Source organism: Canis lupus, chromosome 17 (assembly GCF_003254725.2).
Source record: "Canis lupus dingo isolate Sandy chromosome 17, ASM325472v2, whole genome shotgun sequence".
In the NCBI taxonomy this organism is placed as follows: Eukaryota; Metazoa; Chordata; class Mammalia; order Carnivora; family Canidae; genus Canis; species Canis lupus.
The window spans coordinates 48,116,521-48,379,928 of NC_064259.1; the positions used below are offsets into that span (position 1 = coordinate 48,116,521).

The window sequence follows — 263,408 nt, forward strand, 5'->3', positions numbered from 1 at the left end:
TTCTGTGACTAATGGAGTTTGGGCTCCTGCGGGAAACACTGAAAAGAAGAGGCTTAGTAATATAGGTTATATATTATTTGGCTGCATTTGGCAAGAAATTACAAGAGGAGGTGAACTCAGGAAGGAATTAAACAGAAATGAAAGGGAATAGATAGCTCAAAAATTCATGGCCTGGAAGAACTGGAAAAACCAATTTATTTTACAACCCAAACAGGAATAGATGATGTTAAGAAAGTCTTTGAGTAACAAAGAAAGGCCCATTACAATTCAGTCTTGTCAGAGATCAGATTAACTGTGAAGCCTTTCCACAGAAGTTCAAAAGAGTCTCTGTGAAGAGACTTTGGAAATGATAAAGCAAAGAAAAAAAGAAGATATGTCTTGTAAAGAACTGTGAGTACAGGTACACATATAAGGAACTGATTAGAATCAAATAGGTATGTTTTTGAAAGAGCTGAACTGTCCAAGAAATCAACAATCAAGGCAAAAAAAAAAAAAAAAAAGAAAGAAAGAAAGAGAGAGAAAGAGGAAGGAAGGAAGGAATTGTGATTGTTCAAGACTTAAAAGGATACTTGAGTGCCCATGCTACAGAAGTGACAACTGTGCAGTACTTGGAGAGGTTATACTCCTCAATGCACAATTCAGATGTAGCCACAAAGGAAAATGGAAAAAGGTGGAAGCTCCAAGAAGTCAGGGACTAGGAGCCACAGGGCACAAGAAACCTGGGAGTAGGATCAGGGTCTCACCAAGGAATCCTCCTTACCCCAGGTCAGGGTTTCTCAGTGTTGGCACTGTTGACCTTTGGGCCAGGTGGATTTTTGTTGTGGGTGGCTGTCCTATGTTTAGAATGTTAACAGCATCCCTGACTTCTACCAACTAAATGCCAGTAGTGTCTCTTTCCCAGTTGTGACAACCAAAAATGTCTCCAAACATTGCCAGATGTCCTCTGTTGCAAAATTACTCCCAGTTGGAACCACTGCCCTAGTTGAGAAACTCCATAAGGTCTGCCAAGCAGGATTTCGGAGTTGCCATGGACTAGTGATGGCTGTATGTTTCTTGTTCTACTCCTTTCCAAATGAGAATGTTGTGACTGTGGTTTCTTCTCTTCTTTTATGATTGCATATTGTAAGCACAGATGTTTATTTTTAGTTCATATGTCTCTAGACCAATGGAATCCACATTCATACTTGTTTATCCAGAGATCCAGGACTCCTGAGTTTGATGCTCTAACAGGGTGGCATACTGAATTAACTCCCTTGGGGAGTGTATTCTGTGTGTGGGAGGAAGAATGAAATGAATATATGGTGACCAGGAGGATCAATTGTGGCAGAGACAATTTTATGCGTTCAAAAATTCTGTTTTACATTTCTCCTTTCTGGGCACACAGTAACTACCTTTCCCAACCTCCCTGCAGCTCAGTGCAGCCATGTGACTAGTTTTGACCTAAGAAATGTTTCTTGCAAAAGCAAGAAATAAAATTTTATTGGGTTAAGCCACTGGGATATGGGAGCTCTTTGTTACTGTAGCATGGCCTAGCTAGCTTAGATGTCACTCCCCTTATGATGCCTGCTCTGACTTCCCAGCTCTGGGCCAGGTACCCTTTTTATATTCTCTATGCTTCCTCTAATTTGGCATTTAACATACTTTATTGTCTTTGCCTATTTATTTGTCCCCTTTACTGAGGACAGGAATCATACTTATCTTATTTACCATATGCATCATAGAGTCTGATACTCACATATTTATTGAGTGAATCAAGGATGATTACTAATCTTAGGTGAGGTTGAAATTCACTGAGCAGTTTATAGAGCCAGCTGTTATATATGTTCATATTCAATGGAAATAGTAGGAAGAGAAAAAGCCTTGATGAGAGCAAACACTAACACCTTTAATGATTGTGGCAGATGAGGTATTTCATTATGTTCTCTATTAATCACAGTAGTCTTCATACCAGATCATGGAGACAAGGAGGAAATAGAATAGCTCCCAAATCACTTTCATCCCAAGCATTGTTATAGAAAATTCTTAGTTCAGACAGATTTAACTTTGATGACCTTTTTTCACTTTCTGAGATGTGAAGGAGAAACGAAAACAAAGTGCTTGGGGCAGTAGCAAGACAATTTTCTCCACAAGAATGTGATATGGGTGTGTTCAAGTCAACCTGCACACCATAAAACTAAATGACTTGAGCATTCAAGGGAAGATCTATTGACAATTAATGATCTGAGGAATCATATTAAAGAACTGATATTTAACAGGATCATTACCAAAACCCACAGACCATGTGCTTTCCTAATTGTGATTGTGAGAAAGAAGCAACAGTCTGATGTGTGTGGAATACCATATTCTGAATTATGTGATTAATATTGATGATTACACAGCACCCTGTGGTACAAGATGTACCGGATTATTTGGTAAGAAGTGAGCAGTTCATGTGTTACTATTTCAGAGTAGATATATCAGATGCATATGGGTCTTGAAGATAAGGAAAAAATAGCCTTCATTTTCCTGAAAAGCTTTTATCCATTTAGGAAGACATCTGAAGAATTCCAGAGCCCCCTTAATTTTAACGCTTAATAAAGAAGGTGGTAGATGAAGAAAACTACTTTAAGACATACAGAAGGATATTAGACAGGCAAAGGTCCCAAATAACTGGTTAAAACCTCTTTGAAATTATCCTTGACCAATGTCAGTTTTATCTAGACTTTATGAAATATATTAGGTATATAGTAGTAGTCCAGGCGAGAGTGGGAACTGGTCCAGAAAAGATCTTACCTTCTTTCCATGTCACATCTACTATTGATAATTAAAGGTCTCTGTAAAGTTCTATGGGAGAATTAAAGGACTTTGCAGAATTTTAACCTTAAAAAATTTGTGAGGTACTATTTCAGTATTACAAAATACTTTTTGTTTTTAATTTTAACTTAATTTTATTTTTAATTTAAATTTTATTTAGTTAACATACAGTGTAACATTGGTTTCTGGAGTAGAATTCAGTAATTCATCACTTAAACCCAGTGCTCATCACAAAAAGTGCCTTCCTTAATACCCATCACCCATCTATCCCATCCCCCTGCTCTCCTCCATCAACCTTCAGTTTGTTCTCTATTGTTAAGTCTTGTATGGTTTATTTCCCTCCCTCTCTTCCTCCTTTTCCCATATGTTTATCTGTTATGTTTATTAAATTCCACATGTGAGTGAAATCATGTGGTATTTGGCTTTCTCTGACTGACTGATTTCACCAACTGTAATACACTGTAGCTCCACTCATGTTATTGCAAATGTAAGATTTTGTTCTTTTTGGTGGCTGAGTAATATTCCACTACAAATATATTACCATCTCTTCTTTATCCATTCATCAGTCAATGGACATCTGGGCTCTTTCCAAAATTGGCTATTGTTGATAATGCTGCTATAAACATCCGAGTGTATGTGCCCCTTCAAATCAGTATTTTTGTATCCTTTGGATAAATACCTAGTTATGCAATTGCTGGATTGTAGGGCAGTTCTATTTTTAACTTTCTGAGGAACCTCCATACTGATTTCCAAAGTGGCTGCACCAGTTTGCATTCCCACCAACAGTGCAAGGGGGTTCCCCTCTCCCCGCATCCTCACTGACATCTGTTGTTGCTTGTGTTAGTTTTAGCCATTCTGACAGGTGTGAAGGGGTAGCTCATCATGACTTTCATTTGTATTTCCCTGATGATGAGTGATGCTGAGCATCTTCTCATGTGTCCAGGCGAGACACATGTGAAGATGCTTCTCATGTGTCTGTTAGCCATCCGGATGTCTTCTTTGGAAAAATGTCTATTCATATTTTCTGCCCATTTCTTAACTGAATTATTTGTTTTTTGGGTGTTGAGTTTGAAAACTTCTTTATAGATCTTGGGTACTAATCCACAAAGTTATTTTTAAACCTGACACAGACATCAGGTCCAAGCAGGATAGTTATGAAATGAGGTAAAAAAAAAAATGTTTTCCTTTTTGGAGGCTGGTAGGGAAAGGAAATAAGGGCTTTTTATGCTTTGCTGTCCTGCTTAGTTTAGGCTCCAGTGGCAGCATTAGCTCACTCTCCCAAGCCTCTTCTTTTTATTTTTTTTAAACTATTGTCAGTAACACTATATAAGGAAGATGAAAAGAGTAAAATGTCAAGGTTTTACAGGCAGGCATCTGTCAACATGATTTGACACCTCGTCTATAGGATAAAATTTTGGCTCTAAAGTGGGGGATCAATTCTATTCATAGATATTCACTGACAAAATACCCCTTACTTATGTGCTTACTACTGCCAGCTTGTCACCTTAGGCAGGTAGAAACCAAAAGTCATCAGAGTGGGAGCAAATCAGACTCTAAAACTTTAAGCTTCTCTGGGTTCCTCTGCTATATGAATGTCATTACACTTTACAGAGCGGCTGAGTTCTCCAAGTCTATGTTCGTGATCCAATATTTCACTTTTCAGCTTCATTATTTTCCTTTGGAATTTCAGGTAGAGGGGCTGACAGTAAATTGGTAATCAAAAAATCTCTCAAAAAGCAAAAGTCCAGGGCCAGATGGTTTCCCAAAGGAATTCTACCAGACGTTTAAAGAATAGTTAATACCTATTCTTCTCAAGCTGTTTCAAAAAATAGAAATGGAATAAAAACTTTCCAACTCATCCTACAAGGCCAGGGTTACCCTGATTCTAAAACCAGACAAGGACTCCATGAGAAAGGAGAATTACAGGCCATTATCCCTGATGAACGTGGATGCAAAACTTCTCAACAAGATAGTAGCAAATTGAATCCAACAGTACATTAAAATAATTATTCACCATGATCAAGTAGGATTTATTCCTGGGCTTCAGAGGTGGTTCAATATTCACATATCAATCAACGTGATGCACCACATTAATAAAAGAAAGGATAAGAACCAAATGATCCTGTCAATAGATACAGAAAAAGCATTTGATAAAAGACAGCGTCCATTCTTGATATGGACGCTGTATTTTGTCAAATGCTTTCTCTGCATCTAATGAGAGGATCATATGGTTCTTGGTTTTTCTCTTGCTGATATGATGAATCACATTGATTGTTTTACGAATGTTGAACCAGGCTTGTGTCCCGGGAATAAATCCTACTTGGTCATGGTGAATAATTTTCTTAATGTACTGTTGGATCCTATTGGATTGTATCTTGTTGAGAATTTTTGCATCCATGTTCATCAGGGATATTGGTCTATAATTCTCCTTTTTGGTGGGGTCTTTGTCTGGTTTTGGAATTAAGGTGATGCTGGCCTCATAGAACGACAAATGAAAGTCATGATGAGCTACCCCTTCACACCTGTCAGAATGGCTAAAACTAACACAAGCAACAACAGATGTCAGTGAGGATGCGGGGAGAGGGGAACCCCCTTGCACTGTTGGTGGGAATGCAAACTGGTGCAGCCACTTTGGAAATCAGTATGGAGGTTCCTCAGAAAGTTAAAAATAGAACTGCCCTACAATCCAGCAATTGCATAACTAGGTATTTATCCAAAGGATACAAAAATACTGATTTGAAGGGGCACATACACTCGGATGTTTATAGCAGCATTATCAACAATAGCCAATTTTGGAAAGAGCCCAGATGTCCATTGACTGATGAATGGATAAAGAAGAGATGGTAATATATTTGTAGTGGAATAATATTACTCAGCCACCAAAAAGAACAAAATCTTACATTTGCAATAACATGAGTGGAGCTACAGTGTATTACAGTTGGTGAAATCAGTCAGTCAGAGAAAGCCAAATACCACATGATTTCACTCACATGTGGAATTTAAGAAACATAACAGATGAACATAGGGGATGGGGAAAAAAAGGGAGGGAAGCAAACCATACAAGACTCTTAACTATAAAGAACAAATTGAGGGGTATTGGAGAGGAGGTAGGTGGGACATGGGCTAAATGAGTAATGGGTATTAAGAAGGGCACTTGTTGAGTTGAGCACTGGGTGTTATATATAAGTGACGAATCACTGAATTCTACTCCTGAAACCAATATTACACTATGTGTTAACTGACTAGAATTTCACTAAAAACTTAAAAAATAAAGGCAATGGGTAAAATTAAAAAGAAAGAAATTGCAGAGGAATCTAAAATTAAACCATGAGCATTATTGAGTGAATTTACCACAGCTATGTTACAAAATCAAAATACAAAGGTCAATTGTGTGTCTATATACAACATCTAAATCCTTTCCAAATAATTCTAGAGACTCAAAACAATCCCAATTTAAATTGCAGAAGAATTGGAGGGGTTTTTTGGTAAAAATTGATAAACTCTAAAATTTGTATGGAAATGCAAAGGGCTAAGAATAGCCAAGGCTATCTGAAGAAAAAAATTGAGAACTTATACTGGTAGATTACAAGACAGTTTATCACAGAGCTATAGTGGTACTGGGGCAAGGATATACAAAAGGCCAATGGAACAAAATAGAGAATCCAAAAATAGACGTTCACATAAAAAATTACTTGATTTATGGCAGAGGTGGCATTGAAAACAGTAGAGAAAGAACATTCTTTTAAATAAACTGTCCTAGGACGATTGTATATCAATAAAGATGAAAATGAGGGATCCCTGGGTGGCGCAGCGGTTTGGCGCCTGCCTTTGGCCCAGGGCGCGATCCTGGAGACCCGGGATCGAATCCCACGTCGGGCTCCCGGTGCATGGAGCCTGCTTCTCCCTCTGCCTGTGTCTCTGCCTCTCTCTCTCTCTGTGACTATCATAAATAAATAAAAATTTAAAAAAAAAAAAAAAAAGAAAATGAACCTTAATTCTCTAGTTCATACCATACATATTAATCAATTCCAAGTAGATTATTTAGATTACATATATACATACATGTAAAAGTTAAAGCAATCAAGTAATGGAAGATAATATAAGAATATCTTCACGATCTTGGGGTAAGCAAAGATTTCTTTTTTTTATTTTTATTTTTTATTTTATTTTTATTTTTTTAAGCAAAGATTTCTTAAAGCATAAAAAGCTTTGACTGAAAAGAGGGAAGTAAGGTGATAAATTGGGATGTATTAAAATTAGGAGTTTCTGGCCACAAAAGACAAAAGCAAACTACAGAATACAAAAAGATTTGCAATATGTATAACTGACAAAGGAGCTATTTCATATAAGGAGCTCTTACAAATCAATGAGGGACAAGCAATTTAAAAAAGAAAAATTGGGCAAACCACCAAAACAGACACTTTCCAAAAATTATATGAAAAAGTGCTCCACCACATTCTTTCATTCATCAGTAAAACACAAACTAAAACCACAGTGGAATACCTAACATGCATATGCCACCTGTCAGAATGGCAGAGGTTAAGAAAACCAATAATACCATTTACTTGCAAGGATGTGGAGCAGCTGGAAAACATGTGTGTTACTGTGGGAGTGTAATTGTCACAAGCAACTATGTGTTTGTAAATATCTACCAAAGCTGAGCATATTCAAACCCGTGACCCAGTAATTGCATTCCTAGGCATATTTCCAACAAAATTGCATAAACATGTGCTTAAGAAATAGTGACATTGTTCTTACTTCCAAAAACAAAAACTAATCAAGTGTTCATCAACAGTAAATGAATAAACTAGTATTTTCAAACAATGGAATGTTATATGGCAATGAAAATGAACATAAATGAATCTTACAATTGTAATGTGAGGTAAAAGGAGTTAGACAGACATAATTCCATTAATTTAAAATTCGAAATCATGCAAATTGAATCTACAGTTTCAGAAGCTAAGGCAGTGGTTACCTTTGGAAATGACTGAGAGAGAGTCTAGGGGGATCTCTGTCATTCTGGTAATAGTCTATTTTCTCCCTAGGTTGTGTTTACACAGATATGTTTACTTTCTGTGATTTATTGAGTTCTACACTTATGATATGTGTCCTTTTTTCTATAGACACATACTTCAGTGAAATTTTATTTAAAATATATACACATTTTCATTTCAAATACTAAATGGTCTTTAACTTTTCTTCTAAAATATTCTCAGGACTGGAACAGAAATATTTAAATAGAACAATTTAACAGGTCTGAAAATACTCTCCAGTAATAGAAAATAGTGATTTTCTTTAAGAAATGAGAGGTATGCAAAGCCCCATGAAAATTTTCTGTCTGTAAAATCATAGTCTGTAGTAGATGCCAAGTAGTATATGTAGTTTTTAGCATGTTAAAGTAAAAGAATATATGTATACACTAAAGTTAAACTTCTGGAGTGAAGGCTACAGGAAACTCTTAAAAATGCAAAACTCTACTCATGAGGTTTTTCTGAAGAACTCACAAAATGAGCTTCTTTCAACCTACAGATTGATGTAGAAATTTCAGCAAAAGGACTGATGGTGATCATTGAATGTATTTCATTATAGATCTAAGACCAAAACAAAAGTGAAGATACATGTGAAATAATAATAAGTAAATGTTAAATATTTTGTCGAAGTAGAAATAATACAACTTTAAAGATGGGAGAAGGTAAGAAATAAAAAGGGAAAAGTATTACTAGATTAAGCATATGACATTGCTGCTAATCAGCCATTTTAACCTGCAAAGACAACAGGTTAGTATGGCTCAATTGAATAGGAAAGGTTCATAGATCACTACCTGGGCAATAGGTGGAAGACTTACAATATCATTTAAAATTGATAAACCAAATAATAGAAGTCTTTATGACAAAAAGAGACTAAAAGCATTATTAAAGATACTAGTATAAAGGTAGCTACTAGGAAAAAAATACACAAGTCTTTCTAAATAACATAATCATTTTTAAAGCAAACATCATGAATATAACTCATACACATTTACCCATGAATGTAAAAAACAATACACTCAGGAAAATAACATAAAATAATATAGCAGACTTAAGATCAAATGTATCAGTCATATCATTAAATACAAATAGGTTTAACTCACTTAAAAGAAAATGATTTTTACCCTGGCTTATAAAAAGAAACTCAAAATCTATACTATATGCTATAGTATATGTAGAGGCACACATAAAGCAAAGTGATACAGAAGGCTAAAGCTAAAGGCACAAATAGAGTGATTCTTTTTTTTTTTTTTTTTTTTTAATTTATGATAGTCACAGAGAGAGAGAGAGAGGCAGAGACACAGGCAGAGGGAGAAGCAGGCTCCATGCACCGAGAGCCCGATGTGGGATTCGATCCCAGGATCACGCCCTGGGCCAAAGGCAGGCGCTAACCCGCTGCGCCACCCAGGGATCCCAAATAGAGTGAAACACATAGGACGGTTGTTCCTGGCACACAGTAAACATTGTTTAAGAGACATTTTTTCTCTTTCTCCCTTTGCTTCCTGTTATTTTTATTAATGTTAATTATTGTTTTGTGTTGGAAAGATTTACAGTTTGATGAATCCTGATCTGTTGCAGTCTCCCTGCTTCATACCACCTTTCTTAACCAGAGTCAAGCAATTCAATCAAACCCAATATATATGTATTAATCATGCACTGTATGGAAGGGACTGCTAGCAAATGAATAGTTGAAAAACATGGTTCATGCCAGCAGAGAACTAACAATCTAATTTCCAAGAGTTATAATGTACAGCAGTTTGTGTTATGAAAGGATAGCTGAGGAAGGAGGCCAGTGACTAATAGTAGTAACTCATCCAAACTGGAGGGAGAAGGGGATGCCTCCACACCAGTGGCTTCAGGAGACCAGAGTTTATGGGGACCACCGGAACACAGCTGTCCTCCCTTTCCTGATGTTCTTTCCCATCAGCCACGTGGCATCAGGCCTTAGGGGCAGCTGGACAGAAGTGAGCCTTGGGGCTCTGTCAGGGGGTTGAGCTAAGAGAACAGTGGAACTGGGCAGGCTGGGCTTTGCTGGGAGATTAGCATGGGAACCTGGAGAAAGGACCAAAACAGAAGAGCATGGATACTCAGATCTGAGAATGGGGCAGAACTGGCTTTCTAAAACATTCAGAGGATGGATCTAGGGAACCTGGCATGACAACAATGAGACCCTCAAAATGAGAAAAAAGGAAAAAAATGAGAGTCTCAAAAGGAGTCTCCAATGGAGAAGAGGTAATAATTTCAAAAAATACTAGCTGAAAATTTCCTTGAGATGAAGGAAGAATTCATCTAGTTTCGCGCTGTTTAAAGTAAAAAGTCTACGTAAAAAGTCCATATATTTCCAAAACTTGCTTGAAGAGAATACTGGCCCATGGTACTTGATAAAAACACAGACTGCTGAGCCCTAATCCAGATCTACCAATTCAGGATTTTCAGGGGAACAGGATAATGTCTATAAAAAAGCAACTCAAGATACTTTTTTTTTTTAAATTAAAGATCTTATTTATTTGAGAGAGAGAGAGAGAGAGCCACACAGAGGGAGCTAAGAGCTAAGAGCCACACAGAGCTAAGCAGGGAGCCCAATGCAAGGCTTGATCACTGGACCCTGAGCCAGAGCTGAAGGCAGATACTTAATCAGCTGAGCCACTCAGGTGCCCCAAGAGATTCTTATCATTAAGAAATTTGGGAAACAATGGACCTATTTTAAGCTCCTCAAACTTTAATGTGCATACAAATAAAGGTCTTACTAAAATGCAGATTCTCATTTAGTAGTTCAGTGCCTGCCCAGGGGCTTATATTTCCGACTATTTCCTTGGTAGTTCAGGGACCAAGAGTACTATTTCTTGCCATAGTTAAAGATAAGATGCTTCCCAATTCATTTTTTGGTGCATAACACTAACATCTGAAAAAGAAAAGGAAAAAATCTCTACATCAATCTCACTTAGAAAAATAGATGTAAAAATGTTAAATAAATCATTAGCAAGTTGAATCCAGCAATATATCAAAGAAACAACTTAGCCTCTGACCAAGCAGAAATTGTGCCAGGAATGCTAGGTTGGGCCAGTGTTGGGAAATCTATTCATTTAATCCATTATATCAACACATTGGTGAAAAAAATTAAACAGTGGTATCAACAGATCCTGAAAAAGGCATTTCAAAATAAATTACAAGACATTCCTAATAAAACTTCTAGGTAAAATAAAGTAGAAGGAAACTCTTTAAACATAAAAGACTGTTTAGCAAATATAACAACAAATATTATCCTAAATGGTAAAAATTCAGTCATCTTAATTTAAATTCAGAAACTATACAGAAATATCTGCTATCACCAATTTTAATTTAATATTGTCCTGGAAGGTAAAGGAAATTCAGTGAGACAAGAATATGCTAATGATGTGATTGAAAACTTAAAGAAATGCAAATAAAAAGAACAAGAATAAATAGGAAATTTAGTGAAATTACCAGCATACATACACATACTCTCTCTCTCTCTCTCTCTCTCTCTCACACACACACACACACACAGAGGCAAATACATATACACAGAAGACAGTGGGTTTTCCTTGATCTAGGATAAAGGAAGAAAAAGTGTTTCATTTAAAATAGAAATAAAGCCTACAAAATATATGGAAATAAATGTAACCAAAAGACTGGATCTATTTTAACTAAAATCATAAAATCTTTTTGAAAGGCATAAATAAGACCTGAATAAATGGAAAGGCATACCATGTTCTTGGATTAAAAAACTTAATATCAAAAATGTCAATTTTGCCAAAATTCAATAAATTCCACACAGTTTCAATTAGAATACTAATGCAGTTTGTGTGGTTTAATTTTTAAATTGAATTTAAAATATTAAAATTTAAATATGATTTCCCAAAGTGGATTTTTAAAAGCATGAAATGAGCATTCAGATGAACTGGCCTTACCAGGTATCAGAATATTTTATTCCTGATATAAGCTATATCATGGTGAGTAACAAATTAATTCCAAACCCTAGTGCCTTAATAAAACAAAAATTTATTTCCTACTCATACAACATGTACAAAATGATTGGGCAGTGGTCTGGGTTATATAGTCACTTGGGAATTCAAGGTAATTAAGACCTATCTTCTTATAGCTGTACCATTCAGGACTTGGCAGGAGAGAATACCTGGAGAAGTTTCCCCCCACCCGACACACACACACACACACACACACACACACACACACACGCTCTTCTATGCTTTGGTCTAGAAGTGACACACATCATTTTCACTCACAACCTATTGGCTAAATTAGTCACAAGGCTCTGCCTAATTGCAAGGAAGCTAGGCAAAGTAGATGATCATATGAATCAAATATGTATATATGCATATATACACGGTATTGCTATAGGAATAGACAAATGGGTTAGTAGGAAGGACGAGAATGTAACTATTAAATCACATTTGTAAATTTAATCTAGGACAAGGATAATGGTTTAATTCACTAGGAAAATGGATGAAGCTATCAAAACTGATTATATAAAAAAGTAAATACATAATGTAAAATAACAAACTGCAGGTGAATTAAAGATCTCACTGGAAAGAAAGAACGAACTGCCAAGAAAACCCAAGATATTTATACCAAAAAAAAAAAAAAAAGGCCAGGATTTTTGTAAGACTTTTTTAAACCAACACTTGAAAACCCACATGGTATTAAAGCAAATCAGACTACATAAAAATTGTTTAAGGTTTTATGACAAATTCAAGAAATAAATAATATAGCATTAGAAAAATACTTGAAATATTCATGACAGGGAAAGTGTTTATACCTATAATATACAAAGAGCTCTGAGAAAAAAAGTAACTGGAAAGCAATCCAACAGAAGAAAGTACAAGGCACGTGAAAAGACAGTTTATAGAAGGGGAAATCCACATAGCCAAAAAAAAAAAAAAAAATCTTAGAAACTCAGATTTTCTAGTAGTCCGGAAAATAAACACTACGTATTAGCAATGTTATAATATTTTACATATTTTAGAATGACAAAGCTAAATAGACCTCTAATACCCATTACTGGAAGCATCAATGCGAGATCCAGGGTGGAAGAGTAGTTCCCTTCCACAAGAAGGTTCCTCCTTTGCTACCCCTCAAAATAGGGCGTGCTGTGCTCTCCCAGGCATCACTGGAGTTTTCTCTTGGAGTTTAGGGGTGCCTGGTACTCCAGACAGGGCGAGGTGAGATTCACATAGATGCTGAAACTGCAGGTTTCAACAAAACCAAAGTGAACTAGCAAATTCCTCCACCTCGACCCCCAAACCTCGCCCCACGAGAGGACCCGATTTTAGCAGGGCATAAATCGGTACAATAAATTTCTAAGCCTGAAAGCGCTTCCTGCCAGAGACTAGGCTCGCTCCCCCCAGAGGCGCGCGAGCGGGCAGGACTCGTGCGCAAACGTCGCTCCCGGGAGGGTGCGGGCTTGCGCCACCCCGAGCCTCTGAGCTGAGCCACGCGACCCATCCCGACTCGCGCAGTTCTGAGTCCCCGCAGTGGAAAGAGGGAGGGCGCGAGGAGGGACAGGGGAATAGATGGTCCCCAGAAAGACTCGGAGGGTTCAGTTCTCCCGCAGAACAGTGTCTGTCTGTCTCCGGGCGCGCGGGCTGCAGGGCGTTCTACCCCCAGCCCTTCTGGGCTTCTCCAAAACGCTTCGCACCCACTGGCGAGCCTTTCCCACCGCCGCCCAGGGCCTGACAGCAGCTCGGCGGGGGGGGATGGCAGGGACTGGTGAGGGCTTGAAGCCCGCTGGGGAGCAGGGTGGGAGTGGGGCGAGAAGGGGGACACACCTGTCCTCCAGTCCCCCTGCAAACCTGGGAGGGGGAAGGGGAGGAGACCCGGTCGCCCCCGGCCCGGCTCTGGCGGGCAGGCCCGGGAGGCGCGGACCCCGAAGCTGCTGGGTCCCCGGGCGGTGGACGGCGGCCGCAGTGGGTGCTGGCAGAGAGCCCCAGAGGCGCGTCGGGGCGTCACACCGCTTATAGGTGGTTCGTGCGCGCACCGAGCTTTGCAGGCAGCCCTGAGCGGTCCCGGCTGCCTGCGCCGCGGGCTCAGCTACAGAGCTCCGGCGGCGCTTTGCGGGGACGGAGGGGCTCAGCCACCAGGGAGCCTGGGGAAGGTATCCCCAAAGCTTAGAGCGGATCATCGCTTCCCCAGGGGAATGGGTCCACCCAGAGAAAGGAACTAGGGATTTGGGGGGATGTTTCCTAAACACGATCTCAGGAAAGTTGTTTCCTGGACACCTGGAACTGGGCATCGCCATCTCTTCCTTCTTGGTAGCAACCAGAGCGAGCCCGTGGTACACTCGGGCTGGAGAGAGGCCCGTAGCGCAGCGCTGGCACGTCGCCCCCACACTTGCCCGACTCCCACAGCCACAGGCAGGCGCCTCTGCAGAGCTGTCGCAGCGCTCCGGGCTGCGCTCCCTTGAAGCCGCGTGTCCATCGCGGCAGGGCAGCTCGTCGGCGAATCGGTTCTGTGGTTCCAGGCCGACTCCGTCGGGCGCAATTACTCCGAGGCCCCCTAGCGCCCCCTCGCGGAGCGTGGCGCGCGTGGGGCGCCCGGCTTGAAGACTCCCACAGCAGGTAGCCGCGAAAGGCGGGGGGTGGCCGCGTGGGCGGGTGAGACGGTTGCCAGCCGCCCTGCGCGCGGGGACTGGCGAGTACGCAGCCCAGGTACTGCCCCTTCCCGGTGACGTCTCTGCGGAGGGTTATAAAAGCCTCGCGCGCAGCCTGCTGAGGTTCTGCTAACTCCCGAGCCCAGCACGACCCGAGCCAAAGAGGCGCCTGCGAAGCTGCAGGCGACGCCAGCGGCGGCAGCGCAGCGAAAGCAAAGGAAAAATCTCCAGCCGGACGCCCCAGAATCCCCGCCATGGAGCCAGAACTTTTACAGGTCGAGCTGTGACGAGCACCCTCCAGGTCGTCCCCAAGTCCTCCTGCAGAACAGGCTTTGCATTGCCCGCTGCAAGCAGGAGGACAGGAGTTGCAAGCAGCAGCAGCAGCAGCAGCAGCAGGTGCAGAAAGGCAGGGGTCTCCTGCTTCCTGGAACTGTGACCCGTGGAATTTCTTTCCTTTTTCCAGCCCCACGCAGTCGAGACGCTGTCTCCGGATTTCAGAACTCAAATGCTTCCTGATGCTTGGAAGTGGAGGAATTCAGAGCCATAAGAAGCAGACCGCGCATCTAGGAGCCTTTATCTTCTGAGCGCCAACTCTCCTGCTTGCAAGGAAAGGAGTTCTGCCCAGAGAGAGCCCGCAGACTTCCCGTGTTTAAGCAGGACTCTGACCCCAGCCTTCAGCTTCAGGGCCTGCTGCGAAGACGAAGTGTGTGCAGAGAGGAGGGCTCGACCATTTAGCAGAGCAATGGATAACGTCCTCCAGGTAGACTCAGACCTCTTCCCAAATATCTCCACCAACACCTCGGAGCCCAATCAGTTCGTGCAGCCAGCCTGGCAAATTGTCCTTTGGGCAGCTGCCTATACGGTCATCGTGGTGACCTCTGTCGTGGGCAACGTGGTGGTGATGTGGATCATCCTGGCCCACAAGAGAATGAGGACAGTGACTAACTACTTCCTGGTGAACCTGGCTTTCGCAGAGGCATCCATGGCTGCCTTCAACACAGTGGTGAACTTCACCTACGCTGTCCACAATGAGTGGTACTACGGCCTCTTCTACTGCAAGTTCCACAACTTCTTCCCCATCGCCGCTGTCTTCGCCAGCATCTACTCCATGACGGCTGTGGCCTTTGATAGGTGAGCTTGCCCTTTGTGCAAAAGGGAGAACATGTCCCTAGAGGGCCATGGCATGGCTGTGAGCTTCTGGGTTGCCCTGCACCTGGCTCCAGGTGGAGATTAGGCACCTGTACCCTGGGGTTTTTCCTGACAGCCACTGAATCAGTTGTTGATGGGGGGCTTTATCTTACCTCACCGTTTTCTTTCCTATTTCCTCTTTCCTTTGCTCCTTCTTTTCACTCGTTGCCAGTCTCCCTTTCTTCACACACCTCCTTTTTCCTTCACTTAATCCTATTTTCTTCACCCCTCCTGCAGTCATCTCCTTGACACTTTCCTTTCCACTCCTTTGCTTCTTTCCATATATCCTTCCTCTCCTTTACCCTGAAAGCCTGAAGGGGATACCCTGTCCCAGCTAAGGGGCTGGCCCCCTTGGTTGGGGCTTTGTGAATCCCTGCAAGCCTATTTTGCTAGGAGGCCTGTTGGTGCCTTCCAGTTTTAAGTATGCCTAAGCAAAATTTCTCATTTTTTCACTTTTTCCTGGAAATTCAGGGGCTTTCTGCTCCCACCTCAACTCTCCAATATTATTTGTATGTGAAGAGCATTTCATTCGAATCATAACCTACTCAGGGTTCTAATTTGTCTCTATCTTTGCTGCTGGGAGCTCTCATTCAGGAATGAAAGGCAGTTAGGCTGTTCTTCAGGAACTCTACAGATAGGGACCCAGGGAGCTTACCCAAGAGCTTTTCCAAATTTCTCTTGTCATGTAAGGTCAATGTTTTTCACCTGTCTGTATCCACAGAGAAACGTGCTTGGCAAAGGCGATTGAAATCTCTTTCCTTCCTGCAACCAACTAGGGTTTCAGAAGCCAATTGAAAATGAAAATATTGGCATTTTCAAACACTGGGGCTAGCATTCTGGAATGAATGGCTCCTCAGGTGGCAGGATGGAAAATTGATTATCGGAGCACAGCTTTATCTGTATTGACATTTTTGTGGGTGTTACAGATCTCTAATGTGTATATCTCTGTGTGCACAAGTATTAAGTGCTCACCTGGGATGTGGAAGTATGTTGAAAACACCTGCCACTGTGATTTTAAAATGGGTTCTTTCAATGGCTTTGCCAAGATCAGTGAATTATGAGAAACCCAAAAAAAGACCTAGGAGAAAAATCTCCTAAATAAATAAATAAATAAATAAATAAATAAATAAATTCCAACTACTAAACTCCTTTGGCATAAAGATTGTTTAGCATTTGCAATTGATTTGAGGTCTTTTTCAGCTTCTGTAGTCAATGAACACTTTTAAAATCTGAGACACGTTTCCAGCTTTGGGGGTGGTGTCAAAATGCTGATTTCTAAGTTCTATGTACATCTCCCTTTATGTAACTCTATGTGCTTGCTACATCGTGTGTAAAACAAGTTGTGGTGAATCAATTTATGCTTTAAATGTAGAAGGCAAACCAATTACTCAAAGTGGTAGGGAAATGAATTTTTTTGTAAATGTATTTCTTATGATACTTTAGTTTTAGATAACTGTTTGTTGAAAGTGAAGTATGCCTATAAATCTTTCTGCACGGACCTGCTCCTTTAACTGCACAGCAGACCCCTTAACTTTATAAAACCCAGAGCGTGATACATGACTGAATACATGTGCAGTGAAACCTGGTGTAACTTCAGCCTTGATGAACTATAAATTAGAAGGGAAGTTGGCATTTTCATTGCACTTGGGCGTTGTGTGAGCTCAAGGGAGACCTGTCAGTCAGTGTGTGCCTGAGCATTTAGTAGCTGATGGGGCTCCAGCTCTCTTGCTTTGGCTTACACAGAATTGTCACATTCCACAGCCATGCTCTGTCCCTTTGAACTTAGAAGGGTAGGGACAGGAGTCAGCGACAAAGTCTTTACTTCGGATTGGGTGGGGAGCCAGATTTCGGCAGCCTTGACCCTGGCATCTCAGGCTCCATTGTTCTTAATCTAGGCAAACCAGAGACAGGACCCTGACGCTGCACAACACCTGCTCAGTGAGGTCAGAGGAGTTCTGGTGCCAGACTGAGGGAATGACAGCAGCAAGAAATGTCCATAGGTCCCTAACGTACAGATACAGCCCAGGGAGATTACCAACGACATGCTTAAGGTTAGAATTCAGGATAGAGTTTGGGATTAGGCTCCAGGGCTTTGTCTCCAAATCCTTCCAGCGTTCCTTATATTTTTTTTCCTTGCCCAGCCTGGTGAGCACAGTGACTTGATCCCCCAGGCCCTCTGTAAGGTAGTTCCACTGCATTTGTGGTCATCCGTTCTCTCCCTAGAATGTTTTAGAAAGGAAAGGGGCTGTAAGCTCTCTCCATATGAATTATCTCTTTTCAGTGTAGATTTTAAGGAAATGGTAAATTACCTTTATGTATGTTCCTTGAATTTTTAACATCTAATCTCTGAGTCAAGTCTTAAAAAACAAAAGCAATATGGTTTTCCTGATCACAAAATTAAACCTGTTCATTGCAAAAACTTGGGAAATATGCAGAACATGGACACAAAGTACAATCAGCCATTACTTCACCATGCAAAAATAACACCTGTTAACATTTGAATTTCTCATTTATGACTACTATGCTACGTAATTGAGGTCAGAGTCTATATAATTTCACAGCTTACTTTTTTCCATTAATAGTAATGGAAAACATTAATAACATTTTCCCATATATTAAAAAGTCTTCAGTAACATAATCTTAATGGCTTCCTATTATTCCGTTACATGAATATGCTATTTTTACTTTAACCATCCCCCTACTGCTGGGCATTTAGGTGATTTCTAAATTTTTTTCACCTTATGGTTAATGCACCACTAAACATTTCTATATGATAATTTTGTTTTGCTTTCTTGATTATTTCCTTAGGATAGATTCCCAAAAGTGGAATTACTAGGTCAAATGAAATGAATTAAGAAGAAAAAGTCTTTTTCTCCCAATTTTAAGGGATTATAAACTCTGAGCAAAGCAAGGAATGTGTCTGTTCTGTCTTGTTTATCTCCTCAGCACAAGGCAGAGTGCCTGTCACCTAATGGTCACTACACATTTCTTAAATAAGTGAATGAATGATTAAAATAATACATCTTCCCAGAAGAACATTTGGAAAATACCTAAGATTGTAAAGAGAATCTGAAAAGTATCTACAGTCCCACTACTGACAGATAACCAGTTAAAATTCTGGAATGCCAGCTTATACTGGCTTTTTTCTATCTGTGTTATTTATGCCACAGATAGTTACACCTTTAAGGACAAATTTTGGATCAAAATAAAGCAGTTTCAATGATTGATTTTTGTTTCTTGTTTTATTCCTTAACATCATACCATGGGCGTTTTCCATGTCATGAAATATTTTGCAAAATAAGGTTTTTAATGGGTGCATTATATTGCATGGCTGCTCATTTATTTTTGCCATTCTTCTATTTTTAGATGTAAATTGTTTCCATTTTTAATAACTACAAGTATCCTAGACATAAATCTTTAAGAGTATTCCTTTTTCTCTCCTTAAAATAAACTCCTTGATGTGGAATTGCTAGGTCAAACTGTCTTGGTAAACTTTGCCAAATTTCCTTCCAGAACTGAGATATATACAGAAATGAAACCTTCAGCTACAGATTGTAGTACTAGTTTAATTATTTTCTGTTATCTTTCCATAGAGTGGGGAATGAGAAGAAGGAGGGGTTCTTCTTCTGAAGAAGGAATACTTATTTATTGAAGGCAATGGTTACCTAGAATAAAAAGGCTGCAGAAACAGGGGCATCTAGGTGGCTCAGCCAGAGCATCTGACTCTTGGTTTTGGCTCAGGCCCTGATCTTAGGGTCATGAGATCAAGCCTCATGTCTACTCCTGTGCTCAGTATGGAGTCTGCTTGAGCTTCTCTCCTTCTTGCTCTGCCCCTCCTTACCCCTAATTTCTCTCAAATAAATAAATAAATCTTTAGAAAAGAAAGAAAGGTTGCAGAGACAAATATACCTAAACAAACAAGTTCAAGCCTAACTCTAATTAAATTCCAAAAATTTCACTATTTGAAACTCTGTAATTTCTCCCACTTAAAATAAAATTTTTTTAAAAAATTTCCCTATTAGAAAAATTAAAAGGTGTGTGTGATGTTTCATAAAATTGGAAGTTGGAAGACATTGAAGTGACACATCCATTTTGCAGGGACCCATGATGGTTGCCAGTTCTATCAGAACAGCATCTAGGAAGGGAGGAAGGAGGACAATTCTGAAGCTCCACTAGAGGGATTGTAGAGGCAAAAGGCAGTCTGACATGGAAACAAACACACAGCTACAGGAGGCTCAAAGAAGCACTGGGCTGGTGACACTGCTTCTCTACCTGGAGGGGGCAGGTATAATTTCAGCTATTTGAAAGAAGATTGCTCACTCCTCATACTGGTTCTGGATCTTGTGTTTGAGTGAAAGGAAACATTTAAATTATTATGGTCTCTGAACAATATGAAATATCGTCAGGACCAAAAATACAGTTGCCCAGATATGTAACGGTTGAAGGCAAAAGAAATGGTTGAGAGCTCTCTGAGAGAGTAAAAGAGGAACCAAGAGCAAAGACATGCATAAATAATCAAAAACTTCCCACGGTTCTATGATGTCTGTCCCACTCTCCCAGTCACACTCCAAATTCAAATAGCCTGCTTCCCAGGTCTCCACTATACCTGCAGTCTGTCCCTGTACCCCATCTTGTTGGCTGGACATGGATTCCATTGTATATCTCAGGTCAGTTCTTCACAACCCAGAGGTCAGACATAGATTTTAGAATCCTTTGCACTAATTTATTTTTAAAAAAATTTTAAAGACTTATTTAGTTTTTTCATGAGAGACACACAGAGAGAGGCAGAGACATAGATAGAGGGAGAAGTAGGCTCCCCAGAGGGCACTTAATGGGGACTCGATCCCAGGATCCCGAGATCATGCCCTAAGACAGACACTCAACCACTGAGTCACCTAGGCATCCCCTTTGCACTAATTTAGATGAAACTTACAATCCATGACCAGACATCTCTATGGTACTGAGAATGGTCATTCACTAGAAGTTCATCTACCACAACTGACCCTGTCTTTTCAAATTTAGAACCTCAAGTGTCTAAGTTGACATGGATCAAAATTGAGCCTGTTACATCTTAGATGGGTCATTTAGGCTAGAGGACCTTTTCTGGAGAGGTTCAATGCCCATTTACTCTCTGGAGCTATCCCACTGCACTTGTCACATCCTGTCCCTTCTCCTGGGAACTTCCAGTGTCGTGATTGGTCAAGGACCTTGGTTTTAAAAAAAGAAAACAAACTGACAGAAGTATAGGTTCAACTGAAGGAAAGTGAATAGTAATTCTCAATGTAAATACATGTAGTAGGACCACAAGACTTCGTTACTACTACTGATGTTAAATTAGCAAATGGTGAATAAAGATCATGAGGGAGAAACACTCAGTTAAACTTGGACAAAGATCTTCAGTCCATCAAGGGATAATGCCACCTGGTATGGTGATGTTTCTTAATTCAAGGCCTCATGTCTTCCTTCAAAGGCCTTGTGCTATATTTTGAGGCAAATAAAACTGACTTAGAGATATCTACAATATAAGATGTTATGAGATGTTATTTTATATGGGTTGTACAGACAAATCCAATATGAGAGGGGAGGAGGAGGAACATTATGTCCCGCAGTGATTATCAAGGAAGACTCCAAAAGGCGGCATTTGACTTTGGCCTTGAAGATTAGATCGAATTTTTTAGAGAGGATGATAAAGGTAATATTCCAGGTAAAGGAAACTTTTTGGCAAAAGTGTGTAGGTAAAAAATTGCAAAGTGTTTGGGGAGAATGACTGGCTGACTCAATCGAAGTGAGTTCACGGGTAAATCAGGAAATGAATGGAGAGGTTGGTAGGAAGAAGATGGATACAGTTTTTGTTGGAGTTGATGTGAAAATATAATAATTAGTTGGAAATGCACAACAAACAACTTGAGATATGGGGCTAGAGACTCAGAAGCCAGGGATCAAAATGTAGATTTAGTAGCTTTCCAAACAGATGTCTTATTGGAGTTTGAAAGTAGAGAACATCTTTTTTACCTATACATGTTTCTAGAGAAGAGGCAAAGGCCAAATATTCATGAGAATGTCCTATCAATAAATAGGAGAAGAAAAAAAGAAGCAGAGAGTTACTGGAGAAATCAGGATATGTGGAGTGACAAAGGTTAAAAGAAGTAACTTGTGATTGGTTCTATTCATCAGTGTCATTAGAATCCAAAATATACCAGGGATTTCATGTTTTTAAACTCATCAGAAGACACTGGATATGGTAATTAGAAGACATTGGTCAGCTATGAAAGGTAGTACCAACAGAGTATGCTAAAGAGGGATAAAGTTAGATGGCAATGAGGGGAATGGCCTCTTCCTCACACATCCATCCATCCATTCCATCCATCCATCCACCCATCCATCCAACCATTACTGAGCACCTACCATATGCCAAATCCTGAGGCAGTAAAACATTGCTTTTGCCCTGTGCTCTCATCTTTGGGGATTGATAAACTCATAAATACTATTATAACCCAATATAATTAATACCATGCTGAGAGAGCTTGGAGGTAGAGGGAAGAACTACACAGATTGAGAAAGATTAATTGGTAAAAAGAAGAAAAGAAAGAGAAGAAGGGAGAGGTGGAGGAGAAAAGAAATAGCAAAGTACAGAGAAAACAATGTGGAGTTTGTATTTTTTTAATTAACTTCTAGAACACTGGACTGGAAATTATAAATGACTTATTAGTGTTTGTCACTTGGAAACTAGAAAAGAGATATCATTTAATAAAACTGATAGTTACCTTGTATTTGCATGCTCTCTGATCCATTGTCTCATCTAATCCTAAATACCAATGGGGATTCTGTTCCTGTCTTGGAAAGACTATTAGAAACAATTTATTTTAGCATCCTCCCACTCTGTACTCCCTCATAGCTTGGAGACCCATGCAATTTGCTTTCCTGTGCCTTAGATGTCTGCCTATGTACTCCCACTCAAGGTGGCTCTTGGATGCTATATCATCTAAGGCTGTCACTGAAGGCAGAAAAGTGATATAAGTCTTACTGTGCCAAAGAGGATATTAGAGACGCTTTAAATAATTTTCCACCCAAACAAAAACTCAACCCCACAACTTTCTAGATGGAGCCATTGTAAGAATATCAAATTCTGCTTAAATATTTTACTAATCTGTCTCACTTGTTAAACTCATTCCATTTGAATCATTATAAAATTATTCCTTTTGTTGAACTGAAATCTGCCTCTGATTATGGGCTACTCCTATGAACATAATTCCTCTTCTGTGTGGCAGTCTTTTAGATATGTCCCTCCAGAAGCTTCTCCATCCCTGGTTGACTGTTCATGGTTCCTTCATTTTTCCATCCTCCTTAGCCTCTACAGGCTATTCCTATTGTTAATAGTCCTCTAAACTGAGAGGCTAACTAATACCTGGAAGTGAACACTACCCTATTAGCATTCCTCAATCCAGCTTCACCTGCTGTAGGACTGGCATCCCACCTGGTGATTTTGTTCTCTTAGACTTAGCACAAGTACCATCTCCACTAAGCCTTCATGTCTCGATGAAGTATCCTTCTTACCTATTCCCATATTATTTATACAATTGTCTGTAACATCTTGGTCTCTCCCACACCTCCCTGCCCATTAGATTACATTACAAGCACCGTGAAAACAGGATGCTTTATCCCTGTTCCCAGCAGCTATCCAGTTGTCTGACCCAGAGTAGGTATTCATTACAATGTGTAAATAGTGGTTGACTTGACTGTACCTCTATTCTACATAAACCAAAATCTGAAAACCAACCCAGTACATCAGACAGACATGAAAGCACATCTACAATGCTATGCCTTGAAGCAAAAGAAAAATTGGGTCAAATACATGCCCACCATGGAGTTTTGCTACACTATAGAACACTTGGTTCAGAACCCTCCTTCTAGAATAACTATGTGTTTTAATTCACACTTGCCTTGTCCATGCTTCACTTAACTGGGTCGGATTCCTGACCCACACTGAGTCCCCAACAGATGTTGCACCCGAGGAGAACACTTCTAATCAAGGGAGGTGTTTATCATTTCTCCCTTACCCCCAATCTTTCTAGGAATACTGGAAACTCAGATATTTCATGATCCTCCTATGGACCAACTGTTGTCAACTCTCTAGCTTTTTCTCCAATACCTCTACTGGCAACAGGAAGTGCACCCTCTGTTGTACTTATCCTCCCTGGGTCAGGACAAGCAGAAGCCTACCCTCCATCAAGCACTCCAAGTCCTGTAACCACAGTAATTGTCTGAATATATAGTCCATACTATATTCAAATACCACAGACACAAAAAAATTCCAGCAGAGCATCCAAGAAAGTTACTGACCTGGAGAACAGACTGAAGAATTGGTTTCCATTACCCAAACCTCCTCTCTTGCCACCTTGAGAAGCTATGATTCCAATTCCTGGAAGGGGAGATATGAGATTCTATAGATAATGAATCCCCAGGGATGAAAAGATGTCCTTAAGACATAAATCTCAGCTTGAGTATTAATGCAACACAGGAAGCTCTAGGAAATTTGTCTAAGCAACCCTGGGCCTGATGCCGTGCTCCTGTCTTTTATAATTCTTTACTTGATCTACTTCCTAATTCAGCTTTATCACTGTATTTAATATTTAGGACTCTCTGTGGAGTGCCTTGCATATCTTTTGTATAAGAATGTCTTTTAATAACCTTACAGCTAACCTTTGATAATGGAGTTTACCATAGAAGAGACCACAGGCAGCGGTCCCAGCAGTGTTTCTACCATTAGCTATGCAAATGTAGGTAAGACACTTAACCTCTCTGGACCTCAGTTTCCTCAACTGATAAAAAGATATAATAAAAGTTACCTCATAGAGTATTGTTGCAAGGAGAGAGAGTAAGGGAAAAGTATGGAAATGTATGGGAAATTGCTGATTCATTGCCTGAGATCCAGTAAGAACTCAGCTAATGGTTATGTTATGATCTATAATAAACCTTGACACACCATTATACCCATTCTGCACACCCATTCCTGTTTCAGCTACTCTTGAATTCCTTCTACATCAAGTACAACAGGATGGAGATGCCTGTGTAGCTCAGTGGTCTGCCTTTGGCTCAGGCCGTGATCGCGGGGTCCTGGGATCCCGTCCTGCATTGGGCTCCCTGCGAGGACCCTGCTTCTCCCTCTGTGTCTCTGCCTCTCACAGTATGTCTCTCATGAATAAATAAATAAATCTTAAAATATATATATAACAGGATGAAACATTTATATCCCTGCCACTCCTCTAAATTATAGTTTAAAATCCTCCTAATTGCGACAGCAAACCTCTTGTCAGGTGCTTTCCAGCATCCTTCCAATCTATGGAGATACACACTCTACCAAAAGTCTGGCATTTGGATATTGTATATCACAGTCCAGGAAAACTAAATCATTTTCATTTATACCATCTCCAGAACCATACATTCATTCACTTCCCATATCCTGTATGTTGTAAAGTCACCACCCTCGGAGCATTATTTGAGTGTTTAATGTCTGAGGGTCATAGCAAAAATGTGTAAGGGAGAAATGCCCGAGGATATTAGCAAAACACTCTTAACAGCTGCATGGGTTTTACTTGATATTCAGTTTGTTAAAGTTGTTTCTTTTGCCTTTGAACACATCTTATAAATCTTTTAATTTTTGTTGTAAGTCTAGTTAAAGTGTCAAACATTCATTTTCTCTTGTCCTTTGACTAATATTCAGTTAGCTCTTAAACATGAGATGGAGTTCTACCTCCTAAATTTTTTAACATTTTCAAACTCAGTGAGAGGATCTCATCATGTATTTCCAATTAGTCAGAAATTTTTCTGACTTAAAAAGCTTAAAAATCAAATAATCTTAAAAATGTAAACAGCACATAAAGTTAATAATTAAATCCCCTTAAATATTTCAAATTTAATATATCTGGTTTTCTTAAAACTTCAAATCCCCTAAAATGACTTAAAATAGGAGAAACAAAATCTTTCTCAGGACCCATAGTTCTGGTAAACCTAGTAAATCAAACCTTCTAAATTTAGCATATTAAATTCTCTTAAAGCATTCCAACCTCCTAAGAATTAAATTTACAACTTAAGTAAATGAGGTTCTTATGAGCTTCTGAATATTGACTATGAAATTAATTTGTTAAATCTTCCTAAGCATTTCAATTAAAATTACAAATCTGGTAAGTCAAATTCTCTAACATATCAGATTCTCATTTCCAATATATTATAAACAAATCACACACAAATCACATATACCAATCATAAAACTCACTGCTACTTTTTACCTAGAAGCACCATTTCTTCATTGTCAATTGAATTTTACAAAATGCCTTTCCAGGGTTACAAAGTGACACAAGCAGATGGCATAATCATCTTGCCCATGGGGCCCTTGAGGTTCTGGAATCAGAGTCAAGTTGAAATTTGGAACCAGGGTGTGTCCTTCAGGACCCCAAAGCCCTGAGCCCTTCTCATGGTGGAGCTCTGCCTTTTCCATGTCCACGGGACCCACCTACACCTTGCCACTGGAATCAAACAGTCCCAATGTGCCCCACATCTCCCTGGCTTTCTTCAAGTGTTACCCTTCTCCAATTTTCATCTTAAATTTTATCTTCTGAATTACATCGATAGAATCACGCAGAGCCCCATCCTTCCCCAAATTGTATCCAACCACTTTGCTACTTGAGTAGAATTAGCTGCATTCCATACCCTCTTATGTTTTTACCTTCTTATAGACCTTCATCCCAGACTAGCTCGTTCCCACGGATAAAGTGACCAAAAAATCACCATCTGTCCTAGGTCTTTCAATTTTTTTTGAGACTTTGAGGTCATGAAAAATATGTGCCAGGATTTTTCTGGTTTTATCCTGTTTCTTCATTGAATCATCAAAAATGGAAGAGTAGTACTTCTTGGTTTTGACCAACTCAGGGTCTCAGCATGTTTCAGATCAATGTCCAGAGACATGTGTGCATCCTTTGTAGAAGGTCTACAGAGCAGCTTCTATGCCTCTTGGCGCAAAGTCTTCAGTGCCAGGGCCTTTCTTCTTGGATCCTGGAAGATATCTGACACCGTTGAGTCCTCCAACTGCATCACGAGATGTTCTTTCTTCAGATCTTCTGGGTTTTCCCCATGAGGACAGACTCTCATGACTTTTTTATAGCACCAGAAGTGCTGAGTTCCTTTCCCTTCCCTTCCTTCTCAGCATCCTAGATTTCAGATCATGAAAAGTAAGTGATGTTCTGTTCTTATAGCTTAATTTAGTGCCCTAAACCATATATGGACTGACAAGCAACCATCTTCACAAATCACACTGCCCGAGCTCCTACAGGAAGGGTGAACAGTCATGCTAGCTATCCCTCTGCTCTGTCAAAGAGTATAACTGAGACACCAATTTTGAAAAGTCTCAGGTGCACATTTAGTGGTATTTGGGAAGATGAGAAGCATAAGCTTAAATTCTCATCTTGTATGATTTATCAATTAATTTTATTCTGGAGAAATGTCCTTTTGGATCATTAATATGCTCTTATAAGAGGATTTCCTGATTCTGAAAATGTTTAAACAAAAGAAAACTCCACAAACAGCTGAAATACCTCCCAAATAGTCCCAGAGTGTCAGAGGGGACTTTAGAATGCTTGAATTCATGATGGGAACTCAAAAGGAAGCAGTCCTGGGGGTGACATGCAACTAGTTAGCTCAACAACTTAAGTGGGCTCTCCAAAGAGACACTTAGACAATAATCTAGAAACCCTCTGACCAAATCCTTACTGGGGCATCACTTAAATTTGTTTCCAAAGATCAGTTCCTTTCTCTTTCCAGCTGGCATGATGAAGGGCTTAGAAGTTAATATGTTAAAGACTCAGCTAGACTATGAGCCAGATCACAGCCATCATGGATTTCAATGGTCCAATGAAGACACTGCCAGCCTAAAACTAAGCAAAATGAAAAGAAGGTATCCTCTTCCCTTTCTGGCCATTTCCCTCATTAATGCTCTAACCAGCCCAAGTCTGCATTAAGGCACTCCCCGGTTCTGCCTCACAAGTGCATGGTCCCAAATTACTGCTCTGTTTTCTTCACAGCCCAATCTAATTTAGTAAATTGAGTTGAATCAAGAGAAGAGTAGCCAATTAAAATCACACCAAGGTGAGAATGATCTAGGCTTCTACCTTCCAAGTCCCATTTGTATTTTAAAATAGGAATGTGTCCATTCTGATTACCTATTTCTTTCAGTTACTGCCTCATAAGCAGGAAATAGTGTAGAAAGCCAAGACAAGTAGTCTTGGGGACTGAGTCAATATGAGATGCAAAGCATGTTGGGATTTAGGTACTTCATGGTGCCCAGAGTTTGGCTTTCACAACATGGCCCCATGTGCCTACCAAGGAGACTTCTGGGAAACATAAGGGCCTGTTATCATGAGCCCAGATTGCTGCTGACAGACCTTCTCCTGCCATTATCGGACTGTCTCAGTCCCGAGGTGCCTGTGAACTCTGCATTTGTGTTTAGGTTGTGAAACGAGGGTGAATTTCCTTCTGTTCTTCATGCTTCTTCATAAGTCACTAATTCTCTTTGACAAATATGTAGTGTTTTTTTATAGCTTGGATATTGTCATCAGAAGGGACTTTGAGTCACAGTCCCCGCCAGTCCTAAGAGTCTGGTAGGTTGGGGTTAAGGGCAGCAGTGCAATGAAGTCCTGTTTAGGTGGCCAGGGCTGATCCTTTACCTCTCCAGCATCTTCAACAATGGATCCGGGCTGTTTACAAATCCTGGGGTGAGGACAGTTTCCAAGAGCTGAGCTTTCTGCTAATGTCTGTCTGGACCCACACTTCATCTAGAAGCCCACATCCTTTTTTCTTTGTCTGTCTTTCCTTTCTCCTTTTCTGTCTACACTTGGGTCAAAAATTTATTACTCCATTTCCTCCTGAGTCCCCCCCAGCATTTTGAAAATAGCATGGCTTCTCTAAATATTATTGCCTGGAAATTATTGCCTGATTCTTATCCAATTCTTAGGAATTATTTCAGTACAGGAATTTTTGCCAATTTATAGGATATTTTACATAATTATATTCCTATGGCACATACAATTTATTTCTTTTTTAAAGATTTTATTTATTTGAGAGAGAGGGAGCGAAAGAGAGCATAAGTGGAGGCAGGGGCAAAAGGAGAGGGAGAAGTAAAGAAGCAGCCTCCCCCTGAGCAGGGATTCTGGGAGGGACTCTGGGATAATGACCAGAGCCAAAAGCAGACACTTAACTACTTAACTACACTTTAACTACTGAACCACCCAGGCCACCCAGCCACCATATACAATTTTAAAAATTTAACATAATAAAGAAACATTTCATGTAATTAAGTGTTCTTCGAAAAGATCATGCTTCGTGGTTACAAAGTATCATAATTTAAATAACATCTCATCCTGAGACCTTTCAATTGTTTCTAGATTTTTTTTTTAAGATTTTATTTATTTATTCATGAGAAACACAGAAAGAGAGACAGAGACAGAGACACAGGCAGAGGGAGAAGCAGGCTCCATGCAGGGAGCCCGACATGGGACTCGATCCCAGGTCTCCAGGATCACACCCTGGGTGGAAGGCAGCGCTAAACTGCAGAGCCACCTGGGCTGCCTTGTTTCTAGCTTTTGCTATAATATATCATTCGTGTGATCAATACGCTCTGGCTACTCTGGCACGTGTGTACGTGACTATGAGGATAAATTCTCGGAGGAAAAGTCTGTTCAGAGTGTTGGACATTTAAAGGCTTTGGCTTCATTCTGCTTACTTGGTCTTCAGAAAGCTTTAGCAATTTAGCAACATGATCAGAATATGTACATTCATTGTAGGAAAGTGTTCCTTCATATTCCTAACAATTTCAGAAACATCTTTTCCAATTTAAAAGATTTAAAATGTTATTTATGTTTGCATTTCTTACTAATGAGATTGAATATTTGTGTATATGTATTATTCCTTTATTTTTTTTTAATTTTTATTTATTTATGATAGTCACACAGAGAGAGAGGGAGAGGCAGAGACACAGGCAGAGGGAGAAGCAGGCTCCATGCACTGGGAGCCCGACATGGGATTCGATCCCAGGTCTCCAGGATCGCGCCCTGGGCCAAAGGCAGGCGCCAAACCACTGCGCCACCCAGGGATCCCCTGTATTATTCCTTTATATCTTGCTTTTTCGTGAAAGCATTTTTTTCTATTCATGACCCTAGGACATTTTAAAATTTAAATCCTTATTTTTAAGTTACCTATTGCATTGCAGGAACTGTGTTAAGGATACAACCTTTTTTGATTGTCAAATGCTGCAAATAGTTTTTTGCACTCCTGGTTACAATTTTAATTTCCTTTTCAGTGACTATCTTAGTTAATTTTTTTTTTTTTTTTTTGTAGTTACATCCATCCACCTTTTCCTTTATGGCTTCTCACTTTGGTGTTATGCTTAGAGAAGACTTTTCTCTGTTCAAAAGTAAATAAATATGCATAAACAATTTCATTTGCTTTTATAGTTAGGAGATTTTTCCTTAAGTCTTTAATTCATAAGTAATTTATTTTAGATTATATCTAATTTTTGTAAATGCCATATATGTTTATACTGCTGTCTATATACCATTATCCATCCTGATAAATTCTGGATTCATTATTTAAAATCCTCCTATTGAAAAGTCCTAATGGAATTTTTATTGGAGATGTGGTAAATGTGTTAAATTTAGAAATAAACTTTATTTATTTATTTTTTTTTTTAGAAATAAACTTTAGAAAGAATTGTTAGCATATCAAGATGTTTTGTCAATATATAAACATGAGGCGTACTCTATGTATTCATGGCTATATGTTTTCATCTATAATTTTTTATATTATTCATATAATCATTCACATTCTTTAAGCATTTAAAAAATTAATGTTTTTGCTTGCTAATGGAAATGCAATCATTTCCCTATATTTTTTTCTAATGGGTTATTGTCAGTATATTCAAAAGCTTTTGATATTTTTTTGTAAACACTTTGAACCAGATATCTTAAATGAACCCTGTATAGAAGTTCTAATGTTTTTCTTGTCACTTTTCTCAGATTTCCCCAATAATCATATAAACCTATAAATCTTTATGTTTAATTTTATATCCAGTATCTATATCTGTCTTTTTTATTATATCTTTCAGAACAATTTTAATTGAAACTGGTAACAGGAAGCATCTTTTCTTACCCTTGACTTTCAAGGAATGTTTCTCTTAATATTACTGTTAAGTATGTTGGCTATTGGTTTAAGTCAGAAGTTTAAAAATTATATCATTCAGTTCTTAGTTTATGAAAAGAGTTAATCAGATGATCTAGATATTAATTATCCAGTTGTCCTTTCGGCATCCATCAATACTTTCTTTTCTGTTGCCTAATTTCTTAGTTTCTAACATTTGTAGAACTCCTAGAATAAAGAGTACTTGGTCTTAGACTTTGTTCTATTAGCACACTGCTAGATTTGCTTGCTAATAATTTATTTACATTTTTCCATCTTTGCTATAATGTACAACTATCATTCCATTTTTTGGTACTGCCTTTTCAAGTTTGGGCTTCAGGGATATAGGAAATAAGCATTTTCTGAAATTTATTATGCTTTCTGAAATAAATGAACTTTGGTGAGAAGCTTTTTTTCCAGTCAATTTCCTGGAAGATGTTACTTCCCTCTCTTTTCTCTGTTTAGCCATTGCACAGTAGTACAGGTCATTTCACAGGCCCCCCAGGTGAAGCAAAAGAAAAAAGAAATAACCCAATAGGTTATTGATTCAGAAAACGAGTGGGAGTGAGGTCTACACAGTAGTTTGCAGGTTTTACCCTCCCAGTTTAGGAGTCTTGCCAGCCAATGACTTAATCACAGGGAAAGAACCCCAGCCACACACTTCTTGTGAGGATGATCAATGCAAAAGCCAGCCCTAAGGAACAGGGAAGAGCCTGGCAGTGGTTCTCTTCTGTGCACTGAAGCTCCTTAGCCAGAAGAAGAGGCTGAGCCTCAATGCTCATCTTTTTTCAGGCACCATACACAGTATCCCAGGAGAGATACATCCTTGTGGGTAGACACAGATTTTACAAAATCCAAGAAAATATACAGATAAGCAAAATTTAGTAGCACGAATTTTTTCAGCATTTTATAAAACTTTTAAGAAGACGGTGATTAACAAAACTGCTTATTTAAAGACCTCGATAATTCGCATCTTAGAAGGAAAAATAAAAATTTCAATTTAAAAAATTTAAACTTTATTTTTAAAATATCAAATTTTATTTTTTCCAGATTCTCCCTTCCCATAAACAATATGAATAAGACAAGCAAGGAGATACCATTAAAGAAGAATAAATAAACCTTATTTTGTGGCTTAAAAAAATCATTTTTATATACAGTTTATTGACTTCTAACAAGTTATTATTAATATAAATTTATTTTGGCACATTTTATTTTCATCATCACTTTGCTTTCAAAACAATCATTGTTTTGTTCCATTAACATGAACTCTCTCATGCTGTGTGGGTGTAGATCTAAATATTTATAAAGACTATACATACTTTTTTAAAGTTCTTATTTACATTCCAGTTAGTTGATGTACAGTATAATATTAGTTTCAGGTGTCCAATATAGTGATTCAATACTTCCATACCACAGCCAGTGCTCATCACAGGTGCCCTCCTTAATCCCCATCACCTATTTAACCCAGACCCCCAACCACGTCCCCTCTGATAAGTTTGTTCTCCATAGTTAAGAGTCTGTTTCTTGGTTTCCCTCCCCCTCTCTCCTTTTTCCCTTTGCTTGTTTGTTTTGTTTCTTAAATTCTACATATGAGTGAAATCATGTAGTATTTATCTTTCTCTGGCTGACTTATTTCACTTAGCATAATGCTCTCAAAATAAAAAGCTTCTGCACAATGAGGGAAACAATCAACAAAACTTAGAGGCAGCCTATGGGATGAGAGAAAATATTTACAAATGACATATCTGATAAAGGGTTAGGATCCAAAATATATAAAGAACTTACAAAACAACACCCCAGAACCAAATAATCCTATTTTAAAATGGGCAGAAGACACAAATAGACATTTTTCTGAAGAAGACACACAAATGGCCAACAGACTTATGAAAAGATGCTCAATATCACCGATCATAAGGGAAATGCAAATCAAAACTACAATGAGAGATCACCTCACACCTGTCAGAATGACTAAAATCAATAGCACAAGAAACAACAGGTATTGGTGAGGATGTAGAGAAAAGGAAACCCTTGTGCACTGTTGGTGGGAATACAAACTGGCGCAGCCACTCTAGAAAATAGTGTGGAGGTTCCTCAAAAAGTTAAAAATAAAACTACCTTATGATCCAGCAACTGCACTACTAGGTATTTACCCAAAGAATACAAAAATACTAATTCAAAGGAATACATATACCCTAGTATTTATAGCAGCATTATTACAATAGCCAAATTATGGAAACACTGCAAGTGTCCATGCACTGATGAATAGATAAAGAGATGTGGCTATAAATATAAACATACACACTGGACTATTATTCAAAAAATAAAAAGGAATGAAATCTTGACATTTGTAACAACACAAGTGGAACTAAAGAGTATTACACTAAGTGAAATACCTTACAGACTTTAGTTCCAGGGATATGTTAGTCATCAAGAATCAAGCCTGATTCTGCCCTCAATAGATATTAATAATATCTTTGAATCCAAAGATTATTCAAATCAGTGTATATTTACAAACTGTCTTAAGAGCTATTATTAATGTTGTGAGAGTACATAAAAATTCACTTAGTCTGAATGGTCTTGGGCTGAGACCTAAAGGATGAGTAGGAATTAGGAAGAGCAGAGTGATAGACACTAGACTGGTTACACAAAAGCCATTTACAATCCTCTTTTCTCCTTTCCCATCCTCTGCTAGAGATGTTATTGATGTCCTAGTCTCCCTTACAGGGATCATTGGCCATATGACAGGGTTTTGGCCAGTGGGGTGCAGGAAAAAGTCTCTAGATTGAGCTTCTCTTATTCTTGAATAAAAAGACAATGTCTACAAGAAAAATACTTTTTTTATTTTTGCTTTCCCCTCGCCTTCCTCTCTAGAACAAGGGCACCTGAATGGTAGCAGCACATTTTACCTATGAGAACAACCTCTACCCACTAAGGATTGGGGATCAAAAAGGTAGAAAGAGCCTGAAGCCCTGAGCATTCACTGATCCACATACCAGCCCTAAACTACCCTACCCTGGTGTTGGCCTTCTTGTTATAATAAAAACAATGAAACCTCTATTTCTTTAAGCTTATGATAAACAGATTTTCTGTTATTTGCAAACAAATGTACACCTAACTAAGAGAGAGGTTGGGTAGAGGGGAAAGAGTTGAGAAAAAATGAGTTTATGAAAACCCTGGGCAAGAGGAAATATGATGCACTGGAAAAGCCAATGCTTTCTATTTACACTCGCCATTTTTCACATTAAAAATTTATCCTTGAATAAAATTAAAAGAAAATGGGAGAAAATCCATAAAATCGCAATTCATTAGCATTATGGCAATTTATTACCACTCCCACTATTAATGGAGTCTCATTAATAAAAGAAGCTTACTGCAGGCTGTGAGGCAGACAAGATCAGCAGAGAGTTGTCGGAAATAATCACGGTGAGTCCACCCTTTATTTCTTACTCAGTAGGGCAAGTGAGTGAGTGATATGACCATAGGCATAATGTTGCATCCACTCCCATTTATTTTCCATAATGTTAACATTTGATATTACATGAGGAATAATAAATTAATTATTCAGACAGTTAAGAAACAATGAATGGAGTATGTTTGTCCTTATTGCTTTTACATTCTTTCCCTTATTGAACTTACTTGGGTTATATTTACTTTTTTATTTTAAAAAATGATTTCTAGGTGTTTTTCTAAGGAATTTGGGAAAGTGTTTCAAAGTGACTGGTCAATCTTTTATAATAGCTATAAATCCATATTTGTTTTTGAGGTTGATAAAATTAATGGCAGTGTGGAGGATGTTCTAGAGTGGGGAGAAAACTATTGGTGGGGAGAGGCAAAATATTATTGGAACTATGGGACAGGAGAAACCAGATTCTGGAAATTTTAGGGTGGAATTGTAAAACGTAGCAGGCTATTCAATGTTTGGAAGGAAGTAGAAGTTGGAAATGAAGGAGAAGGGGTTGAAGCTTCTCTCAGTTTAATAACTTGAGAGAACAGATAGATAGATAGTCAAATCAGGAACACAGGAGGCAGAGCACAGTAGGAAAGAGCATCTACATACCCATTGTAGAACATATACATATCCACTGGAGGTATACAATAGCTATTTATTGAGCCCCTGTTGTATCAGTTATCCATTGCCATAGAAACACTGTATAATAAACAACCATAAGATCTCAGGGGGATAAAACAAAAAACAATTGCTTAGTTCATTAGTCTGCAATGTTCAGCTGATTTGGCCCAAGCTTGTCTGAATTTTGGATGGGCTTATTCACATTTCTGGAGCTGGCGAGCTGCCAACTGATCAAGCTGGCCTCAGCAGAGTTGATGGGCAGCTCAGCTCTGCTCCATGTATCTTTAATCTTCCTGCAGGCTAGCCAAGCTATGTCTTCATAGCAATAGCAAAGGTGTAAAAGGCAAACAGACTTATGCAAACACTTTTTCAAGTCTACATTTGTGTCACATCTACTAATGCTCCATGGACCAAAACAAGCCCTCAGAATGGACCAGATTCATGCTTAGGGAACTGGATTCCATCTCTTTAGGGCAAGGATGCAGAGAAGGATAAATAATTGATACCATTAATGCAGTTAATCTGCATGTAAACTACATGCAAAAACACTGTTCTAGACCCCTGGGGATACAACTGAAAGCAACAACAGAGAAGTCCTTATTCTCTATTTAGAGATATATATAATAAGCAAACTAAGAAATAAATAATTCTGAATCCAATTAAGTGCTGCAATGAAAAAGGCAAAAGGATAGAGAGTGGTGAAAGTAGTGTGCTATGATGATCTTGGAAGTGGGCTTTCTAGGTATACGTACAGCTAGAATAAAAAGCCCTGAGTCAAGAATGGGTTTGGCAATAAAACCAGGATGTGACTGGATGGCAATGAGTTACGGGGAGAAAGGCCAGTGACATTACAAAAGAAGGCCATACAGATCACAAGTATTAGTCAGGGTAGGCTATGATATGCTGCAGTAATAAGTAAAGCCCCAAATCACAATGACTTAATATGTAGAAGTTTACTCATCACTCATTCTAACTGTATTATAGATTCAGTTTCTTTCCTGGGCAGCTCCCTGAAGATATTACTTGATCACAGGCTGTTTCCATCTTATGGCTTAGCCATCATAACCTGGGTAGCTTAGTTGCTACATTAAAGGAAGAAAGAGCTGAGAGCTGCATGGGAACTTTAACCTGCCCCAGTCCAGAGGTGATATGTATCACTTTTCCTCAAAATCCATTAGCAATAATCATATGGTCTGGTCCAACTGCATGGACTCTGGAAAATGTGGGAGAGCAAATGAATATTCAGTAAACATCAAAAGTCAAGATAAGTTTGGTTTTCATTCTATGTGTGATGATAAACTATTAGAAGATAATAAGCAGGGAAGGAGCATGATCTTATCTTTTCTTTTAAAAGATTTTCTGGCAGTTGTATGGAGAATAGAGAGTACGGAAGCAAAACTGGAAGCAGGGTGACCAGTTAGGAGCTCTCCTATGGTGATCCCAGGAGAGAGGTGATAGTGACTTAACCCAGGGTATAATGGTAGGGGTGCTAAGTGGTTAGATTTGGGGTATGTTTTGAAAGTAAAGCAAATGATTTTCTATTGCAGTAGATGTGGGATAAAAGAGAAAAAGAGCAATCAAGAATCACTCTTGGGCTTGAGACTAAGCAACTGGAAGAATGGTCATTCCATTTACTAAGATGGAGAAGAATGGAGAAGAACATGGGGGTGAATATATCTTTTCAAATTAGTGTATTAATTTTCTTTGTATAAATACCCAGAAGAAGTTGGATCATATACACTTCTATTTTTAATTTTTTGAGGAATCTTTGTACTATTTTCCATAATGATAGCATCAATTTACATTTCCACCAACAGTGAATGAGGGTTCCCTTTTCTCCACATCTTCACCAATATTAGTTATGTATTGTCTCTTTGAAAATAGCCATTATAACAGGTGCAAGGTGATATCTCATGGTGGTTTTGATTTGCATTTTCCTGATGATTAATAATATTGAGCATCTTTTCATGTACCTGTTGGCCACTTGTATGTCTTTGGACTGACGGTTGATTTTTAAATCTGGAGTTCAAGAAGAGAGGTAAGGGCTGGGATACAAACGTGAGAGTCATTAGCATATACTTCGGGGCTATATACAATCACCTACTAGAAAGAGTGACAGTGAAGATTGCCACTGATTGGGCCTAAGGGAACTCCAAATTTACGGAAGCAAGAAAGAGGAGTAAGAAGTAGTAAATATGACCAAGAAGGAATAGTCTGAGTTAAGGGAACTAGTAGGTGAGGTATTTTGGAAGCTAAATAAGAAAACTTTCCAGGGAGGAAGAAGTACCTCTTGTATCATAAATTGCTGAAAGTTTAAGCAAGATGAGAGTTAAAGATTTTACGAGATGAGACCATCATGGACCTTGACAAAAGCAGCTTTAGTAAAGTGGTGGAGATTGATTGGGATAGGCTGATAGAAGATTGTGAGGGGAAAGTAGCATTATAACTGGGAGAAGAGGAAAAGTATCATAGGCAGAAAGGACATAAGTTTAAAGAAGGATTTTTATAAGGAGGAAGAAATTACATCATGTTTGTGTTGTGATAAGAATGGGGCAATTGAAAGAGAAATTTATGATGCTGATGAGTGGAGAACATAGGAGCAAAGTTTTTGAGTATGGAAATGGGGATGAGTCCAGGTTTGCCTTCAAAGGGTTGGGAGACCATAGATGGTGACCAGAAGAACAATGAACATATAGGTAAAGGAAAAGATGGGATGGTAGATCTGAAGATAAAATTACAAAGTTCACTTTTATTGCTTCTGTGTTCCCTGGGAAATAAAAATCAAGGTCATAAGTTGAAAGTAGAAGGAGATGTTAGAAGTGGAGAAGAGGGAAGAAGTTGTGAAAAAGGTTGCTTGGAAGTTGGAGAGTGAAGTGACTAGAAATACTTTATGACTATTGAACAATACAGAAGAGCCACCTGGGATTTGTGAACCGACAGAAAGTTTAGAGATCAGGCAATAATAGTATGTGTTTTTCAATAACATAGGCTTAGAGATTATTAGCATTGCATTTTGTCAGATGAGTGAAATAGAGAGGGAGGAAAGTCGAGTCAAAAGTATATGCAAGGATGGACCATAGGGATGGACCATGGCGTCCTACCTGGAGGAATAGAGAAGCAAGGACATGAGGGGTGATAGATAATAAAAAGTGCTAAGATCAAGGAACTGGAGATCCTGATGAGTACTAAGAATTGTTGGATGTGGAGTACCAGAGGGCATGAACTGAAAAGGTTGGAGGTGATGAAGAGTAAGAGGCTTGAAGGAGAAATTCTGAAAATTATGTAGTTACTGGTAATGACAAAGTCCAGGTAATGATTTGGCATGAGAGTGGAAGTTTGAGGCAAGTGGAGGAAAGCATAACAGGAAGTGAGGAAGTCAAGGAAGTGAGTCAGGGGGTTGGATTGATCATATATGTGTATATTATAGTCACCAAATTGAAGCCAGAGACAGTGATTGGGAACACAATGAGCTAAAATATCCAAAGGATGAACAGGAATAAGAAAGTAGATGAGTCAGGGAGTGGGGCTGCAACAAGTGTAGCAGGTGGTATAGTCTGTTATCATGTGTGTCAAAGATGCTGGGTTTTTTTTTTAAGATTTTATTTATTTATTCATGAGAGACACACACAGAGAGAGGCAGAGACAGGCAGAGGGAAAAGCAGGCTCCCTATAGGGAGCCTGGTGCGGGACTCATTCCCAGGACCCTGGGATCATGACCTGAGCCCAAGGCATATGCTCAACCACTGAGTTACCCAGGTGCCCTGGATGCTGGGGTTTAAAAGATAAAGAAGGAATAATGGGCTGGAAGTGGAGTAAGGATAGTGAGTACATCTGTGGTGCATGGACTATGGAGGAAGCTCAACCCACCTGAGGCTACTGCAGTGGTGGGAGTATTATCCTGAAACATCCAAGTTGCAAAGGTGAAGAAAGCCTTCAAAGAATACATAAGGATTTTGTTGATGACAGACTATGTATTCCATGGGGAGAACAGGGTGAGAGGGTGTATCAGACTAGGGAAATGCTTTAAGCCATATTGGAGATAAAAGCCAGGGTAATATTTCTTGACTAGGGAAGCTCAGACCTCTGGTAGTGATCAGACACACAAAAGTAGGGAGTGATGAGATTGGTCATGGCGGTCATTAGGAGGAAGACCCATAATGTTCCTAAATAGAACTTCCCACTTGGTACTGGACACTGAGACATCTTGTAGTGGGCTCTTGAAGGTCTAGAGGCCTCCTTCAGAGACTATTCCTAGAAATTTCATGATTTAGGGATAGAGTGTTTACCAGAACTCTAGAATAAGTCTTGGAGGACTTGCTTGATGTCCTTAGCAAAAATAGGTCCAGCAGGGTTTTGAAGGAGATTGAAGGGAGTGAAATCCAATGCAACATGATAGCATTGGCCTGGAGAAAAGAGACATCTTCAGTTGAGAGGGGCAGTAGAATCTGAGATGCACACATCAGACTTAATGCCCTATATTTTTACAACAAATATCTTGTAATGTCTCTTTTATCATATAGGAATAAAATTCATAGATATTATAATCTACCTATATATACATTTCAGGAAGAAAATCAATATGATGTCCTAAGTGTATTATGAAATAGAAATAAGAAAACAAGCAGTTTATAATAAATTAATATGTATTTCAATATGGAAATGCTCAGGCATACAACATGAGGATAAAAGATGAGTGTGTTAGGCTTACACTTTTATTGCAAATGAAGAGAATGTGATAGTAACAGATGCAGGCAGACACAGGAGTTGGGTGTCATTTGTTTGTTTGTTTGTTTGTTTGTTTGTTTTGGCAATTCAAATACTGTGAACCATACTTCTGTCAGTGACATGAGACTCTGAAATGGGAAATGGGGATTAGTTCTTGGTAATAAGCAAACGACAATCTTCCCTTATTTATTATGAGAGTTAGTTTCCTAGAAATTTCAAGATATGTTTTTTTAATTTCTAAAATAACTTTTTTATGTTGTAGACAGAATAAAAGTCCCCTAAAAAAAAAGTCCCCTAAAAATGTCCACATCCTAATCCCTGGAACCTATGAATATGTTACCTTACATGGCACAGGGGACTTTGCAGGTGTGATTAAGTTAAGGATCTTGAGATGGGGAGTTTGTCCTGGGCTATGTGGTTGGGCCCAGTGTAATCAGAAGGGTCTTAAAAAGAAAGTGAGAGGCAGGAGGGTCAAAGTTGGAGAAAGAGCTGAGGGTGCTATGCTATTGGTTTTGAAATGGGAGAAAGGGGCCTGAGGCAAGGAATGTAGGCAGCCTCTAGAAGCTGGACAAGATGAGGGAACGGATCCTGTCCAAGAGTCCCTGGGAGGAGCACAGCTCTCCTGACACCTTGATTTTAGCACAGCAAAACCCACTTCAGATTTCTCGTCTCTAGAAATATAAAATAATAAATTTGTGTTGCTTTAAGTAATAGGAAATTGATTCATTTTATTTCTATAAAAATCAAAGCTAAGTTCTAGATTGGGTAATTATAAGCAGATTTTTCACCTGCATGACTATCTGGAAGGGCATTCAAAAACCATTTGGAGTGTGGGACAGTATTTATTTGTGCAGGGTCATACCATGCAGTGCCCAACAGCCAGCATTCCTGGCCCCATGTCTAATTGCCAGTAGCATCCCTCAGTCATCACGACAACCAAAAGGCACCTCTACAAACCCTCAGTTTGCTAAAGAAAGTACCCATCATCTAGAAGCAAGAAGAGTGGGGGCATTTGTATCTAGGGATTTCTTTGAACTAGAAACTCAGTTTCAAAGATTCTTTCATGGACCTTTAGTTACTTGGCTGAGTGCCTCAAAGCCTCAAAGCTGACACTGTTTCAGATTAGAGGTCAATAAACTATCAGAATTCTGATGGATCAGTAGACTCCTTATTGATTCCTTAGAAGCCTGTGTTGAGCCGCTCCTCATCCTTTGCCCCTGAAACTGAGTCTGAGAACAGAACTTCCACTGGAGAAGCCATCCCAATCCAGAACCTTCTAGTTTTCCAGGGAAGCACCTTTAATGAAATCCCCAACTATTTATAAAAATTCATAAATGAGGAGAATTCAGTTAAAATGAAAAATGAATCATTCTCCTTTCAGTATCTATTGCTATAGATTACGGAGGAGAAAAAAGGAATCTTCTTTTACATCATGCCTCTTCCTCCCTCAGCAGCCATTTGTTATTATCTGCAAAGTGGTGCATACTTCGCAACTGTTTTCAGAAGAGGAGTGTTAGAAGATAATGCGCAGTACATCTCTGTGTTACATGGATGCAGTAACGTCAGTGCCATTTGAGGGTCCATTGGGGATTTTCAGCATCACGTAGAAAGAAGGATTACAGAATTCAGAGAGGGTAATGTACACATTGGGAGCCAAGACACAGAAGTCTTTGCATTGGTAGTATAACATGAGAGTGTGTGAGGAGTCAAGAGAGTGATTGTTTCATTCCTGAGTTCCTGAGCCACTGTGCTGTAATTAGTCCTCACTAGAGAGACTAGGCACCAACATATTGTTTAACACATCAGGAGTCTGTCCTCCCAGAAGGCCGTGTGGCTCCAAAGAATGGAGCAGGTTGAGACAGCTCATTATAGAACTGTTTTTGCATAAGAACAGGAAGGTTTAATTTCTGCCTTTCTCTCTATTTAAGAATATAGTTTGATCATTACCAAGTCAGAGGGATGTTCCTTTTGATGAGGGAGAAGTATGATGAATAGTCTTTCAAATTAAAAGAGTAGATAATTATTGTATAATTAGACAAGACTTCACCTTATGATTTGCTCCATGCTCATCCCTATGTGAAGGTTAGAAAAAGAATTGTTTTCCTTGGGTTTTGCCTGGCTTATTACAGAGGAGTCAGCTGCTAAATACCTCCAACTCATCCCCATCCCTCCTTCATTCTTCATACTCCTTCTTTAGTTCAACCAGATCAGAAGCCAACTTCCTAAGTGGAAAGTAAGTAACCTTTACTTATTATTCATGAATCAGTAAGTAACCCAAAGAGAGCACTAAAACAATTCAGAATAATTAAGTGTAGTAGGTAGAAGCAAAAGCAAAAATAAACAAGTGAGACTACATCATCCTAAAACGCTTTTCACCAAAAGGAAACCATCAACAAAATGAAAAGGCAATCTACTGGATGAGAGAAAATAGTTGCAAACCATATAATATGAGCAAATATCCAAAATATATTTTAAAAACTCATGCAACTCAGTAGCAAAAACAAAAACGATCTGATATAAAAATGGACAGGAAACCTGACTAGACATTACTCCAAAGAAGGCATACAGTTTGCGAACAGGCACATGAAAAGATGCTCAACATCACTAATCATCAGGGAAATGCAAATCAAAACGAACATGAGATACCACCTCACACCTAGTCAGAATGGCTAGTATCAAAAAGACAAGAATTAACAAGTATTGGTGAGGATGTGGAAAAAAGAGAATTTCATGCACTATTGGTGGGCATGTAAATAGGTGCCACTGCTTTGCAAAACAGTATGGAGGTTCCTCAAAAAATTTTAAATGGAACTGCATATGATCCAGCAATTCCACTCCTGGGTATTTATCTGAAGGAAATAAAAACACGAATTTGAAGAGATATATGCACCCCAATGTTCACTGTAGCATTATTATAATAGCCAAGATATGGAAACAACCTGTGTCTATTAATCAATGAAAGGATAAAGAAAACATGGTGTGTGTGTGTATATATATGTATATATATATGTGTGTGTATACACATCTATATCTATATCTATCTATATATATACATATATATATACAATGGAATATTACTTAGTCATAAAAAATGAAATCTTGCCATTTGCAACAACATGGATGGACCCTGAAGGCATTAGGCTGAGTGAAATAAGTCAGACAGAGAAAGACGAAATACCCTATGATCTTGTTTATATGTGGAACCTAAAAAACAAAACCGAAAAACCCAAACTCACAGGTACAGAGAACAGATTGTTGGTTGTCAGACGCTGAGGGTAGGGAGTGGGAGATATGGATGAACAGTTTGTTTTGTTTTGTTTTAGTTTAAATAAATTATTTAGATTTTTTAGAAGGTGCTGATTGAGTAGACATTTCATTTGCCAGATTTCTTCTTATCACAAAATTTCAAGAAAGCAAAAATGGAAGAGGGGCATTATTTTAAATGGGTTGTACATCAAAACTGAAGGTTTCCACCCAAGCAAAGCTGTTACCTTTTAGTTGTGACTGGTTTATTGATTGCTGTGCCTTAAAAATAAGATTAAATCAGACCCACAGGTTATATTACAAGGAAGATCCATGCCCTTTGTGAAGTCCAGTGGTTTGGCAACCTTAAAAAAAATTTTTTTAAAAATTTTTATATTTAACAAATAATAAAATTTTAAAAAATAAGGGTCAGTGGGACAGACTCCAGAATCACACATTATTAACATTATCAACAAAGATGTAGTGATTGTCACTTCACAGTTAATCTAGCAGTCAGTTAATAACCCCTGATAAAGCCTCTTTAGACCATGCTGGCAATACAATATTCAGCAAAGTAGACAAAATTATGGAAATCTGCAATAGCATTGGATACTGAGGTTAACGAGATACTAAGAAGACAAGTTCAGCACAGTGTTATTTTGCGGAAGAGAGGTGAATCCCATTCCTTTATGCATTTACTGACGTAAGTTTAAGGTTTAGGATTTAGGTACGGTTGGGAGGGTACATTGAAGTACAGCCATCATAAATTAGATTATTGTTACTGATTAAAAGGAGTAGTATAAATTAAAGTGTATTTTACTTAACTCTTACATGTATTTTTTTTCTGATTACGAAGGAGAGCTATTTTAGAAAAATCTGGAAAATACATAATCAATAAAAAAAATCTCATAATTACAGCACCCAGAAATAATCATGCTACTGTATTTACATTTCATCATTGGAATTTAGCTATGGTACTTACAGTTTTGTAAGTCAGCTTTTTATTTTATTTTTTCTAAAGATTTTATTTATTTATTCATGAGAATACACAGAGAGAAGAGAAAGAGAGAGGCAGAGACACAGGCAGAGGGAGAAGCTCCATGCAGGGAGCCCGACATGGGACTCGATCCTGAGTCTCCAGGATCATGCCCTGGGCCGAAGGCAGTGCTAAACCACTGAGCCATCTGGGCTGCCCAGCTTTTTACTTTATTTATTTTTTCCAGCTTTTTACTTTAAATAAATTCTTAACCAATATGATTTTTAACTACTGATCACAAAGTATCCCGTTTGTATTAGTTTTCTATTGCTGCAGTAACAAATTACCCCAAACTTAATGGCTTGAAACAATACAAAGGCATTCTTTTAGGGCAGCCCTGATGGCTCAGTGGTTTAGTGCCTGCCTTCAGCCCAGGGTGTGATCCTGGAGACCTGGGATCGAGTCCCACGTCAGGCTTCCTACATGGAGCCTGCTTCTCCCTCTGCCTGTGTCTCTGCCTCTCTCTCTCTCTTTATCTCTCTGTCTCTCATGAATAAATAAATAAAATCTTTAAAAAAAAAACACAAAGGCAATCTTTTATAGTTTTGTGGGTTAGAAATCTGATATATGCTAAAATCAAGGTGTTGGCAGGGCTCAGTTCTTTTCTAGCACTCTAGGGAAGAATCTGTTTCCTTGCCTTTTCCAGCTTCTGCAGGTCAACTGCATTCTCTGGTCATTGCCCTTCTTCCAACTTCAAAGCCAGTTATCATTGAGTCTCTCTGACAATACTGTCAACAATACTGTTGTCATGCCTTCCCTGGGACCACAGCTGAGAAACATTCTTTGCTTTTAAGAACCCATGTGATTAAGTTGGGTCCATCTGATAATTGAGGATAATCTTCCCTATTCTAAGGTCCTTACTTTAATTACATCTGCAAAGTCCCTTTACCATGTAAGATAATGTATTCATTCACAGGTTCCTGGGATTATGACTTGGACATCTTAATAGTAGAGTGTTTTACCACCTGCCACACTATTTGTGGTAATAATTCATTAAACCAATTCTCTTTTGTTGCAGTTTCAAGGTTTTAAAAAATAATAAATAACAAGTATTCTTCCACCTAAATCTGGGCCAACTGAGTATTTCCATAGGACAAATTTCTAAAATTGTGATTTTAAGTCAAAGGCTACTTTTCCAAATGCCAAAGTTCTTGACATGTTGTTGAATTTACTTCTTGAAAGATCTAAACTCATCTCACTCCAGTGGTCTATGAAAATGCCTGATTTTGTGCTTGCTTCTGCAGCACACATACTAAAATTGGAAAATGCCTGATTTTGCACCTTGGCATCTGGGGACTGTGTAACTAGTCTTTAATATTTGACAAATTGATGAGTGAAAAATTATATAACATTTTGTACCAAATGCATTTCTTTACTTACTAATAAGCTTAACACTTTTCCCCCATATTTCTGTTGGCCATTTGTATTTCTTACATTTTGAAAGTGGTTTATTTAACTCTTTTGCACATCTTTATATTAGGGTTTATTTGCTTATTTCCTAAATTGGTGTCTAAGGGTTATCTCTAAGTTAATGATATTAACCCTTTTTTTTTTTTAAAGATTCTATTTATTTATTCATGAGAGACACAGAGACATAGGCAGAGACACAGACAGAGGGAGAAGCAGGCTCCATGCAGGAAGCCCGATGCAGGACTCGATCCCGAGACTCCAGGATCATGCCCTGGGCTGAACGCAGGCGCTAAACCGCTGAGTCACCCAGGGATCCCCAATATTAACCCTTTTTAATATAAGATGCAAATGTATTTCAACTTTGTTTTTCACTTCTTAAGTTTTTAAAGATATTTTTTGGCATTCAGAAGTCTTACATAGTTAATCTATTGAGCATTTTTTGTTACTAGTTTTAAGGTTAGAAAGTCCTCTATCATGCCAAGATTAGGTATGGTCCTAGTCATGGTCCAAGGAAAATCTCCCTGTAATTTTTATTGGAATTGTATTAAAATATAAAATGATTGACAGTTAATTCGTGCCCTCAACATTAGAAGCCTTCCATTTTTAAGTTTTCCACTTTACTCATCATACAATTTCCTGCACATTTTCATTAGATTATTCCTATAGTTTATCTTTTGTTGCTATTGGGAAAAATATTTTTATCATGTATAGTCATTTGTTATCTATGTGAATATATGAAAAAATCTCTTCTTTTATATCTATTTTGTAACTAGCTATCTCCCTGCATTGGTTCAATTCAAACTACCATAAGCGAAAAGCATATTTTATTATAGGAACACTGAGGCATCTCACATAACCCACAGGGAGGGCTGCAGCTGCATCCCAGAATGAACTAAAACTGGGCTTTCCTGTCTCTTGGCTCTGGATCTCTCTGAATGCTTGTTCCATCCTTCATTCTGTCTCCCAGCAAAAAGCATACCTCAGATAGCTTGAACCAAATTTACATTTTGCAACTGCAGCCACCCATAATCTCTAGCTCACTGCCTTGCTGTGCTCTCGTTCCCTCACTCTTGCTCTGTCTCTTGCAAAAATGCCTTGGGAAGAGAGCATTGGTCAGATCAATTGCAGTTTCTACTTCTGGAAGAGTCAGTGATGGCCCAGAGGCCATGGCCAATAACAGCATATGTTGGAGCAAGAGAGAGGTGGGGAAGGAGAAAGGATGCTGATTACTTGGCCAATAGTCAAGTACATGTTCATTACAACCCTTTTGAATTTTCAAGTTAAATAATCATGTTATTGTATTGAATTGCTTAAAGCACCTATAATATTAAACCATAGTAGTAATAGTGGACATCCAAACCAAAATAAAAATACTTTTATAACTTCACCATTCTATATTTTGTTTGTTGATTTGTGATGCTTTATATCATGCAGAGGAAGGATCTGCTCCAGTTTCTAAGATTGCATCAAAAATGGATGTTGAGGGGCTCGGTCTGGCTCAGTCAGTAGAGCACACTTAATCTTGGAGCTGTGAGTGTGAGCCCCACATTGGGTACAGAAATTACTTTTTTAAAAAATGGATGTTGAATTTTACTGAATCTGTTTCTGGTCTTTATCCTGATGGCCACATACTTTTCTCCCATAACTGAATGATGTGACATTTTCTTCTTAATGAAGGTCCTAATATTAAGTCATTCTTATTTTAATAGAGCAGTGTGCTTATGATTACATGGTTTAGATTGGCCAAAAGTTTCTACTCACAGTGTTGGGAAAAGTATACCTTTAGGGAATGCTCATTTATATGGTTCTTTAATTAAGGGATAAAGATAAAAGGGATATATGTGTGCCTCATAATAGATATTAACTGAATTGGCTCATTAAAGTACAGAGTTTTTTTTCTTGTTATTCTTAAAGGTGTGTGCTTGATGAGAGAGTTCACAATATACCAGAGGGACAGGAATGAGCTGGGGAGGAGACCCTGACAGAATGTGGGCCATCTTCCTGACTCCCTGGTGGTCACTTGTGATAACAGGAATAGAGGTCTGGGGCACATGGGTGGCTCAGTGGTTGAGCATCTGCCTTTGGCTCAGGGTGTGATCCCAGGGTTCTGGGATTGAGTCCTGCATTAGGCTCCCTGTGGGGAGCCGGCTTCTCCCTCTGCCTGTGTCTTTGCCTCTCTCTGTGTGTCTCTCATGAATAAATAAATAAAATCCTAAAAAAAAAAAAAAGTAATAGAGGACTAAAGGACAGAGACCTGGAGCTAAAGGAATGTCAAAACCTGATATTCTAAACCAGAGAATGGAAGGTAGGACACCAGCCTCAAGTGAGCATCATCCTTTGATTCTCTATCCATAAATAGTTTGTAGTGAACAGTTAGACACTTGTATCCCTTACTCCTTTATATCTTTTGCTTGAAAAGGGCCAGAAATGGGGGTTGTGGCCAATTTATGCTGAGGCATTTTCTTAGTGGTTTTCTTTATGGGAATCCAGAGCATCTGATCCAATGTTCCTCCTAGTGCTAAGTGCAGTGCATTCACCCCTCCAATTCAACACAAACACCATGACAGAAGGAGCCATGAAATCCCTGAGAAGGATTGGCACTAGTTCAATATCAGGTTGTCATAGACCCAACCTCATGCCTTGGCTTTATTCTACCCAATAATTAGTTTTGTAGTTTTTTTTTTATTTATTTTTATTTTTTTTTTAAGTTTTGTAGTATTGATGGAGCTTGGGACTAAGCATTGTCAAAAGCCTCTGCAGAGGTCACATCCAGGATTGAGCTGGACCAAGAAGGGGAGTGGGTTTGGTGGACCATAAGTCCAACAGGCAAGACCTTCTTGCAACTCTAGAAGCCACATTAACTACAGTCATAGATAATTCTACTTAGACCATGATGTGTTATCTGCCACTGTTATTGTGAATTGGTATTGCAGATATTTTATTTAGCTTTTTTGAGTTGAGGGAAAATCTATGAGGGCAGACTGATGATTCATTAATATTGTACCTCAAGAAATGAATCTGGAGGTTTTACATCTTTTTTTCTTGGGTTTATATATCATAGGAATCATATAATCTCTTTTTAAAAAAAAGTTTACCTATTAAACTACCCAGGCCTTCCACAAATAATTTCCAAGATTATTGCCCTTTTTAGATCACCAGTTTATACTTGATCTGTCTTTACATGTGCATTTGTTTATTTTTTAAGGGTATGTATTTTATTGAAAGATTACAATGACAGTGTTTACACCACTTCATGAAGCACTCCAAAGAAATAGAAGAACAATCATTTTGTACAAAATATAAACTGATTAACGTATATGGAGAAACTTAAATGATTCATCTTAAATTTCACTGAATAGAATAAATAAGGTCATGAATAATAGTGCAATACTGGGATAAGAATCAATCTCTCTCTCTCTGTCTCCCCTCCCTTGCTATTAAGACATCTACATTTTTTTATTGAATAGACAGCCTTCTTCAAAATAAATCAAAGAATTCTTTCAGTGGTGAATGTTTTTAACATACCTGTACACTAACTTTCTGAGAATAAATCATTAGGCAGTTCAGAGTTCAGCATTCCTATCTCAACTTTTTTTCCCCTACTTATCTGATAAAAGTTTCAGCAAAAATAATAATAAACCTAGCAATATTTACCCTATCAAACAATCAATGTAAAATTTCATTTAATAGAATACATGCAAATGAGACATTAACTTGATTATTAGGATTATACGACTGCTTTTATTTTAGAGTTTGTATGTTTTACCTTCTATAAGTTGATTCACATTTTCATTCAGATAAAATATTTATAGATCCTAAGGAACTTGAGCCCAAAGGAAACACAAAAATTCTTATGTTAGGACAAGGAATCAATAGCAACTGCAATAGACAAACCCTGGATTCTCAGTAGTTTAACACAACAGTTTATTGTTCGCTCTCCCAAAGTCTGATGGTGAGTCAGTAAAGGCTATCCTCCACCTGGTGACTCGAGAATCAAATCTTTCTCCATCTTGTGACCCTGTCATTTTAGCACATGACTTCCATGGTTGCCATGACAAGATAAGAGGGAAAGTGGAAGTGGTTTATCAGCAATCAACCATCTTAGCTTGGGAATAACACACATGGCCTCCACTTACATTTTGTTGGCTAGATTTAGTCACATCACCTTGCCTAGCTGCAATGGGGCTGAGAATTGTAATCTCTAACAGGACTAGGACAGAAAAAATAACTGGATATAGGAGAGCACCAGCTGTGTCTCCCTCAAGTGAAAAATACATAGTATTTCATATTCAGTGCAGCTGATTGTATATGGAATCCTAGCATGATATTTTAACAACCTTGAAATATCAACAAAATTTCTCTGAGTCATCCATCTTTAAAGGAAATGGCAACATAAAATTAAGGCACAAAAAGATGTTCAGTAAGAAAAGTCAATACCCTGAGTGTCACCCAGACATAAACAGTGCACACTCAAAAATATGCTAAAAATATAAGCATATTGACCTTCAATTACAGGAAACTGTCTCCTCAACCAAGAAAGTCATGAAACATAATTAAATATGTCTGAGATAAAACAGAGCTCTAACAAATCTAGTCCCTTTGATATATCTTTCACTTCTAGCTGAAGTTCTCCTTTCCACTGGTATATTTTATTGTTTTAGTCCCATGTCTTCCCTAAAATAAGATAACTAATTGTAAAGTATTGCAAACTTTCATATGAATTGCAAATGGAAAGTATTGCAAACTTTCATATGAAGGCACTGGTTTTCTGCTGGTATTATTTAGAAATCTAGGACCATTGGCCATTGGCTTGAATTAGCTAAGGTATGCTATGCTGTATGCCCCTACCACATTAAAAAAAATTCTGACATATTTATGTAGGGTCATGAAAATATGCTTTTTCATGTATATTTTTCAAAATATACAAAGATCATGTCTTTGACCATAAATCTCATTATTTTTATTGCATGGCTGTCTTCTGAATCTGCAAGTGTCACAAAGGAATAATAGTTTATTCTAAAAAGCACTTTCAGAACATTCTTTGGCTCATGTTCTGCAAATAGATTTCCAATATGCTCCTGAGTGATGTTAATGGGAAGATTTCCAACATTTCCCTTTTTTTGTTTAAGGATAGTCTATACTTTAATGAGAGTCTTGGTTGAGCTTCTCTGCTTCAGTTTTGATAAATCCATCAAATATTCACTCTGGATCAGTGATTACCTAATTCATTCACTTGTTCTTGACCCAACACTACCCATGTTTTTCCCAACAGCTGATGAGGAGCAATGACTCAAGTCCATAAGCTAAATTTATACACAGAATGTCTATCTTTTTATTTGAAATTTTTCCTAGGTAATAGCTTTTTAGGAAGTCTATATAGTTGTTTATATGCTGCTGATCTTTTAGGTTTGTTTCCTTTTAGTAAAACTGTTTTATCCATTAACACTGCTTGTCCTAATGAATACGCCTGATTTGCCTCTGCTTCTGTTTTACTTGTTTTTTGTTTGTTTGTTTGTTTTTTGTTTTTTGTTATTGTCACTTTACTGTTTTACTGGGGTTTTTTAAATCTCTATTTACTATCTGGACTGTTTCCTTTAACTTTGTTTCCTCTAGTGATTTGAAAGCTTTGTGTTCTGATGTTATTTTTCTAGTGGTTAATTTTACATTTTTTAAATGTAAATTTACATTTACAAATTTTACATTTAAGAAATGCTTGAAACTGTTTTTGTCATTGCCATTGCCAGAACTAAAACTGTATTTATTGCTTAAGTCCATGAGAGATTTTAGCATGCATTTTTAATTCCTTTTTGTCTTTCCCCACTCTCTCAGTTTTTGTTATTATTATTTTATATGGAATTTTTTTCTGGGTTCAAAGCATGTTATTGAGGGGCTCCATGTCAGGGGCATGGGTGGGGATCAAAGGGCTGGGAGGACACTGAGATCCAATGTCCTCAGCCTGGTTGGAATCTCTCCACCTCCATCATAGTAGCCAAAAGCCATATTTGGAATTTTGATTTATACTTTTATGTTGTACTTTATGCTGTATATATCGTCCTTCAAGAGCTATTTTTAACATTTGTGTTGTCTTATAATAATATTACAACTATTATTAAGCCTTAATTTTCTATTTAAATTGTTGCAGTGGTAGCCATAATCCTTTTAATGAACACCTTCTCTCTTACTATTCTGAGCTGTTTCTCTCCAACTGAATGCCTTTGAGTAGTGTTTGGGGATTTGTTACTGTTATTATTTGGGGGATGGTAAGGCTGGTAGACTTTCTGAGCTTTTACATTCCTGGGTTTTTTTCTGTTGGCTTAACTATTTATTGTAATAAATAACAACTTAGGTAGACAATTCTCAGACAATAAAATCTCTCCTCCCATAATTTTATAAATTTGGCTCTTTTATTTCTGGCATTATATTAGGAGGGAATTATGAGGCCAGCATGATTTATTCCCCTACAGGCAAAATATTTATCTTCTTGATTGACTGGTAGAATTCTTTCTTACTCTTAAAATAAAAAAATATATCAGAATATCTCTAGGTGTGTGTCTCTTTCCCACATACATTGACTTTGCTTAGTATAAGCAGCCTCAAATCTTAACTCAATTCAGAAATATTTTTCTTCTATTACATCTTAACTTTATTTCTGTTCAAAGTATTTAATTCTCTTGTTCAAATTCCAATTTCTTCATTCTTTTAATCTCCTTTTGTTTTTCACTCTGGAACAACTTTTAAAGCTGGTTTATTTATTGCTAATTCTCTTTTCTCCAATTTATTTATTCCAATGATGAACTTAATTCTGTAAATGCCTTTTTAACTCCTACAAAATTGTTTATGTCAATCAATGCTTTTTTTCATTCCGACCTTTCAACACCCCCAGCTTGATCTTTTCTTATTTCAGCTTTAATTTCTTTGATCTCATCCTATATCTGCTTCATAGAGTTCGGGTTATCTTGAAAATCGTTTTTAAAGCCCAAAGCAATTGTACTGTAAGATTTATTTCTGGAACCTGTAGCAAAGTGTTTTTTTTTTCAAAACTCTTCTTCCCCTGCCTTTTGAGTGCTTTGTTCTCCCCCTTTTATAAATCACACTCATAATTCATTGGTTCTAATGATTTTTTTTTTCCTATTTATTCATCCTTTAATGTAGAGAAGTTCTCTCAGACTAGGCTCTTCTGTAAACTCCATATGTATGTGTGTTGTTGTTTAGCTTGGTTCCCCTCACTGTTCACATAGTTGATAGAATTCTCATTTCAGATCATAAGATCAAGTTTCATTTGATATTTCTATTTTCTAGAAAATTTTTTGCTGTTTTGAAATCTTCCATTTATTGCAAATATATTGCCAGGAGGAGACATCTAGTCCCACTGCCTGTTTATTTCATGAGCAGTAATGATTCCTGCATAGTCAGACATGCTTTTTAGTTTTTTACTTATCTAACCAAGTGAATGCTATATTTGCTTGGCATATGGTAAATGGCTCAGTAAATAGTTCATCTAGTATTCAGTAGAACTCCCAGAAAGCACTACGACTCTGTCAGGCTTAGCTCCTTCCAGTTGCCAACCTGACCGTCTTAGATAGAAGCACTCCCAGTCACATAGCTTTGTGAGTAATTATAATCCCAGAATTGATGCAAGAAAACAGTAATTAATGCCAAGGAAAATGTACCAGAAATGGCTCCAACTGTTCTAGAAGTCATATCTAGGTTAGCTTCACTTTCTCTAGTGGGAAGACTCCCATGCTTTAAAGGAAAATATCTGTGGTAGACATAGCTTTAGAGAAGGCCCTACCACCCTTTTCCTTTCTCCTGCCTATAAGCTTCCTCAAGAACTTTGACTAATTCCTATTATTCTTTCTGTTTCCTAGCATTGAGGAATTCTCAGAGTTCCCAGTTTTATAAAAAAGAGTTTCTTTTTTTCTGAATTATTTCTCAGTAAGTTGTAGGAGAGAAAACAATCACAAAGTATTACATTTTTTGAATACAAAGATACTACAACAATTAAAAATTATTTAAATTTAACTGGGCTCAGTACCTACCCATTGACCTTTTATAACATGCCTTCCCCATTTGAATTCTCTTGACTTCGCTCTGTGTCTCAGTGGGCCTGAGTACTTAATACTTTAAATAATGCGAATGGGTAAGGCATGTTGTTCGGGATCTCCTTTCTGAAACCTTACAGATCTAGGATTAGTTCATCACCAAGCTGGACTAGAAGTCAGGTCTCCTATTCCTTGGCCTTTCAACCGAATTAGCTACTTTACTTATCTCCCCCACCCTCCGCAAAATAAAAGTACCAATAAAAAGTTATTTTATCAGCTGGTAGTTGTTAGAATTAAATAAGATAATACATCTAAAGCACTTAGTACACCACCCTTAGGAATTGGTGGAATGACTATCTCAATTCTACAAATGAGGAAGTAGATGCTTAGAGATTGAGTTAAGTTGTTGGAAGCCTCACAGCTGATTCAAGGCAGAGCCAGGGCTGGGACATGGGACCATCTGAGTTCAAAGCAGTGCCTTGGCTTTCACTAATAGCCACATAGCCAGCAGCTCACTGACCAGTTTCCTGTCTTCAGTTCTGCTTCCTCTGCTATCCTGGGCATGTTAATTTGAGTAATACTCAGCTTTCAGGGCCCAGCTGCCAAATTAGATTATGGTGCAAACAGTCAGCTGACTCCCTGTGCTACACCACATACTCAGCAGGCATTTCAACAAAAATTAATTGATGAAAATATATGGCAATTGCCCAAAGCTGACAAAAACAACTTCTAACCCCGCTGTTAAAAACTAACAGATTCTAAGGTTTGAATTTTGCTTGAGGCCTGGGATAGAGCCCCCTGTTAGGGCCATTTCCATTTTTGCTATTTATCTAAGTATGTATCTTATCTTGGAAAATAACTGTCTTGTTGCTGCCTCTCATAGCAATCCCTTTTATTAAATCAGACCCTGGCAATACACAATATGCATGTTCCTGCCTAGGAAGAAGGCGGAAAGCAAAAGAGAGTTAGTAAATCTTGGAAATTGCTTTGTGCCCACTTTGCTTAATAGAAACTATACTGATCAGGTAGTTACCTGGAATAATGCTTTTAGAGTAGATGCCCAGGCCTTTGTGCATCTGAATCTATCAGAGACATTAACCTGAAATGAATTAGATCCCAAAGTGTTGAGGAGTGTTGGAAAACCAACTGGGGTCCTAGTTAGAGCCTCATACTTTCTCGATCCTCAACTCTATGATCTTAGATAACTTCTCACCATAGTTAGACTCCATTTTCCAGACATCAAATAAGGTTTAGTGCTTACCTATGAGATTATAATGAAAATTACACAAATCCATGTGTCTATATGCAAGTTCTTTGAAAAACGAGCTCTGAACTAAAGATTATTTCCATGGGGACTTGGACTCAGAATATTCTTACCTCCCTGTCTCTAGGTAGAAAGGCTGTGTAAATTGCTTCATTGCTGTGAATTTTTTCTCAAAAATGAGAAGATTTTCATTCAGGCTTCTTCCCACATCTTCCTAATAAAGGCCGGTCGCCAGAACTGAAAGAACAGAATGAAATATTTAAATTGCTTAAAACCTACCTCTTCCCAAGGAAAATAAATAGATTTAGAATTTTTTCTTATTATTTTATTATTCATTTATTTTTTCACACCAAGGTGTGAGGACAGTGCATCCCTGTGTCTAACACCGGTCCTGGGCTATGTGGGGGCTGTCTGGGCTGCTTTACCTGCCCTTCTTTGGCACATTGTACATAAACGGTGGGGAACCAGGTAGATGATGCAATCTCCCTTTTTCAGTTCTTTGCAGTGCATTCTCTGAACCCATTCAGTCAAATCCTTGTCTTTTAGGTCCTTACCTTGCCTGTGAGAGGTGTATCTGTAGAACCTGAACCCTTTTGGAAGTGGAGGACAAGCAGGCTCTCACATTTTCTTTTTCATCTTAAGTTGATAGAAACATAATGTATCCTCTACCTCCTTTAGGAATATACTAAACTTGAATGAGTATAACAAAATACTCCATAGAAATACAAGGAGCAGAGTTTGGCAAACTTTCTGGAAAAGGTCAGTGTGATCGTTTCCTAGGGCTTTTTAAGCAAGTTACCATAAACTGGGTGGCTTAAAACAGAACATTATTTTTTCACAAGCTTAGAGGTTAGAAGCATAAAATCAAAGTGCATTTCCTGCAAAGGCTCAAGGAGAAAATCCTTATTTGTCCCTTCCAGTTTCTGGTGATTTCAGGTGTTCCTTGGCTTGCAGCCGCATAATGTCAATCCTTGAGATGTGGCTTTCCTCTCTGTGTCTATGTCTTCTCCCCTTCTATCTCTTACGGGAATACTCGAAATTGGATTTGGTGCCCACCCCAGTAATTAAGGATGAGCTTATCTTTAATATTGTTAATTTCATCTGCAAAGACTCTTTTTTCCAAATAAAGTAACATGCACAGGATCTGGATATCAGGGCATGGACACGTTTTTTTTTTTTTTGGTGGGGGGGTCACAATTCAATCTATTGCAGTCAGATAGTAAATATTTTAGGATTTATGGGCTGTAAATGTGACCACTTTATGTCCCAATGTTATCAGACCAAAATGGGTATGTTTCTTGGTGAGTTATAGGCAGAGACCACACAGGTGGAGTTGAAAACACAAAGTTATTTTTGTACAAATAAGGAGGTCATGGGACTAATGTCCAAAGTCATGACTCCAGAAAGGGGCAAGCAGGCTCCTTTTATTAGGACTTGGAATGAATATTCAGAGGGGGATTTTAACATTATAATGAAGCTACAAGTTAAGGTGACTGTCAGGCACTTTCTGATTCATCAGCACAGGCGGCTTCCTCAAATGTTTCTTCTCCTGTTCCAGCAATTTGTTAGTTCCTAAAAGATGAAATTGGCAGTTGGGCAGGAGCCTCTCGAAGTTTCATGAGTTCAAAGGGTCAATCCTGAGTTTAGGGGGTCAAGGAGTCTTGCCAGTTACACTAATTACTCGGCTCTGCCATTGTAGCTAGCATGAAAGGAGCCGTACATAGATCACACATTAATAAATGAGTGTGGCTGTGTTACAGGATAATTTTAGTTTATGGCCACTGAAATTTGAATTTGATAGAATTTTCACACATTATGAAATGTTCCCCTTTTTTATTTTTTATCAGCCATTTAAAAATGTAAAGACTGTTTTTCACCCATAGGCCATACAGAAAACAGGCCAGATTTGGCCTACGGACTAGAATTTGCCCATCTTGGGTTTGAGTAATAGAATATATTTTTAAATCATCTTGCTTTCTTTTCAGAGTTCTCTGATAACCTTCTCCTAAAGGCAACTATCTTTTCCATCTTCATTATTCTAAAGGTTTCTGTGTGTTTTGACACATGATGCGACCCCTCTCTTTTCCAAAACTCTCCCTCCAGCTGTGTGGCTATGATACAATGTAAATATGGTTTCACAAGGAATATGATGAGGGAGAGTAATATGGTGACTTTCTCTAGCAGGAAGGTGATGGTCTTGACCTTGTCTATGCATGTGTGAGCTCCGTGACCTTTCAGAACAGGATATAGTAACCTCTGTGGAAGGACTAGAAACTTCCACGGATGAGCAGTGCCAGATAAGCGAGAGATGGGGTGAGGTGAATGGGGTGGTTAAGAGGAGCTAATGACATGAATGAGGGAGATGGAGACAGAGATAGGAGAGAAGTGGGTGGCAGTGTAAACAAAGAGTAAGGGACATGGGAGAAGAAAGGAAGAGAAGAGAGAGACAAAAGGATGGCATGAGGTTGCTTATGGCAAAAGAGGAAATTAAATCCAGAAGATGCTAAGTGAGCTTGAAGCTTATTAGGCTGTACCAGGAAAGAGGGCGATTAGAGCTGAGGAGAATTCAAATATGTTAGGGGCTGAAATCTCAAGAATGGAAAGAGCATCCCTGAGGGATGAGGGTGAGACATGAAGGATACTGGGACTTAGGGGAAATTCCTAAGTGTTTTGGGTTTTAGTTTTTAAATATTAGTCAAGGTGTAACATCCTTCTAAAATAAATGAAGTTGTATTTACCCTGTGTGTTCCTTTGGTATAGAGAAGTGGGGTCAGAGATGACCATGCTCTGTGTGAATCTGGGTGAACCAAGGAGTGGGGAGAGCCCAGAGTGCTGAGGAGAAGGAGGCTTCCTCAGGCCAGCCACCATGACTGCGGAGGGAAGTAGGCAGGATGCAGCCTCTGAAGGCAGCAGCACACAGTGAGCGAGCCAGAAGGAATGATGCAGACAGAATAGGAGCTGAGCAGTGCTTTGGAAAGTGCTTTAGGGGACTCCTCTGACAGCAGTGGGAATGCAGGGCTGGTGGACAGGGAGAGTCTAGGGGAAGAAGACCAGAGAACACAGGACAATTAGGAGGCTCTGGTCATAGTCAGGCGGGATGTGGGAGTGCCTGCCCTGCAGTGGTGATGAAAGGGAAGGGACAGATGGGGAACACTTGTCAGAGAGAGGCACCATAGCTGAGTGGCTGACAGGGTGGCATTTCTCACTCAGCTGTGCTGGGTTTGGTCCTGAATCCCCAGTGTTTTTTGCTTGGCTGATTATCTCCCTGAGGCTAAACTTCCAATTAGAAATCTCCTAGAGCAAACGGCTTCAGTAATGCAGCCTTCCCTTGTGACATGCTCAGTCTGAAAGGTCTAACTACTCCCTTGTGGTCCCCTCAGGGATGTTGTTACTGGGAGATTTTCAGGAACAAGATGTTAACACCTCAGCAGCGATAGTGTGACCCTGATCATTGGAATCTGAGGGGAAGCCAGAAGCCTGGGAGAAAGCCAGCATTGGGCTCAGCCTTCCCATGGGGCCAGGCCCTGCTTTGGGCACTAGCAGGGGGCTTGTGTTCTGCACAGCAAGGCCCCCACCCCTGCCCTTCAATTCATCCATTAGCCGGGGGGCTCAGCCTTTCTTGAAATCTTAGAAGGAGGCCAGCCCCTTACCAAGGCTGATGATGTCCTTATACAGCAGGGACACCCCTGTGGTTTTCTTTGTATGACAACCCGAATGAAGCTGAATAGTGCTGTCCACAGCCAGCAACTCCAATAAAAAGTTAAATGAGTCTGGATCAGACTATAATTCTGATGACCCAGAATTAGCGTGTGAGGAGGGAGAGAGGATGTGTGAGAAGTCAAACTCTTGCATGGAGGAGTTAAAATTGTCTCCTTCATTTTGCTTCCTGGGTTGTCCTAACTAGATCTTCCACCCTGACAAGTTAAAAGGGTTGGCAGCCACATGGAAGGAAATGGGGAATGTACTGGGTGAATTTCAGGAACCTTGCTGTTGCTTCTTCCCCAGTAGTACACAACTACTCTAACTAAAGGATTCATTTTTAAAAAATTTTTCCTGATTCAAAAAAATGTATCCTAGTTTCTTAGATTTGGAAGAGCCACCTGAGCACAGCCAGGCAGCACTGGTATTTGACAAATGGAGTCAGTGACCCTCGGGGGCGGGGGATGGAGGAGTGAGTGGCTTGTCTGAGTGAGTTAGCCCATTTTGGTGTCAGGATTATCTTCCTAGCAGCAGTCTTTCATGATGTCCCACGGAGATATGGATGACTTCAGAAGATTCCCATTGACCTCTGCTTCCATCCTGTGCTGTGGTGTCTTGTTAGATTCAATCAGGGTGATTGTGATCATGGTACCATTCCTGGCCTGCTCTCCTGCTGAGCTTTTACCTAAAACAACTCTTATGAGAGGTTTTGGCCCTACCTTTTTTGGGATTAATGGTCATTGGCCCACCTGCTGAGGATGGCAGAGTGTGGTATATAGTCCATTCTCTGAGGGAGTATCTGTCGCTGTCTTCTTAGAAAGCAACTACCCTAATGGGGATAGAAGTGTGATGATTAGGAAAGCTGTGTTCTATAGGCATGTTTACTGATTCATTCATCATTTATTGAGCATTAATTGAACACCTACTATGTTCCAGCTGCTAAACTTGCTGCTTTCAGAGTTAGAAGGAGTCAGACCTTTGACTCTTGGCCTGCTGTCTGAACTGGCAGTCTGGATGCCCTTTTTCAAGCTTCCCGTAGCACTTTGGACATGCATTTATTAAAGTTTATATTTCATTGTATTGTAATGAAGTGCTGCAGTGCTTCTCTTTTTCACTAAACAACGAGCTCTTCAAGGGCAACTGGGTGTCATTCATCTTTGTGAACCTTATCCCTGGCTAAGTGCCTGGCATTTCATAGATGTTTAACAAATGTACTTTGTCGGGATGGATGAAGAAAGGAATGAACGTGAGTCTAAGCCCATTATGTTATGATCACTTGATTGTTGTCACTGGAACGTTCCCACTGAGTGTCTAGAGAAATGTCAGCCTTGTGGCCATTTGAGATCCCAACAATGGGGGGCAGGACCATTGAAATGTCAGCCGGCTTGGGCCACATGCCAAGCATGTCGGGGTTCTGTTTGGTGGGAGTGCTTTCCAGCGGAGTTCTGGGAAGGAACATGGTATTTATTTAAGTGCTGGCATCTCCTTAGGCAAACAGGAACCCATTCTGCCCCCTCACCTCATTGGGACTGGAATTCTGTTCTCTTGTCGATGGCTGAAACAATGCACGGCATTGCAAAACCTTTCAGATCAGTTGGCTTCCCCAATAGCTTCATCTGCGTCAGTTCAGAAGTACACGGCAGATCGGGTTTCTGTGTTAACAAGCCTGTAGAACCTGCCTTGGGATGAAAAATTGGGACTATAGAAGTGATGGGGAAATTTTTCAGGCCCATTATCTCAGTGCCATCACCTTGAACACATTTCGTGCAAAAATATTGTCTGGAAGACAGTCAGAACTAAAAATAACATCATTTGTTTGTAGGGTGGTTTATAGTTTATAAAAGATTTTACAGTTATTGTCTCACTTTTTTTTTCCCTGCAGCTGCCACTCCACTTTATAGAGGAGGAAATTGAGACTTGTTAGAGTTTAGCTACTTCACACATTAACTGGTAGAGTCCACGTGGCGATTAGCATCACAAGAAATTAAATGATCGCCTCAAGTTTGGCACCTTCCAATTCCACCAAAACTGTAGAATTGCCATGGGACCAGGAGTCTCCTAGAAGCCAAATGTTACAGACTCTTTCCACTTTTATCTTGCAAGACCCCTTTGTCACAAGTGACCATGTAGACTACTCTCTTCTTAAAGGCTGGCTCCTCTGGTTTCTGTGATGGTGCTACCTCCTGGTTTTTCTCCTCCATCTTAACACCTACCATGACAGTCTCATTTTCTGGCTTCTCTGTCCCTGTGCACCCTATGAATGCCGGTGTTCTCCAAAATTTGTTCTTTGGTTCTCTTCTCTTGGCACTCCACACTCTCCTAGGGGATTCATCCATGTTCATGGTTGCAACCATTCCCTCTACAATGGTAGCTCCCAAATCTCTGTTGCCAACCCAGACCCCATCTGAATTCAGAACATATATCCTGTGTGTTTTCTGCATCTCTCTGTCTGGGCATGCAATAAGAACTTCAAATTCCACAAACCAGATGGTTATAATGTTGCAAGATTAGATCTGTCCATTCAGCAGGACATGGTTCTTCACTTATTCAAGTTTCCATGATTTCTTCCAATAAAGAAATATTTAGTAGTTTTCTTCACATGGGTCCTCTATATTTCAGTAAGTGTTTATTTCTAAGTATTTTATATTTTCATGACCCTTATATGATCTTGTTTCCATTATGGTTTATAAATAGCTATGCTGGTATATAAGAAAGCTGTTAACTTTTACACATTTGCCTTGAAACAAACCACTTTCTGAAATTTCTAATTTACCTGTTTTTCAGTTGATTTTCTTTGGTTTTGGAAATAGACTATCATCTGCAAATCATGATAATTTCCCCTTATTTTACATTATTTATACCTCTTATTCCTTTTTCTTATCTTGATTGCATTAAGTAGCATGATTAGAACAATGTTACTGCTGGTAATAATGGTCATTTGTTTCTGACTTAAGTAAGAATAGATCACTTCTATTTTTCATCAGTTTAAAATCCTTTCACCATTAAATATATACACTTTATATTATTCATAGCATAGTATTCTATCTTTACATTGACAAATGATGTTAAATTTTTATTGTTAAATATCTTTTAGTTATCCAAATAAATCATTATAATTTTTTCTCCTTTGATCTAGTTATATGATAAGGGATATTAATAGAGTTCTTAATATTGAATTATCTTTGCAGTATATTTTTTCTAGAAAGAGTCCATTTAATTTAGAAACTTAAAAACTTTATTCAGTTCAGGGGATTACATTATAAATTTATTAATTACTGCTTCTCCTTCTAGAATTCCTGTTACACTATATTTTATCTCCTAAACCTATACCTGCACATCTCTTACATTTTAATGTATTTTATGCATCTCTATATTTTCCTTCTGCAGTTTTGGAGAATTTCTTAACCTGGACTTTTGAACCATTGATACAATTTTCAGTACCATCTAATGTCATTCACAGCTACCACTTGCAAATATAAATTTGAAACTTAAAGTCTGAATTTAAGCATCTATAAGATAAATTTACATTTAAAAATTTAAAAATGTTTAAGAGCAATATTTCTCACTAAGAATATAAATCCATTTTGTTTTGCCTCTGATTCTCCCTTATTTTTCGGAGTAAGCTTCCTTCAAAGAATACCATGTGCTCTGATTCTTCAGATTCATTTCCTTCTTTCAAGCTGCCAAAGTACTTGATGTATCTGCTGATTTTTCTATTTGCCCAACTTTCTTAAGAAAGTACTATTCAGGGTTGTGAGTTACAGTGGTTTTGTCAGAGATCACGAGGATGCTTATTTAAATCTCAAGTCCAAGGAAAAGAGAAAAGGAGAAGTCGGGAGCTTTAGTTGGCTGTGAGGAGTGGGAAGGGGCTATAGCCAAAGACATCTGCACAAGAGAAGCTCATGTGGTGCTGAGGGATTCCTTCCAGTGCATGGTGAAGTCCATGGTTTTCTCAGAACACCACAGGCTATGCCCACACTATAATAATCATCTCACCTCCTAAGACTCCCAAGATGGTCCACCAGCTTCCACTTTATTTTCTGAACACTATGAAAGACCATGCCTTTTGTCCCAGTAATGGTCCCATGGAGTCCTGACACCTGCTTCTCAAAGTTAGGAGCATTTGTGCCCAGTTAGAATTGCCCTTGGCCATGGAACCTGGGAAAGGAATTACGATGGAAGGTAGATCCCTGGCAGGGTGCTTCATTGTTAAGTGGATGGAGAATGCTCCTCTTCTGTTATTATCATAGGTTATGGCCTTTTAATACTTCTTCTACACACTGCTCGTGGCCTCCCCTATTTGAAGGCCCTCTGAGCTCAGAAGTTAGAGGGATTGCACTCTACTGCATGCACCCACCACTTGGATCAACCTCTCCTTCATGTATGCAGAATTAAAGATATTGGTCCACCTTTACTAGCACAATATTTTTTATAATATATTAGGCAGTATGATGCTGTGTTTGGTCTCGAAAGCCAGACTTCTTGGGTTCAAATTCCAGTTGTGCCATGGGCTATGGAACTAATGGACTTAGTTACCTTCCCTGTGCTTTGGTTTCTTCACCTGCAATAGAAGATAATAATAGCCCATCAGTGTGGATAATGATAACATCTCTCTCATGGAATACTATGATGCCAAACATGCCAGACAATACCTCAGTCAATGTTAACTAATATAAAAAGTGTTAGCACTTGGGATTTGTGGAAGGCATCTTCCCCTCATCATTCTTCTTTTTATATTTGTTTGAATATTTGTATGAAGATTTTAGAAAGAGAAGAATTAAATGTGTAGGCTCAAATTTCCATCTTGCTCCAGAAATTCTAGAGTAATTGTCGTGAAATTAAAGCTGATAATTCACACCCTGATTTAAATATTTGAATGGTTATCCATATCAAAGAGGGTAAAATTCAAGTTTGTTGGTGGGATTAAGCAGGCTACCAGAGATGTAGCCCACTTTCTGGGCTTTTGTCTAACCTGGTTCTCTCTTGCACCTCAGACTCCAACCCAGCCAGACCTCCTGGCTCATCATGATAATTCACACCACAGGGCCTCTCCTCATATGGAACTTTCCACCTGAAGGCCCTCCACTCTTCCCCTTCTCAACACTCCTGTGCACTTTATTTGCTCTGAAGCCCAAAATTGCACCTACGGACCTCTCTTTGGTATCCACACTGCACTCAATGCAGGTTTCTCTATAATGTGCCTATGGGGCTTTACTCCCAACTGCCATGATTATTGGAATCTACTTGGGAGCTTATTCAAAAATGCAAATGATGGTCTTGAAGATTCTAATTCATAAGCTTAGAAGGGTCCAGGAATCCGTTTATTTATAAAACAACCGAAGTGATTCTGAGGACCAGCCAGTTTTGGATTAATAATACATCTTCTCTGGTTAACCTGTCTTCCCTTTGTGCTTAGCATTCCCTCCTCTCTGGTTAACTCACCTTCTCCTCTGCTCAGCATGCTCTCCTTTCTCTAATAGGGCCAGGAATTCCATTAGAAGGGACCACGTCTCACTGGTCTTGTGTCCCTGATACCTTGTCCACAGACTCTGTCTTGTGTCCACAGCTCCAAGCCTTGAGAAACGTGTTACATGAATGAATGAATGAATGAATGAATGAACTGCCTCTTCTAAATGTAGAAGCTGCCAGCCTCTTAGGTGTCTTTGTCCTTTCTTGCTCATTGCTTTTACTTACCCCTGTTTGACTTTCAGGGACTTAACTGAGGAGCTTAAGCATCAGACAGGAGCCATTGTTTTTAGTTTGGCAACATATACCATCATCGTTCGCCAAGCTTACTGTGAACCTTCTGTCTTCTTAAGAAAGGAGGCCCAGGAGATCAGAGGGACTATGTTGTAACAGCCTTCTCCTGAGACTTAAATATTTAGCAACTTCAAGTTGTCATGAGGATTGGTATGAAGAATGAAAAAACTGAACAGCCAAGAAGCATGAGCCAGCACTTTAAATGGACTTAATAGTGTGCTAGACAGGACATGGAAATAAGGTTAAGGGTGCTAGGACTGAGCCCATCTCGCCTCTAATAGCCTCCACCTACTGTGTAAGTGTAGGCACGTCATTAACCATTCAGAACCTCAGAGACCTCATCTATGAAAGAGGGATAAAAATGGGTTATCACAGTATTGTTATGAGACTAAAATGAAACAGTATATATGAAAGCACCAAGTGTATACACTAAATGTTGCTGCAGAACCATAAAGAGCAGCCACAAGCCTAGGCCTGGACTCACAGTAGGACGCAGCAGACAGTGGGGTATACAGCTGCAGGAAACTACAGAGTCCAGTCTATCAAGCAGACCACAGTTCCAGGAGGTATGAAAACCAGACCACTGAAATAGACCAAGCAAGCTACCTTCTAGGATATCCAAGAATCCTCATGGGGAGATGGTGTAACACATAAGTGCTCTTCAGGGAAAGGCTCATACCTCACTCATCTGTGCCATCCTAATGTCTAGTGGAGTGCCTGAGAGAAGACCAGTATTTGTACACTGAACAGTGGGAGGGCAAAGGCACAACTTGACGACATTTCTCCCTTGTTCTTTCTGACCTCCTTGGTCCTCCAGACTATGTGTGATGGGAATAAGTTGATATTTACTGAGGCTTATATGAGACATTTAATCCAAGCCTCTACCTCCATGCCTGGGTGTGGTTAAGCCATCCCAAACACAGCTCTGTCTCCTGAGTTATTCTCTAAGGTATTCAGAGTCCACACAGTTACCTATCACCTCCACCCACATCAAGACTTTGAGCTTCCTGCTCTCAGATAGTCATTGGTATTGTAAAACACCTCTAATAAGAGGGATTTGGAGAGGCAAGTTCTGTTTAATGTAACAAGGAAAAGTTATCATTTAAAGCTCTGTTTTCTGAGGAGGATGGATCCCATTCTGAGTTAGCTTTATTCTGTGAATTTGCAAGTTGGGGGAGCTGGGTAGCTTCCATATTCTAAAAGGATAATGACTTGAGATTTCTGGGGCAATCCAAGAGGAAATGAAAGAGGAAGAGATGTCCAGTAAGATGGTGTGAGTTACCCAGGGTCCCTCCTATGATCTCTAAATCCCCAGTTCTTACTAGACCCATCAATCAATTAAGAAAGAATTTTGCATACAGGTGATTGAGGAGAAAAAAAGAGATAATCTATGCATTTAAGAACTAGTCAGCACTGAAACGATGAGAAGAGAGACCTTGAGAATCTCCACATATCATGGGTAGGGCTGGGATTATAACTGAGAGTTTGATCCAGACTGATCTGGACCACTAAAGGGCAGAGCAGTCTTCTCTAGTGACACCTGCATCCTCTGAATTTGGCCTTCTTGCCAAGGCCACAAAGCAAGTGTAATTTACGTGCAACCTGGCCTTGTCCTCAAGGAGTTTACAGTCTCATTGCACAGATAAGACATAAAGCTATTGGATAACTGGCTTTAGGGCTGCATTTTACTTTCGGTAAAAAATGACACAGGTGATTAGAGAAAGGCCCTTGGGAAGGGTCCTCAAGGGTCACCCCGAGTTACCTCTTACAAGGGAGATGCAGGATTGGTTTGACAGAATATGGGAACAGCCTCTCCTAGAGCTCGCCATCAGAACCTCCTCCAAGAGACCAGCCAGGAAGTAACCAGCAGACAAAAGCCGCTCTGGCCTCTGCTCATGGAAAGCACGGGCCTCACAGAATCTGCCTGTAAACCTCACAAGCAAGTCTTGCTTCCTTTTGCCTTATGATGACTTTAGAAAACCATTTTTCTGGATGAACATTTACCTGCCTCTGCTCTTTCTCCAAAACAAAACAAAAACACACAATAGCGAAGCACAACAGAAGCCTTTTGTGCCACCTCTTGCACGCCACTGTCATTACATTTGCCCTTGGCCTTTCTGAGTCCCCTTGAGTAGGAGGAAGGCAGGCACTGACCACCCAGCCAGCCTCTGCTCCTGATAAACAGATGCGTACGCACAATACTGAGGGAAGTGGGCTACTTTAGAAATTCAAAGTTGTAACCTCCGAGGCTAATGGGTGAAATTCCACTGTGGCCTGAAAGGTAGAGATAATCTTACAGAATCCAGAAAATGCTCCATATCACAGGACTTCAATTTTTGTTTTGATGGAATACATGTTGATTTAAAAGGAATGAGAAGGGCAGCCTGGGTGGCTCAGTGGTTTAGCGCCGCCTTCAGTACAGGTTGTGATCCTGGAGACCTGGGATCGAGTCCCACGTTGGGCTCCCTGCATGGAGCCTGCTTCTCCCTCTGCCTGTGTCTCTGCCTCTCTCTCTCTCTCTGTGTCTCTCATGAATAAATAAATAAAATCTCTTTTAAAAAATAAAAGGAATGAGAATAGATTTCTGAATTATTGGTGTTCTCTCCCCATTAACAACTGGATTTGCATCAAGAACAAATAGGCTACATTTTCATTCTCATTTGTTGGGGGGCATTAACCAGGGCTGTTGTGTTACCTAATGTCCGAAAGTTTTTACCTCTTAGCCTCACTGTTTTCCCCTTCTGAATGAGATGTTAGTATCTTGGCTGTGTCTCAAATAAACTTACAATTCAGGTTCTTATTTTTCCCCCAGTGGAGCCTCTCAAATCCCTTATCTTCAGCTCAACAGGAAGGAGATTACTTTGTTACCAGAATATTGAACACTGATGATTTACTTGTTTATATACAGGAGGAAGAAAGCTCTGGAATATTTGGTTTCATGTACAATAGCTCCGGATTCTTGATTCTCGGGGGAAGGTGGAGGGGGAAGAGGACCCAGTGCGGCTGAAGTGCATTGGAAGATGGTGCTTTACACAAATTCCCCAAGAAGGGAGGAAAGGACCTAAGCCCTCAGGTCAGACAGAGGTAACCAGGACCCTGTAGCTACATCTTCGTGGCTACAGCAAGCAGGGAGGCCCAAAGCACAAATTCTCCTTCGCTTCTCTCATTCTAACTGAAAAGGTACAGATGCCGGAGTCAGGCAGCCAGGCTCAAATCCCCACCAGATCCCTGCCTCCAGCCTAACAGACCTGTTGGAGACACCCCCTTTGCCCCAATCCCTCACTAGCAATGTGACCTTGGGTAAATAATTTAATTGCTTAGTACCTTAGTTTCCTAACGGGTAAAATAGGAACAATAACACCTAGGTGACAAAGCCGTTTATAGGACATAAAAGCCATGAAGTGTGCAGCATGATGCCCAGGCAGCCCATTTCTTAGACATCCCGTACTGAATGTTTCAACAAATGCTCGTTTCATTTCCCTTTCCTTTAGGAGGCTGAATTAACACGTTCACTCTTTAGTGCAGGGGTGGACAAACTAGGGTTGATGGGCCGAGTCCATCCAAAGCCGCCTGCTTTTATATATGAAGTGTCACTGGGACACAGCCCCGCACATGCCTTGACATGTTGCCTGTGGCTGCTGTCACTACATGACAGCAGGTCAGTGGAAGGAGACTGACTTTTAGAGAAACAGTGGCTCCAGTGTCTATCAAGTGTGAGACATTGAGTGGGAAGTAAATGTCCTGAACCAGCCTCCTCATCCATCCAGTGAGGATGGTATTCCCAGCCTCAGAGGCCTGGGGTGAGTGAGCCATCAGCAATAGAAAATATATAGTCTCCTAGCACTGTGGCTCATTCTTCCTATTCCTCTTTTGTTCAATAAATATAGGGAAAGACCAAAATCATCATGATGAAGCAAGAAGACTCTTTAGAAGTAGTCTACTTCAGCCTGGGAGCTCTTCAAAATACCAATTTCTGGGCCTCCTCCCAGAAATTCTGATTTGGTAGATCTAAAGTGGATGATGGCATCTAGCTTTTGTTTACAGTTCCTTGGCTAACTAATGAGCAGTCCAGTGCGGGAGGCGTGGTCTAGTCCATCCTGACACTCTGCAGGTGGGAAGGCCAGTCCACAAGGACAGAGCCATTGCAGCCTCCAAGGCCCCTGGTCCCGGGTGCGAGGCTGTCACCGTGGCTTGAAGAGAAGGGACAGCCTGCCTTCTGCTCATTCCTCCCACTAGAGCAAGGAAGCATGGCAGATGGACTTCTTAGTGCCTGCAGAGGCCTCATTCAGCCTCTTAGCAACCTGTCTTTTCTGCAGTTCTTGAGGCCTGAACAATAGAGCCCTGAGGACAAAGGATGCAGGAGATTGTGGCATTATCACTGAGCATCATTCTTCCACTGATCACTACTGAGTACATGTCCTGAGAGGTGGTGAAGACTGGAGGCAAGAGATCTAAGATGACCCCAAAGCGGTCATGCACCAGAAGTGAACTCTTCTAGGTGCAAACCTGGCCACCTTACCTCTCACCTTAAGAACAAACAGGGCTTCCTGTTCCCATCTGGGTAATGGCACCTCTTCACTCTGCACACTGCTCTGGAACTAGGCTACCTGGAAATTCAAAATGCTTAGTAGCAATATGACACTGGGTGCATTACTAAATCTCTCTGTGACTCAGTTTCCTCATATGTGAAGTATAGGTCATAATAGCTTCTACCTCTTTGGGTTGTTATGAAGATTAATGAGTTCATATATGTAAAGCCCTTAAAAATAGCACCTGGTACAAAGTAAGCCCCCAGTGGTACTAGCTATTGCCATATCTCACACCATTCTCCCTCTTCCCCCGTGTGCTCCAGTATCTGGAACATATCATTCTCTCTCCTACCACAGAGCCTTTGAACATGCTATTCCCCCAACCCTCTCTGGAATGACTCCACTCCCATATCACTCTTCACCTACCAGATCCAATTCACCTTGTAGGTCTCATCTCAAATGTCACTTCCTCAGAGAATTTTTCCTGACCCCCAAAGCTGTTCAGGTCCCCCTTATTACATAATCTTATGACCCTTCTTACTATAGCTGTCATTGAACACTTACTTGTAGGTTTAGTTGATTTGTAGGTTTGTAGGTTTAGTTGATTATCTTTCACCCTCATAAGACTAGAGCTCCCGGGACACCTGGGTGGTCAGTGGTTGAGCATCTGCTCTTGGCTCAGGACATGATCCCAGGGTCCTGGGATCAAGTCCTGCATCAGGCTCCCTGCAGGGAGCCTGCTTCTCCCTCTGCTTATGTCTCTACCTCTCTCTCTCTGTGTCTCTCATGCATAAATAAATAAAATCTTTTTTAAAAAGACTAGAGCTCCCTAAGATCAGGGGTGGTATTTATGATCCCTACCTTTGCATCCCCAGCCTTGCCGTATTGCCTGGTTTATTCTAGTTTCTGTTACTTACAAGTGCTAAATTCTGGTATCAGTTCAAATTCACATCAGCTAAGAGTGACTTAAGTCTGATTACTATTTTTAAACACACAAAGGCTTATTCTATTACATAAAATAATCCCTGAGGGAGACAGGTTGACATTGTAAGGATGCCAGAGGTATGCAAATGCTAGACTTACCTGAAAGGCAGTGGCCAGAGAAGGACCGGTATGACGGCTCTTTGAGACCATCAGACACCTGGACTCCCTCTCTTTTTGCTCTCCCAAGTGTGGCTTCCATTCTCAGGTCACCTCATGGTCCAAAGTGACCGCTGAGATTCCAATCATTGCACCCATGTGTTAGGCAGCAAAAAAAGCTGAAAGGAGAAGGAGAGAAAGGTACTCTGTCCTAGAACTCTTACACAACCTTCCATTTACATCTGCTTGGCCAGAACTTGTGTGATTCAAATTAAGGTTTTGCTACTGAGGAAGAGGGAGAGAACAAAAGTTTGTGTGGATGCAAAGGCTGGCTCTGCTCTAGACAGTGATTAGGTATCATATCCCATAGGATAATGAACTGGATATCTGATATAAAAGGCACTGTGTTCAGAGACTCTGAAGGGGGCACTGCTTTCCCAGAGGAGGAGTGAATGGTCTCTGCCTCACTGGATAGGATACCCAGAAGTAAATGGATGAGACTTGACAGCTGAGACAAGTTGGTACTAGTAGAAATCAAACTATTATTATCCCAGGTGTTTTAATGGACTCCACCATCCCCTTCCTGGACTTTACCGCATCTCTCATCCTCACATCATTACCAACCCTCCCTTAAAAATGGAGCCCGAGACCTCTGCTCAGTGGAGAGTCTGCTTCTCCCTCTCCCTCTGTGTGTGTGAGCTCTCTCGCTCTCTCTCTCTCTCATAAGTAAATAAATATATCCTAAAAAAAAAAAAAAAAAAAAAAAAAAAAAGGATGGAGCCCAAGAAAGATAGGCAAGAGTGAGGAGAAGGTTTGGGGATGGAGAAGTAATTTTCTGCACATTACTTGATATCAGAACATTTCTACATGCTGACCCTACCATATCTAAAAACATAAACATATCTAATCTGTTGAAGCAAAGTGTCCCATTTCATTTCAGGTGGGGAACCAGGCTTGGTGACAGGGCTGCAGTGAGATTCCAGGAGCCGCTTGGAATATAAACCATCCAGCTCCTTTTAAGACAATGGCTCCTGAGGTGGCTCATGGCCATCTTTGTCAGTTAGCCAGTCACCCAGGGGACTGCAACCACTCAGAGTAAATAGTCAAAAGAAGAAGAAGAAGAAGAAGAAGAAGAAGAAGAAGAAGAAGAAGAAGAAGAAGAGGAGGAGGAGGAGGAGGAGGAGGAGGAGGAGGAGGAGGAGGAGGAGGAGGAGGAGGAGAAGGAGGAGGAGGGGGAGGAGGAAGAAAACAAGCAAATGTTGGGAAGGGAGACCTCAAAGCTCGCTGGGTAGTCATGAAACAAACAAAGTCATTGGAGCTATTCAAACAAATGTCTTTAATCTGTTTGTGACACCTGTCGCCTAGGCACAGAAAAGATCGCAGAAGGTCAGAGCCCTTCAGGTTTCAGTGGGAGAGAAAGAATCCTTTCACACACACCCTCTCCCAGGGCATTGCAAAGCTGCTCATAAATCATTGTCTTTTCTGTTTGCAGTTACTATATCAGGAAAATCCTGTTTTAATGAATTTCTTCAGCTCTCCAAATTGTGTTTTGGTAATAGAGGTTGGTACTAATGAATTTGTTGCCAGAAATCACTTTCCTGATCTAAATCTGGGCATGAAATGGAAGCTCAGGTATCTCTCTACAGTGAGCACCCATTGCCAAGGCTGGACCCCACTCTACTCCTCACAAATGCTTCCCTGTGACTCTGGCAGAGGCAAGGGCAGGGATGCCTAGTACAGAGGATGAGCTTATTGCTGTGGACACAGGAAGACCTGTCCTCTTCCCTTTCACCTAAAAATGCTCATTTGGCCACATTTAGTGGAGAAGAGCAGGAAAGCAGAGTTCTTGGGCATAAAGCCGTATTGGCACCCAAGAGTGGTTTTAGTTCTCTCCCAGCTGCACTAGCTCTTCCCTCCTATTTGCTGATCTAAACAGGTGATGCTTTTTCAATTTTATCTAAAGTCCTCCTGCCTTCCCTCAACCCAATTTCTTCCCCTAGCCCTCCCAATATAGAAATTCTGGAGCCATCATTGGCTTTAAGCACAATTTGACCTTAAACTTGACCTTGATTTTTCATGCCACCTCCCTGGGCCTTGGTGTCTTCCTGTGTCTAGTGAAGAGACTGGATTAAATAACCTCTAATGCCCCTCCTCACCTTAACAGCCTGCATAGTCATTGAGGTCCCGTGTGCCATCAGTGTGCAAGCAACATAAACTTCCGATCAATGGCCCAAGCTGCTTCTAGTTGTGACTTATGGTTGACCTATCAATTTCTCCTAAGGAACCATATAAACTGGCAGTTAGGACATCCTTATCTATTGAGGTCCCTGCCCGAGCCAGGGTGGGCACCACAGGTTCCCTAGACAGCCAGGCATTCTGCTCTGCTCTCATCCACCCCCAGTTGTCCATGATCTCTCTAAAGCTCTGACGGTGGCATAGCACACATGGATGAGTTGCCTTTTTGCTTGTCTTTCCAGGGCCAGTCTGGAGAGTCTGCCTAACAATGCCTCTATAATGATCACAAACCCTTATTTTATTTTTTTATTTGATCCTCACAGTAAGCACATGAGATGGAAAGCTCAAGCCCCTGTTATGAATTTGGCCCTTTCTGATAGGAGTGAGGGGACTTTGAGGGCCACTGGCTGAGAGGTCCTGTGAGGCAAGACAGGGGTGGAGGGATAGCCTTCAGGACCTAGGAGCAGCAGCCCTGCATCACCTCTGGGCCAAGACTCCCAGCCAAACCTGCACTTGGAACTCACAGGAATTCTCTTAGAAATAATGACACTAAGTCTCAGAGAGATGATTTGCCAGGAGCTCACACTAGTCAGTGCAGAAAAACTAAAAAACTAGAACCCAGTTCTCTCTGACTCCTAGTCCAAAGGGATTTGGGTTTTGTTACCTCACAGCACCAGTAAGTACAAATGCCCAGGCCTCTGCCATGGGCTGTATGGGAAGGAGGGAGGGTCAAGCCCTTTAGAGCTCAAACCCACACATCCCAAGGGAACAGCCACTCCTCAGAAGGCCAGAGAGGAAGGCTGGACAGAGGATTCTGGAAATGTGAGGCTGTGGACTGGGCCCTGTCCGATGATGTGCCTGGGCCCCTCTCCACAAGCCCCTGTCCTGGCAACCCCTGCCCTCTCCATGTTCCTCCTTCTTGCTGGAGAAGGAGCTTCCTCCTATGCAGTCCCCACATTCACAGCCTGTGTGCTCTGTCCTCTGACAACACCCTGCTAGTTCCTAGTATCATAATAGCTCTCCAGTGGGCCTCTAACAAGGATTCTCAGAAATGATATTTGCAAAAAAGGCAGTGAAACATGGTGCTGCATGGAGGGGGGATGCCTGGGGGACAGGGAGAGGGTGAATCAGTCTCTTCCCCAGAGAAGCTGGGTCTGGGGATTTACTGCAGGGAAACAGTTCCTTCCAGCAAACCCTAATGTGTAGTTGGCCAAAGTTTAGTGCCCCTTCGCCACTCTGTGGCCCCCATTCCAGTAATTGCCAGGCTTAAAGGTCTCCGTGGAACTCACACATGGGAACTATGGGGCATGAACAATACTGCTCCCATTTATATTTTTCTCATGAAATACTATTTAAGTTGCAAATTGAGCTCTTCCATACTAAGCTGACGCCACAGCCTCTTCAGCCTTTTGCTGTTTGAGTACCTCTGGGCACCTGACGGTGGTGGCTCCAGGCAGTCATGGTGACGGGGTTATGCAGTTTGTGTGTCGAGCTGGGTAAGAGGGCTTAACCGTGGCCCTGAGCCTCTGAGAAAATACTGTGTTGCCTCTGGGCCATGTGCATTACAAAAATGTCCTTACTTCACTAAGAGAAAACTGACACTCTTGAGAAATCACTTTGAGAGAGATAAAGAGCTGAAAAAGTAGTCAGGGCAAGGGGGAGAGGGAAAGAGGTATGTTCTGTGGGGGGAAGTCCTTAGGAAGAGGAAAGTCATAATTTAGGCAGCAGGGTCTCCAGCGCCTGGCAGTGCAGACTAAGGAAGCCCAACATCACCAGCAGGACAGGCCACCGGGAGGTCTGTAAACACAGGCCTGAGGAATGTTTACTTCCTGGAAAGCATATTTGTCTCTCTTGAGCTCTTGCTCTGTTTGGCAGCCCTGGTCCCGTCATCCTCCATATGTTGCCTTGGAGGCTAGCCTTCTCTCTGGGCACTGTCATCAACAAAGACCACAGGACCATGCCCTTCCTCACTCAGTCCGCTATTCTTGTTTTCCTACCAACACCTGGAAGGAGCAAACTCAGAGGCCAGCATCTGCTTGCTTAATAGAGGGGACTACTAAGTCAGTTACTGGGTGGTCACTATAGGGCTATGCTGTGCCTGATCAGGGATTTGGAAGAATAGAAGATACATTACTTGCTCCTTCCTGAGAAGCGTATGATAAAATGTTAAAAGTGATTATAAACAAGGCATTTCTTTTCAGGTCACCAGATCTTTGTATATGCTGTTGACTCCTCCTAGAAAGTATGATGTATACAGCTTTCTATAGATGTACACACTGGGATCCCTGGGTGGCGCAGCGGTTTAGCGCCTGCCTTTGGCCCAGGGCGCGATCCTGGAGACCCGGGGTCGAATCCCACATCGGGCTCCCGGGGCATGGAGCCTGCTTCTCACTCTGCCTGTCTCTCTGCCTCTCTCTCTCTCTGTGACTATCATAAATAAATAAAAAAATATATATATAGATGTACACACCAACTCATCCTTCAGGGTCAAATTTTTTTTTTAATATTTTATTTATTTATTCATGAGACACACAGAGAGAGGCAGAGACATAGGCAGAGGGAGAAGCAGGCTCCTTCCGGGGAGCCTGATACGGGACTCAATCCCAGGACCCTGGGATCACGACCTGAGCCAAAGGTATATGCTCAACCACTGAGCCACCCAGGTGCCTCTCTTTCATCTATTCTGAAGCGATTTCTCCTGCCTTCAAAGATACTGCTCAGTCAGTGATAGACAATCCTTTTGCATAATTTTTTTTAATTTATTTTTTAAAATTCAACCAGCCAACATATAATACATCATTAGTTTCAAGTAGAGTTCCATAATTCATCAGTTGGGTATAACATCCAGCGCTCATCACATCATGTGCACATAGATGTTAGTAATAAAACATAACAGAGCTTCACCTACTAGTGGATATTATCCTTTCTTAGGCTCTATAAAGCATTGAGCCCCCAAGGTGCTCCCTTCAGGGTCTAATTTAAATACCACTTCCATTGAAGAAGCTTCCCTGGCCTCTGTGCCCAGGCCAATATGGCCTCCTGTCCAGTCCATCCTTCCTACACATTTTCACTTTCCCACAGCACACAGCACATTGCATCTTCACTACAATATAAGTATATGCCTCTCCCACTAGACAGACTTCTTCACAACAGAAATATACTGAGCTGTTACCTGACACATAGAAGGGAATCACATATGTTTGTTGGCTGAATGAACAAAAAAGCAATCAAAAAAAGGTATGAATATATAGGTTTATATGTGTAGAGAAAAGAAGACTGTACTCATTGTTGGCAGTAGGTCTGAGAGTCCTAGAAGGTGCCATGATAGAAAAGCAAACCAAAAGGGGGGGGGGGGGGTTGGGCAGGAACAAAGCATTGCAGAGGCTCTGAAGCCAGACTGTGAAGTTCAAACCCAGGCCCACCACTTGATGGATGAGTTACCTGACCTCTCTCTATCTGTTTCCTCATTTGGAAAATGAGGGTCATAACAGTAGCCTGCCTCAAAGAGTTGATAAAGGATAAAATGAGTTAATACACAGAAAGCACAAAGAATGGAGCCTGGCACTTCTCAAGTGCTCAGTATGTTAGCTAGGTGTTTCTCTTAGGAAGCAGAGGTGGGAGAGAGATTTTCCCTTTATCTCCTCCTGTATTTTTTGAGTTTTTACATTAATTAATTCAACAATAAAACACAAAAGCACACACACAAATAAGATCAGAACTTTTGTTTTCAGCTAAATGGCAGACTAGGTATGCTGATTGATGATATTGAAATTAAGTAAGAATTTCTGGATATGATACCACACATGTGCACACATGCACATAAACACACACACACACACACATTTCTTAAATGCATTAATTTTCTTGCAAGAAAGTCAGGAATACTGAGGTCAAAATTTAAGTGAGGGCAGGAATTCTAATTATTGGACAGAGTAGTGAAGCTAGCTTTTGTCTTGAGGGTATTTGTTCTTGACTTTGACTTACAAGGTAAGTTACAGAGACAAGACCCAAAGCCTAAGACCTGTCCATTGTGAGTTGTCTAACAGGGTCTTTTCTTAAAGTTTAGAAACAAAGGGTTACACTTTCAGTATAAAAAGGCCTGTAAATAAACACCTACCCTTCCAGAGACCACAAGAAAAATTGTTCATCTCTTACCTTGGTGCAGAGTAAACAGAAAAAAAAAAAAAACCTCTGAAAGTTTGCATCAGAAAAGGAGTCCACACATGGGTATGCAAGCCAAATTCCTATCAGTCAATTGATCTAAAAAAAACCTCACCAGAAATCTAGTTCACAATGGTCCAAGCCTGGAAGTGTTCCCAGGTTCTTGGCAGAAACTACTGCAAATCCCTGAAGGAACCTACCTTCCGCCCAGGCATCAATGAATTCTCACAGATAAAGTTCCAAGGAAAATAAGCAGGATGCAGACAAAATGAAACAGATCAATGTGAGCGAGAACCTACAGAAGCAGACCCACAAAGACTTCAATTATTGGAGTTAATAGAGACAGAATATAAACTCTGTGTATAAAGAAATAGAAAGGAGCAAACTATAAAAAAGAAGCTTGAAAATATGAGGACCTAGTGAAAAATATAAAGAATGACCAAGCATGTTGAAAAATAAGCAAATCAAAATTATAAAAATGAAGAATAGTAAGAATTGAAACATAATAGACAAGTCCAACAGTAGATTAGATAGGCTGAAGAAATCACGTGAACTAGAAGATTGATCCAAAGTAAGAATCCAGAACGTAGCACGAAGACACAAAAATAGATTTAAGAGAAAAAAAACTAAGTCATCTAAGTTGGTAAATAAGTGATCTGTTTCTTTTTAATGTTTTACTAAATTTAGATGCTGCAAAATTGTAGTCCATTCCAATTTCATACCAGTCCATTCTGAGTACAAATTATTTACTAAAAAAAATGGAGATCCGTCAAAAGATTTTTCCCAGAAGTCAAAATATTCCTAAGAGCAATTCAAGAGGGCAGCCCGGGTAGCTCAGCGGTTTAGTGCTGCCTTCAGCCCAGGGCGTGATCCTGGAGACCGGAGATTGAGTCCCACATCAGGCTCCCTGCATGGAGCCTGCTTCTCCCTCTGCCTGTGTCTCTGCCTCTCTCTCTGTCTCTGTGTCTCTCATGAATAAATAAATAAAATCTTAAAAAAAGAAGAAAGAAAGAAAAAGAGCAATTCAAGAATTCCAAAATTAATAGTGCACACTTTAGAGCTTTCATTGTTTACTTTATGCAGTTCCTCTCCTGCCTCTATAGGGATAAATTTCAAAGTCTTTTTGTTTACCAGATTTGTATTCAAAAATGATAATTTTCTAAAAGCTTCAGAAGCTCATATTTTGGGATACTCCACTGAAAATATTTGTATTAAAGGGGCGCCAGGGTGGCTCAGTCAGTTAAGCTTCTGACTTTGACTCAAGGTCATGATCTCAGGATCCCAGGATCCAGGCCCTGAGCCCTGGCACAGGGCTCTGCATTCAGCAGGGGGTCTGCTTGTCCCGCTGCCTCTCCCCTGCTCATGGTCACCAGCATGGGTGCGTTTTCTCTCTGTCTCTCTCTGTCTCTCTCTCTCTCTCTCTGTCTCTCTCTCTCTCTGTCACAAATAAATAAATAAAACCTTTAAAAAATATATTTGCATTAAGGATATTCAACTAATTTTAAACAAAACGCAACCAAGACTTGGAGGACTTAGGTGAAAAAGTTTAGTACTATTATGTAGGTTAATTCACAAAACAGTTTGTCAAAGGCTTAAACACTTTAAAAATCCTACTGAGATCTGCTTTTGTATTCATCATCAGCTTACCACCAAAAAAGAAAATTACTCAATTACTCAGTCACTCTGCACATACAAAAATTTTTGTAAATTTCAACAACTTTAGTTTCTATTTCAATTGGTAAAAAATATCAGAGCTTATTTGGCAAGCTATATATCTCACAACCTATCCAAGTACATTTCTGTTTTGTAGGTTTCTTAATTTAGTAAGGACATTATTTTTACCACATTGTATTCATATTAGTATCAAAACAAAACCATTTATCTTCACTGTTGAAACTTGAAATGAATTTATGATACTATTCACAATGTCACTTGTTCCTACTTCCAAAAACTTTGATACCGTGAATTAGATTACAAAAGAATTGAACCATTATTGAAATTACATGATTTCCTATTTGAAAAATCTGATGACAATGATACAAGATTAGAATCATTAGCTATTTGCCAAGTTCCTTTGCTAACTGAGCCAAGTTACTAATAGCTATCACTTGAACTTTTGTACATACAGTAGAAAAATTAGAACTGAAAACAAATGAAATTAATTAGAAAGTCATTTAATCTAAATGAAAAGTCATGCCTCAGAATAATGGGCAAACACACCATTTTCACTGCATGTGTTAAATCAACATCTTTGGACACATTTGGCTTAAAATAACTACTAATTTTGGGAGGTAGATGCTGCTGCTTCTCCAATTCGTATCCTCTGGTTTTCGCATGCTCAGTGGTAACACTTAAGCTCCAAAGAAGGTAAAAATGTGTACAATCCCTTTGTGCAAGATTCCACATTCATCATTAATTTTAATGAAAAGCAGAAATCAAGCCTGCTAACTCTTCATTAAACATACAATTTTGTTTATTATTGCTGTCAAAGAATCTTTTAACTAAGAAAGCACTGTTAGCCAATCAGTCAGTAAAATAAATAGTTGTGGATTTGAATGTATGATAAAAGGCAAAATCACTGTAGCAAGGGTGCCCAAATTACTCTATACAGTAGAATTGCTCAGCCTGCATTCTGCTCATGCTAGTGATAATTTCCCAGGCTTCACATCAATCCTGCCACCCCCATAGTCTGATGACCTGGGCATTACAAGGCTACAGGCAGAGGACAGAGCATAACTGTCAGGTGGTGGACAGGACCAGCAGCATTGAACAATAGCCTCACCACTAGCTAAGTCCAAGTACACTTAATTTCATCAGTGATTGTCCTACCTGATGTACTTGAGTGGGCAATATTATCAGGGCTGGGATTAGGGTGGGGCAAGTGAGGCGCTCACCTTGGGTGCAAAATTTAAGGTGGCACACACAAATATTTCAGCAATAAAAATTAAAAATATTTTAATAGATATTTTAAAATATAAAAAACTAACAAAAAAAATCTATGCTGAGCAAAATATCAAAATTTTCAGTGAAGACAGAATCTAACTCTGCACTTGTACAACCCTGACAGTGAGTGCCTCACTCACAGGATCCTTCCTTTATCTGGTGAATAAAGGGGGTCTGTGGGAGAAGAGAGGCTGGAGGAGGAGGAGGTAGGAACATGCCATTCTCGGAATCCCCCCTCACCCCACCCTTCTGTCCCATCTGCCCCTGTTTTAAGTTTTCATGCAAATCTAGCCCACTTCTACAGGTAGAAGCCTTTAGGATAATGTATTTGGTTTGGATTTTTACTGCTTTCCCCCCATAGTTAATTTCAGGCCTTAGTCATGTGTACTTTTATGGTAGCCCTGGCCGGTATCTAAATCACCTTTGAAGGATCCATGTGGATCCTTTGATCATATATGAGGCAGGATGGCTAAGCCATCAGTTAGCTACATTCTTTCCTTCAGTTAACTCTAAATTGTCCCAGGCTCTCCATTCCATCTGTCTTTGCATCTATTTCTTATGGTTTTATTGACTACCATTGCTGTCAGCTTTTTAAAATGAGTCCATTGACAATGCTATGAATCTATGTTAGGCTCAGAGGCCAAAAACTCATGCATCTTAGAATTGTGCATAACATAGCAATGAGAACTCAAGGGTCTTTGCTGTTAACAAAAATGTTTTGGTAGTATGTGAACTTCACGTCACCTCTGTTGTCTGCTCAAATGCCTCTTTGGTTATAGTTACATGACACTTGAGCTTAGTTGAATGGACAAAGTTATTGGTCAAGTGATCTGGCTAAATGAGGATTTTGATGATTCTCTAGAAGAGAACCTCACCCAATGCCCCCAACAGGTGCTGTCTGAGATGGAATGGGGTGGGGAGTAGGAGAAGAAAGGATGGAACAATCTGTTGTTCAGAGGAAGAGCTGGAGGGCAATATCATGTAGCAAGATTGACTTCTCTACATAGTGGTCAATGTGGAAGTTAGTCAATAAATACTTACTGAGAATTTACATAAAGGTTTAATGTCAAGAGATAGGAAATTCTGAAGACCCAGGTCTGGTGAAGTCCTTCCTGCAGGATGATCCTGGTTATCTGTATGACAGAAAACACTGGGCAATAATTATTCCCACATAATAGTCCTACATATGTTCAGACTGGAAAGAATGAAGGGTATAGTAAGTACTTAGTTCTCCTACTGCATTTATTTTTATTCAACAACCATTTATGGAGCTCCTGCTATGTACTGAGACACTTGCATATTCATTTATTCAATTAAGCCTTCATTAAGTATTTACTATGTCCTGGGCACTGAGGGAAACCAGCTTGAGTAAGTCACAGCAACTGCCATCTGCAAAGAATTTGTCAAGGGTGAATTAAGACAAGGTAGATTGGCAAGTAAACTGAAATGTGATCCACACAGGGTTAGAGATCTTCACAACAGGAAAGGCAGGGCACCTAAGCCCAGTCACAGAACATGATAAATGGGCCAAGCCATGCAAATAGTAGGAGCAAGCCAGAAAGAGATTAAGCAGTAAAAACATCATGGGTTAGAGACCACTGTACTCAGACAAGGGGCTAGATTCTGGGGTCATGAATGGCACCTTAACACTTTATTAACTCCTTGTGGGCTACAAGATATTTCCACCCAATGCGCTTTCATCTTAGAGTCCTTAGTCTGCCAAAGGTAAAGAGTGTTTCTGAAGAGTACACCATGTTCTCCAATGGTTCTAATTCCTCCTACTCTTCATTTCCTATCAAATAGACCAAGGATCAACAAACTACGGCCCTGGGCCAAGCCCAGCCCCCACCAGTTTGGTAAATTGTCTTATTGGCACACAGTCACACTGTAGTTGCCTTGTCTGCAGTTCCATACTACCAAGGCAAGAGTTGAATAGTTATGGCAGAAACTGTGTGGGCCGCAAAACTTAGAATATTTACCATCTGGCCCTTTACAGAAAAAGTTCACCAACCTTTGAACTGGGCTAGAGCAGCCATGCTCTCAGCTGTCATTATTCCTAATCATTTGAACCCAACAAGATGTAGTCCCTTGACAGAAACCATCCTGGGAGGAAGTGAGTAGGGATAAGGGAGGGCGGGGACTGGAACGGGAGGCAGGGCCTCGGAAGTCAGATCTCTTGGTAGAAGAAACACATCCTCTCTTCCAGGTGATTTCAGGCTGGTAGGAGGACATTCTGAGGACACTGGGGCTTGTCAGAAGATTGGAATTCTTTTTCACAATACTATTGTTTCACTCTGTCTTTAAAAAAAAATGTGCATTTTTATATTTTGCCAGATTTCAGAGGCTGTATGGAGGGTTCTTTTTATAAAGCATGATCATGCAAAATGAAGATAGCACCTCAGGTGTTTCAGCTGGGAGGCCACATACAATTCAAATCAGAGTTGCCTGCCCTCTATGGGACTGGGACAACCTGAAGTGGAGAACATAATCCACATCCCACACAGATCCCTGTCTCTGGCAGCCTGATGATTAATGCGTAAACCAGAAAGATATTTCATTGACTGCCTTCTGGTCTCTTGAGCACAGTGTAGTCAATAAATATTTATTGAATGCACTTTCCTAAGGCTTGCAGCATTTGCTCAATGATAAGTCATAACTGAATAAGCAAGAATTGTTCAGAGTGGTTACAAATAAATATATAAATGTATGTTAATGGAATCCAAGCTATGAATGGTCAGCAGAACAGGAAATATGCATCCATCCATGGACAAGTGGACAAGCTATCCAAGACTTGGGGTACATAAGAAAGAAGCATATCTTATAAGCTCTAGAAGTGAGGATTGTCAAAGAAAGAAGGAAGGTTAAAAAAATAGAGATTTATAAATGGCTCTATTTTGAACAAATGAAAATACATACATTTTTTAGGGCCAATATTTTGTATTCTCTATGGCTTTATGTTGGTAATACTTTCTTTTGTCACTGAAATGCTCCTATACTCAAAAAACAGCAGAGTAAACTGAAATGGGCTCTCAAATTGTAATTTTTGCAATAAAGATAAAATATGACTTTCTGCAAACCATTTGGAACTATAGCACTGATATCCTGATGCAGTTTCCCTTAAGCCTCAGTCACATTAGATTCTGAATGATTGTATTACCAATTTGGGCATGGGTGTGGGTGTTCAGTTACGTTTATTTAAGATTGAATGCTTATTCTGAGTTAAAAGCAAATTAAAATCTTGCATTTGAGATAATATTAAAAGGGGACAATGTAATTAGCATATTCTCCTCTGTGCAGTCTCCTCACATTCCTGTGAAGCTTGAGAATGCACAGCTACAGTGACAGCAGAAGCCTGGATGGTGCTGGAAATGAAAGGCATGGCTAGGAAAGATTTCACCTCTGGGAAATGATACGATAAGCCATCCTACAATCCTACAATCAATGCAAGCACTCAAAGACATTGTGGCCATGACCATCCAGGTCTAGGCCTTCATCAAATAGGAAAGGACAATAGTGTTTATACAGTTCACCTCTGTTGGCTCTGATTCTGCATTCCATGACTACAGAGGAAACCAGTGCTTCATTGGCATCAGGCAGCATGAAAGAGGCAGATCCAGGAGGGAAATCAAGACTTCTCAGGGTTCTTTTCAGGAGACCACGCCAAGGATAGAAGGTCATCAGGTCTATGGTTCAGTGGACCTCCCTTGGAATAACCTAAAGAAGACAGATGGTGCTTGATTCATAGCATCTTGAGGGTTGTCTTTGTCTTTTTGGTGCTCTAAGACAACAGCTGGATGATAGGCTTTATAGCCACCAACCAACTCAACTGAGGAAACTTGCCCAAAGATGTATAGCTTATTGCTCACCTCTACTAAAATATCTGCTCCAAGTCTCTTCCTAATTCACTCTCTCCTGACTTCTATACCACCTGCCCACTATCCACAAGAGGCAGAAGGAAGAGATTCTGGGGGTGTTTCTTTCTGAAGTTTATCACTCTGTTCATATATGTAGTAACTGACCTGAGGTACCCTAATATCCAACCTCCAGACACTGAACTCCTTGAGTGGCATCTCCAGAAGAAACTACTAGAAAGCCTAGGTTCCTAGCAAGACAATGTGGAGAAAGGAGTTTTAAAGTTTACGATTATGGGGATCCCTGGTTGGCTCAGTGGCTTAGTGCCTGCCTTCAGCCCAGGGCGTGATCCTGGGTCCTGGGATCAAGTCCCACGTCAGGCTCCCTGCATGGAGCCTGCTTCTCCCTCTGCCTGTGTCTCTGCCTCTCTCTCTCTCTCTCTCTCTCTCTCTCTCTCTGTCTCTCATGAATAAATAAATAAAATATTTAAATAAAATAAAATAAAGTTTACGATTATAAAAGGACACTCAAAGAAGCCTTCATGAAAACTGAGCCATCAAGCTTCCCAGATGGAGTCAGATCTAATCATGACATGAGGAAGGGAGGAAAGCTCTGAACGCTGCCATAAGTCCCCCTGCCATACCAAGACTTCATTATCTCTGCCGCCTCCGTACAGCTCTAAGGTATTTATTGGATTACCACTTGAGGTCACATATCCTACTGTTGTGTTTTGTAGTTGCTTATTTATGTGCCTACTCTCCCCAGAGAAATTAGGAGCTTGGAGCTGAGAAGGAAAAGCTGCGTTCTGCATGTAGCAGGTGCCCAGTGCGAATTTGTAGAGCACATACTGAATGAAATTGCTTTACTTGTAACTGTGGCCCCAGTTGTGGCCTACAGATCCTAGGAGTCCAAAGTGTGTAGAAAAAGAATTATGTGGAATTATGTGCAGCCAGCTGACAGCTGGGCTGTTATTTGTCTGCTCATTTCTGAAGTCTCCATTGGCCATTCTGTCCTCTAGAAGCCCGAAATACCTGCCTATCAGAGAATCAAACGTGAGGTTTTGTCCAATAATATTTAAACCCTAAAGGCAGCACTAGACAGATTTTCTACTATGACAAAGAATGCATATTTTAAGGGACAGACCCGTGAACTTTGCAAGAAAAATACACAAAGCAAAATGTCTTTTAAAATGGAGGATGCAGAATTGATGTGATTATAACTGATATGAAATGCTGATTGGAATGTTTATTATTCCTAAGGTCTCTGCTACATTTCAGAGGCAGCACAAATTCAAATGTGTGGACACACTTATGCAGTGCCCCATCCCAGGTGAGAGGACATGGAGGAGTGGCTCCAAGTCCTGAGTCATCATTCACTTTACTTACCTCTTCCTGCAAATGAGGTTTCATCCACCCTGGGACTTTAATATACCCAAGTGTATCTGTCTCAAAAAGTGGAAACTGTCTTTCTCCTCATGAGACATGCATTATTAGCCACACACTGACTTCTAGATGTTCAAAGAACTGATGAAGATTTTGCCAGGAGCTGACAATTTGCTGTTAGACTAACTCCTTTCTCTCACACACATTCATTTCCCCTCATATTGTAGAGACGATATACAATTCCCAGCCTTTTAAATTGCCACATAAGGACTTTAAAAATCACTACTTCTATCAACATTATTCCTTAATCCAAAAAGGATAAAGATAGTCTTTACATTGAATAAATTTACAACATTGTTCTTGCCCTTCCACTTCTCCTGTATGCCACTGATCTATACTTGGCCATCATGTCCCCAGCATGAGCATTCTATTGATGAAAACTTCACTCCTAGCATGTTGTTAGATGGGTTCTAAAATATTTAAAAACCTGGTTGTCTTTTCTTATGGATCTTAGGGTTTTATGTCATAAGAGTCATCAAATTTGAGGATGAGGTATGCAAAAAGGATCAGAACATAGTTGTATATGGATAAAGAAGATGTGCAACAACATGGATAGAATGGAGGCTTTTATGCTAAGTGAAATAAATCAATCAGAGAAAGAATTATCATATGGTTTCACACATTCAAAAAGTGTAAGAAGGCAAGGCCAGGACAATGAGACTTTATGAATTACAAGTTTCCCTACCAAGCAGGATCATAGTGGAAGGGAGGGAAAAATAAAATAAGATGAAATTGGAGAGGAAGAGAAACCATAAGAGACTCTTAATTATGGGAGACAGAGGGTGGCCGGAGGGGAAGTGGTTGTGGGGGATACGGTAACTGGGTGATGCGCATTAAGAAGGGCACTTGATATGATGAGCACTGGGTATTATATGCAACTGATGAATAACTGAACTCCACGTCTGAAACTAATGATACACTATATGTTAATTAATTGAATTTTAATAAGATTTTCAATAAAAGAAACAATCATCAGAAGTCAAAGATTTCCCTGGAATTCTTCATTTGTAGGAACAATGCTAATTGCCAATACAAATTTTGGTGACCAAATCAGAAATTTGTCCTTTCTTCTCTGTTCCAGGTACATGGCCATCATCCACCCCCTCCAGCCCCGGCTGTCGGCCACGGCCACCAAGGTGGTCATCTGTGTCATCTGGGTCCTGGCTCTTCTACTGGCCTTCCCCCAGGGCTACTACTCAACCACAGAGACCATGCCCAACAGAGTGGTGTGCATGATTGAATGGCCAGAGCATCCCAACAAGATTTATGAGAAAGTGTGAGTAGGGATGACTCCCTGATGCCTCCTTTGTCTTTTCTTGTTTCCTCTTTCTTTCCATGTTCTTCTGTTGCCTAGGATTCAGTGTCTATCCATAAGCATTTCTCATAACCACTCTGATGTCAGGTTGATGTGTTCATAATTATCAAGGGACTATTATGTCTCAAATACCCCTCTGGACTTCAAATGAAAATTAGAAAAATGTAAGACCTTGATCCTATGGTAGCTTACCATTCCAATGTTCTTCGTTATCCTCCTGCCAGTTACTAGTGACTCTGCCCTGCCACTGTCTGCATTGCTTTTCCTGGGAGCTTGATCCTCACCAATAGAATGCTGCTCTGCCCTCGTGTTCAGTGTACCAGAAGGTGGGGAAGTTATCCTCTGCTCCCTGCAGCTCTCAACAACTGATAGGAGTCGCTGTATGAACACCCAGCTCCCATACCCCCAGGTGGGGTGTCTCTGAGGTGTGTAACTTACACTGTGTCCAAGGTTTTGTCTTGGGGTGAAGCTCCAGTCACCCCAGTGGCAGTTGGCTCAATGACACACCCCTCCCTGTACTGCTGCCCTCCTCCCTACCTGTGTTTCTTTCTCCTTCTAAGTCACTTGTACTTAATCTTTATCTCAGGATGTGCATCTGGGGAAAACCAAGCCACAGCACCTATCTTCTAGGGTTTTCTAGGTGAAGAAACAAGATACACATTCAAAAAGTGTAGGAAGGCAAGGCCAGGACAATGAGACTTTATGAATTACAAGTTTCCCTACCAAGCAGGCCTGCTTATCTTTGGGGACTTGATTGATCACATTTAAGGTTTTTCAAAGAAATCCTGACAATTTTCTCCAGGACTTCTCCTAGAGGTAACACTGAAAGAGCTCATTCTTTGTTCTGTTCCGCTCAGGTAAGTGGCAATGTGACATTTATATTACCATTAGTTTTCTAGATTCAGAGCACATTGATGATGTGGGTCCTTTTGAAAGTTCTCTATTAAATCTCAATTCTTGGGTTTATTTTGTGAATCATAAAAGAACACTGGTATGTCAATAATCAGATGACCTATGTTTTAATAACAAGATTGCCATTACTAGTTACACGTGACTCTGGGCAAGGATCACAGTACCCCCTCATTGTTAAAATTGAAGGCGATAAAGCACTGCTTCCCATAAACAACTGCTGTGATGTGCAAACGAGATCATGTAGTCTCACCTTGTAAGCTATTAAATGCCATACCAAAGGTAAGATATTGTTATCGAACCACATCCATCGATAGAAGTAGAATCCTCACAGGCTTTTAAGCTCATTAGATGGTAACACGAGACACTACCTCTTGGACCCCAAGATCTGAGGGTCCAAAAGCCTGCTGCAGAGAGTTATACTGCTGCACCTGTTCCGTGGAGCATGGAAATGTGGCTTGCCAGAAAGCAATACATAAAGCCCAGACTTTGCCTTCCAGACACAGGCAGTGAGATTTAATCGATCAAGCAGTGGGGGGATTAATGCTCAGCCTAGGAGAAGGCATTGAAAATTATTTTTCCAAATAAAAGTACAAGCCTGAGCGGGGTCTCAGCGGGAGAAAGAACATAGTTTTGCAAGCTGTACGGGGCCTGTGAACATGTTTGAGCCAGAAAGTTCCCTCAAAAGGGAAAAATGAAAGCCCTCTGAACTAAAACCCATTATATAAACTGCTTAGAAACTGTCTTCGACTGTAGCTCAGCTCTTGATTTTCATGATCTTTTCCAAGTTTGAAAAGTTTTATTTCAAAATAGAGTTCGTTTATCTTCCAACAAATTTAAAGTTTAACATGGAAAAAAAAGGGTTTATTTTTCCACAGACCTCTGTAGTCTTGCTCAAGAAATAGTAGTTTTTAAAGTTTTACTCTTGAGCATTTTGCTGTCTTACGCTTGTTAATGACTGCAAAGCCCTTTGAGACTCAATACGGTGTGCCAGATTGTCTTATTTCCTTGCTATGAGGATTTAAGGTAGCTGTACTGGATGCATGGTTATATTTGCCATCATTATTCATTTCATCATTTTTTTTCACTCCCTCTTTTTCTTTCTTTCTATGTTTGTTTTTAAAATTTTTAAATTTTTATTGTTTTTAACTTTAATTCCAGTATAGTTAACATACAGTCTTATATTAGTTTCAGGTATACAATATAGTGACTCAACAATTCTGTTCATTACTCAGTGCTCACTATGCTAAGTGTTCATCTATTTCACCCACCCTCCCACTCCTTCTCCTCTGGTGGCCATCAGTTTGTTTGCTATAGTTAAGAGTCTGTTCCTTGGTTTGTCTCTCTCTTTTTTCTCTTTGTTCATTTGTTTCATTTCTTAAATTCCACATGAGTGAAGATGAATGGTAAAGAAGATGTGAAATACACACACACACACACACAGGGATATTATTTGTCCATAAAAAAAGAAGGAAATCTTGCCATTTGCACAACATGGATGGAGCTAAAGAGTATAATACTAAGCGAAATAAGTCAATCAGAGAAAGACAATGCCATGTGTTTATTTCATGATTTTAACCTTAAAAAAATTATTCTGGAGAAGAGCATATGATTTAGCTACTTAAGATGTGTGAAATGTTTAGAGATGCAGTAGTAAGCTGAAAGAATCCATATTTGACATCCACGTACAGGCTGTGAAGCAAACATAAGTGCGTAGTAAGCTTTATGTAAGCCTATTTTCTTATTGTCAATATCCTTCATAATGCATTATGGTATATTTTAGGGAATTTAAGTTTTACAAGCTCTACATTAAGTACTTCATTATATTCTCTTCTGCTAGAACTGATTGCCATTTCCACAGCACACAATAATCCCAAATCTGAAACCAGAAGGAAACTTTGTTTAAGGCAGTATGATAATTAGGATAAGAACACAGCCTCTGGAGTTAAATGAGGGACAACTCCCAGCCACATCACTCTCTAGTTGAGTCATCATGGTCAAGTTATTGAAGCTGAATGGAACATTACACATAGTGGTATTGAGAGACGTAAATAAGGCACATGCTTAGCCCAGTACCAGGCACATGGGAAGAGTTTGGTGAATGTTAACTACTGCCATCAGCATCATTCATTGATCTGGATGCATGGGTAGATGACTGGCAGCAGACTGTGGTGGGCAGATGCGTAGGCACAATTTGCCTGATGAATAATTTGTGCCAGCTAATTACATAAAAAGGTTTTGTGAAAAATCTTAGATTGCTGCATTTGCCTTCTGTCTGCATGGTGAACCTCCAGCCCTGATCATTCATCATTCAAACTCTTTATTAATACATAGGTTAAATTAAGCACTATTAAAGAAAGGCAATCCAATAAAAGAGTAGGCAAAAGTTTTGAACATGCACTTCACAAAAGGAAATGTCCAAATGACCAATTAATATGTGAGGAGGCACAAAACTTCATTCGTCACCAATGAAATACAAATTAAAACCATAATGACATCTTACTGCACACCCGTTAGACTAGCAAATATTAAGAAGTCTGACTCAACTAAGTATTAAGAACCTTTGGTGAAACTAGGAAACAATTAGAACCTTTGTAGACTGCTAGAAGTATACATAGATAAAACCATATGGGAAAACATTTTGTAGTATCCAGAAAAGCAGAAGCTATCCATACACTATAATCCCACAGTTGTGCTCTAGGGTAATTGCCCTAGAAAAATTCATGCATGTATGCACCCAAATCCATATGGATCATATCAGCATTGTTCTTAATACCCCAAATTGGAGATATTCCAAATATCCATCATCAGTAGGATGGGTACAAAACTGTGACACAAGCAGGTAACAGAATACTATGTAATTAATACAATGCACAAAATGTAGCTCCATGTAACATGGATGTCTCTTACAAAAAGTTTTATTTTTTTATTTTTTATTGAAGTTCGATTTGCCAACATATAGTATAGCACCCAGTGCTCATCACAAGTGCCTTCCTCAGTGACAAAAAGTTTTAAAATAAAATGAAAATACATCTTTAGGAGCACATCAATAGGTGGCAAAACTATAAGTGCAAACAAAGTAGTAGTCACCATGAAAGTAAAGACATGATTATCTCTCATGGGAAGGGAAAAGTGTATGGTCGAGAAGAGGCACTGAGAGTTGCTTTGGAGGAGCGGGCACCATTATTTTTCTTGAGTTCGATGGTAGTAGCATGAGTGTTTGCTTAAAAATCATTCATAATACCAGGTAATTTTTTCATCCACTTTTTCTAGAATATATGCTTCATATTTTTTAACTTAAAATTAAATGCTATTCAAAGGATTTTTACTTTTACAAGCTCTTAAGAAACTGCTCTTATTGGTATAACCCCAATATACCCATCATTTATGAAAGGCTGTAACATTTTGATAAATATTCTTCCAGTGGGATCCCTGGGTGGCGCAGCGGTTTGGCGCCTGCCTTTGGCCCAGGGCGCGATCCTGGAGACCCGGGATCGAATCCCACGTCGGGCTCCCGGTGCATGGAGCCTGCTTCTCCCTCTGCCTGTGTCTCTGCCTCTCTCTCTCTCTCTGTGACTATCATAAATAAATAAAAAATTAAAAAAAAAAATTCTTCCAGTCACTTACTCCATCTCTAGGAAAATACAATTCTTAGTTTCCTTTAAATATCTTATATACATACAGGTCAACACAAATATAGATTGTTCCTTCCCTGTAACACAAAATTTAGCTTTTTTATGCATGCACATCATTCTATATCCCATTTTTTAAATTTAATATATCTTAGAGATATTCCTATATCAAGTTCGTGAAGAGCTTCTCTACTCTTTTTCACAACTACAGTGTGCAATGTTATTTAACCAATCACTTTTGATGGACTTTGGATTATCTCCAGCCTTTTGCTATTACAAAGTGCAGCCATGGACAGCCTTTACATGTATCATGTAAGGCTATCTATAGCAAAAAAAAATTCCAAAAATGAAATTGCTAAGTCAAAGATCTATAACTTTTTAAGTTTGATATTTGCCCTCTGTATGAGATTGTACTAATTTACATTATCACCAGCAGTACATGAGAGTCCCTGTTTCTCTACAAACTTCCCAACAGAGAGTTTGGATTTTTGCCCATTATAGTTAAAATATGCATTTCTCCTTCTACAAGCAGAGTTAAATGTCTTTTCATAAAATGAGTAATTTGTATATACATCTTATTACCTGATTATTTCATTTACCATCTCATAAATGATTTCCTATGTCATTAAACATGTTTTATAAACTTCTATGAATATATATACAGATATGTTTATATGTGTACATAAATAATTTGGGGGGCATATGGGTGGATCAATCGGTTGAATGTCTGACTCTTGATTTTGGCTAGGTTATGGTCTTCAGGTTCTGAGATCCAACGCCTTGTCAGGCTCCATGCTCAGCGCAGGGTATGCTTAAGATTATTTCCTTCTCTTTCTGCACCTACTCTCTCTCTCTCAAATAAATAAATCTTTTAAAAACTAATGATAATTTTGTTAATTAATCTGCTCTTTGAAAATCAATTACTCCAGTGGGTTCTTTTAGCTGACCTAAGTTAAAACACTAAGCTTTAAAACAAGCTGCTTCTATCTACATCCTTAGATCCTTTTGGGGACTGCTTCAGTGTCCTCTGCTTTCCTCTGTTTGTATTTATAGTGCAGGGTTATAGAAAATATCTTATTGTTGTAACACTCATGAAAATGAAGATGTGGACTCATTGTTTATACAATAATATCATCATCTGTATTGAGTCCTGCCACAATTTGAAAGCTGGTGGCTTTGCTGAGGCTGCTCTGGTGAACTGTGACACTGCTCAGGAAGTCCTATGAAGGGAGAGTGGATTGACTGGTTTCATGGGTGACTACAAGTGACTCTTCCGGGTGGAGAAAAGTACACATGCAAGGAGGAACTTATGAAAAAGAAACATTTGGCTTTGAGAAGTGCATCAACCTCCCTGTTCTGCTAAAATGAGGAGGAATGTGTCATAGCTTTCAAAGTTATTCAGGGTCAGGCCCACTCTTGAGGATGCTGTACAGGCTATCAGGTTGCAGTGGTCCCAGAAGGTTCCAAGGCAGTGCCTCTGAGGACAAGTAAGATGAATGAGCCAACATTTCTTCATCAGAGGGCCCACTATTAAGGCCAAGAAAAAGTCTGTAATGAGGATGGAAAATGAGAAAGACAGCCAAATGAATGATATTTAGACAGTTGGAGGATTTCAGTTTTCCTGAATAACTTATTAATATTGGTCATATATCATTGTCTATTAATTAAACTTCTATGTAGCTAACTAGGCAGTAAAGCTATAGCAAGAAGTAAGTTGCAACTATTCTGAATTCCACATATTACCAGTAATACTGGGAAAGGTTATGCCAGAAAACAGCATCTTTTATGACTTTTAATTACCTGGAAATTTTGTGAACATGTACATGAATGGGTATATATTAACTCTAATATAATTCTCTGTGAGTACTAATTGTAAAAAAGACTGTAGGGATGCCTGGGTGGCTCAGCGGTTGAGCATCTGCCTTCAGCTCAAGGTGCAATCCTGGAGTTCTGGGATTGAATCCCACATCAGGCTCCCTGCAAGGAGCCTGCTTCTCCCTCTGCCTATGTCTCTGTCTCTCTCTCCCTCATGAATAAATAAATAAAATCTTTAAAAAAAAAAAGATTGTAAAAATATGTGTGGTTATTTTTTGCAGCATTTCGTCTTTTGTATGTTACAGCTACAGAAAGTAGCTGAAATTTTTATGTTTACACATATCTTTTCTTTCATTAATAATAGTGAAAATTGAAAATCAACTAATTGACAGTTATGAGGGGAGAAGGGAATATCAGAAAATGTACCTGCGGCATTACTTCTCAAATTTTCCACCTTCTTGATTATTTCACAAATAAAACAAAAGAAAAGAACTGTGGATCCTTTGCCAAGCTGCTCCAGGCCTTAGCCAAAGGGGTGTCAACATATTTGTGTTTCCAGGACTGATTGTTTATGCTAGCTGTTATGATTAATCTCCTCCCCTGACACCTGCTACATTTATAGATACAGCCCAGGGCCCCTGGTATTGTCTCAGCCGTTGATGAAAAGCAGTTAAGCCAAGAATGAAAAGTACATTGACACTTCAGGGAAAGATGGTTGCCTAAAAATAATCCCTTAACCTTGACTTCCAGAAAGAAATTAGAGTGAGCAAAGTAAAGAAGAAGAGGAAGAAACTAAAAAAAAAAAAAAGTTTACATGAATGCAGAAACTAAGAAGGTTGCCATACAAATGCCAGAAATTTCACTCAGTTTCTGGTAGATCCTGTGCAGATAGAGCCAAAGAAAAGGCAGCTGCCACCAAGGACTGTCACAGGCAAGACATAAAATATCGACCCTTAACTTGGAGGGGAAAGTGTAAGCCTGAGAAAGGTGGAACACTCTAATTTGAGATTCCTTGGGGCTTCCCTGATCAGCTTCCAGAGGCAGCTGCTCTTAGACTGGGGACAAGGTGCACCCAGGCCAGAGAGCATAATTGACAGTAAGATAAAAATGGACAATTTCGTACAAAATCGTAAATGTCGAATTGACGCAGCTTGAGGGAAGAGGAATGAAAATACTGTTCAAAAATTACATTTACAGGACACCTGGGTGGCTCAGCGGTTGAGCATCTGCCTTTGGCTCAGGGTGTGATCCCAGATTCCCGGGATTGAATCCCACTTTGGGCTCCTTACATGGAGCCTGCTTCTTCCTTTCTTCCTCTGCCTGTGTCTCTGCCTCTCTTCCTGTGTCTCTCATGAATAAATAAATAAAATCTTTAAAAAAAAAAAAGAATTACATTTACAAAAGTTACTGGGACCAAAATGTGTGCAGAGAAATTCTTTTAAATACCCTATAAGTTCTTCAAGAATTCAGAACCATATGGAGTACTTGCTAATTTATTATACACATTTGGCACTACATAATCATAAAAAACTAACAAAGGGAACTCCAAAAACAAACCTTCGGGCCAATTCCATTTATAAACATATATGCAAACATCCTAATTAAAAGTCATTAAAAAATTCAAAATTATACTGAAATAACAATGGTTTATTTTTCAGCTTTTTCCAGCAAATAAGGTTAGTGATTTATCAGGAAATCTATTATATTTCATTAAATTAATTGGTCAAATGAAAACATCATATATTTGTTTCAATAAATTTCAAAATAAATTTGTTAAAATATAATAACTATTAAAGCTTATATCAGCAATAATCCTTGAGAAAATAAATGTATAAGAGATCTCCTTTATAGCAGAAACAAAATTAAAACACTTTGAATATTTAATAGGAGTTATATGAATGAAAACATCATGCTATTTTAGACTTTACTGAATGGCATAAGAGAATATTTGAGAAATCATTTCACCTGATTCAAATGCTGGAAAATACCTAAAGGCATATAGGAAACAGTCTCCTATCTTTTTTCTCCTATTTGTACACCAGTACTCGTAGCAGCATGATTCACAATAATCAAAAGGTGGAAATACCCTTCTATCTTTATATAATCCCATAAAGCTATCAGTTCTCCACAAACTTTCCACAAGTATGTTTAGGTCACTGATAAAACAAAACACTTGAAAGAATAAATGGATAAAAATAGTTCCAGAAAAGATTGGACAAGAAGAATTAATTCTGATATCAGCAAAATAATGAAAAACAATGATAAGAGGTGACTTGCTCTTCCAGATATGAAAATAATCATTTCTGGGGATAGAATTAATCAATTAAAAAAACAACAGAAATCACACACCCATATACACACACAGAAACCAAAGACTGTAAAATATTGTATTTAGTATATGCTAAATTTGGAAGGAAACCTGATCAGCCAAAATTTTGTAGAATTCTCTAACTCAAATGATTTTATAGGCAACTGCATAAGCCACCACTGCCTGCAACTCGGAGACTCACAATATATATATTAGTATATTAAAGCCTCTGAGAGACTTTCTATTAAAAAATGTTTAAATTTATTTTTATAGTAAATATGTTTATGTGGTTTAAAACAACAGTTATTGTAAAAGGATAAAATCAGGAAAAGATTTCTCCCTCTAGCCACAGTTCTTACTTTCTTGGAAGATTTCTAAAGTTTCTTTATGCTTATCTTAAAAAGTTTATATATATATGATCTTACTGTCTTCTTTCTTACACAAAATATATAATACACCCTATTCTTGCTCTATCCATTAACAATGTATCTCAGATGTCCTTTCTCACCATATGGGCAAGCATTCTCATTTTACAGATACATAGTATTTCTCCTTATGGAAAAAAATCATTTATTTATCTGGTATGATTTTGATGTATGTTTGAATTGTTCCTAGTGTTTAGCTACTTCAAATTATATTGCAGTGAATAGGATCCACCCTGATTAAGCATTGCAGTAAAGAAACCTGACAGTTTTACTTAAACCTTATGTTTCCCAAGCATATTTGATCATAAAATCCTTCTTTTGGTTAATCCCATTAACATTCCACAGAACCATTGTCCATAAAACATATTCTGTGGAAACTCCAGGCTAATCATAAAGCTGTATTCCTTTCTCACAACTTAAGACCAATACAAATTCCGTGTAAGTTGGGATAGAAAAGAGCTTTCTGTAACATCAACCAAAGGCAAATCCAAAATGAAAGAGATTGCTGGTTTGAAGAAACATATAAAGATACAGATGTATTTCTTAATTCTGTTTATCAAAGAAACTCCATGAAAATACAATATATGAGACAAACCATCAATATAATTAGCATAGAGAACTTTGACTAATCAATAAGAATAAGAGGTTATTTTTTAATCAAAAAACTAACAGTACAAAAAAAAAAAAAAACTAACAGTGCATAAAAGAATATGAAAAACTGTATTCCAGTAAGGGATACAACTTTCTCTTTATTTGATTGGCCCAGGTTAAACTTAATGAAAATATTAAGCATGAACAAGGTTATGGGGAAGATGGGCACTGTTTTCAGGAAGACAGTTTGACATCAATCAAGGTTTTTAAATATACACTTGTTTTGTTTCTTAAATTCCACATGTGAGTGAAATCATGTGGTATTCGTCTTTTTCTGACTGACTTATTTCACTTAGCATTATACTCTCTAGCTCCATCCATGTTGTTACATGTGGCAAGATTTCATTCTTTTATGTGGTTCAGTAATATTTCATCATATATATATAATATATATATATTGTTTCAATATATCTCCTCTTCTTTATCCATTGATCTATCAATTGACACTTTAGTTACTTCGACATTTTGGCTATTATAAATAATGCTGCGATGAACATAGTGTTTTTCTATTCTTCTGGTAAATACCTGGTAGTGGAATTACTGGATCTTATGGTAATTCTATTTTTAATTTTTTGAGGAACCCCAAAACTGTTTTCCACAGTGACTGCACCAGTTCACCTTCCCACCAACAATGCAAGAGCGTTCCTTTTTCTCCACACCCTCACCAACACTTGTTTTTGTGTTTTTGATCCTAGCCATTATGACAGGTATGAGGTGATATCTCATTGTGGTTTTGATTTGCATTTCCCTGTTGCTGAGTCATATTGAGCATCTTTTCATGTGTCTGTTGGCCATCTGCATGTTTTTCTTGGGGAAATGTCTATTCATGTCTTCTGCCCATTTTTCAATGTGTTATTTGTTTCCTCAGTGATGAGTTGTGTAAGTTCCTTATATATTTTGGATACTACTAACCCTTTATCAGATATGTCAATATTTCTCATTCACTTGTCTTTTAGTTTTGTTGATTGTTCCTCTGCTGTGCAGAAGCTTTTTGTTTTGATGTGGTCCCAATAGTTTATTTTTGCTTTTGTTTCCCTTGCCTCAGGAGACATATCTAGACAAATGTTGCTATGGCCTATATCAGAGAAATTATTAACTGTGCTCTCTTCTAGGATTTTTATGGTTTCAAGTCTCACCTTTAGATCTTTAATCTATTTTGAGTTTATTTTTGTGGATGGTGTAAGAAAGAGGTACAATTTCATTCTTTCGCATGTAGCTGTCCAGTTTTCCCAACTTTGTTTATTGAAAAGACTATCTTTTTCCCACTGCATATTCTTGCCTCTTCAAAGATTAATAGACCATATAATCACGGGTTTATTTCTGGGGTCTCTATTGTGTTCTAGGGATCTATATGTCTATTTTTGTGCCAGTACCATACTGTTTTGATTACTACAGCTTTATAGTATATCTTAAAATCTGGGATTGTGATACCTCCAGTTTTGTTCCTCTTTTTCAAGATTGCTTTGGCTATTTGAGTTTTTTGTGACTCCATACAAATTTTAAGATTATTTGTTCCAGTTCTGTGAAAAATGCTGGGGGTATTTTCATAAAGATTGCATTAAATCTGTAGATTACTTTCGGCTGTATGGCCATCTTAACAATATTTGTTTTTCCTATCCATGAGCATGGAATATTTTTCCATTTGTTTGTTTCTTTCATCAATGTTTTACAGTTTTCAGAGTAAAGGTCTTTCACCTTTTGGTTAAGTTTATTCCTAAGTATTTTATTATTTTTGATGCAGTTGTAAATGAGATTGTTTTCTTAATTTCTCTTTCTGCTACTTCATTATTACTGTATAGAAAAGCAATGGATTTCTGTACATTGATTTTATATCCTGTGATGTTACTGAATTCAATTATCAGTTCTAGTAGTTTTTTGGTGGAGTCTTTAGGGTTTTCTATATGTAGAATCATGCTATCTGCAATAATGAAAGTTTTACGTCCTCCTTACCAATTTGAATGCCTTTTATATTTTTTCTTGTCTGATTGCTTTGACTAGGACTTCTACTACTATGTTGAATAAAAGTGGTGAGAGTAGACATCCTTGTCTTGTTCCTGACCTTAAGGGAAAAACTCTCAGTTTTTCACCATTGAGTGTGATGATAGTTCTGGGTTTTTCATATATGACTTTTATAATATTGAGGTATGTTCTCTCTAAACCTACTTTGTTGAGGGCTTTTATAATGAATGGATGTTGTCCTTTGTCAAATGCTTTTTCTGTACCTATGGAGATGCTCATATGGTTTTTATCCTTTCTCTTATTGTTGTAATATGGATTGATTTATGAATACTGAACAACTCTTGCATCCTGGGAATAATTCCTACTTGATCATGGTGAATGATTTTTTTGATGTATCGTTGACTCAGTTTGTTAGTATTTGTTGAAGATTCTTGCATCTATGTTCATCAGAGATATCGGCATGTCGTTCTCTTTTTTTGTAGTGTCTTTACTTGGTTTTGGTATCAGGGAAATGCTGGCCTCATAGAATGAATTTAGAAGCTTTCCTTTTTCTTCTATTTTTAAAAATATTTTGAGAAACATAGGTATTAATTCTTCTTTAAACATTGGTAGAATTTACTGGTGGAGCCATCTGGTCTTTGACTTTATTTTTTTGGGAGTTTTTTTATTACAGATGCAATTTCATTGCTGATAATCAGTCTGTTCAAATTTTCTATTTCTTCCTGGTTCAGTTTTGGAACTGAACTTATCCATTTCTAGGTTGTTCAATTTCTTGGCATATAATTTTTCATAATATTATCTTACAATCCTTTGTATTTCTATAGTGTTGGCTGTTATTTATCTTCTTTCATTTCTGAATTTGTTTATTTTGCTCTCTCTTTTTTTTTTATCTTGATGAGTCTAGCTAAACATTTATCTATTTTATTGATCTTTTCAAAGAACCAAATCTTTGGTTTCATTGATCTGTTCTTTGTTTTGTTTTGTTTTGTTTTGTTCTGTTTTTTAGTTTCTATTTCATTTATTTCTGCTCTTATATTTATTATTTCCTTCCTTCTATACTACTTTTGGGTTTTGTTTGTTATTTTTCTAGTTCCTTTAGGTATAAATTTAGGTTGTTTATTTGATTCTTTTTTTTTCTAGAGGTAGGCCCATATTGCCATAAACTTCCTTCTCAGAACAGCTTTTGCTGCATCCCAAAGATTTTGGACCTTTTGTATTTTCATTTGCATTTGTCTCCATGCATTTTTTTATTTCCTCTTTGATTTTTAGTTGAGCTATTCATTGTTTAGTGGCATGTTATTTAGCCTCCATGTATTTTCAGATTTCCTTGTGTTCTTTCCAGATTTTTTCTAGTGGTTGATTTCCAGTTTCATAGTGCTGTAGTTAGAAAAGGTGCCTGGTGTGACTTCAGTCTTTTTAAATTTGTTAACACTTGTTTTGTAGCCTAATATGTGATCTATTCTGGAGAATATTCCATGTGCACTTGAACAGAATGTGTATTCTGCTGTTTCAGATGGAATGTTCTGAATATATATGTTAGATCCAACTGGTCCAATATGTCATTTAAAGGCACTGTTCCCTTGATGATTTTATGTTTGGATTATCTATTCCTTGATGTAAGTTGAGTGTTAAAGACTGTTATTGTATTATTGTCAATTACTTCCTTTATGTTTGTTATTAGCTGCTCTTTGTATTTGGGTGCTCCCATATTGGGTTCCTAAGTGTTTATAACTTTTATATCTTCTTGTTGAATTATTCCCTTTACAATTGTATAGTGTCCTTTTTTTGTCTCTTGTTAAAGTTTTTGTTTTAAAATCTATTTCATTCAATATAAACATTAGTACCTAGGCTTTCTTTTCACTTCCATTTGCATAATAAAAGCTTTTCCATCCCTTCATTTTCAATCTGCATGTGTGTTTAGGTTTTTTTTTAAGATTTATTTATTTTATCTATTTATGATAGACAGACAGAGAGAGAGACAGAGACAGAGAGACAGAGAGAGGCAGAGACACAGGAGGAGGGAGAAGCAGGCTCCATGCCGGGAGCCTGATGTGGGACTCATCCCCGGACTCCAGGATCACGCCCCGGGCCAAAGGCAGGCGCTAAACTGCTGAGCCACCCAGGGATCCCCTGTGTTTAGGTTTTAAATGAGTCTCTTGTAGGTAGCAAGATGGGTCTTGCATTCCTACCTATTCCATCACCCTATGTCTTTTGATTGGAATATTTAGTCCATTTACATTCAAAGTAACTCTTGGTAAGTGTGTTCTTATTGCCATTTTGTTACTTTTTTATTGTTGTTTTTGTAGTTCTTCTCTGTTCTTTCTTCTCTTGCTCTCATTAGTGGTATACTTGGATTCCTTTCTCTTTATTTTTTGCATATATCACTGATTTTTATTTGTGGTTACCATTAGGTTTGTATATAACATCTTATGCATATACTAGGTTACATTAAGTTGAAAGTCACATAAGTTTTAACCTATTCTTACTCCTCCCCCACATGTTAGGTATATGGTGTCATAATTTTTATCTTTTTTTGTGTGTGAATCCTTTGACTGGTTTTTATGGACTTGCATAATCTTACTGTTTTTGTGCTTCCTACTTTTCTCACTCCTACTATAGTCTTTCCTTTCCACTCAAAGAGTCCCCTTTAATATTTTTTGTAAGGCTGGTTTAGGAGTCATAAATTCCCTTAATTTTTGTTTGTCTGGAAACTATCTCTTCTTATATACTGAAGGATACCTTTGCTGGATAAAGTATTTTGGGTTGCAGGGTTTTTCTCTTTGAGTATATCATGCCACTTTCTTCTGGCCTGTAAAGTTTCTGCTGAAACATCAGCCGATAGCCTTATGGGGTTTCCCTTGTATGTAACTCTTTTCTTTTATCTTGATACTTTTACAATTCTTTATCATTCCTTTTTGCCACTTTAATTACTATGTGTCTTGATGTGGACCTCCTTGTGTTAATTTTGTTGGTGGATCTCTGTGCCTCCTGGATCTGGATTTCTGTTTCCTTCCTCAGATTTCGGATGTTTTCAACTGTTATTTTCTGCCCCCTTTTCTCTCCACTCCTGTGGGATACCTATAATGCTAGTGTTATTATGTTTGGTTGTATCACTGAGTTCCCTCGGTCTATTTTCATTTTTTATTATAATTTTTTTCTTATTCTGATCAGCTTGTTTTCCATGACTCTATTCTCCCAGTCACTGATCCATTCTACTGCATTCTCTAGTCTGTCTAGTGTACTTTTAATTTCAGTTACTGAGTTTATCATCTCTGATTGGTTCTTTTTTATGTTTTCTATATCTTAATTAAGGGCATCACTGAGGTCCTCCTCTCTCTTTTTCAAATCCAGTGAATATCTTTATGAGTATTACTTTAAATTCTCCATCAAGCATATCACTTATCTCCACTGCACATAGGTCCCTTGCTATGATTTTGTCTTGTTCTTTCTTTCATTTGGGTATATTCCTGTGTCTCCTTATTTTTTTAATTTATTTTTTATTGGTGTTCAATTTGCCAACTTACAAAATAACACCCAGTGCTCATCCATCAAGTGCCCCCCTCAGTGCCGTCACCCATTCACCCCCACCCCCCGCCTTCCTCCCCTTCCACCACCCCTAGTTCGTTTCCCAGAGTTAGGAGTCTTTATGTTCTGTCTCCCTTTCTGATATTTCCCACACACTTCTTCTCCCTTCCCTTCTATTCCCTTTCACTATTATTTATATTCCCCAAATGAATGAGAACATATAATGTTTGTCCTTCTCTGATTGACTTACTTCACTCAGCATAATACCCTCCAGTTCCATCCACGTTGAAGCAAATGGTGGGTATTTGTCATTTCTAATGTAATATTCCATTATATACATAAACCACATCTTCTTTATCCACTCATCTTTCGATGGACACCGAGGCTCCTTCCACAGTTTGGCTATTGTGGACATTGCTGCTAGAAACATCGGGGTGCAGGTGTCCTGGCGTTTCATTGCATCTGTATCTTTGGGGTAAATCCCCAACAGTGCCATTGCTGGGTCGTAGGACAGGCCTATTTTTAACTCTTTGAGGAACCTCCACACAGTTTTCCAGAGTGGCTGCACCAGTTCACATTCCCACCAACAGTGCAAGAGGGTTCCCTTTTCTCCACATCCTCTCCAACATTTCTGGTTTCCTGCATTGTTAATTTTTCTCATTCTCACTGGTGTGAGGTGGTATCTCATTGTGGTTTTGATTTGTATTTCCCTGATGGCAAGTGATGCAGAGCAGTTTCTCATGTGCATGTTGGCCATGTCTATGTCTTCCTCTGTGAGATTTCTCTTCATGTCTTTTGCCCATTTCATGGTTGGATTGTTTGTTTCTTTGGTGTTGAGTTTAAGAAGTTCTTTATAGATCTTGGAAACTAGCCCTTTATCTGATATGTCATTTGCAAATATCTTCTCCCATTCTGTAGGTTGTCTTTTAGTTTTGTTGACTGTATCCTTTGCTGTGCAAAAGCTTCTTATCTTGATGAAGTCCCAATAGTTCATTTTTGCTTTTGTTTCTTTTGCCTTCGTGGATGTATCTTGCAAGAAGTTACTGTGGCCGAGTTCAAAAAGGGTGTTGCCTGTGTTCTCCTCTAGGATTTTGATGGAATCTTGTCTCACATTTAGATCTTTCATCCATTTTGAGTTTATCTTTGTGTATGGTGAAAGAGAGTGGTCTAGTTTCATTCTTCTGCATGTGGATGTCCAATTTTCCCAGCACCATTTATTGAAGAGACTGTCTTTCTTCCAATGGATAGTCTTTCCTCCTTTATTGAATATTAGTTGACCATAAAGTTGAGGGTCCACTTCTGGGTTCTCTATTCTGTTCCATTGATCTATGTGTCTGTTTTTGTGCCAGTACCACACTGTCTTGATGACCACAGCTTTGTAGTACAACCTGAAATCTGGCATTGTGATGCCCTCAGATATGGTTTTCATTTTTAAAATTCCCCTGGCTATTCGGGGTCTTTTCTGATTCCACACAAATCTTAAAATAATTTGTTCCAACTCTCTGAAGAAAGTCCATGGTATTTTGATAGGGATTGCGTTAAATGTGTATATTGCCCTGGGTAACATTGACATTTTCACAATATTAATTCTGCCAATCCATGAGCATGGAATATTTTTCCATCTCTTTGTGTCTTCCTCAATTTCTTTCAGAAGTGTTCTATAGTTTTTAGGGTATAGATCCTTTACCTCTTTGGTTAGGTTTATTCCTAGGTATCTTATGCTTTTGGGTGCAATTGTAAATGGGATTGACTCCTTAATTTCTCTTTCTTCAGTCTCATTGTTAGTGTATAGAAATGCCACTGATTTCTGGGTATTGATTTTGTATCCTGCCACTCTACCAAATTGCTGTATGAGTTCTAGCAATCTTGGGGTGGAGACTTTTGGGTTTTCTATGTAGAGTATCATGTCATCGGCGAAGAGGGAGAGTTTGATTTCTTTGCCAATTTGAATGCCTTTAATGTCTTTTTGTTGTCTGATTGCTGAGGCTAGGACTTCCAATACTATGTTGAATAGCAGTGGTGAGAGTGGACATCCCTCTCTTATTCCTGATCTTAGGGGAAAGGCTCCCAGTGTTTCCCCATTGAGTATGATATTTGCTGTGGGCTTTTGTAGATGGCTTTTAAGAGGTTGAGGAATGTTCCCTGTATCCCTACACTCTCAAGAGTTTTGATCAGGAATGGATGCTGTATTTTGTCAAATGCTTTCTCTGCATCTAATGAGAGGATCATATGGTTCTTGGTTTTTCTCTTGCTGATATGATGAATCACATTGATTGTTTTACGGGTGTTGAACCAGCCTTGTGTCCCGGGGATCGATCCTACTTGGTCATGGTGAATAATTTTCTTAATGTACTGTTGGACCCTATTGGCCAGTATCTTGTTGAGAATTTTTGCATCCATGTTCATCAGGGATATTGGTCTATAATTCTCCTTTTTGGTGGGGTCTTTGTCTGGTTTTGGAATTAAGGTGATGCTGGCCTCAAAGAACTAATTTGGAAGTACGCCATCTCTTTCTATCTTTCCAAACAGCTTTAGTAGAATAGGTATCGTTTCTTCTTTAAACATTTGATGGAATTCCCCTGGAAAGCCATCTGGCTCTGGACTTTTGTGTCTTGGGTGGTTTTTGATGACTGCTTCAATTTCCTCCCTGGTTATTGGCCTGTTCAGGTTTTCTATTTCTTCCTGTTCCAGTTTTGGTAGTTTGTGGCTTTCCAGGAAAGCGTCCATTTCTTCTAGATTGCCTAATTTATTGGCGTATAGCTGTTCATAATATGCTTTTAAAATCGTTTGTATTTCCTTGGTGTTGGTAGTGATGTCTCCTTTCTCATTCATGATTTTATTAATTTGAGTCTTCTCTCTCTTCTTTTTAATAAGGCTGGCTAATGGTTTATCTATCTTATTAATTCTTTCAAAGAACCAACTCCTGGTTCTGTTGATCTGTTCCACAGTTCTTCTGGTCTTGATTTTGTTGAGTTCTGCTCGAATCTTTATTAACTCTCTTCTTCTGCTGGGTGTAGGATCTATTTGCTGTTTTTTCTCTAGCTCCTTTATGTGTAAGGTTAGCTTTTGTATTTGAGTTCTTTCTAGTTTTTGAATGGATGCTTGTATTGCGATGTATTTCCCCCTTAGGACTGCTTTTGCTGCGTCCCAAAGATTTTGAACGGTTGTATCTTCATTCTCATTAGTTTCCATGAATCTTTTTAATTCTTCCTTAATTTCCTAGTTGACCCTTTCATCTTTTAGCAGGATGGTCCTTAACCTCCACGTGTTTGAGGTCCTTCCAAACTTCTTGTTGTGATTTAGTTCTAATTTCAAGGCATTATTGTCTGAGAATATGCAGGGGACAATCCCAATCTTTTGGTATCGGTTCAGACCCGATTTGTGACCCAGTATGTGGTCTATTCGTCTATTCTGGAGAAAGTTCCATGTGCACTTGAGAAGAATGTGTATTCAGCTGAGTTTGGATGTAAAGTTCTGTAGATATCTGTGAAATCCATCTGGTCCAGTGTATCATTTAAAGCTCTCGTTTCTTTGGAGACGTTGTGCTTAGATGACCTATCTAGTATAGAAAGAGCTAGATTGAAGTCACCAAGTATAAGTGTATTATTATCTAAGTATTTCTTCACTTTGGTTATTAATTGATTTATATATTTGGCAGCTCCCACATTCGGGACATATATATTGAGGATTGCTAAGTCCTCTTGTTGGATAGATCCTTTAAGTATGATATAGTGTCCCTCTTCATCTCTCACTACAGTCTTCGGGGTAAATTTTAGTTTATCTGATATAAGGATGGCTACCCCTGCTTTCTTTTGAGGACCATTCGAATGGTAAATGGTTCTCCAACCTTTTATTTTCAGGCTGTAGGTGTCTTTCTGTCTAAAATGAGTCTCTTGTAGACAGCAAATAGATGGGTCCTGCTTTTTTATCCAGTCTGAAACCCTGCGCCTTTTGATGGGGTCATTAAGCCCGTTCACGTTCAGAGTTACTATTGAGAGATATGAGTTTAGTGTCACCATGATATCTATTCAGTCCTTGTTTTTGTGGATTGTTCCACTGAACTTCTTCTTAAAGGGGAATTTTAAGAGTCCCCCTTAAAATTTCTTGCAGAGCTGGTTTGGTGGTCCATATTCTTTCAGTTGCTGCCTGTCTTGGAAGCTCTTTATCTCTCCTTCCATTTTGAATGAGAGCCTTGCTGGATAAAGTATCCTTGGTTGCATGTTCTTCTCATTTAGGACCCTGCATATATCCTGCCAGCCCTTTCTGGCCTGCCAGGTCTCTGTGGAGAGGTCTGCTGTTACCCTAATACTCCTCCCCATAAAAGTCAGGGATTTCTTGTCTCTTGCTGCTTTAAGGATCTTCTCTTTATCTTTGGAATTCTCAAGCTTCACTATTAAATGTCGAGATGTTGAACGGTTTTTATTCATTTTATGGGGGATCTCTCTATTTCCTGGATCTGAATGCCTGTTTCCCTTCCCAGATTAGGAAAGTTTTCACCTAGGATTTGTTCAAATACATATTCTGGACCTCTGTCCCTTTCGGCACCCTCAGGATCCCCAATTAAACATAGGTTTTTCTTCCTCAGGCTGTCGTTTATTTCCCTTAATCTATCTTCATGGTCTTTTAATTGTTTGTCTCTTTTTTCCTCAGTTTCCCTCTTTGCCATCAACTTGTCTTCTATGTCACTCACTCGTTCTTCCATTCGTTAACCCTCATCGTTGGGACTTCTAGTATGGATTGCATCTCATTCAATTGATTTTTAATTTCTGCCTGATTAGCTCTAAATTCTGCAGTCATGAAGTCTCTTGAGTCCTTTATGCTTTTTTCTAGAGCCACCAGTAGCTATATAATAGTGCTTCTGAATTGGCTTTCTGACACTGAATTGTAATCCAGATTTTGTAACTCTGTGGGAGAGAGGACTGTTTCTGATTCTTTCTTTTGAGGTGAAGTTTTCCTTCTAGTCATTTTGCTCAGTGCAGAGTGGCCAAAAGCAAGTTGTACTGAGAAAAGGAGAAAAAGAGAGGAGAGAAAGAAGGAAAGAAAAGAGAAAAAGAAAAAAGAGAAAAAGGAAGAAAAAAAGAAAAAAGAGAAAGAAAAAGAAAGGAAAAAAAGGGTGGGGAAGGAAACAAATCAAAAGAAAAAAAAAACAGCAACAACAACAACAACAAAAAAAAACCACGGGGGAGTATCTTCTGATTCTTTATACTTTAAGTCCCTTGACTTCCCCTGGATCTTGTCCGTCTAGCTGGTCTTCTGGGGGAGGGGCCTGTTGTGCTGATTTTCAGGTGTTAGCACTTGGGGGAGCTGCTGTGCCCCTGCCTGGTGCAGGGCTCAGTGGGGGTTGTTTACCCCGTGAGGCCCCAGGAAGAACAACCGCAGTGGCGGGGCCAGCTCTGGAGCCCTGGAGTCAGTCCCCGCAGTAGCTCCAGAGCTCTCCGTCTGCAGGGCCTGGAGGCTCCGGGGCGGGGCCGCTGATCTGCTCAGCTGGGGGCAGGAGCGTCCTTGCTGTCCTGGGCCCTCCCGGCCTCTGCCTGTCCCAGGGGAGGCCGGATCCTGGGCTGTGTCCCGGCGCCCTGTGCTCTGGGGCCTGTGCTGTTGGATTCGCGCTCCCGCCCCGCAGCCCCCTCCGCGGAGCCGCAGCCCGAGCCCCCCCGAGCTGCTCCGGGTCCCGCAGTGCGCGCTGCAGCCCTTAGGGAGCTCGGCGCACTGTCCCGGGGCGCAGGTGTCAGTTAGTGTCCCAGGGAGCCCGAGGGCATCCCCGCCCTCCTGGGTCCTGCTCCAACTCCCTGCGAGCCCCTTTCCGCCCGGGAAGGTCGGTGCAGCTCCTGCTCCTCCGGGACGGGGCTCTCCTGTCCTGGGGACTCTTGCCCTGGCCTCAGCCCGGCCCCTCGCGGGGCCCCTCCCCCTTGGAGGCCTTTTGTTTCTTTATTTCTTTTCCCCGTCTTCCTACCTTGATAGAAGCGCGAACTCTTCTCACTGTAGCATTCCAGCTGTTCTCTCTTTAAATCTCAGGCCGAATTCATAGATTTTCAGGATGATTTGAAGGTTTTCTAGGTAATTTGGTGGGGACAGGTGACTTGGGGACCCTACTCTTCTGCCATCTTGCCCCTCCTCCCCTGCTTATTTTGTCTCTCTGTGTCTGTTTCTATGTGTTAGGGAGGCCAGCTACATCTTCTGCTCTTGAGAGAAAAGACCTTCTTTATGAAGAAGAGGACCAGGAGTGCTCTGCAGTGCAATGTCCCTGTTCACTAGAACCTGGCCCTTCAGGCCCTTCAGGAGACCCTGTCTCCCATGTGGGTTTCATGTGCCCCACCATTGCAGCTGAGCTGCTTTTGCCTTCAGTCCAGTCATCTGCAATGGCTCTCTTTGTCTATTGTGGGCAGAGTTTGGTCCCTATGTTGTTGGTAGGCCAGTCTGAGGTCACCTTGGGCTTTGAGTCAGACCAGGCATTTGCCAGAGGTGGAGTAGCACTGACCTGCAGCATGCTTTTCCTGTGTTGTACCCTGAGAAGCTTTTGTTGGGGGGGGGGGGGGCATGCAGTTGTACCAGACATCTAGCCCAGCCCTCTACTAAGGCTACAGTTGGACTGGGTGTGTATGGTCATCTCCCCCTCTCCCTGGGTCAGGAGTCACTTTGGAGTTTGCTAGCCCCTGTCAGGACTGCTTGCACACTACCAGGCTTGCGGCACCATATTGGATGGGCTCTGGCCAAGGGCATATTGGAGGGAGCAGGGTACATTATTAGCAAGCTAGGTAGAGAGTGTTGACACTGTGCTGGTTCCTGCAGGTGTCTGTGTACCTATTCTGGGGTAAGGAGCAGGGGAGGGAAACGGTGCCCACTAGGTTCTTTGTTCTTAGAGACGTCTCCCAATGCACACACTCTGAAGTTAATAAACAAATCTCTCTCCCATATATCCCACGTGTTTTTCAAACTGCTGCTCCTATGCTTGTATCTCCATAGGGCTCTTTGTTGTGCTGTCTCTAAGGGTGAGGATTCAGTTTCCTATCACCTTCTTGGCTCTTTCAGAGCCAAGCCCAGTGATTTTTAAAGTTCCAGGTGTTGAGCCTTGCTGATTGTAAGAATTCACAAAATCAATCAGCCCCTCTGGTTTCAACATCAAATGTTATGGGAATTTGTCTTCCCAGTGTGGGTCTCCTGTGCCGGGGTGCCTGGTATGGGAGTCTTCTCCTCTACCCTCTTCATGTCTATAGCCTTCCTCCCTCCTGCAGACAGTCCTGCAGGTCATTTGGCTCCCAACCACATCTCTGCCCTCCCCACCCTCTTTGATATGGCCTCTTCTCTGCAGTTAGCCATCGAAAGTATGTCCTGCCAGTCTTCTTGTAATTTTCTGGTTTATTTACACTAATGTGAGTGATATCTAATTGTATCAGTGAGATGAGCTTAGGATCCTCCTACTTGGCCACCTTCCTCAGATTTTGCATTTGTAATTCTATAATCATGTTTTCCTTTGAAAGAAGTATTTCCTGCCCTTTTCACAGGTGCAACAGCCTCAGAAATCTTGTTTGAAAAATAAGGGATTATGGTTTCCCCTGCTACCCAAAAGTAGAGCATTTCTATGAAATCCTTTGTAAACTGAAATGGCATAAAGCAAAGAAGCAATTACCATTAATTTACATGGAAACTTTTTGAGCATCTCCAGACCCCAAAATAACTTCTCCTAGACTTTTCCGATAGCTTAGGACACATCTTCCCAACTGATGCACAAAATAGATTGAGATACAGCACACATGCTCACAGACAAATTTCTAAGCTATGGAGACTTAATGCTGAGCTGCTGAATGTAGTTCCTAGGGAAGCAGATTGGTACACCTGCTCTTGCTGCTCAGAGTGGGTGCTGCTGCATACCAGCTCACTGCAAAACAAGCACTGGAAGCTATTTTGCTTTTTGCCTTTTTTCATAAAAGTGAACATCCTCTTCAAATTTCTTCCAGTTACTGAAACAAGTACTGATGTACTTGTTTTCATAAAAGGTCTTTCATAAAAGCAGAAGATACTGGTACCTCAAGTTTCTAACTGTTCCTGAAGCAAGATATTTCACAAAGAAATATTTTCTTCCCTCCCAGGTTAGTTCCCATTGTTGGTTGTATCAAATAGCAAATAATTTTCTCTTTTTAATCATCCTTAGAAAATGTAGCCCAGTGTGGGGAATTAAAATGGATTTGGAATTATATGGATCCCTCCTGACTCTTTCAATGACAAATGAAAGGGAAAGAAGCATAGGTTTGCTATAATTTTCCTCTTCCCTTCTCCCTCTTCATTGTAAGGGACAGCCCAGAGATCCTCAGAGCTCTGTCCCCCTTCTCTAGTCATTCAGAGTTCATGTCCCCAACTGTTAAAGCCTTTGGGAAGTGGGACACTGGCCCCTGAGATGGCAGTTTCTTACCCTGAGGCCTACTGTGCATTCTAGAACTGAAAGCAGTTTCAAGATATAGCCTTACCCATCCCTTCAAGCCCTCTCTAGCATCACCTTGCAGTCTTCTGCACTGGGGCAGCTTCCTGACACTTGTTTTCCCAAGTGGGTCATTCTTCCTCCATCTGGCTGCACCCTCCCTCTGTCGGGTCTCAGGTGTTCAGCAACCTGAAAAACTCTGCCCTGTCCAGTGGGTGACACCCTGCACTAATTTCCACAGCTGAAATGGGTTTTTTTCCATTTCTTTGACAATTTTAATGAGTTTTCCAGAAGGAGAAATACTTACCTACATTGGACTTAAACTAGAGTATTACATTCAAATTTTGTAATGATTCCCTTTATATTTTTCAACTGGAAGCATAGCAGAGTCATTTGTTTTTATATGCTCATCTTTCATCTTTACTGATTCTAATGGTGTTTAAGCGGATTTTTTTCTTTCTAAGAGTGCAAACTTATTATGGGTAAATAATTTTTTTCCTCCAGCTTTCTAGTGGCTACATCTCTTATTTCTGCTTCGTGTTGTATTGTAATGACCAGAATTTTTACAGCATTAAATAACAAGGACTTTGTTAACTTTCTTATTTTTCTGAGAATGCCTCCAAAACTTTACTATTAAATAAGGTGTGAGTTATTGGTTTCACAATTAGGTTTAAAATTGGGAATTTATCGCTTCTCGGCCTTTTGGCTAAGATCAAGTGTAGTATCTGTTCTTATCAGTTTAAAATTGGGAATTTAGTTGAGAAGATTCTTTCTCAATATTCATACATTTTATTATTTTAAGAACTACCCTTTTATTCCTAGTTTGTTGAAGATTTTTATCAAACTATATCAGCATGTGTTGAGAAAAGTATTTTTTAATGTACCCTAAGAATATAAATCATTGTAATTCTATTCCTGTCTCTTAGATAAATCTTAGGTCTTGGTACCCATGTTAGGGATAGCTTTTGAAAACTATACTTGTTTTCTGAGACAGCATTGGAATTAGCAAAGGAACTCACCCATAAAATCAGCTAGCTCTGGAGTTCTTTATGGGAGGATTCTATAGTACATTAATTCCATCACTGCTACTTTGAGGATTTTTGCTTTTAAATTAGTTAACCTATATTTTTATGGAAAAAATCTATTCATAGTGACTTTCAATTTAATAATATATAATTATACGCCATCTTAAAATTTTTATTTCTACTTCCTTTATTTTCATTCCAAAATTCTTACCAAAAGAGATTGTTTATCCATTTTGCTTTCATTTATTAACTTTTGTTTTTATTTTTATTTCCTTCTTCCCGCTTTTTTTTTGTATATGTTTTTATTGGAGTTCGATTTTCCTCCTGCTTTTTAAAGTTTATATAAATGTACATTTTCTGAATTTCTGATACTTAGTCCACATATTTTCATTTTTCAAATAGTAAAACTATCTGCCCCATAGATCCACTTTGTCTCCATTCCAGTAGCACTGATACATAGTTGTATCATACTCTTTATTTTTTAAATAATCTACCATTGGATCTTTTTTCCTTGACCTAGTCGGCATTTAGAAAAGTTTTTATTTTATTTTTTTTAAGTCCAAGATATATGGAGCTGTTCCCCTCTCTTTCTTCCTTTCTCATAAAAAAAAAAAAACAAAGACTATGACATATAACGATATGGCAGAAAATATGTTCATGTCTTTACTTTCAGTTACTGAACAGAGCCTGGCATTTATTTCCATAAATTTCTAGAATTAAGACGATGATTTACCCAACATGGGTTAAGAGCTCACTCCCAAAGTAATCCACAGTAAGACTGCCATTCACCAGCTATGTGACTTTAGGGAAAATTGCTTACCCATGCTTCTGAGCCTCATTTCTGTCATCTGAAAATTGGAGATAATAATAATAATACCTACATCATGAGTTATTGGAGGATTAGATGACATAGTGCATGTAAAGTCTTTAGCACAGTGTCTGGTACATAATATTCATCCAATAAATGCAGATGCTCACTAACTCTTAAGTTGTTTTATTTAATTATTATTACGAATATAATAGATCTTATACCATCATTGCAAGGAAGACTTATAATCTCACCTCTATTCCTATTATATGGCATACCTTTCCTTTACCTTGTTTTCCTTTTTCTAAGTTATTCTCAGAGCATAGTCAAGTTGTCCTCTGCCTAATTTAATTTTCTGCCTGTCCAATATGCTATTTACTTGTTCTTTTTTTTTAATTCAGCAACCATGATTTTCATCATGGTTGGCTGGATAGAGATGTTGGAACTCATTTAATGGAAGTTTCCTTTTGTTTCTTAAAGACAGCATCTCATTATTTCTGAGTATATAAATTAGCTCTCTCACCAGTGTTCTTTTTTCTTATAGATGTCTATTTCAAGGAATACTTATTCATGCCTCTAAGGATGTTTAGTGACTTGGGGGGGGTTGCATCTCTGAATCACAAAATTACTTCATATTTCCCATAAATGTTCTTTTTTTATTTATTCTTCTTAAAAGAGGAGAGCTACGGTTGCTCAGTATGGTTTATCATTTCATTCATTCACTTAGCAAATATTTATGAACACTTACTTTATGGCAGGTACTATTCTGGAAATATAGCAGTGGCCAAGACACTCCCCACCCTCCATGCTCTTAGAGGCAATCAGAGAGGTAAAGGATATATACCTCATGTAAATACAGTGGTGGATGGTAGGTATTACAGGATAAAAAGTCTACAGTGCCAGAACACCACAAAGAAGGGTGTCTTTAACCTGTAATCATGAAATGTCCAACAGACCAAGTAGGTAATGGGCTGAGTCCTGCAGTTTGAGGTTGAGTTTGAGTTAGATGGCTTGCAGTGGGAATGAGTGGGAATGGGAGTATGCAGGGTTTAGTGGAAGAAAGAATTCCAGGTCCAGGCAATAGCATACTATAAAAGAGAGATCATATGTTATGCCTAAGAAATTGAGTTTTAAAAATGATAATTGCTAACATCCATTAAGCATCTATGGTGTTCTGGGCACTCTGCCAAGAACTTTATATGCCTCCTCTCATTTCATCCTCACAGCAGCTCAATAAGGTAGGTAAAATATCCAAGATTTGCCAGGTAGTGAGTAGCATAACTAGAATTTGAACCAAGGAATTCTAGCTGTGGAGCCCACTTATTAGCTACTATGTATCATCCTACCTCTCTGGAGAAATTCAGTGTATTTGAGTGTGTGTGTGTGTGTGGTGTACAGTGGTGGTGTGTGTGTGTGGTGTGTGTGCGTGCATGTTGTAGTGGGTGGGGCAGGATGGGGAATAAGTGAAGAAATAGCAGGCTAGAAATCACATAGACCCACTAAGAAGTTTAAACTTTACCCTGACAATGGTGGAGAATAAATGCTGGAACCAGAAAGCTGAAGCAAGAGGTGGTTATGAGGCACTTTATGACATGCATTCTGGTGAACATATGAGTCCAGCTCATGAGTGAGATCTGAGTTAGAGACATAAAAATGTGAGCCATGAGCTCATAGATGAATCTACAACCTTTGGGACAGATGATTCATCTGGGGAGAGATAATCAGAGAAGAAGGTCTGGACAAAAGTCAAAGAAAGTCAGTAGAATAGGAGGACTCAGGCAAGGGGATGGTGAATCAATGACCAGCAGGAAGGGAAAGAACCAGGGGTGTAGGGTCATGGAATCATGGAATGAAAGGGACTTGAGAATTGAAAATCAAGTCAATTTGGTTCTGCTAACTTCTTCTAGTGTTCAGCTTCTGGAGCAGCAACAAACAAGAATATGAGTGGTTGGGTTCATCTAGGACTGAGATGTTATCCAGTGAATATAACACAGAGTGGAAAGGGTAAGGGAATTGATGGCAGCTACAAAGGAGTGATTATATTGATGGACAAGGAGGGAAGTAAAACCTGAAGAGATGGATAGAAGAAAGTGATAGGCTCAGTTGATTTGAGTTCCCATTGAGACAGAACTGTGACAGTGAAGGTACTTTGGCAAGTGATCCAGGAGGATGGACAAGGTATGTGTGGAGGGGATATTTAAAAGCCACATCTCAAAAGTGGTGCATAGTCCAGGTATGACCAGGAAACAGATAACTGAAATTAAGAGACAGATGAGGAGTCTGAGAGCTGAGATGCCAGAGTGCTAGCTAGCTTTTTTCAGGAGAAAAAAAAAAGTCACTAGGATAAGACAGAGGCCGGATGGAGGAGAAAACTTCCAGCCAGAGCCAAAGTCCTCAGTGATGAGGAAAGGGTGACCTAGAGTTGGAGGGTGACAGCAATGAGCAAGAGAGGTTTGTGGCTGGAGGACAGAGTGGGGAGTGGTCTGGAAGTGGCAATTAGAAGCAGAAGGATCCTTGCCCATCATTTATTCTGAGGGGAATGAATGTGAGATTTAGTGGGTAAATAATGGCTGCCTCCATTGCAGGTGGTCCCCCAGGGCATAGACAGTGGTTGCCTGCTCGTGCCAGTGCCAGTGGTTGCTCTCGTGTAATGATCTATCATTGTCATTGCTTTTTCCCATGTTGAGTTCCATGGTTTTGTCATTTATTTTAAAGGATCTAGGTTAGCTCCTATACTGAATGTGCTATTTGTTAGGTGAAGGGACATTTGTTTCAAGTCTCCAAATACTCATATACTCATACACTTCAAATAACAGACATAGTTTCATAACCTACAATAAAAAAAAAAAATCAGTGAAGCAGTAGTGTTGCTGAAAACCCAAAATGTGAAAAGATCAAAGACAAGTTACTGAGTTATTTCATCTAGTTCTCTGGTAATGAAGCTTTTCTTATTGTTGATATTGTGTACTTAACTCAGAACAAAAGATCCTGATACCACCTCCCTTTCTTGCCCACATTCATCACACCCATGAAAAGTTAGCTGGCTCTTTTTTTTTAAGATTTTATTTATCTATTCTTGAGAGGCAGAGACATAGGTAGAGGGAGAAGCAGGCTCCCTGTGGAGAGCCTGATGGGAGATTCAATCCCCAAATCCCAGGATCACAACCTGAGCCAAAGTCAGATGCTCAACCACTGAGCCCCCCAGGTGTTCTTTAATTGTGGTCAGAAAATATCTACTTCCATTCATCCCAAACCAAGTGAGCATGGGAGTAGAAGTGGAGAACTTGGGCTATTCTTTCAGAAGTATGTGTGGTAAAGGAGAGAAGAAAAGACAGTCTTACCAGGCAATAGGGTAAGGAAATTTTTTTAGGATACAAGACCTGAACACATTATCTAACTGAGAGGACAGAAATATTGTAAGATAAGAGATGGTTGTTGATGGAAGAAGCAGTTTTGAAAGAGATGTGCTAGAATGGGACTTCACATGAAGAACACAACCCAGAGAGATTAAGAAATTTACCCATATTTGCTCAGTTAGGAACTGGTGGAGCCAGGAGTCAAATTGAGATCTTCTAAATCCAATTCCTGTGCACTTTCATGCTACCAAGGTATTTTCAATCTGGATTCTGAGATGCATCAGGAGTTCTGAAGAGGCTCCATTGGCTAGCTGATGTTTGGAGAGAACTAAAGGGTCTTGCTTCCTAATACCCAACTTCAACTGGAGTATCACATGTCCATCCTTTCAAGCCATCTCACTCTCCATGTCAGCCCTGCTGCTCCAAGGTGTTCAAAGAGCAGCACAGGGAAAGGGATGGTGCCTACTGAAAATGAGAGGCATTCACAGATTTTATAAGCAACTGCTCTCCCCAGAGCCTAGAAGAGTACTGTACTATGATTGCATGTGACAGAAAGCTTCACAAATAAAGAGGATGTAACCTTATACATACGCTTCCACCCACCCCTAACTCCCAATTCTGCTTGACTCCAAACCTTAGAAGCTGTTAAGGTAGCTGCCCTAACAAATTAACCCCAAACTTGAGGACCTTATCATAAAATAGTATTTCTCATAGACAGCATATGTCCTGGGTCCTCCCTACAATACTGGGTTCTGGGTCCTGGGTTCTTGTCTTGTAGCTGCATCACTGGAGCATTTCCAAAGGCACCAAAGAAGAGGGAGATGGGTGAGTTGCACTGAGTGGAAGTGGTGTGTCACTTCTGCTCATGTTCCTGTTTGCCAGACCTCACTCACAGGGCCCCAAGTGACTGACTACAAGGGAGGTCAACATGAAGGGGATCACACAGATATTGGATGAGCACCAATTGCTCCGACTCAGAAGCCCTGCCCTAAGAAGGAGCCCAACTTTTTTGCCTAAGCATTCAAGCCTCTCCCAGTGTGACCAGAGCGAGTCTATCCAACAGACCTCATGGGCCTCCATTTCTGCAAAACTGATCCACTCATTCCAATGCCTAAATCTCAGTCCCTGTTTTCTTCCCCCATGAAACTCCCTCCCTCCCTGTTTATTCAAACCCTATCCTCTCTCAAAACTCAGATCAGATATCACCTCATCCGTGAAGTTATCTGACTCCCCACTTTTCAGTAAGCTCTCTGCTCAAACAGCCTGTATAGTATGCTGCTGTCAGAAAACGTGGCAGCCATAACTGCACAAAGAATTACCGCCCTACCAAATGCAAGGCAGAGACAGATTCTGCAAGTGCTACAGATGGGCAGACTGAATGCTGCATGACTCTTGTCTATTCTTCCCAGACACTGAGGCCTTTCATCTCCAATGGCTGCCCCATAACCCTTTGTCAGTGCCCTTAACCACCTCCTTCTTGAGTTTGTTGAGAATTCCACAGGGGGATTAAGAGTAGATCAGATTCATTCTGCTCCAAGTTTAATGACGGAGAAAATCTAGCTACAAGAGCAAAGCTTACCACTGTCACTGACAAACCTTCTGGTCCCTTCCATTGCCTAATGTCTAACTCCTAAAATCTGTGAGATCTATGCTGCATAGATACTGTGCAAAGATGGAAAATGAAAATCTTCAATATTCAGGTAAATCCTTTTTCTACTTTGTGGACAATCACACAGGAGGAAATGGAGATAATGTGAGAGGAAGAAGAAAGTCAGAATTAAACATCCCCAGGTTTTTATAAATTGAAAATATGAACCTGTAACACATTCACCCTTTCTCCTGTCCTCTCCTTTGCACTTTAAAGGACCCCATGTCCAGATATACCATCTGCCTTCTGTTGCATGCAACCCATCAGTGGTGTGATTTATTGCTTACTAAGGTATTAGAAACAAATTTTGCTTACTACCCAAAAAAATAACTTGACCTGTAGATGACAAGGACTAATTGAAGACTCCTGATCAGGAATTTTCTTATTTTGATAGCTTTAATTCCATTTCTCTGTTCCTCAGCAACTGCAGATAGCTTTCATGTTACCTCTTCCAGATAAATTTGATTTCCACTTAATTCTTGGAAGGAACCTGCCAGACAGAGGTAATCATACTGACACGGTAGTTTCTGGCAGACAGTCAGATAGGGAGGAGGTAACCAGGTAATAAGGAACTAGGTAATGGAGAACCCCATGTGTCAGCCCAGGGAGGAAGGCTCTGATCCTCCCTGCTAGTTCTAAATGGTCTTTGAAGACCTCCTGACTCCCACCCAGGAGCTATTACAGATGGGATAGGTATGGGAATTGGGTGGGGCTGTGGGTCTCCAGGCCATACCCAACCATGTGTAGTGATAGAGGAGCCTCAGTTGCTGGATGTAGTTGGTTCAATTTTTCTGCACTTAGGAGGCTGAGTCCCAGAGCTACTTTATCCAGCATTGGATTCGCTTGATCTGTTGATCTGTAACTCTCTTTGAGTTGATTAAATTGATTGAACGGTCCATTTTCTAGCACCTCTCTCTTTCTGCATCATTCTTCCAAGTAACCAACAAAAGTTTTTGATGATGAAGATAATAACGGTAATGTATAAGGATAATAATCTTTTTTATTTATAACCCCAACTGTCCACAGAGAGTGACTCCTGTAAACTGGCAGGAGCCTTGTTTTCTGGGCACCATGATGAGCTGGAAACATGAGTTTGGAGATTAAAGCTGGTGGTATTACATCCTGCATGACCAAAGGTTGGGGGGTAGTTTCTGAAATTGGAGGAGGGAAGGAAGAGACAGGAACCAGTGAGGCTTGGAGAAAGGTAATGTAGAATGTAGTGGTTTGCTACAGTGTGTGTGATTTAAACACTCTTCTGCCACTTTGTAAGATCATCAGGGAGGTCTTCACCTCCGTGTGTGTGTGTGTGTGTGTGTGTGTGTGTGTGTTCTTTTGAGAGAACTGGAAAGTCTGTTAAGTTGTGCACCTAGGTTGAAATGGAACAAGAACAGACACCCCATATAGAGTTTTGGTTTTGCAAGATCAGAAGAGTTCTGGAGGTAGATGATGGTGGTGGTTGCATAACAAAATGAATGTATTTATTACCACTGAACTGTGGGCTTAAAAATGGTTAAGATGATAAATATCATCTGTATATATTTTACCACAATTTAAAAAAAAATTTAAAACACTATACACTGATGCTACGCTCCTCTCCTTCTTCAAATTTCTTCTAATAATCCTTGGAGGTAGATGCTATTGTCCTTATTTAATAGGTGAAAATAATTTATAAATTGAGGCTTATAGAACTTATGTAACCTGTCCACAGTTGAACACATTAATGAGTGGAAGAATGACTTCTTTCCCATGTGGCTGCCTTCCGCCCAACTGCCAGCATCAAGGAATCCCTAGAGGGTACAGCCCAGCCCTTGCAGCAGTCATGTGTCACAACCAAGCAAGAAAATGCAAATAGATTCTTCTCCTTGAGTTTTGGAATACAACACAGAGTTCACCGCAGACCATTTATTGTGCCCAGGTCTTTCAATCATGTAATAAAAATAATATAAAAGAAATATATGACAAAAGACTATGTAGAAGTAGGACATGGACAGAGGCTTAGAAATTAGACAGACTCAAGAAAGACTCCATACCCTGTCTCATTAATCACTTCAACAAGTTTGGTTGTTTTGTTTTTTTTTTTAAGTTCTGAGTATTACTTTCCTCATCTGTAAAGTGAGTATAGTAGTAGTTCCTTTATCAGATCATTGAGAGGATTGGAAATGGGTACAGCAGACATTTGTGAACAAAAACTGTTATCATTATTGTTGTTGTTGTTCATGGATCCTCCTATCAAATTGTTCATGATCTCTTACAAGGTGAAATCTGAGGACTGGAATATCATGTAATTCAGATCCTTCTTATAAAATGGAGAGACTGAGGTTCAGAGTCGCTGGATAATTTCCTAAGGTCGCCATTGAGTTATGGCAGAGTTAGGAGTAGAAGCCCAGTGGGAAATTATTTTCCCACCTCCAAGCACAAAAGAAATGGAAGATTCCAGGAAGTTATTCTAACCTAACACTGAAATGTGTGAGAACTCAGGAGGAGGCAGAGTCGGTGTAAACCAGAGCCAGGAAAGACAGTTGGCCCTTGATTGGAACTTGAAGGGAGAGTGGAATGCGGACAGATGAGTTCACATTTCAATCCATGATAAGATTACATTCCAGCAGAGGCAAACAACAAAATAATAATAATAACAATAAATAAGTGGATTTTAAAACACGTTAGAGGTGACAAATGCTATGGGAAAAACAGAGCAGAGTGGAATGGGTGGAATGGGGGTTCAGGGGAAAGGAAAGAAAGGGCCCATTTTGCAGTAGAGTGGCTGTACCATTGAGAGGTGAACTTTGGGCAGAACTGAAGGAGGTGGAGAATATATTTGTTTTAGCAAATGCATATGATGAGTCCCTCACTGTCCTTATGGATAAAATGATGCAATAGAGGCAATTAGCTGAATGGTACTGGTAAAGATTTGATGGAAGTGATGGTGGTGATGAGCTGCCATATTTGGTGAGTTCATCTGAAGTCAGGCAGAAATGTATTTCTTATGTACTGTGGTTGGGGGAAAGGGTGGTTGGAGTAGTAGTGACAAAGCCTATATCCTGTCTCCCCTCACTGCTTCTAACTCCTACATTAAGAATTTAACCTCTTTTTCTTAATCTGTCAGCTAAGACAGTAACAACCTCTGCTCCTAGCAATGTGTTCATGTGGTCATACAACTCATTTCTCTAAAACTTGCCAAAGTGAGATCTTCTACATATGATTTCATTTGATAAAAGGGTTCAATTTATGTTTTGAAGTTGGAAACCATTGCCCTAGGGTCTATGGTCTCTTATAAATCCTCAGATGCCCTCAAGCAAGCACAGATTTTCTAAAGGCATCTCTGAACCAGCCAGTGTTTCACCATAACCTCAGTGATGTGCCTGTTTATTTTCAGAAAGGTAAGACGAAGGGAGACGAATAAATGGTTAAGGCAAAGACCCAGGGTCCACACATTGAAATGATCACATCTGAGCAGAGTCTCCTGGAAGAGGTAAGAATAAGCTGTGTGCACACTGAAGAGCTGGCATTCCAGGCAGAGGACACAGCAAGTGCATAGTGCAGAGGCAGGACCACTTTGGCACAGTCCAGAAGGAAGTCAGTGTTGCTGGAGTAGAATGAACAATAGGAGACTAGTAAGAGGCAAGGCTAGAGGGAGCAATTGCATGGACTTCACCTTCACTCTGAGTGAGTAATCCATTGAAGGATCTGTTTTTCTCCCAGTTTTATTGAGATACAATTAACATGTAACATTGTATTAGTTTAAGATGTACAACATAAAGTGGTTTGATGTATGTTATGCTTATATTGCCAAATGATCACCACCACAGTAAGTTTAATTAATACTATTGCCTCACAGTTACAAATTTTTCTTCTTGTGGTGAGAACATTTAAGATCTACTCTCTTAGCAACTTTCACATATGCAAAACATATACAAAACAGTATTATTATCTATGTCACCTATAGTCAAAATGCTAAACATAACATCCCCAGGACTAATTTATCTTATAACAGAAAGCTTGTATATTTTGGTCACCTTCATTCATTTCCCCTATTCCCAGTACCCCGCCTCTGGCAATCACTGGTCTATAGTCTGTTTCTGTGAGTTCAGTTTGTTTAGATTCCACATATAAGTAAGATCATACAGTTTTGTCTCTGTCTGATTTATTTCACAATGTCCTCATGACCCATCCACATTGTTTCAAATGACTATATTTACCTCTGTTGGAGGATCTTAGCAGAGAAATGGCATGGTTGAATCACATTTCGATAAGATGATGCAGAATGCAGTGCTGAACGAGGGACTCAAGAGCAGAAGCAAGGAGATTGTGGTAATCGTTCCGGACAAAAATGGCAGTGGCTTGGACCATGGTGCTGCCTTTGGAAATAGTGAGAAGTGATCTGATTCCTGATATATCTTTGAAGGGAGAACTAGCACATGAAAAAATCTTGCTTCTATGCAAAAGGCAAGCCATGATGTACCTGCTATGTAAAGTGGTCGCAGATGTGATCTCTGGGCCATGAAGAGCTCTAACCAGTTGCCTCATCTGAGACTCGGTACCAGGCCCCCAAGCCTGTGTGCTGGGCCAAAGAGAGGACCATGTGGTGAACCTTCAGGATAGATCCCTGAGCCATGCTGCCTTTTGTGGGTATATTAAAACTAGAAACCACTATAATCAGAAGGAAAATTGCTTCCACGTGCCCTTAGAGCTTGATGCTCTCTTTGGGAAACTGCCAGACTAGCAGGAAGATGGGGGCAGCATATGGAAAGGGAAGGAAAAAGCTGAAAGCAGCTGGAGCAGAAAAGCTACAGGGAAAAGGGAGAATATTTGAAATGCAAAGAGAAGGAAATCCCAGGGAGTGAAGAGAAGTAGTTCCAACCAAGGGATTGAAAGAAGGAGGTAGTGATTGGAGGTTTGGGGGATGGAGGTTACACCATACATCATACCTTTTCCATGTGCCTGCTTGGAACTGACCCAGCTACCCCACCATTTGGCCACACATGACAACTAAGTCTAAAGCACGGGCCTTTCCACCTGAGGAAGAAGGAAGGGACAGGTGTCCTTCCAACCGCCACCCCCACCCTTCCCCCGCCCAGCCCCTCTACTGCTGCATCCCCTCCTCATGGTCAGTACTTCCACCAGGGCTGTTCCAGGCAGTCTGTGGGAAGAACAGAACAAACATGTTTATAAATTCATTCAACAAATATATATTAAGTCTCTACCCTGAAGATACAACAGTGAACAAAACAAAGATTATCCCCTTCCTCCAGGTACTTAAAATCCAGTGGCAAAGACATGAAAGAATCACATAACCACATAAGCCATAGATCATCTACTGTGATGAGCATTTTAAAAGACAACCCCAGGCCTCCATGAGAGCAAATAAAAATACTGAAGGTTTCCAGAAAGATGCCCAGAGGGGCTGTTTTGGGAAGGAGGTAGTGCCTGAAGAGAGAGGGAAGAGAGCTTCATTCCAAGCCAGGGGCTCTTTAAGGACAGGCCCTAAGGCTGGAAGCAGTAGGACAGGGACAAGAAGTAGTGCCAGCCAGGGTGACTGGAGTGGTGTGTGGGAAGAATGGCCTGAGATGTGGCTACAGCAAGGAGTATGTCAGACAAACCACTGCTGGCCACATTGAGAGTTTGGGTTTTTACCCACCTGTCACCAAAGAAGTAGATTACAGTCACGCACCACAGGACCAAACTACAAGGCAGAGAAGCAAGGACCCATGCAAGGCAGAACTCCAGATGAGAGAAGCTCATTCCACCACAGAATTGTTTCCCTCAGAAGGATCCGAAAAGCCATTCCTGAGTGCCTGCCACTGGGCGTCAAGTTCCTTATAGGTCTCTATGTACCTCCATGCTCTGCTACATGAAAGTACCATAAATAACTACTAGGCAAGTTGAATCCTGAACCTGCTAGAATTATGACAGATGTTTAAGTAATATCCTCAAGGGAGATGAGACTAGTTAAAGAACCAAGTCTCAGCAGGGAAGATAAGGAATCGCAAGGAGATGAGCAGAAGTTCCAATTATTTACTGTTTAAAATGGCAAGAGGTGGACGAATCCGTGACAACCTAGAGATACAGCTGGGGAAGTGATAACTCACACAAAAGCAAGTTTAATCACACACTTCTGCTTGAAGTTGGTTGGGACTGATGGGGCTTCTTTAGGCAAAGGTTTTTTTGTTTTGATTCAAATTTACACTTCTGTGGCTTTTCTCAACAGTAAACCCTATCACATGTGTGTGGTAAATGATGATCATTCTCTGCAACCATCTATTAACAGTGTCTTCCAAATACACCAGAGAGATAAACATTGTTTTGCAGAGGGAGGTTTGCAAAGGCTTGTCCTTGGTAGTCCTTCGGGAAGAGCTACTGGGATCTCTTTTCCTGGATCTATGACCAAGTTGTCTTATTTCATCCATCCAGACCAGCACTGCCCAATAGAAATATGATGTGAACATTAAATGGAAGACACATATGTCCTTTAAAATTTTCTAGTGGCCATAATTTTTAAAGTAAAACAAACAGGGCAGCCTTGGTGGCTCAGCGTTTTAGCGCCGCCTTCAGCCCAGGGCCTGATCCTGGAGACTCGGGATCGAGTCCCACGTTGGGCTCCCTGCATGGAGCCTGCTTCTCCCTCTGCCTATGTCTCTGTCTCTCTCTTTCTCTGTCTCTCATGAATAAATAAATAAAATCTTAAAAAAAGAAAACAAACAGGTGACATTAATTTTAATAGTGTATCTTATCAAACCTAATGTATCCATAGTATTACCATTTCAACATAGAATCAATATAAAAATTATTGATGGGCTATTTTACATTCTTTGAATGTGGGTATATGTATGTATGTGTATGTACGCCTCAAAATCCAGTGTGTATTTTACACGTTACAGCACAGCTCAATTCCAACTGGTCCCATGTGGCCAGAGACCTCAATATTGGACAGGATGAGTCTAGATAGTGATGGTTTCTTCTATCAGATTGAAGATTTTCATATTTTATACTTTACAATAGACAATAACTCCGCCTGTAGCATATTGAATTGATGATTCCTTCTGCCTGAAAAAGATGTCCCAAGAGTATCTGAATCCACCTTGGTCATCACAAACTCAAACAACAAAGTTGAATTAAACATCCCCTCCCTTTTGAAACTTCTCCATTTCTGATTACCTTCCTTTTTTTTTTTTTTTTTTTTTTTTTTTTTAGCTTCCTTTTGCAGTCAGTGTGTTGGTCCTACTTATTTTTCCTTTGAAGGATCTCTCATCTCTGTCCTTCTCCTATATTTCCAACACTTCAACTGGGCCCTTTCCCTCACATGTGGACAATTGAAATAGCAATATAATTCTTAGCTGCCCAAACTTGGCCTAAATCCTTCTGGGAATATAGTGACACTGACTAGGGACATGAGACTCCGCAGTGTGGTTTGTTCATTTAGTCATTCAGCAAATATTTGTTGGATGTCCACCGTGTGCCAAGTGCTGTGCTTGGCCTGAGAATAATTCACACTTTCTAAAATTGGCATGATGAATCTTCCGAGAGGCAGTTTTACTCAGTGATAAATAATTTAAAACTTTATTTTAACTGATACAAAAATGTATCATGGAGTAGAATATAAAATTTGCATGAAGTTTTGAGATAAAACAAGAGGCTTCACATAAATGTCTCAGCTTGACATGCGTAGCTTTGGGCTATGCCCTCAGATTCCTTGGGGGATACATGTTCCCAGTTCCTGTACCAAAAGAAGCAACTTTGATCAAAAAGTCTAACACCAGTTCCTCTTTCTCCATTTGTCCTCGCCTCAACCCAAACAACACAAAACTGTCAGAATGAACTTGCCACAGACCAGTTCTGAAATCACTCTGTGTTTAACTGAAGGGCTCTTGATCTCCAGAAGTTTGAGTTTTGGGGAGACAAAAACTGAAAAAGCTGAAACTATTAGTTCCAATTAAATCTTCAACTGGGTAGTGCCAACTAGTAATACCCATGTACACAGTATGTTCTCTCAAAAACTGTTGTGCCTGTTGATGGTGTAGATAAAGTATTCCAGGGGGATCAGAAAAGAGAAGTGATTCTATGGAATGACAAAATCCCAGAAGGCTTCATGGAGGAGGTGGGGCTTCGGTAAGATATAAAGAAAAGGTCAGGAATTTAGCTGCATGGAGGAGTAGCGAGAATGGTCCAGGCTGGAAGGAATCATCAATGACCTATTCCAGTCAGGTCACCTCATTACCTCCAAGACTTGCCTCAGTCATTCGGTGCCTTCAAATTCTTTCCCAACCTTGACAGATACTTCAAGACAAAATTCAAATCCCATATCCTAGAGGAAGTCCTCCCAGATGCTTAGCAGTTAATTCCAATAAGAAATAGCTTGTTCTCAATCTTAGTATCCTGAAGTGTAAGTAATAGACATGTTACAACCTTTTTTGCAAGATTGGAGAGTAATGACTTCCTCCGATGCTGTGATCTGCGGGCATCGGCTTAATTACTTCAACCCCAGCTTCCAGTAATCTTCTCTGCCCCTTGTGATGCAGCAGCCTGCCCGAGGTGATGCAGCTGCTTAGGAAATGCTGGTCTCTTCCTTCTCAAAACTGCTGTAGCCCTCATATCTGCCACTAACAAACATTTGCAGGCCAAAAACAAGAGTACAGCCTGTGTATCATGTCTAAATACTAAAAAGTGATAAATCAAGCTAATAAAACATTAATTAAAAATTCTGTCTGCTTATCTTGAAAAATTATACCTTAGTATTGACCTGGAGGCCAGGTTTGAACCTTTTACTCCTTAGAGTTCTTTGTGGGAACATGGCCTCACAGGACAACTCAACCTCTAGCTCTTTGCCTGGCCCAGTTCCCTTCACATCCCTGCCTCTGCCCTCTACCCATGGGACACCCCGATCTCTGTATCCAAGCTCTATCCACATCTAGGCCTTATGAGCAGCTGTTGCTTGGCCACCCCACAAGCAACAAAAGCAGCATTTTCCACTCTTGGAGAGACTGTCCCAAACAAAGAGGTCCACACAGGCCCTAGAAGTAGGCTCTAGGGAGTTCCAGGGTCCTAAGTACAAAAACATGAAGAGTGAAGGGGTCACCCCTGTGGGTCTGTCTCCTTGACCCCTCATAGAATCCTCAGTCTGTGGGTGGCCTGCTCATACAAGGGCCTAAGTGGAGCTCTTAAAGCCTAGGACACAGGAGAGTGAGTCCCTCTTACCCAGGTAGAAGGGTGGGGCTGGCAGCACTAATGTGCTTTCCCTTTACACAATTTCACATCATTTATTATCCAGTCTTATTCTGTTTCCTGAGTGTACATAATGTTTCTCCAATCAATTGTAATTTCCCCCAGGGAAGGCTTGGTGCTTCTTTTGTATTCCTCCTAGCACCTGTGATGTGATGGACTGAGGGACTGGGACATTGATTGACATGCCATTGTTCTCTCAAGCAGCCTGCCAGTGGCCTGGAATCTGGGCACTTTCCCATTTGGCTTTGGGAAGATGATTCCTCCCTGACTCCTCCTGACTAATCCGTCCATGCTCATGGCACATCCCCTTTTCTCATCCAGCCCCTGCCCATGGCTTGCTTCCTCCAATTTTCCCCATTCAGGTATTACATGTTAGGGAAGTATTTCTTCTGTGTGTACTAATTCATCAGCCACCTCGGTTAAGTAATAATTACATTAACACAATAATATCCAGGTGCTTCATTCTTTTGAACTTTCCTAAATACTTCACATTGGTTATTTCTACATATCCTCCAAGGCCTCAAAGGTAGAGATGCTTCTATTAGCCTGTCTGGAAGTATGAAAGGATAAAACACTTAATTCAAGCTCATAGGATTGGTGACCAAAATAGCCAAAATAGAATTGAAGTTCTGATCTTCTGTCCTCTAGGGTAAAGTGTTTTCCTCCATAAACCAACTGATGGCTCTAGACACCACATTGGCTTCCTGAGCCACCTAACAATGCTCTTGTATGGTGGATAATGAAACATATTTCCAAAATTCTGAGGTAGAAATACTATAAAATATAGGCATAACTGGCTCAATGCTAAATCATGAATATTCAAAGTCCAAATGAATAGCTATTTCTGAGCATACCAATGGTGACAGGTGCTCAAGGGGAGAGATGATGGTTGTGTTTATGGCAGTGTGTTTTCATGCATGTGTCTATTCAGCTTTTGGGAGATCCAACCTTTTTCCCAGGGTGAAGTGACTGAGCACTACATTTTTCTCCCTCAGAACATTCAAAGAGACATTCAGTGTTCCAGCCATTTGAAATGTGCATTATACTCTTATAAATATTTATAACAACTTAATTAGGAAGTTCTAATTGCATTTCGATTTCTAATTTCAGTATGAATTATCTCTGTCCCAATCTTAATATCCTGAAGTGTAAGTAATAGACATGTAGCAATCTTTGGCAAGATAGGAGAGTAACTACTTCCTTCTGTGCTGTGAACTGTCAGCATTAGCTTAATTACTTCAAACCCAGCTTCTGGCAACCTTCTCTACACCTTGTGATGGTAGCAGTCTGCCTGAGATGACACATCTGCTTAGGAAATGTAGCAGTTTCTCCACTTTCAGTCTTCTTCCCTCTAGACAACCCAAAGACCACCATGGGATCAATCTTCCAGAAAACTGCTACAACTGGGGCATCTCCCTGAAGAATAATCTCTCTGGGGATTGATGGAAATGATTTACTCTATACTGAGATGACACATCTGCTTAGGAAATGTAGCAGTTTCTCCACTTTCAGTCTTCTTCCCTCTAGACAACCCAAAGACCACCATGGGATCAATCTTCCAGAAAACTGCTACAACTGGGGCATCTCCCTGAAGAATAATCTCTCTGGGGATTGATGGAAATGATTTACTCTATACTGAGACATAAATGTATTAGGTCTAGAAGCACAGTCTAGACTTCTCCTGAAATACAAATAAATCTCATTTGAGCATAGAGGCTGAAGTGGGGGGAGTATTCCAGAGAAAGAATGAATATGGAATAAGTAAAAACAAAGAAGTAGAAAATCACAAGTCATTCTTAGCAATGAGTTGTCCACTCTAGTTGTCTAGAGATACTACTGGTACCACTGGTGAAAAGTCTCAGTGAGAGACGAGGCAAGAAAGGCAGGTTGGACAGCTGGGGACCAGCAGTGGAGGGCAGGAAGGACAGAGGAGGTGGTAGCACTGGCTCAAGTGCCAAGTTTAACATTTCAACTTTAACCAGGAGAAAGTAATCCAGTTTGGGGGAGAGAAATGTAGCAAAAATGGGGAAGAAAGTTCAGAGGGGAGAGACTAGATACAGACATGTTAAGGAGATGTATTACAACTATGTCCGACTATGATGGACAACACTACAGCAGTGGTCTTGTGTTGAGATAAAAGGGATGTACAGGAGAAAGAGAGTAAAAAGCTATCACATGGAGGAGGTGTGGGACTGACTTTGGGTCACTCCAGAGAGCAAAATTAGGACAAATGAATGCAAGTTATATGAAGACATGCCATGTGGCTTCCATGTAAAGACAAGTTCAGGAATAATTACTACTGAGAAGCAATGGCATAGGCTGCCTTTTAACTCAGTGAGCTCTCTGTCATTGGAGAGGCCTCAGGCACAGAGGATTTTGATGCTTTGATAGGTTTGCCAGGGAGCTTGTAGATACAAGGTTTAACATCTGTATTCACTTCATGTGAACTTTAGAATTCTCTTGTCACATTTTTTCCCTTAAACTTCTGATAATTTTCAGGATTTATGATGAAATAGATAAAAAGATGGTGAGAGGAGAAGAAGAACTAGGGATAAAGAGCTCTCACTTACCCAGAGGGGTAAATCTACAAGATGGCAAGTCATGGTGCTAAGCATTTTGCACACAGCATGATTATCAGAAAGGGAGCAAATGAGATACAATTTGCTTTCTTGATGCCCAAAGAAGATCTTTAGTTCCCCCTGAATGCGTCCCTACCAGGACACTGGTTACATCTCTGTGCTACTCCACGATGCTGGAAGTGGTAATGGATGGTGCCATTGGAGCAGGTTGAGGTGGAACATGAGAAAGCAAACTAAGATGCCATTGGATATTTTGCATAGAAGAGGATCTTAATAAAAAGGAGAAATAATAAAACAGATGCAAGGAGGAACTAACAGAAATTAAATTCTTACTATTTTAAATAATACTAGGTTTTTGTCAAGCTCTGACATAGGCCAGTTACTATGGTAGGCACTGTAAATAAGCAATCTCATTTGCCTCTCAGAAACTCCTGTGAGGAGAACAATAACATAATCCCCACTTTCTAGATACGTAAACTGGGATTCAGCAAGTTTAGAAAATCACTCAAGGTCATACAACTTGCAAATTCATGCAATATCCATTACTCCCAACTCAAATGAGACGATATCTGAAAATCCAAATGGAATCTGGACAGGGACACTGAATTTAGCGCTGAATTTAGTACCTAATTTAATTATTGAGTTTGGTATTCATGATCATCACAACTTGACAGCTCTGAGCCACTGTTCCCTCCATGAATCGTCTGAATTCTCAGTAGACTCAAACCGCTGAGAATTTAACAGAACAAAGAGACCAAGGACTGGGTCTGTGTTTGCTCATCGTGATACTCTTAGCTTCCCAGACCTGTTTCACAGTAAATGCTCAGAAAGTGGTAAATGGGTGAAGGAATGAATGCACGTGCTCACCTGTTGACTACAGGGCTCTATCTGGGAATGATCTTCTAAGACCCCTTGCCAGGATGTTTGTGTATTTATATTGTTGCCATGTCAATCATCAGATATTTGTGGATTTTTGCAGTGCCGTGTCAGCCATTTACCAACAATCTCTTCTTCCTTCTTGCCCTATTTGGAAGAGTTCCATCTTATAGGAAGGAAAATTCATAGCAGAACCATCTGACCTCTTAGGGGAGATGTCCCAGTCACTGTAGGTTGGTTGGCAGAAAAAACCCAGACTCTGTTATCAAAAGACCCAACTTTGAATCCTGTTAGTACTACTGTCCAAAGTCTTCCCTCCCAGAGTCTCAATCCATTAGTAAAATTAAAGTAATAATGGTGTGTGTTGAGTACCTTGTGAAATTACTTGTACAAAGCATCTAGAATCTTACAGGCATCTGGTATATGCTAGTTCCCTCCCTTCTTCCGACTGAGGAAAATAGTCAATTAACAAAATAGTTACCTCTCCACGACTTACAGTTGCCAGATCTATGAGCACAGAGGCCACAGAGGTAAGAACCTGGCCCCCATCTTACTGTAGAGATGAGGAAAACCTACAAAGACAAGCCACAGGTAGTTCAGTGTTGTACCAGGGATCATCAAGGCCAGCAAAGCCAGTCCCTATGACCACATTAGCCATGCCCTGTTGGTCCCTTTATGCTGCACTTGGAATTGCTACTTAAGGAGGCTGGACTGCCAGATTTCACAGATGGCCTCTTCCATGTTTGGAAGGGCATTTGCTCTGTATTAATGCCAGCCCTGCAGCAGAATCAGCTTGGATGGCCTTCCTCACTCTATCACCTCCTAATTGACTTCAAGAAGCAAACCAGACATGGAGCTCCCAGAAGCTGGATCGACCGGGTTGTGCTTTTACTCCCATTAGCCCTTCAGCTGACAAAGAGCTTTATGAACTTCTGTATGTGAAAAGCTGCCTGGGATGGGGGTAGAGGGGATTTGGGAGGTGAAACAGTCAGGGAAAACAGCAGGTGATAGATTCTCCTGAGACCTAATGAGCAAAAAGCACCAGCTGCCACTGGGGTCAAAAGTATCTGTCATATGACAGGGTCTTTTCCCAGATACTGCCCGGCAAGGGAGTATGGAGAGTACGGAGAGTTCATGGAATCCTACCCATATGGTCTAGTCAGATATGAGAAACTGAGGTGTAGCAAGAGGAAGAGAGACTTGTTCAAGGTCACATAGGAAATTAGGAGGGACAGAATAGCAGAAGCAGATCCAAGCACAAATCTGCATCTGCCACTCGCTGGGTTAAAACCTCCTGCCCACCATGGTTGTGCATTTATCCTTTTCTCCTGGTAATTATTTTTGTTTCGTTTTATATGCATAGTATAACATAGTGAAGCTGTGTTGTACAGACTCAAATAAGTTATCGCTCTCGGTGTAGTTCTATAGAGACTCTCTTGATTCCTAACTTTGGACATTAGGATATTAGATATTCCTAATGCATGCCTTACGTCTGTTTGTCTGATGTTAACATAGTGCCTCTTACTTGGAATGTTTTCTTCTGTCCTTTTACTTTCAATTTTTCTGTGTCCTTATGTTTTATGTATACCTTTTACAAAGAGCATTTAGCTGCATTCGTTGTTGTTGTTGTTTTTAAAATATAATTTTACCATCCCAGCCTTTTAACCAGCAAACTTCATCTCTTTACATTTATCATGGTCGTTGACATATTTTGATTTATTTCTACCTTTTTATTTTTCTAGAACATTTATTATATATATTTTTTTGTTTTTATAAATGAATGTATATAACACACATAGAAATAATAGGACATAATAATTTGAACATGAGAATCTAGCACTTGTCTTATGAACTAGTACATTATTAAGCCACAGAAACCCTTTCTGCTTCCCTCTCATGGGTGGTCCATTCCTGAACAGTACTGCATTCCTGAACAGTAGTCTGCTTAGTTTTGCTTGATTTTCACCTTTATAGAAATGGTGTCCTACTTCATGTGGTTTTCATGATTAGTTTAAAATTTTTGCTTAACATTTTGTTTCTGAGATTCATCTATCATTGCTTGTAGCTGTGGTTCAGTATTTTTAAATGTTGCATATTATGTCATGGGTAAGTACTCCGTAATTTATTTATCCATTCTCTTACTTGTCATCACTTGGATGGTTACTCATTTTTTGCTGCTGTAAACCTTTTTATGTATGATTTCTGAGTTCCAAGCAGAAGATTTTCTCTAGGGCACATATCCTTTTCTTTTTTTTAATTCAATTTGCCAACATATAGTATAACACCCAGTGCTCATCTCATCACATAGAACACATATCTTTAAGTGAAATTAACTTGGGTTTGTACATGTTCAACTTTGTAAGATAATGTCCATAAAATAATTGTTTTCTAAAGTGAGTGTATCAGTGTATATAACTACCAGCAGTGAATAAGAGTTCCTATTGTTCCATGTCCTTGCTAACACTTCAAGTTGTCAGACATTTTTAGTTTTGCCTCTCTCGTAAATGTGAGGAGCTATCTTGTTGTGGTTTTAATTTGCATTTCCCTGAGAAAGGAGAGAGTTATTTCAAAAGGAGGGAGTGGTCAGCTGTGTAGAATGCTGTTTCCAGCTGTAATGGTTTAATGAGTCACCCCTCTCAAAGGTGTCTGCATCTCAATATGAAACTAGTCTGCACTCAGAGGAATGAGAGAGGCCACAGCAGGTGTCCTTTATTTACCTCAGGGACTGTGGTGTTGCATGCAGTTGAAAAACCTTGGGTAGGAAAGGGCTTCCCAGCTGGGCCGAAAAAAACTATTCTGCTATTGTCTCACCCAGCCTGGCAGGAACAGTCCTTCAGGTGGGTTTGGGAGCCTTGCTTTACTTGGCCTTTGTCTCTTCGACCTATATGAGGCTTTGAAAAGGGAATCTGCCCAGAATCCCATTAAATAACCAGAAGAGTGTCTCAGGAAGTGGCAGGGGGATTCCCTTCTCTGTCCTCCTACTTCCCCCGAGAGTGGTCTCCTGTCAGCCCACCCTCCCCAAAGGCTACCATCTCCCTCCTTCCAGACTAGTTCCATGGGCATTCACCTGACCCTGGGCAAGGACAGCCCCTGGAGCACCCTCACCTGTGAGCACCCACCATGCCCCCATCCTTCAGTTCTTCTTGTTTCTTTCTCTCTTTGGCCTTCGTCCCCTTTAGTAACTGAGCTCACGCCAGTTGCCACCCCCCCCCCCATCACACACACCCCCTCGGCGGTGGTCAGACAGAGGATGCATCCACCAGGCCTGGTGACCAATGTCAGCCAGTCACTACCCCTCTCACCCCTCCTTTTCTTCCTCTCAGAAATAAAATCACCCTCTGAGACATTCCCTGGGAGCTTCCACACACAGGGGACGCAGGAGCTGCTTGTGTATGTAAGCCGAGAACACCTCAACGGCCGGTCAAGGTCATCTGGGAGCAGGGTGGCACTGCAGTCCCTCGGGAGCCAGGAAGTGGAAAAGAAATACAAGGGCAGTAGTTCATCGGGATGGTGACTGTAGGCAGGGATACAGAATAACAGCCCTTGAACAATGCCAGATTCTCAGTGGTTTCCAGACACCCTGTCTGAATGCCAGCACCCAGTGAAGTTTTCTCTTTTAATGTCATGAGGGTGTTTTTTTTTTATTTAAAGGTCTGCCTTCTATGCTGAAATTGTGCCCTTACTTCTTTCTGTTTTTAAAATATAATTTCCTGAATATAGTAATGTTGACAGTAGTCACTAGCCTAGCTTAGTTTCCTTTGGTTTAGCTTAGGTTAGCTTACCCTAGGTTAGTATTTATAATGTCCTTATTTGATACAATAAGAGAGTGGGGGGAAAAACCTACATCAGTCCCCAAGTTTTGTTTAAACTTTTTCCCTGAAATGTAGAAGTCTGTGAACCAGTCTTGAGGACTTGGACAAAAGTGTCCTGAGGTTGACCTCACCTTGCTAAGCCATCTTCAGGGCACCAGCAGTGTGCCAGGCTCTTATAGGCACACTGCGGGTATCCCCTCATGGCAGGCAAGTCCATGCCCCGGACACATCCTCACTGTAGAGGGGGGTACACCTGCCTTTCAGCCTCCCAGAGTCTGATGCCAGCGAGCATCCCCGTGCCCCATCTGATTACGTGATCTGCAGCCTGTTGATTTGGCAGCACTAGCATCCAGTCTGCCTAGCACCATATTTCTTCCAGAAAATGGCTTACAAATCAGATTCCTGAGAGCATGATTGGCATGTCCGTGCCTCTGAGGCTATGCATGCTGACAAATGAGGGTCCTGGAGCCCAAAGCCTGGGGCCAGCCCCTGCACTAGAGAGAGCTCACCAAGGCGAATGCCCTTTGGGGGTCTCTTGCAGCTAGCCAGCTAGCTGTCCCCGGAGACACCTTTATGTACCACAGACACCCATTTTCTTTCAAACTGCGGCAAAGGTCACTGGCATATCTGTCTCTGGGGAGGAATTTGTACGACGTCCCTAAACTGGACTTAAATTAAGATTTACATAGTTTTAACTTGTGAATTTGAGGGACATGAACATTCAGTCCATAGCAAGGGTCTTGTTGGAGAGTCATAATGAAAAGCAAAGAGGTTTTGAGGTTGAACCCTTGCTAGTCCCCATCCCGTCCTGATATTCTGGAACTGGAGAGAGAGGAAAACAAGGAGTGGCCTCTTCCACCCATTTCCTCGTGGTTCCCCCATGTGGACAGTGGTACCCTCAGGGTTCTGCTTTTCACCAACAGATTCAGCAGAACACAAGCACCATCCTTGTGACAGGGCCAGCCAAGAGGGGTTACGTGAATGGCATCACAGTGAGGAAGGACATGAGGATGGGATAGAAATGAGCATGCTAAAGGGTCTCAACCTTTCAAGGCTTCACTTACTCCCCTAATCTGTGGTAGCCTGGGGCCTCTTGGGACCACATTTCCACAGTGTGAAGGCAGAATGATAGACTGGAAAAAGAGAAAAAGATTGATTAAAATCCTAGCTCACACCACACATTAATACTATGACATCAGTCAATGTCAAATTTAATTGCAAAATCAAACTGATCAAACCCCACCTTAACAGAATTGGTGTGAGCATTGAACAAGGTAACACATGCTAACCCGTTGACCTGCAGTTGGTGCTAAATCAAGAGTAGCTCAAAAAACGTGTTCACCAAGGCATTGCTCCCAACGTTTCCCAGCCTCCATGGCCTATCCCCAGCCTCAGCATTCTGACCTCATATTCTTACATTTTCTCCCCTCACACATCTGGGAACTCCCATAAATGCTAATGAAAGTCAGGAAACCAAGCTAAGTGTGACCGTATACATTCATGTGTGGCTGTATTCATTCATCCTACCGGCAACCTTCCACCACTTCCATTATTAAAGTCATGAGCTGCCTTCCCATGGCTGATTCCCTCAGGTCTCTAATCCTTCCTTGCATCTTTGACTCAGCAGATGACTCATGTCAACCCATGAAGAAGACAGAACTAGACCCTTCCTTCCTCCCTTCCCTCTCTCCTCCTCTACACCTGAGCCATCGTCCAGCTCCTTCTGAGCAATCCCTAGCTAACCCCCTCCTCATATTACAATGGACTCCTTGTCTTCACTCACAAATCTATGCAGTGCTCCCCCCAAGACTAAACATTGGCCTCTTGGCTGCTGCAGAACACCCTCCTCCCAGCACACAAACATCTATGCGATACTTGCTGCAGCTGTGTTTTTCACTGGCATATTCCCTTGTTCCTGCCATTGTCCCCATCCTGACACAAATTGTTCTTGAGTGACCTCATCATTTCCAAAGCCAGAGGTCTGTTCTCAATTTTTTTCCAATGTGGGAAGAGCGTAAGAGAAAACAAGGTGGGTGAGAGCAGGAGGGAACATTTCCTGAGCATGCACTAGGTTCCAAGCACTAATCTGGACGCTGGTTAATGAGTAAGAATGGGGTTGCAGATCATGTTGCAAAGAGCTCTAAGCATCCTGCTAAGAAGTTCATGCTTAATCTGGTAGGCAGCTGGAAGCCTGAATAAGGAGGTCATTCTTATCAATGATCCGAGCTGGTAATTTAGGGAGGGAAGAAGAAAGATACTGTTCCTGCTTTCAGGGGCTTGCAGATAACTTGGAAGATAAAGCTCACGTGCATGAAAGGAACCATACAAGACATCAAATAATCAAAAACTAAGTCATTGGTAGGTGGTGTGGGAGATAGGAGGAATGGGAGGGGTTTCAAAGACCAGAGAAGCTCCCAGCAGGAGGAGATGGACCGAGGAGAAGGGTAGGGTTAGGGTTGGTGCCACAAGGGAGAGCATCCCAGCAGCATAAATAAGACCAAGGCACAGCGCTGGCCTGTACTGCTTTCCTCTGCGATGGTTGTAACTCAGCCCCTTTTCTTCGCAGTACAACAAAGAAGGGGTCGGCAGATTTTTCTTTTTTGGCGGGGGAGGTCGGCAGATTTTAAGAGGCCAAGTAGTAAATATTTCAGGCTTTGCAGAACCTGAGGTCTCTGCCACAACTCTTCCCCTTGGCCACTGCAAAAAAACAGTTGCTGACATACTCAAAGGAATGGGCATGGCGGTGTTCCAAGAAAATGTTATTTATGGTCTCTGAAATTTGAATTTCATATAATTTACACATGACATGAAATAATTATTTGATTTTTTTAACCATTTGTAAATGTAAAAATGACTTTTCCATCACGAACCCTATGAAAACAGGTGGCGACCTGACTTGACCTGTGGCCAGTAGCTTGTGGCCCGCAGCATCAGAAGACCCAGGTCCACAGCTCACTAGTCCCCCACCCCCACCCCCACTACTCCCCAGATGCCCAGCTATGCAGGAGCTGCCTCTCTGTGTCTCAGCTTCTCACATGCAGAATAGCCATAAAGCTAGGGAAGATGAAATAAGCAGAAAGTCTGGAACCCATGAAACTTCTCCAATGCACAGAGGAGCACCAGTGTGCAGAGCACAGGCATGATTGGAAAAAACTTGAGGCTCAGTCATGAGATTTAGGGTCTAGTTTGAGATCTGTTGCATGATCTTTGGAGGGCAGTTCTTTAGTTTTATGTAGAGTTGGAACCAAACCCCACTTAACAGGGGATTGGTTGGGGAGCAAGAAGATAAGAGGTTGGGGGAGAAAATGACATAATAAATATTGTACTTGGGGGATCCCTGGGTGGCGCAGCGGTTTGGCGCCTGCCTTTGGCCCGGGGCGCGATCCTGGAGACCCAGGATCGAATCCCACGTCGGGCTCCCGGTGCATGGAGCCTGCTTCTCCCTCTGCCTGTGTCTCTGCCTCTCTCTCTCTCTCTCTCTCTCTCTCTCTGTGTGTGTGTGTGTGACTATCATAAATAAAAATAAATAAATAAATAAATAAATAAATATTGTACTTGGAAAAAGCAAGAAAGCTTTGTATCACCCAGTACCCAGATCTCAGTTTCTAATTTTGTTCTCCAACAAAAGGAAGCAACACACACACACACACACACACAATGTTGGAAGTCAAGAGCTATGGGGTCAATCAGAAGAGCTCCCAATGGCTGAAGCTGGAGCAATTAGTAAAAAAAATTTTTAAATAAAGTAGTATTGGATTATAACTCAAAATATATAATACATATACGTGGGTCCATATTGGATTGGTCCAAAATGATTGAATAAATAAGTAAACATGAAAGAATAAACAAATATTTGTCTGATATTACCCAGTGCAGAAAAAAAATCCAAATAATTTATGTAGCGACTCCACTGTCAAGGGGGGAAGCATAACTCCCTACTCCTTAAGTGTGGGCTATACATAGTGACTTTCTTCCTGAGAGTACAGTGTGGAAGGGGGCAGGGCAGTAGCTGTAGGGTGGATGAACCTGACAAATGCTGCCCTAGGTGACCCCAAGGCAGCATCAACAGCAATAAGCCATGTTGATAGCATGTGCCCTTGATATTATGTGGTGAGAATGGCTCCATCCTTTCACCCAAGGCAACGCTGATCTCTACGACATAGAGCTCCTGGGCCAGTTCCTTAAACTCTGTCAGAGTGAGCTGCACTGCACAATGCCAGGGGGTGCTATTCACACAACTGTCTCTGTGAATGGTGTCCCGGGGTTGTTCCAAGTGCCACGGCACATAAGTGCTTTGCGATCTTTGTGCCTCAGTGTTATTATCTGTAAAACAAAGATTACTGTTGGGAGTTATGAATGGGGCAATATGCATGAAGTATTTAGAACAGTGCCCGGCAAACACTGTATCCATGTCCGGGGGTTAGAGTTGAGGTTAGAGTTGCTATTGTTGTTGTTGTTATTATTATTATTATTATTATTATTATTATTATTATTATTATCTGGAGGCCCATCTGTAATAGGGAACTATCTGCCCCTGTAAGTACTGTAAGGGGCTATTTAGTTACACATGCACTCCTCATGCCATGTTCCACCCAGGCCCCTTCAACCAGGAGGATCACAGGTTGGAATACCATTTTAACCAAAATGCCATCTCTCCTAAGCCTCTTTCCTTCCCAAACACAATGAATGTCTGGGGCTGTGGGATTGGGCTGGAGGCTGTGCCTGGGGACACCCCCCGCCCCCTGCCCCTCTCCCCTCCCTGCCAGGTCTCCCACTCTTCTGTCTCCAGACCGCTGTCCCCCTGGGCCTGGCTCTCTCCATCCAAGCTGTGCCTCCTGACGGCTGGTTGTATGTGTCAGCTGGCCGGGCTACTAATCAATCACTAGTTTAGACGTTGCTGGAAAGGTGTTCTTGAAGATGTGATGAACACATACAACGAGAAGGCTTTCAGAAAAGCAGATTATCCCCATGATGTGGGTGAGCTTCAACCGCCAAGTGCAGGCCTTCAGAGCAAAAGCCGAGGTTTGCTGGAGAGGGAGCAATTCTGCTTCAAGCCTGCAGCATCAACTCTTACTTGCTTTTCCAGCCCAAGTCCTGCCTGACAGGCTTCACATTCCCCAGCCCTCACCACTGGGTGAGCACTGCCCCCCCCCGCCCCTTGCAAATTAAAGCTGGATCACATCCCATCCTGCTTAACCCCTTCAGTGATACACCTCGGCCCTGCCCCAGTCTCACAGCCCTTGGTCCCTTTCATTCCAGCTGCAGAAGCCGTCTTTCGGCTCCTCCAGCATGCCCAGCTCATGTGGAGCTCGGGGTCTTTTTTTTTTTTTTTTTTAAGATTTTATTTATCCATTCATGAAAGACACAGAGAGAGAGAGAAAGAGAGAGAGGCAGAGACACAGGCAGAGGGAGAAGCAGGCTCCATGCAGGAAGCCCGACATGGGACTCGATCCGGGGTCTCCAGGATCACACCCTGGGCCAAAGGCAGGTGCTAAACCGCTGAGCCACCCAGGCCGCCCTGGAGCATGGGGTCTTGTGTCTGCTCTTGTCTCTGCGTGGGCCCTCCATCCTGCACCCCATGTGCTTGCCTCACCCTTCGGGTCACCTCATCAGAGAGTCCTTTGAGTGTGAGTGCCTGGTATTCTCCATCGTCCTCCCCATAGGTTCCTTTAATCACTCAACACATTGATGGTTTTATATTTATGTGTTCATATGTTTGTTTACAATTTGTCTTCCACACTATACTTTAAGCTTCTCGTGGGCAGAGACCATGTCTGTTTCATTCACCACTATACCCCTAGATTCCAGCACAAAGTAGGGAGTTCATTAACACTAAGATGGTTGAATAAATGGGACCCAGCAGCAAGTACACAGCTCCTTTTTTCACACGTTCCTCCCCCATAACTGAAGGTACTGCCTCAACACAGGGCTGGCCTCCTACCTGAACAGGTGACTTTGTTAACAATATACACACAACCCTTATAAAGCCAAAATTGGCATGATCCAGGAGTTAGGCAGAGTCAAGCTTAGGAAGCCTCGTTTAATAAGTAAAAGTAATAAAAGTAGGAACTCTATTAAGAAGTAGCCAAAACGGTCGTCCACAGCAATAATTATAAAAAATTCTTTGTCTTTTCTTACCACCTGCTCTCATACCCCATTGCTGTCCCCACCCTATGCCCTCCCCAGCCGGAGCCTCCTTCCCACATCCAGTCCATAAGACTTTCTGTTTCTATTGGACAGATCAGCTTAGCTTTTATGGCAGCAATAAAGAGCCCTTTTTTTGTAAGAGGAAAAGACTACATAAAAGATGGTGCAGAAATTGCTAGATTCTCTTTGGCCAGCTTGGAGAGGCATGAAAATCTATCAATACTCTGCGTTAAAAATATTTGTCTTCTCACATACGACTCACAGCAGACTTCAAATTGATTAATGTAGTCTCCTTGACTATTTCTTGTGAGACCCATAAATTGCATTGCTCAATTTGTTAATGGAAACTCAAAACTGACGGCCTGCCCGGCTCACAGTGGAATGGTCTATTGTCTGTCCTAAGAAACTTTCAGTTGAGAAATAAAAAGTAGGGTGTTTGCCTTTCCCACATATTTCAGCCAACTGGGAGACTCTTTTGGCTCAGGGTTCAAGGCAGGAAAAGGCAGTGGAAATGCAAGAACGAATTCAGAGGTAAACTGGAAAGCAGGGTTTGACCACATTCTAAGTCACCCCGTAGACAAAACCAAATGCTGGGTCTGATGTTTTAAGCTATGCTATTTTTCTTTCTTTCTTTTTTAAGATTTTCTTTATTTATTCATGAGAGACACACAGAGAGGGAGAGAGAGGCAGAGACACAGGCAGAGGGAGAAGCAGGCATCATGCAGGGAGCCCGACGGGGGACTGGCAAAGGCGGCGCTAAACCGCGGAGCCACCCAGGGATCCCCCGCTATTTTTCAATAAATTAATTACCTGCCATTATGAATCACTGTGGATAATTTTTGTGCTTGATGTATGTGTCGTTCGTTTTTAGAAAACTGTGGTTTTCTGCTCAGAGTGACATTTATCCATTCTTCTGAGCTCATCTGAGCAGAAAGAAAAAAAAAACAAAAACAAAAACAAAACCGCAAAGTTTTGAAATGGGAGAAGGACAGATCTGTTTTCTATTCCCACTTCAACCCTGAGCGACTTGAACGAGGCAATTACTTTCCTGGTACCTTAATTTTTCAATTTAAAATGCGGTTAGCAATATCTGTCTCTCACCCTGAGCCCCAGAGGTAATGACATGAAGTCAAATCCACTTTGCAGAAATACCTTTACAATGAAACTAATGCACACTGAAAATGTGAAACTTCTTCTTTTACAAGCCAATAGCTGTTTACATGGTACCACGATTGATGCTAGGTTTCATCAGAAGATTTCGCCCAAAGACAAGGAAAATGGCCACTAACTGGCCATTTGTTAGGAGGTGTTGTTGCTGAGATTTGCCCTGTCAAGAGGAACTACATTGCAGGCACTGCAAGAGGGGAGGGCGCTCAGCTCCAGGGCTATGAGTCTGGGAACTTAGTCTGGAGGGTGGGGAGAAGGCTTTTATGATTAGGATTGTTTTGATTATTTTAAGTGTTCTTCAGATCCCACAGACTGGAGGGAGGGTAAAAACCAACCAACACCCACATTTATGGTGCAACTCACTTATATCAGGAAATGTTGACTGATACGGGTTGGCACCAACTGAAGCAGTTTTTAACAATGTCCCACAGAAAAATAAATAAATAAATAACTGTATTTTCAACGCTCAACAGCATGATAAAGTACCAGTGAGTGCTCCTCACTCAGCATTTATTACAGGCTCGGCAGCCAGGGCAGAGGCTCATCCCAGATCTGTCCCCAGCGACTCATCCAGCAAGGAGTGTTCCACAGTGACAGCCAGCCTCAAGCAGAGCATAGCACAGTAGAGTTAACTACCTGGAGGGGTTGAGAGTAGGTGAGTAATACCAGCAAAACATGTATCCATGCTCACTGATAGGAAAACACACGTCACAGGCACAATGCAGTCTTGTTCTCAATGGGGTTGTCATCAACCAAGGAGGCTTGCAAAGCTCATGCTACATTGGTACACACTGGACCAAGGTACATACCGGAAAATGGAATCATGACATGGGAAGGGGCTGGGGGATGGGGTGCGCAGCGTGCAAGGACTGCAAGCACATCAAACGCCTGCTGCTTTAGCGCGGTGTTACTGGGAAATGCCCGGGACCTAAACGAAGTGCGGACTGGCCCGGGCGCCGGTTGCAGTTTGGCGCCACCTGGCGGTGGGTGTCTGCTCGGACGTCAACATCTGGGCCGCACGGCTTGGCTGCGGTTTCCAGCATCCCCACGGGGATTCCAGGGATATCTACCTGATTTGATATCATCTGCCAGACTGAGAAGACCGACCAGGGGACAGAGTGCAGACTCAAGGACACCCTCCCAGCCTCCCTGCCTCCTGAGACAGAGTACCCGCCCCCCTCCGAGCAACAGCCTTCACCCCCCGTGGGAACTGTGCAGCCATCACTCTCTCTGAGCAGCCCCTTGGCCCCACTCTTCAGTTCCTTGCAGCCCCGCTGACATGGAGCTGTTGGCTGGGCCTATCTTACAGAGCATTAGAGGAGTGATTCTAGAAATCAGAGGACAGGATTGCACTTTGTAGATTTACCCTCCCCTACGACTATTCTTTGCAGTCTTTAGAGCAGTTCTCAGTATGGGCAAGTTCTTGCTGGCGGTGCCCTCTTACAAGTCCCTGCTTCTGATGGTGGGGCTCAAGAACGCTCGCTCTCGTTCACTGCCCCCCCTCCATCCTTACTCTCTTATCTTTCTCTTTCTTGTTCCTTGTACTTTTGATATTCTCCTCTGCAGAGACAGGTTTAGCATTTTTCTCTCTACCTCAAATTAAGCTTCTGGCCTATCGTTTCTTGTCCTCAAACACAGTAAGGTCCTCAGCCAAACCAGGGGCCATCTGATTTATTCTCTTCTCTCAGCATTAGGAAGTCTACAGAAGCTTTGTAATTCGGGGTTTACTTTTCTTTTTAATGTAAAAACCAATTTCAGGTAGGACTCTTATCTTCGCATCTCTACCCTTTCCCATTCTGCCCCTGTGCAGACTGGAAGGAGGAGGGGTGTGGGTAAGGGAGCTTAGTTTCTTTCTGCTGGAGTCCATTGTTTACGTATCTCATGTTAGAATATTTCTAAACTCTGGAGCCATTCCTAGCAACACGTCCTCTTTTGTTCTCCGTCGTCTGAGAGAGCTGACCATGACAAATTCTAAAATCAGGACATCATGAAAGCCTGTGCAGGGATGTGCCAGTGCATTTTCCATATGATATGTTCTGGAAAGCTGAAAGCCTGGCTACAAATAACTGAAACTATCCTCTGACCCTCTTCTTAAGAAATGTGATGGTCTGGAGATCTCTTATTTTGGAGAGTTGAGTAAAATAGTATGAGATTAAAAAATATACTACATGGATAAAAGATATACTACAAAGCCACAAAAATTGAGAGAGTGTGGAGCTGGCACCAGAAAGAAATACAGATCAAGGAAACAGAACAGAAGCCCCGAATTGAGCCAAGGATATATGTGAGTTGATATAAGGTATAAGTGCAAATTCAAATCGGCAAGGAAAAGATGGAATATCTAATAGTGGTACTAGGAAAGTTATTGAAGAAAAAAAATGGTGTGGAGCCTTTTGTCATAATACTCACCCAAATCCTTAATGGACTGAATAGTCACAATGCAAATAATCAAATAAATAAACTGGGAGAAAGTATAGGTGAATATTTTCATGATTTGGTATTGAAAAGGCAATTCTAAGTACAATATGATAGCTAGAAGCCATAAAGAGTTCTTACAGATTAGTAAGGACCATATAAATACCCCAATGCAAAATTATACAAGCAGTCCATTGGGAAAAGAAGAAATGACAATGATGAAAAGCATAATTATAAAATTTCAATTTATAATGAATCAAGAATATTAAAAGTAAGCTTTCATGTTGTCAAAGAATAGAAGACTTACCAAAGCCCAGTTCTGCCCTCTTGGAAAAAGGAAAAGCCCAGAGGCCAGAGTGGTGCAAACTGGCCAAAGTGGTGCAAACTGCACCCCACAAACTGGTGCAAATGCAAACATTTTCTGAAGAGTTACAATATATACCAAACTTTTAAAAACACTTTAAATTTAATTCTAGAAATTAAACACTTAATTTAATCCTTGGGAAATAAGAATGCAAGCAAAGGGCATGTATTGGAAGATATTAATTACAGTACCAGCTAAATATCAAACCATAGTAAATAACTCATATGTCCCACTTAGAAGATGGGCCAAATACACATGTACCTCCATAAATGGGGCATCATCACACCCATTAGAAACTTTATAGAAATATATTTATTGACATAAAAAGATGGTTGTGACACCGTGTTATTTTTGAAGTAATGTGACATACACTTATGTATATACAAATATGAGTGTGAGTGTGCATATAATTGTAGGAAGACGTTAGCCAATTTTATTAGAATTTATTTCGAGGTCATGGGATCATAGGAACTTCTAAAGATTTTCTTTTTTTAAGATTTATTTATTTTAGATGGAGAGAGAGCATGTGCTCACATGAATTGGGGAGGGGCAGAGGGAGAGAATCTCAAGCCGACTCCTCACTGAGCACAGACCCCCACGCCAGCCCCATCTCACAACCCATGAGATCGTGACCTGAGCCAAAACCAGGAGTTAGACACTTCACTGCCTGAGCCACCTAGGTGCCCCCTAAAGCTTTTCTTTTAATGCTTGCCTATATTTTCAAATCCACAACGAATATCTAGTGCTTGCAACAAGAAAACTATTGATTAAAAATGAAGAAGTAGGAAAAGCTCAGGCTTCCAGGCTCTGTGCCTGCAGGACATGCACTCAAGCAGATGCTGGACACATTCTTGTAGAGGATGCCCTGGGGAGGACTGCTTGCTAGGTGTGGGGATGGAGCAGGTGAGAATTCTGATGTCCTTCCAAGCCTGAGATGATATCTTTCTATGAAGCATTTCCTTGGTGCCAGTTCTGCAAGGGTGATTAAAGAGGAACACCGCTGGGCTCTGCCTCCAAGGACCATAGCACCCAATAAAGCAGATAAAATGTGAAAAGTAGCCTGGAGAAGAACACATCAAAATTCTGACTTGTATGGTTTGGACAGTGACTGGAGAAGGAATGTGCTTTATTTCCTGTCTTGTTCACTGGTAGGAGCTGGGCGACTACTTCCAGGAGGTAATACTGTTCCGGGATAGGAATTCTGTGACCCCAATTAAATGAATTCACTTGAGCATCTGCCTTGAGTGGTCAAAGCACATTTCTGCCCTGAGTTTATGACCAGATGCAGTTGATGGAGATTTGATCCTAGCCCTTCTCTGAAGAACAGGAAGAAGGACATGTACTCACTTGACTGTGACCCAGGGTGTACTGGCCACAAGTGGGGCAGGGGACTTGGGGGCTTCATCATCCCCTACCCTGTCAAACACACAGATGTCTTCCTTTGCCTTTCCTTCCCTGCCCTCTCCTCCCTTTCATGACCTAACAGTTTAGGAATGGAGTCTCCACCTACTGCCCCCCTTCCTCACTCCCCATCAGTCACCCCACCTGTGCTAGCCTTTGCTGACCACCCCACAAAAACTAAATCTGCTCTTGATCTCCTATTTCCAAAACCACAGAGCAAGTTCCAGTCCTCATCTTCTGCTCTCCCAACACCATCTCCCTACCTCACACCAGACAGGCTCCTCCAGCCCCTGTACTCTCCCTCTCCTCCCCACTTCCCACCCATGGCCATTCTTCTTCCCTCCTGCCCTGGGCTCACCCCCACCCTCCTCTCTCCCCACATTCTCTCATCTTCTCAGTGTTTGGAGACACCTCAGGGCTCCAAATCTAATCTCCATCTGGGCCTTTTGTCCTAGCTCCAGCCAGATCCAGACGTCCAACTGCCTATCTGAAGGCCAGCATGGCCAAACATCAACTTGCTGACCTCCCCAACAAGCCTGCCCCTCCTCCATGGTCCCCATGCCAGCAACAGTTGGCCTCACTCGCCCCCATTCACACTGGCCAGAAATCCAGCTAAATTGCCCCTTTGGCAGCAAAGCCCACCAGATCTTCCCCCCAGCCACAGCACCACTTAGAACCTTCCCCTCCTCCCTGTCCTGCCATGGCTCTAGATCAGGCCATTGTCACTTCCAGCCTGGATCCATGCACAGCATCCCAAAGGCTGGTGCCTCTAGCCTGGCCAGCCTCCATCGAAGCCCTGCCATGGCCAGAGCACAAGCATCTGATCATGTCGCTCCCTGTTTAAAACCATTTCATGCTTTTCCATCAACTTCAGAATACATTATAAACTCTCCAGCTTGTCATAAAATGCCCTTCATGATTTAGCCTCTGTTTACCTTTCTGACCAAGTCTCCTGGTATGCCTTTGCACAGCTGCGTTGCATTCAGTCCAGATCACATTGCAGCACCGCATCGTGCCCAGATCCTCCATTGGTGCCTTTGCACTTTCTGTTTTCCCTCCCTGAGCTGCCCACCTCCTGCAGATCAGGGCCTGGCCAAGCACACCTCCTCAGGGAGCATCCCCGATCGGCTTGGTTGAGAGTCTTACTTCTGAATTCCCATCACTCTCCACGCACTTAGTAACAAAATGCCTACTATATTCAGGGTCATTTTTTAAACTGTTTACATATGAATACATTTTCTGTATTTCATATATATTTGTAAAGGCCTCTGATGCCTTTCTCAGTGTCTCCACTTGAGGTGGTAACCACTGTCTGTCACATTCTTTGGTACTTCGCCGTGTCCCCTGCAGACTAAGCTCCTGGTGATGAGACCAGAGGCTTGGACTCTTCACACAGGGCCAGGCATAGAGTGGGTGCAGAATAAATGCTTGAATCAGTAGATTGTAATTTCCATTTGCCTGCAAGAGGACTGCAAGGGCTTTGGGATTTGGTCTAATGTCTAGAAGCGAAATACATGGATTTTTCTTTCTTTTACTACAAAGAAACCACATTTATCTGCAAAGAAGACAATTTTTTGAAAGAAAGTAAAAAGGCAGGTGGCCAGCACTGTGTTCTAAGAAATAGCCTGAGGGCCGCTGGAGGAAGGGCAGGAGGAGGGCTACTCAAACCCTGGCCAATGAGGAGTGGCCCCACAAGTCTGAGATGCAAAGAGGGCCCTGGGGACAGGCGTGCTCCTGGTCACCTCAAGTTTGCGTCCTGCAAACGGTCCTCGTCCCCGGAGGCAGATGTAGCTTGTTGCCCATGACCTAGGATGAAGTAAGGAAAGCTACAGGCCACAGGTTCTCGGTTGAAGGAGGAACTGCATCCGTCTGCAGTTGCCAGCAGCAGGAGGCTCGATGACAATGCAAGGAGAACTACGTGGGAGCTTCTGAAACTCTGATGCCCAGGCAGCACCGCAGGCCAGTCTTAAGTCAGAAGCTGAGGGTGGGATCCACACATTGGAATTTTTCAGGACTCCCCAGGTGCAGCCAAGATTGAGAGCCATGTTCAAACTCGAACTTGTGCATGAACCACCAGGTAGTCTTGTTAAAACACACATTCTGATTTGGCCCATCCAGGGTGGGGCCTGAAAGTCTGTATCTCTAACAAGCTCCAGGTCTCACTCCTGGAGCTGCCTTTATGGCCAGTGAGCAGCACATCACGGGGTATTCAAGAAGCAAGTAGCTGATTGCGTGGTATGGAAATCATGGAGAGGCTTAATGCATTGGATAAGGATTAGGATTACATCGGTGCTCATCACCCTTTCTGTTACAGCTGAAATCTCCCGCCACCACCACCAAACAACATCATCCACAGAAAGTCACGCATAAACCCAGCAAAGCAGTCACTTGTTACAGTAAAGCAGAAACTCCCAAGCCCTGTCCTCTCAGCCCCCTTCCTCCCCGGAGACCTCAGGGCACCAAGAGCCTCCATGAAGTGCATTAGAAGATGTACTGGATACTGTTGAATAAACCCATGTATCTGATTTCAAATGCTGGGGATTTTTTCAGAGACCGGAACTGTTGGTGCTTGAACAATGAGATGACTCCAGATAGTGAACCATTGGTGAACCTGGATTAGAGAGCATTAAGGACAGGCAAATCTGCAGGATTTGGGGTGGCACAGTCTGTATTCAGCAAGTTTATCCTGTAAAATGTGCTGCTTAGAGGAGTGACCGGGAGGGAACAAAGACATGATTTCTTTGTGTGCACCTACCTTCTGAGTACAGATAAGTCCCCTGACAGAATTTAATGATCAGAATCCATGCACACATCTCATCAAGTGGGAGCCATGCCATCCCTGCTGTCACAGCCTCTTGCTGTCGCTCCTGGTTCTCTCTCTGACTCACGTCTGAGGCATCCCTGACCCCTCTTCTCTTCTCCTAAGGCTGATATTAACTCTGAGAACTGATAAAACCCTGCTTGGCAGGAACCTAGGGAATATCAGAATTGAACACCAAAAAATAGCATAGAGCCACACATAATAAGATTACATAAGGTTCCATCGGCCAACTCTCTAAAATAATGATTTTGGCATAAAAAATTACAAAACAGGATTATCTCCAATTAACCACAAGGATATGGTAAAATTTCTCCAAGAAGGTGTCAAGATGGAAGAAATGTATTTATTTTCATATTCTCAGCTGATGGAATTCATTCATTTGGCTGAGAGCCATTTAGGAGTTTTGATAACTCAGACATTGTTTGGATTGAGTATTTGCAATTTCTATGTAAAGGGGATTTATCTGAGCAAGATTTAGGGGGATGCATTTAACCTTTGATCCCATCCAAGAATCAAACTTATAGGTTGGTTTGTTCTTTTATGATTTTGGAAAGGGAGGTTGTCAAGGGGTTCCTGGATGAAGCAAATAACTGTCCATCTGGAGACTTAAGACCCCAGCTCCACTAGAATGCTCTTAATGGAATTTTTAAAATAAATTTATTGCAATAAAATACATATAAGAGAAAATGTACCATTATACATTCACAGTGTTGTCACAACCATTACCAAGATCCATTCTCAGAACTTTTCCATCATCCTAGATTCTGTACTTATTATCCTATTCCCTCTCCTCAGCCCCTGGCAACCTTTATTCCACTTTCTATCTCTATGAATTTGATTACTCTAGATATTTCATATAAGTGGAATTATACAACATTTGTCCTCTTATGTCTGGCTTATTCACTTAACATAACGTTTACAAGGTTCATCCATGTTGTCCCAGGTATCAGAACTTCATTCCTGTTTTGTGGATGAATAATATTCCAACGTTAAGTGTATACCACATTTGGTTTATTTATTCAACTTCTGAGGGCCATTTGAGTTGTTTCCACCTTTTGGTTATGGTGAGTAGTGCTGCAATGAGCACTGGTGCACAAGTATCTACTCCTGGGTATATATCTAGAAGTGAAATTGCTGAGTCATAATCCTATGTTATTCTTAATTATCCCTGTTCTACAATGGACAAGTTAATGCACTACCTGATTGTAATACTTTTTAACTAGAATTAAGTCCATACTTTTTGTTGTTTACAAATAAATAAGAAAATTACTTTTCCTTCTTTAAAATAAGAAAAAAAGAGGCCAGGAGCTCCTGGGTAGCTCAGTTGGTTAAGCGTCCAACTCTCCATCTCAGAGTTGTGAGTTCAAGCCCCGAACTGGGCTCCATGCCCAGCGTGGAACCTACTTGGGGGAAAGAAAGAGGCTGATAAGTTAATGTTTATTGATTCAGCTTAGCATTTTCCTAATGGTCTGATCTGATCTGTGATTTTCTAAAGGGCACTTTGTTTTAAAGTATAGGTTTTATTTTCTATTCAGGTATGGTGAAGCCAACAGATGAGGACATGATTGCCATTGAAAAGATAGTTTACTACTCACAGTTCCCAGGACAAAGGAGCAGGCGAGCCATGCAGGGCCACAGGCAGAGAGAGAGCATGGGGGGACGTCAGGAAAGCCTTTATTGTGTGTTCCAGAGAAGGAATGGGTGAGGCAGGGTAAGGCTTAGAATTGGCTAGTTTGAATCATTTCCTTGGGTTCCGCGCCCCTGACTGAGGTGGCCCTGGAGTGACTATGGCAGCTGGATAGGATCCCACACAGTAAGAGCCCCTGAGAAAACAGGTGGGTGGGGGTGTATGGGCCCTGGGTTGGTTAGTTGGCATATGAAAGGCACACTAGCAGGAATTATCTCTAGGAATCAACTAGCCCAAAGAGGGATGGTCCTTTCCAAGTCAGCAAGGCCCAGACCTCAAAGTGTCAGACACAGAAATTTAAAAATATGGCTAACACGCACTTTGGTGAAGTCATAAAATCTCAAACAATGGGATTCCAACGGGCTTGCAGACCTTGGACCTGAAACAGTACTTCTCAGTGCTAACCATGTGCCAGAATAACTTGGAGAATTTTCTCAACTGTGGTTTCCTGCTCCTACACCCAAGGCCAATTAAATGTGCGTCTCTGAGCACTGATCATTTTAAAAGCTCTCCTGGTGATTCTCATATGATTCTGGGCTTGAGAACCATTGGTTTAGGACAGTGTTTCTCAAAATCTGAACCTGGACCACAGCAGCAGCGTGGCCTGGGAATTTGTTATAAATGCAGATTCTCAGGGGACACCTGGGTGGCTCAGTTGGTTAAGCGTTGGACTTTGGCTCAGGTCATGTTCTCAGGTTCCTGGGATGAAGCCCTGAGTCAGACTCCCTACTCCCTCTCTCTGCCCCCTTAACTTTTGCACTCTCTCCCTCTCAAATAAATAAATAAAATCTTTTAAAAATAATAAATAAAAAATAAATGCAGATTCTAAGGCGCTCCCCACAGACCTGCTAAATGGAAAAGTCTAGGTGCGGTCCAGCCCTTTGCATTTGAACAAGCACCCCAGGTGACTCTGAAGCTGGCTCAAGTTTGGGAACCACTGGTCCAGGGTAAGGAGCATAGGTGACAACTGCAGGGTCCTCCTGTCATGTCCCTGACTCCCATAGGGATGCTCAGCACTCTGAGGCACTGGCCCCACAAAGCTCAGCTAATGTGCTTAGATCACCAATCAAGTATCAGTCTGCATAAAGCAGGACTGTTCTTCCAGGTAGGAGGAGCAGGTGTAACCTCGAGGTTCCCATGGTCTCCCTGCCCTCAAATCTCAAATGGCAACTAAGGTAAGCAGGAGGAAAGGCTGAGGTCAGGTAGAAACCTCAGTAGGCACTCACTGCCCTGGTGGCTGGAGAACCCAGAGGCTCCCAGAGGTGACAATCGAGGGGGGACCTAACAAGATTGGAGCAGCCTATCTGCACAAAATGGATGCGCTCAGCACTCTGCTTTGTCAAATCTGTGGTGCATTGCTTGAAAGCTCTTCAAATGTCTTCAAGTTGCAAATTTTAATATTCAGAGAAGGCTAAATAAGTAGTAAAACTATGGGGCTTTGCAAAGAAGTGACTGAAAACATAGTATCGGTAAAGGAGAAATTAAGTGAATAAGTGGGTTTTCCTTATTGAGAAAAGAAATCATTTCAGAGAATAAGCATAAACAGAGTGGAAGAAAATACCATTGGGTGACTTTTCTCCAGGGACAAGAAGCTGGTTCTGGGGTTATAGTCCTGCCGCCTTATCCCAGCTCCTCTTTTTACCAGCTGTGATTTGGGGAAAGTTAATTAAATTCTAAACTTCAGCTTCCTCATCTATAAAATGGGATTATGATGGTATCTATTTAATCATTTGTTTTAAGTATCAAATAAGAATAATGGTAGTTAAGTGCTTGGCATTTCACTCTTCACTAAATAAAATCTAACTACCATTTCTGCTATTAATACCATCATTAGCATTATTATTATTAGCACAGTGATCTAGAGTGAACTCCCCAAAATATTAGCCATTCCCACTATTATTAGTAGTTAATATTAAGAGACTGAGCCTCTTCATTAAGCCCATATCAGGAGAAAAGAACTATAACTAGCCAGACATACCAGACCCCCTGAGAAAAACATCCTTTCTCAAATTAAAAAAAAAAAAATGATTTGAGTGCCCTACTTAGGAAGACCCTTGCCTTAAACAGAATAGGATAAGGTATGCTGTTGTAACAAACTTCAAAATCTCAGTGATTTAACATCGCAAAGGTTTCTTTCTGCCTATGTCTCAGTCAAACTCAAGTCAGTTGGTATCTGTCCTGCAAGTTGTAACTCAGACCCAGAAAGGTTCCATCCGGAGATATATTTTTAAGGGCCTGGCTTAGAAGCGGCTTATACTTTGTGGCTTTCATCCACTGATCCTAGTTGTAAAATAAATTTAATCTCTCTCCTCCAAGCTAATTATTCTTATACTTGTGAATCCACTTATCATGCAGAATGGATGAGAGCTCACCAGCCCTCCAGTGGTTCTCATCTGGATGTATAAGTTGGTCTGCACTCCTATACCAAAACTGAGCCTAAATGTAATCTGACTAGTATGAACCCAATGGTACAACCACCTCCTGCATTCTAGAGAGTATACTTCTATTAATGCAGCCTAAGGTTGCATTTTTTTTTTGGAGGGAGAATGTACGGAATATTGACCTTACTTTCAACTAATATTGTCATAGGTATACAATGGATTCAATTCCTTTTTGTCAATGTTTATTCTTCTTTCCAATCTCAACAGGAATCTCTATTATAGAATGAGTCCACAAGAAAAACATAACTTGAAGAGATTTGCTTTCTTTAGTTTATCCATTCATGTATCACCCAACCATCCAATGTGGGCAGCAAGCCTCCCTGGGGCGTGCCTTATCATCCAAATGCTGAGAAAGGTAGTTGTCAAGCCTTGACCGCCCCTGTTATTTCTTAGACCGACCTCTCCCATCCTCCTTGTTGCAGGTACCACATCTGCGTAACTGTGCTGATCTACTTCCTCCCCTTGCTGGTGATTGGCTATGCATACACAGTAGTGGGAATCACCCTGTGGGCCAGCGAGATCCCTGGGGACTCCTCTGACCGTTACCACGAGCAGGTTTCCGCCAAGCGCAAGGTAAGCAAAGAGCAAGCAGCACCTGACCCACCCTGGTGCAGGCAATAAGCTGGCAGGCAGACGCGCCCCAGAGCCTCAGGAGGCCCAGAGGCCACAGGCACAAAACATCCCTGGGGTCTGTGGGATAGTGGAGGGGAGGAGAGGGAATGTGAGGCCAGGGAGGGAAGATCTCTCTTCATCATATTTGTAGCTTAGGCCTACCCGTACAGGCAGCAGCCGCTTAGTTCTTGCCTTACGGGCAATTGCAATACACACACGCACACACACACTTAACTACAAAAGCATTAAAGAGCTAGTAAGTCCTCTTTTATTATTAGAGTTTGACAAAATAATGCAGTCACTTGATTCAAACTTCAAAAAGTATTAAAAGGAGGGGCAGGACCTGGGCGGCTCAGTGGTTGAGCATCTGCCTTCGGCCCAGGGTGTGATCCCGGGGTCCTGGGATTGAGTCCCGCATCGGGCTCCCCATGGGAAGTCTGCTTCTCCTTCTGCCTGTGTCTCTGCTTCTCTCTGTGTCTCTCATGAATAAATAAATATTAAAAGGAACAAAACTAGTGATGGAGAACAGACTAGGGGTTGCCAGGAATTATACTGAGGGGAGAGTCTGCCTATAAAAGTGTAGCATGAGTGAGTTTCTTTGTGGTGATGGATCAATTCTGCAACCTAATTGTGGTGAGGTCTTCACCATCTATCCATGTGACACAATTTCATAGAACCATACACACACATACACACACACAAAAATGAGTGCATGCAAAAGCTGGCAAAATCCAAATACAGTCTGAAGTTGCTTTAATAGTGCTGTACTAATGTTGATTTCCTGGTTTTAATCACCTGCTAGTGTCATGTAAGATGATCTCCCTGGAGGTACCTGGGAACTCGGTACTACTGTTGCAAGTTCGTGGGAATCTCAAATTATTTCAAAATTAAAAGTCCAAAGATATATTGAGTCTTACCATGAAAGGGCTCCCTCCTTTCTAGGTCTCCCATCTACCCAGTTCCCAACTCATGTACGCACGCCCCTCCCCCCACACACAGACACACAGACTACTGTGACCACTGTTATTTGTTATTAATCCATCTAGACATTACAATGCATTTATAAGTCAAATAAATATATATTCTTTTCTTTTGTACACAATACATATGTTTTCCCCTCACTTTTTTCACTTAACAATATCCACAAGATCTTTGAAAAACAGTGTATCAAGAGCTTTCTTATTTTTTTCTCTTTTGGTACCTCTTTACATATAGTATTTCATTGTGTGAATGCTAGTTAGTTTTTCTCTGAAGATTTCTTGAAGATAAAAAGGAACAGGTTACATCACCCACTGTTCAAAGAACCTTTTAAATCCCGTTTAACCATCTGGTGCTCCCTAGCTGCAGCTGTCCAGGCCCCTCCCTTCCCCTTCTTCCCCAGATACTGCCCTGGCCCTTCGTCCCCCCACCCGACCCCAGCTGCTTCCTCCCCCTTCCTGGATTTCTCCCATTCCCCTGGATCTACCCTCCTTTGGCTTCTCCAGTCACTGCCAAAGGATATATAACACAGAGGTTCTCAAACATGAACATGTCTCAGAATCATCGAAGGGCTTGTCAGACACAGAATTCTGGATCTCACTCCCTGCGTTTCTGATTCTGTAAGTGTGGGATGGGGTCCCAGAATGCACATTTCTGACAAGTTCCTAAATGATGGTTACAAAGCTGTTCCTAGAACCACACTCTGAGAACTACTGACATAATCAAAGTCCCTTGGTACCACATATAAATGGTCCTTCCTCCTCCTCCTGGAAAGGAGTTATTATAAATACTTCCCACCCCATACTGCACTGTGTGCAGTGAGGTGATGGGAGAAGAGAGAAAGTAACCATGAGGAAAGGTGGGTGTGCTGGTGGTCTCACCTGTCTCACCCTCTTGCCAGGTGGTCAAGATGATGATTGTCGTGGTATGCACCTTTGCCATCTGCTGGCTGCCCTTCCACATCTTCTTCCTCCTGCCTTACATCAACCCTGATCTCTACCTGGAGAAGTTTATTCAGCAGGTCTACCTGGCCATCATGTGGCTGGCCATGAGCTCCACCATGTACAACCCCATCATCTACTGCTGCCTCAACGACAGGTGAGGACCTCATCCCTCATACTCTCTCCAGAGGTAACAAGATCATATGTCTCTAGAGCAGCCAACCATTCAACCTAAATGAGCAAAACCTCTGTGATACAAGAGGGAGTGGCGAGGACTGCAGCAAAAAATTACTACACTACTCAATCCTTACTAGTTATCGCCAGGCAGGATTACGAACCCAAAGTAGACTTTTTTTTTTTTTTCTTTTCCAAGAAGAACCAGAAATCCATATTTTTGTGTGAGGTCTTCTGACTTTTGAACACTGGCAACTAAGGTAGGAGGGGTGGGAGTGCACATTAAAAAAATAATCTCTGTCACTGATGGATATAAATAGGTCTGCAAGCTGGATCTAGTTCACAGACTGTGAATTGATTCACTCTGCCCTACGGATCCACGCACAGGGGGCTGCGCATGCAAGGAGGGAGACAGAGGGGGAGTCAGAGGGAGTCACACACATATACACACACACATACACAGATTGAAGGCACCAGAATACTATTCTCCACGGGAGAATCTCCATCGTTTCCCTTCACCGGTCTCTCACTTTCCGCTTCCCATCCCATCATACCATCTAGGCAGCTTTACCCAGTTTCTCCTAGCAGTTCCAGCAGGTCAGGGTAAGCAAAAGGGCCCTGATCTGGGCCTCATTGGTCAGGAAAGCTATCCTGGCAGAAGAAGCCAACCTTGGACAAGTGAGAGAAGGGAACTGTGGTCAGTAATAGGGAATTCAGGTGAGTGTGCAGAGTCCCCAAAAGGGAGCTGGGATGCCAGGGTGGCAGCTCAGTCTGTCAGCTGGAGCACCTTCCCCACCTTCTCACCTCTCTGTGGGAAAGGGGGCAGAAATAAAGTGCTTGTCATAGTCTTTCTAGCCTTCTGTCTTCAGCCTATAAAGTGCTGTGAATTTAGTGGCTGCCATTCTCTTGAAAGTGTCCAAACATTCCCGGATGCATCAGGCTTCTTCAGAGAGCCTGATGACCTGCCTAAATGCTCTTGGGCTAAATATCCCAGGATGCCTTTAGGTAAAGGCTGATTCTCCCTGTTTATCAAACAGGGACACTGAGGCACATTGAAAGGACATGACTGAAGTCAACCTTGGTCATCAGGCTACTTGAGGGAAAGGAGTCCTGACATGTGTGTTTACTGCCCGGTGACTAGCACAGTACCGTGCATGGAATAAACACTTGGCTAATGCTTCTGTGAACTGATCCTGTGTGGGCTGAGGTGGCACCAGTAGAGGCCATGGAGTCCAGGGGTGGCCCTCAGTCAACACCTGCATTTCGCGGTACTCTGGGGTCTAGTCCTGGATCGTACCTTGATGACTGGTATTCAGATCGTTTTGGCCTTACTGTGTTCAGCTGTCAGTGTAAAGACTAATAACGGAGAGTCAGGCTGGGGGACTCTGGCGGGTGAAGGAGCCGTCCCCCAGGGTCACCTCTCCATGTGCTCTCTCACCAGGTTCCGTCTGGGCTTCAAACATGCCTTCCGGTGCTGCCCCTTTATCAGCGCCGGCGACTACGAGGGGCTCGAAATGAAATCCACCCGGTACCTCCAAACCCAGGGCAGCGTGTATAAAGTCAGCCGCCTGGAGACCACTGTCTCCACCGTGGTGGGGGCCCATGAGGAGGAGCTAGAGGATGGTCCCAAGACCACACCCTCATCCCTGGACCTCACCTCCAACGGTTCCTCTCGCAGTGACTCCAAGACCATGACCGAGAGCTTCAGCTTCTACTCCAACATGCTCTCCTAGACCCCAGGTCTTCCAACATGCTCTCCTAGACCCCAGGTCTTCAGCAGGGGCAGCCACCACCATCTGTGTCTTGCTTCTTCATGCATGGATAATGCCTTGATCTAGAAACCATCAGAAACATCCTCACTTTGAGGCTTGTGAAAAAGGTCAGAATGTTTTAGGGAAAGCATCCCACCCTGAGTTAAAAAACAAAAACAAACAAACAAAAAAAAACTGGATTCTTCTATGACTTTGCCATCCCCCATGCTGTGTGACCCAAGGCAAATCATTGAACTTCCCTGAGCTTGTAAAATGGCAAGGTAGGGCTTAATATTCCCTGCAATCCATTCCATATTCTAAAATTAACTTTGGTTGTATGTGGGGGTTCATTCTAGGATGATTCCTGTAGCACCTGGATTTGCCCAGATCCCCTGCCTGACCTGAGTGAAGCTGTCCCCAGTCAGGCTCAGATTACCCTCTTTTAGCTGGTGGAGCACATCATCACATCCACCTTCACTTGACAGGGTGAACAAAAGAAGGAACTGCACAAAATCTGAAGGCAAGATTTAACTCCGTCTTCTAAGCATCTATGAAAAGGAAGCATGGATGCCTTCCTTTAGGCACCTCAGCATTTCAGTGCACAGAAACATCTTGAAGTTGAGAACCTCAGGTTCATCTGCGTTATGTCCCGAGGGACTGTGGTGAACACCAGTACGGCAGGTTATGTCCACTAATGCCAGCTAGTGTCTGCTACAGACCAAGAGTCGAGAGGCCTGCTCCATACTTAATCTATCTGAGCCTCTTTACTTATTTGTAAAACTGTGGGCTGAACTAGATAACCTAAGTATCCCTTTTAACATGCAGTGGTTTGAGGATTGCATGAGGGTTTTTTTATTTCACCAAAAATTGGTGGTCTCAAGAAGAATAGGAAGAGCAAATCTAGTGACTTATTATCCAGTTCCTACAGAGTAGCAACTGCTAGAATGGGTCAATATCCATATCAAACATTCTCTGATTGATCCTAAAACCATGAGTACTTTCCTGCTTCTGGAACATTTTGGTCTTTGACAGAGCAGAGGACTTCATGTCAAAGCCTGAATCTCCCTATGAGGTGTTAACAGGCCAAGTCCCATGGCTAGAGAGGCCATCAAGGAAGATAGACACATGGTCTCCCTGCCCTGGCCTTTTGAGGTATCTTAGGGCAGGGACACTAATGCAGTCTTAGCTTTATACTAGCATAAGGTATGTGCTCAGATGAGGTTTCCAGCAGGTGAGCACACAGTTTCTTTCTGCCCTTCAGATTTATGTGTTGTCCAGATGTGGCTGAAAGCAGAAGTCTCATATGACATCCATGAATGTCCTCTTTGTGGTCTGAAGGATGGATGCACATGGGCTGCATTTGTAGTGTTGAGGGAGACCAGCACAGCCCCCGGGCTTCCCAGCCTTTACCAGCTATGCGGGCTATAGCCCTACCAGGACACTGGCAGGCCTGGGGAAGTTGTATAGCAACAGCATAAGCCAGAACAACCCAAGAGCCATATTCTGCAAAGCAGCATGAGGATTAAATAAATAAACTAAATAAAGCCAGCTCAATGCAGATATATGAATGAAAGACATAATTTAGGGGCAAAAAAAAAAAAATCAATGCCCAAAGCATTCATCATACTTCCAATGAAGAATCATACCATGCGTGGGTTATTCACTCCAGAGGGGTACATAAGGAACCAGCATGATTATGAGACATACCTAAGAAGAAAGTATCAAGGAATTGGATACATCCTCTCTTATCAAAGAGGCAAGGGATGAATTCAACAAGGATTTATTGATTACCTTCTCTGTGCTTATCCCTGAACTGGGGATGCAATGCTCCTTCCACTCTTGAGGAAGCTGCTAGTCTGGCTGTGGCTAACTCACCTGTCCTAGGGGGTCCAGACTGCCCACCAGGCACAGAGGCCCCGAGAAGCACATTCTCCCCAGGATTCTAAAGACCCACGCTCAACCTGAGTACTCAAGCCAAAAGCTGGGACCTTCAGAGGGCCTATTGCAATAAGTCAGTCCAGGGCACCTGAAGGCATGTGTTTGGAGAGCATCGTCACTGCACATAATAAGGAGAAGATTGGATGGTTGTGGCTCATTCAAATATAGTAGAACATCCCTGCTGGGGGCCCAGCAAGCCTTCCTCTGACCCACTGTCCACTGCCCATTGAAAAATGTTGTCAGCTCCCACATGTGCGAAACACCGTGATTTACACCGTGCATGGGTCTCGTTCTTATAGAAATGCATCACCCTGTGTTTATCTCCTGAGTGTTTTTCCTTGGTATACTGTTCAGTAATAATAGACTATAAGCTATCATGGGGCCATCTTTGTTATGTTACTTCCAAAATGTGGAATCCAGTTGCTGTCAATGTGTTATTTGTATTGTGCCAATCTCTCCTCCTCTTCATTCTGTCACAGAGAGGAGCTGATACATATCATGGACTCAAAGTTAGGTCCTAGCAATTGAGGGCTGGCTGGAAGACCTTTCTGGGAGGAACTGAAGGGCAGGAATCCTTGTCCTCCTCACCCCTACCAGAATTCAAAGACACACTAGAATGTACTTTCTCTTAGAAGGATTAAGAGGACTCCTGAGAAAAGGGGAACTGACCTCATTGTCCTGGTTTTCAAGAAGAGTCCTAGAAGTGGACAGGGTCCATTCCTGAGAGTTCTGTTATCCAGCCTAGAATCCTGGAAAGAACTTCCATTCATAAATAAAGTATGTGTTTGACTATCTCATGACTCCATCTCATCTCCAGGGAACCTCAGGACCCTACGGGATGCTGAATGGGGTGGTATCATGAACCCTACTAATTTGCATAGCCAGAAGGATGGAACCCACACCCAACAGACTTTTAATTCTGTGACAAAATGGGTTGACAACTTGTAGGGGCTCTTTGCAGGTGAGGATCTGGGGAGGTAAGGATTGTGCAAAGTGACCAACAATGTCACCTGTGAACAAAGCTGCACCCCTGCAGGTCCTCCCAGAACAGATACCAAGACAGAGTTAGAAGTGCAAGAGATTTATTGGGGGGATACTGATAAAAGATAGAGGGGAGAGGAAGCAGGAGCAGTCAAGGGAAGCTGATAGCACTGCCCAGATCTGACACCTGTGCTGAAAGGGGGTGGGAAGGATGGGCAGGAAGAGCCTCAGACTTTGGGGCTGCTCTGAAAAGTCTCTGCTGGCCCAACAACACCAAAGTTTGCTCCTAGGGAAGCCCCACAGTGGCAGAAATGGCCAGGCCTGGCACCTTTGCCACACATGGTCACTGGCTGGGAACTCTCTGGGGAGGCAGTGGGCTGCCACTGAGCCCTGCAGTAGGTCCTGAGGCACTGCAGCTGGAAGCCAGCAGCTGACCCCCTCCCCAATTCTCCTTTGAAGGGACATCAGAGCTGGGACCCTCCCCATGACTGCCACCAGAGCTTTGGTCCAGCCCCCTGTGTTTAAAAGCACATGTCAGGAAACCATTGGCAGAATTTGAAACCTTCACAGTAATGTCTGTGAGCCTTGGCAACCTGTCTTTTACTTCCTGGGGCCACCCTGTGACACCTCACCTCTCAAAGAGCAGTAGGCAGCTGTCAGTGGACTTGCAATGACAAAGGTTGTAAAGGCATTTAAAAGAGGGAGTTTTGAGGAGAATATGGACAGTTGCCCAACATCAGATACAAATAATAAAACTGTTTCCATGTAAACCAACACATCTTAAACTGATATTCTTGTATAAGCTTCAAGGGATCTACAAACCCCTTTAAGATTCCTACAAGTCCTATGTGAGACATTGCATATGCGTGTGCGTGTGCCCAGGGGTGTGTAGTAAGAGGTACAAAACCTGAACCTTCCCCAAGAAATCATTCACCCTCCATTCTCCTGAGAAGGAGAGAAATGAAATTGTTTCCAGGACAGGAGCGAGCAGCCTTGAGACCTTCAGATACAGTGACAGGTATAAGCTGCCCTGGAGAACCCAGAGAAACTGGGAAACTGGAAACTGCTTTAGAACAAAATCAGGATTCACCTCTGACACCCAGATGAGTTAAAGCTGTAGAGCATCGTTAAAGATGTTTGAGGCAGTAAAAACACCGAATTCATGATTAACGGATGTGCTCACCCTTCTCCACGAAAAAATGAATATTTGTTCATTGAGGAAAGGCTAGCTGGAGTTGTGGGCAAGCTATGGAGGATGGGTTTTCCTGTGGAAAGGCAAAGCCATTTCACGTTAGTCCTGTGTGGGCACGTGTGGCCTACAGACACGCTGCAGGTACTTAGCTTTGGAGGCCACAGCTGCCTTTGGTGATACGGCCCTGGAGCTGTGTCAGTCTCCTCCACAGGGTACACATTAATTGGTGTATGTGAGTGTACGTGAGTCAGCAGATCTCAGCTCTGGAACCTGAGGCGGGGATTTCAGTCAAGACCTCAAGCAGAGGTGGGTGAGGTGGGGGACACACCACGCATGTTCCTCTCATTCATCTTCAAAGGTGAGGGGAGCATCTGGCTGAAGAAACTGCTTTCCTGCCCCACACAGGGAGTGTTCTGAGACACCCCCATTTATCTGGACCTAGTTCAGGAAGATGGGGGAAGAAGGGGGAGAAGAAAGGGAACTGAGGGGGTGGGGTGCCTATCTTGCAAGCACCAAATCCAAAATAAGTGGTAGCAACTTTTGATCCTGGACTCCCTCTGGAGCAGAGCAGCACAGCAAGGAGAAAAGGCTGCTGATTAGGAGCAAGAGCCTAATGGATATCAGCTCTGACGTGAGCTGGCTGGGTGGCTGCCCTGGCCTGTCACTCTCCCTCTCCCATGGCGTGTTGGCAGCATGGGTCCCCCCAGCTTCAAAGATTTTCATGCAGACGGATTCAAACCCAGGTCCCCTGCACTACATGCACATGTGTCCCTTCTCTCTTTCTGATTCTTTTTATTTCCAGTTTCCTTTTGTTCCCCACTCTTCAGTGCAACTTTGTTCCCGTCCCTGGAAGCCCTCCGGACACTCTCCCTGCTGCAATCTCTAGGATTTAATGCCACAACTCTGGAAGCCTTCCCAGTGTGCTCATCACTAAAGAGAGGATTTGGTGCGAGAACGAGAATGCCCATCCCTAACAAATCCCCTTTCCCATCTCCCCAACCCCCTCCTTGCCTGTCCGATGTACCTGTCCACCCACACTTTCCCCTCATCCCCCAACCCCACCTCCCACTCTCCCACTTTCCTGAATTGAGCTGCTTTCAGAACAGGACTCCTGAGTTAGTCCCTACACTTAGAAGCAGCAGCTGCCATAGCAGATCCCACCTCCAGGCTGGGAGGGGAGAAGAGCAAACCCCAGAGGGCTACCAGATGCCAGTGCCATCATCTCCCAACCATGCCCATGTATGATTTGCAGAAAACATTAATGCATGAAGAGACAGAGTGGAGGGGGAGGGGGATGGCAGTGCATGCTCACTGTCCACAAAGTTCTTTTTGGCTTTGGTTGCCCCTCCCCAATCCATGCCCATTGCCCTCTTATTCCTTAACCACCCCCCAGAGGAGTACTTGTTTTTGCAGAAGAGTTACATGGGGTAAGAACTATGTCTCAAAGATGGCAGCCACCTGAACTAGTCCAGATGGTCAAAAAAAAAGATGCTGTGATGGCTATTGTGAACATCGTTTGTTTTGACTTCAGAAATTTGGGGACAACCCAAACACTTCCCCAGAAAGGGAAGCAGATCTTTTAAGTTTATTTTATACCTATAAAGATTTGGCAGCTGATAATTCAACATCATCCACTAAACCCCTGCCTGACGGTCATGATGCTGCAGGTGCCCTGCTGGGGATTTGGAAGTATACGTTTCAAGAGCACATGGTCTCTGCTCTCAAGTCCAGAGGGGTAGACGGATGTTCACCAAAGCCTAGTGGGAGGAAAGTCAAAGCAGAGATGCTAGAAAGCACACTTGATGCCACACCTCACCAAATGTCACTAAAAGATCAAGAGGTCTTAAGCCCAGTGTTTTCCTGGGTGGCAATATGCACATAATCACCCCCAGGAAATGGTTGCCTGTTACCATTCACGTCCAAAGTCTCCCAAGTGTTTTTGTATCTAATGAACACTCTTATTTTTCAAGGTCATGAAGCTCCCTTATCCAATGCATCCCCCTTTCTACTCTTAATTTCAAATCCTCCTAAATCAAAAGCCCATCCCTCAGCAATCCCAGGGAATGTGACCACGGCCACCTCTGGCGCCACCTCTCACCAGTCCCACATTGGCCTAGGCCTGCTCTCTGCTGCCCTCTGGAGGACCTTTTAAAAATGCTCTATACAAAAGCTCTGCCAGCTGGTAGGGTGCTTGCTTTGAAGTGGCCTAGGAGTCAATGCCATGAGCATGATTTTCCTATACCTGGGCATTATTTGAGTTATATATCTGAGGAAAAGAAGACACATATTAGAATACACGGGGTCTGGAAATAGGGATTTGTCATTATCACTTGTGTTTCTGTTCCCACCAGTGGAACTCCAGATCTGATCGGGGAGCCAATTGTAAGACTCCACAATGGACTCCTAATGCCCATCCCCTTCTCCCGTCTCTGACCTGAGGTCCCACATTCCTAATCATGGCGTACATTCTGCTAACTCCCAGGTGCCCCACGATGGTCCTAACGCTCCAGTGGAAGCTGTCGTAATGGTAGTGTGAAGAGCAGTGGATGGCTACGCCCACCAGCCAGGAGTATGCAGAGTACAGGGCCCAGGCTCCCAGCAGCCCACTTAGAGATGCACAAGGTCCCCTTTTTAAGAAACAATACGGTTTTCTGCTGCCGCTGATGCCAAGCTGTGGCTGGGCAGGCTCAGTTGCCCACCTAGGGCAATACCTATGGAACAAGAAGCATTATTTTGCATCAGATACTTTAGGCTTATCAGGGCCACTCTTGGCTTCAGTCTACACTGGACTTGGATTTGGAACTGGACACTGTGGCTCAGAGGCATCAACCCCAGCTTTTTACCCCTATCAGATGATAGTCATGAATCTTTCTGTAGATTTCCAGGGCAAAATTCAGTTCCCATATCTCCTACAGGACTGGGCATGAATCCCCAAAAGGTGACTGGAGAAGACAGAATAGGGTCACCCACACTTCAGCTGTGTGTTCTGGGAGACCTCTCTTACTGCCCTGGCTTCAGGGTCCCACGGCCTGAACGAGGCATGACGCTGTCAGCTAATTTTTCAAAAAGAAGATGGCATTGAGGTTCTACACCAGCACAAACTGACTCCCCAGCTATCATCTAGGCAGGATGAGTGAACAGCCCTTGCCCTTTTCTATACATCCCCCTAATGCGGGAGACCCTTGGGTCTTGAGTGTTCATGTTCCCTGGGTCACATCTGTTTACAAAATGGTGCAGGAGATGGGGCTTAGAGTAAGATACCCCCCACCCCCAGGTCCTTGTCTGATAAGGAAAAGAGCATGTGAGTGAAAGCAGCAGTGTGTGCTCCAGGAAAGTTTGAAGGTTTGAAAAGTAGAAGAATGGAAAAATTGCTTCCTTCTGTCTCCCACCACAAATGTAATAATAAAGACGTTGATAAGAGGGATAACAAGTATTATGCTCTGGAACTCTTGTGCCGAGTATTTCATGGGCCTTATCAGGTTTCATCTTCACATGCCATGAAATCAATATTATTATTGTCCTTAATTTATAAGGAGGACAATGAGGCAGAGAGAGTAATTCATTCCAGGTCTCGCCAGAAGTCTCAGAGCAGGCAATCTCAAAGCCCAGGGTCTTGAACAACCCCCTGCCATCTCTTTCCTTCATCTGCCCCCAGGACTCTCACCTTTTAAAGGTGTCGAGGCCCAGGCTAGAAGGATTGCCCCAACCACACTGCCAAAATGCTAACGCAAGAGATGGTGTTTCCAGGAGCAACTTCCATAGCTCCATTAAACATTTCAAGCGGTAAATTGTCTTCGTAGTCTCTGTACTCATTCCTACAGTTAGGATATGTGGCCAGGCTCTAACTTTGATTTGAAGACTGCTTATCAGGGTTTTCCAGCTATAATTAATTTTGGCACATTTAGCCCTGGATGCACAGAATTCCCTAGAAATGCATTTCTCTGGAAGATAAAGCCTTCTTTTAGAAAGATAAATGTCACTGGGAAGGATAATACCTTATATTTACAGGTAACAACTTAAAAATCTGTGTCCCATCTATAAGGCCAGATTTACCTAGGTATTGGAGGTAAAGGTGGGGACCGCTGGACTGGCCATGGAAATGGTGCACAAGAGGAGAGTGTCCTGGGGCCAGCCTGAATCCATCATTATCCATAAGATTCCTGGATCATGAAGGGCAAGTTCAATACCCAAGAAAAAAAATTAGGAAGTTGAAAACTGGAGGGGCCAACTCAATTGTTTTAAAACCTAATGGGTATAAAAAATCATTTAGGGAGTTTATCAAGAGCCAGATTCCTAGCCTCATTCCCAGAGATCCTGACTTAGTAGATCTGCGTGCTAAGAAGCATATCAGTGATCATGATGTAGGCAGCCCATGGAACCAATGGGCAGCACAAAACCTAAACAGAAAACAGATTGGAAAGTTGATGGAGAGGGGTTTTGACAAAAAGAATGAATTGTAAATAGGTGAATGGAGGGGGTTCCTAACAGATAGTCTTGCCTCACTTGATCAAGGTAGACTCTCAAAGAACTGGGCTTAAGAAGATAGTTGGGAGCAAGGTCCCAGGGTCAGTACCATAAAGAGGAGAAGGACAGTGGAGGAGATGTAAGAGGGAGTTACAACTCCATCCCCTCTTCACCTTTGCTCTGAGCCCCCATTCCCAGTGTTTCCTTCTAGCATTCCAAAACTGTCCCTCCAACACAAAGTAGCTTACTATCCTCCACCGACCTCCTGCCCCTGTTTTGGTCTTCTTTCATGCAAGTTTGCAAAATCAGAATTAAAGTGCAGCATTTTTACTTTCCAGATTTCTAGAGATGTGCCATAGCTTCCAACTTCTGGAAGGCCCCAGTGTTGAACTGTGTCCAGCTCAGGATAGAACTGTTTTCGCTGAATTCTAAACCAATTCCCAGAGCATTTTATGGAAAAGCACTTTATTTTTATACAGTCCCCACACACATTCCAATTTTATGACTTTTTCAATTATTTACAACTTTCCCCTTATGTTCAACTCAGATTCATATCCAAGCGAAAGAAGAAGTCTATATATCAGAGCTCTGTTGTTTATGTGTACAGTGAGAGAGGAGGGGAAAGAAAGTTAATCTATAAGACAAAAGCAGCAGAAGTTGGATATATTTTCTTTTTACAACAAGAGACTATAAACCATAATTGTCTCCAATTTTATCCCTTCTTAGATAACAGACAATGTGATGTGCCACATTGTGAAGGCAGAGGCAGCACCTGGTGTGTGCTTGAGGGCAAAGGTATAGATCTCTGGATGCCCTTTCTTGGCTATATAATCAGAGCAGGACTAATTGTGAGCTTCCCCGAAACTCACCCTTTCAACAAACATTTATCATATTCCTAGAAATGTTCCTTCCTAGATGATGAGTAATTTCCAAAGAAGCAACATTGGTGTTTTTATACACCAAGGACCCTTGTGACAAATAATACGAAACTTCCTTCGGGTCTGGGCATGCCTAGTTCTTCATCCATTCATTCTTGGAACACCCACAACACACCAGGCCTTATGCTGGGCATCAGGGAGGCAACGAGAGTGAAAACAGGCATGACTCCCACTGGCAGGCAGTTTTTAGGCTAATGGAAAGACATGACATGCTGATCAAATAATCCCACAAAGGAGGGCACAATTAAAAACTGAGAAAAGGGCTATGAGAGAAAAAAATGTCCTATTACAAAGGAACTGCATCCAGCATCTAAGGGTAGGGAGGTCTTCTCCAAGAAAGTGAGGCTCTGAGGGGTGAGAGTAACCCAGACAAAGAGGAGGGAAAGAGCAACCTGAGCATGTGAATGGCACGGAGAAAGGTCTGTGATGGGAGAGAATATGGCTTATTTGAGAGACTGAAAGCACAAGCCCAGTGTACCTGGCTGAAAGAGGGAGGAGACAAGACCAGTGTGTCTGACCGGAAGAAGGAGGAACCATAGTGGAAGGCAAGGCTGGAAGAGAAGGGGGCAGAGGAACTTGGAGACTCCTATGGGCCTCGATAAACATTATGATCTTCAGTCTTAGAGCAAAGAAAATCAGCAAAAGACTTAGGAGGTGATAGGATCGATCTGCCTTTGGAAAAGACCACTCTAGCTACACGAAGACTAGTTAGGAGGCTATTGTTAAGATTTAGGTAAGAGGAGATGGGCACGAGGGGATGGATTTGAGAAGCCTATAGCCTATATGAGAAATATTTGTTGATGGGCTTCACTGGTGATGGAGAAAGGGGAGGTTTCAAGGGTGAATTTCGTGTTTCTTACTCACGTGATTAATTGAATGATAGAGCCATTTACTGAAACACAGAACACTGGGATATCAGCTTGGGGAGAGAGGAGAGGCAGAAATATTATGAGTTGAATATGAGCTAACTTAGAGACAGCAAAGGATATATCTAGTAAGCAGATGAACATGCAGATTTGGAGCTGAGGGAGCAGACGGGGCTGAGGACATCAATTTCCAAGTCAATTATAGATGACAGTTGATGCCATGAGCATGAAGAAGCTCGCCAAGTGTGGTAGTATTGGGTAATAAACTGCAACACCTAATAGCTGGGTAGAAGAGGAGTCAGATTGTGCCGAGAGAGAGAGAAAACAACCAACAACAAGGGAATACCATGTCTCAGAAGCCAAGAATGAAAGAGAATTCTTCGAGGAAAGGATTCTGTGATGTTGAATGCTGCAAACTGAGGAAGGGGACATGGAAAAGGCCCAGTGTGTTTAATGGTGAAAAGATCAGTGGTGGCCTTAGCAAGAGCTATTTGAGTAGGGTTCTGAGATGGAAGCAGATCTCAGTGAGCTGAGGAAGAAAAATGTCTGATGAAGAAAGAGAAACCCAAACCTACAGATCTTTTCCCAAAAAGCTAATTTAGAAGAAGTGGAAGAGAAGGTGTTAGCTAGAGGGAATGTGGGACCACGGAAGGTATTTTAAATTTGTATTTGTTGTTTATTTTTTTTTTGTATTTGTTGTTTAATAGAAGACACTTGGACATAATTCAATACTTACAAAGAATGATTGTTTTTGAGAAAGAGCACTTGAATATATAGGAGGAAGAAAAGAAAATTGGTAGCAATATCTGGGAAAGCAGGAGGGTGGTATGCAGAGAGCCCAGCTGAAAGATGAGAGACAAAGGATGAGGGTAGGTTAGGAGATTTGAAAGCAGGATATCAGAAAAATTCCTCTAGCTGGTTGTTTCAATTTTCTCTAAGAAGCAGGAAGCAGGGTCATCACTGGTAATGGGACAAGGAGTTGGGGCACAGAGCTTCAAGAGAGAGGTCAGGGAAGCATTCATATGATAGATTTCAAGTAGTCACTGAAGATTGTCCAGAAACTGATTCAGCCATTTTGGAGTAGTGCCTCCAAATCTACACTTGTAACAAACAACACAGTTGATTCTGAAACATGTGGTTCAGGCACCAGGCTTTGAGAAACCCAGCCAGTATTTGGTGACATGTACCCTTTTAAGCCCCCATGTAAAACTCACCATCAAGAATGGAGGACATAAGTATTTCTAAGAAGATAGTACTGGTGTACATGATGATCTGTATAATTCTATGTTCCCAGATGACTCCAGTCTCCCCAGAGGGTTATTTGACTAAGGCAGCTCTGAAGCTATTCTTGACCTTATATGAAATTGAATAAATCTTAATTCAGTTCTGAGGTAACTCAACATTAACTCAAACTTAGTCTTTTATTCTGACCTTAGGCCCTAGTTCTAATAACCCATATTATATGATAATACATGATAACCCATATGATAATACATAATCATATGTATTTTGATCCCATACCATGCCCCACTCAATCCCTCCATTCCTAGAATTACTGTAAGTTACAATATTAGTCATTATCTGGTTTATGAGAATTCCAAAGTCTGACCATCATCAAAAGGTACATATATGAATATGTACACAATTAATCTAAACTTCGAATATAATACCTAACAATACATTTCAAGCAAGATGGTTCAGAGAAAGCTTTATCAAGTTAAATTTTGGAAGAATAATGGTACAAGTTTTGAAACAGCGTGGTAACTATGAGAAGATAATCTTGCCACATAAATCATTTCCGTCTATGAATTTGAGGCCCAAGGAGGGATAAGTGAATTCCACAAAGGCCTTTTTTTCTGGTTTCTTAATGAATTGTTCTTCATTCTTTGCTTGGCCAACAAATCTCTGATTTACCTTCAAATCTCTGATCAAATGCTACTTCTTTGGAAATGTTTCTCCACACTCCTAACATTAATAGACACCCAAACAGATTCCCAACATTATTTTCTCTCATCCCACCTTGTTCTTTTTCCTCATGGCACTGTCATAACCTGAAAAAATAAATTATTTGTATGATATTTTTAATTTTGTATCCCTGTTAGACTGTAAGTCCTACGAGGAGCCCAAGTTAGTTTTATGATCCAATCTACACCCATTTCCTAGTACAGCATTGATACAAAGGAATGATTTTAGATTAATTAGATTAGATCAATAAATATCTATTGAATAAATAATACATTAGGGAGTCAACCTTACCTCATCCTTGCTGGTTTCCAGAGCAACATGCAATGAGTGAGAGTCTAGCTGACAGTGTGACATCCAGGCAAGAGAATCTAAGGCAGTAGCTCTCAAACCTTTGTGACTGTCACTTAGTCAGAGAAAGCTACTCCAACAGAAAAAGAACCATATGGATAACACAAGCACATTTTGAGGCAATCATACAGGCATTAACTTTAGCAATATTTTGATGCAAATATAAATCATAACACATTGTAGGATTAACCAAGCAGCCCTCAGAAAAATTTATTAATACTTTAAATAACAATAACAGTTGCCATTTAATTGCTATCCCAGTAAACTTGGGATACTGCTAATGATAAACAGATAACAAGCCATCTCACTCTCTGGGCTTTGCAGTAACTGTGGAGGAACCAGACTTATTGGTAAAATGCTGAATTAGAATCCTCAGGAAATTCTAGTATAGTATTAATGTGAGTTTTTTTGAGTACCAAATTTTAGTAACCCTCAATAATACACCTACTAGATATTAGTAAGCAATTTACTATAAGTCTATGGAATTGCCTGCCATTTGCCTATAAGAACTTGGGGTTTTTTTATTCATTCCCTGCTCATTTAAAGGATCCTAAGGACTTACCAGATGACTAAGAATCATGTCCAAGTATTACTGGTCTAGAAGGTATACAATCCAGCCACTTCTATAGCTCCCCTCTGCTTTGTCCTTTGATCCAATGAGGACACCAGACAGCCCCACACTTGGACTACATTAGCTTTGGTTTGTGTCAACCACCTTCACTGAATTGTGTAATGTCATGCTCTTGGCTAGGGCTGTTTCAAGAACAACTAAATAGAATCCACTTCTGCATTTGCCATAGTTACTGTGAATATTATCAATGGTTCTTTACCGTGTAATTTGTATATAACTTTTATATAATCATGTTGAGGACCACAGTTAATGTTTGAGTTTACTATGTGCCACTGACAATTCTAAGGGCTTAGCATGTTTTGTTTAACTTAGTCTTTGCATATCCCTAAGGAGGAAAGTACTAGCATTAATCCATTTATTCACAATGTCACACTTTACTCCTTAATCTCTGCTTGGAGAATTTCTTTTGGAATTTATGGCCAGAAGATTTTTGACTCTATTAGGAAACTGGTATACTTCCTTCTTTCTGATCATGAGTGGTGTAGTATATACTGCTTGTTTTTTATCCCTTGATTCCAGGAAATGTGCACTTGAGTTTGGGTCTTGTACCTAGGCTGGTACCGTCCTATCATTAGTACATTAGTACAATATTTCCACTTATTTTTCTGTATACTGACTTTCTATTTCCATTTTATCAGCCTTGTTGTCCTTGTTACTAATTGCCTCAGAACCTTTTAGAAACAAGAAAAGCAGAAATCAACTATATTAAACAAACAAAAAATGCATATTTTGAGTTTAACCTGAGAGCATTATGTCTGAGGAATCAGTGAATAGAGATTGAGAATACAACCCCACAACTTGGGATGAGTTGGGATGAGTATGAAACAATTCTGGAAGCCAAATATCTTTTCCGAACCTTCTAGGATATGGTGGCTATTCATATACTTTAAAAAGGGAGTTATTGGATACCGTCCCCAGGAAGCTCTGAATAAAAAACTTTTTGTCCAGGTGCACCTGGGTGGCTCATTGGTTGAGCCTTTGGCTCAGGTCATGATCCCAGGGTCCTGGGATAGTGTCTTGCATCAGGCTCCCTGCAGGGAGCCTGCTTCTCCCTCTGCCTATGTCTCTGCCTCTCTCTGTGTGTCTCTCATGAATAAATAAATAAAATCTTAAAAAAAAAAAACCTTTTGTCCAGAACATCAAAGGCCTTTTAAGAGAATTGGAACACCCTGCTATAACAGAAATCATGCTGGAAGTAGGATCTTTGTCATGAGCATCTATTATGTGCCTCTTACTGTAATATAAACACATTATTAAAAGAAAATATTTAATTTATGGAATAACTTGACCTTAAACATGCATATGTTGCTAGGGGTCATGGTAAATACCACATTCTGGTTCCTCTGTCAAATGAGTACAACTATCCATAAGAATCAATATATAAGAAAAAAAAATTTTTTTAATAATGCATTCAGAATAAACAAGGCATACCACAACCCCTTCTTTTTACTAAAAAGGGTTTGGTATTGCAGTTTGCCTCATGCAAGGGCCCTAGAAATGCCAGCCGCTATTTTGACAGCTAAATGCCAGATAAATTTCAGCAGCTATGACAACCATAGAAATATGTCCTTCTTCCCCTTGAGACTCCTAAAATTCCTTGGGAGAGATGGCTTCAAGTTTAATAATAAATGTAGTTATTGTTCAGATTAACCCAAAGAAAAAATTCAACACAAAATTATTGAGAAAGAAAGACATTAAAACCTAGGTAAAAAAGATACTTCCTTTTGTGACTCCAGTTAGATCTTCTTAGCTGGCTCACACTGCAGTTCAGTGCAAACCTATAATTCTGGACATCCACTCCATGATCACTTCAATGGTCTAACTGTTCTCAGAAATCATGCTTGCAGTCTGAATTTTGAATGCTCAGAATCTCTGGCTTTTGGGGGATTCCGAAGGAGTTCTGATTCTTCCCTTTGAAAGTTTTGCTTCAAATGATCATTCTGACTTATCATGAATCTGTAATCGTTTTTTAAAACCTAATGTGTTGGGATCCCTGGGTGACGCAGCGGTTTAGCGCCTGCCTTTGGCCCAGGGCGTGATCCTGGAGACCAGGGGTCGAATCCCACGTCGGGCTCCAGGTGCATGGGGCCTGCTTCTTCTCCCTGTGCCTGTGTCTCTGCCTCTCTCTCTCTCTCTCTCTCTCTCTCTGTGACTATCATAAATAAATAAATAAAAATTTAAAAAAAAAACTGATGTGTTCAGTTTACTTCCTCTTAAATCTCTCTGCTTAGAATGCTCAATTAGAGTCTGGGAATGTGCATCTGATTTAAAGAATTTCTTATCTAATGAGATACTTATCTTTTTATTTCTCCCCTCTCCCTCAAAGCAAAAATCACACTTAAAGCCTTTGAATGAAGAGATGTAATAAATGTCTGCATCCAGGAAGAATTACCAAAGCTCTGTTCATTGTACCTCTTCCCTTTAGACCAGCACTTCTCAACTGTAATGTGCATATGAACATGTACACACACACACACACGGAGCCTTTTGATTCTGTTTTTCTGGACAACCCTGACTAATACACTGATTCAGTGAGAAATGGATCTCAGCTTAGTTTCAGTTTGTAATTTTCTGATTTTCAGTGAAGTTCACGTTGTTTATAGTTTTTTTTACCATTATCTTTTTTTAATTTAAATTCAAATAGCCATCATAGAGGATCCCTGGGTGGCTCAGCAGTTTAGTGCCTGCCTTTGGCCCAGGGCATGATCCTAGAGCCCCGGGATGGAGTCCCACGTCGGGCTCCCTGCATGGAGCCTGCTTCTCCCTCTGCCTGTGTCTCTGCCCCTCTCTCTCTTTTCTATGTCTATCATTAATAAATAAATAAAAATCTTAAAAAAAAAAAAGCCAAATAGCCATCATATAGTACATCATTAATTTCAGATGTAGGGTTCAATAATTCATCAGTTGCATATAACACTTAGTGTTCATCACATAATTTTTTACCATTTTCATTCCTTTTTCTGTATCTTTCTACTGAGCATTCTGAGGTTTTCTTGTAGAAGCTCTTTATATATTTGTATGTTAATTTGTAGCTTTCTTTTGTAATTTATAATATTTCTCACCATCTGCTTTCTGTCACTGACATGATGAACTCCGTTGCCTCTAAGTTTAGAAGTGTTCCAGAGTTCGTGAGGAAGAATGGTTCTCACTGCTCTATCTATCAGTGCCCAAGACTGTTCAGACTTGCAGTTTTCTCTAGGCTGGTTTCTCCATCATTTGATCATATCTGCCTTCAGTCTTTTAAAAATGCTCAAAGTTTACAATTTATAGTGCTTTGTGGATGCATTTCTTGTAACTTTTCTGACATTTCAATAGGATTTGGGGAGGGCAGGGAGATAAAAGTGAGTGCCCAGCTGACCATATTGAATCAAAAACTGAGGGAATCACTTCACAATAAAAGCAGGCTGAGAGTTTTCAAAATTTCTAGGGCTCATCTGATCATATATTTTTAAACCCATGCAAATAACAGAATCTCAAATCAATTACCCTTAACTTGACATGAAGAAAGAACAAAACAGTAGCATGTTCTTTGAAAAGTGCCAATAAGACACTAATAACTGGAATACTATACAAAGAGAACTATGGGAATATGCCTTTGGAAACCCAAAAGTTTACCACAGAGAGATGGCAGTAGAATCACTGGCGGAGTTAGAATAATATACAATTATGCATACAATTAAGACCAATTTTTTTTTTGTGGTTTTCATGGAACAAAAAAAGCACTATATTTCACTGAGGAAAACACTACTTTTTACATTATATATAATTTACAAACAAGAATTCAACATACATGAACTCATAACTCCCTCTCTGAACAACTTAGAACAATTGGGAAAACCACTCACAGATACTGAGAGACTAACAGCAGGTTTCCAAACCCTGCAAGGCCTGAGGAAAACAGTATTTACGACTGAGAGTGGATATAGGCATAAGATCTGTTTCCTGAGTTAGAAACAAATAGCCAATTGCACTTCCATCTCCTAACAAAGCCAGCACATAACAGAACTCTAACAGGGCTGCTGTATAAGCCTGTTTCCTAACCCCCAGTAACTTCCCTCGATTTTTCTTTGGGGACATCTTGGGGGAGCTGCCAGGCATATTGCCCCTGCTCTCCTCTGACAAAGGGGTAGTACATGACCCAAGGTGGCCTGAGGAATGACCATGCGATTTGCAGCACAAAATGAAAATGCACTGATACAAAGCTAATCTACAAAACTCACTTTCCTATATGCCAGCAACGAAAAAGTGAAATTTGACATTGAAAACACAATACCATTCACATTAGCATCCGCCCAAATTAAACACTTACATATAAACCTAACAAAATATGTATAAGATATGTATGAGGAAAACTACAAATCTCTAATGATAAAAATCAAAGAACTAAATCAATGGAGAGATAGTCCATATTCATGACTAAGGGACTCAATATTGTCAAGATGTCAGTTCTTCCCAACTTGCTCTACAGACTTGATGCAATCCCAATCAGAATTCCAGCAGGTTATTTTATGAATACTACAAATTAATTCTAAAGTTTCTATGGAGAAGTAAAAGACCCATAATAGCCAACATGATATGGAAGAAGAGCAAAGCTGGAGGACTGACACTACCCAATTTCAAGATTTACTATAAGGTACAATAAGGGACGCCTGGGTGGCTCAGTGATTGAGCATCTGCCTTCAGCTCAGGGCGTGATCCCAGAGTCCCAGGATCAAGGCCCACATCAGGCTCCTGACAGAAAGCTTGCTTCTCCCTCTGCCTATGTCTCTGCCTCTCTCTCTGTGTTTCTCATGAATAAATAAATAAAATCTTTAAAAAACAAACAAAAAAAAAGCTACAATAATCAAGACAGTGAATTATTAGCAAAAGAAAAGACAAATGGATCAGTGGAACAGATTGGAGAGTCCAGCTATAGACCCTCCAAAATATAATCTCTTTGACAAAGAAGGAAATCAATATAATGGAGCAAAGATAGTCTTTTGAACAAATAGTGCTGGAACAACTGGAAATCACATGTAAAAACAAGAAAATTAATCTAGACACGGACCTTACAGTCTTCACAAAAATTAAGTCAGAATGGATCATAGATGTATTTTTTTTAGTATTTAATTCAAACTTATATTTGTAGTTTTGAAAATATTGATCTACAGACCACTTCTTTTTTTTTCAGACCACTTCTTTGTTACACATGAATACCAATGAAAACAAAAGGCAAAAAAAAAAAAAAAAAAAAAAATCACTATAATCCCTACAAAAAGAATGGCTCCTTTTCTAACAATTTTAAATGTAAACCGCAAAACCATAAAACTCCTAGAAGATAAATAGGAGAAAACATAGATGACCTTGAGTATGGCAATGACTTTTTAGATACAACACCAAAGGCACAATCCATGAAAGAAATAATTAATACACTGGACTTCATTAAAACTAAAAATGTCTGCTCTGCAAAAGACAATGTCAAAAGAGTGAGAAGATAAGCCACAGATTGAGTGAAAATATTTGCAAAACCACATCTGATAAAGGACTGTTACCCAAAATAGATTATTAAAACTTAACCAGAAAACAAAAAACCCTATTTAAAAAATGAATCAAAGACCTGAGCAGACACCCCACCAAAGAAGATGTATGGATGGCAAATAAGCAAATGAAACAATGTTCCACATCATAGGTCAGCAGGAAAATGCAAATTGAAACAAGTGAAATACCAATATACACCTCCTAGAACAGCCAATATACAGACACTGACAACAACAAATGCTGAGGAGAATGTGGAGCAACAAGAAATCTCATTCATTGCCAGGGGGCGTGGTGGGGGAATGCAAAATGGCAAACCCAATTTAGAAGACATTTTGGCAGTATGCTTACAAAACTAAACACACCCTCAACGTATCACTCAGTACTTACTTACCAAAAGGTAAAAACTTGTAAAAACTTTTGTCCACACAAAAACCTGCACATGAATGTTTAGAGCAACTTTATTCATTACTGCCAAAACTTGGAAGCAACCAAGATGTCCTTCAGTGGGTGAACAGAAAAATAAACTGTAGTACATCCAGACAATGAATTATCATCCAGGACTAAAAAGAAATGGGCTATCAAGCCATGAAAAGATAGGGAAGAAGCTAAAATGCATATTATTATATGATGGAAAAAAGCCAATCAGAAAAGACTAGATACTGCATGGTTTCATTGTATGACAGTCTAGAAAAGGTAAAACTATATAGACAGTAAAATGATGAGTGGTTGCCAGGAATTGAATGCGGGGAGGCAGGGAGAGATGAATAGGTAGAGCACAGATGTTTAGGGAAGTGTAAATCCTCCATATGAGTGTAATGATGGAAACATGTTGTTATACATTTATACATGTTATACAGAATGTACAACACCAAGAGTGAACCCTAATGCACCCAATGGAGTGTGGGTGATTATGATGTGTCAGTGTAGGCTCATCAATTGTAACAAATGTACCATGCCTGTGGGGAATGCTGATAATGGGGGTGGGTATGCATGTGTGGGGTCAGGGGTATATGAGAAATCTCGGTACCTTCTCTTCAATTTTGCTAAGAACATAAAACTTCTCTAAATAAATTATAATCTTACTGAAATGAAAATGCAGGGTGCCTTATTCAATGATTATTAAGAATTTCAAGATGACAAGCACAGGACATTAAGTCAAGCAAGGGCTCTTCAAAGCATGGTTACATGCCCCTGATGCCAGCCTCTTCATCACATTGGATTCTTGAGAGGAAAGTCACAGGGAGAGAGAATGGGAAACTGAGTCACGTCCTCGGCAGACCTCCGTGGGGACACCCATTCATTCCTGCAAGCAGACCACATGGACTGCCCTGGTTTCTGCCCTTCACTTGCCAAGGTTTTGTTTTCCTGTTCTCCAGCTTTGCCTGTAATTCTGTGAACTCTCACACCTTCTTCCAATAAATTCCCTTTTGGTTTTGCTTTTGCCTTCCTTCTCCTTGTAAGTTTCTGTAACTTGCCTTCCTAGAGCCTAACTGACCAGAAAGTTAACAAGTCGTGCCCATGTATTTTTTTTTTCAAAGCTCAATTCTAAACACAGGAATTAAAGCAGTGAACAATCAGTAAGATTCTTGCTCTCACATAGCCCCCTTACCATAATCGGTAAGTTAATAGGTAAATTAATAATGTCAAAGGGTAGCAGGCGCTATAGAGAAAATCAACAGGACCAGGTGATAAAAGGCATGTTGGAGGAGAGGCAGCATTCCTGTTCAGGGCTTCACCCTTGCTAGTCCCTTTGCCTGGAATGTTGTTTCCCAGATGTTTCCTGTGTTCATTCTCTCATTTCATCCAGCTTCAAGTATCACCTTTGCGAGGAGGTGTCCCCTACTTACCTGATCCAAGATGGTGCTTCCTCCTATCCCTGTTCTCATTTCCTCTCTCCTTGCCCTGTTTTAATTTTCTTCCCAGTATTTGTCACCGCCTGCTACATTTTACATGTCTTTTCTTACTTACTAATTATTACACTCTCCCTTGCTAGATCAATGCTCCCTGGAGAGTAGAGGTTTCGTCCATTGGCTCACTGCTGTATCACCATGCTGAGAACAGCATCTGGCAATGAGTGGGTCTCAATAATAACCATTGAATGAATGAGGGAGGCAATGAATGACTCAGAGAGGAAAGAGAAGACTTTTCTGAGGAAGCACCTTTAAGGCTGAAACCTAAATGAGGGAAATGACTTTGTGTAGTGTTCCAAACAAAGGTAATAGCAAATGCAAAAATCCTGAGATGCAAACGAGCTTCTTGAACGCAAGAACAGAAAGAAGAGTATCTTGGCACTCATCTCTCCCTGATCTAAAGTGAAAAGAGGCTTAAGGATTACTACAGTAGACCAAACCATCTGGGCTTTGACTACCAGTAGAGATCCACCCATTGTCACCCTCTGGGTTCACCAGGCAGGGGGAGGACACCCACCACTCTCTGATGGCATTTTTCGGGGCCTCCTAACTACCCAGACTGAGGTAGCAGCTAGAGGTAAGACTCATGGTCTTGCTGTGGGCTGCTGCTGTGGCAACTGGAGATTGGCAGGATGCAAGGAGGATGAAATAGTGAATGCCTGCTTAGTAAGGGGTTGCTGCCAAAACCTAGCACTTTAAGTGTAGAGGATGCTGTTAGAGGGGGGTGGGGGAAGAGTTTAGAGAGTGATGGATCATCACAGAAATCAGAGACAGAAATATCGATGGAATGTCTGTGGTTCATGACACAGCTTCTGAAATCTCAGATCAGTTCTGTGTTGGCACAAGTCAGACTGTTTTGTGGGACAGAAATTGGTAGCACCTGACTGTACCATCAATGGGACTGGCTAACCAATAGGCACACATACAGTATATTCTCTCTCCCTCAATTATGACATAAGTCTCTTCTGGGCCATAGCATTCTGCTGCTGCTAAGCCCAGAAATGGACCCCAAACCCCTCTCGAAATACTGCTCCAGGCAGCCACCACTAGCTGCTTGGAGTCAGCATGTGACACAGCTTTGCTGATTTTGACCTGTAGCCTGATGCCCAGAAGTCACCAAAAAAGGGTTTAAAAATCCCTGGGCAATTAATTTTTATAAGTGGAGTCTCTTGGGGCAACTGGCTGGCTCAGTCAGTAGAGCATGCAACTCTTGATGTTGGGGTTGTGAGTTCGAGCCCTACATTGGGTATAGAGATTACTTTTTTTGTATGTATATGTTTTTATTGGAGTTCGATTTGCCAACATATAGCATAACACCCAGTGCTCATCCCATCAAGTGCCCCCCTCACTGCCTGTCATCCAGTCACCCCATCCCCCTGCCCACCTCCCTTTCCATTTCCCCTTGTTCGTTTCCCAGAGTTAGGTGTCTCTCATGTTCTATCTCCCTCACTGATATTTCCCACTCATTTTCTCTCCTTTCCCCTTTATTCCTTTTCACTATTTTTTATATTCCCCAAATGGATGAGACCAGATGTTTGTCCTTCTCCGATTGACTTAATTTCACTAAGCATAATACCCTGTTCCATCCACGTTGAAGCAAATGGTGGGTATTCGTTGTTTCTAATGGCTGAGTAATATTCCATTGTATACATAGACCACATCTTCTTTATCCGTTCATCGTTCAATGAACACTGAGGTAAAGATTTCTTTTAAAAAAAACTTTTAAAAGGAAAAAAGTGGATCTGAAACCCAATAGAGGATTTTAAGCTTTTTTCTTGAAGTATAACAAACATAAAGAAAAGTTGCACAGATCGTTAGGTTACAGCTAGATGACTTGTCACTAAGGTAACGTACCTGTGCAACAACTATGCAAGTCAAGAAAGAAATAGAGCATTATCAGCACCTAAGAGCTCTCCTACACCCCACTCAGTCACTTCAGCATCCCCTCCCAAAGGAACCACAACCCTGAATTTGGGCACCACATGTACCTCCTGTTTCCAACTTTATATAAATAAAAGCATACAGTCTGGATGCTCTTGTGTTTGGCTTCTTTCAGCCATTATTTTCGTGAAATTCATCAATGTGACTTTGGGAAGGCAGGAGGTGTTACTGGTAGAACATGTGGGGCCTCAGAGGCCACCTGAAGAACTTGAGCTTTCATTTCAAAGCCAGGATATTTTTTTTTTTTTTTGAGCAGAGATGGGACACAACTGACATAGGTTTCCAAAGGATCATTCTGGCCACAATGGTAAAAGCAGCTAGTAGGGAGCACAATGGTGAATGTGAGGTGACCAGTGGGGAGGGTTCTACAACCACCAAGCATGAAGGGGCTTGGACCCAGGTTGGGGCAGCCATGATGGGAAGAAGTGGTCTGCTTCTAGTTACATTTGGAAGGTACAGCCAAGTGAGTTTGCTGGTGAATCGGAGGTCAGCGTGAGCGAAAGAGAGGAGACAGTAGTAATAACTGAACTTCTTGACCTGAGTCACTGGAGAGTAGAACTGATGTCCTCTGAGATGGAGAAGGTGGCAGAAGGGGCATATTCGGGGCAGAGAATCAAAAGTTCTGTTTGAGGCATGTCATATTTGAGATGCCTGATAGTCATCCAAGTGGAAACATCACATAGGCAGTTAGCTATATGGATATGGGGTTCAAGGGAGGAGTCAGAGCAAAGTTACCAACTTGAAAAGCATCAGTGAAATAGGTGGTGTTTAAAGCCATACGACACTCTGACATCACCAGGGAAGTGAGAAGAAACCCGAGGCTGCCATGTGAGCTGAGTCCAAAGGATGAGCGTGATCTCAAAAGCAGAAAAAGAAAGAAAAGATATATTAAGCATTAATAATTGAGTAGCCAATGTTTTAAAAACTAAGGGCTTTATATAGACTGTCACTGTAGTGTCCACATCATATCTATGAACCTTGACCTCTAATGTCCCAAGTCACCAGCATAACCTAGCAGCTGAGTTGGCCCAGGCTGTCCTAGTAGCGGAAACAAGTAGCTCTGGCTACCCTATGTACGTTTGAAGGGAAATGACAGATCCTTCTTCCAATCTATCCCTCGACTCTTGCCTAGAAGCTACCATCATGTGTTTTGAGTATGCTGAGTCCCCACACCCTCACACCTTGCCCCACCCCTCTTCCTTACCTACTCAGGAAGGCAACACTTGAATACCCAGGAGAAGAGCTGTCCCATGATGGACAGTTGTATGTGTCAACTTGATAAGGCCATAGTACCCAGTTATTCAATCAATCACTAAGAATTGAGAGGTGTAGCTATGAAGGTATTTTGAAGTTATGGCTAGATCTATAATCAGTTGACTTACATTATTCTTGATTATGTGGGTGGGTCCTATACGATTAGTTGAAAGGCCTTATGAGCAAAAGTAAGATTTCCCTGAAAATGTCTCCTGCCTGAAGGTAACAGCATGAGTTCCTGCCCAAGTTTCCAGTCTGGTGGCCAGGGCCCCAGTTCAGACTTGTCAGCCCCCACAAAACATAGTTAATTCCTTGAAATACATCCCTATATATGTATACACACACACACACACACACACACACACACACACACACATCCTAGCGGCTCTGTTTCTCTGGAGAACCCAGACTAATACACGTAACCCACTAGGTCCTGAGTTTGTTGAGAAGAATTAGCCTGAGCTCTTTACCCGTAACTAGGGTGAGCAGTGGCAGGAACTGCCAGTTGCTGGACTAGTTATTTCAAGTATCACCTGTTAACAGACAGAAGCTTTGTTAGTGGAGTGGCTGGACGCAGAGATGTTGGGCTGGGTGCTGCTACATCACTATTGTCTGTGAAGTTTCTCCTCCAACTGTTTGAAATCCTTTCACAGTGAGGTTTTCGTGGTCCTATGGCACAGTCTGGAGACAACCCATCATGGTTGGCATAATTTTAAGGTTTCAAATGTGTTAAGGACGAAAACTACCCTCACTTCCTATTACATGACCTGTGATTCTATCTTCATGCTATTATGTGGCTTGCTATTAGAATCCCAAGCATTGACATTGGTAGATTAGGTTCAAGATGTACTTTAGGGATTTTCCAGAAGGTTGCAGAGCCTAATGCAGCTTGGCAATTTGCCTCATAAGAAAACATCACATCTCCCATGGGTGTATCAACACCCTCCAGCCAAAGAGCACCAAGAACACACCTGTAGTTGAACATGTTAGGTTTATATCACAGAAAAAGAGAAAACACGCCACAGACAACCATGGGGCGTCTCAGTAAAAGGGTATTAGAAATAACTTATAGTCAGTGCTTTGGTTTGGTGATTTAGGGTTTAAAGAAGCAGAGAATCACTTGACATCAGAAAACTGTTAGAAAGTGTAGACAATTTTGTGACTGGGTATCTCAATGCATCTTTTCAATGGAGCACAGACTGGAGCGGGGACAAAGCTATAGCGGAGAAAGAAGCAGCTGTAATTCATTAGCTAGGATAAGGGAGTGTTTGGTATTATTTAGGTGGCCCAATGGCCTTGGTTTTGTCTAAGCTCACTTAAAATTATGAAGTGGCTTTGGTTTGTTTCATGTCATCCGATTCCTAGAAGGGCCCTGTCTGATGTCAGTGTTCTGTGGATCGTTTCTGTCCAACAGATGGACATGTTCCAGTCATGGGTGCCTGGCCACCTCCCAGCAACACCAAGGCTAATTGGGTCAGGCCACTTTCCAGATTCCAGGGGTGCTTTTTTTCCCCTTAGGTAAGATGAACACCTAAAAACTACTGGAATTCTGTAACTGTAGTCTGGTCTTCAGGAGCCCCAAACATCAAACGTTTGAGAGGAAGAAAGATGCCTCTATACAATGTGAGGAGAACTAGAGGAGTGACCTCCACTGTCCCTACAATAAACACATACCATGTGAGCACATTGTTGATGTGTCAGGGGCATCCTGCCTAGGATACAGACAATAAAATGGTTGCTCTGCAAAAACCGATTTTTTTCTCTTCTTCAAATGGCGTTACTTTGTCATAGTTGCCTGAGACCCTTTACCCTGATACTAAAGTTCTGTAGAGTAAATATCCAGGTCACCATCCAGGGTCAAATTACTATACAAACAGAGGTGTTCGTTTCTGTGAAGATGCCCCCAAGTGTTTGCAATTTTGATGAATGTATTTTTTTTTTTACAGACAGCATGCTAAGGAAGAAGGGTGGCTATTGTGTAGTTGCAAGTGTACAGCATGTGATGCATTGATATGGTAAGATGAAGAGACACAGAGGGTGGGGGTGCGGAGAAGAGAGCAAACAGTTCCACCATAATGTTTTGCAGAAATATGATACTAAAATTAACAATTACAGCAGCAGCAGATGAATGGGCCAATTTCATCAAAACCTATAATCATTATTCAGCAAATACTTATCAAGAGTCTCTTATGAGCTAGTCATTACTCTATATGCTGGAAATACCCCAGTGAACAAGACAGAAAACATTTCTCTTCTTAGGAAGCTTTCATATGTGATATATCATGTAGTAAGTGCTGTGAAGGAAAATAAGTTAGGCCAAAGGCATAGAGCTGTGCTTCAGTAGCCCCCAAGGCTATATCCTGCCAGCCACCTATTTTTGCAAATAAAGTTTTATTGGAACACAGCCATGGCCATTTATTTTCTCCTGTCTGTGGCTGCTTTCACTCTACAGGGGTAGAGTTGAGTAATTACAACAAGCAAGATGTGTCCCACAAAGCCCCAGGTGTCGGCAACATACAGTCCCTGAGGACAGAGAAAGACCAAAGTCTCCTGGGGGTTGGACTGATTATTGTAGGCTAACTCCTGGAACAAGTTAACCCTAAAAGGTATGGCAGCTCAGACACCATAAAAATTTATTTCTTGATCACATAATAGTGAGCATGTGAATAGATTGGCAGGTCTTTCAGGGATCCAGAATTGATAACGCTTTGCTTTCTTCAGCACTTGGCTTCCAAGGTCATTCTGGGGGTTGCCTCCAGTCCCGCCAGCTAGGAGAAACAAAGTGTATGGTGTATTTCTTTATGGGAGGTTTTCATGGGTCAGGCCCAGAAAAGGCTTATATCACTTCCACCCCATTGGCTAGAACCCAGCAATATGGCTGCACACAACTGCATGGGCTCCTAGGACATGTAGTCCCGGTCCGTTCTGTCCTATGAAGGAGGAAGGGCACAGATTTGGAATGACAGAGCTGACAGCAGGCTATTTCTGCCTCAGACAGGATACCGTTTTGTTTTGTTTTGTTTTGTTTTAAAGATTTTATTTATTTATTTATTCATGAAAAACACAGACACAGAGAGAGAGAGAGAGATTGAGAGCCAGAGACACAGAGGGAGAAACAGGCCCCATGCAGGGAGCCCGATGCGGTACTCGATCCGGGGAGTCCAGGATCACACCCTGCGCGGAAGGCAGGCGCTAAACCGCTGAGCCACCCAGGGATCCCAGGATACAGTTTTCAATTTCCAGCAAGAGTTAGCAATGCATGTTTTATCATGCATTTATTTAATGTTGAAGTTGATATGTATTTATTTGTTTCTTAGCCACTTATAATTTCCCCTCTCTGAATTTTGTATCTTCATGTTTTTGTTCATTGTTCAACTGAGGGTCTTGGAATTTTTAATTGGGTCCCCCAATTGAGGACTTAAATGATACTAAAAATTATAATCCCCATTTGTTGTTTTTCTTTTTTTTTTTAAGATTTTATTATTTATTCATGATAGTCACACACAGAGAGAGAGAGAGAGAGGCAGAGACATAGGCAGAGGGAGAAGCAGGCTCCATGCAGGAAGCCTGACGTGGGATTTGATCCTGGGTCTCCAGGATCGCACCCTGGGCCAAAGGCAGGTGCTAAACCGCTACGCCACCCAGGGATCCCTTTCTTTTTGTTTTTATATAGTTTTTAAAAGGCGGAAGATTTTTAAATTTTATGTAACCAAATCTGTATTCCCTTTGTTATTCATTCTATCCTCTACTTGGAAACCTCCTATCTACCCAGAGATTAAATACATATTCACCTGTTTTCTTCAAGTTTCATAAGGGTTTACATGTGCTTTTTTTCAAATTTTATTGAGATGATTGACATACAGCATGGTTTAAGTTTAATATATATATATTTTTTTTAAAAGTCAGGTTCTAAATTTATTACTTTTAAGAATAACCAGTTTCCTAACATCAGCTATTAAGTAATTCATTTACTTCTTATTGTGATGCTCTATTGACTACATTTTAAGCTATTTTGTGTCTTAGAGTATGGATGTCTATTCATGTCTTAAATCAGTACCATAACATTTTAATTATTTTATTTTTATAGTCTTTTTATATATTATGTTCACATCTAGTAAGGTAATTCCTTCCCATTTAACTTATTTTCCAAGTATTTCATAGCCTTATTTACTCATTTACTTTTTATAGCTGTATTTTTTCTCATTATAAAAATAATAAATATGGATTTTTATTTCAAATGTGAAAACAGAAAATCTTTAGGTAACTTATAATTTTTGCATTAGATTCCTTGTAAATCCCAGTAAATATTCTAATTATGTTTATATTATGCCCATAGCTTAATTTGAGAACTTAACATCTTCAAAACCTTGAAAAAGCTCCTCATTCGTTCTTTTCTGTTCTTCAGAAATACTCTTTAGTTTTCTTCATATCAGCCTAATACATTTCTTATTAATTTTAGTGCTAAGCATTTTAAATGTTTAATAGTATTTCAATGTGATATTTTTCCCACTTTTTCTTAACTGGTTTTGCTGTAAATACTGTAAAACTATTAATGTCATAATTGGTCATATATGTTTTCAGTTGATTTTCTTAAGTTTTATGGAGAAACAATCACATCAGCTAAAAATAATCATTTATCTTTGTAAATAAACCTACCGCTTTTCTATCTTCCTTTTCAGTTCTTGCCTCACTGCAGGTTCAAAATTTACACTTAAGTTATATGGTAAAGAAACTTAGTTAAATTCATTTAATCCTGCATAACTAGTGTACCTAATACCCCAGGAAACATCCATTTACCTACCTCAGGACAACGGCAGTCAAAGTCTCAAATATCTCCATCCTGCAAGCGTATGTTTTCTTAGCTTTTCCTACCTAGAAATTCTATAGTCCCCTCTCCCCATAAAACCTGTGTCGTGGATTGAAGTCAGAGTAATTCTGGATAACAACTTCTAAACAACGTTGAAAAATGGCTATGATAAAAAAGGCATCTTTTACTCTATTAATGTGATGTATTGTAATAGTTAACTCTGTTGGTTTATGTTTTCTTTTTTTCTTGAAGACTTGAAGTCAGAGGTTTATGTAATTGATTGTTCTTTTAAAAGAGTCTGCTCTTTGATTTATCAATTCTATGATTTCTGTGGATTTTAATTTATAAATTTCTGCTTTTATCTTTACTGTGTTTTCCTCTTGCTTTCCTTGAATGTACTTTGTCACCATTTTTTCTAATTTGGGGAGTTAAGTCCTTAGTTCATCTGTTTCCATATTTTCAACTATATATCAAAGCGTGGAAGACTTAGCTAAATGCCAAAATGCTTCCATTGCTAGAGAAAGAAAGGGGGATAGGATTAACTCATTAAATTTCAGGCTCATTGCTTCTCTCACAGAATGCAATGCATTAAACTTTACATGAGGAAAAAAAAAGCTAATAGAGAAAAGAATAGAAAATGACTGGCTTTTGGAAACAACTGAAAAATTCTGAGGTATGGCGAACCCAAATTCCTCCATTCCCTTCGGCTCTGGGCAAATTGAAGTCATGTGACAGACAGAGAAGACAGAGAAGTACTCAGCTGACATGAATATGCATCAGCAAGGGCTCTTTTTTTTTTTTTTTTTTTTTTTTTTTTTTTTTAGCAAGGGCTCTTTTGGAAATAAAGGTTGACCTTTTATTCGGCTCAGATTTGTCTTGTGATTTTAAAGGCTGCTGGTTCTTTATTTGGGTTCCTCAAGAAGCCAGTCCTGAGGCCAGAATTCCCAAGTTGTTTATTTTTAAAGCAATCCCAGGAAAAGTTGCTGGAGGGGATTGGGGTAGTGAGCCAAGGAAGGGAAGAAGCCAACAGGAGGAGCACTATCAAGCAAGCTCTATGGGCCACTGGCGCTTGATTCTGCTGTGGAACTCTGGGGGCCAGTGTACAGCACATACCTCAGAGCTGTCCCACTCCAGGGTGTTGCAGCTGGGGTATTTCTATATACATCAACTCCTATCAGCTGGTTAAGGGCTGTTGAGGGTAGGGGTCACTTGCAGCTTGTATAGGAAAGCCCATAGGTAAGGCAATACCCATGTTGGCAGTCAGAAGTCAGACCCAAGGGAGTTAAGTAATAAGGGTGAGGGGAGATGATGGGATGGGAGTGTCCTGGCAGCTACCAAAGGAGCATTGTATTTCCTTCCCCTTGGTTTGCAATAAATGTCTCACCAGGCTTGACAACAGTGCAGCAGTCACTGATGAGCTAATTTGCTTTCCAGGAGATATAAAACTTTAAAAAGGGATTGTTCCTAGTCTAGATGAGAGCATGACCCACTATAGTCTCATCAGCAGAGAAGCATCCTCTATAATGCAACTGAGAAAGAGCAAAATTGATCCCATGGATGCTGTCCAGGAGTGGCAAAGCTGCAAGGGTGCTAGAGATGAACAAAGTCTCTCTTCAAAGTTAGGAGACATCAGAGATCTCTGGAGTTGTTGCTAAAGGGATACAGGGGGTGGAAAAGTCAGGGAAGCATAAAAGGCAGAGGAGACCAATTGCACCTTCATGACAACTGCATTGTCTTAATAACTGCTTCATGCTTCCAGGGACTGCTGGTGTTACAAGATCCTAAACCATAGCTAAGGGAAACCATCATCTCTTCTATTTCTAGATCAATTTAGATGACCTTCAGTCAATTTCTGCCCCTCTAAATAGGGATGGAAATAAAAACTGCTATACCTGGGGAATAGGTCTAATAACTGATTAAATGTAGGGAAAACTTTTTGATTAATAAACCCTTGCTAATAAAAGCAAGTAGTTCTCGCAAGACTTTGTTTAGCTTAATTAATGTGGCACTTTCCTCTCCAAAGCACAATGCAAATGTGACATAAATAAAAGTGATTTGACCCTACCTTTCATTGCCAATTTCCCAAGAATGGAAAAGAGTAAAATCTAGGCTCCAGCCAGCTCTGTTACACTGATGAATTTACCATTAAAAGTGATATTTTGAAAATCAAAATGTGTTCCCATCAACATCGTGTCCTTTTAGTAAATATAGTTCTCATCCATTCATTAGTTGACTTTTATAAACTACTTACTACAGCCACTGTTGAATAGTCACCAGTAGCATTGGACTTTATTTTGCCCCATGGAACTCTGAATAGATACCATCAAAATGCCTTTCCTCTGCGTCAAGTATGTCAAGTATTTTATCTGGGTCGTCAGCACCTCTCTGCTCTTTTGATGAATGGCTTCCTCAATAAATGGCCTAACACAGCAATTTGCAATTTTATGTTTTCCTCCTCATTCCTGACGACAAACAACTATGCTCTCATATAATTCCTTTCCTGGTTTCAGCTTAAATTAAGAGACCACAGGAATATTGTACTGGTCTCGATTTCTGTGCCTCTGAGGTCTGCCCAGGTGCCTGGTTCCTGGCCAGAGCAACAGCTCTTGACTGTGGAGTCTGGTCACTGCTGCCACCACCGCCACTGCCACACATTGGGAAGGTCCACACACAGTCCCCTACAAACCATCTACCTGCTTAGAGAGGCCAGTGACATTGTGTCACTAGAAGTATGGTGGAATGACACCTCGTGGGTGTGGGAGACAGAGAGGAAGGTGGAGCTGGGAGATTGTTTCTTTTCCCTTTACCTTTTCCCTTCTACCCCCAGATGGACTATTTGTAGACTCTGAAAATGTCCTATGAAACCAAGCAATTAGCTGTGCTTAAGACTCTGATCAGCTAAGTAACACACCTCCTTGTATTTTCTTCTCTTTCAAATTGCAATTTAAAAAAAAACATTTACCATTTTAGCTAATTTTAAGTATAAAGTACAGTAGTATTAATTATATGCACATTGTTGTGCAAGAGAATACTAGAATGTTTTCATTTGCAAAACTGAACGTCTCTACCCCTTGAACAACAACTCTCCTATTCCCTCCTCCCTAGCCCCTGGCCACCATGAGTCTAGTTTCTATTTCCCAGAAAGACTACTTTAGATCCCTCATATAAGTGGAATAACAAAGTATTTGATCTTTTGTGATGAGCTTATTTCACCTAGAATGATGTCCTCATGGTTCATCCATGTTTTTAGCATGAGACAGGATTATCTTCTTTTTTAAGGCTGAATAATATTGTATTGTGTGTATATACCACAATTTTTATTTGTTCATATATGGATAGACATTAGGTTGTTTCCACCTCTTGGATATTGTGAATCATACTACAGTCAACATAGATGTACAAATATTTCTTTGAGGTGGTATTTTCTTTTTTTTATTATTTTTTTTATTTTTTTTGAGGTGGTATTTTCAAGGTGTATACCCACACCTTGAAATTATTTAAAATTATTTAAGCTGGCCCCTTCCCTGCCTCATTCCTTCTTTTTCCTCACTCCTGATTCTCTGGGTTTGCCCAATACTGTGCTGGTGAGTTTTCAACAACTGGCTCTCTGAGTGTCATCTGATATGACACTTAGATATTTGGTAGATGTTAACTGGATATTTTCACTTAATGAGTAAGATGAAAGTGAAGTTCCAAAGAAAGATGTCTGAACTTCATTCATTTATCAATGGCATGAGAAACTTCTTTGTTATAGTGGGTAGTAGATCTCGAATACCAAAAGACTATTGCAATTTTATGCAGGATTCACAATGAGGTGGCTGCAGACATGAGAGGCTTTTAAGTTTAATTTGCCTTACTAACCTCTTCTTTAATGTATTAACTCTAGACAGTCAACTAGACAGGTCAAGCCCAGATTTGTATCATTTGCCTATTTCATGTGGCGTAAATACTCCCACCATGGCTGATTTCAAGCTAATACAATGCTTCTGGAACCAGAAAGAGATGCTCAGTAACACACCATTACTTGGCATTTTTACCATAGAGATATAAGAAGCATAAATAACCTCAAGAATCTAGATAATGGGAAAATTCACTCAAATGATTAGGACGTGGTAGGTTTGGGTATTTATTGCTTTTGTTTTTTATATAATTTCTTTAGTTGGAAATTTATGTAACTTAATTTTTAGTCATGTCAGGGTTTAACCACAATCCCTGCAAATTAAACAATCAGTTCCTGTGGGATGGTACAAGCTAGCCCCAGCACACCGCTGATTTACACTCCCAGACAAAGTATTAGGCCATAAGCTTCTGCCTCTGGCTCTGCCTTCTAAGAAATGTAGACTATGAGAGATACCCTCAAAACAACTGTGAAGTATTTTACTGTTTATTAGTTTTGCCTTTTCTTATCCATTCTTCTTCCCCATGGAAAGGAAAAGAGAGAGAGAAGACAGAAAAGAAAGAGATTGGGAATGAGGGAAGGAATTCCTCCACTAACTACAGTCACAGAAGCCCTGTGAGTAGCAGATGAACTTCAGAGCCACATCCTGTCTCTCCAGGTGGTGAAGTAATGGCCAATAAGATGTCACCCATTCTGGAAGGAGGCCCCCTTGGACGCTCAGAGAGGCACAGCAATCCAAGAGCCCAGTTGGGTACTATCAAGATTTCATCCTTCAGTTCTCTGCCAGGACAGCAGCACAAGAAAATAAGCCCAGGAGAGAATTAGCCCTCATCATCTCATGTAGCCAGTGAATGGAATGGACTGATTCCTGATGCCCCTTGACTGTCCTGCTACTGAGAAAATTATGATCACGCCGTCTATTTATCTGCCTTCCCCCCACTTTCTTCTATTCATCCTCAACCAGCCTCTGGCAGCTTCCATTTCCTCTTATGTAAAAATGTAAAGACAGATATCTCTTAGGAGACAAAAGAAAGTAATATCAGATAATATGTGTAAAATAATATTAGCCCAGTAGCTGAAACATAATAGCCCCTCAATGAATGCTAGTTCTTGCCCCATTTCTTAACCATTCATAGAGCATTTGCATTTTATGTATTTATTTTATATATTATAAAGAACATATAGGAACATTACATTGGATAGGAATATAAAAAGGAAAAAAGTCACTAATAATTCCACCACCCTAACACAGCTATGTCTCATTTTATGTATCTCCTTCCACTCTTTGATTACAGTATTGTGTATTTTTAGTACAATTCTGCAATCAGAATATGCATAAAATTTTACATCATTATGTTTCTATGTTGGTATTGTCTCCATAATTAAAATTTTCATGACTGCATAATATTTCATCAAGGGACTGTAGTATGATACTTAATTAACCCTCCTCCTATCATTAAAGGGTTAGATCAGTTCCAGTGTTTCCTTATTATAATAAGGGAGTGCAATAAACACTTCTGTGCCTATTAATTCTTTTCCTTATTTGAGATCATTTCCTTCTGACTTATTTCTGGAAGTGGAATTTCTGTGTCAAACAACATAAATATTTTTAGAGCTCTTGATATATTTTGCCAAGTTGCCTCCCAGAGCATTTCCACAGCCTCTACTGCAACCAATAGTGCCTAAGTGGGAGTAGAGACACTTTTTATTCTCCAGTTTTAAATGCTTAGTCATTTTAAGAATTTAGACCAGGCCACTTGACCTGAAGGAAAAGACTGTGTGTATAGCTTCATTATCAGTAGGATTTTCTCTAAAATATCTACTCTCCAGAGATATCCCATCTTCTTGTCTCTATTATGAGTCACCTTTTCTGCACCAATCTTGAATTCTTATCATCTTCAGATGCAACCTCTCTTGCTGATCATGTAAACAGAACAGCTTTGAGCATTCAATTTTATGACTGCTCTGGTTACTCATTAAAAAGGCTCATTTTTGTTGAGCTAAAGTCCAGAGGAAGAGAGAAATCAGAGAGGGCAAGTAGACAAGGCCTTTCCACCCAATGACACACTTTCTGGGGGTCCCCAGAATCCAGGAACAAGTCTTCAACTTTGCAAGACCAAAAATTCGCTTTTGCCTGATCTCCTGCCTTAGGGGAAAGACATAAAAAAAAAAATGGATTAACTCAAACCAAATCCAACCAAGTGGTGACTTTTGTTAATAATTAGAGAATGCAAAAAATGTACAAATTTGAAATGTTGTCCTCCTAAAAGTAGCTGAGGTAAATAACTGGGTCATTCAGTCTGAAGGGATAGAGAAGTAGAAGTTACCCATTTGGTAATTTGGTAAGATGGAGAAACCAGAGGTTAAAGATTGAGGAGCAGAAACATGGGATCTTTCCAGAACCAGGTCACATGGTCATCTGTAGACTAATCACAGGCAAAGGAGAATAGGATTATCACATTGGTTTAGACAGTCATTTGTTTCTTAGGATGTGCACAGTACCCTGAGAATAAAATTGAAATTCCATCACTAAGGAAGAAGTAGAGCAGCCAGTGGGGGATTGTACACACTGGTAATGAACACAACAGATATAGTCTCTGCTCTCATGGTACTTAAAGTTTAATGAAGGCAATAGGTAGGAAACAACCCTTAAATACATTATCTCACATTGCATTAATAGTAATAAATGGGTATTGGAAAGTTGGGTATTATGAGACCAAAAAACCTCATTAAGAAGATAAGGTAACCTCCATCATTCATTATTTCCATCTTTCATTGCATGGCAGCAGGGTGGTTTCCCAAACCACCTATTTCAGACAACGTCCCCTGGTTTGAGTTCAATGTGGTAGACAGAATCATATCCCCACAGATATCCATGTCCTAGTCCCTAGAACTTGTGAAATGCTATCTCATTTACAAAAGGGACTTTGCAGATGTGATGAAGTTAAGGATCTTAAAATGGAAAGCATATCCTGGATTAACCAGACAGGCCCAATGTAATTACAAAAGTTCTTATAAGAGGAAGACAGAGAAAGAGGTGCAATGATAGAAGCAGAGTGATGTGGCTACAAGCCAAGAATATGGGCAACTTCCAGAAGCTGGAAAGGGCCAAGAGCAGGTTCTTGCCTAGGGCCTCCAGAAGGAATACAGTTCTGCTGACACCTTGACTTTAACCCAATAAGATTCCACTTCAGACTTCTGAATTCCAGAACTGTAAGATGATAAGTGGTGGTGTTTTAAGCCACTAACTTTGTGGTAATTGTTAGAGCAGCAGTGGGAAACTATCACACCTAATCAGTCCCAGTTCAAACTCTTCACATATGTGTCTACCTGTAATTACCTGCAGAGGAAACCAGAGAACACATATCACCCAAGAACTTGGAAGAAGGGTTTCATGTCAATCATTTTGAACAGCTTTAACCTAAGGGTGGGTGACATAAAAAGAATTGATGTAATATTTGCATAAATCCTTCCCCCTCCTCCCTCTAAAGAGATGTAAAGAGAAATGTGGGATTTACAAGTATTCTCTGAAATACAATCTGAAGGGACAGTTATATTTTTTCCTCTGAGCTGAACTTTTCAAGTGCTCATCCTCCAGTACACAGAATAGAGAACATGAGTTAAGGTCATATTTTCCTCTCAGAGAAATGTAACAACAGCTAACAGTATTTTTTCCAGTAATTCTCCAGAACTAATGCTGGTGCTGGACATAATCCATCTCCAGAGGAGGATTCTGACCTGAAGCTCTCCTGTGAATTAATCCTGAGGCCTCCCTTATGAACTGAATGAAGATCAAGAGACAGATGCTGAGATGGTCTTGTAGAATTTAGGGGGAAAAATCCAGTGGAGAAAAGGCATCATTTGGGGACAGAAACTATTATTAGAACACAAGTCTAGGAAAAAAAAAAAAAAAAGAACACAAGTCTAGGGATGCCTGGGTGACTCAGTCAGTTAAGCATCTGCCTTAAGCACAGGTCATGTTCCTTTGGGTGACTCAGTCAGTTAAGCATCTGCCTTAAGCACAGGTCATGTTCCTTTTGAACATGATTCTGAGATCAAGTCCTGCATCAGGCTCCCTGCTCAGTGACGGGTCTGCTTCTCCCTCTTCTTTGACCCTCCTCCTGCTCATGCTCATGCTCTCTCTCTCCCTGTCTCTCAAATGAATAAATAAATAAATAATTTTTATTAAAAAACAACACAAGTCCAAAAGGCAATAAAATAAGTGGAAAGGGGACATTCAGATAAAAATTTAAAAACTGCTAATATGAAGAAGTACAAAGTCCCAATGAACAAACTTATAGAGGGCCCAAAATGTTATTTTATGAAATTTAAATACCAACCAAAAGCGTTTATCTCCTCTTCATCCTTTCCTGCCTAGCCCTGTGCCACTGCCTTGGCATGGGCTCTTGACATCTCTTGCCTTAACGATGAAATAGCTTTATAACTCATCTTTCTGTCTCATCACTTTCCAGTCCACTGCCCACACTGCTGCCAAAGTGAATTTTAAAAGCACAGATCTTATCAAATCACTTCCCTGCTAAAAACGATTTGCTGACTCCCAACACCAGGCACACCTGGTAGGAAATAGCACATATATCCCTGCCTGAGCTAACCAGCTCTCATTCACACTTTCCATTACCTTCAGCCCACAGGTCAACCATACTGAGCTGTCTGAGCATCCCATATTGTTTCAAAACTTCATACATTCACACATGCTCTTCCACCTATATGGAATACACTTTCTCCCATTCCACTCTAAATCCACATAGCAAATTCCAGTTCATCATTTTGGAACAGACACAAACATCTCTCAGTCAGTGGTCTTCTTGGCCCATTCAGACTTTATTATCTTGACCACTAATCTTACCTCTGTGGTAGCTATTACCAGGGTGTATTATCGTTGTTTTTCATATATCTTCCTTCTGAACCTGACCATGAGCTTCCTGAAGAAAAGACTCTAGCTCATTCACTATTTTGTCCATGAAAGCCAACATAAAGGCAGGTACTTAGTAAATGTTTACTGAAAGGAAATTAGTTAAAAGTTATTTGGCCACATGTAATAGAGACACAAACAAATATTTATGGGAATTATTCTTTTCTCACATACTTAAGAAGTCTAGAGGTTGGAGCATCAGCCACAAGAGCAAAACTTTCCAAATATATCCCCAGCAGACCTCTACTTACATCCTACTGGCCAGATCATGTCATGTGCCCCCCCTTAGCTGCAAGGACAACTGGGGGGAACGTTTGTTCACTGGTCACATTGTCCTGTTAAGCAAAGTCTGTGTATTCTTAGAAAGAAGTAGTGAATGAATACTGGGTACACAATAAGCACAGAATGCATGCATGGGAGCATACATGAGAAATTATACCTTAACAAGGCACTTAAGACAGTAATTCATTTGCAAAAGATACACTTAAAGTTTCTGAATGTCATAGTACCCAATCCAGGAATCAAGCACAGAAAACACTTACTCTAATGGTTCTCCCCCAGTTGCAGAACTTTTTAAAATGCAGATGCCCATGCAGAATCCCTGTGCCACAGAATCAGAATCTCAGAGGTTGGGGATCTAAAATGCAGGTCAAGCATTTACAGTGTGTACAGCTGATGCAACCAGATGGCATAATCCTGAAGACATGTGTGGCTTTTGAAAACTCTACAAGAATTTCTACTACATGGCCAGTGTTCAACCTCTGCTTTAGACTCTTGTCCTTTGGTTTACACCACGAAGTCAAACCTCAAATTGGAAGGTCAGAGTACAAGGCAATGGTTAAGTTCATGGACTCTGGAGCCAATCTGTCCTAGCTCCTCTCTGTACTAGTTTAGCAATCTTAAGTAAATTAGTTGATGCCTCTGTGAGCGTGATAAATGTGATATGGTAGTACAACCACCATAGGGTTATTCAGAGGATCAAATAAGATGACATCTATATAGAACTTGGATTGAAGACTGACACATAGTAAACATTCAATAGGTGTTAGGTATTGATAATATCACCCCAGATCCATAAACAAAGAGTGAAGAACTTTCATTCAATTGAATTTTTAAAGATATCTTTTATCAGTTTAAGGAAGTTCCTTTGTATTTCCATTGTATTGAAAACTGAGAGCTTTTAATCATGAATGAGTGTTGAATCTTGTTGAATGCTTTTCTGCATCTACTGAAATGGTCCTTTGATTTTTCTCTTATTCTGTTAATGTGATTATTGCTTTGACTTCTTTGAATGTTAGGTCAAACTTGTGTTCTTAGAATTAAACCCTACTTGGTCATGATATATCATCCTTTTTTATGTTGTTGGATTTGATTTGCTAATTGTCAAGAATTTTTGTGGCTATATTCAGAGAGTTATTGATTTGCTGTTTTTTTCTTGTAATGTCTGTTTTGGGTATCAGAGTAATGTTGGCCTCATCAAATGGATTGGAAAATATTCTTCCCTCTTCTAACTTCTGAGAGAGTTTATACACAATTGATATTATTTCTTCCTTAAATATTTGCCAGAAATCAACATTTGGGCATGGAGTTTTCTTTGTAGAAATATTTTTAATTACAAATTCAATTTATTGAGACATATAGAACTAGTGATTTTATTTCATTAGAAATAAAAATCTCTGAGGCATCTAGATGTCTCGATCAGTTAAGCATCAGACTCTTGATTTTGGCTCAGGTTGTGATCTTCAGGGGTCGTGATCTTGCGGTCATGAGATTGAGCCCCATGTCGGCTCCATGCTCAGCATGGAGTCTGCTTGTCCCTCTGCCTCTGCTCCTCTCAATTTGTGCTTGCTCTCTCTCTCAAATAAATAAATAAAATCTTAAAAATAAATAAATAAGTAAAAATCTCAGGATCAATGGAGATATAGCACAGTCCTACCTTCACTCTTCCTTGTAGGGGACACTCACAGTTATCAGAACCACTTGGCTAAACCTTGCTCCCTGGCAGCACACTGCCTGCTGCAACACTGCTCACTGGAATCCAGGTCCTCTACTAAAGTCCAGATAAGTTAAGGAGAAACCTCAATCAAGTATGGGCTTGAATGCAGCTTTCCTTCCAGTGTGGTTCATATGGGGAAAAGATGAACCAGGAGGCTGAAAGTAGGTCCACTTAGGTCCCAGCCAGGGCCACAGATACAACTGAGAACACTGGATATTGCACAACTCTAAGGGGGCCCATTTGCATTAGAGATATTATGATTTGCATATTCTCTACAATAGTTTCCCAGCAGATGGCAGGGAAGGATCTCATCTGACCACTGAGGTCTATGGCAGCCTTGAAGAGGCTTCTGTGGCTTAGACCACAGACAGGGTCAACCAACTCATTCCATCAGTCATTCAACAAATACATATTGTGTGCCTCCTACATGTCAGACACTGTTCTAGAAGGTGGCATTTTCCTGATGCATGTGTTAGAAAAATAATTTCATCTCAAAATAGGCCCAATATATTACTGAGTCAATAGCACAATGCAAAAAACTTTTAAGATAAAACAGAAGCTTTTGAAAATGGTTCAGCCTTGGGCCTCCAGATCCTTGCAAGGCATCTGTAAATGAAAATTTCCTTAAGGGTATAATCATCTACAACAACAACATCAAAAGTTTATGGAAGTTAGCCATGAACCATAGTAAGAACATTTTTATTCAAGTACATGTGGAACATTTGCCAAAACTGAAAATATACTAGGCCATAAGATAAGTCCCAATCAATTTCAAATGTCTGAAATCATATAGAATATATCCTCTAGCCACAGGAAAATAAAATAAAAATAAAAGAATTTAAAAATGAGAAAACAAATCACAAATTAAGCAGCATATTTCTAAAAAATAAAAACCCAAGGTCAAAAGAGAAATCACAGTGGAAATTAGAAATTATGGGATCCCTGGGTGGCGCAGCGGTTTGGCGCCTCCCTTTGGCCCAGGGCACGATCCTGGAGACCCGGGATCGAATCCCACGTCGAGCTCCCGGTGCATGGAGCCTGCTTCTCCCTCTGCCTATGTCTCTGCCTCTCTCTCTCTCTCTGTGACTATCATACATAAATAAAAATTAAAAAAAAAAAGAAATTATTCTGAATGAAATGATCATTACAATATAACATCAAAATTTTTAGGATGCAGCTAAAATCATACTTAAAATAGCTTTAAATACTTGTGTTTTTAAAAGGCTGAAAACCAATTAACTAAGTATATATTTCAAAAGTTAAAAAAATAAGCAAATTAAAACATATTCAAAGCAGGATTTGCCTGGTACATAGTACTATATATGTGCTGTTATTATTATTATCTAGCTCAGGACAAAAAAAATGGGTGCTATATATACTACATGGCCTATCAAAACCAGATTCTCTGCACTGGAGTTTGGGTTGAAAGCCCTGTGTAGCAATAAAATAGCGAGTGTATTTTTTTTTAATTCAATTAAGCAAGGAGCAATGGTTAAGATGTATAACAGAGCTAAACTGCCTGGGTTGGAATCCAGGATCTGTGGTTGACAAATTACATGACTGTTTCAATTATCTATCACTGCATAACAAATACTCACTGGCTTAAAACAACACGATTTTATTTGCTCACATTTTGCAGGCTGGGCAGTCAGGCAGTGCTCCACAAACTCTGCTCTGTGTGGTGTTACCATGGCTCCCACAAGATGGTCTCCCCACAGGACCTGGCTTAGATAAGGCTGTCCGCTGGCACACTGTGGTTCTCTTCCTCATTGCCTCTCTCTCCACATGGTTCCTATTATTGTATGACCTTCTCTCTCCAGCACCATAGCCTGAACTTCTTGACACAGGAGTCAGGGTACTAGGAGAATGAGAAAGGACATTGCAAAGCATCCTAAGGCCTCCATCAGAAGGTGCACCACATGCTTTCATTGCATTCTACTGGTCAAAGCAAGTCACACACCAGTTCAATTCAAGAAGGAAAACAGACTCCACTTCTTACTAGAAGTGACAAAGTCCTATCAAAAAAAGTGGAAGGGATTGTGGTCAACACCTTTGAAAATAAGACACCTCGGGGACTTTGAGCAATTTACTCATAATTTCTGTGCCTCTGTTCCCCATCTGTGTGAGGAGGCAACACAAGGTCCTAGGTTAAGGATTGTTACGAAAATTAAGTGAGAAGAAATATGAAGCACTTAGATGCATCTAGTACAGTGACTCTCAAACTTTGTGTGTACAAGAATCACTGAGGTGGAGAGGAGGCCCCTGGACTCCCTGCTCTAGAATTTCTGATTAAGCAGGTCTGGGGTAAGGTCCTCAAATTTGCATTTTTACCAAAGTTTCAGGTGATGCTGATGCTGCTGGTCTTTGGTTAAATAGCACTAGGGTAGTATACAATAAGCACTCAATAAATGTTAGCTATTTTTATTTTAAAAGAAAGAGAGGGAAAAGATTATAGACCACTTTGCTATTTAGATCCTGAAGGCACTTTCTCCCTGCTGAAAGGGATCATTTCTGTGTTATAAACAAACACAGGGAAGCAAGACAAAAGGCATGGGGGCGCCTTGCATGGCTGGGGTCTGAGGTCGATGAGGAAGCCCACCCTCAGAAAGTGGGTTGGAGCTCTGCAGTGAAGGAGAGTAGAAACCAAACAAAGTGGAATGCCTTCTAGGTAAAGGGAACATGCGATTAGGTGTTCATCAATCACAGTCACCGTGAGAGCTGTTTAATTTAATGGATTATTTTTTTAAAATCAGACAGTGTGGCAGAACTACGTAGGAATAAAAGAGTATTCATTCTGACCCAATCTGAGGCCTCCACAGCCCCATTTTTCTTATCTAGAATCAGGGTGCCAAGCATTGTCAGCTGCTTGGTATCATCTGCCAGCCTGGGCCTCTCCAGGTTTCCATGGTAACAGAATACCCTCATCCCTCTCGGTTTTTCTCACAAAGTATTCAAAAGAATGAAATGCCATGACATTAGGATGTCTCCCATTTCTCAGCTGAATTTCTTTAGAGCCTGCATGTTCTCAAGAGCAGATGCACCCATTATGGGCTCCCTTTTGTGGGTAACCCTTAACAGAAACCCATCCCATTGTGTTCTGAAGTAATGTATGAGCTTGTATCTCAGCTCTGGGAGGCCTTGATTTTTGCGGACTGAGCCCCATTTCCCTGTGGCTTTGAATGTATCTCGGTTTTCTCAACGAAAATGAAGTGTATGCAGTTTTACCACTAAATTTATTCCAGCCCTATGCCTTTTCACCCTGCTCAATAAAAATCCCCAAATGAAAAGGAAAACACGGTTTGCCTTAATTTCTGATACTATAAGGATTCGTTGGGTTTTTTAAGAGGCAGTTTTCATGTTTCATTCTATTTTCCTCAAAGTTGTGTTATTTAGATCAGCTATGCCAGTGGTTCTCAACATTTGAACCTGCAGCAGAATCACCTGGAAAGCTTGTTAAAACACCCATCGCCAGGACTGCTGATCCAGCAGGTGTGGAACAAGGTCTGGGAATTTATAGTTCTAACAAGTTCTAACAAAGCTATGCTGATGCTGCTGGGGTGTGGACCACAGTAGCCACCATGGGAGAACCATCAATGGTTGCTGTGGCTGGTTAATAAGTCTATGAGTGACCAAGAATTGGCAAATTCCTGGAATGCACCTCCGGAAAAGCATGGGCAAGTGGGGAAAGGCTCTCAAAGTACGTGCACATAGAAGATATGGGTGACACATCTGCACTCTCTCCTCCCCTGACTAAATAATAGGTCATCTGAGGCAAGTCATAAAAGTTCTCTAAGCCTCAATTTGACCCTAAAAAATAATAGTAATATTCCCTTACTTAACCTCGCAAAATTATTGTTCCAATTAAGATAAAGTGTGTGAGGCTGCTTTATACGAATACTTACTGCCATATGAATACTTATTGTTTTTTTTCTTTTTTTTTTAATTTATTTTTTATTGGTGTTCAATTTACTAACATACAGAATAACCCCCAGTGCCCGTCACCCATTCACTCCCACCCCCCGTGAATACTTATTGTTAAGAGCTTTGCTGCCAAGACTAATTATTTTTTTATAACTGTTAAAGTGAAATTCTATTTATCCTTCAAGGCTATCTCAAAAGTTATTTCTTCATGGGCATGGTCCCTAATCCCCACTGAGAGTACTGATCCTTTCCTTATCAAAATGCTAATGTTATCTGATTTATACTTCATTTTTGACAATTTTTGTCAGGTGTAAATTGTGATGTTACATGCCTGTCTCCCCCAGAAATTCTAAACTGCTTAAAGATAGGGGCACTTGGTCTTTTTTACCCTTCTGTGCCCCACGCCTGAGTTTCATTCTTAGTTTAGTGATATGCACTTTTAGGCATTTAATAAATACTTGTTTGAACTAATAAATAAATGAAAAGCTTAAGATTACATATCCCTCATTTCAGATGAGATTGTAACATATACAATGTCTACCTGCATTCGTCCACATGAACTCACCATTCAAATATGTATAAAATATATGTTCTATATCTAATATTGTACATTATATAAACATATAACACAAATAATAGAGTGAGTTCAAGAAACAAAAAACTGGGGGCACCTGAGTGGCTCAGTGGTTGAGCATCTACCTTTGGCTCAGGTCATGATCCCAGGGTCCTGGGATCAAGTTCCGCATTGGACTCCTCATGGAGAGCCTGCTTCTCCCTCTGCCTATGTCTCTGCCTCTCTTTGTGCACCTCTCATGAATAAATAAATAAAAATCTTAATAAAAAAAATCATGGCCATCATGACTGGCATGACCTGGGCTTCCCAGATCCAGCATGGCTCTCCCAGTCACCATGGCTCAGGCATCCTCAAGGTAGACTCTTTGGAAGACAGAAGCAAGCTTGGTAGTGAGCAATTCCCATCACCAAACCAGATGACTGACCTCTACCAGACCAGCTCGCAAGAGAAGTATCAACAGGATGGAGATTGGTCAGACCTGAGACCTCCCTTGAGATCTCAATGCTATGCTGTGGGCATTGGCCTTGACCATGCAAGCCTAAGTGGGGTCAGAGAAACTAGAATTAGTGAGGACTATAGTTTTCAGCTGTCTTAGTCACTAGAATTCTACAAATGCAGAACGCCACCCCCACCCTTTTCTTGAGGATCTTGGTTGGTTATAAGAGAAGACTGAGTGGAACGTGAAGAATACAACACTGTAATTATCATGAAGCCCATCTAGGAGTTACTAGATGTCTTTGACCAGGAAGCTCCCACATCTTGTTGGCATTTTGACCCATAAGATGAGGCTCTCCCATGAGCAAGTGTAGATGACTTGCCAATAACCTTGACCTCAAGCTCAGTAGGGAGTACCAGATCAGTTACACAGTCTGGAACATAACAGGGATTGCTTCTTTCTCTCCATACAGTTAACATCTTCCCCTAGGCAGCATGTTATCTGGAATGCTTAACTTGGGGTTCAGAGGTTAGAGTCTGATGAAAACCTAGGCAATGCTAGCTACACAAGCTTAAGAGGTAGAAGAGATCAGTTCTCTCAGCCAAAGGAAGCCATGGGTAGACCAAGGAGGGGTAGACCAAAGGCTGTAACAGTGGGCAACAGAAGCACATGTTTCTCATCCTTGCCCACAGCCCTGTGCAGGAGTGACATCTAAGCGGACATCCAAGTGTCCTCCTTCCTGCAGGGGTATGGAGTATCCATACACATAAATCTTCTGTGGATTTGGTTTTTATGAGACTGTCTCTGAATTTCCAACAAAGACCTAGCCTTGGACAGGATGGCCCAACACTTCTGGGTCCCTGATCTGAGCACCTAGGTGGTCTTCCTCCCTCTCACTCCCACTCCCATCCTCTTTAATGTCAACAATGAACAGAAAATATTTAAACAAAACTTTCAAATCTGATTTACATTTTTTAAATTTTAATTAACTCCATTTTTTATCACCTAAAGTTGAACACTGCTTTGTTACTATTGTATAAATAATCCCAGAAATACATTTCCTTATTTAAAAGACCTCAGAAAATTGAATACCTAGGAAGGCTGTCATTTGTAACTGTCACTCGACCCTTCTAAGTCCAACAAGATGAATGAGTTATGGAGAATTTTCTTTACATTCTGTACTTTGTGTCTGCTCACCTAAAATAATTCTTGCTTGGTGCTGTAAAATATGGAGAAAGAAAATGTTCTGGTTATTTTTTAAATTTAAATTTTGTTAGTTACCATACAGTATGTTCTGGTTATTTTTTAAAGTGCATTTCTGGTGATATTTAGTATAAAAATCTCTATATGATTCTCTCCCAAAAATGTGTTGACTGGACCCTGAGTAATTTTTGACATCATCCTCAGTGTCCTGGGTCCTCTGACACTTGCCCAATTTTGGTGGATGTATTCACTGCAGCCTTGCTTGCCATCTTATGTCATTTAAGGAAATGGCCAGCTGGATGCACAAAGCCTGAGGGCTATCAGAGTCCTATTTTTTTTTATTCTATCAAGTCATTTGAAAGTTGTTTCCTCAAACCAGCTGAAAAACTGTTTCTGAATGTGACCCAGACAACAAGAAAGCACTTTGATGGTGACCAGGAGAAGGAAGCTCATCCAGTCGTAGGCATTTTTTGATCAGCTATACCCCATTTGGCCCAGAAGAAATAAGAGAAACAAAAAGTATGAGATAGATAAAATGAGCAGCATTTACTGGTGGTCTGCCTGAGAGGAAAACAAGAATTTGAGAGCTATTTGATACTTTAATAGAGCATTTTTAACTTTTCAAAGTCATTTTACATGTTTCATTTCTTTGCATTTTTCTAGCAGGCATGATTGTTATCATTCACGTTATTGTTGTTCTCCTGTTATTTCTGCTTACTGGAAATCAAGGTCAGAGCCAGAAGAATCTGGCAAATCACCTAGTGCACCTTGGAGCCAATGGATTCATCCTCATTGACTCTTCTGTTTGATGTTTCTGTTTTACACATTATAAAGTACAATTTCCTCAAGATCCCTTAGTGAGCTCAACTAAAGATGGAATATGGTTGGAAAATGAGGAACATAAAGGACTAGACAAGAAATGAGGTGTAAGGCAGCCAGAGCAAATGGTTCAGCTTCCAGAGGTGACCTGAACACACTGGAAGTCATCATGTGGAGCCAGATCAGCCCACTGACCTCAAAGCCAGCTGGACAGGAGATGGTGGGGTTATCTAGATCTAATCAGGAGATTCTAAGAAACATGGGTTTTGCTGAGAAATGGGTGATGCTACACCAGTAAGCATCCATCTGTGGTCCCCAACCTAGAATAAGGGTATATTAGGGAAAACTCTTGGTGGCAGACAGAAATTTTTCATCATTGTAGAAAGTTCTGGACAATGCTAGTCTAGACCATGTTTGAAATTATCTAGAATAGATGATAACAAGGCCTTGAAGGCAGTGGTGTGACTGTGAGCTAAGTCTTCACCTGGTGGGGCTAGACTTTTTGCAGGACTCCCCAGGAGGACCCCAAACTGGCCCACCAGGACAGCACTTGCTCATCAGAGAGTAAGCCAAGAAGGAACCTACCTAGTGCACACTGGAGGGACATCTTTCCCTTTTGCAATTCTAATTCAAAGTCCTTTTAGAATCTTTGCATTGTTGCACCCCATCCAAACTCACCTATTCCTTAAAGTTTTTAGGGGGCCAATTGGCAATAATGATAGGGATAGAGAAGAGATAAGAGCTCCTCAAGGAAGATCCTGCCCTGCACCTGCCTCTGAACATGCATCTTTCCTCCCAGAAGCTCATGTTTTCTTCTCTCAGAAGGAGGAAGGAGGGTGTCAAAGCTCCATTACCCACTTACTGGGAGTCTGGGTTGGAGACCACAAATGGGTGTTTGCTAACATAACAACAGCCATTTTTTTTTTTCATTAAACCCTACATTTTTTAGAATCTTCTGGCTAGATCTTCATAACCGAACCATCCTGTGGAATATACAACTCTCCTTATATATGATTTTATACCAGCTCAGGAAACTCTTGGGCCTGCCAGATCCAAGCTAGTGCCAAGACATCAGAGCCAAAAATAGTGATGGTTTGTGACATTACTATGAAGGCTGGAGTCCGAATGAAGCAGGATGGTATTGAAATAAACAACTAAATAAAAATATATAGCTATACAGATGTGAATGATTCAGAAATAGAAGATTCAGGTAAGAAATCAAGGTGTAAGACAAAGCATGGAGCATGGGAAAAAACAGAGATGGGTGGTCTGGGTACCAAGGCAGGCACCAAAACAAAGAGAACTACAGAATTGTGCCTGGGGTCCTGTCTGTCTGGGTGGTCATCTGCCCACAGTGCCTCTTCTAAGTCTGATGGCCACACTGCCCTTTATCCATAACAATTAATCATATCCTGGACCCAACATACAGTCAATGAAACCAAAAGCTACATCGGGGGCTTTTCTTTGCTCTCCACATCTCCCCCAATTCTAACACAGTCATATTCCTTCAAGAGTATATAGCACAGGGGTGCCGAGTGGCTTAGTTAGTTAAGCATCTGCCTTCAGCTCAGGTCATGATCCCAGGGTCCTGGGATTGAGTCCCATGTTGGGCTCCCTGCTCAGCAGAGAGTTGGCTTCTCCCTCACCTTCTGCCCCTCCCCCCACTCATGCTCACTTGTGTGCTCTCTCTCTCAAATAAATAAAATCTTTAAAAAAAGAGTATATAGCACAAACTCCCAGCCTAGAACTAGGTTATTTGGGCACCTCACTTACTTGGAATATAGTTGAAAGTCGAGTCTGAGAAAACATAACCCTAAAGGCCTCCAAACAACCAAAATAATGGTGTTAATGTTAGTGCACTCTACTTATGGGATTAATCTTTAATCTCTCACTCAAAATTTATCAATCTATCTTACACCACATGGTAACAAGCTTACCTGTCTGGTTTACCAGTCCGGAGCAAACAGGAAGCAAAAAGTTAGTAGAGGAGATCAAACATTATAAAAAGCCAAGGGGCTAGAGACAGAGGTAGGGGAAGAAAGAAACCTCCAGGGAGGAGCTCTGCCAGGCATGATCTCTACCATGCAGTTTGAATGTTCCCTTTTTTTTTTTTTTTTTTTTAAGGATTTACTTATTTATTCAGAAGAGACAGAGAGAGGCAGAGACACATGCAGAGGAAAAAGCAGGCTCCCTGCAGAGAGCCCAATGCAGCACTCGATCCTAGGATCCTGGGATCATGACTTGAGCCGAAGGCAGACACTCAACCACTGAACCACCCAGAGGCCTCTCAATGTTCCTTTCTGTATGGTATTTACTGCCTCTTCTCACCATATTTCCAGTGAAAGCCTATCCTAAGCTGGGGAGGAAAAGTGGGTCACTCTTGGACTGTGACGTAAGAGAGAGTACAGTGGTCACCTGGGAAAACCATAATGAGAAGCACTGACCAGCAGAGCCACTTAGCACAGGGGCCAAAGCACTGGCTGAGGCTGCAGGTGGGAATAGCGGGCTGTAGAGCACACGTGGCATTCCCTGGAGCCTTGCAGGAACCGCAAGAGAGGGGATTCCTTCACAGGCCAGGAGCCGGGGCTGAGAGCTGCAGCTCTGGCTACCATCCTCACCTCTTCCCTGGCTCCAGCACCTTCTCAGATCCTACCCAGCTGGAGCACCACTACCTGCCCAGCTAGCAGTCTCTTGGGGATGCTTTGAACTTGAATCCAACGTTGCCCAATTCTCCGGCAGCTGAAACATTCTGGTCAACTTGCCTACCCCCCTCCCCCTCCCCTCTCATTCCCCAGCCCCTCTTGGGTCCTCACCCTCACTCCTGAGATCCTTCTGAAGCCAGCTTTGCCTGAGCCCCAGAAAGGGCCACAGTGCTACTCTGTGGCTGTCACCTCTTCCTCCAACACAGAACCCCTCCAGAGCTCCACTCGATACAACCTTCTCAGCTGTACCAGTCAGCAAGGGCTCCAGCACACCCTAGAGCTCTCACTGCCTGGGTGCCATAGCCTCTCTCCACTTGGTCCGGGGAGCTCTATGGGACAGCATGTTGCTGCTGACTGGCCCCCGCTATGACTCTTTGTGGCCTCTCCTGGGTGGGGCTGAAGGTTCTAATACCAGCTGTGGGTGCTGCTCCTTCACTTTTTTGACTTAGGATCCAATGGATGCAGCTAAACACAAGGAGCTTGTGCCAGTCAAGGTCCCTAAAACGAGATGACACAGGCAACTTTGGACAATCTGTGAGCAGTTTATTAGGACTACTTACAAAGGTGTAGGTGAGGAGTAGGGAACTCACAAGGAATAGTACAGTGTCCCAAAGTTGAAAATAGCCTCCATCTCACCCCTAGGCCTGAGGGGTAAGGGAGGGTATGGCTAAAGGAACCCAAAGATGGGATGGCTGAGTTACAAGGTAGACTGCTAAGAGATGAGACCTTTGGTCAAGGGACTAAGCAGCCTGTGGCAATGCCACAGGGAGAGAAGAAAAGTATACTGGGGCCAATCTCCCAATCTCCTGTGGGGCCCCTCACTGACTGAACCCAATCAAGGCAGCCCTCAGGGCATGCATGCTGGCTTCCTAGCACACAGGGAAGTGTAGACAAGGATCCTGCATGGTGCCTTCGATTGGTAGCTGAATATCACTCACCTGCATGGTTCTGGCTCATATGTACCCAGAGGGCTTGGTGCCAGGGTGGAGCGGGGAGACAAGACTAGGTAGGGTAGTCAATGCTTTGCAGAATTTCAAACCCAGATGTCTAGATACCAACCCAAAGGACAGAGGGAAGGAAAGAAAGCAGATTAAAGATCATGGCTACATTCCAATATTCCCCCATAGCGTTCAGCCCACTGTCTTATTCCTTACCCACTCACCCACTGGCTGCCTCAAAAACACAAAAACACAATTTTTAAAAAATTAATCTATAAAGATATATATTTGCAGTTTATAGAAAAAGAAATACAAATGACTTATAATCATATGAAAAGATGCTCAATCTCATTTATTATTTATGAATTGCCAAGGTACTATTTTTTTAACCTCTCACAGTGGCAAAGATTAAAACATTTGATGATACACAATATCTGCATGGTTATGAGGAAACTGTTGGTAGAAATATAAATTGGTGCAATTTCTTTGGAGGATCATAAATTTAAGATTTACACACTGGTTAATTTAGTAATCTTACTTCCAGAAATGTATTCCATAGATAACCTCCCTCATGCAAGCAAAAAACTGAATAAACATATTTATTGCAACATTGTATGAAAAGCAAGGATTGGAAAAATCCTAATTGTTTATCAATAGAGGAATGGCTAAATAAATACAGTTTGTACATATAATGGAATACTACATAACAGACTTAAAAATAGGTACGTGTGTGCTGGGAAGGGAAGGAGACATTTTCAAGATATATTACTAGGTAGAAAGCAAGGTACACAAGGGTGTGATATGGCCCTATCTGTGAAGGCTTTTTGGATTTGGAGGGAGGAGTGGGGGCTTGTTTTTTAGATGAAGCCAGAACCAGTTGGAATAGGGTACATGAAGAAAGTAAGTACATTCTTTCCCACCACTTCTGCTTAAGCTCACACCGTGGATTTGTTCTTACTCTGCTCTAGGATGACATTGCTTACAGGTCCCATAAGTCTCTAGCCATTCCTTGATAATTAAAAAGCCCCCCATCACATTCACTTGTAAGGAAAACCTCATTTTAGTAATTTAAGGATCCATTCAGTGTAACAACTCTAGTCTTGTCCAGTATAAAACTTCTCCTTCTCAGTCAGCTGGGCCTGTTGTTGCAGTTGTGTGCCATTGGGGGTGGGAATGGGGTAAGGGGTATGTGGTAGGGGAGCAAATTTGGTTGTTTCCCTCTTCCCTGCTCACGTCTCCAAATCACTGCTGGCTATGGCTTCTGACCCTGCCCCCACCCCAGCTTGGGATGTAACGGAAGGGGGTCTAGAGAGACGTGGTTTCTGTGGCTAGTACAGAAGCTATGGAGCCGGTTTCTCTGAGTATCACAGATGCAGAGCTTTCAGATGTTTTACAGAAACCTGTTATGGGTTTTGATTTTTCTTTCTCTCTCCTCCTTTTTGGAGCTTCTCTCACTGGGGATCTATGGGTGTGGAGCCCTTAGGAGCTACCTCTTGTCGGGCTGTAGACCACCTTTTCTTCAGGCCCAAAGATTCATTCTGTTGGGATTACATGGTCCTACCAGGAAAGCCTCTTGGGTGGGACCCAAGACAATCCCTGGCTGCTCCCCAAACTCAACAGAACTTACATATGGTACCCCCAAAACAGGTACCTTTGCCCCACAGCTACTGGAAATGCATCTCAACTCCAGGATAGCTACCCTTCTTCCCTCAACTCCCTGGTAGATAGTTTCAAAACAGCCTTTCAACCATTTCAGGCTGAAATAGGTACTATATTTCTCACAAATGCCAGGAAACGGGCCCAGAGACCACACTCACTTGACCAAGCACAATGACAACCCTCCCCAAAGACATCTCTCAGCTTCTACATTCTCTATTGTCGAGAGGGAGAGTTGGTAATGCAACCAATGCTCTCTTACAATCTCTTAGTACAACCTACAAAGGCAGTTAAATTGGTACAAGTATAAGGCATCTACAATGATGTTGCAGGCTTTTGGGCCTCACACAAAAGGAAGAAAGAGTACCATTTCAACATCTTTTTGAATATGCATATGCCCGTGTATATATATAAAAAGTTCTGGAAGGATAATACAATAAATAATCCACAGTAATCAACTGGGATTAAACTGGGGGACCAGGACAAGAGGGACATTTACTTTTCATCATATACCCTTTTATATATTTAATTATTTTTATGTTTTTATACATTACTTTTAAAACTAAACAAAAATCTAGTTAATATATTTTAAAATATGAAGGAGATTTGTATACATCAAAATCAAAAAGACCTCATTTGATACAATGGTAAGTGAAACACCAAACAGTTACAAAGAATATAGAAGAAATTATCTCAATTATAATAGCAACCAAAGGGAGAAAATATAAGACAAGCAAAATCTACAAGAAGCAACATTTTAAATTCTACTGAGGGATATAAAAGAACAATTGAATAAATGGAAAAGCATATTCTGTTCTCAAAAGACTCAATAATTTAAAGATGTCAGTTCTTCCTAAATTAAACTATAAATTTATATGATCTCAGTAAAAATGCCAGTGGGTTTTGGGTGTAGGCAAGCTGATTATAAAGTTCATATAAAAAATAACAATGAAAGATGGACCAACACTCTTTCAGACCCAACAGACAGCAGAACATTTTGTAGTATTCTGGTAATTAAATCATTTGGGAGATTCCTGAGCAAATACAGCCATTGAAACACCACCAAAGGACAGTGAAATAATAAACAAATGTGTAAACTGAAAATCCAAAGAGAATGGTAGGAACAAGGGAAACTATAAACTTTAAAACTTTTCTAAAACTTTATAAACTTTTCTACTTTATCAAGTAGAGAGAGTTAAAAATGAGAAGCGTTTGCCCTACAGACCCTGGTAAAGCCTCAGGACACAGAGGAAAAATTCCTGAGGAAGGTAGAAATCAGGCAAGGGGCTGAAAACATGCAACTTGGTTGAAAGTCTACTTACAGGAAGGTTAGCAGACCCTGGATTTCTTCCCCAAGCCTATACAGATAAAGAATATACCTTTCTCTCCCACCAAATGCCACTGATTTACTCCTTCAACAGAAGTTGAAAACTAAAATGATTTTCATCTAGCCTAGCATCTAGCCTATACCCAAACTATCAAGTCAACATGAGACTATAATAAAGATATTTTGAGACATGCAAGGGCTCAGAGAACATACTATACTTCAGAAGTAAATGCCTGTGATATTGTGATTTATGAGAAGGAAATATGTATTTGGTTTTCATCTCTGTTCCTGGCAGAGAGTTCCTAAATCCCTGAGTGACATTGAGATCTGTAGTTCTAAGAAAGTGACTCTGGGTGGGCTCCTGGATGGGGGCTGGTCACCAGCAAGACCAGGCCATGATTAGAAGCTTGGAATTTTCAGCCCCATTCCTATCCTATAGAGAGGAGTTGGGCAAGGAATAGAGTTAATAATTGATCAGGCCTATGTAAGAAGCCTCCATAAGATCTCAATAGTAAGGGTTCTGAGAGCTTCCAGGTGGGTAAACATATTGACATACAAGAAGGTGATACACCCCAATTCCACAAGGACAGAGCTGCTGCACTCAGGACCTTCCCAGACCATGTCCTATGTATCTCCTCATCTAGCTATTCATCTGTATATTTTATCATATCCTTTAATAAACTGGCAAACGTCAGTGTTTTTCTGAGTTCTGTGAGCCACTTTGGCAAATTAATCAGACCTGAGGAGGGGTCAAACCCCCCTGAGCATAGGAACCACCCGAGGATCTTATTAAACTGTATGTTCAAAAAAATAAATAAATAAATAAAAAGTAAAATGAAAATAAAATAAAATAAAATAAAATAAAATAAAATAAAATAAAATAAAATAAAATAAAATAAAATAAAACTGTTCTGGGACACCCAGGTGGCTCAGCGGTTGAGGGCCTGCCTTCGGCCCAGGGCGTGATCCTGGAGACCGGGGATCGAGTCCCACGTCGGGCTCCCTGTATGAAGCCTGCTTCTTCCTCTGCCTCTCTGCTTGTGTCTCTGCTTCTCTCTCTCTCTCTCCCTCTCTCTCTCTCTCTCTCATGAATAAATAAAATCTTTAAAAAAAAAAAACTGTATGTTCTGATTCAGATGGTCTGAGAGAGTCCACATTCCTAACAGATCCTGGGGACATTGGTGCTGCTGGTCCCTAGATCATACTTTGATCAATAAGACACCACAGTAGCAGTTTTCAAAGTATAGCCAAGGGACTTCAGGGGCCCCTGAGAGCCTTTGAGGGATCACTGAGGTCTTGCTTTTCCAACTACATCCATGTTGGGACCAGATTGTCTTCAGATGCTTCACCTAGAACAATACATTGCAACAGGTATAAGCCTCTGTCTTCTACTAACCCAGACATTAAAGAAATTGCAAAAAATATAAAACAATGGCTCTCTTCTCAGTAGTGGTTTTTGTTTTTTAAAAAAACTGTATTTGTCATAAAGAGTGTTCTTGTGTTAGTATGCAATGTGTTTTATTACTGTTATTTTGAAATGAACTAATGAACATTTTAAAGATCTCTCAGCTTTAGTTTCTAACATGTTAAATATTGATAGGTATAACCAGATCAACAAATGTTCTTTGGGGTCCCCACTAAGTTTTAAGAGCATAAAAGGCTCCTGCAACCACCATGTTTGAGAATGGCTACACTAGAGAATATGCTCCAGGATGAAGAGCTCTAGAAAATGGGGACCCCCAACACAAGGAAGATGGGAGGAAGACCGTAATAACAGCTGTATTAGTTTTTTCATGCTAATGTACCAAATTACCACAAATTTAGTGCTTAAAGCAACACAAGTTCATTATCAAGCAGTTTCTTCAGAAGTCTGAGCACAGCATGGATTATCTGGCTCTTTGCTTACAGCCTCACAGGCCAAAATCAAAACATCACAGAATGCATTTCTTTCTGGAGGCCTTGGAGATGACTCTGCTTCCAACCTGGTTGAGGCTGTTGGCAGAGTACAATTCCATTTAGTTACAGGACCCGGGTTCCTTAGGTTCAGTCTTAGCCTCTAGACCACCCTCCAGACCATTTCTTGGTTCATGGCTTCCTTCTTTCATCTTGACAGCCAATAACAACAGCAAGTCAAATCCCTGTCCTGCTTCTAATCTCTCTGACCTGCCTGTGCCCCATCTTTGCTGCCACATCTCTTTTTCTGCCTCCCTCTTCCACTTTTAAGGGCTCATGTGGTGACATTGGGTCCACAAGGATAATCTCATGTTAAGTTCAGCTGATTAGTGACCTTAATAACACCTGCAAAGACACCCCCCCACCATAATAGTACCTTGAGTCCTGTTTGCCTAAATAACCAGCAGATGAGAATCTTGGGGGCCATCTTTACAATTCTGCCTACCAAATCAGCCAAGAGAAAGTTCCAGATGACAGCAGATAGCTGGTCTAGGCCCCAATAGTTCCAGATTGGAACAGGCAGACAGAGGAATATAAAATAAAATAAACATATATATTTGAGCATATGAAAAATTTTAATGAAAGGCATGGTACACAGCTGTCAGAGTGCCTGGATAAACTTAGTAAGGAAGTTTGTAGATAGCCAAATGAAAAGGCAATATGCTTATTATTACAAAACAAAATGAGTAAATTTAAAAGCCCAAGCATCACAAACCTCTTGGTGTGGCAGTGAACAAGTTTTGCACTCTCAAAATAATATAAGCACTGGGGATGCCTGGGTGGCTTAGCAGTTGAGAGTCTGCCTTTGGCTCAGGTGGTGATCCCGGGATTCTGGAATTGAGTCCCACATCGGGCTCCCTGCATGGAGCCTGCTTCTCCCTCTGCCTATGTCTCTACCTTCTCTCTGTGTCTCTCATGAATAAATAAATAAAATCCTTAAAAAATAATAATATAAGCACTGTCTATTGACTTAACAACAACAAAAAATATATAACTATGACAGAGAGAAAGAAAGGGAAAAGGTACAAAGGAAGTCAACTGATAAATTTTAAAAATTGTTTAGACATATAGAAATAGATAAAGAGAAAAATCAGAATAGCGGCAGGTGGTTGTCTCTGAGCAACAAAGCTGGAAGAGTGTGGGTAGGCATTGCTATTTCTCATTATAAGCCTATCCCTACCCATCCACCCTTCACCCTTCTCTGCCCTACTCTGAGCCCCAGGGGCTGGTCTTGCTGTTCCCTGCCCTGGTTCTGCTTGAACTCAGCCAATGGGAGGCACTGCAGAGTTAAAAGGTAGAAGGAGGGAGGCGGCTCTGGCAATCTCCCTGCCCTGAGGGATGCTTCTGGGCAAAGGATGCCATTTCTCCTCCAAGCTCTGGCTCTTACTGGCTCTCTCAAAATGTCCTCTCCCCTTGCCCCTTCAGGCCCAGGGATGGAGATAGCTTTCCAATGTCCCCCGTGTCCCTTAATCCTGTTTCTAAAAATTGTCCCTTTACTAAAGTCTCTTGGACTTCCTGAGTGCTTTATTTTCTGCCAGGACCCTGATTGATATGACTGCTGTATTATGTGACTTTTTAAAATTTTGTACATGACTAAATAATATTCTAAAAAAAATTAATGAGCCGTTCTATTTAAAAATGCCAAGATCATGAATAACAAATCTGAAGATCTGATACAGATGAAAGACACAAAAGACATAAAAAGTAGACAAAAGGAATGATCCTATCATGCATCTAAATAAGAAAAAATAACTATTAAACTACTTTAAAGGACATTATTGAGACAACTGACAGAATTTAAACAAACCCATAATAGCATTGTAGCAATGTTAAATTTCCTGATGTTTGTCATTGTCTCATGGGAGGTATCATGTCTGCAATCTTTTTTTTTTTTTTTTTATGATAGTCACAGAGAGAGAGAGAGAGAGAGAGAGAGGGGCAGAGGGAAAAGCAGGCTCCATGCACCAGGAGCCCGACGTGGGATTTGATCCCAGATCTCCAGGATCGCGCCCTGGGCCAAAGGCAGGCGCCAAGCCGTTGCGCCACCCAGGGATCCCCCCTGCAATCTACTCTTGAATGGCTCTGAATGAAATTATGTAATAATAACATATGTAATAAAGACAGTGATAAAGCAAATGTGAATCCAGGTGAAGGGAATATAGTTCTTTGTACTAACCTTGCAACTCAAGTTTGAAGTTATTTCAAAATGTAAAGTTTCGAAAAACATAGATGGGTTATTTTGACAAAAGCTTTAAATACACAATTCAGTCTTAGTACATGAATAGACAGCTCAGTGGAACAGAACAGAGTAACCATAAATACACATATCAAACATGCATGAGATTTAACACATTTATTAAAGGGTAGTATTTCAAAACATCATGTACTGAGGGTACGGATGGGGATGGATTATTTCTTATATGGCATATGGAAAACCAAGTAGCCATTTAGAAAAGAAGTAATGATGGCTCCCCACGTCATTCTGTGGGCCAAAATAAATGCCAGATGGATTAAACACCAAAGCAGTGAAAGAAAACAAAAAAATGTTAGAAAAAAAAAGTCCATGAGAGGAGCAGACTTAGCGGGAGGCAGAGGCCACCTCCTAGGAGTCAAAGTCTGCAGACACACACCCATGGGCCCAGTGCCTTTCCAGCTGGCTGCTGGCTCCTATCTACCGCAGGCCAGTCCTCTGCCAGAGCCTGTGCATACAGAATGAACGAATCAAAGAGCAGAGAGGCATGGCATTTGTTGGTCAGGGGCAGCACCAGTGTCAATGAGCAGCACTGACAGAGGCAGTGGGGCCCGGCTGAGAAGTCTGGGCTCAGGGGACAGCCACAGTGTCCCCACATCTCATGGGGGGGGGCAAGACCCATGGTCCAGCTTCCCATTCTTCCCACTTTCCAAGCCTACTTCTTCAGCCTCCTGCCAGTTCTGTGAGCCACTCAACATTAAATTCCTTTTCTGTTTAAAATCACCCAGGTTTGTTTCCGTTGCTTACAACTTAGAATGTTAACTACACACATGTGCACACACACGCATAAATGGTGTGTCCATATATATATCCTATATATCACATATATATTATACATTTTTTTGCCTTAAAATTACATATGCATGAATATGAGCATGCATACAAACTTGGCAGGCCAGTACACAGGCCACAGTATACACCTATGGGGAGGAGGAGTTTAAAGGTGGAACTGAACTAAAAGGAATTCCACTTTTGAATCTATCTTCTCTGTTAAGGGTTTTTTGTTTTTTACCATAATCATAGATTTACATACTACTTTTTTAAATTATAAATATTTTAACACAATTTTTTTCAGGCAAATCTTTTACTTGAGCAACAAGTACTTTTACTTGTCTCACACTAGAGCTGGAGTTGGGACACTGAAGCCAGAACAAGCTGCAGGCAGAAGCTGCATCCCCAACCCCCCACCCCACCCCCATCGTGAAGCAGGCCATCTAATGGTACACAGGGCGTCAAGCACTGATTTCACAGTGTGATGAGGCTTAAGATAGCAAAAGATAGGTCCTGTGGGAGCACAGAGGAAGGGCACCCACCAGAGGAAGGCGGCCAGGAAGTTTCCCAGTCTTACACTTTGGGCCAGCAAATGAGAAGAGAATAAGCAGAAATGTACGGCAGGCAAGGGGAGGAGCACCCTGCACACCACAGGACCACAGCGCTCTCAGGAAATGTGGTGGCTGGAGTACAAGGAGGGCAGGGAGGAGAGGCAAGCACAAAGGGACAGGCAAGGTTCATCATAGAGACCTTGTGAAGTCTTCTTAAGCAGGTGAGACTATACCCCAGGGGCCAACAGTCACAGAGCAGAAAGAGCTGATCAGACCTGGCATTAGTTTTGATCAGTAATAGGATTTTTCCCTCCAGTTTATATCAGCTGTGACAATTCTTTTTTTAATTTTATTTTATTTATTCATGAGAGACACAGAGAGAGAGGCAGAGACACAGGCAGAGAGAGAAGCAGGCTCCATGCAGGGAGCCCAATGTGGGACTTGATCCCAGGACTCCAGGACCACACCCCAGGCCGAAGGCAGACACCCAACCGCTGAGCCATCCAGGGATCCCCGACAATTCTTATTGTCATTGGAGCACACCTGCAAAGTTTCCTCTTATCTTCCGGAACACTGGGCAGAGTTTTCCTAGGATCAACTGGAGGAAGATCATCCATTCATCTATCCCAACTTGTGACTCCTGGCTCTCCCTGCCAGCCTTTGTAGGCACTTGCATTAGGGCTAATTATACCATCTCTCCTAAACCACTAGCTATGTAAACCAATGAAATAAAAAAATCTCAGCGCTTTCCAGAAGTTTGACGCAGAGGGCAGGCCTGTTTAGCCACTTGAGGCCCTGTAGGCTACATTCATTAACCTTAGGGCCACCACCATCACTCATTCTTATTAGCACAAATACCTCACCTGCCAGCACATGCTGGCATCTTCACTCCTCTCTCCTGTCTCCCAGCACCACCACAGCTTAGGGTTTCCTCTTGTCCTGTGTCCAGGTGTCTCCCATTAGAGCACAGTCACAGTCTATGTCTCATGCTCTGAGCTGGAAGGTTTCCCATGACAATGAGCTCCTGCAAACTTTCTCTCCCCAATTCAGTTATAATGGACATTTTTCTCTGACACATGTTCTGACTTACGGACCTTTTCACTTTTACAAAGTGCTTCGTGAAATCACTGTGATTCATGCCTCTCACAATTAAGAATGACAATTAGAAAAAAACAATTTGGCTTCTTGCTTTTTTCACCATACGGCAACAGTGGGATGAGGAACCCTGAAATGATCCCTAAGATTTTCAGCCAGCATTCACCTGGTATTTTACTATTTCAAGGCACCAAAGGCACAGTTTCTCTTCCCACGCAGGTAAGGCAAATAAGCAATACAATTGCCCATTTTGAAATATGGTTTCACAGTTAATAACTTTGAAGTGACACATTTCTTTAAAATGTACTGGGAGTCTTATAAATTCATCTTCAGTGTAACTTAAAAAGCCAAACTTTGATCCTTGAGATAAGGACAGATGATTTCTATAACTCTCCCTGCCCAGAGAAGGCCCGGTCAGTCCCTATTTACCATCCCTAATAAGGTAGAGATGTACTAATTAGCAGCTCCTCAAGAAAACACCATGAAATGACAGGCATAGACACCTTTTTAAAAGCATGTCTTTCTCCACTCACGGTACTAGACTCAATTAGGGAATGGAAAGCAAAAGGGGCTTGTTGTCTGTCTTGGTTTAAAAGCGTCTCCAAAGAGGTCCTTCACATTGACATTAATAGGCTCCATATGTCTCAGGCTAAGAAACCTGGGATTGTCAGCACGTCAAATAAACCTTTTTCTCAGAAGCAGACTCTCATTAATGAAGCTCCATGTCTGATGTGCAGATACATTTCCATTTATGGTGTTTCCCTCATGTATGTTTGGAGGAGCCCTCATTTCTTATTTAGAGCTTTGTTACCATAAGCGAGCGATGTTCAGAATAAAAAGGGCCTCATTACTCAGTAGCTTTGCTGAAGACTGACGTTGGAGCTGGCAAAAAGCGATAGTAACAAGGCCTAATGTTGACTCAGAACTATATGCCCCACACAGTGCTGAGGGCTTTACTAGCACTATTCTGTGACCCTCCTTACCGAGTAATGACCATTATTGTCACTGAGGCTGAGAGATGTTATTGTGCCATTTCAGTTAAGGGTCCCAAACAGAAGATGCTGTGGCTGACACTTCTTGCTATTTAGGTAAAATTAAAAATTTATACTCCTGAAGTCATTATTACACTATGTATTAACTAATTAGAATTTAAATACTTGAAACAAAATAAATACAATTTTAAAGTAAAAAAAAAGTAAAATTTAGCTCGTCACACTAACCACAGTTCAACTGCTCAGTGGCCACACATTGCAGGTGGCTACCACACTATAGCCATGTGTGGCTACACCCTGGATGTAGTACATCCCATCATCACAGAAAGTTCTCTTGGGCAGTACAATATAGAAGGGAATTAAGATAGGAGCCCAGATTCCAGGGATCCCATGGACAATAGGAGTTAAATAGGACTGCAGTGTTTGAAGGCACCTGAGTGGGGCAGACTGACAGCTGATCAAGCGGACCCTAGTCCTGGGAGCGCTGGCTAAGGTTCAAGCTACCCTACCCAATGGAGAATGGGCCCTAAGAATTGTCTCTGGAACTCCTTCCTCTTTCACGACTAACTAGTGCCCTCTACCGACTGGCACATTCTTCTTCATATATTTGATCAGGTCTAGTTGAGTCTGGGAGTAATTCAGCCTCTGAAACCTTTCACTTAGGGATTCTAATTACAGAGGGCAATCTTCCTGGTTTAGGCCCAAATTCCTGGGGAGAGCTACCATAGCTTGCATATTGGAGCATATCATTAATGAGCAAAGGGCTATGATCTTGCACTTTGGAGCAGAACCTCACACCTGTTTCCTTTCCATTTCACCAGATCTTGCAAACAGGGACAGCACATTTCTGAGGTTCGGGCAGCCTGCATTCAAAGAGCAGCAAAAATTCTGTATTGCAATGGGTACACTGCTTGGAGAGTCTGGAAGGCTTCTGGGCCAGAACCCACAGGAAAAATGTAATTGCCATTTCTCAGGAAACTCAGAGTTAATCCCTAAAATTGCCACGGCCTTAACCTCATCTGGCAGAACAGAACACATCTACTAAGTGGTGACCTAAGGGTGGGTGCCTTCATCGAGGGCTCAGGAAGTCAGCCTCCCTCTGCTGGTTATGGCCCAGGGAGGCAGGAGCTCTGGATTCCTAAGCCACCTGTAGGCTCTGTGCCAGCATTCCAAGACCAATTCTAACTCTGACATGGCCACTTTACAAATGATCAATCAGTTCACAGACACACACAGAGAATCCATGCACCAGGCACTGTGCATCATGGCACTGTACAGACCAAGAGTGTTGATACCCTGGAGGTAACAAATACACTGAGAAGACTCAACCAATGGCTTTGCAGACAGTCTCACTGAGACTCTCCTTAGGTTTGAATCTTCCTCTACGTTTCTGTGCCCAGTCCTTCTCTTGCTGCAGGACCTTCACCAGGTAACCTATGGATCTAGTATTCCCCTATCCACAAATTAAAAAATAAAAGTAAGGGAATGGGTACTGCTACATCCTATAACATAAACTGTTACATCCTGCAAACATTATCTAAGTGAAAGAAGCCAGATACAAAATACCATATATATATATAAAAAAATATATATATATATCTTAGGATCCCATTAATATGGAGATATTTTAAAACTGACTGTGGTGATAGCTGCACATAGTGAATACACTAAAAATCATTGAAATGTACACTTGTATAGTATGTGCATTATACCTCAATAAAGCTATTAAAATTTAACTGGTTTTAAATCTAGGATCACATATATTTAAACTTCTGAAGACCTCAAGTGGCATCCCATAAATTCTGGAATCATGTTCTGGTGACATACTGGAAAAATAAAAAGCAAATAAATCAAAGGACTGAGGTTTAGAACAGCTGGCAAGGAAGATCAGAAAGGTCTGTGACTAGGCATGGTGGCTCTCCAGTCATCGTGGCAAGGACAAAGGCAAGATTATAAAACACACTAGGTTGAAATTATCAGAGACCTTTATTATGGTCCTTACCATTCATTAAGCAACCTACACAAATCATTTTCTTTTCCTCTGTCTCAAACAGCAGAGACTGCATCCAAGCCTGAAATGGAAGACACAAGTAATGGAAGACCTTGCAGAGAAAAAACTAACAGGTGAGATCTCTGCTTATCCCAGCTTAGGTGAAGGTTAAACAGGAAAAGCAGGTAATAAGTACAATATTCCAAATACTCCGTTCTTCAAAGCTGAGGCCTGCAGGAGAGGGGTTGGCCAAAGGATGCAGGTGAAAGCTCACGTAACTGCCCACCTCAGCAATCAATCCAAAGTTCCTAAAAAAGAACAAAAACAAAAAAAAGCAAAGAGCAACATGTAAAACAAGGTGCCTCAAGAACTGGATGAGTGTAATAAACTGGACAAAGTTCAAATGGAAGCTGCATTGGTACTGGCAGTTCTCTAAGAACAAAATACGCATTATGAGGAATATCCACCCAAAAGATCTCAGAGGATAAACATATCACTATAGAAATTGGGCTGCTGGGAATTAAGCATACTGGTCCAGAAAATTAGATGAGAAGTAGGGAAAGGGCAAAGTAGTTGCCCTGTTAATTAATGAGCATTCGAGGATTCCATACAGTGATATAAAATAAATGAATAAGTTTTCTAAGCAAAAAGTTTATAATCTTTTGAGAAAGTTCCAGTTCAAGATGGAAGACTGAGCCCACAAGTTTCTATGTCCTCCCATCCAGAATTCCATTCTAAAGAAAATAAGGTTTTAAAAGGGTAGTAACCTACAACAAAAAATGAGGCCTGTCACCAGTTAAGAGATTTTAACAAAAGCTGAATAATAGAAATCTGATTGAAGTATGTTTATAAATAGAGCAGAAAAAAACATAAGCCTAGAATGAATAGAGGGGGCAGCAGAAGTGGGAGCCCATGTGCCCAAGAGACCCATGGACACTTTCCAGGCAGACTCAAGGTACCAGGAATGACAGAAAGCAGCACAGGCTAGAAAAGGTTAATGGCTCAAGGGTCTACATGAGAAATGACCCCACCTCCCTACAACCCTTCCAGCCAGGAACATTACCAGAAGACAAATATTTAAAGCTAAGTGGAAAAAAATCAGAGGGCTCCCTTCTAATAAAGTAAATGAATTATCTGGAGAACTAGAGAAGCTTTTGAAAATGCCAACTCCTCCTCACAGAAAGCCTTTTGGGGCCTCAGCATAACATCTAGTCCCACCTCTGTCCACCCTAAAGTAGACATGCCAAGCAAACACCACCTTCCCATACATACACAACTTCCAAATAGCCTTCTTACTCCCTTATTCCTAAACAGAATGAAAATTACCAGACAAACTTCAGAGTAAAAGGAAAAACTAAAATTAAAAAAAAAAACAACTAGAATAAAACATAATTCAAAGAACACATAAGAAAACAAAGCAAAAATACCTCTAAGTTAAAAAAAGAAACAGCCTCTTCTTGTGATAAAGGCAAATTCCTGGTGAGATCAACTGATAAAGCTGATTGAAACTTTTTAAAAAAGAAAATCCTTCAAGCCCTGAAGAGGCATCAATAAAAGTGAAATCCCAGATCTAGAGAAGGCAAGAACACAAAGTAAAGCAAATCCAGCCTCCAAATCTGCTTTTGCCCTGAGGTCATTCACCAGCTCAAAAGAAAGAAGTGAGAAATTTTAGCTGAGTCAAAAATCTTAAGATTCTGCCCATGTGGGAAGGTCTAATTTTTTTTTTAAAGCTGTAGTCCCAAAAGGCTACACTCATAGAGTAAAGCCACGCTAGAATTAAATCAGCCCCCTTACAGACTTGGAGTCAGGGTTCACACATATTCATTACCACAATGAACCAAGAATCTTCAAGTCTTGGATTTGGATTAAGGAAATCCTGAACTTACATATATTCCCCTAAGTGTCTTGCAGCAGCAAATGAAAATATTGTTTGGAGAAATGTTTCATCATACAGGCCTCAAACTAGCCAACAAATAATATTTTCAAGTACAATAACTAATACACCAATTTAACGAGGCATAAAGAGGAAAAAAGACCATGAAACAATATAAACAGGTACAAGTCAGGAAAAAAAATAAACCAGCCTCATAAGGCTGTGGATATTAGACTAGACAGAGATTATAAAACAACTGCACTTATTTTGTTTAAAGAAATAAAAGACCAACTTCAAAACATCTGGAGCAAGTGACAAAATAGATGTGAAAACTAAGCAAAAGGAATTCACAGAACTGAAAATATAAAAACAAACTAAGAAATCAACAGAGAAGTTTAAAGAAGACAACCAGAAAAAGAATAAACTGGAGATCAGAAAAAAAAAAACTACACAGAATGCAGCATGGAGAGGCAAAAGTATGATTAAGGTTTAACACATACATTTAATGGGAATACTAATGAGAAAGGAGAGAAAGAACAAAGCAAAGCCATTATCTAAAAAGATACTAGGTGAGATTTCTCCAGGACAGGTAAAAGACATCAATCTGTAGATTTAAAAAAGCCTAAGCAGACCACAGAGAGGGAAATCTGCATGTAGATATATCCAGAAAAATGTATAGAATTAATGGATTCTAAGACTGTATTTTCTTGAGAATGAGGAGAAATGTACTATCTTTAGGCTCTGATGAAATAAGGATGCACATAGTAACTGGTAGAGTAATAACAAAGTATATAATTTCCTGATAGAGGAAAAATATTATATAACAAATTACACTTAAAAAGGGGCAAAAATTTGAAAGAAAAAATAAAACATAAAATAGGACAAATAGGAAGCCATAAAATAAAATAGCAGATTTAAATCCATATATATCACTAATTACAGTAAACATAAATTAAGTGTTCCAGTTAAAGAAAAAGACTGCCAGCCTAAATTTAAAAAATATATATATATATATTATATTGTTTACAGATATGGAAAGGTAAAAATAAAAAGATAAAAAATACTATCCAAATATTAAAAGAAAGCTGGTAAGTTTTTAAAATATTAGACAAAATAGTCTATTATGCAAAAAGCATTATCGGAAGTAAAAATGGTTAACTTGTAAAAAGCTCAAGAACTTAATAACCTACTGTTGACCAGAAGTCTTACAAATAACATAGTCGATTAGCACATATTTTGTATGTGTATTACATACTGTATTAGTAAAGTAACCTAGAAAAAAGAAAATGATATTAATAAGGAAGAAAAATACATTTACGGTGCTATACTATAAAAATTCCTCACATACTCACACAATTCAAACCCGTGCTATTCAGGGCACCTGCCTGCTCAGTACCACATATGACTCTTTTTTGCCTAAGATTTTATTTGTTTGTTTAGAAAGAGAGCACTCCTGTGAATGCATGTAGGTAGGGGTGGGGATATGGGGGATCTCAAGCAGAATCCCTGCTGAGTAGATCTCACCTCCTGAGATAAAGACTTGAGTAGAAATGAAGAGTCGGAGGCTTAACCGACTGAGACACCAGGTGCCCCAGGCCTGCGACTTAGCACCACACTGGGCATAGAGCTTACTTTAAAAAAGAAAATGCCCACTTGGGGCACCTGGCTGGCTCAGATGAAAAAGCATGTGACTCCTGATCTCGGGCTCATGACTTCAAGTCCCACGCTTGATGTAGAAATTACAAATAAATAAACAAAATCCTGTGCTGTTCAAAGGTTCAGCTATATACTATGAAAAACTTTATGCCAACAAAATTGATAATTTAGATAAATGTAAAATTCCTAGAAAAACTGTAACTTATGGGGAAAGCAGGCCAGGACTGCCTCAAAAAATAAAATAAAACCAGAATGGTCTCAATATCATCCAAGAAAAATGGATTCAATCAGAAATCTTCCTGCAAGGAAAATTCTAGCCCAGATGACTTCACTGGTAAATTCTACCATTCAAATGAGAAATAATTCCAATCTGGGACACATGGGTGGCTCAGTGGTTGAGTGTCTGCCTTCAGCTCAGGGCATGATTCCTGGGTTCCAGGACTGAGTCCCGCCATTGGGCTCCCTTCATGGAGCCTGCTTCTCCCTCTCCCTCTACCACCACCCCCCCACTCATTCTCGCTTTAATAAATAAAATATTTTTTTAAAATTATTAAGAGGAAAGCACCTAACAAAATATGTCAAGATTTCATCCTAGAAAATACTTTATTAAAAAAATTAAATATCTAAATAAATGGATAAATATACTATGTTCATGGACTGGAAGACTATTATAAAAATATTGTTTCTCCCCCTAAGTAATCTATAGATTCAATGCAATCCCAATCAATATCCTTTTTCTGGGGTGCCTGGTTAGCTTGGCGGTTGAACATCTGCCTTCGGCTCAGGGTATGATCCGAGGGACCTGGGATTGAGTCCCACATCAGGCTCCTTACGGGGAGCCTGCTTCTCCCTCTGCCTATGTCTCTGCCTCTCTCTCTGTGGGTCTCTCATGAATAAATAAATAAAAATCTTAAAATATATATATATCCTTTTTCTGTGGAATTTGACAAGCAGATTCTAAAATGTACATAAAAATGCAAAAAATAGAAAACAGCATAGACACTTAAAGAACAAGGTAGGAAGATCTGTTCTTTCAGATAAAGTTACCATAATTGATACACTGTGGTACAAACATGGGAATAGACACAACAGATCAAGAGGATAACAGAAAACCCAGAAATAGCCTTGATCTAGAATAAAAGCAGCATAGCAGAGAAAATGACATGGAAAAGCAGCTATCTGAATAATAAGAAAAAAATTAGACTTTTACCTCAGTCTGATACACAAAAAAATCAAATTAGTTTTACGGAAGACACGAAAACTATAAAAATTTTAACATATAGGAGAATGACTTCTTTAACATATAGGAGAATGACTATAAAAATTTTAACATATAGGAGAATGACTTCTTCCCTACCCTTGGGGTAGGGAAGAAAACTAATTAAACAGGAAACATACAGCATTACCTATAAAGAAAAAATAATTTGACTATCTTTAATTAAGAGTTTGTTTACCAGAGCACCCCCGGTGGCGCAGCGGTTTAGCGCCACCTTCAGCCCGGGGTCTGATCCTGGAGACCCAGGATGGAGTCCCGCGTCAGGCTCCCTGCATGGAGCCCACTTCTCCCTCTGCCTGTGTCTCTGCCTCTCAGTCTCTCTCTCTCTCTCTGAATAAATAAATTTAAAAAAAAAAACTTATTAAAAAAAAAAAAGAATTTATCAAAAGGCACCATAAAGAGTGAAAAGTCATAAACCAGGAAAAGATATCTGCTTCTCATATGTTGATTCACATTCAGAAAAAAACAAAGAATAAAAGCATATACATATATACAGATATGTAATTACAGATATAGTTATAAATCAGAAAAAGACAAAATATCCAGGATAAAAATAAAACTTCACCCCACCTCAGAAAATGGACAAGCATATGAAAAGATGTCACCAGTAATCAGGGCAATGCAAATTAAAAGTACTACACAATTATCATTAATATTTCTACCAGATTGGCAAAAATCAAATACCAAGTATTGGTGAGAATGAGGAGCAATGCAAATTATCACACACTCCTGGTAAAAATGTGAATCAGGTATTCAGGAGTTCAGTAATATCTACAATCTACAAAAGGTGGAGATATACAAATCCTATGTTCCAGCAATTTTATCCACATATACACCCCTAGAGAAATATGTGTAAGAATGTTCACAGTACATTGCTTATAACAGAAAAAAAAAGTTATTCAAATATCCACATTAAAATGGTTCCATTGTATTACTGTCACACAATGGTATGCCATACAACACAGAAAGATATGTGCAACCACAAAGACAGATCTCATAAATGTGTTAACCTAAAGAAAACAAGTTCAAAAAATACAATACTAAATCCTACTGTTTAAGGATGCATGCTTATATGGTAAAACCATAAAGAATATCAAATAAATAACTATCAAAAGGTCAGGATACTGTTACCTCAGGAAAGGTGGTAGAAAGACCTACCATGAAGAAGGAATACATAAGGAGTTTCTGGAGGCTGACACTATTCTAACCCTTGACCTAGCTGGTAGTTGCAATGGCGTTCGTTTTATTATTTATTGACTTTACATATGTTATCTGTGTTCGTAAGGAAAGGTTTAGAAAAGAACATATGTATATAAACTCATCTGCATAAAATATTCAGAAAATTACACAAGAGACTAATTAACAGTTGCCTGCAGGGAAGGCACCTCTATGAGAGATTAAAGGACAGAAAAGGTAGAAGACAACTGTTCACAGTACTGTTTTTCAACTACTGCACTCAACCAATATATATAAATCATAGGAGATTTAACTATGATAATAAAATATGTTATCAACCTTGATAATGTCAAAATACAATTATAGATGGACACCAAATGAGAGTTAGGAGTGGGCTAAAAAATGGGAAAGGAAAAGATAGGTCCACTAGTAGTCATCCTTTCCAAAGTGGGGAGTTAACCAAAAAAATAGGTATTTTAGTATGTTATATAAACTATAAAAGTAATAAGAAACTAAAAATGATATCACTTTAAAAAATCAGAAAGTAGGGATTTATGGAGCTGCATAGTTTACCTAAATCTTCATGTATCACAATAGGAAATTAAGAGATACTATCTGCAGTTGAAAAATCAAGGATGAAGCATATTACTTAGAAATGTAAGTAACCACCTGAAAAGCTAAAAACAGAAACAAGAGTGTGGAGCAGCAGCTGCATTTCATTATAAGTCATTAGTATATTGCCTTGATTAAAAATGAAAAAAATAATTTTCTACTTAAGAGTATATACATCTAAGGACACAAGAACATTTATCATACCTGGTACAAAATAACATAATACTGACTGAATCCGCAAGAGCGAAAATGGCCAAAATTCAGATCTACAAATGTAGGCAGAGCAGAGGAACGCAATTACTGACATTGGATCAAAAGATGAAAAGGGGGCAGCCGTGGTGGCGCAGCGGTTTAGCGCCGCCTGCAGCTCAGGGCGTGATCCTGGAGACCCGGGATCGAGTCCCACATCAGGCTCCCTGCATGGAGCCTGCTCCTCCCTCTGCCTGTGTCTCTCTGCCTCTCTCTCTCTAGCTGTGTCTCTATGAATAAATAAATAAAAATCTTTAAAAAAAAAAAAAAATATGAAAAGGAATACATCCACCACTCAGTAAATGACCATATATTAAAAATCCAAGCTAAGTACTATGCCATGGTAGAGACTAGAGTGGAAAACTACGTAAGATCTCTCCACTTCTATTACTGGCACCCTCCAATTCATTATCCACAGGTCTGTAGTGTTATGTCTTTAAAATAGAAATCTGATTATATACTCTCTGAAAAGCTGGTAATTAAAAATAAGAATGTAAAGTAGGCTCCGAACATGTTTGGTGAACTGATGGAAGTCAGTCACAAGAAGTTGCCTTGAAAGAATACTTGGAGCACTCGGGTGGCTCAGTCAGTTAAGCCATCTGCCCTGGGCTCAGGTCATGATCCCAGGGTCCTGGGCTGCTTATCCCGCTGCCCCTCTGCCCCTCCCCCCTCATGCTCACTCAGGAGCACACTCTCTCTCAAATAATTTTAAATGCTTAAAAAAATTTCATTGAAAGAATACTCAAATCTAGACTTGAAGCCAGCCAGGGAAGCTAGCCATGTATCTTAAAATACATTAAAAAAAAAAAAAATGTAGGGATCCCTGGGTGGCGCAGCGGTTTGGCGCCTGCCTTTGGCCCAGGGCGCGATCCTGGAGACCTGGATCGAATCCCATGTCGGGCTCCCAGTGCATGGAGCCTGCTTCTCCCTCTGCCTGTGTCTCTGCCTCTCTCTGTCTCTCTCTCTCTGTGACTATCATAAATAAATAAAAATTTAAAAAATAAATAAATAAATAAAAAAATAAAAATAAAAAAAATAAAAAAAATGTATCAAAAGGGGAGCAGCCTAGACTAATATACAGATGCAGAACAAAAGAGAAAAATAGTGAAATAAATACATCCAGAAAAGATTTCTGAAGGTAATGAGGCTCAAAGGAGATAATGAGAACACCCTGGTATTGTAAAGGTGAGAATGAACTGAAAGTGTGTGGCTCTCACATACTCAATCAGAATATGTGCAGGGAAGAATAAGCTGATCAGATTTAGGAATTATTAGAGAAAATAAGGTATTTCAAATATTTTCTACTGCAATGACAAGACTTAGTACATGAGTTAATCCAAAATTCTTAAAAACAAACAGAGACAAGTACATAATCTCCTAGTGGAAAAGTCAGTACGTTATACAGATTGTTGAAGGAAAAAGAACAAGAAGCAACACTTTGCTTTTGCAATGTTGGCACCTCTTTCTGATCTCTAGCATCATGATAAGGGGAAGATTATACACAGGAATAGAGATCAAAGTAGATATCAAACTTCTCAATCCACCTAACTCTCTAGGGTCTTTATATTCCCTCTCATTTTTTTATAATTAGCAATTTTCAGGAAGAAGTTCTAATTACCCAAGAGAATGAGCATTGGTAAATCTCACTAGATTTAAGATATTAGTTTTTCTCAATTTAATAGGAAGGAGGGGAAAAGAATTACCCCTAAAGCAGGTAGCAGTTTTATAAGGTTTTGAACTCAGATCATTAGAATGGGAAAGACAGGTGGAAATGATTACTCATCGACAGAGAACTCACCTTCAAGAAAAGCAAATTCATCCACAGCTTCTATTGCATTATCTGAAACACATGGTAAAGGGACCTTTGACTAACTCTGGTCATTTGGACATCAAACTCTTTAAAAAAAAAACCACAACTACATAACGAAGGGCATGACACTTTATGCAAATGAGGGCATTTATAAAATTTGTCCTTGCTGTCATGAAATCCATTTCTACTCTTACCACCAAATCTTACATATCAGCTGTTTCTCTACAAAAGTAAGAAAACTCTAGGTAAACCCTGTTCAGCAGGGGCACCTCTTTGCTCTGAAAGTCATAAAAAAAAAAAGAGTCTGGCAAAACAGTAGTGGGATTAAGGGATACAAAATCTTTCACATGTACAAGGGTGACCAACTACGAAGAGGCAGAAATCAAACCCCCAGTTTCTCAGGGGAACAGAAGTGTCAAGCCTGGTACAACATGGCAAAAGGTATGAAGGGGTCTAGTCAGCTTTAGCAACACTTAGACTCCTTTCATTAAAAAAAAAAAAAAAAAAAAAGACTCCTTTCATTACCTACCCCACCACCTCTCCAGCCACAGCTTAGGGACTCTAAAGGTAGGACTTTCTATCACTGTGGCAGTCCAAAAGGAAACATCATAGGGAGACCCTGTGGCACCTCTCATCTTACAGTGATGGCTTATCCACCAATGAGAGGGAAGCCTCCCCCAGCCCTCCCTTCTTTGCTCCCAGACACCAAAATACCAGAGTTTGACAGTCTACCCAAATCTCTCCGCTGGAGGGTTTTCCTCTTTCCTTGTTGGGCACAGCAGTAGGCATCTTTTGCAATGGTCTCCACAAATAGTTCCTGTGAAGCGAACGAGGAGAACTGAATCAATAGGTTCTAGCACCATTCTTGTGAGCGCTTCGATTTGAGTGGTGGGAAGGGAGTAAGGGGTGCTCTGGTGCACAGAGAGGTTCTCAGTCCTAGACTTCAGGAGGATTCCCTTTCCCCCTACCTCGGTAGGCCAGGCCACGTACCTCCTCCCTCACTTATAAAAAATCCACCCCACTCATTGAGACTCCTACAAGTTGTGCCAGACACTCGAAACGCAACTTAAAGTCGTCCAAATCCCTCACGAAGAGGCAGGTGTTAGCCAATCAATACAACTACTGTAGGTAGGTGCCTGCCTCTTCACCCCGGTCCTCTCGCCTACACCTCCGTCGGAGAAGTCGGCCCCGCACCTCCCTCACCTCCCTCCGCTCTGCGAACACCCGGTCCACACCTCCTCCTCCCCCGCCTCCCCCTGACGTCGCTAGGCCCCGCCCCCCGGAAGCTCCCCGAGACCCCGCCCCTCGCCACCTCCCCGCCCCGCCACGCCGGGGGGCCCTGACGCTCTCGCCGCACCGCGGCTCGTGCCAGAATGAAGATGGCTTCCTGTCCCGCGAGGGTCACGTCAGGGTCCGCCTTCACCAGAGCCTTCACTCGCGCTAAAGGCAGCCTCGAGAGACGAGCCCCGGGCGCACTCGTCGGGGCTTGCGGCTGCGGGGCCGCCGCCTCCCCACTGGGCCCCTCCTCCTCCCGGGGCGTCCCGCTTCCAGCCGCCGCCGCCATCCCGGCCCCGAGCGTGCTGCGCGCGGCCGCCAACTGTGCGCGCGCATGCGACGCCGGCCCCTTTCCCGCGCGCGCTGGAGGCCACGCCCCCTGTGGGCGCGTGGCTCCGCCCCTTACGCGGCTGGCAGCTCCCGGGACTCCGGTGGGCGGGGAGCGGCGCTGGGCGTGGCCGCTCTGTCTCGGCGCGCTTCCGGGTCCCGGCGCCCCGTCGGGCCTAGTCAGGGCCAGGCCCGGTCCGTCCCGTAGTGGCTCAATACGGTTGAGCCGAGCTGGTCCCGGAAGGAGCTCCTCGGTCTGGAGAAGACCCGACCTGCAAGAGAGTCTCAGTCGGGGAATAAAACTGAGTGATGGCCGAGACTGGGAAGGGCAGGTGCCTGTCCGGGGGTCGCTCGTGCGGGAAAGAGGGCACCGAGCAGGGCGCGACATCGGGGCCAGTGTCCAAGAGAACAAGGTGCCCTAGAAGGAGGTAGGACTTTGGCAGGCAGAAATGGAAGAATTTCAGCCCCGACAAGAAAAGAGGCTGGAAGGGGTGCAGTAGTGGCGATCGCGAGCCGTGCACGCGTGTTCAGTTGCACCAGAGCGTGGTCTCTCAAACTTCTCGTTCGCAGGCTCCCTTTACGCTCTTAGAGATTACTGAGGACCCCACAGGGCTTTTGTTTCTGTAGGTTATATCGACATTCGTTGTATTTGAAATTAGAAATTTCAGAATTTTATTTATGGTAACTAATACACGTTAACGTAAATGACATTTTTAATTTTTTTTTTTTTTTTTTATAATAGAGAGAGAGAGAGAGGCAGAGACACAGGCAGAGGGAGAAGCAGGCTCCATGCACCGGGAACCCGACGTGGGATTCGATCCCAGGTCTCCAGGATCGCGCCCCCGGCCAAAGGCAGGCGCCAAACCGCTGCGCTACCCAGGGATCCCCGTAAATGACATTTTTACAAGTTTTCAAAAAAAAAAAAGTTTGATGAGGACATTCTCCTTTAATATTTGGGTTTGATAGAAGACAGTTGGGATTCTCTAGCTGCTTCTGTATGTCAACGTTACCGCTTGTCACATAGATCTGGAAACTCCTGCATCTTCTTGAGAAAATGAGAATGAAAAGGCCAAATAACCTCCGAGTATTGTGAAGAAAATAGTCTTGACTGCACAGACACCTGAAAAGGGTCTCCAAAACACACCACCCCGAGTTAGTCCCCACACCAAAGTTTGAAATCTGCCAGCCCAGAGGAACAGTTCATATTTGCAACAACACTTTTCATCTAAGTCAGTTCTAACAGCTCGCATTTTTTAGCATCTACTATGTGCATGGTTCAAAGTGCTTTACGTTTATGTATGTATTGAGTAACAATTCTCGTAATACCCTTTTCGAAGTAGGTAATATTTTAACTTTTACGTAAATCGAAGTTCAGACACAAAGGGGTTAACTTACCCACAACAGAATGTAGTAAAGCCAAGAAGAGGTTGAATTAGATAATATGTACTATTTCCATTCATCAATGAGGTAGTAAACTCTACATGAATTCGTTAGCCGAGGCTCCCCTAGAGCAGAACAAGAGGCTTGGCCAAAATTAAAACCATCAGAAAGGGGGCTGTGTCACTGAAAACTTCACTACAGCCTCCTTTAGGGCCTCCTTCCTGAGTCCACCATCAGATTACATTTGTGGACACTCCTGCATAGGGAAAGCTCCACACAAAACTGATAACAGCACAGCCAGATTCTTGTGTCCCCTTACAATGGAACACTTCATGGAGCAATATTCTAACAATGTCGAAATAGTTAAGTACTAATGGCTGCCTAATTTCTGAATTAGCACAATAAATGAACACTAGGAACAGGAATTTGTTCAGACTTCCTGAGAGGTTGAGTCAAATTGGCTCTTCAGCCTCTCTTTCTTCCCAGTTTTCTCTGTTATCCACATTTTCCCTACCGATCTTACACTTGCTCCTCTTCCCCTCTCTTTTCTCTTCCCAGTTCCTATTTTTTTTTCCCTCATCAGTTGTGTATTTTACCACTTGACCCAGCTCCATCCTCCTTTCCCTGGTTTTACTATGACTAATAGGAAGAGGTTTATTTAAACCACACCAGAGTTCTTGACTATGAGCATTGAAAAGGCACGAAGTCGTGTTAAAAGGGGTAATCAGGGGATCCCTGGGTGGCTCAGCGGTTTAGCACCTGCCTTCGGCGCAGGGTGTGATTCTGGACTCCTGGGACTGAGTCCCACATCGGGCTCCCTGCGTGGAGCCTGCTTCTCCCTCTGCCTGTGTCTCTGTGCCTCTCTCTGTCTCTCTCTCTCTCTCTCTGTCTCTCATGAATAAATAAAATCTTAAAAAAAAAAGGGGGGGTAATCATGTTTGACTGTCTGAATTTGGTCAAAAGGCAGAGGAAACAGGAAGATAGGTATCAACCCCTCCCCACACACACACACAGGTTTGCATATCAATCCATATATAATGAAAGGCTAAAATTATCTTTAAAGGCTACAAAAAGAAAATTAATGCAAAAAGGATGCATTGTGTAATAACATTTTATGTAATAAACTAATGATTAAAGACAAGTACCATCTCCCCTCCAGGAATAAGAGTTCTATCCATTAAATATGTGTTTGGTGGAAATGCACTTCATTTCTAAATCATCTTTTTTAAATAGGGATGCCTGGGTGGCTCAGCGGTTGAGCGTCTGCCTTTGGCTCAGGGTGTGATCCTGGTCCTGGGATCGAGTCCCACATCAGGCTCCCTGTGAGGAGCCTGCTTCTCCCTCTGCCTATGTCTCTGCCTTTCTCTCTATCTCTCATGAATAAATAAATAAAATCTTTAAAAAAAAATAAAAAATAAAGGCTACAAAAAGAAAATTAATGCAAAAAGGATGCATTGTGTAATAACATTTTATGTAATAAACTAATGATTAAAGACAAGTACCATCTCCCCTCCTGGAATAAGAGTTCTATCCATTAAATATGTGTTTGGTGGAAATGCACTTCATTTCTAAATCATCTTTTTTAAATAATTGCATGTGTGTTGTATGTTGTTAAAATTCAGCTGAATAAATTTCAAAGATCTCATTGGCTTTATATAACACTTCATGAATTGGGCAACATCCAACCTAGCAGATAGAAGAGAGCTCAGAGGAGCTATGCAAAATGGAAATTTACAGGTGGAAGGGAGCAGGAATAAGGAAGGACCTAGGCACAAAAGCTGATTGGTTATTGCACAGTTACTTTCTTTTAGGAAATGGCTGGATCTAACAGGCCACAGGCCACAGGCCATTGCTTACTAATGTTGATCAGGCGATTCCTGATCAACTAATATTCCATTTCTGGGAGAGCCAAAAGTGTCTTGGTTTGATGATACAGGGCTTAGCATTAGGTGACTCCATTTGGAGCCTGTTGTCTTGTTTTTAACAGTGTGTTAAAGAGCAGGATTCAACTAAGTAAATACTAAAGATCTCATTGACTTTATTCAGCAATTCATGAATTGGGTAGCAACCAACCTAGCAGATGGAGAGCTGCTCTGAAAAGCTATACAAGGCAAGAGATTTCTATAGACCAAAGTAAGCAGGAATTAAGAAGTTATACTGAACATTTGCTGATTGGTTAAAGCCAGGGTAGTTTCCCTATACAGAGCAAAGAAAGCTCTTAGAGCCTGGTTAGGTAACTTATACTGACCAGGCAAGCATTGACTGGTTGATCGAAGCCCTCCTTTTCTAGAACAACTGAGCACAGAAACTAGTAAGTTTTGGTTTGCTGACATGGGGCTTATCATAAGCAACTCCATCTTAGGCCTAATCTGGTTGCTTTAACATATGCAATATACATATGTAATATATACATATTTTTATATATTTATGTGTGTCTATGTATGCATCCATATATGCACACACCCACACATATTTGTAGGATCAAATGTTAAACTATAGGGAAAACAGAGGGCATGGTAAGGTAAAAATAAATAAATAAATAACCATCAGACTGTTTAAAAGGACAAATAAGGAGAAAGAAAAAAGTATTGTGAACTTGGCCAAAGAAACCTTGGGATGCAAGAATTGCTTAAGTACTCAAAAGCCAACTCCTCGGAAAGTAAAAACATATGGGAGAAAAAAGAAGGGAGAAATAAAAGGAAAAGTTTTTCAAGTCTTAAAAAGGTACAAAGGAAAACTTTACTCTTAACTTAGTGTTTAAAGAAATTGTTCAAACAGTGGTTCCCAATCTTCCCCCTCCAACTTTGATTGAAATGATAACCCAATGCAGTCTATAAAACACTCCGTAATTGGACTCCTTTTAACCTCTCCAGTCCCATTTCATACCACATCACTTCCTCTGTGTACTCAAGCCACAGATTTTGTTCCCAGATCTATAGCAGTTCTGCCAGGAAAACTTTTCTCACCTTCCTTCAAATTGCAAAAGCCTTCCCCCACCAACTCACCCTCCCGCAGAAGAGGTTAAGTTATCCATACCACTGAACACCTGTCCTTCATAGTATTGTTCACAGTTTTCAATCCTTCATTTACCTGTGTGATCATTTGATCAGTGTTTGACTCTTCTTTTCCCCCACACTCCCTAGACTGTAAGCTCATTAGGGGAGTGCCTCTGTCTACTTTTGTTCATTGAGTCTTCGGTACAGTACTTGACATTTAGTAGGTGCTTGAAAGATATTTCATGAATGAATGAATCATTAACTGGCTCATCTGGAATTGCCATCGCCTAAGGAAGAATGTCACCACCTGGAGAGAGAATTGTTATTTGAAAATATCCACCAAGGCTTTCTCGTACAGTTGACCCTTGAACAATGTGGGGGTTAGAAGCACCAACACCCCTGCACAGTTGAAAATCTACACAAATAGCACCTGTACATAACTATGCCACCTGCATCTATAAGGTTTGTCTCCACTAAACTAAAGATTGTGAACCCATGTGCCTTCCTGGGCCCAGCTGATAATAAAATTGAAAGCCCAGCAAACTGTAGAATGTGGGCCATGTCCAGCCTGCCACCTTTTTTTTTTTTTTTTTTTTTTTTGTAAAGCTTTTTGGAAATAAACCATAACCATTTGTTTGTGTATTTTCTGTATAACATAAAGGTGACTTTAGTAGGGATTTACCATTATGGAAAGAAAAGCACTCTGCCTCAGGATTGCCTTTACTGCCATTTACACTATTATTATGTAATCTTGTGCCTAGGAAAAAATAAACAATGAGCCAATTAATAGATCAATAAGTGGCAATTAAGATGAAAATTAAATGGAGAAAGTAATTTGGCATAGTACAGAGATGGGATTAAAAGTCCCTGATAAGTGCCCTCAAATATATATTTTGAATGAAGTAAGGTAAGACTAGAAGAATAGAAGATACCTATGTGGCTATCGAGGAACTTGGTGAAGCCTCCCTCAAGTGTGTGTAAACTAAGGAAATAAAGTCACACTCTGAGAATTAAGTTCTACAACTATATGAAACAGATCAGAACAGATACAAAATCCTCTTAAGGAGACAGAATAAGTCTGAAAGTTTAAGCAGAGAGAAAGATTAAAAGGGCCACCAAAGCATGGCTGGTTGGCCATGAAAACATACAAAAAGGAGTATCATGCCAGTGTTCTGAACATCAGCAGAGCCCTTTTAGGAAATGCCCACTAGAGATGGCCCCTCAGCTAATGGCTGTGAATATTCTGGTGCCATTGGTATGGCCATTCCTATAGCAAAAAATGGCAGTGTCCGACTTTCCCAGCTTAATGCCAATATATATGTGAATCAACTAAATTGCTCCCCTTTTTGGATTCCATGCTCACTCACTAAGCAACATTCTGATAATTTGCCTTCCTCGGAGGTCTGTCTTCAGTGAAAGAATGTGCCAGCCATGTGAAGACAAGTATTCCAGACACAGAAGTGGTTCTAATCCTCTTGTGAATTGGTAAGTAGACATTCTGGTTTCATGCATCTGCTCTCTGAGCTTAATTAATCAGAGAGCAATGAGATGGATCCACATTCAGTATGCTGACAGATCCAATTTCTAAACATGCAGGGTGGAGACCAGACCATTGGCAGAGGGAATACCACTGTGTGAGGTATCTTGGGAGATGACCAAATCCTCATCCTCTGATATCCCTACATTGCCTTCGTCATGAAATTCCTCTAAGCTTTGTATCTGTTTGCTCACTCTGAGAGCATTGATTTATAGGGAAAGAACCAGATATGGATTGGCAAATCTCTGATGCAGATTAGAGAAAGGATATGAGAGTGAATTCAGAGCATATTTGACCCCTTTCACTAACCAGCTAAAACAACTCCTAAAACTCCTAATGTAATTGACTTCTGAAGATGTTCTTTGATCTTGGCCCACTTTTAGTTAATTTTGGTTAATAAAATACCATTTGTGTCTCTGGGTTGTGATTATTAAGTATCTTTTCATATCTGTCCATTTTCTCCACTATAAAATGAGGATATTGACTCTTCTCATCTCATTGATTTTACTAATCATTCATTCAGCAATATTTATTGAGTGTCCGCCATGTGAGAGGCACCATGCCAAGCACTGGTGATATTGAGGAAATAGAGACAATATTGGAGAAATTGACTTGTAGTGGAAAAGACATCATTTAAATGAATTGTGTTAGTCTGCTTGGGCTGCTATAACCAAATATCATAGATTGGGTGGCATAAACAACAGAAATTTATTTCTCATGGTTCTAGAGGCTGAGAAATCCAAAATCAAGGTGTCAGTTGATTTGGTTCCTAGTGAGAACTCTCTTGCTGGCTTATAGACAGCCACCTTTTCACTTTGTATGCACAAGACCTCTTCTTTGTGCATGCATAGAGAGGGAGAGCTCCTTGGTATTTTGCCTTATAAGGACACTAATCCTGTCAGATCCAGGGCCCCATTCTTATGACTTCATTTATCCTTAATTACTTCTGTTAAAGACCCTATCTCTAAATACAGTCACCTCTCTAAAGACTCTATTTCCAAAGAAGGTCTCAAAGGAGTTAGGGTTTCAACATATAAATTTGAGGAGGACACACATTGTTAATGGCAACTGAATCAACCATCCCAACACATTGATTTCAGAGGTATAGCCCCAAGATCCAGTTTATGGTACTTTATTATGGCAGAAAACTAATACACTAATGTTTGAGGGTCCAGCCCCAGTATCAATATCATCTCTATCAATTTATTCAAGTAAACAGAACTAAAGGCCTTGGCTGATATACCAACACTCTCAAAGTCCTCATGTGGATCAGCCTTTCTCCCCACCATTGTTACTGCACTCCCCTTATTGCCTATAGGACAATCATCTCCTTGGGAACTAAGGATTAAACAAGCAATACTCAAAGTTTTGAAAATACAATGAAATCTTGGAATATTTTTGTTGTTCTTCTTTATTTCCGAAACTAAGATTGTACCAAGGAAAAGAGTGGAAAAGAAAGCTTAATATAAAAAAATTACTAACTGGGGTACCTGGGTGGCTCAGTGTTAAACGTCTGCCTTTGGCCTCAGGTTGTGATCCCGGGGTCCTGGGATCGAGTCTTGTATCAAGCTCCCTGCAGAGAGCCTGCTTCTCCCTCTATCTATGTCTCTGCCTGTGTGTGTCTCTCATGAATAAGTAAATAAAATCTTTTTTAAAAATGACTATAACAGGCATTGACTATTAAGGAGTAAAGAGAAGTCTAAAGAAGAGAGGTATATGGATTGGGAGCAGCCACTACCCCCAGGGCTGGGGCAGGAAACAAAGGATGGAATGAACATGGGGGAGCACCCTTACCACCAGAGCTGAAATCAAAGCCTTGTTGGAGAGGATACAGCCATGACTCACTGAGCAGTGAAGTCATTGAGGTGCCTGCTAGCAAGATTTGCTGGCAAATACCTTCTGGATGCTTTGAGAAGATGCCTTTAAAGAAGCGTTGCACACTGCCTGCCACTGTGCCCTACAAAAGCCTGCTCCAAGAAAAGCGCCCTGGAACCAGGAAACGCCCCCCTTTTCCTCCAGTGCCCTCTACTGATGAAGCATAATGTTCCATCAACTGACCAAGGAGAAATGTTCCAACATCACCAACAGACAATGAATGGATTTGTTGCTGAGACGCAATGGACTGATAACATCATGTTAACCCTGGTTAAATCGAATCCTGTGCCTGTTCTACACTGACACCCGTGCAGCTGCGTGAAAAGAGAAAACAACATCAATTAACAAAACCCCACTGACCAGTCTTACTAGCCTGGTCAGTCTCAAGTGGGTATCGGGGCAGCCAGCTGCCCAACCCACTTCCCTGGCCTCTCACTGGCCTACTCACCCCACATGGCAATTCCTCACTCTCCTCTCCTCTCACGTGTGTCACCTTCTCACCATCCACACGCCCTCTTTGCTGATGACCTCACTTCCTATTTCATGAAGAAAATAGAAGCACTGAGATGAGAGCTTCCGCCCACTCACCACCACACCTACCCACCTGGCAGCACCTGCACCCACATACTCCGCCTTCCTGCCTGCTACCAGGCTGAAATGCCCGGGCCCCTCTCCTTGGCCAGCCCGTGACCTCTCTCCTTAGACTTCCGTCCCTTCTTGCCTACTCACGGAAACTGCTCTCGCTCCTACAGCATCGACATTTCCTCCCTCTGCTGAACCATGTCTATCAGCATACACCTTAAAAAAAAAAAAAAGCGGACTGTTTACCACAGATACTCCTCTAACTTCTGCTCATTTCTTTGCTCTTATTTACAGCAAGTCTTTTGAAAACTTCATCTATATTCATTGTCTCCAATTTTTCTCTTCTCAATCCCTCTTGCACTTATTCCAATGAGGTATTTATCACCTCCGGTCCACTGAGACCATTTTCAAGATCACCAATGACCAGGGGCACCCCTGGTGGGCAGAGCCCTGGACAGGTATTTTTTTCAAGGTCCTCGTCTATCTAAACAATTTTATTTTAAAATGCATTTCAAGAAAAATGTATTTCAAGGTTCATGGTCCTGTGTGAGATGTTGACATTTATCAATGAAGATTTAGAATCATCAGGAGTGAAGAGGGACTTATATATTTGTTTATTGTTCTATCACTGTACATGAAGGTTCTTTATAGAGTCCAGGCACCAAGTACTTCTTTTCAGATGCAGGAAACATCTCTTCTTGCTCTTTTAGCTAATGTTCTGTCTCTCACAGCAAGAAAAAGGCAGCAACACCGTTACTGCTCACAGTGTCATGCTTTGAAATCTGTTTGTATTGAAACAAGATGGTTTTGGGCTTGGGTTTTTTGTTTGTTTGCAGAGGGCTTTGGTGTGTGTGTGCCTCTGCAGTTCTCTAGTACCATTTATTTAATGCTGATTGCATCATTACTTATGACATTGCTGCATCTATCATGGCAGCTGTGCATGCTGGCTTCCAATCACTCTATCAAAGGTTGTCTCTGTACTTCACTGATGATGACCAAGAATGTAAAACTTACCCAGATTATGCAGAAACATATGAATGATAATCTATTTTCTGATTATGTTAAATTTTCCAATTGGCATTTTATAGTGTTAGAATAGAAAAACATGTCTCCAAATCATGTATTCTCTTTAATTCTTTAGGCCATAATCACTGCATTTTCTAGAATATGATCACTTCCAGTGTTGCCTGTACCCCTACTTCCACACACTACTACCAAGAAGACATGGAAAGAACAGGAAAAACAGTCTTATTCACATAGGGAATTTCCATTCCTTATTGGGCATTGCTTCAAGACAGACTTGGGAAAGCAAGTTGATGACCATATTATTGGAGGCAAAAGAGGACATCAGGTAGGAGAACTTGTCAGCATTGCAAAGCAACAGTCTTAAAAGCCCTCAGAGGAGATATGCATAGCCTCTGCTGAAGGCCTTCTTAGTAGGCGATGTGAAGCCTGAGGAGTGCAGGGGGTGACAACCCCAAGAGGCAAGGGAGGATGCAAAGTAAAGGATGCCTGCTACTATCCCATATCTTTGAGTGCTATAAATCAGAGATGGCACTATGCTGGAACACAGATGGGTGAAAGCTGGGGCATGGGCTCATACACACAGCTCAAGGCCACAAGTGAGTGGATCATCAGTAGCCCAGGACACTGAAGTCACAGTGTCTGATGTGAGAGTCACCCTCAATCACTGTGTCAGAGCCATTCTGGTGAAATCTCACACAATCCCACACCAGCCAGCAGAAGCAATCCAACTGCCAGACTGCCCTCCCAGACCAGGGTCCAACCAAGAACCCTCAGATGACTCCACTGACACTAATTTGGAGTGCTTCGACCTAACAAGTCAACCCTTCACATAGAGTGCAGATTCAGAGAGTGCTCCAAAGGGGAGAAAACAAGGATTGAGTCCCTATCTAAAGACAGGGGCTGCCATTTGTTTCTAATCACCTGGAGAGTCTGTCACAATTAAACCAGCTCTATTGAAATCAGAAGTCACATAACTTCACATATTTTGCCACTTCCATTTATGCCCTAGCTTCCCTCCTGGGATCCTCATTTCTCTTCTTGGCTTGACTTCACCCATGATTACTTTAAAGCCTAGATACAAAAATTCCTCACTGTCAAGAATTATTTTTTGTAGTGTTTGGAGAGACCCAAAATTTCATCAGGAAGTTTGTTTTTTCAAAGATGCAATAGAGTCACAGAATTTCCCAGCTTGAGGGGATTTGAGACATTCATAAAATCATAGACATTCGGACCTGGAGGAGCTTTAGACCAATTCTTTCTGTCTGAAATCACTCTTTCCAAGCCTCCTCTCATTGTTTCTGTGACATCCAATGCCCTGACTTCCTTCTTATCTTTTTGGCGACTCCCGAGTCTCCTTTGCAGACTATTCTTTCTAGGGCTACATCTTCATACTCTTGCTCACTCTAGATCCCCAAGTGAGCTCATCCAGACCTATGGCTTTAAATACCATCTACATGCTGATGATTCCCAAATTTATTTATATTTCCAGCCCCATATTCTCCACTGAGTTTCAAGCTCACATATCCAGTCATGCAGATGGAAATGGCTCCACTGTACACAGTCCTTACCTAGCCCCAGCTGATGCTAAGTAGACCGAAGAAATACTGTCTCTACCAGGCCCCACCTAAATTGGTAGGTTCATGAGCAAAATAATTGCTGTCATTGTTTGAGCCACTAAGTTTCGTGGTGGTTTGTAACATAGCAGTGGATACCTGGAACACAGCGGAAGCCCCCTTCTCAGAACTCCCCTCTCTGAGCATCCTAAGTGTCTTTTGGCTTCCTCCATGACTTAAAAGTTGTTATTAACCTCAATGCCTAGCCTGGAGCCAGGCACACAGGAGGAGCTCAATAAATATTTATGGTATGATTGGATGAGTGAGTAAATCCTCTTGCCACATTTGAAGTTTTCAGCCACTGATAAAAGCGAGGTTTGTTTAGTCATTTGCAGGGTGGTGACAACAAGCATGAATTCAAATAGAGGAAAGGATCATTAAGGAGTGTGCTGTCCTGGTACCACTATGCAGGAGCGGGGGCAGACTTTCTGATCACCAGTCAGAGCCCCCATGACCAGAAGTCGTGTGCATCTGGGAAGGTAGATGGGAATGTCCCAACCATCCTAGTACTGGTGTCAATACAGGAGACAATATGCCTTTTCTTTGTTGAGGAAGCAAAGGACTCTTTTTGTTGTCTGTCATGCCCAAAAGCATGTATCTTTCTCAGAAGTGGGGATATTCTTAATTTGGGAGACAGAAGACAGGGGATCGAGGCAAAGAAGTTTCAAAGAATCAGTCTTGCAGGAGATGCTGCACTTTGGTGGTGCTGATAATGACAACATGTCAGAGGACTGAGTTTCAGGCGGGTTCCTTGGGGCCCTGCTCATCGCTTTCTGCTCTGATGTGTGGTTTCCTTGGTGACAGGATGGCTGCTGGGTGGACAGAAGCTTTGGGGCCACCTGACTAGCTCTGACACTAACAGGCTTTGACAGATTTGATTGGGATGAAAAGATTTAGGGTCCCTACTGGCTTTCTTAAATTAAACCCTCTCTTCTGGCATGAGTTTGTTTATAAATGTTGCATTGGATGAGGAGAATTTTCCTGTGCACAGAGCTCCTTTACCATAGAGGCTGACTTGTTGGAGCTGCTGGCAGAGTTTCTAAGGTCAGGCACCTCCAAAGCAGCCCTGCCAGGCGGGGTTACACCCTGGTCTGCCTCTCAAGCAATGTCTCTGACAGCATGTACCAGTCAGTCGCAGTAGGAACACAGGAGCCACTGCAGTTATTTTAACAGAGGGAATTTAATCTAGGCAACATGTGAGGCAGGTATGGGAGGCTGAAAAGGCAAAAAAAAAAAAAAAAAAAAAAAAGAGAGAGAGAGAGAGAGAATATCAAGGTAAAAACAAGGGCAGTGACTGCAGGAAACAGCTCCATTTCTGGGGAGCAAAGGAGGGAGATGTGAGTTCCAGTCACTTAGAGGCTTGGAACAGGAGCCTGCAGAGCTGAGACCCAGACCCCCACTGAGGGGCAACTGTCTAGTATCTCTGAGGCTGGTGCTGGAAGCATAGAAACAACTGGCAATTGGAACACACTGCCATTGGAAGGAACTGTCACAGCAAGGTAAAGAGTCACTGCTGGAGTGATACTCAGAGGAACAAGAAGCAGCAGGGAAGGAGCAAGCCCACTCCCAGCCCCTTACGGACAGAGCCTAAGCTGGAGCTGGCTGTGGTTTGCAGCATCCCAGCCCCAGCCTCACAGAGTATAGAAGGTAGGTTTGAGCTGAGTGATGTCAGCTTCATAACCAGCAGTGGGAGGGCTGAAGAAGATAATCATAGTGGGGGGCCAGATGGAACACCTGGCCAGGGACATCCAGGCCTACCCGCTCACTATGGAAATCATCCAACTTTCACTGAGTTCTTTGCACATTACAGGCAGCTTTTTACGTTATCTAAAAGTAGATAATGGTAACTGCTAGTGTGTTCTAGCACTGAGGAGAATAGAGACTATCCCCAGCTTCCAACGTTGGTCCCTTTCGCCTCAGCCTTGACCCTGAGTTCTTGCTCTCACAGCCTGGAATAGCTTGATGCACCATGACCTGTGCTCCCCTCATCCAGTGCACTTCCCAGATCTGGAAGTTTTTACCTTGTTCCTCTGGAGCAGATGGACAGGTCCCCAAGCAGGACCGTCACCTTGTCCCCAGCCTTGTTTCAGCTAGAATAGATCCACAGCATTTTCTTCTCACACTGGGTTTCCAAGCCAGCTTACATTTGAAGAGAAGGTTCTACAGGAAACAACAGCTTGGAAACCCCTTACCCTAGTGGAGAATCCTTCAACCTGCCAGCTGCCATTGAGCCAGCAAGGCTCACTTCCCATGGTCTCCTCTTCCGAGATGTCCTCTGTCTCTACCAGCCTCAGGCGGTCAGTCCCTCTTTGTCCCCTACAGAAGCTAACTGTCCCCCAAATCCCTCTAAAGTATTCTTCCAAAGGTATGTTGGTGGGTGGTCTGCTGAGTGCTCTGTCTCTGGGCACATGGTTATGCCTGTTTGCATGTAGTGTAGTTTGAAGTACTATTTTTTGTTCACTTATTGGTTGGTGTGTTTTTCCCCAAAAAGCCTTTTAATCCACCCTAGAGGAAGGAAAGGGTAGAGAAGGGAGTGACTTGGTAAAAAGAAAGAGTAGTATTTTTCTGTCCCAGATGGACCCTAGGCCCACACTTGCCTGTAAGGTTTGCAAAAGTATAAACAGAGGCAGTTTGCCTGCATTCCCACCTTTGCTTCCCACCCCCAACTCCACCCAGCAGGCAGCAAGCAAACACCTCATCCCCACTTGTCTAAATTCTACCCAAAGTCTTGCTAAAAACAGCTGCCCTTGGTTGTCCCTGAGGCCTCGGTGAGCTCACCACAGACAGGATAGATGCAGAAGAGGCTCATGCAGCCCTGGAAGAGGCTGGGACATTTAGGCAGAGAATTTTGGATCCCAGGTACCCAAGGGATGGGACAGTCAGAAAAGACTGGCCCTGGTTGGCATAGACTTGGCCCTTGGCCCTTCTCATCCAGTGTGGAGGGATTGACCCCTACCAGAGCCAAAGCAGGGCACCTGAAACAACGGTCCAGGACTACAGCCTGAGAGAAGAAAAGAGGCTTCCCTGGGCACAACAGAGCCCAGAAGGAGGGGTGGCCACGCAGCCAGGCTCCTTCTGAAGTCCCCACCCAAGCAAGCACTCCTAAGCCAGTGTGAGAAGCAACAGACGTCAAGGTATGGGCCAGTGCTCCATTGCAGCATCCCGTGGCAGAGGTGGCAAGAGTGGCTGCAGCCATGCAGGCTGGCCTGGGGCAAAGGGCCAGCGCCGTTTGCTTAGACAGAAGCCTGGAGGAACTCTGCTTGGGCCTGCACAAGCCCCAGCGTCCAGCAACTCATGTGGAGGAGGCAGGCTTCCAGAGATGAACAATGGGCCCTGCCCTGGCTCGGCCAGTGCTAGGGCTGGCAGCAGTGGGAGCAGAGAGGAAGGGAAGGAGATACCTGGTTGTATATTAATTCTAGAAAAGCCCAAATATGACATCTCTTCACCTTGTTGCACTCACCAATTTTAGGCACCTTCCCTGCTCTGCCCAACATCTCCACTCTCCTACACTCAGAGATCTTGGGTTTACTGCCCTTTATTTTAATACCTAATACCTTTCTTTAAACCTTTTCCCGCAGAGAAATTCAGACAAAGGCAAGAGCAGATGGGAGAGTACCCCCACACGTGAACCCCCACACGCCCCTCACCAGGCTCAGCATCATCAGTTCAGAGTCCATCCTGTTCCACCCAAGCTCCCGCCTCTGTCTCCCCTCCTGTATTATTTTGAGGCAGGGTATGTCTCTTTAAAATGATTCCTTTTTTTTTTTTTTAATGATTGCTTTAAAAAATGTAACCTCAATGCCTTTAGCACACCTAGATTAAAAACAAAAGAAAAAACCTTAACACCATCAAATATGCAGTCCGTGTTCTCATTTCCGTGTCTCCTAAATACTACTCACTGCGCCCTGGGGAGGGCACTGGCAGGAGCAACATGGGCCGTAGGATGCCAGTGGGCCTGGCTGTGGCCCGGATGAGGCGGGTGCCGAAGGTTCGAGGCCGGGGCGGATTGTGAGAGATGGCCAGGAGGCGTGGGGGCTGCAGGCGAGCGCTCAGCAGAGGGGACGGAGTCCTCCCCCATTCCTTCGCAGCCCATGGGAAAGGAGAGGCTGCAGGAAGAGGTGCGGGGGCAGCAGCCCTTGCGGGAGAAGTGAGTTCTTCCTGAATGCTGGCCAGTGCTCATAATCAGTAAACAGAAGTGGACGTGCGTCACCTCAGCAGGCAGGCTCCCTGGGATAAGACTGAACTTCCTCCGGAGGTGAACCGTGTGCTGGGCTGGCGGAGGGGGCAGGAAGAAGGGCTGGATTCGGTTAGTGAATGTTAGACCTAAGGCGGCCCCTTTGGAGAGGGAGCTATAAATGGAAAAGCAGGGGCACCCGAGTGGCTCAGCAGTTGAGCATCTGCCTTTGGCTCAGGGCATGATCCTGGGGTTCTGGGATCGAGTCCCACATTGGGCTCCCTGCAAGGAGCCTGTTCTCCCTCTGCCTGTGTGTCTCTGCGTGTCTCTAATGAATAAATAAATAAAATATTTTAAAATAGAATAAAAAATAAAAGGAAAAGCATGTAGACTTTGTCCTCACACCAACCTAGGCATAACATCTGCAGCTGCCAGTTACTAGCTGTGTGACCTGGAGCAAGATCTTAACCTCTCTGAGCCTGTTCCCACATCTCTAAAACCATATAATGGGAAACATAAAAGACCCCTAAAGCAATCGATTCAGTAACACGTGTGAAATGCCTCATCAACACTTAGCCAGAGAGAGAGCACCTGCCTGCTGTTTCTATCCCAACCTCTATCTTCTTTCCCCTGACATCTAGATTCAGTCACACAGGTTGCTGAGGAGCCAAGGCTCTGAAAGGGCTCTCACTATGACAGAGATTCTGTCTTTGTCTACCATGCCATGTTGTCCAAATGGCTTTCACGCTCATGGGAACTCCAGTCTTTTTCCTCCACTCAAGAAATCCTTCCAGAACGCAGGTGAGGTGGGAGAGAGGTTTTCTGGGACCGGGACATGTTGGGATAGCTGAGGACAGCAGTAATGACTGACCAATGGAGAGGACAGGAGAGACAGCAGCTCTGAGACACCAGGGGGATCAGATAGCCCTAGGAGCTCTGTGAAAGGGGATCTGGGTTTATGACCTAGCACCAGAGTTCCAAGGGTACACTACCCATGCAGTCCCATGGAGTCCCATGCTTAGAAGGGCTTCACTTGGTTTAATGCCTTGCTATCACCATCTTGAAATTGTTAAAAAAAAATTTAAGATTGTATTTATTTATTCATGAGAGACACACAGAGAGAGGCAGACACACAGGCAGAGGGAGAAGCAGCTCCTTGCAGGGAACCTGATTCGGGACTTGATCCCAAGACCCCTGGATCACGCCCTGAGCCAAAAGCAGATGCTCAACTGCTGAGTCACCCAGGTATCCCAAAATTTTAAAAAATTTTTAACAAGGACTCCACATGTTCATTTCACACTAGGTCCCACAAATCATGCAGCCAGTCCTACCTGGCACCAACCTGCCAACTGTGTGGATTCCTGCAGCATCCCCAGTGAAGAAAAGAAAATCCCAGCTGATCCAGCTAGTGGACTTCGAAAGCAGGTGCTTCGAAGTTAAGGGACTATCACATGGTTCCAGTGATCACCTATGGTGTCTTGGATGGGTGGGCAGGGGGCTGATTAATTAGAAGAAAAGGAAAGACTCTAGAGTCTGCAGGTCTTACAGACACCGCTAGTTGGGGTGGAAGTAGATGTGTGACTGAGCCACAAGAAGTGATTTTATTATCTGCTGATAATAAAAACAACCCAGCATTCAAGCTGGGGCTTGAAGATTTCACAGGTGGAGCACATGGTGTGGCTGAGCTGGGGCCTTGGAAAGCAGATCTTAGTGGAAGACCAGGCAAGCTGCAACTGTAGATAATGGGGTCAGGATGGCGATGGGTAAGTGTGGAGAGGAATGGGGGCTGTGTGTCAGGTGGTTGTACAATAAGTGGAGGACAGTCCTTGATATTCAGAAATCTAGGCAGCAGACAGCACTGAAGAAGATGATCAGTAAGGCTGGAGGTCCCAGCCCTACACAAGGGTTGCAGGTGACACTGCAGAGGGGGATGCCTGAGCCTTGACAGGTTTCCAGCACCAAGACTGATGGAAGAAGAAGAAGGAGGAGGAGGAAGAGGAGGAGGACCACCAGTAACAGGAATGGAACACCAGAATGAAGCCAGTTGGGCTTCCTGGGAAGATAGTGAAAAGGCTGGCATCTCCATTCCTGCCACTCCTGTCCTCGGCATCTACTTGGCACATTCCCCTCCCAATGCTTTGATCTCCCTTGACAGCCTGAGGCTCCTGAAAGGCAGATGCTTTCTCTCTTTCACCTGCTTACCTCTAATGCAAAGGAAAGTACTTAGCACATGGCAGGTGCTGAATAAATGTAGTCTGGTTGGCTGGGCACTAGCTAGTTGGACAGTTCGATGGCCACTCAGCTCAACAGTCAGAGGGAAGCCGGGCTGTAGAGTAGAAAGCCTGCAGAATGCGACACCAGGTGCCCAGGGTTCTAATCCTACCTCTGCTACTTGTTAAATGAGCAATCTTGGCCGAGTTATTTAACTTCTGCGCCTGAGTTTCCCCAGTATAAAATGTAAATTTTATTTTTTTTATTTTATAGTGTGCCTTTGAATCAATGTATATAAAGCTTTTAGAACAGTGCTTGACACCTAGTAAGTGTGCTGGACAAGTCATATAATTGCTTTTATCATTATTACAACCGATAAATAACATTTTGTGGGGGGGTGTGTGCGTGTTGCAGCTGTCAGCTGCCAGTGGAGATGCGACTCCTTCCCCTGGCACCAGAGGCTTAGACAACACGCAAGAGGCATCGGAAGGCGGGACGCCCCTCCTCCCTCCCCAGTTAACTTCTCTAAAATATCTATGAGGTCCACGTGCACACGGAGGCAATGCGCCCGTGACTCAGAAGAAGAGGCCATGCGTCCACCTGGTGACGGGACCTCTCTGGGTGCCTCAGAGACTACCCCCCAGGAGCCCTCACCTCTGGGCAGTGGGCGCCACCTGGAGGCCACCTCAAGACCTGCAGGGATGCTGCAGGCACTTAGGAAGACGGCAAAATCCTTTCGTTCTATTTTATCCTTTATTAAGCCACTGCTGTGTGTTAGGCTCTGGTGACTTGGGTAGAAATAAAGCTAACGTCTGGTCGCCCATGACATTTATGGCTTGATGGAGAAGACAGACCCTTCACAAATAATTCAATGTGTAATGCTACAGCTGGGAAAGAGATGGATACAAGGAAGGAATAACCAGGACACCTGGGTGGCTCAGTGGGTAACGTGGGACTCTTGATTTCGGCTCAGGTCTTGATCTCAGGGCCCTGGGATCAAGCAGCAGGTAGGGCTCCATGCTGGAGGTGGAGCCTGCTCAAGATTCTCTGCCTCTTCTCCTCTCTCTCTCTCTCTCTCTCTCTCTCTCTCTCTCTCTCCTGTCTCTCTCTCTCTAAAGAGGGAGAAAAAAAGAGAGAGAGTAACCAATGTGGTCATCCCCAAAGCATTTATTGGTGCCAGGCGCCATTCAAGGAACTAAAAATAGAGAAACAAAACAAGCTCCTGCTCCCTAGGAGCTCGTTACAGGTAGGACAGACCGGCAAACCTAGAAGTAGGGAACAGAGCAAAGAATGAGCCAGCCCAGGATCAGAGATGTCTGGAGGGAAGTCAGGGACATCCTCCAGGAAAGTATGACTTCACTTGAATTTTAAAGAATGGGCAGGATTTCTCCAGGCTGAGGATGGAGGTGGGGGGTGGGGGCACAGTATCTTTTGTGAGGTTGTCGAAGAAAAAAAGACATGGGTTGGAGAGTGGCAAGTTTCCGTGTCTGAAATACAAGGAACCTGGAAGAGAGGTGCTGGGACATGAGGCTGGAAAAGGATATTGGAGCCAGATTGTGAAGGGCTCCATCTGATGAGTGAAGAAGTCTGGACCAGATCCACAGGACAGCAGGGAGCATCCGAGGTTCCACAGCAGAGACCTGCGCTATGGAAAGCTCACCCCAAGATGCAGAAGTGAGGACAAGTGAGAATACTAGCAGCTCCAACTCTTAGGTACCAGGGACAAGCTGAGCACTTGGCACCCTCTATATGGGCCTAGGAGCTAAGTATTATTATTATTCCAATTTTGCCAATGGAAAAAACAGGCAAGTGCCCCTACATTGAAGCTAGATTCAAACTTGTGGGCCAGCTGCAGGGCCTGGGCAATTCTGCAGACAGCAGAGCTAGCTGCACCCCGGGGGGGGGTCGAGGGCTAAAGACAAGACTTACTTAGTGGGTGCCATCAGCAGTATGAAATGACTGTCCAGATCTGCAAGATGAAGAATAGGAAAGAGCTAAACCAAATTATTAGGAAAAGTTTACTTTTGAGATAATACATTGTTAGACCTGGAAAATACCTTGTTGCTCATCCAGAACAACCCCATTCTGCCCTCAGTTCAGGCACTGATTCAAGCCATATGAAGCTGTGTTGCATCTCTGCTTTCTGCTCCCACCACCCCCTACCCTCCTAGCCCACACCTCCCTACCCAGGAAGCATGAGATCTGCATGTTCCCAAGTGAAGGCCTCCACTGGACCTACTCACCAACACCACTTCATCCATCAGGCCCTCTCACACTGCCTGCACATTTTTTTTTTAGAGGGAGAGTACACATATGCACGCATGAGGGGGGTGGGCAAAGGGAGAGGGAGAAAGAGAATCCTAAGCAGGCTCCATGCTCAGTGGGGAGCCCATCATGGGGCTCAATCCAGCAACCCCGAGATCATGACCTAAGCCGAAATCAAGAGTTGGTCACTTAACCAACTGAGCCACCCAGGTGCCCCAAACAATTTGTTTTATTTTTCTCTCTACTGAAGGAAACATGGATATGTTCCCAAAACATGCAGATGTACTATAATTTATTCCATCTAAAAACGTTTTATTTTAAAAATCCTATTAACCCCAGATCTCTCCCACCACCACCATTCTATTATGTCAATCCTCTTCAAAAGAGTTAATTATGATCAGACTGCACTTTTTCTCCTCTTAGTCTTTCTTGAACACACTTCAATCAGTTTCATTCCTGTAACGCCACCCAAATTGCTCTTGTGGAGGTCACTAATCACTCCACAGTGCAATCTCAAGTCAATTGAGAGTTCTCATCTTGGTGACCTGTCAGCAGCATTCAACACAGTCGCATGTCTTCACTCAGTGCCTTAAAGCAGTCTGTGCTTTTTCCTACCTGTATCCACTGCCTAGTGACCTGACCTGGCCTCCTGCCTACAACTCCCAAGTGTGTATTTCCAGCCTGACTTCTCCCTGGAAATCAGACCCACGTCTCCAGCTGCTGACTTAACATCTGCGCTTGGATGCCTGATGCCTGGTGCCTGATATGAATCTCAAACTTAGTGTGCCCCAAAACAAACTCCGAATCTTCCCCCAAAACTCATTCCTCCCATTCTCCCTCCCATCTCAAGAAATGAAAAGGCCAATCCTCTGGTTGCTCAGAACAAATCCTCTAACCCTGTTATCTGATTTTGTCAGGATAAATTAGGTGATGCTGCAGTGACACAGAACTCCCAAATCTCAGAGACATAACTCACAAATGTTTCTTTTGTTGCTCATGCCCAGCCTGAGTTGGTAGGAGCTCTACACATCATGCTCACCTGGGGACTTGATCAAATATTTCCACATGCTTTGCTTTGAGGCAGAAGGCAGTCTTGCTCTCACACTTAAATGACACACACATTTCTTCTGCTCGCATTTTACTGTCCAAAGCAAGTTGTATGGCCACACCACTTAAAGGAAGGTAGAAAATGCAAACCTACTATGTGTAAAGAAAAGGAAACAACCGAAATATTGTACACAGTTCCCACCATCCCCAACCGCTCTCTTTCCCTGCCTCGCATTGCAATCCACCAGCAGCCCTTGCCTTTCTTTCAAAAATGATCTAGTCTGACCTCTTCTAACACCTAACACCAAGTTGGTGTTCTAGCACCGACATCTTTCACCAGGGTTACTGTAATAGCTTCTTTACTGGACTTTCTGCTTCTGCCCTTGGCCCCTCAGCTGATTCTCCACACAGCACCCTAGTGATTCTTCTCAGTCCTTTCCAATGCTTTCCGCTGGGGGAAGGTAATAGAGTCTTTACAATGACTCATGAGGCTATACAACCTGCCCACTCTGTTCCTACTTCTCAAACCTAATCTTCTACAACCTCTCCTTTGATCCCTCCTGTTCAGCCCCACTGGGCCCCAGGGGATTCTGGGATACTGAGCATCCTCAGTCTCAACACCTTTATACCTGTTTGCTCCTTGCACCTAAAATGTTCTCACCAAGTAACCATGTGTCTTTCTCCTTCAGATCTCTGCTCAAACATCTCCTATTCATAGAAGCCTTCCCTGATCACCTTTAAAATCACAATCACACACACACACACACACATACACACACACACCACACACGCAGCACTCCCCATACCCCATCCCAACCCTGCTTTATTTCTCATTGTAGAACTTTTCACTGCCTGGCATATTACATATTTGTTTTAATCTGCTTAATAGCCATCTCCCCAACTAGAATATATGTTTTATATAAGCAAGAATTTTGTTTTATCACTGTTGGATTTCCAGTGCCTGCAACATAAAATGTGTTGAACTTGAGGAAGAAGCCTGAAGCTGGTCAATGCAGAGCTTGAGATAATCTGTAGCTCTCCAGACCTTCCATCGCAATATACCATGAAGCATCTCAAAAAACCATGTTTAGGCCCAAATTGCCCGGGGAAATGAAGAGCTGCTCACTTCCTCAGATCAGAACTAACACCAGGGCATGGGAAATCTATGCTGTGCATTGAGAGCCTCACCCTCTGGGAAGTGGGTGTGTGCAGAGGACTCATCACGAGTGTTGAGGCTTTTATTTAGAGGAGCCACGTGCAGACCCCCAGGAAGGCAGACTCAATCAGTGGTGATATAATATTCATGATTGGTACCTAAGGGTCTACCAGACTTACCATAATTCATATAATGGAAATACAATGAGACAATACAAGAAGTGCTTATGGGGGAAAAAAAGGTGTGTTGGCCCAAAAAACCATAAGGGCCAGACAGAGCTCCTCCAGTGTCTTCAGTCCCAGCACCTGCTCTGGTGCCAGCTCCACTCTCAGCCTTACCTCTAGCCCCCACCTCACCCAGAAGCAGCATGTAGACTTCTTGGCCCCAGCAGGGACTCTAGTACTGACCAGCTGGCTCTCCCAGGTCCTTCTGCAGCACGTGGTCTGGTCTTGCCTCATCACTGTGTCCTCCATCGTGAGCAGCTACCAGGAGCAGCAGAGCAACAGCACAGCCTGAGTTGTTTGGCTGCTGCTGGGAACTGTGCACACATACTCATGCTGGAATCAGAAGTCAGCAAGTGCTTTGCAGTGGCACCCAGGTTGTGGAAGGAGAAGATTTAGCTAAGAATGTGTACATGTTACCCAAGAATGTATCCCCAGATGTACCCAGAACCTCACAAGGCACCCTGTGCTCATCCAGGAACCCTAAGCTTGGGGTTTGGTGGGGTGGACAACCTCCTGCCCTCACTGTGGACTCAGCTCCAGAATGGCCAGATGAGCATCAAAACTACATGAACACTTTCACAGAGCCCCCAGGAAGGCCATGCGGTGATATTCAGGCTTGGGACAATGAAATGAGTGTGTGAGAACACCAAATGCATCCTAGTGAAGCTGCTCATGAACCTGTTTCAGGCCCACAGGGATGATCCAGAACATCCTGATAGTAATCGCCCTCTTCCCCCATCATTATTTATTCTATCTCTCTACTGCATGATTCCCATCAGAATAAAAACACACTGTAATTCCTCCCACCTTGAAAACTAACCTGTCTGCCGTGCCCCCCTCACACATCTGTGCCATTTTTCTGCTGCTGTCTTGCAAAAAAAAAAAACTCTTCTAAAGACTCAAGCATGCTCACTGCCTCTGGTCTCCTTCTCCGCCTTCCAGAATCCACCCAACCCTCCCCACAACCGCTCTGGTCCAGGTCATCGATGGCCTCTCTATGCCAAATGCAATGGTCAGCAGCGCCCCTCCTTTCCTGCCTCATCTTCCAGAGCTCTCAATTTTGGAAATCCTCAAGCAGCCTGTAGCATGTCTTTTCCCTCATTTGTATTCACTTTTAAGGTGATCTCATCTAGTTCCGTGATTTTCATATAATTGTAAATTTAGGACTCCTTGATTTTTGTCTCAGACCGTAATAGTCTCCTGAACTTCGGGCCCATATAGCCAACTCCAACTACCAACTCAGCGTCCCCATCAGGACATCCAATTAGCAGCTCCAACTTCCTGTGCCCGAAAGAAAACTCTCTCCTTCCTCTCGTTTCTCCCTCCTTCCTTCCCTGGTCCCTTCCCTTCCTCTATTCCTTTCTGTCTTCTTAAATCTTCTCCCTCTCCCTCTCATGCTCTTTTACTTGTGATGGGGAATTTCAAATATGTACAAAATAGACAGACTGGTCTAATGAATCGCCATGTGCCCATCACACAGATTCAACGTGACTAACTCCTGGCTAACCTTGCTTCTGCCCCTGAAGCCTGCATTATTTTGAAACCAGTACACACTGCATCATTTCATCGGTGTGTATTTCAGTGCGTCTCTCAAAGATAAGACCCCATGGTTTTTTTTTTAATTTTTATTTATTTATGATAGTCACAGAGAGAGACTCTGTGACTGGAAGAGATCTTCCATGCACTGGAAGCCCGATGTGGGATTCGATCCCGGGTCTCCAGGATCGCGCCCTGGGCCAAAGGCAGGCGCCAAACCGTAGCGCCACCCAGGGATCCCAAGACCCCATGTTTAAACATGATCCTCATAACATGATTGCACTCACAGAAACTAGCAGTTCCTTCATAGCACCTCGTACCCAGCGTTCCCATTTCCAATGGTCTCATTAAGTTTTGGTAAGCTTGTGTGTTTGAGTCAGGATGCGAAAGAGATGTACACAGTGTGATTGATATACATTTTAAGTCTCTTTTAATCCCTAGGTTCTCCCTCCCTCTCGTTTTTCCTTTTTAATGTATTTGTTGAAACAGGACCATTTGTCTACAGAGATTCCTTAATTTGGGATTTTGTTGAATGTCCCAACCTGTGTATTACCTACAAATTGGTATTTAGATTCTAGAGGTGGTGCTTCTCTCTCTTTTCGTCATACTCAAAACAGTTTATGCTCACCACGTGGGCCCATTACATCATTAACATTATCCAACAGTGACTTTTAAATTTGTTAATTCTTCTTTATTCCTTAACTGGAATACCTCTGGTGAAGAGAAATGTCCCCTCAGCTACTACTTGGTTACCCCGAGGTATAGTTTGTATAGGAAAAGCAGTATGAATGCTTGACATTTTTCCTATATTAACCAGTTTTCAAAAGAATGAGTGGGTTCCTTAACACTCTCCAACAGAGACCAATTAAGTGACCAAATTTACTACCACCATAAATGCATAGATTTAAATATCTTCGAGAATGTTTCAATGCATCACAGTTTTATCTGCACTGCTGCTCAAATTATCCAGCTTCAGTGTGTGGCGCAGTCCTCTTGACAGGGCCCGAATTGTCTTTGACAGTCCTTGTTATCTGGTATTTGAAGATGCTCCAGGATCAGGTGGTGCATTTCCTGCCCCCAGACCTGGGATCAGTAAACCTGGGAAATGGTATTTTAAAACCACCATCTGGGTGCTGGGGTGATCATTGTTTCTGAATTGGTCCAAAATAGACCTCTTGATTTTGCTCTTCAAAACCTGTCCCTGTCTCAGTTTTCCCCCATGTCAGAGGATGACAACTCCATTCTTTGAGTTACTCAAGCCCAAAACCTTGGGTCTTTTCTTTCCTTCACACCTCCTGTCCATTCTGTTAACAAGTCTATTGACTTTATCTTCAAAACATATCTAGTTTGACAGCCCTCACCACTGACACTGCTACCTGCCTGGTCTGTGACCTCTCACCTGGTTTGCCTCAGTCGGCTCCTAACTGGTTTTGCTGTGTCTGCTTACTCTCCACGTGGCTGTTAAGGGGCCTTTTTTGAAAACATAACTCAGCTCTTGGCATCATTTTGCTCAAAACCATTTCCAATGACTTCTCATTTCACTTGGAGCAAATTCCAAAAAGGCTTCCAATGGTTTATGAGGCCTCACGTGGTCTGGCTTCCAACTACCTGCATACCTCATGCCTTCTCGCTCGCCCCTCGAGCACCTTCCCAGCCATACCAGCCCCTGTCATGCTCCTCAATAGCTCTTGCCTTTGCCTCTGTGTGGGCAGCTCTCCTCCTACAGAGACATGTGGGTCTCCTTTTATTTTCTCTCCTTTATATAGAATAGCCACACTGCCCCCACACACATTCTCGATTTCCTGATCCTGCTGTATTTTTCTTCATAGCAGTAACTACATGTGACATAATGTATGTTAGGTGCTCACTTTCTCACTACAAGGATGTAAGGTAGGAGTTTATTTTGTCCACTGCTGTATCCTCAGCATCAAAATCAATGGTCCTAATCATTGTCCAATTGATATTTGATGAATGAGTGAATTAAGGCAAGAAAGAGGAGGGAACATCTGGGGGTGAGGCTAGGCCTCTGGGGCAACTTGCTAGTTGTGGAGTTCCAGGGGCAAAGGAGTAGAGTTGAGAGGTGGAAGGAATGAAGGGTTAGACCAGAGAAAGAAATCACAGATCCAAGGATGTCAGAGCCGTAGGAGAGAGGAGGCCTCCAAGGAGGGAATGCTGGCAGCACCAAGGATGGATGAAATAAGGGGTGTCATGTGAGGTGCACTTTCCCCACACTGACCCTAAGCAGGGAAGAAGCTGAAGCTAGTGGGCAGAAGATTTAGCTCTGCCTGTTTTGGGGTGGTCTCTGCCTAGCAACAGTGGAGTTGTGCAGGAAGGGGCCCAGAGACCTTTCCTAAAGGGACAGCAGTGGTGTCATCCCTGATCTCACTCTCCCTGGTGAGGTGTTGCCAGTAAGAAAGAACATAGAGCTCTTGACTGTCCCAGACTCTCCGATTAAAATGTTCCTTCATGATCTCCTATAAAAACATCCCTCATCCAATCTACGGACAAGTCAGGATTCAGCACTGAACCATAAGCAAGAAAGCTTATTCCAGAAAGCTGGAAGAAACAGTGATAGAAAAACAAAAGAAACAGTGTGAGCCAGAGAAAAATAACCACTCCTGCGTTTCTATAAACACAAGAGAGCAAGAGAACCCAGAAGTCTCTATGTTGGCTAGATGTCAAACAAAGCTGGCTAGGCCCTTGGAAGCATCCCAGGGAGAGGCCCAGGGCCCTGTGGATGCGAATTTCTCAGAGTGCGCGTCTCCACAGCCAGCCTGCTCTCTGCTCCCACAACAGCATTCAGGTGGGAAATTTAAAGTATTGATTTACAATAAACCCAACTCAGTATCAATTTATTAAATTGTTGATTTACAGCAAATAACTGACTTTTAGACTGTCAAGGGTAGACCACTTGCCTTGGGAAGTCTGATGTCTCTCTAAGACAATCAGCTCTCTCTAGTCACAGACCTGGGCTTTGGGGGCTACCTCTGCAGGAGGAGGACCTGGAAGATGGGGACCCAGAGGTCCTGGGGTAATGGTGGAGCAAGGTGGGGATGGACCATTCCCTGAACACACACACACCAGACGAAGCCTTCTGCCAGTTGTCCCTCCGCCTCACCACCCTCCTCCCTGCCCCCGACGATCCTCTGGAGTGTTCTTAGCAATTTCTCCCTCCTCTCCCCTCCTCCTTCCCCTCCTCCTTTGAAAATACTAAGGAAACACGCACTATTTTAAAATAATCTGCTTGCTTGAGGGGAATGGAAATGAAAAGAACCCATCCAGCGTCTGAGGCTGGAGCAGCCTCCAGGCGTTAAGGTGAATCGCAGGCCCGAAGCGGAATTTGGGGACCTGGATAACGGGGCGCAGCGCCGGCGGCCCCCGGGGGTGAAGGCTGCCGTCGTTCCCACGCGCAGCCACACGAGGGCGCCGCGGGGACCGCGCAGCCCGCGCAGGGTGGCCGTGTGCTACCCGGGATGTGCCTGCCGCCGCCCGGGACGCCCTCCCCTCCGCAGGGACTGGGCCAGCGTCGGGCGCCAAGGGAGGTGGCTCCTTGCTCAGGGCCCCGGCAGGCTGGCAGGCACCAGAGCTTCTCCAACTGGTCACCTGGGCTTGGAAAACAGGGGTCCCCTATGTGCTCAAAACTGAAGATCCTTTCTCAGGTGCTTCTGGACCATGTTGTCCCCAGAGACTCCCTCTCCATCCTGGGGAGGGGAAGGGCACCCCAATAGTACCCGATATTGGACACATCATCCTCTTGGGGAGGGAGGGCTCAGAGCTCATTTCAGTGCTGTGCTGTTGCTTGCAACCAAACGTTGTGAAGCAAACTCATACCCACTTCATGTATAATGTATATAGACTGAATAATCCACATGCACACCCGCTGGCTCCCCTGCACGTTCACTCTCTCCACTTGGGGCAGCATCTGAGGCTTTGAGATGTGGAGAAATTTGCCCAGGATGGGTTTTTTTGGTTTTGCCGATGGAATGGGGAGCTGGTCCCATGGGGCAATTCTGGAATTCCTAGGTGAGGACATTCCGGTTATGACTGAGTAAAATAGAAAAATAGAAGCTGAGAGGCCTACTGGTACGCCCTTCCCCATCCCCAGGGTCAGCACACGGCTGCGGACTGTTCTGGTATTTCTCACTGCTTAATCAGAAGGAAAACATTTAATAAAACAGAGAGCACACAATCGTACCTCAGCAGGCCTGAAGTCCTGGCCCTGCCAAGGGTAGTCCACCTGTTTATTTCAACGTTCTAAATGGCGCCCTTCATGTCTGCTCCCCCTGGAAAAAGGCTTGCAGCCTGGAAACAGAGAACATGCCGGAGAAAGAAACAAATTCATCTCTAAGGGAAAGAAGGGAAAAGGCCACATCATCTCCTGTTATTGCAGTGAGGAAGGCCTCATCCCCCTGCCTGTGGGTGGGAGCGTGCTCTCCCTTGAGGGCCAGTTTGTGAGGCTCCCAGCCACGCTGGCATCCAAGCCTGGACTATAGTGCCAGGATTTTCAGGTAAACACGCCAGCAGCAGATGGAGCTTACAAATAACAGAATATAAACGTTCAAGCTGGGCGGGAGCTTAAATCCCTTCATTTCACAGAGCAAGATGGCGGGCCAGGAAGGATGAGTGAGTCACCCACATGATCTACGGTGGCAGACGTCACCCTTTGTCCGCACCAGTGCCCTTACCTATTGGGTGGAGGCGGGGAGGGGGGGGGGAATCGGCGCATGTGAAATCCTTGACATCAATTTCAAGAACATTTGGAAACACAAATAAAAACAACTGTTGTCCAATAAGAAGAAAATAAAGGTCACCTGTGCTTCCAGTGTCAAGAAGCTCAGAAATGATTTCTGTTGATGCTAGAATATATCCACAGTCACTCTGCTTCAATGCTTGTCTTTCTCTTTAATTCTGTGCCCAACACCAGAGCATACAGACTTTTCAGACACACAATGCTAGAAGGTCACAGCATTGCCCATACAGTATGCCACAAAAGATGACTTAATAATTCTAAAGATTCAGGGATGCCTGGGTGGCTCAGTGGTTGAGCATCTACCTTCGGCTCAGGTCGTGATCCTGGGGTCCTGGGATCAAGTCCCACATTGGGTTCCCCACAGGGAGCCTGCTTTTCCCCCTGCCTGTGTCTCTGCCTCTCTCTGTGTGTCTCTCATGAATACATAAATAAAATCTTTAAAAAATAATAACAATAATACTAATTCTAAAGATTTAGTATCAAAGAGTCCATATTCTCAGACCATCATGCCAAAAAATAAGAAACAAATAACAAAGTTATACTTTCAAAGACATATTACTAGAAACTAAGTAAGAGAATATTGAATTTTGAAAGGTTAAAAAAGAAAACTTTTGCCAAATTACTAATTACTTAAAATTCCAATGCTGTGTATCAAAATGTGTGGGACCTACCACAGTAAATAGAGGGAAACTTAAAGACCAGCTATAAGACTCACTTAAAAAGCTGGAACAGGAGCAGTAAGGCACACTCAAGAATCAAGAAGGAAGAAACATAAGGGCAAACATTAATGAAGGGGAGAAGAAAAAACAAAACAAAAATTTAACAGAACTCATAAGCTAATTCTTTAAAAAGATTAATGAAATAAAATTCTGACAGGACTGATCAAGAAAAGAGATGAGAAAGAGAAATTATCCATTGAGATATACAAATAGACAATGAAAGGGAGGAGAAAGCACAGGTACAACAAAGATAAATAATGCAATGACCCCTCTGAAGTGGTCTTGCTAAAATATAAAATGCATAGGGCCCCCCGGTGGCTCAATCAATTTTGTGCCCAACTCTCGATTTTGGCTTGGACAGGCTCTGCACTCAGCAAGGAGTCTGCTTGAGATTCTCTTTCTCCCTCTCTCTCTGTCCCTTCCCCCGCTTGCACTCACTCTCTAAATAAACAAAATCTTTTCTAAAAATATCAAATGTACATCTGATCAAGAGTTGAGGTTACACCACCAAGTACAAGAATACAGAGGACAGGGGGAACATGACAGACTAGAAACACAATCATGGGAAACTTGACAAATGACACAATTTCTTCAGACAAAAGGAAAACAGAGTGCAGGGAGCAGAAGATTATGGAGAGATTAGAAGACAGGTCAACGGAGTGCAAGGCATAGACTGCTTTGATTCTGATTTAAACTTTGTAAGTGATATTTATGAGACAACTGGAACTTTAAACACTAGTGGTTTCTTGATGTTGAGGAATTCTTAGTTTCTGGCAAGAGGTGATGGCATTGTAGATAGGTTGAAAATAGACAGTCTTTGTTTTTTTTAATCTTTTTTTTTAAGATTTTATCTATTTATTCATGAGAGACAGCGGGGGGGGGGGGGGGCAGAGACACAGGCAGAGGGAGAAGCAGGCTCCATGCAGGGAGCCTGACATGGGACTCAATCTGGGGTCTCCAGGATCAGGCCCTGAGCTGAAGGCAGCGCTAAACCGCTGAGCCACCCGAGCTGCCCCAGTCCTTGTCTTTTGAAGATTATACAGGAGCCTCTGCAGTTGTCATGGACAATGTCAGAGGTTTACTTCACATTAGCATGAAGGGATGAGCAGAGGCTACCGGTGAAACAAGGTGGGCCAGGAGCTGATAACTATTGAAACATAGGGGAGCCAGTAATCCTTCTGTCTACTTTTGGATGTGCTTGAAATTTTCTAAAATAAAAGTCTTTTAAAGTGTTACAGAGAAGTGTACCCAAAACAATATAACACTCTAGATGTTATTGATGAATTTCTTGGGAAATATGAAGCATCAAGATATAGAATACTTGGCTAGAGCAGTAAAGATCAAAGAAATGGAAGTGGTAATCTCCAAAGCCCCAGCCGCAGATGGCTTCCCAGATGTGTTCCACCTAACTGTCCAGAGACAGATAATCTTTATCTCATCACAGATTGTTTCAGTAAATGAAAAAAGAGAGAAAAGTGCCCAGACTTCAATGTGAAATTAATGTAATCTTGATTCAAAACCAGATCAAGACAATACAAAGGGGGTAAAATGACAGGCCTCTTTCACTTATGAATGAGAATGCAAAAAAATAAGATGCAACTGAACTAATCCAACAATGATATAAAAATATATACTTTATCCCAGCAATAAAAGATTTGCCAGTGAATGCATTGATGTTACTCATCACAGTAAAGACCAAAGGAGAAAAACCACATATCTTTCTCAACAGATGCAGAAAAAGCATTTAATGTAGTACATCTATTTAAGATTTTATAATTTAAAAATTTTAGCAAAGTAGGGATAGAAAAAACAAGTCCCTTAAGTTGGTATCCAAAACCTAAATCAAACACTTTTCTTAATGGAGAAAATTTAGGCACGAGATTGGGAACAAGACGAATATGTACTATTACCGCTACTGTGTAGTAGTGCTAGCTAGAGATCCTAACCCATGTGGTAAGAAAAGAGAAAAAAGAGGTAAAGCAAAGGAAAAGATCAAACTTCAATTATTTATAAAATATATGATCATCTATATAGAAAAGCCAAAAGAATAAAGCCCATTATAATTAATAAAATTGAGCAAGTTATCCGAAACAAGATCAACTTACACAAATTTCTAATGTTTCTCTATACCCGAGGTTCTCAACTGGGAGCGATTATGCCTCTCAGGTAGGGTTGATACATTTAACAAGTAAAATTTAAAAGGATAATCAGTTAAATCTGAATTTCAGATAAGCAGTAAGAAATTATATGGTAAAACATGTCTCATGTAATTTTAGGGGTTAAATACCAGGTCAGTATTTTATGTGACAATCCTACCCCCAGAGGACATCTGGCAATGTCTGAAGACATTTTCTCACAACTGGGGAAGGGGGGCTGGCTACTGGCATCTGATGGGTATAAGCCAGGGATGCTGCTAACATCACACAATGCACAGGACAGCCCTCACAATGAAGGATCATCCGGGCCCAAATGGCAGTCGTGCCAAGATTGAGATGCTCTGGGATACAACCAGCCAGAAAATATAGTAAAAATCAAGGACCACACACAGCAAATATAAACTTTCTGGGAACTAATTTAACAAAGAATGCACAAAACCTCTATAGAGAAAACTTTGAAACTCTGAGAAAAGGCAGAAAAGATTATGAGTACACAGAGATGTTCTATGCTCTTTTGAATGTGAAAAGTGTCAATTCTACTCTAAAAATCGCTAAATTCATTGTAATTCTAATCAAACATTAAGCTGATTTTTCTTCAGAGACTTGGGAAGCATTTTAAAATGTACATGGAGGAATAACAGACCATAAGTAACACAGTCGAATCTGAAAAAGAAAAGTGGAGAAACTTGCTTTGCTAGATATTAAGGCACCTTAGAAAGCCATGGTATTAGAAAGTCAGTTACTTGCTTAAAAACAAACAAAAAAGATCAAGGAGCAGAGACAGACCCTTGTGAACTTAATATATTTTAGAAACACTGCCACAAATCTGTGGGGAAGGGCAGACTTACTAATGACATGAAAAACCAAACCCAAACAAAACTGGACCCTACCTATTATATGGAAGATGCACACCCACAGGGTTTTACACTAACTCTTTTAAGTAAAGGGTAAAACTATACATAAAATTAACAGAAGACAATGTGAGTGGACTATGGGTGAGAAAGGTCAGAAGTACAAGCCTCTGGGTGGATTTGCTTACACCAAAAGAAAGGACTCCTAGTCAACAAAGGATGCCGTGGGCACAAATAACAGACTGGGAGAAGATAGTTGTCATATGTGAGGCAACAACAGACTGTTACCTCCGTCAAACAAGGGACTCTGGTAAATCAGCAAGTGAGAAGAACCCTGCTTAAATAGCCAGCAAAGAATATGGACAGACAGTGAACTGAGGACCTTAAAAAGCTAAGAAACCCATAAAGAGATGCTCCCACTTATTGTAGTGTAAATGGAAACAACCACACAGTCTCACTCTACGCTCAGCACAGTAATAAAAATCAGGAAGCTAGATAATGCCAAGGGCTGCCAGAGATGTGCCGTCGAGGGCTTGGGGGCAGCCTTTCAGGAGAGGAACCTGGCAATACGGGATCAGATTAAGTAAATGCACAATCTGTGATCCCGCTATCCGGATCCTGTGAACGTGCCCAGAGAGATCCTCCAAGGATGATTAATGGGATTTGTGCAAAGACGCTCCCTGCAGCGACCTCTGTGCAGCCAGAGAAGGCTGGGCCGCGCCCTCTGCCCCCGTGGGTCCCTCCCTGGGAGCGCACAGCGCAGGTGCACACCAGAGAATGTGCAGTGACACCAAGGAATGGGTTAGAGCTACATGCGCCAGCATCTATGGGTCTTTAAAAGCGTGATGCTTAATGGAAAAAAAAAAAAAAAAAAGACTTTTGGCCAATAACACTTGTAAATTAAAATGCATGTCCACAAAGCAATAGATGCTTCAGACACACATATAAGTTGCACATCAACACAGTAACGTGACGGCTGATCATGAGTGAGTGCAGAATGGGATAAAGAAATGATAGGGGATCCCTGGGTGGCTCAGAGGTTTGGCGCCTGTCTTCAGCCCAGGGCGTGATCCTGGAGACCCGGAATCGAGTCCCACGTCGGGCTCCCTGCAGGGAGCCTGCTTCTCCCTCTGCCTGTGTCTCTGCCTCTCTCTCTCTCTGTGTCTCTCATGAATAAATAAAATCTTAAAAAAAAAAAAGAAAGGATAAAGGGGAATATGAAGATAAAAAAAGCAAGAAAGATCCTTGCAAAGATGAGAAAATAAATATGCTGAACTGAGGGGAATGAGTAATTTAGCCTCCTGTACCTGGAGCCCAAAGAAAACAAGGCGACAAAGGCAAAAAAAAAAAAAAAAAAAAAAAAAGGTACAATGGGCTTGATAGAAGCTGGAAAAGCTACTTCCCAGCTGCAAGTTAACTGGGGTGCAGACTGTCCAACTGTTCCCCCCACTCACCCCCCACTCCTAAGGAGACATCAGGAGCTGGACAGAGAGGCAGCATGAGGGGAACCAGTGAGCATAGGGGTGGGGGGCTGCTGAGGGTCTCCCAGGGCTGGTGCCAAAATCCCAGAGGTGTGAGGGGTCTGCTGAGGGGATGTTCAGGGAAACACAGTAATCCTCGAACATAGTGTATATATATATATATATATATATATATATATATATATATATATATATAATTTAACAAAAACAGGATCCTGATAGAATGTGGTGTTCAACTTTCAACTTGAAGCAGCGTGCTGTCAACGCTTCCTGTCATATTAAGTGTTCTTCAACAACTCTCATGCTTTTATGGGGTCCAGGCCCCACCCTCTGCTGCTCAGTCCACAGCTTCCCTTTCCAGCTGGTTCCCAGGCAGGCTCTACCAATGGAGACACTGCAGAGAGCCAGATGAGAGGGCTATTTCTTTTCTTTTTTTTAAAGAGGGTTATTTCTAACCACCCTTCCTCCCTGCCCAGTGGCTCCAGATCCTGCATCCCCTCCCCAGCTTTTGGACTCTGTCCAGCCAGAGGGCTAGAAAGGCTTTTTTTTTTTTTTTTTTGCATTGCTAATCTCTGGGTTGCTTCTCCATACTCCGGCTTCTCAGCTTTTCAACACCTGTATAACCAAGCCCCAGAACTAAAATCTGACATAACTGGCTCAGATGATCTTCCTCACTGAACTCTGATGCAGGACAAGTAGACCCATTGTACAGGATGCCCCTTTTCTTTTTTTTTTTATAAATCGTGTAATCATCAATACACTCAGAGCTAAATCTTGGTCTCCAACTATCTGTGTTTCCTCTGTACAAATTTCTAGAAAATTACACAAAACATGCTTTGGATGCATGTCGCCTGTCCCCCCTAAATGGTTGTACCAGCTTGTACTCCCAATAGTGTCAGAGATGTTTTCATAATCTCATTCTCAAACAGGGCCATGTCAGTGGGGGTCAGCAGGGTCTACTGAGGAAAGGATTGCCCAGGTTTGCATTTTGTTTATTGGAGAGAGGGGAAAGGTTAAGGAGAGAACAAAAGGCACATGCTTTTTAGATGTTCACATAAGTAGGGCTTTCTATCCTGAATGTGAATCAAATGCCTAAAGAGACCAGCTAGAGCCCCAGAGTCCCCTGTTAATGGCTCAGCTGAACTCCTTCAACAGTAGTCTACTGCACCAGCCATGCTTCTTCACTGATGCTTGAAAGCTAGAGGCTCAGGGATCCCTGGGTGGTGCAGCGGTTTGGCGCTTGCCTTTGGCCCAGGGCTCGATCCCGGAGACCCGGGATCGAATCCCACATCGGGTTCCCGGTG

At 41.4% G+C, this 263,408-nt stretch overlaps 2 protein-coding genes, 2 long non-coding RNA genes and 1 pseudogene across 19 annotated transcripts; 3 read left to right on the forward strand and 2 right to left on the reverse strand.

The window, feature by feature from the left end:
• The first annotated feature begins 14,470 nt into the window (after positions 1-14,470).
• On the forward strand, positions 14,471-158,243 carry TACR1 (tachykinin receptor 1). Its single transcript, XM_025453716.3, has 5 exons — positions 14,471-15,576; positions 85,427-85,621; positions 151,480-151,630; positions 153,549-153,745; positions 155,204-158,243. Exons 1-5 carry the CDS (start codon positions 15,188-15,190, stop codon positions 155,493-155,495), a joined length of 1,224 nt encoding a protein of 407 aa, XP_025309501.1. The 5' UTR covers positions 14,471-15,187; the 3' UTR covers positions 155,496-158,243.
• LOC112665143 (U2 spliceosomal RNA) lies at positions 109,981-110,107 on the forward strand (annotated as a pseudogene).
• LOC112664267 (uncharacterized) lies at positions 147,564-170,962 on the reverse strand. Of its 2 annotated transcripts, XR_004805932.2 has the most exons (3): positions 167,107-170,962; positions 155,420-155,596; positions 147,564-148,329 (listed from the first exon to the last, which is right to left on the reverse strand). It is a non-coding gene; the product is annotated as an uncharacterized LOC112664267 (long non-coding RNA). The 2 variants fall into 2 exon arrangements; XR_003139602.3 differs by lacking the exon at positions 167,107-170,962 and having other exon boundaries at positions 155,420-155,676.
• A 24,813-nt stretch (positions 170,963-195,775) lies between these two features.
• POLE4 (DNA polymerase epsilon 4, accessory subunit) lies at positions 195,776-228,571 on the reverse strand. 15 transcript variants are annotated; one of them, XR_007402923.1, is made up of 5 exons: positions 228,236-228,545; positions 227,638-227,740; positions 226,912-226,953; positions 196,723-196,950; positions 195,776-196,178 (listed from the first exon to the last, which is right to left on the reverse strand). XR_007402923.1 is itself a non-coding variant. In XM_025453711.3 (4 exons), exons 1-4 carry the CDS (start codon positions 228,485-228,487, stop codon positions 196,943-196,945), a joined length of 405 nt encoding a protein of 134 aa, XP_025309496.1. In that variant the 5' UTR covers positions 228,488-228,545; the 3' UTR covers positions 196,695-196,942. The 15 variants fall into 15 exon arrangements, 14 of the variants coding, with proteins under 14 accessions (XP_025309496.1, XP_025309498.1, XP_048951480.1 ...); XM_025453711.3 differs by lacking the exon at positions 195,776-196,178 and having other exon boundaries at positions 196,695-196,950; XM_025453713.3 differs by lacking the exon at positions 195,776-196,178 and having other exon boundaries at positions 196,695-196,950; positions 227,656-227,740; positions 228,236-228,543.
• A 213-nt stretch (positions 228,572-228,784) lies between these two features.
• On the forward strand, positions 228,785-230,330 carry LOC125752813 (uncharacterized). The gene is made up of 2 exons (XR_007403188.1): positions 228,785-228,953; positions 229,268-230,330. It is a non-coding gene; the product is annotated as an uncharacterized LOC125752813 (long non-coding RNA).
• The last annotated feature ends 33,078 nt before the right edge of the window (positions 230,331-263,408 follow it).

What these genes read in the sequence shown, in the direction of transcription:
- TACR1 (XM_025453716.3), top strand. Translation starts at nt 15,188, where the DNA reads ATGGATAACGTCCTCCAGGTAGACTCAGACCTCTTCCCAAATATCTCC. An exon ending in AACAAGATTTATGAGAAAGT is followed by an intron (nt 85,622 to 151,479) that starts GTGAGTAGGGAT and finishes TCCTTGTTGCAG; the next exon opens with GTACCACATCTGCGTAACTG. An exon ending in TACTGCTGCCTCAACGACAG is followed by an intron (nt 153,746 to 155,203) that starts GTGAGGACCTCA and finishes CTCTCTCACCAG; the next exon opens with GTTCCGTCTGGGCTTCAAAC.
- POLE4 (XM_025453706.3), bottom strand. Translation starts at nt 228,487, where the DNA reads ATGGCGGCGGCGGCTGGAAGCGGGACGCCCCGGGAGGAGGAGGGGCCC. An exon ending in GGGTAGACTGTCAAACTCTG is followed by an intron (nt 226,954 to 227,637) that starts GTATTTTGGTGT and finishes CATGTGTTTCAG; the next exon opens with ATAATGCAATAGAAGCTGTG. An exon ending in TGAATTTGCTTTTCTTGAAG is followed by an intron (nt 223,407 to 226,911) that starts GTGAGTTCTCTG and finishes TTATTTATTCAG; the next exon opens with AGAGAGAGAGAGAGACTGAG.